General features: G+C 44.1%; 11 protein-coding genes, 1 long non-coding RNA gene and 2 pseudogenes across 13 annotated transcripts; 4 read left to right on the plus strand and 10 right to left on the minus strand.

Moving 5' to 3' along the window:
- The first annotated feature begins 16,096 nt into the window (after positions 1 to 16,096).
- LOC133886433 (wall-associated receptor kinase 3-like) lies at positions 16,097 to 21,579 on the plus strand (annotated as a pseudogene).
- Positions 21,580 to 22,129: 550 nt separating this feature from the next.
- Positions 22,130 to 23,309, minus strand: LOC133887192 (probable phospholipase A2 homolog 2). The gene is made up of 4 exons (XM_062327145.1): positions 23,056 to 23,309; positions 22,929 to 22,965; positions 22,664 to 22,789; positions 22,130 to 22,509 (listed from the first exon to the last, which is right to left on the minus strand). The coding sequence occupies exons 1-4, from the start codon at positions 23,218 to 23,220 to the stop codon at positions 22,346 to 22,348; spliced, it is 492 nt and encodes a 163-aa protein (XP_062183129.1). The 5' UTR covers positions 23,221 to 23,309; the 3' UTR covers positions 22,130 to 22,345.
- A 3,511-nt stretch (positions 23,310 to 26,820) lies between these two features.
- Positions 26,821 to 29,924, plus strand: LOC133886569 (14-3-3-like protein GF14-D). The gene is made up of 5 exons (XM_062326236.1): positions 26,821 to 27,334; positions 27,951 to 28,029; positions 28,128 to 28,250; positions 29,301 to 29,417; positions 29,504 to 29,924. The coding sequence occupies exons 1-5, from the start codon at positions 26,925 to 26,927 to the stop codon at positions 29,564 to 29,566; spliced, it is 792 nt and encodes a 263-aa protein (XP_062182220.1). The 5' UTR covers positions 26,821 to 26,924; the 3' UTR covers positions 29,567 to 29,924.
- A 55,440-nt stretch (positions 29,925 to 85,364) lies between these two features.
- Positions 85,365 to 90,029, minus strand: LOC133886755 (adagio-like protein 3). Of its 2 annotated transcripts, none has more exons than XM_062326570.1 (2): positions 89,653 to 90,029; positions 85,365 to 87,372 (listed from the first exon to the last, which is right to left on the minus strand). In XM_062326570.1, the coding sequence occupies exons 1-2, from the start codon at positions 89,949 to 89,951 to the stop codon at positions 85,785 to 85,787; spliced, it is 1,887 nt and encodes a 628-aa protein (XP_062182554.1). In that variant the 5' UTR covers positions 89,952 to 90,029; the 3' UTR covers positions 85,365 to 85,784. The 2 variants fall into 2 exon arrangements, with proteins under 2 accessions (XP_062182554.1, XP_062182555.1); XM_062326571.1 differs by having other exon boundaries at positions 85,365 to 87,423; positions 89,653 to 89,795.
- A 25,048-nt stretch (positions 90,030 to 115,077) lies between these two features.
- Positions 115,078 to 116,945, minus strand: LOC133886434 (binding partner of ACD11 1-like). Its single transcript, XM_062326141.1, has 6 exons — positions 116,940 to 116,945; positions 116,409 to 116,528; positions 116,127 to 116,230; positions 115,950 to 116,025; positions 115,746 to 115,835; positions 115,078 to 115,623 (listed from the first exon to the last, which is right to left on the minus strand). Exons 1-6 carry the CDS (start codon positions 116,943 to 116,945, stop codon positions 115,078 to 115,080), a joined length of 942 nt encoding a protein of 313 aa, XP_062182125.1.
- Positions 116,946 to 126,967: 10,022 nt separating this feature from the next.
- LOC133887110 (purple acid phosphatase 17-like) lies at positions 126,968 to 129,756 on the minus strand. Its single transcript, XM_062327030.1, is given in 8 exon segments — positions 126,968 to 127,060; positions 127,062 to 127,086; positions 127,608 to 127,675; positions 127,783 to 127,911; positions 128,048 to 128,175; positions 128,426 to 128,533; positions 128,643 to 128,799; positions 129,649 to 129,756. Coding segments are annotated over 7 exon segments (708 nt in total). The 5' UTR covers positions 129,649 to 129,756.
- Positions 129,757 to 136,364: 6,608 nt separating this feature from the next.
- LOC133886435 (heat shock 70 kDa protein BIP4-like) lies at positions 136,365 to 138,371 on the minus strand. The gene has a single exon (XM_062326142.1). The coding sequence runs from the start codon at positions 138,369 to 138,371 to the stop codon at positions 136,365 to 136,367; it is 2,007 nt and encodes a 668-aa protein (XP_062182126.1).
- Positions 138,372 to 163,800: 25,429 nt separating this feature from the next.
- Positions 163,801 to 165,795, minus strand: LOC133886436 (heat shock 70 kDa protein BIP5-like). The gene has a single exon (XM_062326143.1). The coding sequence runs from the start codon at positions 165,793 to 165,795 to the stop codon at positions 163,801 to 163,803; it is 1,995 nt and encodes a 664-aa protein (XP_062182127.1).
- A 9,901-nt stretch (positions 165,796 to 175,696) lies between these two features.
- Positions 175,697 to 176,336, plus strand: LOC133886092 (uncharacterized). Its single transcript, XR_009903331.1, has 3 exons — positions 175,697 to 175,831; positions 175,919 to 175,985; positions 176,103 to 176,336. It is a non-coding gene; the product is annotated as an uncharacterized LOC133886092 (long non-coding RNA).
- A 768-nt stretch (positions 176,337 to 177,104) lies between these two features.
- On the minus strand, positions 177,105 to 178,080 carry LOC133886437 (heat shock 70 kDa protein BIP5-like; annotated as a pseudogene).
- A 12,074-nt stretch (positions 178,081 to 190,154) lies between these two features.
- On the minus strand, positions 190,155 to 196,731 carry LOC133886972 (purple acid phosphatase 4-like). Its single transcript, XM_062326885.1, has 7 exons — positions 196,476 to 196,731; positions 191,608 to 191,764; positions 191,370 to 191,480; positions 191,075 to 191,193; positions 190,863 to 190,991; positions 190,667 to 190,734; positions 190,155 to 190,560 (listed from the first exon to the last, which is right to left on the minus strand). The coding sequence occupies exons 1-7, from the start codon at positions 196,638 to 196,640 to the stop codon at positions 190,350 to 190,352; spliced, it is 960 nt and encodes a 319-aa protein (XP_062182869.1). The 5' UTR covers positions 196,641 to 196,731; the 3' UTR covers positions 190,155 to 190,349.
- Positions 196,732 to 221,006: 24,275 nt separating this feature from the next.
- LOC133886438 (CASP-like protein 4D1) lies at positions 221,007 to 222,004 on the minus strand. The gene is made up of 3 exons (XM_062326144.1): positions 221,835 to 222,004; positions 221,485 to 221,617; positions 221,007 to 221,195 (listed from the first exon to the last, which is right to left on the minus strand). Exons 1-3 carry the CDS (start codon positions 222,002 to 222,004, stop codon positions 221,007 to 221,009), a joined length of 492 nt encoding a protein of 163 aa, XP_062182128.1.
- A 30,080-nt stretch (positions 222,005 to 252,084) lies between these two features.
- LOC133887318 (uncharacterized) lies at positions 252,085 to 253,065 on the plus strand. Its single transcript, XM_062327249.1, has 3 exons — positions 252,085 to 252,249; positions 252,539 to 252,967; positions 253,036 to 253,065. Exons 1-3 carry the CDS (start codon positions 252,130 to 252,132, stop codon positions 253,042 to 253,044), a joined length of 558 nt encoding a protein of 185 aa, XP_062183233.1. The 5' UTR covers positions 252,085 to 252,129; the 3' UTR covers positions 253,045 to 253,065.
- A 782-nt stretch (positions 253,066 to 253,847) lies between these two features.
- LOC133886439 (protein FAR1-RELATED SEQUENCE 5-like) lies at positions 253,848 to 254,858 on the minus strand. The gene has a single exon (XM_062326145.1). The coding sequence runs from the start codon at positions 254,856 to 254,858 to the stop codon at positions 253,848 to 253,850; it is 1,011 nt and encodes a 336-aa protein (XP_062182129.1).
- Between the last annotated feature and the right edge of the window lie 33,500 nt (positions 254,859 to 288,358).

Here is a 288,358-nt window from a genome sequence, read left to right on the forward strand (position 1 = left end):
TCACTCCTTTACCTTACAGCATCTAGGCCAGATATCATGTTTAGTGTATACATGTGCGCTCGTTTTCAAGCTAATCCTAAGGAATCGCATCTTAGCGCGGTTAAAAGAATCCTTAGATACCTAAAGCATACACCTAGCATAGGCTTGTGGTACCCAAGAGGCGCTAGTCTCCTACTCTTGGGATACTCGGATTCAGACTTTGCCGGATGCCGTGTGGATCGCAAGTGTACCTCGGGTGGGTGCCATTTGCTAGGGCGATCCCTAGTATCCTGGAGTTCTAAAAATCAAAACTCGGTAGCCTTATCCACCACGGAAGCGGAATACATTGCCGCTGGAGCATGTTGTGCTCAAATTCTCTATATGAAGCAAACCTTGTTAGATTTTGGTGTTTGTCTAGAGAAGGTTCCACTCCTTTGTGATAATGAGAGTGCCGTAAAAATTGCCAACAATCCCATTCAACACTCTCGCACAAAGCACATTGATACCGTCATCACTTCCTAAGAGACCATGTGGCAAATAATGATATCTCTCTTAGTGGTATTAGGTCGGAAGATCAATTGGCGGATATCTTCACAAAACCTCTAGATGAAGCCACTTTTAGTAGGTTGCGAAATGAGTTGAATATAATCGACGCTTCAAATGTCATATGATGCCTTGTCATGTAGATGCATTCATGATAGGAGCTTGTCTAACCTTCTCAAGATAGTGGTGAACGCGGGTTTTGCTTGAGATGGTGGTTCTCTAGTTTATCTCAAGGCATGTTGAAGGGTTCACCATGAAGAAGCTTGAGAAGGGAAGTAATATGACAAGATAGATTAATTTTATGCCTCGCATTCACATGTCATATAATATGCACTCATGTCTACTTTCATGCATATGTCTTGCATTGCTTAAGCATTGGTGGTAGAGAGATCACAAAGGAGAATATCACTCTTTGAGATTGTAGTTCGCTCTCAATGTGAACGTACACTTCTAAAAGTGTGATTAGAAAGATATAAGTGCTTAATGCCTATTGAGTCATGTCCTAGCGAATTTAAAGCCTTCATCTTTAAGTTCATAGGAAATATGGCTCAAATATTTCCTTGGAGTTTTCTACCACCTTCTTTGGCTCTTATTTGATTATTTCAAAAATTATATATGTTAGAGCCTTTTTGGCAAATATTTGTAAATGAGAGTTTGAGAGGGTAAGGGATTCACTCAAACTGGAACAAATATGTGTTTATGTTGAGTGGTTATTTGAAATTTGGACTCAGTGATAGAAATTAGTTCAGCCTAGTTTTTCTCATATCACCGGATAGTCCGGCGCTCCTTTCAATTTACCAGCGAAATATCCTGTGATCTCTGTCTCAGATCAGTTCAACCATGGCAATAGTCCGGTGATCAGTTTAGTTATCAGCGTACATTCCGGTGCTCATCAGTTCTGTGAACTTCAAAATCTTAACATAAGTCCGATGATGTTATCTTGTGCTCAGCGGAAAGTTCGGTGAGTAGAATAGGTTTCGGCCTCTAAAAATTTAGTTCTGCAAAAATTAGTCCGCTGTCTTTTCCTGGTGATCAGCGGAATATCCGGTGAGATCATCCGGTGCTAAATATATGCTCAGCGGAACATCCGGTGAACAGAAGAAGATTTCGGTCTATGAAAGTTGGTTCTGCAAGAATTAGTCCGGTGGTATATCCGGTGATCTCTGTTGCCTCCACCGGATTATCCGGTGCTTTCAAAAACTGCGGGACCCACCTGTCATATATGTCTTCCCGGTCGGCCGGCTCTCTCATTTTTTTGCCGCCGCCCGTACGTCCTCGCGCCACCTCGCCGACTCACCGCCTCCCAGCTCCCTAGCGCCACCGCCGGAGTCGCGCTGTCCACCGACGCCACCAGGTTGCCACCGCCGGCTCGTCGCCCGTCGCTGCCCCGAGCTCCCGCGCGCAGAGCCGCCTCCGCCGTGCCCCACTCACCGCCGCCGCCCCTCCTGCGCCGCCGGCCATCGTGACCTCATCACCGCCACCTCCTCTCTCTCTCTCTCCTTCATCGTGGTGAGCACATTTGTGGCCGGTCTATTCAAATTGATGAAGCCCTAGATCAAATTCATACAATTTTGTGCCAAAATTCATGAAATTTCTTCAAAAATCAAAGCAAATTTGATCCAATTTGTTGCTATTCCATCTCTTAGACATGAATTGAGTACATGATAGTCAAAATTACGCATAATTTGGCCAAATTCGTGATTATTCAAGCCAATCCATGCAAATTTCATTCAAATTCATGTAAATTTGAGTCAATTTCTCTCAAATTTGTGATCATTCAGTTTCAATTGACATGAATTGAGAGCATGTTCATCTGTTTGTGCCATATATCGCTCATTTCACTCAAATTTGAGCAAAATCATTCATATTTGCCTCAAATTCATGCCTATTTTGATTAATTTGCTCAAATTCAAGTCTTACTCTATGCAATTGATCAATATCTATTGTCTCTTGCCTGAATCCATAGCATGTTTGTCTCAATTCATATCCATCCATGCTTAGGGTTCGGTTTCGGGTTAATTTCATTCGAATTCTTAAACCCAATGTGATCACTCATCTCTATTTCACGTTGCATCTGTCAGATGGGTCGTGATCGCAGTGACAAGGGCAAAGGCAAGGCAGTTGAGGAGCCGAAGCAGAAGAAGTCGAAGACTCAGAAGGAGTGGGACAGAGCGCTTGCTGCTGTTGATGCCTACAACAGGCAGGAGGGTTTTGTGATCAGAGACGACACCACCCCTCCTACACGTCGTTCCACCCGCACTCATGCTTCCGGGAGGTCAGGTTCGACGCCTTCCAACCGGTCAGGGGGCCGAAAGAGGGTTCGCCAGGAGCTAGAGGCAGAGGAGGCGCAGCAGCAGTCCGAGTAGTCTGAGCAGCAGCCTCCAGCTCAGGGAGAGGTCCGCTTGCTTGATCTCACATCCTGCAAGGGTCCGAGGATCAAGAGGCTGAGATTCGTACCAGTCGAGGAGTAGTTCCCTGAGGTCAGAGAGGAGGGGATTGATCTCCGGTTCTGGACAGTGGTACAGGAGAGCTTCTATCGCTCATTTGGCAGGAAGAGCGTTCAGTTGAGCAAGCACAGGACGCTGAGATGGGAGTACTTGCAGTCAGCTGCAGGGGGAGCAGATGTGAGATGACACTTTGATGCATTCCCCGGTCTCACCGCTCTCCTCACTCAGGTGGATAGATATGTTGGGGATTGGGTCAGAGTATTCTATGCGACAGTGTGGATCGCTCCCGACAGGTCGTTCATTCAGTTTATGTTCCAGGGAGAGTTCTACAAATTGTACCGGGCAGATATGCTCGAGGCTCTGAGGCTTCAGGAGAGTACCAGATTCTTGCATGAGGTCGTTCATTCGAACGCTCATCCTCCTCGTCGTCCTCTGACCGGTGGTGTTTTCCCGACGGATGACGAGATCCGTCCGTTGTTCAGGTCGCCCTTCCCTCCAGGTTCACCGAGACTGCCAGAGATGCTGACTCCGGAGGCGAGGGCAGTTCACTTTGCACTCAGACGCAGCCTGTTGCCTAGGATCGGGAACGCAGAGGCTATCACCAGTATCCAGCAGTGGTTGCTCTTATCTATCCTCACTCATCAGCAGTTCGACATTTTAGATCTTATCTTGTGTGAGATTGAGGATAACATAGCAGAGGGTCTGGGCAGACAGCAGCCATTCGCGCATTTCATCTCATATTTGTTGGCTCGCTCGATTCATTATCCAGAGCATCTTGACGTCTACCAGAGATCCCCGAAGTGATTCCCGGACTATATTCCTAGCGCTCCGACGGACAGACGTCGCGGACAGCGTGCTATGGTGCAGGCTCAGCGGCAGATCCCAGCAGAGGAGCGAGACAGAGTTGCAGCTGAGGACCAGGCCCTTGCAGAGGCCGAGGCAGAGCTACCTCATGCCTTCATAGACTTGGATGACGACGACAGTGACTCAGAGGACATCGTTTTCATTCCACCACTCTAGAGACGTCACGATGCTGAGGCCGGTGGTTCTACTCAGGGTGCTCCTCAGACTTCAGTTCCTTCCTCAGATACTGAGACAGCTACCACTGAGCCCTCTGCTACAGTGCCTTCGGAGATCACTCTTATCCTTCGGCAGATGCAGCAGCAGCAGGCAGCTCAGGCAGAGGATGCTCGCTGCCGAGTGGAGCAGCAGTTTGCGCTGATGCAGTCACTACAGCAGCAGCAGTAGGCCATGTTTGCAGCACTTCAGGCAGACCGTGAGAACAACGCCAGATTGTTCTCCGTTTTTTTCCAGGCACAGGGCCTTCAGTTGCCAGCTCCCGCACCTGCTCCGGCTCCTGCCCCGAGTCCTCTCCCAGGCAGTGCTAGTGCACTTTTGCGTACTCCGGGGTCCGATTTCCCTCTGTCAGCTCTCTTGGCTACCGGAGTGTACTCTCAGCCTGCCGGGATGTCTCAGAGGCCAGTGTTACCATCGTTGACTTCACCTCTACCCACTAGACCTCTGAGCTTCGAGGACACCCCACAGCCGACAGTCCCCGAGCAGCAGCAGCCAGTCGTGTCTCCTCATGCCCCTCAGCTGTCAGTTGTGCCTTCTTCAGTCGCTGAGCCAGCACTTGACGCTCCAGACGCTACTCTTCAGTCAGTGCAGCATCAGATCGATGAGGCGACAGCAGCTGCGGGTCACAGTCCGTCCAGCTCCGACTCCGAGGCCGATGGTTCTCAGTTCGTCGTGGCACCTTCTTCGACAGCGTCGGGTCCTCCGTCTTCTCCAGCTTCGGATGCTTAGTCGTGTCCTAGTTTTCTCTTTTTCGTGCTTAGATGCCAAAGGGGGAGAGTCTAGTAATAGGGGGAGTTGGTAGAGAGAGTAGCTGGAGGGTCTAGTGAGATTTTAATTCAGGGGGAGCTTAGATTTTTGGGTAGCTAGTTTTGAAATGTTGGATCTTATGGATTTTGATGTTATGACAGGCTATTTGGCTCTGTATATGGATGTGTTTCGCCTGTCATCACATTGTGTTTATTTTCATGCTCGCATAATTCTTACCTATTCTAGCATGATAGTTTTTGTAGCGCTAGGCTTTATCTCGCTTTTATTGCTATATGCATTCTTTTGCCTAGTATGATAGGGTGCTCTTCAAATTCATATCTCTATTGTTATTTGTGTTGTCATCAATCACCAAAAAGGGGGAGATTATAACATCTAGGTCCCTAGGTAAGTGGTAAGTGTTTCGGTGATTAATGACAACCATATTACTGTGACTAACAATTTGTTTTGAAGGGAATCAAAAATTTAGTATACAATAATATTTGGGTAATCTTGGTCCCTAAAGTGCTTATATGGACAATCAAAGGACATATGCTTTAAGATTAAGGATCTTCTAGTTCTAAGTGTCACAAAGGAGATAGAGGACACTTAGAGTAGTATAGGTCTTCTTTTCTTTTAGTCTTTTGACCGTACTATAAAGGAGGGCTAAAAGTAGTAGCTTGACTTAGTGAGTCTAGACATAGCTGATTCACACTTGTTAAATTCTAGCACTAGGTAGAGCATACAAGTCCATGGTGAAGTTGTCGAGGAGTTAGAGCTCAAAGAGAGTTGAATTGGACCAGCTCAGAAAAAAAAAAAAAAATATATATATATATATATATCACTCACCGGATTATCCTCTGATGGATGTCTAATACTCACCGGATAAACACTAATTGAGGCATCCGAATTATATGAAAAATTTCAGAAGTGTTACACCGGAACATCCGGTGATGGAAGCCCGGTGACCACCGGAGCTTTTCCAGCAGAGAAAATTTTCGGAGAAAAACAATTTTGTACTCACCGGATTATCCGATGACTGCATAATATGAACACCGGACTATTTCTTGCAGAGAGCATTGCTTCGGGCCACAGTGAAAAATTACGTTCACCGGACTATCCGGTGACTTAGCTGGCAGACCACCGGAGAAATGTTATGAAGAAACTCAGACAAATTGAACTCACCGGATTATCCGGTGAGAGCAAAAATATCACCGGAGTATTTTTTGCAGAAGGTTCTGAAATTCAAAGGGTCGGGTGAGTTGTACTCATCGGATTATCCGGTGATGACTGCGTGTTCACCGGAGTTTATCACCGGACAAATGTTGCCGTGCAACGGCTAGTGACAGCTGGCTCTGGGTTTGAACCCACCGGATTATTCGGTGATCTTAAGGATATAGCCAGCGGATTATCCGGTGATTACAGAAAAATGAGAGTGGTTAGCCAACGGCTAATTTTGATATCTAGGCTATAAATACCCACTCAGTTGGTTTCAAGAGGTGCTCTTACGACACTGTAGCAACTCATACACTTGGTGTGATAGTTAGAAGCAAGAGAGAGCACTTAAGTGAATTCCAAGTTCTTGATTGAAGGTTAAGGATATCATTAGTGCTTGGAGAGTAACAAGATGTGCATCTAGCTGTAGTCTAGGCTTGGTCTCTGTCAAGTGAAGCTTGGAGCTTGTTACTCTTGGTGGTTGGCAACACCTAGACGGTCTTGGTGATCGGAGGTGTTCTCGGTGAGCTCTTGGAGGTCTTGTGGGAGCCCCGGGAAGAGCTTGTACTTGGTTTGATGCCCGCCAATTCGGAGATGGAGAAGTGGCAATCCGGAGAGAGCACTTGAGTCTTGATGACTCAAGTGAGAGCTATATCTTTGGTGGATACTCCAACGAGGACTAGGGGGAAGTGCCAACTTCTCGATACCTTGGAAAAAAATCGGTGTTCTCTTCTCCATCTATTTACATTCCCGTAATTTACTTTGAGCATTTTCTTCGTGCAAGCTTTCTATCTCCTCTTGTTCTTGGTTCTTTTGCTTGCTTGCTTAGTTGCCTTGTTCTTTCTTGTTCGTTTAGTAGCATTTCATTTCATCTAGGATAAGGTTGTCTTGTGCTCTAAAAATCGGTAAATATTTGATTAGTGCCCAATTCACCCCTCCTCTTGGGTCACTCGATTCTTTCAGTTTATCCCTAGCCTTTGCATTACTGAGATGCATACAACCACAAAGAAAATAACCACAATGTTACACATGAGACAAAAAATAAATGGACTAACAAGAAGGAAGCACATCTCCTTAGATATTGTTATTCTTCTTAAGTTTGGATACGGAGTTTAGACTGCCATCCAAACCAGGTAAATAACTCTCTAGACGCGCGCTCCAGGCATGTATATGCCGTAGTAACTATCTCACGATGCTCTTACCGATGTAGTATATACCATGAATGGAGCCAATGTGTATAAGTAAAAATAATCTGCAAAGGAGAAACAAAATTTCTTTTATTAAAGATAATATCGTTTCTACATAGCCATAGAGACCAACAAAAAGTAGCTGCCATTGCAAGTGTATAGCCTTTCATCTTTTTAGTAAGACCCCGAAGCCAATTTTCAAGTATGTTTTGAATACTTCGTAGTTGGTAAAGATTTGATACTACCCGGACTATTAGCCATGTAGAATATGTGAAACGGCAGTAAAAAAAGATATGCTTAATTGTCTCACGTTTGTGACAAAAACAACACTTCTGATCTCTTTACCATTGCCTTTTTCTTAGGTTATCCTTTATGTAAATACCATAGGGATTTTTTTATTTTTAGTGGTATCTTTAATTTCCACATTTTACTTTTCTGGAATGGTTCATCACCTTGCATCAGAGCACTGTACAAAGAGCTGATTGTGAATTTTTCAGATTTGTTCAAGGTCCATTTAAACTCATCTCGGTCCCTAGACAAAGTGATATTGGTGAGATGAGCCATCAAAACATTCCATTCAATTAATTTCGGGCCAATAAAGTCCCGCCTGAATGAAATATTTGTGGGGAAAGACTCCATCGCTTTAGCTACTGTGTCATGTTTGTTTCACACTATGTTGTATAATGAAGGAAATTGGAGACTTAGTGATGAGTTACCTAACCAGTTGTCCTCCAAAATCTAATTTCGGATCTGTCCTTTATGTTAAAAATACCATATTGTAATATGATACTTTTCATTTTCATTAGGCCAACACAGTAGTGCGAGTCACCTGGTTTTCCTTCGACTTGCGAAAGAAGTTTTGTCCCTATGTATTTGTTTCGAAGTAATTCTTGCCACGTCTCATCCTCAGTTAGTAACTTATACAACCACTTGCATAGGAGAGAGGTATTTTGCATGTCAAGGTCTTTTATCCCTAGTCCACCTAGGTTTTTGGGTTTACACAGGACTTTTCATTTCGATAGGCGGTATTTCTTTTTTTTACTATCGCTTTGCCAATAGAATCTTGATAGAAAGTAATCGATCTTTTTTAGAACTCCATGTGGGATTTGGAAGAAAGATATTATATATATGGGTAGACTACTAAAAACTGAGTTTAGAAGTACCAATCTGTCACTCGTAGGTAAGTACTTGGCCTTCCAACTACTCAGTCATTTTTTTTATTTGCTCCTTCGCTCCTTTCCAGTATGAGTTTCTTAGTTTTTGAAAGTGAATCGGGATTCCTAGGTACCGCATGGGTAACTCACCCATTGCACATACGAATATATCAACATATTGATCGGTCTTGTCTTGAGCCGCTCCAAAGAAAAACAATTCACTTTTATGAAAATTTAATTTTAGTCCTGAAAGCTGCTCGAAAGCAAAAAGCAGAAGCTTCATGTTCTTGGCCTTTTCCAGGTCATCCTCCATGAATAAGATCGTATCGTCGGCATACTGAAGAATTGATAGCCCACTTTCTACCAAATAGGGTAGAACTCCTTCAACTTGGCTTGCATTTTTGGCTTTCTCAATCAGTACTGCTAACATATCTACGACAATGTTATACACGATCTAAGAGAGTGGGTCACCGGCGTAAACCATTCTTTATTTGGAAGTAATATCTAGTTTCTTCATTAACTTTTACTGCTACGTTACCCCCAGAAATGAGGCTTTCTACCCATGTGCACCATTTAGGCGAGAATCCTTTCAACCGAAGTGACTGTAACAAGAAAGGCCATTTAAGTTTGTTGTAGGCCTTCTCAAAGTCAATTTTGAGGATTACACCGCTCATCTTTTTTCGATAGAGTTCGTGTAATGTTTCATGTAGAATGACTACCCCTTTGAGGATGTTTCTTCCACTCATGAATGACGTTTGTGTGGGACAAATTATATGGTCCGCAACATTATTAAAATGATTTGTGAGCACCTTAGTGAAGACTTTGAAGCTAAGATTTAGTAGGCAGATATGTCTGAACTGCTAGATGCGACAAGCTTCTTTAATTTTTGGTACAAGCATAATTACTCCAAAATTTAGGTACATATCGGTAGATTCCAAGAGTGTATTTCATGGAACATTATCAATATTGATGATATTCTAGAATGTTTGATAGAACTTAGCTGGGAAGCCATCTGGGCCCAGAGTTTTATTCCATTCCATTTGGAATATTGCATCTGTTACTTCCTTTTCAAAGAAAGGAGCTGTAAGAATCTCATTTTCAGCGTTTGTCACCTGATTGATGTCATCTATCCATGACTCCGTCATGGAAAAATGACTATTCTCAAGTGGTCCATATAACTTCTTATAATATTTAGTTATGTATGTATTTAGGTTGGGTTGACCCTCAATTTTTCCATCTTCTTTATCTAGATAGAAGATGTGTTGTTTCCTATGTTTGCCATTTGCAACCATTTGAAAATACTGAGTATTGTTATCTCCTTGTAGGATATCATTGACCTTGATACGCTAGTACCATTTAGTCTCCTCTTCTTGGACCAATCTAACCAATTTTTTATTTGATTGGTTCTTTATGTTAAGCTCACTATCTGTTAGACAATGAAGCTCAAACTTTCTATCAAGTTCATCGATTATTGCTAAGTAGTTCTTTCTTTTGTTGTTTATATGACCCACTAGTATGAATGGCCCATCTTTGAAGGTGTCACCTTAGTGAGCTAAGTTTGTTTGTCCATCTTTGGGTGAAGTTTCGTCCCCCTAGGACCAATTCCATATTTTCTTAACTCAGTCTTCAAACCCCTCATGAGCAAGCAATCGTAACTCGAACTTGAAAGGTCTTTGACCTCCATTTGGATACAAGTCTCCAGTATCTACCAAAATAGGAGTGTGGTCTGAAAGTGAAGTCGGTTCGAGGGCCTGGACGGCTACCAACGGGTATTTTAATTCCCATTCTGTAGTGTTAGGATCCGATCAAGTTTCTTAAATGTGAGTTTATCAAGGTTGTTCGACTAGGTATATCTTCTCCCCAAAAGTCCGGTCTCTCTTAGGTCCAAGTCGTCAATGACTGTGTTGAACAAGAAAGACCACCAGTTCATGAACCTGTAATTATTTTTCTCCTAACTGAACCTTAAGATATTGAAGTCCTCACCAATCAATACCGGATATGGATTATCCCAGTATAAATTAACCATATCTTCTAGAAAACTTGATTTATGTTCCGCTTGAGCTGGATCGTATATTGCTATAAGCGTCCAAATGAACACATCTGACTTGTTTCGGAGATGGCATTTGAAAGAAAATTCCCCATCCGAGACTTCGACGATTTCAAAAAAGGATATATTTATCCCAAGCAGGATTCAACCCAATCTGCCATGAGGAGGGAGGCAATGCCAATATAGGTCCATACCGCTAGATAGGTGGTTCAAGAGCCCAGCCTCTGCCTCTTTTTTCCCCATTTCTAGTAGGGTGATAAAGTCCACACAATGGTCTCTAGCACTTTCATTGATGAACCAGAATTTAGCCAAGTCACTAAGACATCTGCTATTCTAGAAAATCCCTTTCATTTCACACTTGTTAGATTTTTGGATTTTTGGCTCTTAACTCCAGATCGGTTTGTGCGACATTTTTAATTCGTAGAGTTCGACTTGGATTTTCGAGGGGTAGCCTTAAGGTCGCATAATAAGCTTCCAAGGTCCACCTCATCCGTGTCTTCCTTGCTGAATTTGTGTACTAAATGGGATAGGAGAGGGTCGTCCCACACGGCCTCCATCTCATCATCACTTGACACAAGACAATCAACCATAGTTTCCTTTTTATGTCTCATCATCGCTTGACACAAGACAAGCAACCATAGTTTCCTTTTTATTGGGTTGTTTAGTGTTTTTAGATTGAACCCTCACCCTATCAACAACCACGTGTTTTAGCATTTTGATAGATAAATCCATCTCTTTTTCATTGTTGCCCAACGAAATACCAATGGAGCTAATTTTAGAAGAGATAGAATGGGATGTGCAGGGTGTGGCGTACCTGATGAGGAAGTAGTAGTGCCAGTCATGAGCTATTTATGAGCTCATTTTGGTCAATGCGCCATAGTTCTTAGTCGCCACACGGTTCATAGCTTTAGCCATGGAGTCAATGTCTGATGCCGAAACACCATTTACATCAGGCAACTCCTGGATGCGTGAGCTGCGGTGGCTGCATCCCTTTGGTTTGTCTGCAGCAGGTGGAGAGACCAGTGAGACTGGCTTAATATTGTTCATCCCCAATGGCGTGCTTGGAGATGTTGTCACTGAATCATTGCACAAACTAGGCTGATGTGCATGGACCGGTGTCAGCTCCATCTTGCCACCAAGGGAGGCGGCCGGCCTATCGATCGAAGACCTGGGAAACTGCAGGAACCCTATACCCTAAGGCACCCTCGCCGACTGCCACACTTGTGGCGCCATCCTGCCAGGCTCGCTAGCAGCACCTTGAGCGGTGTGTCTTGTAGGACTGCAGCACCTACGACACCGATCGAGGAACAGACATGATGCATGCCCCCAAGTGGTAGCTATCAGGTTGGCACGCCCGAATGAGCCGCCCCCGCCGGCTCTCCAACTTGCATCATCGGGCCTCCGGCATGTAGCACAGAGGACAACTACCACCCTCAGGGGGCCATCCCGCCAAGCTTGCCATCTCGGGCCAGCCTCTTTGAGCCGGCTGGGCGTGGATTGGCTAGCAGAATAGCCACACCCCTGTAGCGTAAGCCACTGTCACCGATTGCCGCCCTTGTGGCTCCATCCCGCCAGGTTCGCCAGCCTAGATCGGCCACTCTGTGTTGGCCTTGGGCAGTGTGGCCTGCAGAACCAAAACACCTGTGGCACCGACCAAGGAACGATCAGGCTTTAGACTCCCAAGTGGCTGTGAGCAGATTAGCACGCACGACTAAGCCGCCCCCACTGACTCTCCAACCTGCATCATCAGTCATCCGGCCTGTAGCTCTTAGGACAAATTCCACCCTCGGGGACCCGTCTCACCAAGATTGCCATCTAGAGACGGCCTCACCGAGCTAGCCAATCGCAGATTGGCCAGCATATCAGTTGTGCCCCCAATTTTGTGACTCCCGTTCAAATTTAGCGCAGCCCAGTCCAACCGTAATCTCGGCCTAGACCAGTGCAGCGCGGCCCAACCCACATTCTCCCGCACCCTCTCGCTGACAATTGGGGCCCGCGCGTCAGCGCTTTCTTCTCTGCAACGCGCCTGAGCCCATGCGCTTGCTCCCGCAATCGCCGCGTGCACGCTGCTCGATTTCGTCGGCACACCCCGCACCACCCGCCTATGTCCGCGCAACAGCAGCATCCCCTCGCCTATAAAGCAGCCCTGCAGCACGCTGCCGCCCATCTGCCCCAATTCCCCAAAGACCCGAACCCCATTGCCGTCGCCGCCAAGCTCACCGAACCCAATTCGCCGCACCCGAGCTCCCCCCTCCTTGTCTGAGCTGTTGCCAGCTTCGTCGAAGCCAGTGGAACCCGTTTCACCGCTCGCCGACATCTCCCTGCCGCTGGAACTACTGTTTTGCCGAACGCCAGTAAGAGCCGCCGCCTCCTCGCCGTCGCCAGCTTTACCCAAAGCCTCCCACGGTCATTTAACCCCCTCTCCAGCACTACATGCTTCCCAGGATACTTCCCTGGCCATCAATTTCGTCTCTCCGTCGCTGTAGACGCGAACCCGCCAAGCTCTGACCTTCGCCGCCGCTCCTCTTCGTCATCGACCGCCGCCAAGATCTCCCCGGCCGTCAATAGCCCTCAGTGAGAATCCCCATCCCCTTCCCGTGCGATTGCGCTTTTTCCCGTAGCATTTGGTGGGCTGTAGCTCGATTTCGCGTGTCACCGGCGATGTTCCGGCCATGTCCGCGGAAGCGCCACCGTCTCTCTGTCATCACCGGTCAACGATATCCCCCAATCGCTCTAGGCCGTTGGATCTCAGATCAGCGGCCGAGATCGCATACCCCTTCGGGTGTGTAACTGGTCCACCATGGACCAGTGGACCCAGTCCACAGCGCCGGTCCACAACCTAGTCAGCAGTCCCGTAGGCGCCACGTCAGTCGTTTTAACCCAGTCAGAACCCACGCAAGCCGCCACGTCAGCCCTCCAAGCCCGGTCAGCCTGCTGACATATTAAATGAATTTTCCAGTACAAAAATAATTCCTCAATTCCCAAAAAATAGGTAATTTTACATTTAGGCCCCAGACCTTTCTATTTTCATAAAAATGCCCCTAGTTAGTTCTGTTTTATGCTTTTAGGCCCCTAAACTTTTGGATAATTACAAATAGGTCCCTAAATTTAACACATAGGTCCCTAGAGCCTTATGTTTTTATAATTTAGTCCCTGTAATCTTTTAGAAAAGCCCATGTAGAGTAAAACTATCATAACTTTTTCATTCAAGCTCCGATTTAGGTGATTTTTGCGCTCTCGAGATCATAGCAGCGTGTACTATCCTTTAGTAACCTTTTTAGAGTTATTTGCCTCTGTTTTGTGTGCTGTTCTTAGCTGTTATGTTTGCTTGCTTTCCGGTGTGCGCGATGACTTTAGGAGACGAGGAGTGTGTCAGCTTACAAGACCAAGCATTCGAAGACTTTGAGCAACCTGCATTTGAAGGCAAGTGTTCTTGATCACTTTGACACCATTGTAGGATATTGTAGTTTTATTTTTCCTAGATGCATGCTTGTTTAATATGGAATCCCATGCTTAGGATTTTACTAGAATTTGTGTGACAATTCCTTGTAGCCTTTGAAGGGTTATGGGACAATAAAATGGGTAGCTATGCTAGTGCAGTCAGGGTTGGAGTAAATATTAATCTTGACAAATGTTTATGTAACGAGAATTTGGGTATGGTAATCTCGTAGTAACTTGGAATAGGGATCCCAACTGGATGGCTAGTATGAGGTAGAGCTGCACAGCAGGGTTGTGTATGTTCCTGTGTGGGATCCTAAGGACCGGTTTGTGAAGCCTGTTACCTGGCATAACAGCACAACCATGAGGCCTATATGGGTACGGCCTGGTCAAGTAATTAGTGCCCTTCATATTCTGTACGCACCAGTGGACGGTTAAGTGGCACAAGAGGGGGCCTCTGCAGTGGATAGAATCCTTGTTAGCGGTGAAACATTAGTGAGTGCTTATAGATTTGGAGGCGCTTTGTAACGGCCTTGTAGTGAGACCCCAGCTCCACACCCCAGAAGTGTAAAGCAAAACGGGAATCACGACTCGTGAGTAAAGTGTGCAAACTCTGCAAAGTGATAAAACTGATCGATCAGCCGTGCTCACGGTTAAGAGTGGGCTTGGACTTCTTCATAATTAGTGGGGATTCTGAGGGGTTGGTTTGGGTAGTCGGGAGGTGGAACTCCCGACAAGTCAGTAGTCGGATATGGGATATTTGGTGAGTCTAGTAGTCGGATGGAACGATGAGATATGTTACTTTATTGTTGGAGTTATAACCTAGTAAATAGGTGGCTAAGCCTTTTGAGTCCTAGGTTAGTTGGGTATAGCCTGCATGTCATATTTTTCCCTCACTTGCTGAGTACCCTGTGTACTCACGCTTGCCTTCTCCTAACTTTCGGATGCTGCTCAGAAGGTGAAACTTCAAAGACTTTCTAGACAATGATGCTGAATTATAGGCGAAGGAAGGCATCACCCTGAAGACCATGTCATAGGCTGGTATTCTCCCGGACAACGCCTGTGGATGGATGGGAGTTCTACTGCCACTTGAAGATCTTTTAATGTTTTCTTTTAGACCTGCGGGTCCTTTTGTAAGGATTATTTTCGTTATTAATGACACAATTTATGTTATCACTGATGATATCACTACATGTATGGAAACTTGATCCTGGCATACATGTGGAATACATCTGGTTTGTTTCCTTAAAAACCGGGTGTGACAAATTTCGATAGCACCACCCCAGCTGAGGCTGCCACACAGTCGGAGCTCACCTCCATTCCCTGCAGGCCCTGTCCTAGAGGGCTCTCAGCCAAGGCCGACCCCGCGGTCGGAGCCTCCGGAGAGGTCTGAGGAGGGCATGCTTGCATGGTGACAACAGATGAAGCACTTCCCAGTTTTACCACCGGGCGCCCTGGCTTTGAGACATCCGTATCTATGGAAGGCCCTGAAAGCGATCTTGGTGTGCATCGGGAGAATGTTTTGATGCCGATGGAATCACCTAGAACAAGATCAGTCTGAGGACGTAGATTGGTCTTTTTTGGGGATGCCTCGGGAGTGATGTGAGAACACATAAGGGTGGCAATGAGTCTGCCCTCGTCGGGTTTGGCTAGACCACACCCTAACCCAAAACCCGATTACTCAAATCCAATCCGTCCCTGAAACGGATATCGAGTGCAAAACGGTCCCCGGCCCCGACGGGGACCCTGAAACCCAGTAGAGACCCGAGCCACCCCGGCCCACCTCTCCCTCCCCCGCGCAGCCGCGCACTGCACTCGCTTGTCCGGCCCGCCACCCGCCTGCGTGCCAGTGGCCAACCCACTCGCCCCGCACCCCTCTCTCCCTCCCTCAGTCCCTCTTGCTACCACCTGGACCCGTAGTCCCACATGGAATCCCCATCTTCTACCTCCTGCCGCTCCTTCCTTTTCCCCTGCACCATCGTTGATCAAAATCGTGTCGAATCCGCACCCACCGAAGGAAAGCCAGCACCGCGTATGTGCCTACATGAAAATCCAACTAGAGAAGAAGGAAAGGAGAAGAAAATCACATTGGATTTGAACGTAGAGACCCGAAAATCAAGCACGGAAACCTCGCTGTAAGGGATCCAAGCTGTCTTCCCCGGTGGATCCAAGCGGCAGCAAGGGGCGAGGTCAATAGGGTACGACGGTCGGTGTTAGGGACATCGACTCCGAGCTCGGGCGTGACTACAGGGAAGGTGTGGAGGGATGGCCTGGAGAGATGTAGAGCTCCTCACCATCCTCTTTGGTAGCTTTGGGCAGCAGGGCGACGTCAAGCTCATCTCCCTCCTCGGCGGCATGCTTGTTCAGGGTGCTCGGTTGCGGCTCAGCTAGTGCTCGGTGGTGAGCTCAGGGAGAAAAATGGAGACGAGCAGAGAGAGTAGCTAGAAGAAGAAGCTGGAGAGTGAAGAGAGGTGCATGAGCTATGACGGGAAGAGATAAAGTAGAGAGAGGGAGAGCAATAGCAAAGGCCAGAGGGAGGTGACAGGTGAGGACATGAGGCTGTGTGCATGATATGGGCACATGGCCAATCGCATGGGTCAGTGGAATTGACTGGGCCTGTGGGTTTTTTGGTTTCGGTGGCATCCGTGGGTGAAAACACACACTTAGATCCAGACCCAGTTCAGGTCAGGGCCTCGACCCAATGGCCCCGCGGGGCCATTTTTTCACCCGAACCAGCCCCTGTCGGGTCTAAAACCCACGGGGACCCGACTCGACGGAGGAAACTGCCATCCCTAAGGACTCAAGACCAGTGAGGACAACCCCTACCCGATGCATCATCCACCATGTTCTGAGCCGACACCATTGTAGCGTCCACCATAGAATTAGTCTTTGATCTCGCAGTAGGAGACCTCCATCGATTAAACGGGGTTACTGTGATGATCCGTTGCGAACTCGAAAGCGACAGCATGAGCGTTAGGGTGTTAGTGTCTACCTGCATATCAGCAGCAGCTTGCTTTTTGCACTAGAGTTAGATGAAACCTTTTTTGATTTATTTTTTGTTTGATCATCAGGTCCCTCCTGTTTATCGTCGAACAAGTCATCTTCATCCCCATTAAAATCCCCATCCAACGGTGGGAGATAAGGACCGTCATCCAGCATGAAGTCCGGATCCTTGAGGGAGAAAGTAACTTCATGACTTGCCCAACCAAAGACAATGTCTATTTTTAAAGGAAGTAGCTTTGTATCTATTAGATCCACTGGAGGCGCACTATGCCCCGACGCATTAGACATTACATATCAACATCCAACAGTGCACCAAGAACAAAGTTCAGAGCCCAGATGGCCACATAGTGCCTGAAAGCGTATTGGACTCCCGTAACATGAACCCAAACTGTATGTAGTTGGAAATGGGGAGATGGCTCATTGGAAGGCAACCACTCACCAACAGAAATGGTGGCCCTGTGAGCTTTTAGCTGAAATTCCAAATCTATTATCTTGCTAAGCTCGTCCTTGTTTGGAAAAGCAACAAGATATTTATCAGCCCCCTTCGGAATAGCCTCTAGTTTCCACTCGGGATGGATTATACGTCAGAGTTCATTTTCAATTACCTTGGCCAATAGATGTCCTCTTGTAACAGTGACCAAAGCCTGAGTTGATACCTGGTAATCAACAACTTTGTGGTCAGACATGGTGACTTGAAAGAAACCCAACTTATTTCCACCGAATCCAAAAAGCAGGGCATTGGGATGACCTTGGTAAACAGCTGACCTTTGGGATATGGAGTGTATATCAAGAAACAAGGTTTGAGTTTTCCTAGCAGTCGATAAAAGCTCAATCTGAGGGTAGAGAAGACCTCTTCATTATCATCTGAATACTCTCAGAACTCACTTTCCAATATTTCCATCCAAATCTACATATTCATTTTGTACCATGAACAGGCAACTTATCGACTTAACTGTCAATGGTAAGCCAAATTTTTTTGCATAATTTTCCTACCAATTTGAACCAAACTGGATTCTTCATCAATAATTTTTTCTCCAAAAGCATAGCGTTGGAACAACAACCAACAATGATCTTTAGGCAGTGAGCCAAGGGCAAAGGGATAGGCTATTTGTACATGGCGCACTACCTCTTTACTTCTAGGATTGTCACAGTTTTAGCAAACTTGAGTCGACAGAACAAGTCTTCGTAGCAACTTTCTCGTTCATTCCATACATCATCCAACACCAGGAACACACTCTTTTCATGTATCTCTTTCATCAAAACATGATGAACAGAGCTTAATTCATTGTATCCACATTCAGCGGTGGATCCAGTGGGGGGTTGGGGGCACAAGCGCCTACGCGCTGGTGCTCTATGGAGAGGAAGGGGATATAGGAGGGAGAAGAGGGGGAGAAAGAAGAAGAGGGGGTGGGGCTTGGGGAGGAAGGAGGAGATGACCCCCTAGTAGTCCATGCTGTGTCTATCACTATCCATATTGTTTTTAGGTCAAGGACTTGGTGATCGCAATCATTAGCCAATGTAAATCAAATGCTTGGGAGACATAGAAACCCAGGGGCAGACCCAACACAAATTGTTAGGGGGGTTGGGGCTCAAGTGCTTAACAAACAATCGGCTAGTTCAAAACAATATCATACACAAACATAGCAGGAAAAAAATTTACAAAACACATAAAAAAAAAGAAAAAGAAATGAAAGATAGATAGGCCATATGATCATACCAAACCAATGGATAATGCGCGACAATAGCCCAATATTCTTCAATCTTCATATGGAGATATCTATACACAAAACACGGTAAATTGGCAGTATAAGACTTTCTTTCTAGTTTCAAATAATCATGAACATTAGAAAAAAAATTGAGCATACCACTAATTTAGTTTGAGACACTAACATATGACATTTTTTCATGCCTTAACACCATTTTACGACTTTATCATTGCTAATGCTTCTAAATATCTCCTTATTAGTGTCGCAAACCATCAAGTCATTGAACAAATCATCACCCATTTTGGTACGCAAATATGTCTTTATAGTAGTCATTATTGCTAAAAAGATCCTCACAACTGATGTTGTTGCCACATGAAGGATCAATGTTAGTTTAATGAGGCGTTAAATCAGTGGAAAAGTTCTGTTCTTCCTGTCTAAATCATCTTTTCAGCAACCACAACACCAAAATTCTTCACTTCTCCTAATGTACACTTTTGGACATGTTGAAGTACAAAAAATCGCTTCATAACCTTTCCTTGATCATTGACAAACATGAAATTTATTCTAAGTTAATAATAATATATAATTATTTATTATATATTCTATAAATATGGTGTATCTACAAGGGATACCCACGTCGCACATGTCCCAATATGGTTCATAACTGCCATGGAGTATATAAGACATGCGGATAAATATCAGGTAAGTAATCATACCCGACAAAGAAACTATCCCCATATTTTGTAGGTTTCTCCTAGGTATCCGGAGGATCTACATTTCAGAGAAGATATGCTCGAAAGAGTCAGAGTAGGTTATGCCCGTCTTGCCCCGACTATAAAAAGAGGGGAGGGGTACATCCAAGACATGCCTTTTTACAAGCACAATACGCCCATACAATCACTTCAACAATCCGAGCAACACAACAGAAATACACATTGAAAATTCATGACGTAAATAATTATCATCTGACTAGGCCTTTAGAACCAAAAACACAGAGAAATCTACCTAGATCCATAGGATAGATCTACATACCCCTACCCTTATTTGTATTATCTGTTCCTAAGATTAATCAAGCTAAGACATGGCGTAGGTTTATTATCCTCTTGGAGGATCAAACCTGTATAAAGATTCATGTCCCTTTCTGCGATATTCGTCTGTGACAAGCAGATATTCCTATTTTACCTATAAATATTTGGCAGTCGTTTTATAAATCGTTGATATAAGTTACTACTATACAAAATCTAAAATTCTGGAAGCACATTACAAATTACAATGTATTGACTACTAACCTAAAAATCATAGTCATTTGCTCCTTTACTGATACATCTTGAGACTCATCAAGGAGCATCGAGAAGTTCCTATCTCTAATCTCATTCATAATCACTGCTTTCCAAGTCGAAGACCAAAAAAAAAAAGGATAAAAATTACCAACATGATGAATTTTAAGGTCAAAAACTGAGTGTTTCAACGCACCTACATGTATCTCAAGAATATTTTCGAATAGAGACACAAAACAAAATACAATTAAATTACTGTAAATAAAAAGTGCATGGACAATACTAGAGTATAAAATGTAGAAAAAACTAGCAAAAAAATTTCACCACTCTCGAGAAAATTGTATGTATGAGTATCTTTGATCTGGAGAACATTTGACCTTGAAAATTAATGCATGGTCATTGGAGTATACGATGTACACAAACCTAGCATAAAAAATTCCACCACTCTTGAGAATATTGTATGTATAAGTATATTGTTTGACTTGGATACGGGGATAAATATTTCAATTCTCTGACAAAATTGTTTTTAATTATTTAATATTGAAACAATTTCATAAAGTATTTTTAGTCACACAGGAACCTTTATTGATATAGGAAAAAAATTGTTAGCATATTTGGAAATAATAAAGTTTACCTTTTGTGTTTCAAACACTGACGATCGTTTTAAATGTATTCTCAGGCCTAAGTATTAGCCTAGGGGTTTGAAGTGGTACAACGCTTCTGGTTCTAGCTTTAAGCACCACATTACTAATCCGTATAGTGAAAGAACGAAGAAACAAAAGCTACGACAAAGATTCTTCAAGCAAAATCGTGGCTACTTGTTACAACAATTGGTATGTCAAAGGGCAGATGTAGGGGAAAGAATGATTATTACTTTAGAAGAACTAGAGAAATAGAACCACCAATAATTTCGACAAATCTCGTGAGCTTGGTGGTGGACTGTACAAGGGAATTTTATCGAGTCAACATGTTGTGGCGATTAAGAACGCAAAGATTGTTATTAAAAAAAGAAATCAACGAGTTCATAAATGAGTTCACAAATTGGACGTTGCCTTGAGACCGAAGTTCCACTACTTGTTTACGAGTTCATCTCCAATGGCGCCCTTTACAATAATCTTCATTTTGATGCCACGGTATCACTATCTCGGAAATATAGGTTGAGGACTGCTATTGAAACTGCCAGAGCTCTCACATATCTTCACTCATTTGTTTCAACGCTAATAGTCCACAGGGATATCAAGTCTCCTAACATACTTTTTGATGATAATTTAACCGTGAAGTTGGCAGACTTTGGAGCTTCAAGGTACATTCATGTTGATCAAGAAGGGGTACACACGGCTGTGCAAGGTACATTAGGATACTTGGATCCTATGTACCATAGCACGGGACACCTCACTGAGAAGAGTAGCGATGTGTCTACAGCTTTGGTGTGCTTCTTATAGAGTTGCTTACTAGGAAGATGCCAGTTTCTTCTAAACCATCTCAGGGTTTGGGTCTTGTTAAACATTTTGTTAGTCTACTGATCTCAGAAGGAAACTTATTTGAAGTGTTGGATCCACAAGCCACTAAGGAGGGAGACTGTGGAGTTGTTGATGTGGCTTTGTTGGCAGCAATTTGTGTAAAGTTTAGAGGTGAGGACCGACCGCCGATGCGACAAGTGGAGGTGACGCTAGAAAGCATTCAAGCATCAAAGAAGTTTTCTAGTGACGCGACAGATGATGATAGATTTAGTGAAGGAACGAACCTTGAGGCTAGGAGCTAGGATTAATTTAGTTTCCGAGGAAGAGTTGTTGCCCACAAGCCAGTTGCTCGCTTCAGTCTGCCAAAGTCACAGTACTCATGGATTTAGTGTTGGTTTTGAGTTTTATTTTTGTAGGATCTACGTGGCAATAATGTTCTTCGCAGTGCAATGCACCGTGGATTAATTGAAACACTAACTTAAGACCTCTTCTATCATTAGCATGTTCCATATGAACGGAGCTAACTCAGTTGTTTGAGGACGTTTAAATCACCCTAGTTTGAATCTTTTAGACGTGTATTTGAGTGTCTATTTTTTTTAAAAAGAATTGCATGCGTTCTTAGATGTCTTGACATCTTGTTAATATAGAGACTGAAAACTATACTTTCATTATCTAAAATTAGCATGTTTCCATATAAAGAACAAAAGAGAATCGATACAAGGTGGTGTTTTTTTTTGCGAGACTCAATTTGTTTGTTCATGTATAGGTTGAAGGTGAACCATGTTGGTAGCCAATATCAACTCATGCTCTCACATTTTCTTCCTTAAGAAAAAAAAACACACACACTTGGGCAAAAATCACGATGCGTGCGACAAGCGCATATCTGATCTGTACAAATTGAACGGGGACACGCGGTAGAATAAGAAGAAAGAAGAAAGAAGAAAGAAGACGATGACCCCTGCGTCAAGCTAAGATGTAGACTACACTGACGACCCCCACCCGCACCAACATTTTTTCTGGGCCACACCGGCTCCACCGGCACGCACGTACACGTGACGCGACTACTTGCTACGGCTTGTGAAGGATCCGCTTGGCGAATTGAACACGGCGGCCTCCACGACCGGCGACCTCCGTCACGTTGCACCGGTTCCCCTCGAACGTCGCCGTCGACGGCCTCGCCGTGGCCACGCAGTCCAGCAGGCTCTGGTTGCACCACATGTTCAGGTAGTCGTCTGCACCCCATGCAGGCACACACACGCGAACAGAATGAAAATGTCAAGAAGAAGAGATGGGATACGATGCTTTGGTACTGTGTTTGGATCGCAGGAATTTTTCTGGCGGATTCTATGGCAACTTTTCCGGAGATCGATCAGCTGGCATACGTACTGTCGGTGGCCTGGACGCAGGCGTCGTGGAGCATGCAGCAGGCGTCGAGGGCGTCGCAGGGGGCCTCGCCGGGGCACCCCGTGTACGACACGCCGCAGTACTTGCCGTACCGCATCAGCGGCGCCGCTGGTGAGAGATCACGATCGAGATACGCACGCATGCAGCATAAACCCATCAGTTCCACGCAAAAAACCACCGGCGATTTCAGGCGTGCGCAGGACCTCGTCGGCGACACGCTAGACATCAGGAGAGACATGTGACGTACCCGTGCAGTGCTCGGACTCGCATGTTCGGCTGCACTGCTGTGGAATGACGAGTGAGTGAGTGATCGAGCGCACGTGCTAATGTTAACTGATGATGAGAAGCTTGATGGATCGAAAGACGGATCAAACCGAGGCCGTGTTGGTGTCGCCGCCGAAGATGTTGGCGGCGGCGAGCTGGTGATCGGCGACAGCGGTCAGCAGGAGAAGAGGAAGAAGAGGAAGAAGGCGAGGACGTTGTCGCCGGAGACGACGACAGTCGGTGAGCCCCCCGCAGCCACCAATTTGTGTCCCCATGTTGCCGGAGTGCTCGATCCTCGATGGATCGACCAAAGGCTGTGTGCTTGGGTGGTTTCTTGCGGCAGGTTCAGTGAAGTTATATCCGAATGTTATAGGCAGGCTCAAGTTTAGTGGCTTGGTTGGGCAAATGCAGTTCGAAGTAGTTCACCAGTGGCTTCTGAACCTGACCACGACTCAGCACTTCAGCAGACATCAGAAAACTAATTCTTTTGTTGATTTTGGCATCTATTCAGTGCTTGTTACAACATAGGACTGGCAACGGGTCGAGTCGGATTGGTCCTTATGGGTTTTACACCCGACGGAGGTGGGGCCAAAGGTAAATTTTGCTCCGTGGAGATCTTGTGTTGGGGGCGGGGGTGCATATTCGCTCGTGGGTGCTAGAATAGTCCAACCTGCCCATAGTAGGCCAGCTGCCTGCCCTCAGTTGCTCCCTTCATCGTGCCCTCCGCCGCTCCGGCGTCCCCCTACGCCTGTCGGAACTCGCTGCGCCGCCATCGCTCCCTCCGCCACACGCTGCCTGCAGGTTCACGTCAGGTTTGGGGCAAGGGCAATTTTCACCGTTAGGCATTTCCAGGGTGGATCAGATTTTTTGTTCGGGTGCGTTCTCGTTGCACTCGGCTCTTACCCGCTCCATTACTAGGTCTATTACAACAATCAGGGTAGATCCACCTTGTGCCTACAAGGTGCACATGATACCAATTAAATTATTGTTTTTCAGTGATCCATCATATATTGTAGCCCATGTGATACTTCTAACCTAACAAATGAAACACTCGGACCACTAAGGTCAGTTTGGGACACTTGTCATTTTTATTTAGATCCCCCACTGGCAACAACGAATCGGATAGATGAGTAAGCAGCTTGCCAACTAGGTTCCATATATAAGAGATTTATAAGTTTAAAGTTTGAACAACTTGGTTCGGTGATCATTTGTTAGGTCACCAGCGTGGACGAGCAATTGACTTGGATATCTGCCCGATGATCTCCACATGACCACCACCCATAGTATTTTGTTGCTCTGATTGTTACGATTTGCTAGGAGGTGGATGGATGTGCTCCGGCCCTGGCTCTTTTTCAGAAGAATCACCTCGGCCATCCCGTGATCAAGCTGGGCTCTTTTTCAGGAGAACCACCGTACCTCGGCCTTCCCGTGATGAAGCTATCAAAGGGACATGATCCATTTGCCTAGTTGCATGCTATTTTGTAGTTGGCATTTGCTGGGGAGGCTGATGAGCCGATCGAGCAACAATGGCAAAAGTTGCTTCAAAGTTTCCACATTCAACATTGCGAACCTTCAAGTTAAACGACGTCCAAAATTTCACCTTAAAGTCCAGGCTCTTTACTTGGAACAACTCGATCGTTTTACTAGAGAATTCAAACAACCAACTTGAAATGTCGCGAATCCACTCCACGAACGAAAACAACATTCAGTCTGGAAAGCTTTATTTGTGGATCTAATTTTCTTTCAATCGGTACACATTGGGCCAGTTTGGTTGCCGGCTCGGCTAGGCCTCGGAGGTCAGTGTGTTTGGTTGTCTGGTCGAGCGCTTGGGTTAGGCTCCGTTTCTGCAGTCGGAGCACTTAGGTTAGCCCCATTGGAAACACAATTGCCGAGCGTTTCTCGTGAGCCACAGACCGGCGGATGCAACGCTCGTGTATATCTACATGTATATATTTTTTATTAACTCTCGATTTTATCTAGAGTATAAAAGTGGTCTAAAAATTCTAAATATTTTTATGAGTAAACTAGAGCTCACAACAACCTATTTTAATTGGTTTGATAAAAAAACCTAAGTCAATATTCAATTAAAATCCTCCAAAGAAACCTACTTTTATAACTTCTAGTAATTTTTTTATGCCTTAAATAAATTCCCAAAAATCATGAAAAAATTTCTTTTATTCTTATCATGTGATGTACTAGTTTATAAAAATATTTCCAACCCTAGCTTATTTGGTGAAAAGTGAGTCGCTTTATAATGCTCCATTTATATAATTTTTTACCATTTCATGTGATATTCTTATGCAAGCAAACAAATACAATTTTTTCTCAGTCAAGCTGAGCACATGCAGCTAACCAAACATACTCTTTTGCACCTTTCCATATGAGTACCAAACTTTTGGCATTCGGGCAACAAAACGAGCACATTATGACTTGTGACGCATGCTTGGTGTAGATTGCTATGACGATGAGAGAGTACCAGAAATTCAGTATCGGCTTGCCAAATGTTTGGTACCTATTGACAACAAAACAAAATGATGCTAAAATTGTAAGGTCTAGAAAATTTGAGCCAAACCAAGCATGTCCTATGTTAATGGCAGTGGCAAGTGGGATGACCAATCTCAACGGCTGTAGTACAACGAGCAGGCACAACACTAGTGAAGGACTAGTCCATGGCCCGTTTCCTGGCCAGCCACCGCCATCTTCTCCACCTATGGTGGCTTGTTGCTAGCTCCGCCCTACCCCACCCCACATAGCCACCGATGCCTCACCAGTGTTGTGCCTGCTCGTTGTACTACCCATTGATCTTTGTCTCCTTCCTGTCCTTTAATAATATCTCTGGCCAAGAAGCCCATGCCTTGACCCTTCCACCGCTAATCCTCTACCACCGTGGTCGACGATGTCTCCGCTACCTTGTCATCTTGTCCACTACCAACGTCGGATTAGCCTTCCTCCCGCCTTGTATAACAGGGAGAGGAGATCCCCTCCTTCCTCACCCCTGAACCCTAACGGTCGCTATTGTAGGCGCACTAGTGCTCTGGGACGGGAGGTGGAGGAAGACTAGGAGGACGAGATGGAGAAGAACGAGTAGAGCCGTCCGATTCCATATTGCAGCAATTTTAAAGCTATCTGAAATCAAGCATTTGGATGCTTCATTGTTTTGGGCTGGGCGTTTCATTTCTCAACCTTTTCCAATAAAAAAATATAATGGGCCTTTGGTCCATGCCTATGACTATCTCCACAATCCAAATATACTATCTCAACAAAGTAGATATAAAATGTTGAGCATTTCTTTCCAAATATTTGAACTATGTCTCATCAATTATTGAATATGGTTTTCAAAAAATTAAACGTCTTCACATCTACTGACTTATGTTTTAGAAATTGTTGAACCAATTTTTTTTATCATGAAGTGTGTATTAAAAGGCAAAAAATTACAATCTAAATCCAAATTAAATTATAGGTTAATCGAGAAAATATGAAATGAAAAATAAATTACCTCATTCGTGGGCCCAACGAGCTGACCGTTTTGAGTCTTTGCAATACGAGTAGTATATCTTTGCAATACATATTTTCTTAATCTTTGCCGAAAAATATGAGTATACCTTTGTAGACTACGGAGGTAAATTAGTAAAGGGTACTATCACAAGAAAATTTAAAAAATAATCGTACACAGCAAATACCATCTCCAACCAACAGAAACTCCCCACGTGTCCACCAACCGAATATCGTCCACTAACCTCCCCGCCACAAACATGACCACACGGCCTCCCCCGCACCGCTCGCCCCCGCTCCTTTGACCGCCACGTCGTCCCACTGTCATGCGGGCCCCGCGACCCCCGCCCCCGGAGGCCGCGACCTCCTCAAATGCCCTACCCCTTCTTGCCTCCCACCACCTCCGCACAAACGCGTCGCGTCCCCCCTGCGCCGTGCGAACCCTGTAGGCGTCCCTGTGCCCGATCCGCCACCACCAGCAGCGGCCATGTCGCCAGCGGAGCCGACGCGGGAGGAGAGCGTGTACATGGCGAAGCTCGCGGAGCAGGCGGAGCGGTACGAGGAGATGGTGGAGTTCATGGAGCGCGTGGTGCGCGCGGCCGGCGGCGGGGAGGAGCTCTCCGTGGAGGAGCGCAACCTGCTGTCCGTCGCCTACAAGAACGTCATCGGGGCGCGCAGGGCCTCGTGGCGGATCATCTCGTCGATCGAGCAGAAGGAGGAGGGGCGCGGCAACGAGGCGCACGCGGCGTCCATCCGCGCCTACCGCTCCAAGATCGAGGCCGAGCTCGCCCGCATCTGCGACGGCATCCTCGCGCTGCTCGACTCCCACCTCGTGCCCTCCGCGGGCGCCGCCGAATCCAAGGTCTTCTACCTCAAGATGAAGGGCGACTACCACAGGTATATTATTATCGCCCAGAGATCTCACTTTTTCTTCTGCGAAGCCGCCTCGTGATGATGTGATCTATGTACGGAGTGACCGAGGAGTGATGTTTCTTGGTTGATAATGGCGAGATCTTTATATGCGCTGTGACTTGGTCAAAGATTTCGCTTAGTTTACGAGTGATCTTTGTGTTTGGATTTCTGATTAGTGGGGGATTTGAGGCCTCATTTATTGATGATTATTTTTAGGCACAGGGACCTTTCTACATACTTGGTGGTTGGTGAAGTCAAAATTTAAGATCTATATAGAGATATCTTGTATTGGGGGGGGGGGGTGGTAGGGATCTGATTTCTTGGTGATGATTAGTTTCTAATTGGTGGCGAAAAGTCTGAAAAAGAGCAGGGAAGAGATTCTGATGTTTGTGATGGGAGTTGTTGGGGAAGGAGTTTTGTGTAGTCTGCATATCCTGTTGCAATTTATGAATTTATTCATATTATGGATGTTGTTGTGCTGGGATATGAGCTTTTCTTGTATTTTTGTAGGAGATGATTGAAGGCTGTTGGTGTGCTACCCGTGAAATTATAATATTTATTGGTTTTGGGTATCTTATTTCTCTTCTTCATGCTTGTGCAGGTACCTGGCTGAGTTTAAGTCGGGCACAGAGAGGAAGGAAGCTGCTGAGAGCACCATGAACGCTTACAAAGCTGCTCAGGTTGGATTTCTGATTAAAAGCATTTTTTTTATGTGTAGATGTTGATAGGATGAGCAGTTCTTGTGATTCATTGATGGTGCTCGCTTTTGTGTTTGTAGGATATTGCTCTTGCAGATCTGGCTCCGACCCACCCCATAAGGCTTGGCCTTGCGCTCAACTTCTCGGTATTCTACTATGAGATCCTGAACTCCCCCGACCGTGCTTGCAACCTTGCGAAACAGGTATGCTTCTCCTCGCTGTCTCCTTTTGTTTTCATTGTTGTTGCTGCAATATCATGTGACATATTGGACTTCATTGCGTACATGAAGTGTCTTATATTTGCATCTTCTAGAAATCAGGCTGATAGCAAGGATATAGACAATTACCCTGTCCTCTGTTTCGGTAGGATGAATGGTAGTTTTGTGTACTATTAAGGAATTGCTTGGGTATGGCTTATTATGTTCTGTAAAAGATGATGTTAAGGAAATAATCCACTTATAGCTGCTGATATATGATGTCATGGATTCATGGATGTCAACTTGTTCCAAAAATCATCGGTAGCAAGAAAACTTTGTCAAACTAAAAGACCATACACTTCCAAGTATGCGACTAACATGCACGGACAACTTTGCATCCCCTGACAAATTTTGCAAGCGTTCTTTCATGAATTTTCTATGGAGAACTACATGCAAACTGGTTTACTGCATGCAAATTTCTGCTAATGCTTGTTCTGTATGCATAATCACTGGTTTAACATTATCACTTACTATGAAGTGTACTAAATTTGGGCGGTCGTGCTAATTAATTTGAAAGGATTATAATGTTCTATATTTCATCATTTTATGTTTTCAATACTTATTTCATCCTTTTGTCTGTTGTATGTATTTTGTGGAAACTTAGATGCTTCTTGTAGGTGTCTCAGCTGTTTATCCTCGACTGAACATGACATGTTTAGTTGCATACATTTTCCACTTCGTACTGAACCTTTACGAACGGAAATTTACCTAGTTCTGGAACAGCAGGAGTGAGAACCTTAGAAGTGGAGATATTCGAGAATTCTTGAATGCACATCTGCTACTGTTTATTACTACCTTGCCTTCTAGTATACATGAGGTTGAACATCCTTCATTGTCTATTTCAGATAGATCGACACATTACTAGGTGTCAAAACGTAAAATCTCTTTTTTTCAACTATAGTGCAACGAAACACACTTGATGTCATCATTAGTTTTAGCTTCCTTCACTCTTTATTTGGTGGAGTTGACTTGAATTAAATTCCATGTCTGTTGTAGGCCTTTGATGAGGCTATCTCAGAGCTAGACAGCCTGGGAGAAGAATCCTACAAGGACAGCACTCTGATCATGCAGCTCCTTCGTGACAACTTGACTCTATGGACATCCGACACCAATGTGAGTTTCCTTACACCAGCTTGGTAGTTATCTTTGTCCATCAGTCGTCATGGTTCTCATGTCACCTTGGTTCTTTCCTACCTCAGGAGGATGGCGGTGATGAAATTAAGGAAGCCACAGCCCCGAAGGAATCCGGCGATAGCCAGTAATGCCGATTCAGACTCCCGACCTGATGCACCGACAGATGTTTTGTGGGTTAATGGAGATTGCCATGCTTGCATTTCGATAGCTGTCTTCCAGTATATGTACTGTTGTCGTCGCACTGTTGTCGTCGCACTGGAGTAGACGACAATGCTGTTGAATTAAGCACTTCAGATGTTATGGTCGTACTCTTTGTTTCAGTCAGTTGATAAATGGTGGTTGGATGCTGGTTTTCGTTTCCCAACCCACCAGGAAAAACTTGCCCGTTCGCAGTGTTGTTAGTGATGCTATGTTAACCTATATTTGACAGACTCGCTGCCAGTAGTATTTTGTTGAGATGAATCTTCAAAAGTTGCTTGGCTTTCATCCTGGCTATCTGGATTCTTGGAGATACGCTAATGAACCCTGGTCGATGAACTGGAATGACAGTTTGCATTGTGATGAAATATGAATAATCTGAACATGACTGACTGTGCTGAACTGTTTGATTGCTGCTGAGCAAATGTTTGATGAAATATGAATTGGGGAGGATGATTGTTCTCTTACATCAGATGTTGCCCATCTCCTCACCTACGGTTATATAGCCGCACCGGCTTACATGTTTGGAATCCTTTTCTTTGAGAATAGCAGTAGCTGAAGGCAAGGCACTTCATGGTTTGAAGCCGGCACGAAGAGCATGGTACCACAAGCTCAAGACCTTTCGATAGTCTCGTCTTCTTTCTCCTCTAGCCGTTGAGAAGCAAGCTTTCGCCGTGCTTTTTCCAGTAGTCAAGCAAGCCATTGGAGTGCTTCGTACGTTGTGCTTTATCAAGCCAGCTTCTCTTTCTTTAGCCAATGAAGTTCATATAAGCGTAGAGAAAGCCTTCTTTTTCACAACCATGCACAAACCGAAGTGCTGCTGAAACGTGAAATCCATTCACCAACAGGAGGATAGCGGCTAAACTGTTCACTTGAGAGTGGGAAGTGCGATCTTTCGATCCAATCTACATCGACAAAAATCCATGTCTCATGGCACGAGAGCCATTGCGAGTTGATGTTGTAGCTCTACCGTCACAGTCTGTCCTTAAGAGAGGCATCAATTCCTAGCCAGACAAAGTTCCTATTAGTTCTCTTATAGGAAGATAGTATACTTGAATGGTCTCCAGTAGCTGTCCCATGCAGTTCTAGCGCTATTCTGGCTCTTGCAATTCCTGTGGTCCCTCTCACATCCTAATTCTGTAATCACGTTATTAAATATAATCATGCATCATAAGTATTATGTCTAATTATTGAGTGCTTGTTAATTTCTTTTGGTGGTTTAAAATTTTCTAACTATTATGAAATACCCGATGTTAGAGTTTTCCTTTAGTTTAAACCCCGTCTATGCGTTGTGGATGAATCCATTCAAATTGGGTTCATCTTGTTTTGTAAACGTGGCACAAAAGTTCCTAGAATTTTGAAGCACTAAAGCACCGCGGTTTAGGTTAATAAAAGAGAGAAACAAAATAAGAAGAGAAAGAAAAGGAATTTTCAGCTGAAATAGCTTTCTTTCTCTAGCGAGTGGGACTCACTTAAGATGGCCCACCACCTCTCTCTCCCTCAGCTGCAGCCCCACCCACCCTTCACTTCTCCCCCACGCCACTCCCTCACTCTTTCTCTCACTCCCACTGAGCCATCAGCAAGGGCAGCAGCTCTCCTCTCCCCCCTCTTCCATTTCTCCTCCAAATCCCACCTCAAGCAGCGAGATTGGAGATATGCATGTGGTACCTTTGTTTTCCCCTCATCCTTAGCTCCCCATCCATCCAAATTTCAATCGCGTGCATTAAGTTATGGGTGATTTCCAAATCAATTCGTCACCTTGTCTCCTCTGAAATTTCAGCAGCCTTCTACCTCTTCTCCAAACCCCTTTTCCTCCGATTTCTTCCCCAACCGACGGTCACCAACCTTGACAAGAACATTGGGTAAGTTCTCTAGGTTTCCCATGGTGGGAATGGATGAATTAGTTTGGCTTTGGACGGGTTTTGCAACGACATTCTTGCTTTTGTGAAACACTGTTTCGTTCTTGATGAAATGAAGCTAGTATGAGATGTTTGAATGAGCAAGAGCTAGTGATTTGTGTTGGTAGAGTGTGTATATTAGATTTAGAAACCATGCATTAGTGCTAATATATTCTTATGTGGGTTAGACTTTAACATACAAGTTGAATCAGTCGAAGAATCATCAAAAAACTCGCGTTCTGCTACAACCCGAAGGTTCCGGGTTAATCCAAATAATTTTTAATAGATGATCCCCACCCGGAGGTTCCGGTTCCTGAAGGTGAAAGAATCGAGATGTCGCCTAGAAGGGGGAGGGATAAATAGGTGATTCCTTACAATTCAAACAAACTTGTAGCGGATTAGTTAAAAGCGGAGTCTCCGCACATTTTGCAGACTCTCCGCACTTTTGCGGACCTTCTACAAAAACAGAGGAAGCTCGAATATAAACTACATCTAATGAGTTCTAGCTCAAACCAAACAAGGAGATATACATCTGGAGGTGTCCACTAGCAGATCCAAAAAGCACCTGCACTTACAAGTATGCACAACCAAGTAGATCTAGTAGAATGCACAAATCAACGCAAGAACACAGAAGTAAACAAACCGAAGTGGAGACATAAAGATTTATTTTCCGAAATTCGGATTCACCACCGTGAATCCTACGTCTCCGTTGAGGAAGCTCCAAGGAGCCGAGTCTCTTTCAACCGCTTTCCTCGATCCACTAGCTTGATCACTTCCCTTGCAGAGGCGAGATAGACCTTCACAAACTTTGTCACGGCTCACCACAAGAATGGGAGCTTGCCAAACGACGTCTAGCCATCTAGGAGGCTTCACCTCCAAGAGTAAAAAATGCTTCACGAATTACTTAACGAAGCCCATAAATGCTCAAGGATGGATTGCTCTCTCTTATGCTCTCAAACACTAATCTCTCAACCAAACTCTTAGAATATCTAACAAATCATGCACACACCTGTTGGAGCAAGAGATCGTCTTGCGCTAACAAGTACAATGAGAGTTTCTTTTAAGGAGGAGACTCAAGCTTGGAGACAAAGTTTGAGAGGAAGGGACATCGAAAATGTATTGATAGTAGAAAAGATCGGTTTAGGGGGAGTATCACTATGTGTCTTTGTGTTTGTGTATATGTGTCTCCCGTCCCCCCAGATGACCATGGCCCCCCATTTATAGGGTTGTACGTAGCTTGGTGTACAAGTTATTGCTAGTAACAAAGATTTAGGACCGACCGAATTACATAACGCATGTCTAGGTAAAACTACTTTTTACCTTACTCAGGAGATAATATCTACCACAACAAATATAGGGGCTGAACCAATCTCGGGGTTAGTGCAGGGTCGGTCGCCAAATGTGTCCCGGCGCCGTGCTATCCCGTGTGTCAGGCGCCCTCCACTTGCGTCATCATGTTAGGATGGTGTACACTAGCGTTGGTACGGAATGCCGGTCACATCCTTGCAGGGGAAGGATGACTGGCATTCCCCCTCTGGCAGATCTTTCTTGAGGCCTGATGACTCACCCCGTAGCCTTCAGGAAGCCTGCCCAAGCTCTAGGAGCTATGGCTCCAGGATGATGAGGCTTCCCCAAAGCCCGAAGGTTCGAAAGTGGCTTTCGGGGGCTTAGGTCCATAGGCATAGGCTAGCTAAGCCAAGGGGCCATCGAGAGTCCTTAACAATGACCCGCAACAGTAGCCCCTCGCGAGGGCGGCCAGGGGAGCGGTCGGGCCCACGGTTCTTTTGGAGCAGGGCCTCCAACGGTCCCTGGCTTTGTTTCTAATGGCTTATGGTCTATAGTATTGCTTGGCTTGCCTTGGAAGATTTAGCCCACTTGATTGAACTAACCGTTCGGTGACACTGGTGACAAGGGGCATTGAATGTGCCCTGTGAAAAAGGCATGATTACGCCTTCTCAGGCAGACGTGGGACGCGTGGCGTCTTGTCGTTGGGGGGTCATGGGGGTGGTTCTGCTCCCCCATGATCATAGCCTGGCAGGTGAAGGGATAGGGCGTGCACTCGTTTCCTTAGGAGAAGTAATATCTTCCTTATCTTTATAAGGAGAGGGATTATTCCGAGCGGCGATCTCGCTTTGCGCCTCATTCTTATCTGCCTTTGCCTCCAGCTGCTCTTATCTTTGTATGTGCGTCCATCGATCGCTGTTCTTCCCTCTTTCTTTTCATCCAACGCCTTTTGCCACCTTCCTGCAATCCGCATGGCTAGCTCAAGTGCCCCGGGTGGAGCCGAAACTCAGGCAGCGAGTGAAACCACCGATGCAGCCATGGTGGTCGGCCTTCAGATGGCGCTAATTCCTCCACCGTCCCTGGGGCTGCCGCAGGGAGTGGAGCTCCGCCGCGCCAGCAGGTCGCATCCCCAGTAGACCACCGTGCTTGGTGTATCTGCCAATGATAACAAGAAGCACAATCGGATGGTTAGGGAGGGGAAGATTCCCTCTAGAGCTGTCGCTCGGTCTTTGCTGGAAGAAGAGGTCCCGGAACCTCTAGCCCATGAAGTCGTGGTGTTCGAGGCCTTCTTCGAAGCGGGCCTGGGCCTCCCGTCGGTGATGTTGCTTGAGGAGGTGCTCCGCCTCTTCTACATCGAGCTTCCGCAGCTCCAAGTCAATGCCATCACCCGCCTAGCCACCTTCGAGTGGGCCATGTGGGTGGAGGGAGGGCGGATTTCTTCGCAGCCCTCCACTTCGCCAGCTGCCAGCTGAAGGTGTTCAAGGAGAATGGGGTGAAAAAACCCTCAGCTTGGCAGCGTCAATTTTCAGATATGGTCGTAGTATCGCTATGCCTTTCCGGCGAAGGCCATTAACAGCCAGTGGTTCACCGGTTGGTCGCAGCAATGGTTTTACTATAACGTCAGCCTCGGATCCCCCCTTTGCTCCACAAACCAGGATATCACGTATGTCCAGGAGCTAGAGCCGGACATCACGTATGACCATTTTACTTCGTGGCTGGACCTCCTCCAGAAGGTGGCTAGAAAGATGAGCATGCCTGATCTCGTGGAGGAGTTCATCATGTTGCGCATTCAACCCCTTCAGGTGGGCTGGGACTGTGTCTTTGAGCAAGGTGTGGAAGGGTGGCTGAAGGTGTACTCTGGGTCCCCCGTCAGCTTTGGTGAGTCCTCTTTGCCGTCTAGTTTTGGATCCGCAGATGTGAGCCGCCTTTTCATTTCAGAGAGCTACCTTCTGCTGGAGTGAGCGGCTGAGATTGCGGATGTTATCCTGGGCCCACCTATTGATGCGCATAGGAAGCGGCGGGTGGCTCCGACAGGGAGCTGGGAGTAGTACAACCGCGCCTGCTATCATCTCAGAGTGGTGGCTCCGGCGTGGCGGGATCCGTCGGAGCCCAAGGTCATTGGGAAACGAGCACGTGTGGTTCCCGCGATCCATGTGAAACCACTCCGGGCTTGACATCCTTCTGTCTCTAAAGGCTCGCATATCGGCTCAATGGCAGAGTCATCCGATGTGCCAATGGTCCGCAGGAAGCACCAGAGGCGGGTCAGAAGTGCAGGCGACCTGTCCAAAGGTGAGGGTGAGCTCAGAGGTGTTGAGCAGGGGAAGGGTCTGGCCCCTTCGGACATTGCCGGCCATGGAAAGAGCCGAAGACAAGGTGTGGCCTCCATGGAATATGACTTGGGTTTGCTGGTTCGGACATCGACGATGTCACGAGCCCTTCTATGAGAGGGGTTGAGGGACTTGGTGAGACATTGTTACTTCGTTAGTTATATCTTGTTTTGGTTGTGCACCAGGATCTGATTTGTGCTTCTTGGGATCTTGCAGTGATCACCAAGGTGGATGTATCCTTGACCCCTCCTCCAGAGGTTTTGGAGCCTTAGCAGGGGTCGGCGACCCCTCCAGAGGTGTCCTTGAGGGCTGCTTCAGGGAACGCTGCCTCGTCGCTGTGGAGCATCGAGCCGGTTTATTACTTGACCCTGGCAGCCTGTGCTGGGGACACTGGACCCTCCGCAGGGGCTCCCTTCACCACGGTCGAGGGGGGCCCTGGCCTTGAGGTCTTAACCCTGGACAACTTCGTGTTGCGCTCGGAGGCATTAAGGGCTTTCGTCGTGGCCTCATCTCTCCTCTGAAGTGGAGAGGTCGAGCGATCGATGGCCCGACATCCTCTGGAGGAAGTGGAGGAACTCCTGGCAGTAGCGGCCCTGCAGGTCAGTATTTAGCCGCGATCTGCTAGATCCGACATATGGTTCTAAGCAGCTTATCTTGTTTTTTTTCTTTTTGTGCTGTGCTTCATAGCAAGTGATTTTGACAAAGGCACTGGGAGATGGGGGCGCCAGGCCCTCATTGTGGCATGTGACGAGGTGGCAAGCCTTCATCAGGCCTTTGAGGAGATTTAGAAGCAGGTGGAGTTTGCGGAGGGTCATCTACAGGAGGAGATGATGCTCCGGGAGCGTGAGGAGGGTATTCGGCGGGAGGAGGTGTTGAAATGGGAGCGTGCGGAGGCTGAGGTGTGGAAGACTGCCAAAGATCTCTGAGAGGCAAGGGAGTTCGCTGACACGACCAACGCAGCTCATGTGTCAGCCGAAGGTGAAATTAAGACCCTTCGAACTGCGGTGGTCGGGGCACAGCAAGAGCTGGAGGAGGCTCAAGCATCTGAGGGGGCACTGTGTTCGGAGTGCTAGTAGTTAGCTGCACGTGCGTCGGAGGTGGCCCGTGTCACCTTCGATGCTATGAGCAGGCTTGGGGCTAGGTGTCCGCCACTACCCTTGGACTCAGAGGCATCGATTATGCCGCTCTTCTGGCTTCAGTCTGCTGCAAGGGTGATGGTTAAAACTACGGAGACCTACACGAGGTCCAGCGCACTCGTGGCCGCGGTGCTCGAGCTGGCCCTGCTGTACCAAGCAGGGGTTAGCCCATTCGAAGCATTGGAGCAGCAGGTGTCGGACTCCATGATCGAGGGCTTCCGGCCAGAGGTATCTCCAGTGGAGATTCACGTGGCTCTGGAGAACTTCCGCCATAATTTGTGGGCGAGGTATGGCCAGAACATTACCCTGCGCTACATGGCTGGTCAGGTGACTCTAAGCGTCACGGGGGTCTTCACCCAAGTTCTTCGTCGAAAGGTCAGGTCCTTCATCAAGAGCCTGTAGGTTCACTCTCACCCTCTGGAGGTTCTTTGCTTCAAGTTGTTACTCCGCGGGAGCAGTCTCCGCGCGTGGATGCTCCGCAAAAACAGCCTCCGGAGGTGTAGCACTATGCAGGCTATTGTTTTTGGTTTTCTTTCCTTTCCGAAGGGGGTCAGAGTCTTAGTATGTTGACTACCTCTTCTGCTTCATGTATTTGGACTTTTGCTTGCCAAATAGAGCCATGTCTGTCTCCTTGTGGTTTGCCTGTGTTGTTCTGGAATTCGTGCCTTGAGGCTAACTGGAGTCCGATCAGTGCACATAGGTGCGGCGACCTAAGGCCGGAGGCGATCTCGCTCGTGCCCGGGACGGTGCCTCTGGGAGGGATCAAGTGCATCCAGAGCGTCTGGGGCCACTCCATCTGTTCGGCAATGGAGTGGCTTCGTCATGCCCTATGATTCTTAAGGATGTGTGGATCTGAAGATGGCCACCGATATCTTGGTCAAGGTCGAGTCGAAGGACCCCCTTGTGTCTGCTCCGGATGTATATTTTGTTGAAAAGGATGACTGGTGTACAGCCCGAGAGGTACAGGCTGTGGAGTCCTTGCTGAAGGAGGAGGAGGAGAATGAGCTGCATTTTTCGGCCTTGGACTTGTATCCCTTCCCAGTGGAACCTTTGTCTTCCCAAGCTCAGGAAGGACTCTATCTTTGGCAGTAGGTCTTTGCATGAAGGGGATTTACGTCGACCCTCCGTGCACCGTTACCGGGGTCAACCTCCAAATCCCGTGGTACTTCTGGGAGGCATGGCAGGCGAGCGCCCTCCACATCCAGTAGTACTTCAGGGAGGCGCAATAGGCTAGCAAGTTTGCTAGGCATAGATTCAATGTACAGTGACTAGCCGAATACAAACTTTTGTATGTCATGTACAAATTTATCGCATCAACGCCTCACCTGTGCCCTCTATCCCAGTCCCTTCACATTCTGCGGCTGTTAGCAGCCACGAGGTGCGAGATCCAAGGGATACTGAGTTGCGTTAGGTGCGAGCAGGGTAAAGCAACTCATTTACTAACATTTTGATGCGTGACAACTTTGTAGTACGGAGGCTATGCCTTCAAGATACTGGAGAGTCAGATGATTTTGGCATGGAGACTTTTAGTCTTCAAGATGCCGGAGGATCATAACTTTGTCATCAATCCTTTTTGGCACAAGGCTAGGCCTTCAAGACGCTGGGGAGATTATTCCTCCGCCATGCAGGTTAGCTAGGTCTTAAAAATGATGGAGGGTCCATACCTGCTTGGCACGGAGGCAATGCCTTCAAGATGTCAGAGTGGTCTTTGCCTCTTCGGAGTCATCCAAGGTGAATGTCACGGGGGCGTTGACCCATTCGGGGACCTGCCGATGGATGCTAGTTGCTCCGATGTGGTTTACCCCACGTGCATAGTCTCACTGCTGCCGCTTCAAAGCGCAGCAGGAGCTTCCTCCACCAGTTATAGTGAGGACAACCTATTTGCCTTGGGCCCTTTTGTCGTTGTATCGCTTTGCAGTGATCGAGACGGAGGAGGTAAGGCCAGCTGCGGAGGGTTCTGTAAGGCCAGATGATCAACTTGCTGGCTTCCTGATGGCATTTGATCTTCGAACCACTCGTCGATGACCCCCTCAGCCGTGGTGAAGGGCCGAAGGCTGCCTGCCTCTCAAGGTACTCCTCTCAGAAGGTTGTGAGGGTCCAGCAGTTGTCGGTGTTATGTTCTCGTCCCGCTCCATGTAGAGTGCACCAGGATTTCTCCTCGGGATACCGGCTCGGGGCGTGGTTTCGCTTTGGGAGGGCTCCAGAGCATCATTAGCCACACCCTCTGGGACAGTTTTGGTTTAGAGTTCCATGGCCTTGGTTGATGTTGTTGATGTTTCGATGCTGTCGCTGCTACCCCCTTTGGGACATGGAGGTATGAGCCTCCTCAAAGCCCCTCTTCGCTGGGGGAGGGGGTACGTGTGATGATCCCGCCTACGAATGTGACTTATCGGGGTCAACACGGGAAGTCTCGGTAGCTCGCGAGAGCCTCTGGAGAAGTTTTCCTTCCTCTGTGCGTGAATATTTCTCAAACTTGCTCATGAAGACTTCCACCATGCGTATGGGACACCGGTTCAGCTGATCGTACAGTGGGGCTTCGACCAGACCCTGGGTTGCGGCATCGATGACCGAAGAGTCCAATATGCCCCTAATCTAGGCCTTGGTTTGGAAAAACCTTCGGAAGTAACCCCGGAGGGTTTTGTTTGATTCCTGCCTAATAGTGAACAGGCTTTCGAAGGTCACCGGCTCGACAAAGGTGCCTTGGAAGTTGCTGCGGAAGAGGTCTTAGAGTTGGGACCAGGCGTGAATAGCACCAGGGTCCAGTGCCTAGAACTAGCGTATGGCTACCTCTTCTAGGAAGAGAGGGAAGCATTTAGCTATGGTGGCCGGTCCGCCTCCACTGGCCTCTATGGCGAGGGCGTAGGAACGGACGAACTCATCAGGGTCCGAATTGCCCTTGAACTTAGGTTGCTTCGGGGTCCGAAAGCCCTTCAAAAAGGGAGTAGTCTGCTGGCAGCTTGTAGGGGAGAGTCGTAGTTTTGTAGAGGATCCTCGCGACATTGGCTCTGAGGCTCCGGAAGTTGAACGTGACGGGTCCTAGTGTCAAAGAGGTCATCGGCCCTTAGGGCCCGGGCCAGAGCAGCACCGGTCGTCATGGGGGTGGTGGTGGTCATGCGGGTAGCTTGCTGCTCGACCCGTATGGCCGTCTGTAGCTCCTCAATATGGGCCAGTAGTGCTGCCAAGGGTGATTGACGCTCAGGTGAAATGGTGTTTTCAACGGTGGCACCGGCTGCAACCCCTAGGGGCGCAACGGGGGCCTCGTTATGTGTTGCTGTTGCTGCTGGGTCTCCGAGGAAGGGAGCCCTTCAGCGCCGGCCATAGTTATGGTCGTGGTCGGGTCGGTGGTGGTCGTAAGGCCCTCGTTCCTCCTGGTTGGGGGGTCATCGTCGGCACGGCCTATGCTTTGTCATCCGGACTTTCGCACAGGTGTGACCGGGGGGTCGACCACCGTCGCCGCGGCCGCGGTGGTCTTCTTCTTGGGTGGCATCCTACCTCTCTTAGCACTTCTGTGTCCGAGTCCCCACGGACGGCGCGCTGTTGGTGCAAGAGATCGTCTTGCACTAACAAGTACGGCGATAGTTTCTTCTAAGGAGGAGACTCAGGCTTAGGGACACCGAAAATGTATTGATAGTAGAAAAGATCGGTCTAGGGGAGTATCACTATGTGTCTTTGCGTTTGTATGTATCTATCTACCCTCCCCATAGATGACCATGGCCCCCAGTTTATAGTGTTGTACGTAGCTTGGTGTACAAGTTATCGCTACTAACAAAGATCTAGGATTGGCCGAATTACATGGCGCAGGTCTATGTAAAATTACTTTTTACCTTACTCAGGAGATAATATCTACCATGACAAATACAGGGGCTGAACCAACCTCGAGGTTGGTGTAGGGCTGGTCCCCAAATGCGGCTTGGTGCCGCACTGTCCTATGTATCAAGCATCCTCCACTTGCATCATCATGTCAGGATGGCGTCCACTAGCCTTGGTACGTAATTCCGGTCACCTCCTTGCAGGGGAAGGATGACTGATATTCCCCCTCTGGCAGATCTTTTTTAGGCTTGATGACTCACCCCATAACCTTCGGGAAGCCTGCCCAAGCTTCGGAGGCTAGGGCTCCAGGAGGCATGGCTTCGGGACGCTGAGGCTTCCCCAAAGACCGGAGGTCCGAAAGTGGCCTTCGGGGGCTTAGGTCCATAGGCATAAGGTAGCTGGACCAAGGGTCCGTCGAGGGTCCTAAATAACGACCCCCAACAACACATCACAAAGAGGGGTTGGGAAAAGGTTTACAAGCTTTTGCCTTAGTTGTGGACGTGAGGAACATCAGGACCTCCTCCAAATGAGGGGGAGGGGTATAAATACCCCACACACAAGAACTAGCCGTTATAGTCAGAAAGGTGTGGAGTCTCCGTAAAAATTTACGGACCCTTCGGACTTTAACACAACTAGCCATTTTTTAAAAAAACTAGCCATTAGACTTGAAATTTGCGAACCCTCCGCAAAAATGTGGACTATCTGGAAAAAAGTATGAACACTCCGTAGTTTAACAAAACAGCCTAGGTCACTATAGTGAAAACACAATAACTTTTTACTACGAACTCCGATTTCAATGATATTCAACTCTACGAAAAGCTTATTCGGAGGGCTATCCATCCCAACCAAAAACAAGCTCCAAGACCACCAGGTGCAAGTGTTGTGACATGTGTTTCTCTCAAGTTAGTATTTGGGTTTGGTTAGTTTGAGCACCGAGACTTCTCAAATCATTTAATGTCGCATCCCTCTTGATAGAGCAGCATACCTATACTCAAGGTCAAATATGAAATCTATTTTAACCTCTTAAGCTTGGTAATCTTTAACTTTCCACTTCTTTTTAATTTTACTTCATGAGGGTGCAACCTTTTCTCTCTTTTTCTTAAGCGCATCCTCCTTGAGCTTGTGACTTAGGATTCTTAAACACATATGGTCAAGAATCAACTTAACATCCTCAAGCCACCTTAAACCTTATGATTCAACAATGATTTAATGCTTAACAACATATAATTGCTTATGGCCTTGATCGGTCCCTCACCGTTAGGCCAATACTTGCTCCTTCTCCATCACAGGGTCCCTCGGCGCCAAACCATTTGCTTGCCCCACTCGCATGGTCCTTTGTAGCCAAGCTATTTGCTACCCCTTCACCATCTTGACATATTGAGTCACACATAGTCTCACATCAACAATATGCATTCATTGAATTCCATTTCTACAATAACTTGATCATTTCTTGAATATTTGCTTTTATATGAATCTTGTGATCAAACAAGCTTTCATGTTGACTTCCCCTAAATTATGAATACCTTGATCAACTTTTTTCTTTCTTGATTAAGAATACCATCCATGTGACCAAGCAATCTATCATTGCAATTCCCTCTAATTTACCATTGCTCTTGATCACCTATCTCTATATCATCAATATGCACTCATGTATTCTATTTCTTCAACTAAATCTTCATTTCAGTATCTTTCTTCATATTGATGTTGTGACCAAGAAAGATTCCATATAAACTCTCTTTGATCAACTAAGCCTTTGATCACTTTTCTTCTTTCTTGATCAAGATACCAATTTGTGACCAAGCAAGCTCTCAACTAAATCTTCCTTGATTTGCAAGGCTCTTAAAATACTAAACTCTTGATCACCTTTTCTTCTTAGTGTTGCAATCTTGATCAATCTTTATGCACTTTCAATTTTCCTTTGATTATACAAGCAAACAACCAATGGGACCACACAATTACACTTGCATCCTTGTCTCTTTTTCCCTTTTTAATCTTTGCTTGCCATTTCTTTACTTTTTCATACTTCATATGACAAGAGCTTCACTTTGTCATTTGCAAGTAAAAACATATTCAAGCTTAACAAACTTATTAGTCATTTAATTGTTTTTCATTCAAACACCAAAACCCATTCGGAGGCCTAGATGTACTTTTAGTAGGTTCCGAGTTCAACCCGGACCCTCCGAATTCTACTGTTCATCAGTCGTTTTTCTTTTTCCATTTACTTTACTAATAGTTTGTAAATTTTATAGTTAATTCGTACCAACTCGAAAAATTGTGAGACTAGTTGTGTTAGATTTGTATGAGTATAAAAACATGTTAAAAATGTTGGAACTCAGAAATACTTTTTGATAATTAATTAGTTATTTAAATGTGTTTTGGCTTAATTAAATCACAGTTAATTAATGTGATGTCCTAAAATTATGAAACCACTTGGAAAATTCATGTTATGATTGGTGCTATCTAGGAAAAATATACTTCGGTATTAAAGTTCTGTTTAAATTGTGAAGCTCATTTAATCTTGATAGCTAGGTTAATTATGATCCTTTTTTAATAGACCTTAAATAAATCTTTCATACCATGAGCTTTCACACTTAAATTCTTATGATTCTTGTTTCATCATATTCTTCACTTAGCACCTCATATTACATTCAATTTTCATGGCATTTGGTGCGTGTATCATAGCATTTCGTCACGTTAATTGTGATGCACCGTTCTTTCTTTTAGCGATCAACGAACTAGAGAGCGACGGGGGTATTCTTAAGGTGGAACCTGATTATGATATTGTGTGTGAAGCACCTGAGGAAGGCAAGCATCTAAGAATGTTGCACCCACTACTTTGGATCATATGTTGTCTTTAATTTGATAAAGTATGCTACATGTATGTCACATATTATAGTTAGTCGAGGTTGGATTTTTAGGAGTAGATCCTAATTGTTGCATTGCTCTTCCTTGGTATTGTTATACTTTGATCTATTGTAACCCTGAGAAAAAGCACTTAATGGTCTAATTTTAAAAGGAATATATTATGCTTAGCAAGGCTTAGGTCATCGGTAGAAGTCAAGCGGTGGTTCGACTATCGTTCATGAGCTTAGGGCTTACTTTCATTCACAAAGATAATGATGCTGGAGGGATGTGTAAGTTAGTAGGATGAGGCGAGGTTCAGGCGGGCAATAGGGATGGCTCGAGAAGCGAGTCTCATATGCTATAGACCCGCTTGAGTCATTTAAGGATCGGCCATTGTTGTAGTTGGCTCGAGCACTTTCCCTGCTTACCATATGTCGATATAATGGTGAGATAAGCTGAATACCTTTTGTAGTTATGACCTTTTGGCTTGTTGGCCTATGGTGTCGTGGGCATACTAGGCTTGTAGAGGCAATATCGTAAAGGTGTTGTGGACATAATAGGCTTGTAGAGGTATCTAGTTTGCTTGGGGAATAGTTCTAGCTACCTCCACACCTTTAGGCATAACTAGGGTGCTCCGAGAGTAGCCCTAGTGGACCTTCGCACCTATAGGTGCATGTTCAAACTTTCGGGACTCATTTGGAAAAGGTTGACACGGGTACCCCTTGTGTGCACTTTAGCAGGTGACACAAGCCGAATGGTCATCGTGTCTTGTGGGTAAAGATGTACCCCCTGCAGGGTGTAAAATCAATTCGAATTGCTACACTCTCAGTTATGTGCATGCTTCTATCCATTTACATCAATCATAGGGTCTTCGATATCGGGATGTTGTAATGGTATGTTGGAAAGTGGTTCATGGTGTTGATAAGGAGTTGATATGGTACAAGTTACAGCTTTGTTATGTTGATGATCTCAGTATACAAGGGTGTTTTGATTAGGTGTAGATGCTTACACTTGAGTTCAAATCGTTTTTGCATATGAAGTTACTGAACCTTTGTGGCGAGTCCTTGCTAATTACCATATGCATTCTCCTTGGAGTTTTGCTATTTATAAGTGCCTATTATGGATTAAATCTTGCGAGTATCTTCGTACTCATGTGCTTTGGTTTGCTTCAGGTGAGAAAGATTTATTTTTTAGCTACTTTACGCTTGCAGATGTTGGTGACGAGTAGGAGTAGTGCCATTCTACTCGTGTGTTGTTATTTTGGAGTGGCACCTTAGGGCAAATGATGCTACCCATCTTTTGTCGTTATGTAACTTATTCCGCTGCGTAACCACTATGACGAATGTTCGGGTTATGCATTTTGTTGTAAAGTTTAATCTACTAAAAGACTTGTAACTTAATTTAACTACTCTCTCTTTATTATTTCTTGTGATGATGTGCTTATTGTAAAGAAGTGTGTTCCGATCCTAGTAGTAAACACATGTCGGGACTACCGGAATGATATTTCAGTTAATCATTGTGGGCGTGATTATGAAAAATGATCATCTTAATTATTAGCTTGAATACTATTTAGACGGTTCCTCACAGTTTCCACATGAAGCCTCCCTTTTTTCCTTAATACCCCTTCATCCTCTTCCCAATCATCTTGTCCTCCTCTCGCTTCACTAATGCTCTTCTGAGTCTCCTTAGTAGGTTTGTTTCACTTCTCCTATCCAATCCGGCAACAACTTGCTCACAAGGGTGCAACCAAAGAATTTGTAACGACACAATGATTTGAAGAACAATAAAAAATATGTAAAGAAAACAGACTGCAAAGGTAGAATATCATTTCCGGGTAGATAGGAGAGCTATTAAAATCCACAAGCATGAATCAGAGTTTCGACTAGGTTCTCCAAATTTAACCTAAAGAAGATGAATCTACAAATAAGAGAATTTCTCATTTTTGTGTTTATATCAAGTAAAAACATAGAATTTACATTGAAGAAGGAAGTAAGGATGCTAGCCAGAGAATCAAGAAATATAAATACTTCCCATTCCGATTCTTTTTTAGTTCCCAAGATACAATTTCTTTGTTTATGGCAAGAGCAGTGGGTGACAACGTTCAAGACTAGATAGGTTTGGCTTTGATCTAATCAATAGGAATAGGAGGAAGCGTTGGAGAGGTGACCACATGTAGAGCCAGTCCATAAATAAATTAACGAGAATTTCTTCATCTTCCGAAGTATGTGAGTGAGGTAAAAATTCCATGGATCGATCTCATCACTCACATCCAACAGCTAGTGAAAGATGTAATGATGAAGCTATAGGACAAGAAAAGCGTTGGTTTTGATTGGTAATCTTGAGTAGTCATCTTTTGAAAGAGAGTAACTTGCTGGATGGAGAGCAGCTAGGAGAATAAAGTTCATCTTTACCCCATCTTTCATTCCAACTCTATTTTCTTGTGTGCGATCCTTCTTCGAGGTTTGGAACCCAAGAAGCTCAACGAGCTAGTTTCAAGTTTGATCAGACACGAAATATGGTATAGCCATGAACCTAGATAGAACAGGCGGGGGAAGAAAAACTAGGAGCGAGCCACATTCAAGAGGGTTGTCAAAGGCCCTCTCAATAGAGCTATTTTGTCATTGAATCGATGGAGGGAAGACTCCTTCGGTAGGTGCCCCCGACTCGTCCTGTTTTAGGGTGGGATCTTATGGATTAATCTCTGATTGCGCATGATTCATCTTTGTTTGGTAACCTCAGGCCCTGATCCTGGAGTTGGAAGCGCCTTTGCTAGACTTTCCAATTGAACACGATGCGGGTGATGCAACTCGATAAGGAGAAGGCTGAACCCTAGTGCTACATTACAGTAGAAGCTTTGGTAGTTTACCATGGCTTGATGTTATAGTTGTCATGCTAAAGCCGTTGATAGCTACTTCTCTTGACAAGCTAAGTAGAAAGACTTTGTGGATGAATCCACAACTGATGGTGCTTTAGGTTGAAATGATCCCTAGTTCGGATTCGGAAAGGCTCTTACTCTTTCACCGGTTAGGTTCCCAGCTTGTGCCCCTAGGTAGTAGGTAGGTGAAAGCGCTTTTGGCGATTGGCTTTTCGAAAGCCTTTTCAGAGATTTGTTTAGCCTCACCTTATTCTGCTAAGCTCTATTCTCCTCCGCAATTCTCTTCTCGTTCGCATGAGGAAAATTAAAAGAACTAGTTATTTTCCTGTTGTGCCCATACAATTGGTTCCGCTTTGCTCCGCTTCATCTTGAATCTTGTGTGATTCATCTCAAGATAAAGATACCTTAACATTAAAATCATATCCTTCCCGTTACTATTTATTTTTGCACGTCTCGCTTCATACAGAGTACTGAAAGGACAATGATGTCACCTAGAGGGGGGGGGGTGAATAGGTGTTTTTCCAAAAATTCGTCCCCTTTTACCGTTGGCCTAAACTTGTAGCGGAATATAAACTAACGGATTTTTCACAATTAAAAATCCTAAATATACTAGGCTCAACTAGTGCACAATCACCCTAAATAAGTGTGAAAGTTACAATCCTAGGGTGACAAAAAATTATTCAATTCTAGCAAAAGATATGCAAGAAAACATTAATTGAAAAGGGCTGAAAAAAATATTCACCGGAGTATCCGGGTTAATCCGGATACTCCGGGTTGTACAGTTCCGGAACCTCCGGGTAAATCCGGAATCTCCAGGGTCTGTACAGAAATGAGCTTGAAACTGAAATTAAACAATGCCTAAAGAGTTCTAGCTCAAACCAAATAAAATCATGTGTTCCAATTTATGATTTCAAGTAGATCCACAGAGAATCTACAACCAAAAACACACAAACGAGTAGATCGAGCAATATGCACAAATATTGAGCAAGAACTCAAATGTAAACAAGCCGAAGTGGAGACACAAAGATTTATTTCCCGAAGTTTGGATTCACCACCACGAATCCTACGTCTTCATTGAGAAAGCTCCAACAAGCCGGGTCTCTTGCAACTGCTTTTCTCAATCCACTAGCTTTATCTCTTCCCTTGCAGAGGTGAGATTGACCTTCACAAACTTTCCCACGGCTCACCACATGCACGGGAGCTCGCCGGGCAACACCTAGCCGGCTAGGAGGCTTCACATTCAAGAGTAACAAATGCTTCACGAACGTCTTGCCGATGAACTCAAGTGCTTAAGATTGGATTTAGCTGACTTGCATTCAATCTTCCAATCTCACAATCCAACTCACTTTTCTTCTCAAACCTCTCACTAAAATGGAGTGGGAAGGGGTTCTTTTGGCTCTAAAAGATTTTTCTTTCGCACCCTTGCAGCAGCCCCAAGGGATGGGGTTGAGGGGGTATAAATATCTCACTTCAAACAATAGCCGTTACAAGCTTTTCTCGATTAACCGGAGACTCTGGGTTGGCACAAGAACGCTTAACCGAGAACCCTAGCCGGAACTCAACCCGGAGACTCCAGGTGAACTAAATAGCTCCAAACCGAGACTTCCCCTCGGAACCTCACCTGAAGACTTCGGACAACCCGAAGAATTCGGGTCAACCCGGAGTATCTGGGTTCAACATAGCTGGCCCTTAAAAACGGCGATAACTTTTGATCCCGAAGTTCGATTTCGACAATTTTGGACTCTATGGAAAGATTTCAGAGGGCTACACATCCCAACTGAATTCATAACCTCAAAAACATTGGATCAAATTAGGAACACTCTGAAACCCAATTCGGACACTTCCACACTTTCCGCATCGGGATTTCTAAAAAGAACTTTCACTTGGGTTTGGTTAGAAACTCTTGAGCACTGAGACACGACAATTAGCTCTATATTGCATCCCTCTTAAGAGTGAGGCATACCTATACTCAAATTCAAAGATAAAAGTCATTTGAACCACTTTGAGCCTTTGAATAACTTTCAAGTATTGCTTCTTTCATTCAAACCTTGAGGGTTGCCAACTTCCATATAATCTTTCCTCCATCTCTTCTTGATTCTTCATATGATTGATGCGAATCATTCATAGTTTCCATGGCCTCACATGGTCTATTGGTGCAAAGCCTTCACTCACTCTTCACCACCGCCTTGGTCATTCGGCGTCAAGCCATTTGCTTGCCCTTCACCACGGATGGTCCATCGCAGTCGAGTCTTGCTTGCCCTTCACCATCTTGCCATAGAAAACTATTTTGTATTCGACATCTTCAAGGAATTCACTTTATCAAATATGGAGTCCACTCTTGTTCTTCACTCTTGGCATATATGATTTCAATTCAACATATGCCTTCTTATGGATCCTAACCCTAACTCACTCTCAAGCACAAAATACATGGGTTAGTCTATAAAACATAATTGATAACTTTTGTACCTTAAGTTACTTGATCTCCACACGTAACTTATTAGCCTCCATGCATATTGTCAATCTTCATATAGAACCTAACCACACTCATTCTTAAGCACATAGCACACGGGTTAGTCCATAAAACTCTATTGCCAATGTCATACCTTTAGTTACTTGATCTCCATAAGTAACTTAGTCTTCAAGTCTATTGCCAATCTTATTGAGTTTTTCCTTCTCCTTATGAGCATCACTAAGAGCTTAATGACAACGATGCATTTCTTTTGTTCTCATGGCATTTCTCAGGAAATTCATGATTCATCACTTATGCATCTCATGAGCATCACTTAGAGCTCATTCATCTTGATGCATTTTCAATCTCCCCATTCACCTAGAGCTCATGCATATCTCTCAATGCATTATCTATGGAAAAACCTACTAATAAACTCAACACCATTGTTTGTCCATAGGTATTATCATTAATTACTAAAACCACACATAAAGGGCTAGATGCACTTTCAAGTACCTAATATCATCGACCACTCTTTCAATCTTGCCCTCTGCGAACTGGTCAACTCAAAATCTACCCCAGCTTTATCATCAACCTTCAATTTCATTTCTTCGCTTTTATGGAGCTTTTCCTTTTATCTAATGTCGGCTACCAACAACTCTTGCTATCCAATACTGACCCAATCTACTCCAAACTGAGGGGTATGGCGAATACCCATACCCATGACCAACCTGTAAGGTGTTTCCTAGTGAACTGCATGTCTAGGAACATCAATAGAAAAATGATTGTGCACTCTAATTTGGTAGAGAAATATATGACAACATTGTTTAGCTGTCTATACTCTAACTCTGCATTCAAATGGGGGTAAAAATGCTTGGTGTCCAACCAAATATCCACATAGACTCTCCAGAAAGGCGACATGACTCTTGATTGACGTGGCATCAACATCAACATGTCACCTAACTAACGAGGGACACTTTTACTGTTGCCCATTGGAAAGGCGACATGACTCTACCGACACCTTTTCACGTATGTGCTGGGCAAGATTTTGGGCAAGCATTCATGCATGCATTGGAACATGTGGCGCTTGGTTTATGGGGATGTGCGGGGCTACGCAAGAATTGCCACACAATGGGCTCAGCGCAGAGCCCGTTGGTTGGGCGACAATAGCATGTGTAAAAAGGTGTCACCCATTTTCCAGTGGGCCCAACAAATCCATGTCGCCCTTCCAACGAGTGGCAACAAAGGTGTCACCTGTTGGTTGAACGACAGCAAAAGTGTTGTCCAACCAACAGGCAACACATTGACGTGGACACCACAGCATGGGCATTTAATTTTTGACGTGTTACGCCGTATACCATAAGGTGTCGCCTGTTGGATGGGTGACACCTTGCTGAATGTGTTCGAATCATTGAGTATGATTCGAGTTGTCTTTGCGCTTGGAAGTCGGTTAGGCTGCCTTGCCTCTTGACTTCACAATTTGTGCTCTCAAGGCTGGCCAGTCACCCAAGGAAGCAATATATCTCACGGTACATTTAATCACTACTTCCACATGGTTGAGAAGGCTTTTACTTGAAATTATCTCTCACTTGCGTAGCAGCGCTCCAAACTCCAGAGGAGCAAAGATGTGCAATATTTTAAAATGGCCATGTATTTTTGTAAATATTGAAAAATAAAAATATATAAATAAGACCATGTGTCACCAATCGGGCTCAATCGGGACATGAGACATGCACATTGGCCTATTTTGCCCTTTTAGAAGATTTTTTATTTCTATATTTTTTATATAAAAATTACAAAACTTTGAGGCCATTTAGAAAATTTGCAAAAATAGGTTCCTTCTGCCTGTTCAATGGCGCTAGAAATTTGCAAAAAAATCGCCAACTGAATGGGTGGGCGGTTGACATGAATGGAGGGAAGGACTTCCCGTCCATTGGTTGGGCTAGAAGTACCTCCCGCCCATCCACTGGGTGAGAAGTGTCTCTCTCACACTTCTTGCCCGTTGGCCCATCCAGCCCAAATATGAAGGCTGTGATTTTTTTTCTATTTCAATCTTTTTTCCCCTTTGTGTTAACAGTCGCAGCTTAAATTACGATACTTCTCTTTCATATATTTCCAAGGAGTTGATCTTTTTTGAGGAATTCAAGTTCTATGAAGAGGAGAGTAGTATCCAACATTAACAGATAAACGTGTAGGGTTTATTTGAAAGATCATGGTACATGATTTTGAATTATCAAATAAAGTGGAAGGAGGTGTGGCGATGACTCACCATTATCTGTGTAAAGGGGAGGGTGGCGTGATGATGATCCACCAACATCTGTGTAAAACAGTCTGTAGGAACTGGTGTCGAATTATGGAGGACATGGTGCCAGAGGTGGTTGTGCCAGAACCGTTGTGGATGGGTGACAAGGCCGAGCAAATGACGTCGACGTCGGGTGGCGAGGAGGCAGTGGAGGAACAACGTCAGTGCAAGAGCGACAAGATATCATCCTTCATGGTTTGGATGCTAGTTACCTAGCTCCCTAACACACCTCATTCTCATTGTACTCATATGACATATGGTAACCTTTAATCACGACTATGTTTGTAAAATCATGATTGTTCTACTCCGCAGGGATATGATCACCATCCTCATCGTCTGAGTTGTCATATTCCTCAGTTTACTATATCAAGGATGTGTTCTCACTCATCAGCCACACATGTTGCTTGCATCGGCGGAGTTGAGGTTTGCCCAACATTGTGTTCGTCCAACACAAGTCCCTACTGGTAGCTTGTTTGAGAAAGCATCACAAGTAGCCAACCATGCTCAGTTCCTAGCTCCAGGTACCTCCTCCAACTAGAGGTTCTTTTTATCAGGAATAACTCTCATAAATAACCTTCACCAACATGCCTTATTACTATGTTGATCTTTAGCTTATGTTGCATGGGATCTAGTTTGAAACGCCGTATTAACCAGTTGTACACTCCCTCAAAAATCTTTTCCCTTGCTCTAGCTATACCCTTATCCACTGAATGAAATCCCGAAAAATCTACCCCATACAGACCATAAACAATCTCAACTTTTCCAAAGAAAATCTTGAAATACAACTTGTCTGACATACATGTCCACGATTGATAAAAAACTATACTACTATTTAGCCTACAACAACTAAATCTGGAAAAAAAACTAAACTATAACTACTAGATCTAAAATAACAGTTCAGAAAAAACTTACTTCAAATATTGTAGCTATAAATACCTCACACAGCTAATACTAATCATCAAATGATAGGTCTAATTGTTACCCTATCTTACCTAAAAACCTAAATATTATAACAATACAAATAACTCTCAATTATATCTGCTAACCTATATCCGAAACTAAGTCTGATGGCTAACATAATTGGTTTGCAAAATAAAGTATCAAAATTAGGCTGTTTACCGCCAACGAAAATCGAATCTAGAGAGCTTCGCCGCTCTTCCCCTCCTCTCCCCTCCTCTCCTCTCCTCTCCTATCTTCTTCTCTTCTCTTTTTTCGGACTTGATATGCTCTCAATTGGCCTCCACTCGCCCAAACCAGAGCCTTTGGGCGGGAGGTATCTGACCGTTGCGGTGGGACCTGGCACTTCTTGCCCTTCCAGCGGGTGGGATGCCGGTGTTGTGGGGCTCATGACCACCACTTCCCACCCTTTGAATGAGCGAGAAAGTGGGCGGAAAGTTGTTTCGCCTCGGTGGCAACCGAACACTCCACTCCACAGTGATGTCATTTCGCCCTATGATTAGACGGCAAGATAACTCGCGTAATCAGAGGATGATTTTTTTAACTTCCCGCCCGTTCAGTGAACAATTTCTACTCTCCATCCACTGAACGGGCGGGATGAGCCTATTTTCTAAAATTTCCAAACGGTCACATAGTTTAGCATTTTTTAAATAAAAATATATAGATAAAAAATCCTTTTGGACTTCCATGGCTTGTGGGCTTGGCCCGTTGTATCTTCTACATCCTCATCAGGAGTAGGTGTACTGACATCCCCCACCTCTTATGAACTGCTTGACCCCAAGCAGGTGTAAAGGAAAACTGCTGACACACAACTTCATAATCCTCCCAAGTCACCAAATCTTCAGTCACGCCAGATCGCTTGACCTGCACTTGCACAACTGAACGCACCCCATGCGGAACCATCCGGCGTTGCAACACCTTCTCAGGCACCTGCACGGAATCCAGTTCAGTAGAAAATGAAGTGATTACCTTGACCTTGTCGCTGATGGCCTTTTTGAGTTCTACAACATGGAAGACTAGGTGAATCTCACTGTCAGCAAGGATAGCCAGCTTGTACGCAACAGAATTGGTGACCGACTCGCTGCAGATAGAATGCAAAATGGCCTAAAGTACTTGAAAGGAATCTTATTGGAGCGCGACGCAAGAGAGGACTCAACATATGGCTGCAGGTTAAGGTAAACCCAATCATTGACGGCAAACTGGTGCTCTGAACTATTCTTGTCAGCTTGATGCTTCATGTGGTCTTGAGCGTGCAAGAGATGTTGCTGGATAAGGTTAGTCATAACCTCACTCACGTTCTTGCAACCAGGTTGACAAGTTCGAGACAGAGCAAGCAGAAGCAAAATCGACCCCAAAATGGCGCGGAGCAGAGCCATGCAACACCTCAAACGGGGAGCCACCAAGAGCTGAGTGGAAACTAAAATCATACCAGAATTCAGGTAATGGAAGCAATTGGATCCACCTTGACGGGCATGCATGAACGAAGCTCCTAAAAATTTCTCCATACATTGATTCACGTGCTCGGTTAGCCTATCCGATTGGCGATGATAGGCGGAACTCAACATTAATTTCACACCTGAGATTAAACAACTCCTGCCACAACTTGCTAGTAGAGTCATGATCACAATCAGAGATTATAGCAGTGGGCAAACCGTGCAGCTTATAGATGTTGTTCAGGTTGACCCGTGCCACTGAAGAAGCTGTGAATGGATGACAAAGAGGTAGAAAATATGCTTCGCGCGAGAATTTTTTCAGCGACGATGAATACACAATTGTAACCGTCGGAGCGTGGTAATCCTTCGACCATTCTACTCCCACAATGTGTTGAGTCGTTGCTCATTCAGATGAGATAGGCTACGTTGATCAGTACATGTTAGGAATTCACCGTGCTATAGGTAAGAGCGCCATTGGCCCACTGCAGTGAGAATTGAAATGTATTTTTTTTCGTAAGTAGATGTATTCTTGTGCATGCATACCCCTAGGGGTTTGCTAATGAATGCAAGAGGATGACCATTTTGCATGAGTAATGCACCAACACCCTGGTCACAAGCATCGGTCTCTATGCAGAAGGGTTCGTTGAAATCTGGCAACACTAATACAGGTGCATAACTGAGAGCATCATTAGAGTCTGAAATGCGGTTGAATGGTCAGAAGTCCAACTGAAAACAATGGGCTTCTTGAGCAAATCAGCGAGAGGTCTACTAATTACACCGAAATACCTAACAATTTTTCTGTAAATCCTGCTAGACTAAGAAAACTTCTTAACTTCTTCACATTACTAGACTCAGGCCAAGTAGCAATAGCATGAATTTTAGTTGCATCAGTCGAAAACCCTTTTTCACTGATCACATGCCCTAGGTATGCAATTTCTCTCTGGGCAAACTTGCACTTAGAGAGTTTAATTTTCCACTGATCCTTGGCTAAGAGCTCAAACACTGATCTTAAATTTAGCAAATGGTCCTCAAATGTTGCATTGTATATGAAACTATCATCAAAAAATACAAGCGCAAACCTATGCAAACATGGGGACAGGGTAGCATTCATGGCCTTGAAATGTAGCAGGTACTCCACTCAGTCCAAATGCCATTACTCTAAATTCATAGTGTCATGCATGAGTTTAGAATGCAGTTTTGAACTCCTCTCTTGGTTTCTGCTTTATCTGATGAAAGCTAGCTCTCAAATCCAAATTGGTGAACCAGCTAGCTCCAGCCAATTCATTCATTAACTGACCAAAGATAGGCACCGGAAATTTTCCTTTGACAGTCAGGGTATTGAGGTGTCTATAATCAACACAAAGCCTCAAGATAAATTCTTCTTCTTAACTAAGAGGACTTTTTTCTTTCGAAAACCACGGCAAGAGGGTTGCCGTGGATATATTAGAAGGAATAAAGAGAGCACCAAAAATAAACATTTCAGAACATCTGCAGTTCACTCCCATTGGGATGAACTACCTTTCTGGGACCCCTAAAACAACGAAGGGTTAAGCCCTTTGCAGTAAGCTAGAATAAGCAACTATAAACTTAAACTTGAACTACTACATTTGCCTTTCTATACATTTCAATGTCATCTTTTATCTTGTGAGCGACTTGCAGTGCCGATAAGTGATCTCCCTGGAAAGTTCGCCTGTTTCGCTCTTTCCAGATATTCCACCAGAAGTAGAGCACAACTCCATCAAAAACCTTGCGATGTTGCTTATCAATTTTCAGCCGAGCCTTCTTGCACCATGATATGATAGTTGTGGATTCGTGGAAGCCCGGCAGACCTATGATGGAGAACCAGTTGGTGAGTATCAGCCATACCTGTTTCGTGAATGAGCAATCCTTGTACTAGTGCTTCGGCGTTTCATCCTGATTTAGGCATAGCTGACAGTGTTGGTTATGAGGCCATCTTCTTTTTTCTAGATTGTCCATCGTTAGAATTTTGTTTGGAGGAGCACCCATGCAAAGAATTTGCATTTTGGTTCAGCTCTTGCCTTCCATACCGGTTCCATGGCAAATTGTTTGTAGGTACCTACGAATTGAATTCGGTATGCACTTTTACTTGTGTATTCGTCGTGTGGTGTCCATCCCCATATGAATTTATCTTCTATATCGGGGTTTAGGGAGAACTCCTGGATGTCCTCCAACAGTTGGACCAATTCCTCTAACTCCTGCTGTGTAGATATTTGCCTTAAGCTCCGGATCCAGCTGTGATTTGTAAGGCTCTTGTACACCGTCACATTCTTCCTCTTAGTTATTTCGTATAATCTCCTTGCCATGTTTCTAGGTGCCTGGCCATCAGCCCAGCTCGAATGCCAGAAGGACGCTTTCATAGCATTGCCTATTATGACCGTGGTGGATGCATGAAAAGGGTCCATGTCTCCTTGATCGCAAGGGATTTGCAAGCTTTTCCATGGGCGATCTTCCACCTGGTTTTGGAACCAAATCCATCTCAGTCGAAGTGCTATTGCAAATTTGTGAAGATCTGATAATCCAAGACCTCCCAAATCTCTTGTTTACATACCGTGCTCCAATTTACAAGACAACGCCCAACACTGACCTTTTTTGGTTCTTCTCCTTTCCAAAGGAAGCTCCTCCTAATTATGTCAATCTTCTTTAGTTTGCCAACCACTTTTGTAACGGGAACATGGTTAGGTGGTAAGTTGGTTGTGAGAATAGAACCAATCTCACCAGAGTCTCTCGGCCCAGCAAGGTTAACCATTTTCTTTTCCATCCCGATGATCTTTTTATCATCTTATCAATAATGGGTTGTACATCAATTCTCCTTATTTTTCTTGTGTGCAATGGCAGTCCAAGGTATTTTGCTGGGAACTCACTTATTTTCCCTGGGAACTCCTGTAAAATGTTGGTTAGGGGCAGCTCTTGGCAGCCTGTAGGGAATATCTCCGTTTTGTTCAGATTGGTGACCAGCCCTAAACATTGTCCGAATGCTCTGAAAATCTCGTTGAGCGCTAAAAGTTCTGTTTGGTCCGGGTTCGCGAAGATTTTGCATCATCGGCATACAACGAGCATCGCAACTGTGCTACTCTCCGTAGGACCAGGTTCATGAGTTCCTTTTTTCCTGCAAGGGCTATCACCCTCTGTAAAGGGTCGATGGCAAGGATGAAGAGCATCTGGGAGAGAGGATCTCCCTGCCGGAGTCCTCTTACATGATTGATTGTATGTCCCGACTTGCCATTTAGAAGAATCCTTGATGTTGTAGTTGTGAAAAGATTTGCGATCCAGTTTTGCCATCGTTGTCCGAACCCCAACACTTGCAGCACCTTTAGCATGTATGCCCAATTTATTGAGTCAAAAGCCTTTGATATATCTAGTTTGATGAAGAGTGTTGGATGTTGTTTCTGTGTAGTTCTCGTACCACATTATGTACATACAGAAAATTGTTGTGTATGCACCTTTTCTTTATAAGTGCGCTTTGGCTTTTTGATACCAAATCATTCAGTCTCGGTGCTAGCTGATTTGCCAAAAGTTTTGCAATAATCTTTGCAAAGTTGTTAATGAGACTAATCGGTCTATAGTCTTCAACTCTTGAAGGTTCTTCTCTTTTAGGCAAAAGTAGGATGTTTGCAGTATTAGCAAGCCACAATTTCTCCAATTTCAGATTGTAGAAACCTTTTACTGCTGCTATGAGGTCCACCTTTCTAATATCCCGACATTTCTTGTAGAAAAGACTGATGAATCCATCTGGTCCCGGCGTTTTCTCAGGTGGCATGTCTTTTATCACTGTTAGGATTTCGTCTTCCTCGAAAGGGGCTTCAATGTCAGATAGGTCCATCGACTGATAACCTAGCGCCATCCAATTTATAGCAAGCTCTCTTGGTTTGCATGTTCCCATTTGTTTAACAAAATGATCATGCAGTACGACCTCTTTATGCTCATGAGTCACCGCATGCCCAGTTGAGGTTTGTAAAGACTGGATGTACTGTTTCCTTCGGCGTGAATTTGCCTTTATTTGGAAAAACCTTGTGTTTGTATCTGCTGATCTAATTCATGTTAGCCTGGAGTGCTGTCGTGCTCTTGTTCGCTCAATAGCAGCAAGGCTCAGTGCCCTTTGCTTTAGAAATTTGCGTAAGTGAAACTCTTCGTCCGAGAGACTCATGTGCTCCTGTGCAACATCAAGCTGGAAGATGGCCTCATTTGCTATTGCCAGTTGGAGTCTTGTATCTCCAATCTTGTGCCTTCTCCAAATCTTTATTGCTTTCGCTGTTCTATTTAGCTTGACATGGAATCCCAGGATTGCATCTTGGGTGCTAACCGGTTGCTCCCATGCCGTCTTAACCACTTCTATGAATCCCGACATCAAAACCCAGTAGGCCTCAAAGCAAAAAGCGTCGTGAACTGGCCGTGACATCTCACCTTGGAGCTTGGAGGTGAAGAGGACAATGGTCTGAGACGTTTGATGTCAGTGCCTGTAGGGTTGCCTCCGGGAAGAGGAGATCCCATTCTGGCGTGCAAAAGCAGCGGTCTATTCTGTTTGAGTGTTGGATTTGCTTGATCATTGCACCATGTAAAGCAACGGCCCTGAAGGTTGAGTTCTTCCACTTGCAAGTCATCAATTGTTCTTTTGAATTTCCCCATCATCCTACGGTTTAGTCTATTATTGTTTTTGTCTTCTGCCTTATATATTAGGTTGAAATCTCCAATGATAAGCCACTCATTTTTCATGAGCGGCTTGAGAGAGGTTATCTCATGTAGAAATAATGTCTTTTCATCATCTGTTTGTGGTCCATATACTCCTGTTAGCGACCAAGTGGAGTTGTCATTTAGCATTACAACGTTGGCTGAGATAGTATTCTGAGTAGTGTAGACGTTGACAAGAGAGAAAAAACTATCAGAGCATGCACAAATCGAGGTCCCAGAGTTTCTGAGAGGAGCTGCTGGTTCCAAACCTAGATCTTAGTCTCTTGAAGGCAAACTATAGTCTCCCCTTTTGTGGTCACCAAGTTTCTGACGCTCCCTCGCTAGGCCGGCTGATCGAGGCCTCTCACATTCCAGCAAAAAATATTGCAGTTTCTCTGTGCCATCAAGAACATAAATCCTCAGCCGAATACCTGGGCCGGGAGTACGACACCATTTGCGTGATACTTTTGCAGTACTTTGTTCGACAGGGTATTCCCTGCCCATAGATATGCAAAGGTACACCTCGGTTCTTGACCAGCAAGAAATGATACGGCACCACAACCATAAAAGACAGGTGGCTACTGGCGATACTGATGCTGCCGCCGTGCAGGTGAAAGGTTGAACACCTGATACTGGAGTCAAGATCGTTGCACCTGCCTTCTTCACCGCAGTTGACCTGGACGAGATGCTGTCCACTTGGGTGGAAAGGCCGAATATGCGAGCCTGGCCTGGAAAGGGTTCGGAACGGGCGAACGAGCAAAGGCTCGGGCGGTAAGCTCGGTGGAGAGCGAACCGCAGGTCGGAGGATTGATTCCCGACTCTCGCACCATTCGCAGGACACGCACGGAGTATGGGGGCTCGACTCCACGGTGGAGTTCGAGCCCGGCGGGATTCATTCTCGTCCCGTATGGCCGTATCTAGCCTCGGGTCTCCAATGAAGATCGTACAGATGGATAGCACTGTTAAAAAAAAGGTTCGGAACGGGACCGAAATTCCTTAGAGTGCGCTCAAAATTGACCGGCCTGCATCACTACGATGTACAGACACCATTGTAGCACAACCAGCAATACTGACATACGCAAAACAAATAGAACTTGGCCTGAAACATATCGATCAGGTGCTGCGACTTTCCATCACCAAACACCTCTCAAAGCTGTGATGCCATTGGCCTTTGCAGTGTCCAGCCGCGTGATCTTTGCGCCTTTCTTCTTCTTGCCCTTCTGGTTTCCTTTTTCCACTAGCATGGAGATTGCTTCAATGGCTTCCTTGGTCAGTGGCCTCTTGAAGCACTGCAAAAAAGCGAATTTGAGGTCCGAATTGCTACAATGTGGCGACAATTCTCCAAGCTTCTTGGAGAGCACCTCCTATTGATGATAATCTAAAACTTTGGTGTTAAGCAAAGAGTCAATTATGTGCATATGCATGTCTGCATGCATGTCACGGTACAAGAATTGAGGAGTTACATTGTGTAGTTAATTAGATGCACAAATATTCAAGAGTCATGTGTGAATACATATCTAGTAGTAAGTCAAGGAGTCATGTGTGAGCAAGAGTCTAGCTAATTAGTATATAAGCATGTCGATGGAACTTGTTTAGTATGAAGTAAGAAACACAGAGAACCAGAATTCCCCATCTTCTTCTACCAAAGCACTGTGTGTGTTTGTACTATGTGTATGCGTGCAGATCCTGAGCTCATAACCTACAAGTGGTATCAGAGCCGTGCATGCCAAAGTACATTCGGTGGGAAGCAATGTCACTGCAAGCGGCGGTGGCGAGCAGGGAAGGTTCCGTGTCACTTCAGTACCCAATGCTCACGAAGAGCAACTATGCCACATGGGCCATCAAGATGAAGGTCTACATGCAAGCTCAAGGTGTCTGGGATGCCATTGATCCGGCGGTCGAAGCGGCCGTGGAAGTCCGAAAGGATAAGATGGCGTTGGCTGCTATCTATCAAGGAATTCCAGAAGAGACATTGTTGTTGATCGCCGAGAAGCAAACGGCGGTGGCGGCATGGGAAACATTGAAGACGATGCATTTGGGCACCGACCATGTGAAGAGCGCAAAGGTGCAAAATCTCAAGACAGAATTCGAGTTGCTGCGCATGAAAGAAACAGATACAATTGATGAGTTTGCATCAAAGTTGACGTCCATTGTCAACAAGGGCGAACACTTGGTGCCCAGATGGATGAGGCTTGTGTTGTGAAAAAGTTCCTCCGTGCAATGCCTGAAAAGTTCTTGCCGATTGTCTCAACAATCAAGCAGTTTAGGGACATTGACAACATGTCTCTCAAGGAAGCTATCGGACGACTCAAGACACATGAGGAGAAGATTCGCATCCACCATGGCAGCGATGAAGGCGACAACCTCCTGCTCACTCACACTGAGTGGCAAGCACGCGCCAAGAAGAGTGGCAACAATGGTGCATCGGGCTCCGGTGGCCGTAGCAGCAGCAATGAAGGCCATGGGCATGGCAGAGCATGCGGCAGAGGGCGTGGCCGCGGCAGAGGTGGCCGTGGCTATGAGAGTACATCCCGCCAGGAAGGTGATGGTACCAACACGGGTGCCAAAGACAAAAGAAAGAAGAAATGCTACAACTGCGGCATCTACGGGCACTTCGCCGCGGAATGCCACAAACCACATCGTGATGAGGAGGCAAACCTCACACGTGTGCAGGATGATGAGCCAGCACTACTGCTAGCTGTGTGTCAGGAAGAGGCACCCAAGATGGTAATGCTAAATGAAGAAAATTTTATTCCTAACTTGCGAACTGTCGGAGAAGTGCAGGTGGACACCAATATTTCGTACTTGGACAATGCAGCCAGTAATCATATGACTGAACAGAGGTCTATGTTCAAGGAGCTTGATGAGAAGATTTTTGGTTAGGTGCGATTTGGTGATGGATCCACTGTCCAGATCAAGGGGAAAGGTTCCATATTGCTGCAGTGCAAGAATGGTAAACAACGTTTACTCACTGAGGTATACTTTATACCAGATTTATGCAGCAATATTATCAGTCTAGGGCAGCTAGCTGAAGAAGGCAGCAAAGTTGTTATGCATGGTGCATTCTTGTGGGTATATGACAGGAATGAGAAGCTATTGATGAAAGTTAAGATGTCTCACAACCGGTTGTACAAGATATTATTGGAGACTTGCAACCCCATTTGTTTGGCGGCAAGTCTCGACGAACCGGCTTGGCTGTGGCATGCCAGGTTGGGCCATCTGAATTTTCATGCACTTAAGCTCATGTCAGAGAAAGAAATGGCTATGGGGCTTCCAAGAATAGATCATCCCATACAACTGTGTGAAGGCTGCTTGGTTGCTAAGCAAACAAGAATCCCTTTCCCTCCACAAGCAAGCTACAGAGCAGAGCATCCCCTGCAACTTATACATGCTGATTTATGTGGGCCGATTACACCTCAAACAAGTGCCGGAAACAAGTACTTCTTTCTTCTTGTTGATGATTTTAGCCGGATGACGTGGGTATATGTGATCAAGGCAAAGAGTGAAGCATATGCTGCATTCAAGAAATTCAAGGTGATGGTGGAAAACCAGTCGGAACACAAGATCAAAATTTTGCGAACTGATCGTGGGGGCGAATTCCGCTCTCATGAGTTTGCTGACTTGTGTGACACACATGGTATTGGAAGGCATTTCACAGCTCCTTATACTCCTCAGAAGAATGGAGTGGTGGAGAGAAGAAACCGTACGGTGATGAGTACGGCACGTAGTCTGCTAAAGAGCAAGATGATGCCCGGAAATTTTTGGGGAGAAGCAGTGCGTCATGCGGTGTACATTCTGAATCGTGTACCCACCAAGGCAGTAGCTGGCATCACACCATATGAAGCATGGTCTAAAAGGAAGCCACGAGTGGATCATTTGAAGATATTTGGCTGTATCGGTCATGTAAAGGTGCTTGCTACCCATCTCAAGAAACTTGATGATAGGAGTTTGTCTATGATTCATTTGGGAGTAGAGGAAGGAAGCAAAGAAGATCGAATGTTTGATCCTCGTATAGGATCGCTGCATGTTAGCAGGGATGTGATTTTTGAAGAAAGCAAGAATTGGGAGTGGGCTGAACTATCTAACAATGATCCACAAGCATGAGTCACTTTCACTGTTACAGAAAATGTAGGTGAATCGGTGCAGCACGATGCTACAGTGCCGCAGCCGGGAGGAGCCATGCAGCAGCCTAGCGAAGGAGACAGGTTGATGGGGTCACAGTGGTAGCGACCACAACCCCTTTTGGTGCTACCATGGCGCTGCCGCAAGATGCAGCGGTAGACGTGCCTCAAACAGCAGAGAGCAGCCTAGAGAGCAGTGGTGCACCAGACTCTTCCACTTATGAAAACACACCAATTCGGGGTTTCAGATCTCTCGCTGGGTTTTATGAAAACTCACAAGAGAATGAGCTCGACCCAGAGCAGTTGATGTTAGCTGCAGACGAGCCAGCTAATTACCATGAAGCTGCACAGGAGAATGAATGGCTTGTGGCAATGCAGCAAGAACTTGACACTATCGAGAAGAACCAAACTTGGACTCTAACCGAGCTGCCTCCGGGACATAAACCCATTGGAGTCAAGTGGGTATACAAGCTCAAAAAGGATCCTGATGGCAAGATTGCCAAGTACAAAGCAAGACTTGTGGCGAAAGGCTATGTGCAGCAGAAGGGGATCGATTTTGATGAGGTATTTGCTTTAGTGACAAGAATGGAAACCATGAGATTGATACTTGCTCTTGCTGCACAGCAAAGATGGGAGGTTCATCATCTTGATGTGAAATCAGCTTTTCTCAATGGTGATCTACAAGAAGAAGTGTATGTCAACCAACCAGAGGGTTTTGTGAAAGAAGGCCATGAAAATAAGGTATACAGACTTAGCAAGGCACTTTATGGTCTGCGTCAAGCGCCGAGAGCATGGAATACTCGTCTGGACAGGTGTTTGATAAATCTTGGCTTTGATAAATGCCCACAGGAGCATGCTGTGTACAAAAGATGCAAAGGGACGGAGATTCTAATTGTGGAAGTTTATGTCGACGATCTGATCGTCACAGGTACTAGCACTGCTGAGATAAAAGGCTTCAAACAACAAATGATGAAAGAGTTTGATATGAGTGATCTTGGTCTTCTCCCGTATTACCTTGGGATTGAGGTAGAGCAGACAGGGCATTCTATCACATTGAAGCAAGCTTCATGTGCCAAGAAAATACTGCAGCAAGCTGGAATGGACGAGTGCAACTCGACAAGGTTTCCAATGGAGGCAAAGCTGAAACTTGATAAAGATGAAGCTGGCACACCCGTTGATCCGACGAAGTACAGAAGAATTATTGGGAGTCTAAGGTACTTATGTCACACATGGCCGGATCTTGCTTACTCTGTTGGCATGGTGAGCAGATTCATGGAGAGGTCCACAGCCATGCATCTTCAAGCAGTAAAGCAAATCTTGCGTTATTTGAAGGGAACAACAGACTATGGTCTGGTATATACACGAGGTGATGAAAAGGATATGTTAGCTGGCTATAGTGACAGCAACTTGGCCAGTGAAGTCGTCGACAGAAAAAGCACGACTGGCCTAGTGTTTTATTACTATGGTAATCCTATCACTTGGGCATCACAGAAGCAGAAAAGTGTGGCACTTTCATCATGCGAGGTTGAGTTTATGGCAGCTACAGCAGCAGCATGTCAAGCCATATGGCTGCAAGGAGCCAAGGATTGTCAAGCAAGTTGACTGGAGAGAAGCCAGAGCAAGTTAAGTTGTACGTTGACAACAAATCAGCCATAGCATTGATGAAAAATCCAATTTTTCATGGGAGGAGCAAGCACATTGATACAAGATTTCATTTCATCCACGAGTGCGTGGAGAAAGGCCTAATCAATGTCAAGCATGTGCGCACTGAAGAGCAGCGAGCTGATATACTCACCAAGGCACTCGCAAGGGTCAAGTTCGAGGAGATGCGTGATCTGCTTGGCATGAAGAACCTGGAGTAAACCAAGTCTAGATTAGGAGGGTGAATATTGATGATAATCTAAGACTTTGGTGTTAAGCAAAGAGTCAATTATGTGCATATGCATGCCTGCATGCATGTCACGGTACAAGAACTGAGGAGTTACATTGTGTAGTTAATTAGATGCACAAGTATTCAAGAGTCATGTGTGAATACATATATAGTAGTAAGTCAAGGAGTCATGTGTGAACAAGAGTCTAGCTAATTAGTATATAAACATATCGATGGAACTTGTTTAGTATGAAGTAAGAAACACAAAGAACCAGAATTCCCCATCTTCTTCTACCAAAGCACTGTGTGTGTTTGTACTTTGTGTGTGCGTGCAGATCCTGAGCTCATAACCTACACTTCCTGGGCCATTTGTTCAGAATTTTTCCCCTGGCTCTGTTGATTTGCCAAGCGACAACTACGGCGAGGTGTTCTGGGGCTGTTTTGCACAGGATCAGTGTGAGGGATGGTTTGTGCAGCTGGGAGCTCAGGCAACTGAGAGGGAGCAGGAGCTGTAGTTACATGCTGTATAAAAGCTTTAAGAGGATGTACTTCAGCCTCAGGGCCCGAGTTCTGAGTCAAGGAGAAGGCATTGCCAGGATTGTTCCTCTCTGCAGATCCCTGCAACACCTGCTCACTCTGGTCCTTGCTTGTGTTTAGCTCCGGTTCTTCCTCTTGGGTTTGGGTCGCCTCTCTCTGTGTCTCCGGGGAGACCATCATTGAGAGCTCGGATGGAACGTTTCCCATGGGGTGTCCTGCAACGGGATTGTCAGTGGATGCTTCAATGAGCATGGGGTCAAAATGATGAGCACACGACTGAGGGGTGTTCAGCGGGTTCACACCCGTGTGCTGTGCTTCTGCACTAAAATTAGTACAGGTAACTTTGAGAAATTAAATTGAGATGTATCTTAATTTATCTTGTATGATAAATGATTGATGTTTGTGTAGGTTTTGTTGGTTAGTATATGCATGATTATATATTACAATGTTGATTTTGTCTAACTAAAGTTGAAAAGAATTAGAATTTATATGGGTGTCTCGATACAAAAAGCTTGCACTCACCGGATAGTCCGGTGTGAGGGTTTTTGACCTCACTGAATAGTTTGGTGTATGACAGATGTGAACATCGGAGCTTGTTAGTGCAGAGGCAGGGAAAAATTCATTCACCGGAAGGTCCGGTGTAGGTGAGAGTGAGCACCGGACTAATTTTTTAGAGAAGGTTGCAAATGTGAAAGTCTGATGTAATAGCCTCACCGGATGGTCCGGTGTGTGCACGGGTGATCACCGGAGGCTTACCAGACAAAAATTTTCAAAAAGGTTAAAAAACTAAGTTCCAGTGATGATGTACCGGATGATCTGGTGATGAGCGTGTGAACACCGGAGAGTATCACCGGAGCCTTTCAGTTCTGAGGCAAATGTTGAGGTGTTCACCGGATTATCCGATATTGGGATTTTATGATCACCAGACTAATTTTTCCAGATAGTAATGCAAATTGGGTTCTAGTAGAGTTGTACTCACCGAATGGTCTGGTGTTGTATTGGTATAAACGCTGGACCATCCAGTGTTCGTATTTTTGTTACATCTGATCTTTTTCAATTCGATTTTGATTTGGACTAATATGTGATGATGTTATATGGTTCTGGAGACGTATGTTTGCTGGTCTCATGGTGTGCAAGTGATGGATGCAACTTGACGGTCGACGGTGGGTAATCGGGGCTAAGCTGGGTGCTTGGTGCTAGATGATTAAGGAGGCTGAGCGGGGTCAAGGATGATCCTAACCGTACACGTGGAGGTCAAGCAAGGCAAGAGATGAAGGTTAATGAAGACGGCGTGTTGAAGGGGATGCCGGTGCAAGTGATAAGGCGGTCCGAGGGATCACGAGCGGGAGAGACTTGCCGGTGGTCAAGATCGCAAGACAGAGGACACGCGTCAATATTGGAAGACTTTCTTGAGGTCAAAGCAAGCAACTGTGAGTCACACCTAAAGATCGCAAGACAGAGGACACGCGTCAATATTGGAAGACTTTCTTGAGGTCAAAGCAAGCAACTGTGAGTCACACCTAAAGAAGCGTGCGAGTTAGTTTCCCGGTTTGGCCACAAAACCACGGGCGGATGGAGTGCACGTGGCATCATCACAAAGCTTGCATTGAGGCAAAGCTAAGTCGTGAAGGCACCACGGTCGTCCGATGGATGGAGAAGAAAATGGATTAAAATAACCCCAATGGTAGGTAGGAATATACTACAAGAGAGAAGTATTTTGGGAACAGATAAGGAAACTTGGGGGTCAAGTTTTCTAAGCTATAAATAAAGGGGTTTGGCTGGTTGGGAAGTCCACCCTTTGAGCCATCCATATGAGAGCTTTATGCTAGGGTTTTAAAGGAGAGCAATATGAGTGCTTAGCCTATGTTATAGGTGAGAGTTTTGAAATAAATCTTTATAATGCGTCTAAAATAGGGTTGACCTCTTTAATTAATGAAGTTTAAGTTTTTACATATGCTTGAATTCTCTTCCTTCTAGTTTCTTTCTATTCATTTCCTTGCAAGTTTGCAAGTTCTTGGTGTTTTGTTGTTGATTTTCGTTTTTCTTTTTAGCTGAAATTTTAACACCTTATGAAGTTATTTTTCTTGATGCTAGAGACATAGAATTCACATATATATGTATATGTGATGAGGTCTAGAATTCTCTTGCCTCTAGACCATCATCTAGGAGAGCTTACTTGCCCGATGATCTCGTCATTGTTTCATTCATCTTCAAAGTTGCAAGATTTTGGGCACAAAGACACATAGAATGGTTTTGAATGGAATATATGTTCATATTTTATCCGTCGAGTCATATTGCATTGAGATTTTCCTTTTTGCTTTGTCTCTCTGAGTATTTTGCTTTCACTCAAGGTTTGAGGTACGTTGGATGATTAAAATAGGAGAAGGCCATCTATTTCGTACAAAATTGTTAAGACGCCTATTCACCTCTCTACCCGCCACTTTCGGTCCTGCAAACTTCAACTTCTTGAGTTCCTTGATCTTGGTGATGAGTGGGGAAGCAAAATGGAATCTTCTGTTAGTTGCCCTTGTGGTCTTTTTCATTGATGTAGGAACGAGATTGGCGACTAGAGGGGATGAATAGGCGTATCAACAAATTTTTACGAAATCAATGGCCTTCTCCTATTTGGATCACACAACACACCTCAAAACTCAAGCGGAAGCAAAAATAGAGAGAAATTTTAACAGGAGAAAATCGAGGCAACACAACTCCACAGATGGTATATGAACCATATGTTCCATTTAAGATCAATCCATATGTCTTAGCACTCTAAAGATCACAACTTGCAAAGAAGCAAGGAAAGATGAACACCGAGCAACGAAACTCTCCAAGTTGATTGTCTAGAAACAAGGAAATTCAAGACCCCATCACACAAGCGTGTGTATGAGAATTTTATGCCTCTAGCAACAAGAAGAATGACCTCATAAGGTGCTGAAATTTCAGCCCAGAAAAAACTAAAACGAAAATAAAAAACGGAAACCGAAAAACTTACAAACTTGCAAAGGAACCAATAGAGGAAAACTAGAAGGAGGAGAATTCAAACATATATAAAAATATAAAATTCATTACTCAAAGATATCAGCCCTATTTTAGAAGGATTACAAAGATTTATCTCTCAAAACTCTCACCTATTACATAAACTAAGCACTCAACCTTCTATCCTCTAAAACACTAGCTCTAAGCTCTCAAATGGGTGGCACAAGAGGGCTTCAAGTGGCTAGATCAAACTCTCTCATAGCCCTACACTTCTATTTATAGGCCTAAAAAATTTGACCCCTAACTTTGCTAGCTTTTTCCCAAAATACCCCTCTCTTGTTGTACACTCCTACCTACCATCGAGAGTATTTTAATCTATTTTCTTCTCCATTCATCAAACGGCTGCAACACCTTCATAACTTAGCTTCGCCTTGACGCAAGCTTCACGATGGTGCCACGTACTCCTCCAGTCCTCCTATAGTTTTGAGGCCAAACAGTGAAACCTCCTGCACTCTTCTCAAAGCGTGACTCGCCACCTTGCTTACATCTTAAGCAAGCACTTCAATGTTGACACATGTACTCCGTCATGCGATCTTGACCGCCGGTGAGTCTCTTCCGCTCCTAATCTCTCGGGCTACCTTGTCACTTGCATCAGCATCCCCTTCGCTTGACTTTGTCAACACGTCGTCTTCATCCGCCTTCCATGCTTTGCTTGACCTCCACATGTTCAGCTAGAATCACCCTTGACTCCGCCCAGCCTCCTTGATCGTCAAGCACCAAACATTCCTCTTGGCCCTGATTATCCCACCGTCGACCGCCAAGTTGCATCCATCACATGCACACCATGAGACAAGCAAACACATATCTCCAACTCCAATTCTAGTTAGTTCATAATTAATATGCTCAAATAAAATCCCAAATCAATTCAAATTACATCAAAGCTCATGCAAAACCGAAGACCATCAAGCCAAATAAACACCAATGTCTATCACTCATCACAAGTAAACCAAGGTACATGTCAACATGATTTCTCTATCTCCCCCTTAATGAGTGCATTGATAACCCTCAAAGCACAAAAATTTTGGTTTGAAGAAATTAAGATAAGCTCATCCAAATGACCAAAAACTCAGAAAGAGCACAATATGTCACTTGGCATGAGAAAGGTTGTAAAATCCCTAAGAGAGGCAAAGACGAGCCAAAAACCTCAAAAGAGCAAGAAAAACTCAAAACCCCAAGAACACATGCTCATCCTTGATGATTGCACATATTCTATTTGTTTATTTCTAGATAAATGTAATTTTCTCGTCCTTGATGATTGTACATAATATCTTTTGGGCATATTTTCTCCCCCTTTGGAAATAAAATGCAAGCCTACAAAGCTTCACATATAGATCACAAAGCACTTGCAAGGACTAGAGATGTCAAAGCACTAAGAGGAGTAAACAATATAACTTAAAGGCTCACAAAGTCTCGAAGTGAGTTCATGTCACAAGCACCGGAAGTGAAGCAAGTTTTGATCATGTTGTTCAATTATCCAAAAGATGTCACCACAAAAACATCCACAGTTTCAAGATCAGTGCAAAGATTACATAAACTAGTGCTATATTAAGTTCAAACTAGGTAACCAAATTCAACCCGACGGGCTATGCAAACACCTACATATCAATCCGAGCCTTAGTTTGACAACATGAAAAATAACATTCTTAGCACATTAAAAGGCACAGGTTAACTTTCTCATTTGATCATTTGACTATCCTCAAGTGAGTTTTAAGCAACCATGGGTTCACTTCTTTGGCAAACCACATGAAGCCTTAAGTCACCGTATTGGATTCAATTTTAGGTCAAAACTTGTTCATTCATTTTATTAACTCAACATAGGATTCAAGATATGCAATTTTTCACAAAGCCAAAATAAGTTGTGCCTTTGCGACACAAAAGAGCACATGCTCTCCTAAGGGTTAATCTTGGACTAAACATTTACATAGACAAAGGTCAAAGACCCCCAATCCGCTAAACTGAACAAAGCAGCCTAGCACAAGCTTTTCACAGAACTAGCCCTAATTTAAGTACTGATCAAGCTAAAGTAAACACTCAAGGGTGACAAAAGATTATGTTCACATTTCAAGTTCATTCTTAGAAAAGACAAGCTTACTCAACAGATTTTATATCATATTTCAATAAGAGCCTAAGTTTGCATAAATTGTTATACATCCACTACACTTAGCACAAATTCACGACTAGTACAAGAAAGTACAAAGAATATATAAGTGAAGCTTGCTAACATGATTATCTTATAAAAATACTATGCAATGCAAATGCAACAGAAGTAAGAAAGGGTATGTACAAAGGCAACTCCCCCTCACACAATGCTATAGGGATGACACACACTAAGCTCTCCCCTCATAAAGGCAAACATTGTTGCATCTAGAGGCTTGGTAAAGATGTTGGCTAGCCGATGTTGGGTATCTATGTAGCTCAACTCAATGTCTCCCTTCTCATTGTTGTCTCTCAGGAAGTGGAATCTCACATCTATGTGTTTGGTTCTGAAGTATTGAATTGGGTTATTGGCTAAGCTTATGGCACTGGTGTTGTCAAACAAAAGTGGCACACTCCTGAAATCTAACCCAAATTCCCTCAAGTTAGCAACCATCCACAAAATCTGCAAGCAACAACTAGCAGCAGCTACATATTCAGTTTTAGCAGTAGAGTGCACAACGCTAGACTGCTTGCGAGAAGACCAACGCTCAAGAGAAGTACCCAAGAAATGACAAGTACCAGAGGTACTCTTCCTATCAATTCTACAACCAGAAAAATTCACATCCGAAAAGCCACGAAGAGAAAGTGAAGAGGATGTAGAAAACCAAAGGCCATACTCGAGAGTGTGCTTGAGATACCTCAGAATGTGTTTCACCGCTTGGCGGTGAGACGTCCTCGGTGAAGCTTGGAAGCGAGCACATAAGCAGATGGTGAAGTGGATGTCAGGTCTTGTCGTCATCAGGTACAGGAGGGAGCCAATCATGCTCCTGTACTCCCGCTGGTCCACCTCCTTGCCATCTTCATACGGATCAAGCACGGTCGAGGTAGCCATCGGTGTCGTCAATGACTTTGCATCGCTCATGCCGAACTTCTTCAGCAAATCCTTGGTGTACTTTGTTTGGTGGACGAATGTATCTTACTTGCATTGCTTGATTTGCAGCCTAAGGAAAAAGTTGAGCTCAGCCATCATCGACATCTCGAACTCCCTGCTTATAGTTTCTGCAAACTTGGCCACATGTGCATGAGAAGAGCCACCAAAAATGATATCATCCACATAAATCTGAACAAGTAATAAATCATTGCCATGATTGAGAGTGAACAAAGTTTTATTAGCTGACCCCATCACATACCCATGCCCTAGCAAGAAAGACCTAATCCTATCATACCAAGCTCTAGGTGCTTGTTTAAGCCCATATAAAGCTTTCTGAAGCTTGTATACTCTATGAGGGTATTTAGGATGCTCAAAGCTTAGGGGTTTCTTGATATAGATCTCTTCCTCTATGAAACCATTTAGGAAAGCACTCTTGACATCCATTTGATACAACTTGAAACCTCGGGATGCAGCAAATGCAAGTAAGATCCTAATAGCTTCTAGCCTAGCTACTAGTGCAAAGGTCTCTCTAAAGTCTATCCCCTCTGCTTGAGTGAAACTCTGAGCTACTAGTTTAGCCTTGTTTCTTACTATAGACCCATTCTCCCTTGTTTATTTTTGAAAACCCATTTCGTGCCTATGGTGTGAACATATGAGGGTGGCTCTACTAGGACCTAAACTTGGGTTCTCTCAAAGTTTTCAAGCTCTTCATGCATGACATTGACCCAACTCAAATCAGATAAAGCACGTCCAACATCATGGGACTCAAAAGAAGCAACAAATGCAGAATCAATGAAATGAGTATGAGAAACAAATTTGGACCTCGTTACCCTCTCACCAAAGTCGCCGATCATCAGCTGTGGAGGATGTCACCACTGAATGTGTTGAGGGGCTTCACGCTACGAGATGACCTCCCCCTCAAACACTACTGTGTAGGCTCGAAAGTAGCTGAAGTGCAAGTAGAGGCAGCAGGACCCTCTGCCGATGTCAAGAAGGCAGGAACCAGCTCGGGAGCGAGTGCAGTAGTAGGAAGTAATGGATCATCCTCGTCATCCCCGAAAGCTGGAAGGTCGTTGTCTACAGAAATAATTTCGCTCATCTCCTAATCAGCTGCACACTCGATGACAGGGCTAGTACAAGGGGTTGATTCATCAAAGGTCACATCACAGGACTCCATAATGGTGTTAGTGTCAAGATTAAAGACCGTGTAAGAATGACCATGAAGAGAATACCACAAAAAATGCCATCGGAAGAACGTGACACGAACTTGTGAAGATTGCCACGCTTTAGGATGAAGCACCGACACCCAAAAACTCTCAAATGCGAAACCTTCGGCTTCCTCCCAAAACACAACTCATAAGAAGTCAAATTCAAGATCGAGCGCAAGAAAAATCGATTGGAGATGTAGCACGTCGTGCTAATGACCTCAGCTTAAAACTTCCTAGGAGTCATATGCTCATCGAGCATCATCTTAGCCATCTCCACCAAAGTGAAATTCTTCCTCTCAACCACGCCATTCTGCTGAGGAACGCATGGGGCAGAAAATTGATGCTCAATGCCATACTCAAGATAGAAAGCATCAAAGAGATAGTTCTTAAACTCTGTGCCATTATCACTGCGAATTGCTTTCAATGCATCAGGGAGTTCTTTGAACAATCTCAAAGCCAAGCTCTGAGAGTGTGAAAACACTTCATCCTTACTCACAAGAAAGAAAACCCATGAGTAGAGAGAGAAATCATCAACAATGACAAATACATACTACTTTTCACTCGCCGAACGAACCTGGAAAGGACCAATATGTCCATATGGAGAACTTATCATGGTCGTTCAGTCATCACTAGATTGACTGATGGGTGATAGGCGGCAACCAACTTGTCATGCCGACAAGGATCACAAATGAGGTTCTTCTCAAACTTGAGCTTGAGCAATCCTCGAATCAAGCCTAGGGCACTCAAACAAGTAAGCAAGTCAAAGCTCATATGCCCTAGTCTCCTATACCATATCCAAAGCTCGGAAAAAGGTTGAGAAATCAAACAACAAGAAAAACCAAGGGACTCAAAAAAATCAACTCCAAAAACTCTCCTAACTCTGGAAATCTGGCAAATCAAAACGCTTTAAGAATCAAGAACTCGAGAAGTATCACGTTTGAAATGCACTTCCAAGTCCTTATCCACCAACTGAGATACAGATAGCAAATTGTATCCCAGATGCTCCACCAAAGCCACATCCTTGAGAGTAAAACTCTCATTCACCCTTACCATACCTTTAGCTTTCACCCTTTCTTTCTGATCATCCCTGAAAGTGACGTACTCATGCCGCTTCGTCGGGGTGAGGCTGGAGAACCATGATGTATCTTTGATCATATGGCGTGAACAACTGGAGTCAATGAGCCACTTGTTGTCCAGACCTCCGCCTGCCACCTACATGCAGGAAGAGTAGTAGGTGGATGGCTCAGTAATGAGGTTAGTCATAAACTTCTTGGAAATCCAGTATTGGGTCATCCGCCCTGAAGCAGTACGGGGGGAGAACCACGAAGAGAAAAATGTGGTCCGCCAAAGCGCTGGAACTCAAAGCCTCTTACACATGGATCAAAACCATATGAGTCATGCTAAAATCCACACCGGGCACCATCTCTAGGAAGAGACTGAAAAGCACTAGAGACTTGTGGGTAGGAGCGTGGAGAAGGCTCATGTACAACAACAGAGAGGTAGTACAAGTCCCGGGTACTCCACTCCCACTCATGCCGCTCATCCCTCCTACGGTGAAAGCAAAACCCAACCAAGTGACCCTCTCTGGCAGTAGGTGCAGTGGTAGCGTCTCTCGGGAATTCGACTACCGGTCACTCTAGGCTCTCTCACAGGGGCTCTCATTTGAGACTGTGAAAATCTCTTGGGTTGTGGTGTAGGCTTCTTCTTGGTAGGCTGTGGTGTGGGTTGCTTCTCGTTGAGTTGTGGTGCGGTATTGATTTTGGATTTCTCAGCTTCTAGGATAGTAGATGTGGTAAAAATAGTCTTACTCTCACCATTGTAAGCCACCCTCTTAAAACCCAACCCAAGAGACAAACCCGCCTTATCGGCATATATCTTGGTCTTGGTTAAGATCAAATTCATTTTGCCCTTGGCTTCTGATCATTTCTCCACTAGAGAAAGGAGATACTCATTCTCGGCTAAATGCTTCTCAACTTGCCCTATAACCCAGTTGAGTTTGTCCTGAAAGATGATGCATGTGGGAAAATTCGGCTGCACATCCTTCAAACTCCCAGCACTCTCCAATCTAGATTCCAACTCCTTGATGCACACTGCTTTCAGTTCAATAACCTTTGCAAGCAAAGGGCAATTCATGTAGGCACCTAAGAGAATGGATCTAGACTCCTCAGAGAGCTTCTTCTCAGCAGTCTCAAGCCAACTGGCAACTTGAGCATACAAAGCTTGAAGCTCGGCAAGTTTTGTCATAACCACCAAACAACTCTCACACTCCTCATCATCACGCCTAGACCTAAGCACTGCAAGCTCAGAAGAAACAGACTCATACTTAGGCCTAAGCTCATTTAACTCACACACAGCTTTCTTAAGTAACCTATCATGACTAACAAGAGCATCATTCAAGGTATCGACTTGGTTGGAAAGCTGGTCATAGGAAGGTAATACCTCAGAGGGATCAAGCTCAGGGTCGTTGTCGTTGTTGTCATCCGCCATGAAGCAGAGGTCGGTGAGGTCTTTGGCCTTCTTCTTGCTCTTCACTTGCGGTTCATCCTCCTCTGAGCTCTCCTTCTCGCTTGAAGAGGTGTCGATGTCGCTAAGAGCTACCACGAATGCCTTAGAAGCTGCCTTGGTCACCTTCTTGGCCATCTTGTTGCGGTTCTTTTTGAAGAAGAGCTTATTGTTCTTCTTCTTGTGCTTGTCATAGTCGTGGTCGCGGTCTTCCTTCTTCTTGAGCTTAGGGCAGTCCACCTTGAAGTGGGTGGTATCACCACACTCAAAGCAAGCATGGAAACTACCCCTCCTCTGGTGTCAGCGGTTGTTGTAGAAGTGGGTGAATTTCTTCACGATCAGTGTAAGATCCTCATCATCAAGCGCATCCACCTGCTCCTCTGTAATAGAGACCAAGGAAGACAAAGCAAAACCACCAGATAAAGTGTTAGAATAAGAAACATCAACTCCATACTGGTTGCCACCGCTAGGTCCGGAAACCAACGCCAAGTTCTGAGACAGGGGGTTTCTGAGACCAATCCGAGCCGCCTTGGCTATCTCGGTAGACTTGAGCTTGCTGAATAGTTCATCACAAGTTAACGTGTCGTAACTTGATGACTTTTCAATGCTCGAGATCTTCACTTCCCATATGCTACGATCCAGAGCATAGAGAAGCTTCATCGCTCTCTCGTTGTCAGAATAGGGCAAAACACCAGTTGATCGAAGATTGCTAACAATTCCATCAAAATGAGCAAACATGGCATCCAAAGACTCTCCAGGACCTTGCAAAAATATTTGATATTTTGGTTATATGTGCTTTGGCATCTGGGCTTAATTTGATTAGTATCTTCATGAAAGACACTCAGAGTAGTCCACATTTCCTGGGTAGTACGGAGGTGCTGAACCCTGTCAAACTCATTCTGACTCAGGCTTGTGAACAAAATATTTCTAGCCTTGCTGTTGGCCTCATACTATTCGATTTGAATCTGAGTCGTGCGACAGCAGAGATCTCGTAGTTGGAATCAACTACCTCCCAAATTGCACTTCCTTGGCTTAAGATATAAGCTTCCATGCGCACCTTCCAGTACGAAAAATCACGGTCATCAAACAGCAGAATCTTCTCACTTCTCTCTATGTCGCCTACGGATCACAAAGCCTGTTAAGGTCAACAAGTGATCAAACCGGCTCTGATACCAATTGTAGGAACGAGATTGGCGAGTCGAGAGGGCTGAATAGGCGCTTTAACAAATTTCTTGCAAAATCGATGATCTTCTCCTATTTGGATCACCCAACGCACCTCAAAACAAGCAGAAGCAAAAATAAAGTGAAGTTTTAACAGGAGAAAATTGAGGCAACACGACTCCACGGATGGTATAAACCATATATTCCATTTAAGATCAATTCATGTCACTTAGCACTCGAAAGATCACAACTTGCAAAGATGAACACCGAGCAATGAAAATCTCCAAGTTAATTATCTAGAGGCAAGGGAATTCAAGACCCCATCACATAAGCGTGTGTATGTGAATTTTATGACTCTAGTAACAAGAAGAATGACCTCACAAGGTGCTGACATTTCAACAAAAAAACCAAAATAAAAATCAAAACCGAAAACCAAAAAACTTGCAGGGAACTAATAGAGGGAAACTAGAAGGAGGGGAATTCAAGCATATGCAAAAACATAAACTTCATTAATCAAAGAGATTAGCCATATTTTAGTCAGATTACAAAGATTTATCTCTCAAAACTCTCACCTATTATATAGGCTAAACACTCATCCTTCTCTCATCTAAAACCCTAGCTCTAAGCTTTCAAATGGGTAGCACAAGGGGTCTCAAGTGGCTGGTTCAAACTCTCTCATAGACCTACCTCTCTATTTATAAGCTTAGAAAACTTGACCCCTAAGTTTTCTAGCTTTTTTCCAAAATACCCCTCTCTTGCAGTACATTCCTACCTAACATCGAGGGTATTTTGGTCCATTTTCTTCTTCATTCATCGAACGGCTGCAGCGCCTACATGACTTAGCTTTGGCTCGACGCAAGCTTCGTGATGGTGCCACGTACTCTTCTAGTCCTCCCATGGTTTTGAGGCCAAACTGAGAAACCACTTGCACGCTTCTCAACGCGTGACTTTCCACCTTGTTTACACCTTAAGCAAGTGCTTCGATATTGACACGTGTACTCCGTCATGCGATCCTGACCGTCGGTAAGTCTCTCCCGCTCCCATTCCCTCGGGCCGCCTTATCACTTGCACTGGTATCCCCTTCGCTTAACTTTGTCAACACGTCGTCTCCATCCACCTTCCATGTTTTACTTGACATCTACGTGTTTAGCTAGAATCACCCTTGACTCCCAGCCTCCTTGATCATCAGGCACCAAGCACTCCGCTTGGACCCGATCATCCCACCGTCGACCAGCAAGTTACATTCATCACCTGCACACCATGAGACAAGCAAACACATATCTCCAACTCCAATTCCAGTTAGTCCATAATCAATATTCTCAAATGAAATCCTAAATCAATTTAAATCACATGTAAAACCAAAATTCATCAAGCCAAATAAATACCAATGTCAATCACTCATCACAAAGGACTTCCATCCTGAGTCTGCCTACCATAGGATCGATGGGTTGGCCTACCGCATTCCTCTCTGCTGCGGATGTAGTAGTTGTGCCCCGCATCCCTAAAGTCATGGTAGGAACGGGTCACCCTGGACCATATGGATCTACTTCTGTGACGACTTCTTTTGCGGCGCCCATGATCTCCCTCGACCTCGTCATCTTGGTCTCAGCCTCTTGTGGGTGGCCAGGAATCACACAAGTCGTGGGCGGGTGGCTGCTGTAGCTGGCAGCCACCATCCCGCTGACCATACTCCCAGTAAAAATGACACTCACGACGCCTGTTAGGGTCAATCCTCGTTCCTGAACTTCTGGTAAGGAAGGTGAGGTCTAGTGCAATCTCCAAGTGAAGGAGCAGCTTGTAGACCAGGGCTCCCTTTATCCCTATGGGTGCTTCGTAGTGTACTTGGTCTTGGGGTAGCGGATTTGAAGTCATCAGGAGCTCCACGTCAGGTTCTGCAATGGTCAGTCAACCAATGTGAGGAATCTCACTAGGATCAGTGCACCAAGCCCAGAGGTCATAGGTGCATGTATGCTCTCTCCTTGAGTGTTCTTCCACATAATGTACTATGCAGGCTCTATCGATCACTCGCGCCGCCACCTCTTCACTCCATGCATGAACTGGCATATTCTTTATGAGCAGATGCACACAGAAGGCAAACTTCGCTACCTCCGCATACTTTCTCTTAGTCCACTTAGCAAAGCGGAGAACCCTGGTGCATCCGGTTGAAGAAAATGATGAGAAAATCTTTTGGGTGATGCTTCACAATTTGGCAGTCATCAACACGGATGCCAAACTCCGCTGACAGGGCGTCATCCATCACCTGGTATGGTTTGGTGCGAGGCTTGTTGCCCGCGAGCCAGCAGACCACCGTTCTGCCAAGTAGTCGCTGTGAGGAACGCAAGCAGTGGTCTTGCCGCCAGGTCGCTGGGGAAGGTCTCTGTTAGGGTTTTAGCGGAAGCATCACTAGGATCATCAAGCCAAGCACAAGATCAACACACAAGACACGATATTTTTAACGAGGTTCGGCCAAGTTGCCTACATCCTCGGGGTATGACTACGAGCGCTCCTTCCCAACTGTTTTAGTCTTTCCATTAGTTACAACGGTGTTTAAAGGCCTGAAATTAGGAGTTCGACTATAACTCTAATCCTAGTCCCACCCAATTACAACTCAAGTCTATCTGTAACCTACCATGTACACATATTCCAACAAACTCCACCTTGGTGAATATGCATGCCAACTTGAGTCCGCCATGTGTGAACCTTTGTATACCTAGACTTGAGCTGTCTATCTCCGTTGCTCATCCTGAACATCCTGACGAGGATGCCTCGCCACCAAGAACATATTCCGTAAAATTTGCAACTCCCACCTCCATGAATTCACCTTCAAACTTGTACTGATGACTTCCCGTCTTCTCACCTATCATCACAGTCTTGCCATCCTGCATCACATTCAAGGTCTTCTTATCTGACATCGCCTGATACAGCCAACCTTCCCTATGTAGAAATCCAAACGATATTAGATTCTTCCTAAGTCCTGGCACATGTCGCACACCCTCAAGTAGCACTTCTTGTCCATCATACATCTTCAGCTTGATATTGCCGACTCCCATAACACGGTAACATGTGTCATCTCCCAAGCGAGCAAGACCAAAATCACCTTCACAATATGAAGAGAACCGCTCCTTGTTTGATGTTGCATGATACGAAGTTGCTGAATCTAACAGCCATGCTTCACCACAAGACTTTTCCCTTGATAGCACAAGAAGATCACCATCGCTATCCGAGTTATCTTTCTTGGAAACCACAATATTTGCCATGCCCTTCTTCAGTTCTGGACAATCTTTCCTCACATGTCTCCAATCCTTGCATTTATAGCATTGTGACCCCTTCTTCTTCTTTTTCTTGCCAGTCTCCCTGCCTCGATCACCCTTGATGAAAAAAGCATCTCTAGATGAACTCTGACCAGCATTGTTCTTCCTCTTTTGTTCATGAGCAAACAACGCCACAAGAATATCATCCACTTTGACTGCCTCTTTACCATACATCAGTGTTATGACCAAGTGCTCATAAGACCTTGGCAAGGAACATAGAAGAATAATCACCTTGTCTTCATCATCAATTGTCACCTTCACCTTCACAAGATCAGCAAAAACTTGATTAAAGACATTTACATGCTCAGCAAGATCCAACCCCTCCTGTATCTTCAGCCCGTACAGTTTTTGCTTTAGATACAGCTTCTGAATCAATGTCTTGGACATGAATTGATCATCCAATTTATCCCAAATCTTCTTAGGTGATGTCTCATCCATGACATGGTACATGATCTGATCAGAGAGACACAACCAGATTATTGCCGCTGCTTGCGCCTGCATCTCCTCCCACTTGTCATCATCTACCATGGCTCGTTTTTTGTCGCTAAGAGCCTTCAGGATCCCCTGCTACGCTAGCAAATCCTTGACTCTTGTCTGCCAAAGGCCGTAGTTGCCAGTCCCATCAAATCTCGTCACCTCAAATTTGGACGCCACCGACACCATCTGCCTGTTGCGACAAACCACCAAAACCCGCTCACGTGTGCTGAACGTGCCTCCACACGCTCATACGCGCACCCCACGTGGACGCACCACCACGCACATGCCGAACCGCGCGTACGCCGCCTCGTACACTGCCCGTGCATGATTTGCCGCTCTCGAGCCCCGTCGACAACCACGCCGCTTGCACACGACAAAGTCGACTCGCTCGATCGCCGCCCGCTGTTCACCGTCAACCGCCACAAGCAACAGTTCATGAATAGCCTGATTGCAATCTTCTGCAATCCCTCCGTGAACTTCTATTCGGTTGCTCTGTTTCTACGCTTCTGATTTGTTCCTCTATTCCTGCGCATGCCCTGTATTTATGTCTTGGTCGACGGTCATACAGAACGGATCCGAGCCAAATTCGACTCCATAACACACTGCAGGACTCCTCACCGACTCTAACCAAGTCCTGATGACTCACAAGTCTTGTCGAGTCCCGTGTCGTGCAGTTGGAGTCTGACTCCCATACCGAGCTGACCGACATCCCGATTTCTCGCCTATGCACTTGAACATGCCGCCGAGTTGGCACGCCTACCTGCTGTTTGGCCCGCGTGCCCTCATATGAGACCACGCCTACCTCACCTTTCTCCAGCTGAGCTTGGCTTCTTGCACCCAGAGCCATGCCCAGCCACTGTGCACAACACCAGCTGAACGTCCACCCGACTTGCGTGCGACCCTAGTACGAAGCCTCAAGTCTGACTCCAACACTGATGATGATTACCCCGGTAGTCTTCCCGGCTGGCTCCCCCCCTGCAGCTGCACGTTCGCCTGACCCAGGTCCCCTATCAGCATCTGAACCGGACAGAGAACGTGACCAAATAGAACACCGCATGCCAAGTCTGAACAGGATTCCACCGCATGCTCTTCTGTCACCACGAACTCCCGTCCTTTGGCACTCGTGACACACCATCAGGTACCTGCCGAAACGGCCTCTGCGAAACCCGTCATGCATCCGCAACTCCTCAACGACGACATCCGCGCCGCCTGTCCCGTGACTCAACCTCCAAATCCCACCATGACTTTCACCACCACTGTCGCTGGTCCACCTTGAACCAACAACAGTCGCTGCGATCTGGATTGACCACCCATCAATCAGACCACAAGTTGAAGCTGCTGCCTCATCCGCGACGTCTTCCAGCCACACCGTCGAACCTGGTCGTCACATCTGACCGACCCTTATCGAACAGCAGACACTATCCACCATCAACTCGATCTCCATGTCTGGACAGATCCCTGTTGATGCAGCCCATCGGACGGTTCAAGCCATCACGCTCGAAGTGTCCAAATCCACCGATCGAATCGTCGATCACCGCCATGCTCCACCTTGTGCCATCGTTCCCTGGACCCGTGCAGGCCTTGCGCGGTGCAGAACATATCCTCGTGTCTTCCCTTGATCTTTCAATATGGCTTTGATACCACTTGTTAGGGTTTTAGCAAAAGCATCATCAAGATCATCAAGCCAAGCACAAGATCAACACACAAGACATGATATTTTTAACGAGGTTCTGCCAAGTTCCCTACATTCTCGGGGCATGACTACGGGCACTCCTCCCCAACTGTTTCAGTCTTTCCATTGGTTACAACGGTGGTGCCTTCTATTTAAAGGCCCGAAATTAGGAGTTCGACTACAACTTTAATCCTAGTCCCACCCAATTACAACTCAAATCTATCTGTAACCTACCATGTACACATATTCCAACAGTCTCCATCACCTTTGGCTCCAGGTCACGAGATAGCTGTGGCTGTGAGGATGCTCGGCTGGGCTTGGAAGTTGATGTGATGACTTGCAGGTAGGAAGACATGGTGGTTTGCTTTCTTTGCAGCTGGTGTGGAGCAACGACTACCTGCAGGCTCTCCTTCCCTCTCCTAGAGCAGAGACGGGCAGTGTGCCCAGAGCCCTTGCACTTCCAGCATTTTGTTGGATCTATGCAATTTTCTACTTTGTGATTCGTGGCGGGGCAATTGAAACACCTTCCTAGACCTTCCTTAAGTAGGTCTCCTTCATCTGTTTCTCAAGCACTGTTTGGTGAGGGTGTAACGACTGTCTTGAAAGTGAGTCTAAGACCATTTGCAACCATATTCCTTCATTTCGTTCTCTTCCCGATTCCCCTCCCCGTTCTCATTCCCTTTATTTTCTCTCATCTCCAACAGATTCCCTTCGAAGGGATTCGTGAAGGAAAATGAGAGAGAATCCTATCCTTAAGGGAATGACTTTGGAAATCCCTTCGTGACGGGAATCGTGAAGGGAAACTGTTGGAGCGCTGAAGAAAACGAAAATCCCTTCATGAAGGGATTTTGGTCCCTAACGGGAATCCCTTGGAGATAGTCTAACAATGCTCCAAGCCCCGTTACTCTATTCTTGTAGCTTCTTTGCCCGTTACTGTTGCAATGGCTCGGTCTTCTGGTTGCTAGGGTGGGGTTACTGCAGGGTGAGTTACTGCAGAGTTACATTGTGGTTGTGAGTTGTTCAGGCGCCCTCTCTTCTCCACTTCATCAAAGCCTCCTTGAAAGCAGGGTTGCTCGATGTCGGTTTCATTCATCCTGGGAGGGCATGAGCTGTAACGGGCGATGTGAGTTTATATTATTTCATATGTTTGAATTTTCCTCCTTCTAGTTTCTCTCTTTTGGTTCTCTTGCAAGTTTTCAGTGTTTTGTTGTGATTTTCGTTTTGTTTTTTGGGCTAAATTTTCAGCACCATGTGAAGTCATTTTTCTTGTCGCTAGATGTATAAAAATCACATACGAGTGTATACTCGAACTTCCTTGCCTCTAGATCAACTTAAAGAATTTCTTCAACCGGTGACCTTATCTTTGATTTTTGGATCTTTCTTCTCAAGTTCCAAAATTTGTGTGGAGATGAGTTATAGATTGGTTTGCTGTGGAACCTGGTGTTCAATTTTAACCATGAGACTCACATTTAATTGATCTTCTTTAAGTTTGGTTTTTGAATTCTTTGAGTTTATGTTCTGTTTTAGATGGATCTTTCAGGTTGAGTTCTATGTTTTTGCTGTGTTTCTATGTTTTGTGTTACGCTTTGTTTTTTATGCATTGGATGATAAAATAGGAGAAGACCATCTATTTTGAAAAAAATTATTGATGCGCTATTCACGCTCTCTAGTCACCATTTTCGATCCTACATTAGTAAATTCCTTCCCCTTCCATGCCACGAGCTAGTTGCCTACAGAGGATTTCGGAGCAAAGGGGATCTAGAATAGAGATCTGGACAGAACTCACCATCACCATTACTTCGGGTGGGAGCTGATCGCTGAAGGGGGTGCCGCCTCTCCCCTGAGCGTGCAGGCTATTGGTGACTTGGGATCTGCTTGGTCCTCGCTTGGATTCGCCATCCCTGATGCCTCTGCATGAAGATCTTGTGTCTCTAGCATGATTTCTCCATCGTCCAACCTCCACAAAAGGGTGGCAGAAGAACGAGGGGATTCAAACAGATCGGAGATTTGAGTGGAGGGGGGAGGGGAGGGGGATAGATTTCGGGTTTCTTTGGCGAGATTGGCTGGGTTTGTGGGTGGATTTGGCTTGGATCTGCGGGGAGGAGGGACTCGCGAGAGCTTCTCATGAAATTGCATTATTCGTATAATTCTAAGAGGAATTTAACTAAGAGGACTGGAGATGAAATTTCACTCGCAGTTGGGGACTTCGGACTTTTTTATTTTAAATTTTCAAGTTTAGCGATTCTAGACGCCCATTTGAAAAATTAGCACGAATAGGACTTCTGTGGCTTGTGGGCTTGGCCCGTTGCATCTTCTGCATCCTCATCAGGATAGGCGTGCCGACAGCAAAGCATTCATTGTTCATCACTTGGTCAGATACCTGATCCGATGACACTTGGTCAATGGTTCGCAATCGTTTTCGGTCAAATAAATGATCCTTTGGAGTGGATTATAAAATCACTTTGGGTGGTCAAGCTGAGCCTGAGCCTTGCTACGAACTCATGCCATGACAGTCTCAGTCATGCTTCAACGCTCAATGGTCATACTACTAGAAGCATGGCTGGAAGGATCAGCTGCAAAATCTACAGAGCACTGCAATGTCGACTCCCCTGTCATCGCTGCTGTTGCTTCTGTCCCGTTCAATCATCACCCCTGCCTCCCAATTTTTTTCGTCGCCGCCTCCGGCGGAGCGATTTGTCAATTGCGCTACCACGATCTCGCAGGAATTACCTTTTACTTTTAAAAACTCATGTGCCCTTAAGCGGCGCACACGTCAGGATTTAGGACAAAGCCGGTTGGAATCTGATGCGCGCCCCTGGGACCAAGAACCGGGCAGGGTGGTGCCCATGATTTGTCAGCTGAGAATACTAGTTCCAGTAACCTCTACGCTATCTAATAACTCTGTGCCGTCTTTCTGGCCCGGTAGTCTCTCCAATCCGTGACACGACAGATACATAGAAATAGGAGTGTAATCCGATTGGATGTGGCAGAATATTTTTACTCTATATTTTTTATGTTAAAGTTAGATACAGATAGTGCCAGATATAAATACAGATACAAATAGTGCCAGATATAAATACAGATACAAATAGTTTCGATTATACATATAGATTGATACAAATCGGATTTATGACGAGTCGAATGCAAATAATATCAGTCATAAATATTTCTTTAGATATTGAGTAAAAATAATAACCATATATATCATATAGGTTATGATTGTTTGATCATTTTACATATCCAAAACTTAACTACACTAGTGGTTCAACATATAAACTAACAATATATTCTCAAGAAGGATTCATGTTAGAGCGAAGCTAAAGAAGTATGAGTGCCCAATATACTGATTAAAGTTTTTTCTAATTATTTGAACATATTAATCATTTCAATTGAAAAAGTCTCAACTTCAAAGTTTTACATCTCATTAAAAGCTACAATTTCATATCATAATAATCTTAATCCGTCTTTATATGAAAAAGCTACATGCTCCAAAAGACAGGTTCAAATAGTCGTCGAATATATCCTATCTTATTTGTAAATATCTGATATCTAATTCAGCATCTGATATCTAATTCAGCATCTGATATCCAACAAATATCTCAGAAATCTGAGTTTTTCGGTCCGAATATAGTGTCCGAACCGCTTCCGTCGGTCGGTCAAGAAATATGCGTCCAATTTGCACCCCCTTCCCAGAAGAGAGAGACGTGAGATCCATCCAAGCTTTGAGCGTAAGATAAACGACTTCAGCTTATCAGCCAGTACAGAAGTAACTCATCTTTTGTCGTTTCTCCAGCTCATGTTTCCATTTTGTCGTATTTACTCTTCAACAAGATGTATTGAAATAAACTGATAGGAGAATTATCAATTATATTAATAAGAAAAAGAGTTTGATAGACTGATATGCTTGGTTAATTAAGAGAAATTGAGGAAAAACTATAAAACACAGAGCACCATAGAGACAATATGACAAACAACAGCCAAAGCGAGTAGAAAAACACCAGAAGAAGAACCGTAACAACACCGTTTCTCATGCTACACGGAATCTCAAAGGCCAACGACCAAAATGATTCGAGAGAGCACACTGTTGATGGTGGAGGAGGTGATCCATCGAAATAGACCAGATACATCAAAGAAAGGCAAGCACCTCGACGGACTTTCAATCCATCATAAACCCTCTTCTCGTGTCTTGCCGACATCACCACTGTCGGTGAAGGTCACGGAGGAGAGCAAAAGGACCCTCGACCCCCACGAAAGGTGAATGTTCAAGTGCTTCAGTAGAGTTTAAAATAAGTATAATATAAAAGTCCAATTTATATTTTAGAATCTCTGGCTCGAACACAGGAGCGACTTCCAACAAAATGAGGTAAACAGCTCAAAAACTGGGAACGCCGGCTCTAAAAACTAAAAGTCAATGCTAGAGTAATCACATGAGTACTCTAGAGACTGGCAAAGTGCAGAGAAGAACAAAACTATCATATGCTGCTTGCAATCCGGAGGGATCTTGATCATAGGAGTTATGGCGAAACAATCTTCCACCTTGGTGACACGAGCTTAGAGCTACAAGCTAGGTTAGCCATGACCATGGGCTCAACAAGGATGTAGACACAATCTCAAAACACGTTACGTATTCATGCAAGCAATGAGACAAAATAATGGCCATCAGCCTTTGGAATTGCAGGTAATGCCATAAAAAATTACATACGAAGAAAACCAACCAAGCATTGTAGTTGTACCCTGGAGCGATGGAATCTGTGATATCCGCAACGCATTGACATCATAAACTAGTGTAACAGCCTGAAATTACATCACGATGCCTCCCATAGAATACATACAAACATGCACAAACACGGAGAAGACGGTGCTAACTTCAGTACATGACTATACAATCTACAGATAGACCATACTTTTTTTTTCCATTGAGAAATAAGATAGACCATGACATCTATCAAGAGTTCAAGACCTACATGAGAGCACGTCTCAGATGAAAGCAACAAAGTAGAATAAGATAGACCATGACATCTATCAAGAGTTCAAGACCTTCATGAGAGCACATCTCAAATGAAAGCAACAAAGTAGAATAAACTCTTGGACTAACGCTACCTTTTAATAGGAAGGCGATGACGATATGTGTAAATAATATAGGATTGAATAAATCAGACGAGCAGCTGCGTGTGCCAGGAAAATTGAATCATTCGTCTTCATCGGGCCTGCTTGCGAGACAGAGCTCATGGAGCTCGTTCAGGATCCACTCCTCCCCGGTGTGGCCTCCCAGAACTAGGACCCTGGTGCCACCAACCACACAGGTGCTATGTCCCCAGGCGAACTTCGGAGGCTGCCCAGGGACATTCAGGATCCTCCATGTCGGTTTTTCCTCGGCGGGATCAAGCAAGAACAGCTGTGCTGGAGAATGCAGCCCGGCAATTGAGCCACCAAACATGATGATCTTTCCGCAAGGCAGGCTCACGGCGACATGATCAAGCCTTGGAGGTGGGCTAATATTCGGAAACCCCGTTGTCGCCAACTGCCTCCATTGAGGACTGTCTTCACCAACATCCATCATGTAGGCGTCACTGGAGCGCAGCCGGAGCGAGCCACTCTTTGCCAGCCCACCAAACATAAATAGTTTAGTCTTACCATAAACAGACAAGGTGTGGCCAAGGCGGGATGGCGGTGACCAGGATGTAGGAATCTCCCTCCATGCAGGTTTTTCCTTGGTGAGGTCAAGAAGGAAGGTGTCACTGAGAAGAACACCAGACTCGGTGCACCCTCCTGAGACAACAAGTTTTGAACCGTCCAAGGTGCATGAACTGTGCCAAGACCGTGGTAGTGGGGGTCCCTCACTTGCAACCTCCCTCCAAGTAGGCTGCTGAGCATCAAGGTCAAGGATGAAGACATCGTTGAGCAAACCTTGCTGTCCGCAGCCTCCAAATACTACCAGCCATGAGCCATTCAGCCATGATAGAGTGTGCCCCCACCGACCAGGTGGGGAGGCAGAAACCTTGACACGGCGCCATTCTGGCCTAGCAGCCTCCAGGTTAAGCACAAATGTGTCATCCATAGGCTGCATGTTTACCCCCTCCCCTCCAAAAAGGACGAGGCGGCTACCAACAGCACATGCACTGAAGTTGCACCGTGAAGGCTCAACACGTCCTCCAACTGTGAACTTCCTCCATGAGGCTGCCTCAAGGGTTGTCAGCTCTCTTGCAAGACGACCCCATCCTAACATCTTGGTGCTCATCTCAAGCCTCACAGTGACATCTCTTCCCCATGCATTCTGGCAAACCATCTTCCTCAGGTAATCGTTTTTGGTTAGTTCATGCATTCGAGTGCAGACTGATCCAATGGATGCAACATCTCTTGGTGACAGGCGAGATAATATGTTGTGTGCAAGAACTTCGTCTGATAGTTGGAGAATACAACAGTAGTCTGAACTTTGGATTTTAGGAGCATGTTCATGAGAAGCTGAGTTCAGATCTTGAATGCTGGGCCTGTGGTTAGACTGTTGTGTATACACTGGATATGATACGTTGCTGAGATCAATGTTAGCTTCGGAGAATAGCTGGATTCCAATAACATGTGTCACAGAGCCATCATCCCCGTGCATTGGAATGAGCCTTAGCCTGTTGTAAAGCGGAGCACCATCTTTCCGGAAATTCAGCAACTCACCTTGGAATTCAATCCCTTCATCAAGGCATCGCCTAATCTCTGAAACAACCATGGGATCAACAAGGGGGTGTCTCCTTTGCGCATGTGGATCCCGAAATTGAAGGAATCGGCTGAAAGACAAGTTTGAGTGAACACAGTTGTAAGATGCTTCAATAGGCCCTCTGTCAAGTTTATCAGTGTTAGCAATTTTAAATTTGGTACAAGTGAGAAAAGATAGCAAACAAAAAAGCAAGCAGAAAATGACTACTAGTAAAAGAAAGGAATTATATTATATCACGAATATATATTTGTTCAATAGCCTGACCAAAACTAATATTAGGTAAACGAATTCTCTTTGCATCCATGTGGATGTTTTGATATCTTATGTTACCATTAATAAGAAATAGGTTAAAAATTACTGTTACTATACTGATGTTTTTTGGCACAAAATTTGAGTTTCAACCAAGTCAACTATTGGTAAAGTCGATTATCCAAATACTTATTTAAAGTAGGAAAACATGATCATCAATTGTGCGTATCTAAGAGGAGATCCCTTAAGATAACAACCCTACGTTCTATGCTACCTTGATTAATCTCAGGAGAATGCAATTACAATAGATGTGTGTCTAAATCTACAAGTTCTCTCGTGTACTAATCCTAAAGCTCTTGTCGGATAAACCCGATCGTGGCTTGAATCTACTGTGGGTCACAATGAGTTGTTTCTGCTTTTATCCAACCTCGTATTACTCTTGTTTTGCTCTCCTTCTAGCTCATTTTATGGCACCCCTATTGACGTACCCCCTCCCCTCTTTATATAGTTTGATTGGGGAGGCATATCGTACTCAAAGCCTCGAGCATAACCTTTTCAGATTATGTTATCTAGAGGATCATTTCCTAATTCAGGAATTGTATCCATGTAAAACACGATGAACTATCTGAAATATCCGTACATACGTTGTTTAACTCATGATGGTTATTAAACCTGCCATACAAGGTGACAGATATGTGTACGATGGAATTCTATCCTCATAATATACTATATTTCTAGTAATTCCTTAATTATTAATTATCAAATCCTCATCAAGTCCCAACGCTGAAATTGCTAGCTAGATCTGATGCTCAATGCCTAAACTGTAAACTGGAGCCACCAATCACCTATCTTCTATTCAACATAATTTCTAAGAAGCAGAATTGGAATTGCCAGACTTATCACTATATATTCAACATAATTTCTAAGGAGCAGAATTAGAATTGCCAGATTTGTCACTAAATTTCCAACATATAACAAAAAACTTTCACAAAGTAGGCTAGTGAACTAGTGGTGGGAGGCTAACCTCGCCACTCACCTCGGTTGAATCATATGACCACCTGCTCAGGTGCCCATCCATAGGAGATAGTTTTTATGTTCTCATGGCTTACGCATCTTGTTTTTTGTATACGATATGTTCTAGGGTTTATTCTTTCATCATTCCTTTCTCTATGCACAAGTGGCCAAGTTTATCATAGCAATCCAAGTATGAAGCAAAATATATCATAGGTAGCCATCAACATGTTCTCCCCACCCTCTGCTCACCAGAAAACAGAAATAGCTCAGGAAAATCAAAAGAATATGTGGACATTTCACCATAAGTCTTTAAACTCCTATGTGGCCTGAAACATATTACGTACAATCCCATTTTTGTAAACGTTATCTATAACATAAGTAATCGCAGACTAGATCTTGTCTTCTTTTTTTTCTGAGACGTTCTCTCCGCCTTTTGCTACACGTCAGCGAAAAGATTTTTGTTGAGTTTGTAATTACAATGTCGCTTGCTTGCTTGCTCTTGTAACTATACGGTTAATGGTCTATCAAATATTCCACTAATGTCACAAATACTCAACGGATGGCTGACTTTAAGCCAATAAGGTTCTCACACGGGAAAAGACTTGGGAATTACTAAAATTGACACCACCTGTCTAAGTCGCATGATTCACATGCCTTTCTTTCGATCCAAGCCCCACAAAAATCTAAATTGCTAACCATCCAATCGAAAGCCATGACCACCTTCTACAATCTTACCCATAAGAAAGCACCTACTCATTTCTATGATTCTATCTTCGCCCAAGCATCGTAAACACATACACCATTTGAACCAAAAAAAAAAAAAGAAAGGCAGAGTGGCACACCGTACTACACGGATCCTGAAATCCAAACATAAATGATTGCATGAATGCGCACAAATTCCTAAATTTTGATGAACCGACATGCTCACATATCTAGGATGCACAACGAACAGCAACTCATCGTTCCAGCTCGTGCGAAGCATCAAGCAAGCAGCATTCTTCAGCACCCCGAGCACACCAAAAGCAGAGCAAAACAGAGGAGAGCGCATGGGCAGTCTGATCGGGAAGGGGTATCCGGCAGTACTGACCAGTTGCGTCCGAGCACCTCGTGGGCGCGGTACCCCGTGGCGGCCTCGAAGGCGGCGTTGACGTAGATGACGGGGAAGTCCGCCTCCGCCGCGTCCGCCACCACGATCGCCGCCGCCCTCTGCTCCCCCGCCGCCGGCGCCCCCCACACCCAGCCTTCCTCCTCCTCCCCGTCCACCTCCATCCCTTCCTCCTCCTCCTCCTCCTCCTCCTCCAACACCTCCTCCCCTTCACCTTCCTCCTCCTTCCACAGCCTCATCCGCTTCACCGCCACGACTCCACGATCCGCAGCGTCAAACATAGCAAGCTACCACCCTCTCTCTAGCTTTCTCTCTCCTCGGCGTGCGCCCGGTTTGGTGCGGGAATGGAGATTCTGCCGAGGCGCAGAGATATTTCCGCGCACCTGGTATTTATTGGCGCGGGGCCAGTGGGGAGAAAGGGACACAGGGTTTGGGGTTAATTACGGGATTCGCCACGCGGGGCGGGCAAAAATATCTGCAGCGAAGGTGGCAGGGTGGGCCCGCGCCGGCAACGGACGGCGCCAGATGGGACCGATGGAGCGTGGGTCGCATCCGACGGTGCACGTGGGTTTCTTCGCTTTGCAAGCAAAAGCTCACACGTAATCTTTTCTCCTTTTTATTTTCTCTTAAATACTTTATTTTTATAAAAAACCTAACATTGTTGCATTTTTGACATGGTGGTTTTCTTGTCTAAAGGAAGGTAAGGTTGGGCAAATAATGGAGCATGATCTTAGGCTATATTTAGCAGATATTTTTAATATTAATTTTTATAATATTATTATAATATATTTTAGTACTATTAAAATATTTTTATCTTCAGTAGCTACTTATTTTTTATTTTTATTATTTTATTTACATATAGTCATACTCTATAAATAAAGTTGAAAAATACTATAGTGGTCTGCAAGGCCGTATTAGCACGACTCCTAGCTACGGTCCGTTGGGACTGTAGCACTGGAATACGGCTTTAGTCTCTTACATCGTGTAGTTGGTGGAATTTAAGCGTTAGCTTATATGGTTAGATTAATGTATGGTTTCCTCAAACCTTTTTTCCAGTACTCTCAACCATTATTTTGGCATTTTTGATAGCATAAAATGGCAGCAAAAGATGATCTCTATGTGGTTTTGATTGTTAAACGTCGTGCCAAATGTATACCTCGTCCGAGTTGTCAATTGTCTTTGATAAAGCGAAAAGAGATTACAAATTATGTGGCTTGCTACTTTTTCAAAAAAGAAAACCTTGAGGGGTGTATGTTTAAATAAAAAACAATTCTTTGAGACTTCGTGCATAGGCACATAATGATACCCGCTAAACCAAGAATATATAGCTTTCCATCCATCCAATCAGAAAAATAAATGCCAAATCATACTTAAGAAAGCATCATATGAATAGCCTCGTTAGCTTTAGAAAATATCCTTCTCGAAATTGGCTTCTCGCATCTTGATAGTCACTTTTCGCAATACGACCTTACTTTGTGTCCAAACCTTTTTGTGTTTGTTATCTGGATGGCAACCTTTAAGCAAAGAGTTTATCACATAATAAAGAACTACTCTCTTTTACGTAAATGTAAATTAAATATATGTCGATGTAAGATATAGGATTTGTTTAGTTACAAGTCAAACCTCATCACGTCACACCTTAGATATGTCATATATTTTTAAATATATATTTTGTTTAACATTATAATTATAGCTTATCAAACTTTTTTAGTCCTTTGTCCCTATATGTCAGATATTTTTTTCCAAACTTTACTATGAGTACAACGGTTATTTTATTTATCATACTTTTTATAGTAGCCTATTTTAATTGCAGAAAAGTTTGCCACGAACGAAACGTACCCATATTTTACAAACCGTGGACTCTAGAATGTAGTAGATGCTAATTAGAAAAAGGAGAGCATATCTTTGCCGGTCAATGTCGAACGGTTCCATCTCAGGAAAGCCTAGGCTAGACTGTACTTATCAAATGTCATCGCCCGTAATCAAAATCTCTTTTAAACCAACTGTCCATGAATAAATCTATCCCACTTTCAACATCTCTAGTCCATCCATGCTTCTCAATCCATCAATTGCATCCATCCAAGCACGCACTCCGTTTCTCTCTTGTCATAGTCAGCTGCATACTGACTAGTATTTTCTCGTCACATCTCCAAAGATTCTTATCAGAGCATATGTGATCACTACTAAGGGTCCAGAACCTTCCTACCAATGACAATTAGGTATAGTGGACAAGGTAGAGCTTCCTCATATTTATATCCGTTAGATTTTCTCACCTGTGAGCATACACAGGGATGGATCCAGCTCAGAAATTGAGGAGGGGTCTGCTAGCTATAGTAACTCTAGAGCTAAAAAAAAATCTACAGTTCTCTTAAACATACATGTTAACAGTCTAAAAAAACTGAACATATATATATGCTCACAGATAAAAAAAAAATCGGTTAGTATGGATATGAGGAGCTCTACCTATGTCTACTATCGGTTAGGGACTTATATAAAGACACGAACAAACAGCCGACACAAATATAAATAAGTCTTACGTGTACTTTTGCTCGTTAACCCGTCAAGCAAAACTACTCGCTCACAAACGTACCCATGAACATAGAATAAGAAACAATACCTAACTGCATTACAGTATTTACCCGCAGATAGAACACAATTGCCATATATTCAAACCTTCCAATCTTCTATCCAGTGGCACGGTGGCACCAAAATATCGACGGTGGCCAGCTCCGTAAATGGCCCACGCCACCGGAGGGCAAAACCGTCACCGGCAACCTCTAAAATAAAATATCGTGCTGCCGCCCTATTTGCTGCTGTCCTCGTCCACCCTTTCTTTAGCCCCGGCCCGGAAAATATCTCCGCCGCGCGGGACGCCCAGTCGCCAGCCGCCACGTCGCCGCCGAACCAGGGCCCGGAATGTTCGCTCGCCTCGCCGCTTTATCTTTTGACGGCGACCCGTCGCCGTCCTCCGACTGTTTTTGGTGCGTGGAGCCATCCCAAATCCGGAAGGCGTTTCGAACACGAGCAGTTTAACTTGTAAACCTGGCCTCTAGTATCAGTTACTGTATCATGATCATGACCATGACCAAGGCAAGATCTCCGACATAGGGATTAAAATTTCACGAGACAAAATTTAATTCTGAAAAAAATTTAACTGACACGTAGAATCTATAGAGTAGAGGAAAAAAATAATCAAAATTTCGTCAATTTTAGTCTTCTCACTTTTGAACGAGAAAAGTTGTAAAAAAATTTTAAAATCCTACTCCAGCATGCAAACATGTGAAACCGAACATGCATCTGCCGCCTTCCCCGTCTCACAATTTCTCCTCTATCTCACAAAAGTCCAACGTAGTAAGGCAAGTAGATAGATGCTATGGCTCATGACCCTGTTATTGTAAGTACGTGCCTTAGGTTTAAATAGATCATTTGTCTTGTTACATACATACCTTTTTCCCGATTAAAGAATATATAAAGGTGTGTCGATTAGAAGAAAACCCCATTAAGAATCCTATGGTGCGCAGGCTGCTAATTCAATAGTTTTAAAAAATGAGATGGTCGCTTTGAAAATCTTGTAGCTTAGAGGAAAAAAAGGGCAAGAGCTTTCGAGTGTGTATCTTACAAATGGTTCGAGTACCCCCCCCCCCCCCCGCCCTCAAGATCAATGATCACTTTGAAAGCACCACAAAATTTAGCTGGTAAAACTAACTTACAAACTTACACAATATATAATCAAAGCGTAACAGCCATTTAGACTCTAACCAAACCTCTAACATCTAGCAACTCTAAAATGAACCTAAAAAAACAAAAGCATACAATCAATCAACGACAACCCAAAAAAACACGTAAGACCAAACAGACTATCCAATTCATGTTTGTAATCTAGCAACCATGTGTTGTTCTTGATGAGCATCCACCTCCATCTTGATTTCCCTTATTATTTTCTCCATCTGCGCCCGATCAGGCTTCTTGGCACTTAGCTTCCACCACATCATGAACTAGAGCACACTGTAGATAATGGCCTAAGGAGAAGAACATGTTTTATTTTGAAAAACAAAATTATTGCGCGTTAGCCAAAGAGTCCAACAAATAGCACCTAAGAGAAAAATTAGAATTAGTTTATCTCCAGAGCTTCTAATATCATAAAACATATCTCTAAGCATTCAAAGAGAATTTAGAACTGACTTACAATGCAGCTCATCTCTACAAATACACCAAGAAAATTTCACAATAGGGCACTAAAACATAATGTGGTCGGCAGTCTCTCTAAGACCACAGAATTTACACCATTCGCTACCCTTCCAACTTTTCTTAAGCAGCTAATCCGCAAAAGAAATTCTGTTTTTATACAAAGACCAAAGGAAAATTTTAATCTTCAGAGGGAGATAGCTATTCCAAATATCCATCAAACTTTCATCTTTAACACTAGAAAAGTTATATATCTATAGAGAGAAGAAGTGCTATATTTTCCAATCTTTTCAAAAGCCCATATAACTGAATCAGAGACCTCAGACAAACAAACCAGATTAGATATTTCAATCAAGGTTTCCCACTCATTCACCTTCTGAGGACCAAAAGATCTTCTAAAGGAAAGATTAAGAAAACCCTGTCCTAGCACCTGATGCACAGTTGCATCTAGTTGAAAGCATATTTTGTATAGCTTCTCAAATTTGACCTTTAGTGGATAGGAATCCAACCAAACATCTAACTAAAATCTAATCTTCTTCCTATTCCCTAGAGTGTAAATTAAACCCATAGCAATATAACCTTTAATAGAGTGTAAGCCTTTCCAAAACTGAGAACCACCAGCTGTGTTGTTACTGTAAAAACCCCCCATCTCTAAGGTATTTCCTCCTCAAAAGTTCACATACAGGATCACAGTCACCTCTTTCAAGTTTCATAATCCATTTTGATAAAAGACAAACATTCATAACTCTAGCATCAGTAAGACCCAAATCCCCAAAATCTTTTGGCTGAGTTAATACATCCCATTTAATCATATGATATCTCTTCTTCTGTCCCGGCCCATAACAAAAGAAATTTGATCTCGTAGACTCCATATTTTTATGCACAGTTTCTTGCAAAAAGTACACCCCCATCGTGTAGTTAGGGATAGAACTCAAATAAGACTCAATTAAGATTGTTTTCCCCCAGATGAGAGATACATACATTGCCATATCCCTATCTTATTTTCAACCTTCTGCCCCATAAACATCAGTTCTCTAACTCTAAGATGAGTATTACTCACCGATATGACCAGATATTTGATAGGCAGTGAGCCTATTTTACAATTCAACATATTAGCAACTCTTTTTTTTTTATTGATCAGAGACTCCCACAACAATCACATCACTCTTCTCATAATTGATTTTCATCTCAGACATGCTTTCAAAATAATACAACAAAAATTTCATATAGGCAATTGATTGATCATCCAACTCTAAAAGAATAATTGTACCATCTGCATATTGTAGATGAGTGATCCCACCAGGAAACAAATGAGGAACTAAACCTTTTATCAGCTTTTCCTTTTTAGCATTACTGAGAATAGCGTCCAAAGCATCTCCAACTAAGTTAAAAAAACAGAGGTGAAAGAGGGTCACCTTGCCTCAAACCTTTGAAGGTTCTAAAATAAGCTCCAGGGGCACCATTGATATTGATCCCAACTCTACCACCCTCAACCGCTTGTTTAGTCCACTCTATCCATTTATCAGGGAAATTTTTCCTTCTCATAACTTCCTCTAAAAATATCCACTGAACCTTATCATAAGCTTTTTCAAAGTCAAGTTTTAGAATAACATCAGATCTGTGGATGGCTTTCAGCTCATGTAGGATGACAATACCATCCAATATCTGCCTCCCAGGGATGAAGGCAGTTTGAGACTTGTTGCTAAGTCTATCAGCCAAAGGGGTGAGCCTCAAAGACATCACTTTGGTAAAAAATTTATAATCCACCTCCAACAAACATATAGGTCGATAATGTCTGATAGTGTTAGCCTCTTTCAACTTTGGAATCAGTGTAATCAAGTCATAATTCAGTTTGTTAAGGCTAAACTCTCCTTTATGAAACAACTCAAACATCTATAAAAAAACATGTTTCAGTTGCCCTTAACATTGTTTGTAGAAAGTCACTAAGAAGCCATCAGCTCCAGGTGCAGAATTAGATTTCATTTCTTTAAGTGCCTTCTCAATCTCTTCATCAATGAAAGATCGCACAAGATATTTAGCCTCCTCATTTGTTAAAGCTCTAGTTTCAGACCAAATATCTGTGGTCAGAGTTAGACCATCGCTCTCTTCACTACCAAATAGCTGTTTGTAATAGTTCTCTATATGTTCTTGTAATTATGTCTCTCCATAAATAATTCTATCACCATCTTCAAGAGAGAAAAAAGGTGCAGTTTCTTTTCCTACCATTAGCAATACCATGAAAGTATCCAGTATTAGCATCACCTTTTAAAATCTATTTTTCACCACATCTCTTTTGCCAAAGAATTTTCTCATAGTGGTAAATACTCTCTAACTCTTCCTTTAATTGGTACCCGATCCTCCATTCTTGTAGTCCAAGTTCAGCAAAATCTGTTTTTTGATCAATATCCTAAATTTTCTATATCAACTCCAATTTGTGTTTCTTCATATGGCTTCCATTCTCCCCACCCATTACAAAATCTCCTAAGATCTTTCTCAATCAGCTTCCAGTAATCTTGTACTTGGAGACCACCTTTAGCAGGTAATTTGCTTATCAAAAGATCTTTGAAACCATCTTGAGTAAGCCATGCTGATTCAAATCTGAAAATGTGACTTTTGATCCTCTTGTCTTCACAGGTGTCCACAATAATTAGATTGTGATCAGATCTAATTCTCAAAGGATTACAGGTAGCGATATGATAGAGATGATCCCATCTTCGAGTGGTAAAAATTCCATCCAATGTGCATCTGACAATGATCTCTTGCTTATTTGTCCAAGTAAAACTACTGTCACCTATATGCATCTCTCCCAAAGCAGCATCATCACTATTGAACATATCCCTCCAAGAATACACTATATTATATAAAGAATTGTCATAAGCATATCTAATAAATTGAAATCATCTCCAACCAACAAATGATTAACATCTTTAAGAATTTTATGGTACAACTCTTGCATAAAGGCATGTTTTCTTCTTTTGATACCAACAAAAGATTAACATCTTTAAGAATTTTCTGGTACAACTCTTGCAGAAAGGCATATTTTTCTAACCAACCCAAAGTGAGAGTTGACCCGGGTGGTCTGTTAGGGCCTAAGTGGTTCAGCCGGAGTCTTCGGGTCGACCCAGATACTCCGGGTTCTGGTGTTCTATTCGGAGTCTCCGGAATGAGCTCTGACCAGGGTTCTCAGTTAAGCATTCTAATGCCAACCCAGAGTCTCCGGGTTGACTCGGATACTCCGGGTCAGTACAAAAAGCTATGTAACAGCTAGTTTTTAGGGAAGGGTATAAATAACCCATCACCCCCACCCTTGTTTGCTGATGCTTGGGCACGAAAGAAAAACATTCTAGAGCTAAAAAAAACTTCTTCCCACTCTATTTTAATATGAGATTTAAGAAGAAAAGTAAGTTAGGTTGAGAAATTGCATGTTTGAGTGCAAGTGAGTGTATCTCCTATCTTGAGCACTCGAGTTCATCGGCAAGAAGTTCACAAAGCGTTTGTTATTCTTGGAGCTTTGAGCTCCTAGGTGGGTAGGCGTCGCCGACGAGTACCCAAGGTTATGGTGTGTCACGAAAAGTTTATGAATGCTTCAACTTTGCCTTTAGAAGGGGAGAAATCAACAATGGAAAGCCAAGCTCAAATGTGATCAAGCTTGGAGAGAAAAAGGGTTAAGAGAGATCCAGCTTAAGTGTGACCGACTCTCTCAACAGAGTCATAGGAACCTCTAGAGGAGGTGTCTAAACTTTGGGAAATAAATCTTGTGTCTCCTCTCTTGTTTCCTTATTCTTGTGTTCTTGCTCAATATTTATGCATATTGCTCAATCTACTTATTCGTGTGAAATTGATTGTAGGTACTCCGTAGATTTACTTGGAATCATCACTTGGAACACACGCTTCATTTGGTTGGAGCTAAAACTCTTTAGGTGTATTTTAATTTCAGTTTCGAGTTTTTTCTATGCTGAACCCGGAGTATCCGAGTCAACCCGAATGCTCCGGATATTGTACAATCAGATCTAAACCTGGAGTATCTGGGTCAACTCGGATTATCCGGTGAACAGTGTTTTCAAGGTTTTTCAATTAGAATTTTCTTATATATATCTTCTTAGAATTGAATAATTTTTGTCACCATAGGATTGTAACTTTCACATTTTTTTAGGATGATTGTGCATTAGTTGAGCCTAATGTGTTTAGGATTTTCACTTATAAAGAATCTGTTAGTTTATTTTCACTGCAAGTTTAGACCAATGGTAAAAGGGGATAAATTTTTGTAAAATCGCGTATTCACCCCACTCTATGCGACATCATTGTCCTTTCAATAGTTGATATATTCTCAAAAGTTGTATTATCATCATTGCCCACATTGATTTTGCAAGACAAAGAAACCCTAGCTAAATGCAAAGGATCTAAGTAATTAAAAAGAGTAAAAGAGTTATGTTTAGAAGTACCTGATATATCATTATTTTATTGTTTAATTGCCTCAGCCTTTATCTGGACAGGGACACCATCACTATAATTGGACCACCTCTTCTTTTGTAGGTCACAGGAGTAAACTCTTCCTCCTGGTGAACAACCTCTTGTGTGGATGTATAAATTTGCTTCTCTTTGTTCAGAATTGTTCATCTCTACCATTTTCTCAATTTGAATCAATTGAGAATCTTTAACTAGGTTCAGGTTCAACAGTGGAGCAATTTTCTTTGCTATTTCTTCCACTCTTGCCTTCAGCCTCTGTATCTTTTCCCTTTCTCTTTCTAGGGGGTCCTTCTCATAATCCACTTGTTCCTCCCATACTTCATCCTCTACTATTTGTTGTGTAAAATCTTGAGGGTCATTGATATCTATGTGATCATTTATTACTTCTTATGTACCAGGTAACATATCTGGCACAACTTCCATCTTGTCCTCATCCTGCTCCAACTCTTGAATATGTATTGTTTCAATTGATATCTCATTTGTGATATTATCTTCAGCCTCCCCTTTTCTGCAAACATTTCTCCAATATCAGTCCATTTTTTTCATTGGCGGTGTTACTTTTGCCTTCTTTACTCATACCCTCTTCACCCACTTGAGTTTGCATCAATCTAACAAAGCCAGCCTAGAATCCCCACCTAAATCCTCACCATCATCATTATCTTTATCAGCGTGTCTATCAAATCTAGAGGGGGTTGTCAGATGGTGGAGGATTTTTGCCACCGACATCAACTTGCCAAGTGATCTTATGACCTTCCCCATTTATAAAGACTTTTGTCTCCCCTCTAATTTGACAAGAATCTCTACATGTCAGCTTCACCTTAACAGTGCCAGGACCACTTAAAGAATGTTTATCAACTTCCAAAGGATCACGAGCTAGGCAAGCTGTCTCAGTGATAGCTTCCTCAGTCTTAGCAAAGGCAGGAATACCAAAGGCTTTGACCCATATCACCTCTAGAGAACTAGAAGTATCAGCAGACATATCTGTGAGCTTCACATTAGCTTTAATCACTGTCTTTTCTACTATTTGAAACTCAAAGCCCTTGAATCTGGTTAATTGATACCTCATATCATCATCGGGAAATGTAATCATAAATTCCTGATTTGACATTTGTCTTAGCTTTTACTTTTTTTGCCTCTAAAAAGATGGATCATCTCTTTATCTATTATGTCAATGGTGGCATTTCCTCTCTCAATTGTCATCACCCCCAAGACCTCCTTGTTACTCCCAACCTTTTTAGCATATGGAATATGCATGGTATAAAATCCCATACCTGGAAATCCAAAACCACACACTCTGAGACCTCTTTTTTTAGGATAAGTTGTGGCCTTATGACCGGTTTTCTTATAACTGTAGTAGAGTGTTGGTTTGGTGCAGTGAGCTCTATGATGATCAGACTCATTACAGTTATAGTAGTACATTTCAGATGCAGGAGCTCCAAATTTTTTCACATTCCCCTCTTGCCCCACATTCCTTTGGATTTTTTAAAATTCTACATCATCCTTGCGCTTCTCCTCTTGGTCTTTTTTTAGCTTATTATGCAGTTCATGCTCCAACTCTAAAGGATTTTCATCTCGCTCGTCAGGTCTCCTTTTGTTATTCTGGCAGAAAACAACCCCTCCTTGAATACGATCCCCTCCCCCTTGTTGTAGATCTGGATCCCTGTCAAACTGCTGAGGACCTTCTCGATAAAAAATGTTCATCATCTCTACTATAATCGGAAGAACCACCCCTATTAAAGTTGGAGAAAGCATCTCTAACCAAGACCAGAGGGCCATCTCTACCCACCTTCAGTTAATAAAAATTTTTCATAGTGACCATGAGTCGTGTCATGATCTAATAAAGAGGATCACCGGCTAAAATATCCACGTGAACTGATTAATATTTATTGATCAAGGCAAGATATCAAATTATTCTCGTCGCAAACTTGTGAACTCACCTCAAATTTTTCTCTATCATGATCATGATCGAGGCGAGATCTCCAGCACACGAACTGACAAACATGAGACACCATGCTGTGGACGTACTGGCTTCACAAGAGATGACTTGGGTTTTTTAGCAAGAGATGGCTTGGGTTATCTCTTTGTGGCAACAACTCTCCTCTACCTCACTAAAAGCTTCAACGTGGCAAAGATAATGAACATTTAACGTGGTCCTATCGTACGTACACACCCTAAAGCATTCAAATGTATATTTCTTATTGTCACATAGGAGCGTCCTAATTAAAAAAAGGTTAAGGAACACAAATTAAACGAAGACATCAGGAAGAAGCCTAAGGAGTCCGGTTATGGATTCAACAAATTAAAAATTGAAACTCTGGAGCAGAGAAAAAAACTAGAGCAAAAGGCTTTCAAGTGCCCTCTCTTGTGACAACTCTCCTCTATCTCACAAAAATCTTCAATGTGATCCTATTGTACGTACTCACCCTAAAACGTCTAAATATATCTTTAGTATTATCACATAGGAGTATCCTAATTAAAGAAGATTAAGTAACTTAGATTAAAAACGCTACTAAAAAACCTCTGTTAGCTTCGAAACCTCCTTCATTATCGGTTTTGAAGCCGACAGTGAGCAATAGATAGTGATAATCCTCGACTATGACTGTCACTGCTTACCTAGGGACCGTTAGTGAAGGGGATATCATTATCGGCTGAAAATTTCAGCCGACAGTGATAGTTGGACCCCGATTTAACGTTTTTAGGCCGAAAAAGCAATAAAAAAAATCACGACCAAAGATAGCCGAACAGTCACTGCTCACCCGACCGTACCCAACCATTCACAAGTAATATGATTTTCACTCGCATGCGGTAACCAGGACTCGAACTCAAGACCTCACAGCAGGTACGTATGCGTGACCCCTCTAACCATCTCAGATATCGTTCGTTCGTGAGTATAATAGCAAAATCAATCCTTTTGAAATCTTCTGATCAAATATTTGAACAGCTATTTAGACACCTAAATGATCTTTAATGTAAAAGTTATCAATTACAAAGTTATACATCTCGTCCTACAATGTTCATATAAAGTTTTTCTCCATCCGACCTTGTATGAAAAAGTTTGTGTTCAATCCATACAGTATTCAGTAAAATAGCCATAATCTTTTCATACTAAGTCTGATTTCGACGTTCAATCTCTACTTTCGAAACTAACGAGAAGGCACATAAAAAAAAATACACATCGTTAGACCTGTACCTTTCCTGAACTCCAAAAAATGCTCAAAGACCTGTGACAGGACTTATGAAGTTTTTGTCGAAAATTAACCTTATCTTATTTGGCTAAAATTTTTTGAAGACATAGTGCTATGTCTAAAAGTTAGTGTTGTGCAGATGTTTCATCAATCCGAGTTATCAAACTCACGATAAAAATCTTTAAATTTGTAATTTTGTACTTTGTAGCCCTGTGCGTGCCTTTTTCAAGGATTCTTTTTAGTGTTTTATACTATATCTAGGTCAAAAGTTTATGGTCAGGTATGTGGCTCCCTTTGTACTAGCTTTAGATATTTATTTGAGCATGTATATGGCTTTAAATAAAAAAATAATCAACTATAAAGTTGTAGATCTTATCAAGAGCTATAATATCCATATAAAGTTTATCTTCATTCGACTTTATATGAAAATGTTATGGATTTTTTAAGACGAGGTATCATCGAGCATGGCTGAAACTTTATTAAGATTATTTGGTTATTTAAATAACCTCAAACTAAAAACTTTTCAAAAAAAAGTTGTAGATCCCATTGAGGGCTACAATTTGCGTATAAAGTTTTTTTTCATACGACTTTATATGAAAAAGTTATAAATTTTTTAAGATAAGTTATCATCTAATATCACTATCGACTCATCACACGAAGCGACAGTGATACCTATTATCATTGCATGTTCATAACACGAACTAGCAGTGATACTTTATGAACTATCACCATTGGGTCATAGGTAAAACTGACAGTGATAGTTCAAGTATCACTGCCGGCTAATGCTCTCACTCGGCAGTGAAGCATCACTGCCGACTTAAGCTATCAGTCGAGCATCACTGCCGGCTTAAGCTATCAGCCGACAGTGATACCCTTTATCAATACCGGTTCATAAGCTATATTCGCTGATTCTTTTCACACGGCTTTTGAATCGGTAGGGATACATCATCACTGCTGGCTTATTAGTAACTAACAGTGATAGATCGATATATAAGTTTGGTTTTGCAGTAGCGAAAGGAGATGACAAATTGAAATTTTGAAGTAGAGACAATAAAAAGGCAAAAGACGAAAAAACCCAAGGAGTTCATCTACGGATTCAACAATTTAAAAATTGGAACTGCGTTGCAGAAGGAGGGGGGGGGGGAGAAATGCAAAATTGTTGTGACAACTCTCTGCCTCACAAAAAGCTTCAATATGACAAGGTTAGTAGACATCTAACATGGTCCTATTATATGTATTCTCCCTAAAGTGTCCAAATATATCTTTACTGCTGTCACATAGGAGCATCCAAATCGAAGAAGATTAAGTAACTCAGATTAAGAAGGAGCTAGCAAATTGATATTTTGTAGCAAAGAAAAAAAGCAAAAAGGCGAAGAAACCCAAGGAGTCAAGCTGTGGATTCAACAATTAAAAATTGAAATTGTGTAGCAGAGGTGGGAAAAAAAAAAGAGAAAAAGGCGAAATTATGTAGAGAGCAAAAAGATTTGAAATGCAATGTCGCACTCAACACAGCCAACCAAATTTCTTTTGAAAGGGTTTCGTGCTACATGTACATCACGTACACCGGGGTCTCAAGACCAAATGTAGTGATTAACATCAAGACGAGAACCCATCAACTGTCTCGAAAGTCAGCAGCACTGTACACACAACATCTCTCCTATTTTAAAAAAGCAGTAAGGCGTGTTTCGTCCGTGCAGTATATTCCTCCGCCTCTGTCAAATTCCTATGCCCATTCCGTTCATCCACCCAACACTTGTCATCCGATCGCTCGTGCGTCTGTCCGATCGCTCCTTCGCCCGCCTGCCTACCCGCACTGCGCTTACTCTCCCAAACAGCGCCCCCGCTCCTTTGCCCCGCTCTCGAAATCGCCGCCTACCCCCTTTGCCGCCAGCCCCGCCCCCGGCTTCTTCGCCCGGGCCGTCGCTCTCTAGATCCCCCTCACCGCTCCACTCTCGCCTCTCGCCCCCGCCCATCTCCTCCCTTCGCTATATGCTCTCCTCCACCACCACGGCCTCCACACTCATCACTGTCGGCAAGGGCCGCTTCTTCTCCAACGGCCTCGACATCGGGTGGGGCGGGGACGCTGTTGAAGTCGCCCTGCTCCTCACGCGCGTGATTCTCGCACGCTTCTAAGAACGCGCACCCTAACATCCCGAGCTCCCTTCGCTCGCATTTGACGCTGTCCAAGCACGTCAAGTCCCCGACGGCCACCGGCACCAAGTCTACCTCTGCTAAGAAGAAATCATCCATGCCTGCACCCGCCGCGCCACTGCCGCCACCTCAGGAGCGGGAGTGGCGTTTCCTCATGGCGAAGAAGGGTGCACGATGGAGGCACAACATCGGGAGCATTGGAGGCGGCGGCAGGGGCACACACGAGATCAACTTCAACAAGTGTCGTGAGGTCGTCTGCGAGGCGTTGCGCGCATTGCAGGAGGAGTTTTTCTAGGAGGAGCATGCCACGACCACCGCTACCGATGAACAATTGCATCAGGAGGAGAAGGAGGTTGAAGATGATGTGAAAGGTGGCACCCTCGAGAAGGTGCAGGAATGAAGTGAGGTGGAATTGGAGGGAAATGTAAGGTCAGGGTGTTGAGGACGAAAGCGATGGCGATGAGTAGCGTTCCAAATCCCGGTGCTAGCCACGTCAAGCATCTTGTGCAGGCCTTCGCAAGCCTGCTCACCATCTCCGATGCCATGTCCGATGCCGACAGAGCTGGCGAGGGCTCCTGGGCGCTACCCGGGCTACAACCGAGGGTGATCTGGGGCTCCCACCAGTGTTGGTTTTCTCGTCAATAGATTTTCTGAATGTAGGGGCTCTATTCCTCACTTCCTCACTCGATGGCAACATCGACATGTTTGTTGATTTTGAAACAACTGGGGCATCTAGTTTTTGGCAATGCTGAGAAATCAAGTTGAAATGTGCCTTGATTTATATGCGATGAGTGATTGATAAGGTTGTTGATTTGGTTTGTCGAGTTTTGGATTGCTTGAGTTAGTTTGAGCATTTTGATTATAGAGTAACTGGAGTTGGAGTTAGCGAAATATGTTTGCTTATCTCATAGTGTGCAGGTAACAGATGCAACTTGAAGGTCGACGACGGGTGATCGGGGTTAAGCGGGAGCTTGGTACCGGATAATAAAGAAGACCAGGCGGAGTCAAGGATGATCTTAACTGTATATATGGAGGTCAAGCAAAGTATAAAATATAGGATGAAGATGGTGTCTTGACAAATTAAGCGAAAGGGATGTTGGTGCAAGTGATAAGGCGGTTCGAGGGATCAAGAGCAGAAGAGACTTGTTGGTGATCAAGATCGCAAGACGGAGTACACGTGTCGACCTCAGAGCGCTTGCTTAAGGTGTAAGGAAATGACGAGTCACGCTTTGAGAAGCGTGTAGAGGGTTTCACGGTTGGGCTCAAAACCGTTGGAGGATTAGAGGAGCATGTGGCACCATTACGAAGCTTGCATCGAGACGAAATTAAGTCATGAAGACGTCGTAGCCGTTCCATGGACAGAGCAAGAAATATACTAAAATACCCTCGGTGGTAGGTAAGAGTGTAGTACAAGAGAGAGGTATTTTGGTAACAACTAGAAAATTTAGGAGTCAAGTTTTCTAGGTCTATAAATAGAGGGGTGTGACTATAGGAGAGTTAGAACCAACCAATTAAGCCTCTTGTGTCACTTATTTGAGAGCCTAGTGCTAGGGTTTTAGAAGAGAGAAAGATGAGTGGTTAGCCTATATAATATATAAGAGTTTTTGAGAGAAAAATTCTTGTAATCCACTTAAAATAGAGCTGACCTCTTTGAGTAATAAAATTTATGTTTTTACATATGCTTGATTTCTCCTACTTCTAGTCTCTCTCTATTAATTCTCTTGCAAGATTGCAAGTTTTTCTTTTTCAATTGTGATTTTCTTGTTAATTTTTATTTTTGTCTTTGAGCTGCGATTTTTCAACTTTGAGAAGTTATTCTTCTTGTTGCTATATGCATAAATGTTCATATACTCATGTATTTGAGAGGGTCTTGAATGTTCTTTGTCTCTAGACCATTAACTTGGAGAGTTGCTTCTTTCGGTGATTGTCTTTTTACTTTATTCTACGTTCATGTTTCAAGCTTTTGTGCTCGAAGATATATCGAATAGTCTTGAATAGAGTTTATGGTTCATATTTTATCCATAAAGTTATATTGTATTGGAACTTTATTTCTCGCTTTGTTTCTCTAAAATTTATACTTTCGTTTGTGTGTTTTTAAGAAATGTTAGGTAAATAAAGAGTAAACCATCTATATCGCAAAAAATTTATAAAACATCTATTCATCCTCCTTCTAATCACCATTCTTAATCTACAAATGCAATGTTCTGATTTGACCAAAGCTTGTGCCCGAATTTTGGTTGAGCTAGAACGGGAGAACTCCGCTGGAGGCCGCAAGCGCAGGAGAAATATAAGCATACGATAGCTTTAGTTTCTCTTTGGAATCGGGCATGTCGGTTTCTCAAGAGAATGTATGTTTGTCCTGTGATCACCAGTCATCAGAGTCGCTAAGGAGTAGCTGGAACCAAAAACTCAAGGTCACAGGTCTGCATCCGTTCAAGCTAAGGACTGAGGTAATGACCTTTGCTTGATGGTAATTTGTATGATGGATTTGAAGCCGTCATTTACTTCTATAAGTGGCAAGACTGGCTATAAGCTTTTGCTTGTCAGCTGAACCTTCAAGAACCCGTATTTATATACGGGTTTTTATAAATCCACTGTATATATCTGTCATTTGTGCATGACTCTTTCTCCAAAGGCACAGTAGCTTTGTTTGCTTCACACCCAAACTGCACTGCATGTGGTCCTTCGCTTGCAGTGTTTCCTAGATGTCAGTTATTTGTTGCTTTGAAAAAGTATAACTTGGATGCCTTAAACATTGTGAATTATAACTGTACTTGAGCGAATACTATCTAGCATAGCAATTGATTAAAGGTCCTTAATCCATTGGTAGCGCAAAGATGAATTGTTTCTGAAATTTGTTTATGATCATCTTTTTTGCTTGCTTCACCATAAATATGCCATGTTGTAACTTGTCAAATTATATTGGCTCTTATGCTGCATCTAAACATATGGCTTGATAAACTTCACATGCTTTATTTTTTAAATGAGCTAATTAGTCAAAATTGAATCACTATGCCTAGATTGGACGAGCAAAATTCCTGTGGTAAGTGCCTGATATTTTGGTATTTCAATTTTGGCACATTAATTGAATGGCAGTGATCACTTAATTGGCTTTATGGTATGATTGAATCTTCATCCACTCCACAATTTTGGAGTAGTAGATCCCGTGGTGAAGCTTCGCCTAATAATGCACCGGTGGTGGCTATGATGGGAAGAGAGCTCGTGAGGTCACAAGTAATTTAGAGGTATAGAATATGTCATATCTTGTTTATCGACTTGATTATCGACTTGATTACGCTCAGAGTACGATGATTGCAGTTCTATATTTTTGAATTTCTAAATATACGTAGGATTGTCCTTATTTGCATACTGACAATATTCTCTATCCATTTGGTGTATTATTTTGAATGGAATATACCATGACTTTCTGAGTTCATTTCGAGTGTCAAGAGACACAATGCTAATAAAAACCGCTGCATGCATGCATCTGGGTTTATAAAGTGAATTTATTGTTACTGCTTCATTCTATGATTTTGGTTTATAAACGCAAAGTGTTGTCTCCATGTTAAACGCATGTTTCTTGCTAGATATATTGATAATTAATGATGTGCATAGTAGGATGTGTTTCTTTTTTATTGGATGCAAAGAACATAAAGTTGTTCCAACAGAAAGAAAATTATGTATTTATGCATTGTTGTATTTTGATTAACTGGTTCATTTCATTAATAAATAATTAGGTTTACAATTTAGAAATAATCGCAACCTATGAGCACCTTATTATCATATGTAAAGATATGTAAGAGAAGCTTACATCAAACTCTTCTCGTAAGTCATAAACACCCAATAGACTAATTGTGCAAATTAATCTTATTTGATAAATGTTTGATTCGGATACATGATTTAGCACTGGACCACGTGTTTTCCTAACATTTATCGGTTTAGTTGTTTTCCGTGTGTTTTATCCGATCAATAATATTATCTCCTAATAATTTTAGACACCCGTCGTAAAGTACGGACATTAAGCCAGTGTTTTAAAAGAGCCAAACCGAACGGAATCATCGGCAGTAGAGAGGGCATGTCAGTGACTTTTACAAATTTCTGCACTCATACACATACATGTAACAGGGTGCTCAACGTCCAAAATCCAGCCACGCCAGCACAACTGCAAAAGCCTCCGCTCATGTTGCGACCAGCAAGACATAGGCGTAGCCAACCAAAAGCATGCTCGCTCGAGTAGTCGATTTCTTTAGGGAATAAAGGATTTCTTTTTAGGTGAACACATGATCACGAGTCATGTCATGCTCAAAGGACGTGTACCACGGTCACACAGTCAATTTCGCACTTATTTTTCAAATACTATGCACCAATTGGCGTATGACTCGTACCTTCACTCCCTCACTGCCTCTCACTCCACAGTCCACACCCACGTGTCTCGATAACAATTTCAGTTTGCTATTGCTAAATTTTACTCGGGTAAAATAGAGATATCTCTCACTCGATTTTTCTCTCTCCGCTCTCCATCGCTTTCTCCCTCTCCGACGAGCACCGGCCACCTTCTCCACCTCCGACGAACCCTTTTTTTTTTCAGCTCCAGCGAGCCTTCAGGGTTAGAGTTTCAGGGTTTCGGGCCCGGAGTTGGGGGTTAGAGGTTCGTGGGCTTAGAAAGAGGTGCTGGGGAGAGAGATCGGCCCAGCAGAGGAGGTGGTTGGTGGACGGTGCGACGAGGCGGTGAGGGCGCCGCCAGCCGAGGTGGTGGAGGACGCTCGATGAGAAGGGTCGGCGGTGGGGCATCAAAACAAGAGAGGTTAGCGAGCGAGCGGGCGACGGAGGCGGATCCAGCGGTGGGAGCCACTGGAGACGCGGCATAAGGATGGGGCGGGCAGCTAGTGAGATCGGTCGGAGGAGGAAGAAAACAGCTGATGAGATCGCGGTCTATAAATCGAATGAGAATTAGATCAGATTTAACTAGGTGAGAGCTAGACAGACCCTTTCAATTTGCATAACATCATGCACCGTAGCCAACCCCAACATCGTCACTCCTGGTCTCTTGCTCCGCCTCGGATAGTCTCCTTTGTCGACAATGACAACTCTACGCTTGCGTTGCTGATTCTCTCATCACAAACTTGTGAGCCTACCTCAAATTTTGCTCTATCATGATCATGACCAAAAGACGACGTCTCCATCATGCGAACATGTGCCACCATCCCGAGGGCATATTGGCTTCACAACATATTGGCTTGGCTTTATCTCTTGTGACATCTCTCCTCCACCCAAGTGGAGCCTTGTGTATCTATTTCTAAAGGCTTGTAATTAAGACTATGTTGTTTTCTGTTATGCAATGGATAATGGGGAGCCTCGTTTGGAAAAAAAAAACATGTCCTCCTCACAAAAATTTCAACATGACAATGCTAACTAACACGATTCTATCATATGCACATGGATCATTATTATCATTACATAATATCGTCCTAATTAGATAATATTATAGAACATAGATTAAAAGATATCACTAACAAACCCAATATATTAGGCTACAGATTAAACCGTCTAGAAAATTAAAATTATATAGCATAGAAAATAAAATCCTGTAGCCTAGAGAATGAAAAAACGTCTTAATTAAAGAAGATTAAGGAAGACAGGTTAAAACAAGACGTGACCAAGAAACCACCCAAGAAATGAATGGAAAAAAAATGCAAAAAGCTTTCAAGTGCATGTCGCACGCGCTAGGCAGATCTAATTATCAAATTCAAAGGGTTTCGTGCTGGGTGTACAGCCCGTACACAGGGACCCAACCCTGTCCTCCTCACAAAAATTTCAACACGACAAAACTAACTAACATGATTATATTGTATATACACATCTTAACATATACATATGAATCATTATTATCATTACATAACATCGTCCTAATTAGATAATATTATAGAACATAGATTGAAAGGTGTCACTAAGAAACCCAATATGTTAGATTAAAAAATTAAAATTATGTAGCATAGAAAATAAAATCCGGTAGCCTAGAGAATGAAAAAACATCTTAATTAAATAAGATTAAGGAACACAGGTTAAAACAAGACGTAACAAAAAACCACCCAAGAAATGAAAGAAAAAAAACGCAAAAAGTTGTCAAGTGCATGTCAAACTCGCTAGGCAGATCTAATTATCAAATTCAAAAGGCTTCTTGCGGGGTGTACAGCCCCCGTACAAAGGGACCCAACCGGTACACCTGCCCTCTCCTACGTTTGACTGCTATACCTAGACGAGAAACCGGTGCCTCCGAAGGCAAAGCGGCGTTCGCTCGTCCGGCTTTAAGCAGAGCCGAACCGTTCTGTTCTAGCGGTACAGCACAAAAGAAAATAATTTCCCACGCACGCCCGACCCGTGGGAAGCGAAAAATGGCACACATTTTTCAGACAAGATATTTAGTATAAAAATATTATGTTTTTTTATTCAACTTATTTCTTATATGAAATGGAAATATGGAAATAAATCGTAGAATGGTTTATAGGACAATGGGATGTAACTCACAAATATTACATGAAAGGCTATAATTTTTAATTTTAACAATAGTAATTGCAAAACATAAGTATCATATAACCCAATGATAAACCATAAAAAAGCTAACAAAAATAAACATTCGTACCTAATCTAATAGTGTACCGCTGCTAAAACTAACATACCTTATATAAAGAAAATATGTCATGTTATAATAGATGTTCTATACTGAGTATACCTAAGATATTTACCCTTTTTCAAGGCATCGGGGTCCTTCGCGACGGGTCCTCTCCCATTTCTTTTCTCTCTCTACTTTGCGTACTTCAGCCACGGCGCGCTCCTTTGCGGTATTCATGATGTGCTCCTTCTCTTACCATTTTATCCGTAGTTCCTTCTGATGTCGCTTGTACTTGCGGCGTTTATAAGCTTCCCACCTTCACCGTATCTTCATGTTCACTCACTATTTCTGGTGCTCATTTTGCTTCATATCCAGGTATTGCATGAAATCACAGATAGGTGAAGAAGACTGAACAAATGAAATAAGAGAAAAGATCAGTAAGACAGTGTATGAAATTGTATGGAAAGTGCTACATGAGTGATCTATGTCGCTATACCAGTAGGTACTTATACAGTCTATGTCGAGACTTATCGTACTGGTAGTTGGCACATATAAAAAAGCATAGGCTATAAATGTAGGAGATGTCCTGGGACTCGTAAAGCCTACGACAGTAACCACAGAAGCATATCGACGGTTCAACCCCTGAAAAATAAATAGAAGCACATCGACGGTTCGACCCCTAGAAAATAAAAATCCCTCAATATTTCTTGAAGCATATGCCATAAGTTTAGAAGATGTCCTAGGATTCGTAGCCAACGACAGTCACCACAGAAGCACATCGACGGTTCGACCCTCGGAAAATAAAAATCCCTCAATATTTCTTTAGGTGGCTTTAGTGAAGCTGAGGAAGACATTGCAGTTGAGGGAGCTGGAAAAGAAGTGGTGTATCTATGGATAAGGGTAGGTGTATTTATAGTGGCTAGAGCCTGGTGCATTAACTAAGTGCATGGGTTTGGCTGAGAGCTGAAGCATAGGATTTCATATGAAAACTGAAAAAGTTATGACATTGATGTTTGGTGTAGTTATTTTATTATGAAAAAATTCAGCAATGAGTTATTATTACCTCTGCAACAAGGCATGTAATTCTATAAAAAATATTGGGTATAGAAAAAACGTATTGATAAAATAATAAATCCTGATCATTTCATTGATGAAAAAAATACATCATATATAAAGATCATAGTAAGAATTCATTATATATATGTGATTATAGAATATAAGGTAATATGTATCGACTCGTGTCCTACTCATACACAATCTATAATAAGTTACAATTACATGTTATACTCTATCGCTAAATAAAACATACCTTATGGAAAAACAGACTGTCGGGTGCAAGAAAATATCTACTGGATTAGTGGACTATAACATGTTAGTACTTTTCGAGCGTTTAGGCCACGAAAACTCTGACATATTAGTGTTTTTCGTGTGTCAAAGCCGCGACAACTAATTTAAACCATTTTATTATATCAACATGAGGTTCCCACAAGGGTTTTCGAATATTAGGACCATAAAAACTCATTTTTCGCTTTATAAGATGGTGAAAACACAGATCGCGTCCTGGAGACGTGAAAACGAAAACGAGACCAGATCACGAATATATATTATTTTTGTAAATTTCAATATTTTCGTATTATTTTTAAAACTTTCCGTATAAAATTATAATATTAAAAAAATAGCGAGCCTGCCCCCGCGCCATACATGCCCGTTCGCGCATTGGCCCTGGCCATGCACCGGCAGAATTTTTTTATTTATATATTTTCGCCCACGTACTTATCGTCAGTTAAACTGGTGATATGTTCAGAAAAATAAAAATATTGTGTTTCAATATTTTCAAAATTCAAAATATTATTGAAATAGTTATAAAAAAATCTGAAAAATATTTGTACTTTAGAGGATGAAAAAAATGTACCTACTTGCCGTTACTGCAACGTATAATCAATTGGTTATGTAAAAAAATCCAGCCACGTTATTATTCACTAATGTGGTAGATTTGCCGGTACAAACCTCTCTGTTCATGTTGCGATCAAGGCATGGATGCGATCGACTTGTTGATTTCTTTGAATTTAAACATAAATTCACCCGCAAAACCTAAAACTTAACAGTGCAATAATTGTTTATGTAATTATTATTCCTTTTCTTTTACATGGGTGAGTGGGGGTATTTCTAGATATACATCAACCATTTTTATTGTCATTACACATTTGCTTTTTATCCACATAAATATTCCTACCAACAGTAGTGAATGTTTCTTAGTACTTTCAAGGATATTATAATCATTATCTACATACATTGTTCTAAATAATAGAATCTTGACACATGCCGAGGTCCTAGATTGGACCCTTAGCACCGAGACTGCTAGCGATCTTCTCTTGAGTCACCTCTTGTCTAATTCTGGCTAGCTTATGGATCCCTTCAGAAGGGTCTCGCACCATCTCCTTTTAGTTTTCGGACCTATATCAGATCATTCGTCCTTCAGGCTTTATCCAACCCTTCGAGCTTAGGGTTTCGCTAGATTGTGTATCCTTTAGGCTTCATGGCATTCCTTCGGTCTTGAGGTTTCGCTATACTCGTCACCCTTTGAAGTTTGTCACACCTCTTTGACATCGGGGTTTCGCTACGCTCTTCACCTTTCGAAATTCATCACACCCTTTGATCTTTTGGCTTTGCCTCCGAGTCTCCATTACAATTTTTAGGATTTAGTAACTGAAATCAATGAACAAGGTCTCACGTGATACCATTCCTCGAACACTTGATTTAATAGTTTAATATGACTAGAACTCGTCGTAGCTTGTTGGGCACTTCCGCACTTTGTTTGAAATCGGAATCCCAAAAATCCGTTCGAATTTCTGTTGGGCAAATTGACCGATTGAAATATCTCTTGGGACAAAAATCCTGAACCCCCGTATTGGTAGGCAGTTACTAGTCAAATCTTGTGCGACTATTAACTTTTACTCGAATTGGGAAAATGAAAACGAGTTTGCTATAGTTCACTTGGACATTTCTTTCTCCATCTCACCAAGTTTTACAAAATCGTTTGGACCCCCAAAAATCACTCGCTGGTGGTTACCGGAAAATTGTGGTTATCATGATAACCGAGCAAAATTCGGTGAAAATTCGCTCAAAATTTACTCGATTAAATTTAAAATTCGACGAGAATTCAGACCGAATCAACCAAACGGTAACCGGTCGGTTTGCTACGGTTACCGACCACATTTAGCGATTTATTGAGTGGGTTTTCCCATTTTTTGAATTATCGTTACCCATTCGAATTCATCGGTAACAGTTCAGTTTTAGCGATTTATTGAACGATTTTCTCGAATTTCAGTGAAGTTCAATAAAAAATCAAAAAATTACTCAACCTTGTAAAATCAATAACTAATTCATCTGAGCTTTGAATCAAGTAAAAAAAAATTATTGGTTTCCTTGTAACATGATCTACTTGAAAGTTTTTTGTGAGAAAATGTATTTTCTAAACCTAGTTAAATGCACATTTTACTCTTTGCTAATCCAAAAATTACGAAACCAATTTTTTAGTCTTCTTATATGATCCTATGTCATTTAAAAATATATGGACTTATTTAATAGTTATTATTACATGAAGGATTATGTAAATGTGTTACAACTAGATTAATTCATAACTAACCTATCACATCTCAAAATTAGTGAAACCACTTTTACCAGTCTACCTATACTATGATTTATGTAGAAAAAATAATGGTAAAAATGAAAAAATTAATTACAATGCTATTTTTTAACATATTCACTTTATGTTTGTGAATTTTGTAAAGATTATGGAGAAATTAATAAAACTCTAAATGAAGTGAAATCAATTTTAAAGATCCTCTTAAGATACTCTTACAAAAAAAACATATATTTATATTTTAAGATTTTCCTTAACGTAAGTTAATAAATAAGCTGCACGCTTTAACTTTTTTCTTTTTCTAAAAACTTACTTCTTATAGAATATGATGCAAACGATATTATATTTGAAGTTTTTTCAGATAAGGTCTTAAAATTGTCTCTAATTGTTTAGAATTTTTTTTTAATTTAATTTTAAAAATCGATCGGTTTCTATTATCCTATGAAACGGTAAACTCGGTTACTATAATTTTTGAGGTAACCATTAATAAGTTGAACCCAGTACCTCACCAGAATTTTTGTCCGTCCGATCTGTATAGAAATCCGTGCGAGTTGTTGGGCTGTGGGGATGGACGTGTGAGGTCTTATTGGGGCTTTTGGAGATTGGAGCATTTGATGGGCTGCAGGGTGGGTCACGATTTGGGTTGTGGACATTTTTATAAGTAGATTTCTGTTAATTTTACAGTTATTTATGTGAATAATTTTTAAGTAATTTTACTACAATTAAAATTCATCTTTCAAATTTGATCGCCAGATCTAGTTTTCTTTTTTTAAATACGTTTACAATATTAGTTTATATTTTTGTTACAATCATTTTTTTTATATATTTTAAAAGTACAGGTGTAACAAAAAGTTCGCGTGTTAGTCCTTATTAACAGCCAAATTTTACTCAACTAAAAGAGAAAACTAATTCGAACCATCAGATTGAAATATAATGGTTTGCAAAATTTGAGTGAGACCAACTCCAGTTTCACCCGTGAGTTATATAGACAGGTAAAAAAAAAACTAATGTTTGTTGTGCCAAAAACACCATATATCTATGCATGCAGTTGCATTGCTAACTTATTCTGAAAAAACTTATTGCATTCTTATATAAATAAATCCAAGTAAAAAATCTGAAGAAAAGATCATAACTAAGTACTAGTACTCCTAGTTTTTATTTCTTTTTTACATTGTCTTGTTCTTTTGGTCACCTGCACCTGGCGCGGGCTCCGCAAGCCCATGCACGGGCACATCGACATGCACCGCCTCTGCGCCGGCGCCGGCGCCGTCCACCATGCCCTGCTCGGCCTGCTCCACCTTCTCCATGGTCATGGCGCTGACATCGGAGGCGGCCCTGGCGACGGCACCGACGGCGGCAGATACCCACGCGGCGCCGCGCGACGCGTAGGGGCTCCCGGCCACGACGCCCTCCGCCGCAGCGAAAGCGTCCCGGGCGAGCTCCGACACCTGGAACCGCTCGTCCACGCCGCGCGCAGCGCCGCGGGCCACGGCGGTGCCCAGGCTGAACTTGTCGCTGAGCCCCAGACGGCGGTCCAGCGACGCCACCCGCGCCGTCGCCGACGACAGCAGCTGGTGCCGGCCGTCGAACGACTGCGCCCGCTTCAGCGCGTCCTTGCTCAGCACAAAGCCCCTGGCCAGCATCGTGCTCACCACCTCCTCCGCTTTCTTCACCGCTGCTGCCCCGGTCGGCGTCAATGGCGAGCTCATATCCTTTGTTAATTGTCGTTTCCAAGCACAAATACACCAATGCAAATTAAAAAAAAAATGTACTTAAAATTAACACAACCAGAAAGGTTAATCAATTATAAGTGATCAAGAACACTTGCTCTTACTTTTGTGTTGCCATGAGAGTAGGCTTCTGGAGGGAGCTCATAGTCTTCCACTGGTGTGATATTCACTGAAACGTCAGATATGCTTGCTCCCTGCAACAACGTACAAGAATTTCAATATTGCAATTTGAAATCAATATAGATCGAAAAATGATTAATTTAAAATAAATGGTCAAAGATGTAAGATGCCAAGATGTTCGTTCATACAGAGAGGAGCAGAGCTGTGTCTGCACCATGGAACTCCTTGAAGGTGACATAAGCAACCTGTGACGTCTCTGATTCCCTGTCATGATTCAGAACAGAAAAAAGGACATGGGTGGTAGCAAGGAGATGGGGGTATTTGCGATGTGGTCGGCAAACTGGATGATCAAGCAGGGAGCAGACCTTCGCATCTCGACATACTCGATCTCTCCCGAGAAGGAGAAGAACTCCTTCATGTTCTCCGCCGTCGCCGAGGGCGGTATGTTGGTCACCTTGATCGTTCTGGCCTGAAGCAGAGAGAAGACTGAATCAGAATGAATCCTAAAGAGACGGTTCTAGTATGCACACTATTACATTCATTTACATTGTCAGAACTAAAAAATCTTAGCAGTATGGTTCCCAGTAATTTGGACGTGGTAAGTGGCACTAAGTGACATCGTCATTTTGGGGGATGATCTCACTTACATCTGACACGTCAATGGTCCAATTGGGGGATGTGCAGAGTTGTGGTGATGATGGTGGTGAAGTGCTGCTAAATTGAGGAGGAGCCACTCCTTTCCCCAAATAGCCCGGGTGCAGCCGGACCTGCAGCGTGAGACATGATGATCAGGGGCTTGATTTTCTTTTTTCTACAGATAGCAAGATCTTCTTTTCTTCTAGATTTCTGCTGATCCATTGATGATCAGCGAAGCAATACAGCTAGATGCAACAGTGACCCTTTAAGTGGTTCTGTTGTGCACTAGCACTACAAGAAAAACACATGACACAAAGTATCGATCCTGTTATGTCTAATGGCGCTTGTGTATTGTGAAATTCGATTTGTTTGCATTCAAGTGGATCCGAAAGAAAAATCCCATTTGATCGAGATAACAATGTAGGGCGATAGATGTGGAGATCGATTGCAAAGAATCAGAGAAAAAAAGATGCTTGAAGTAGCAACTGGAGATCGTATACAGTTAGCAGTAATTAGCAGTACATGCATCTGCGATTACTCACCGCCATAACGGCTCTTGCGTCGACCGAGCCGGGCTACGGTGATCCGCAGCGATGCGGCAGGGTAGATGAATGCTCTCTCTCTCTCTCTCTCTCTCCTGTTCGTGCACTCCAAAAAGTCTTACTATTTACAACAGAAGGAGAGAGAAATGCGAAGCATGAGTGGAGCAGCGGGAAGTTCGGTTTAGTCCAGTACACGGGTGGGGAGGAGGAGCAGACTCTAACAACGGGCCAAAACCGGGTCCAACGGGTTCATTGGCAGGACAGGTTGAATCGAAGCCATGGCCTGATCCACAACCATGGCTGGCCACCACCTAGGCGAGTGTTTATGAGCAGCAAATCCGAGGTGGGAAGGATTATCTATGAGATCAATTGAGCTGAAACCTTGGCCTAATGGGCAGGAGTACTTGAGCAGCAGAAGCGTGGTAGGATTTTTGCTTGCTGTGACAGATCAAGTGTTGAGCTGAAAGACATGGCAATATTCCGTGCGAACATGCACAATTGCATGGCTGCTGATGGTCATCACACCCATGAAGCCGATCGAGCTGACACTGTGACCAGGCACATGCTTTATAGAAACAAAGATGGAAGTGATTAAAACCGCTAGAATCAGAGGTGAGTTGCTGCTCCTTTGCCAAATTCAATCAAATGGAGTTAGTGCTATGGTTCAACTGCAAGTGCGATGGGATGAGATCCTGGTGGAATGCAATACATCGGCTTTGGAACAAGCTGAATCTTAAGGAGGGAGGAATGCCATGATAAGTGCTTTGGGATACATTACTCATGGGCTATAGGCCAAGGAAGTTGTTGGTTGGTCTATGGCGTGGGGTACAAAGGAAGTAGCATCAGGAACTATGTTGGGAATCGACATAGAACAGGTGCTTCTTCCTAGTTTAGGTTGCTCTTCCTAATCTATGGTTCCATATCTCCTAATTTGCATCCTAAAACACCGTGTATCTAGTTTAGAGTTTTTTTAATTATAAGGATGATGCACATGTACACAATATAACACACCCAGACAACACTCACACACCCGCGAGCGCGCCTTCTATCACACACCTTCAGATAAAACACTGAAAGCACTCACGGATGTGTAAAATGTGAGCACTAGGATTTAAACCCTAGTAGGTGGAATCGTATCCCCGTGTCTCCACCGCTACACTAAAAGGTGGTTCAAATGTATCCAGTTTGGAGTTTGGCAATACAACTCTTGCTCGAGTTGATCGGTGCTTGATTATCGGATTTGTGACAGGATCAGACGCTTTCTCGCTCACCGACACGGGACACACACTGCTTCAATTGGCAGTAGTTGGATGGATCGGCGACGGAGACACACGCCGTGCACTACTAGGGTTTTGTCGTTGGTTCCTTCTTTCTTTGCCAGGGTGGTGCAATTCGCTTCGAAATGAACCTGGAATCCTGGAGCGGATCGGTAGGAGATCGTGTCCGTGGGCTGCTGGTAGGGATGCAAGTTTTGGATTTTTTGGGTCATTGTATTAATCCAAAACTCATTTAATTGAACTAAAGATTCACCTTCATCCAATTAATTTAAAAAAATAAACTAAGTAGTGACCTAGAATTACCCATTAAATACCCACTTAGATCTCGAGTTTTTTTTATATATTTTTTAGTTAAAATTTAAATAAATAGATGACGGGGGAAAATATTTACAGAACTAGGCGCCCGCATCCCTCTCAGGGGGCTGCAGCCCTCTGAGAGGGCGGTTAGGGGTCCTAACCGCCCCCTGAGAGGGCGGTAGGCCTACCCGCCCCCTCAGAGGGTGGCTGGGGCCTTCCCGCCCGGCCCACGCGCTTACTGCCCCCTGAGGGGGCGGGTAGAGCTCCTTACCGCCCTCTCAGGGGGCGGTAAGGGCTCCGCCCACCCCGCCGCGCCGCACCGGCCCCCCACGCTCTCTCGGCTATAAGTAGCCCAAAAAATAGGGAAAACCTCATAAAAATCGAGAAAAAGTGAAATTTGAGAAGAGAGGGAAGTAGAGAGGAGAGGAGAGGGGAGGAAGGAAGGTCGGCGAAGCCTTACTGCATTTGGGCTGTAGATTTGAAGAAAAAATTCAGGTAAATTTTTTTTCCTTTTTATTTTTGTTAATTAGTTCAGTAGTAGTATATGACATAGATTTTAGACATTTATGACCTAGGGTTTAGAAAATTGTCAAATTTAGTTAGAAAATGGTACGATAGCAGTTAAATATAGAATATTATTTTTAGTATATTATTTTTAGTACATTATTTTCCGTATGTTATTTGTAGTATATAGTTTTTAGTATATTATTTGTACCTGTGGACGTATGAGGCAACATTTGATAATAATTTGCGAACAAAGGGTACCATTTAAAAACTATTTTATCCGATAATCAGAAATATAGTTTGTTGTCTTAACATGGGTTATATTTGCGGGTGTTTCCAGGGATGGCAGACAAATTAATTTTTCAGATATATTATGGTGAGGGTGAAATTAGGTACGGTCCCAACGGGGTAGATCTCTCTGGATTTCGTCATGTCATGAAGGGACTTAGTAAGGCTAATGAAAGGAATATTGTGGGTGTATGCAAATGGCTCATGCGGTTTTTCTAACTGGATCCGCAGCAATATGAGCTGAAGTTGAAAGCTGTTCTAAGCCATGCTAGTCAGGGATACTTTGGTGAGCTTGTTCCCATCGAAGCCACATCAACTTGGAGGCAGTATGTAGATATATGCTGTGAACGTGGCCTGCCGCTTGTTTTATTAGCTGAGGCGTACTTGAAAGATCAAAATGAGGTGAACTCTGCAGAAGCAGTAGCAGGACCAAGTGAGGCAGTGGAAGATGAGTCAGAGGCGGCTAATGTAGGGTCCAGGGAGGAGGATGGTGATGTTCCAGAGCTGCAGCCGATGGGTGTAGCTGATGAAGGGGAGCACATCCCTAGCATCATTGAAGATATGGATTTGGAGGCTGAAGAGTTGGAGGAAGGCCTTGCCGATGGGGATTCGTCTGATGAGGAGGCTAATGCTCCAGTTCCTGCAGAGTGGCGGGATCAAGAATTTTCGAAGTTGGTGGTTAGCGAGGCTGACCAGGCACCGTGGCAGTACCATGAGAATGAGGTGTCACAGGGTGCTATGTACCCTACAAAAGAGGCAGTTATTGATGCAGTAAAATTCTGGTCGTTGTCTCTTCGTAGGCAATTCAAGGTTGTTAAATCAAGTAAAAGAGAGTATGATGTGAAGTGCTTGGTTCCTCAGTGCCCTTGGCGGGTGCACGCATTCAGAGGGAAATGGGCAGACTACTGGCAATGCTCAATAGTTAAGGAATATAATTGTCACATTGAGGAAATAGAGTTCGCCCACCGGAACTTGTCTTCTGCTTTCATTGCAAATGTTATGTATGGAGAGATTGTGGACAACCTAAGGTATGAGCCACGATCAATAATCCGTGCTATTGAGCAAAGGTTCTAGTACACAATAAACTATGCGAAGGCATGAAGGGCGAAACAAAAGGCTATTGAGATGAGATTCAGTACATATGAAGATTCGTATCACAATCTACCTCGTCAATTAGCCACAATTTATGCAAGAAATCCAGGCAGCTACTATGATATTAAGCATTACCCCTCTACTGATGTGGAGTACAACGGAAAAAGAGTGTTGCAGCGTGCTTTCTTTGCATTCGGTGCAACTATCAAAGCATTTAGATATTGCCGACCCATCATATGCCTAGATGGAACATTCCTGACTGGAAAGTACAAAGGGCAGATTTTGTCTGCAATAGGGGTTGACGGTAACAACCAAGTCCTGCCACTAGGGTTTGTGTTCGTGGAGAGTGAGAACGGGGACAGCTGGTATTAGTTCCTAGAGCGGGTGAAGCATGCAATTGTTCTTGACCGACCAGATGTGTGTCTCATTCATGATAGACATGCAGGATTGTTGCAGGCTTTGCTGGATATGCAACATTGTAGCGTGCGACGGGGTGTACCAGTACAGTGGCCAGATCTCAAAAGCAGGTGGTGCATGCGCCATATGGGTGCGAACTTCTACAGACAGTTTAAAAACAAAGAATTAATGAAGCTCTTCAAGAAGTTGTGCAATCAGAACCAGCAACGTAAGTTCAACGCATTATGGGCAAGACTTGATGAACTGACTCTTAAACAAACTGCGGAGGCTGCACCTAACGGTGAGGAACCAATAGCTCTCGGTCCTCTCCCAACCGATACTCCGCAGATTGTAAGGAGATCGGGCTCATCTATTAGGAGCTTTTCACAATGGATACGCAATGAGCCGAATAAAAAATGGGCTCTGCTGTACGACAGTGGTGGTGTCAGGTATGGAGTAATGACTACAAACCTTGCAGAGGTTTATAACTGGGTCATGCGAGGAATGATGTCCCTACCACTAGTTGGAATTGTAGAAGGCATTTTGCATGAGACCTGCAAGTACTTCATTGATCGGTATGCAGCTGCTAAGGTTGTAATGGAGGACAATCATATGCTTTACGGCCGGATGTTGTGTGAGTACATGGAGAAGACAAATAGGAAGGCCCACATGCATCTCGCAAATCAAGAGGGCACTGCAGAGCACAGGTTCAGTGTCCTGTGTCGGGATAAGGGTCACAGGGGGGGGGGGGGTAGACGGGAGCGGCATGTTCAAGAGTGTGTGCTAAGGAGTGGGACATGCATATGTAGTTGTCAAAAGCCACAATTACTCCACAAACCTTGTACACACGTCATAGCTGCGTGCGCGGAGCACCATATGCTTCCGAGGCAATATGTGTCACAATATTTCATGAAAGATCAAGTATTGAACACATGGAACCAGGAGCTGTATGGTTACGGCATTGTTGACACTTTTACAAGTAACCCAGGGGCTGCAAGAATATATGTGCTTGATTTGGGAAAAATGAAGAACGCACCGGGGCGAAGACAAACTCGTCGGATTCGCAACGATATGGATGAATCCGAGGCTGGCCCTAGGATCAAGCGATGCAGTCAGTGCAATGAAATAGGTCACACTTACAAATATTGTCCCAAAACTGCAGGCGGTGATGCACCTGTTGTCTAGGTGAGCTTCATTTGTGTTCAGCTAGTTTTGTGCCATTTTAATATGTGCTAATTTCGCATATAGTTAATTTCGCATATAGTTAATTTGCATTGAAAGTATATTGTTGTTGTATTTATTTATCAATGTATTAATGTACATGCCTTTCAAATGCAGAGATGACTCACCCTTCGACCCCGGAGCTTTTGGACCCTGCCAAGGCCACCTGGTTACGAGGACACTTGTGCCGTACGCCTGGTCGATAGTGGAGGACGTACCGCAGTTCAGCTGGGCATCCGCTGTTCTTGCAGCGACGTATAGGGCGCTCTGCAACGCATGCACGAAGAAGGAGGCACTAGCCACTTTCGCCGGGTGTCCACTTCTTCTTCAGCTGTGGTCGTACGAGCATTTCGCCATAGGCAGGCCGGTGGTGGATCGCTCCCCGTACCCAGAGAAATGGTACGGCGAGACGGACGAGGACGCGCCCACAATGGCCTAGCTGTGGTGTCATCGACGGGTACATATTTTACATTAACAGTTTCGTTCGTACTATATTAGTCGCTGAATATTTGTATTCATGTTTGTCACTCAGCCACACTGGGCCCACGAGCAGCCTCGCAGCGCATACGAGCATTTTCGTACCCAGTTCGACAGGCTACGTCCCAACGATGTGGTATGGGAGCCATACAGCGTTCGGTCCATTTCCAGTGCACCGCTTCAGACACAGCCCACGCACGACGAGCCCTCGACACCGGTGGTCCCTACTAGGCCTACCAGAAACGTCGGCCCACCCGACCCCCTCACCTACTCCAGGGTCACGTGAGGGTTAACCAGCGGCATCGAGACCACGATGGGGCGCACGGGCGACAGCAACGAGGGAGGCATGAGTAGCATTTTACATGTAATGTAACTAACATATGCATATTCGCTTCGTGATGTACTCCTATGTATTAAGACACGTTCACTTTGTATGGTCGACTTAGCATTTCGTAAATGCATTTCATATTCAGACACGTTCAATGAAGAAGTGACCACAGCACTAAACTTTAACCATGACTTGACAACACATGCCTCCTGCAGCAGGCTTTTAACAAGATGTGACAACACTACCCAGCTTTTTCCAATCAGTAAATGACAACACGGGTACCAATAAACGTGGAATCTTTGATCATGGGCAACGACAAAACTTTCCCATTCTTCAAGATGGAATCCGATGCTCCTCCCAGCAGCTACGCCCATGCCCTCACTCCTTTCTTCAAGACCGAATCCAATGCTCCTGCCTCCCCCAACTATAAATAGCCGAACCTCCTTACGGTGAAGCATCGCTCGTTTCTCATATCTCTCAAGGGCAATGTCTTCCTCAGCTCCATCGAGCTCACCAAAGAAACATTGGGGGACTACCATACCTGAAGGTCTCGAACCACCAATGTGCTTCTGTGGTGACCTTTGTAAGCTCCACGAATCGCATGACATCTCATACACCTATGGACTGCGCTTCTTCATGTGTGCCAACTACGAGTATGACAAGCCTCGCCATGCAACAACTGGTTATCGACCGGTACGGTAACAGATATCCGCCTCGTCTCTTCCGATTACGCACCCTCTTTTACTAACCGCTCATTTTGTTCCATTTGTTCAGTCCCCTCCACCGCTTTGTGATTTTATTCAGTGGCTCGACAATGAGCAAAATGACTCACAGAAGCTGTGGGTCGACATGAACATGAGGTGGAGAAGGGAAGCCTACGCACGTCGCGAGTACGAACAACAGCAAGAGGAGCTTCGCATCAAGCGGGAGGAAGAAGAGCGTATGAGGAAGGCAGCCCACGATCGTACCGTGGCTGAGGCTCGAGAAGCTGAGAGGGAAAGGAAGCGGGAGAGAGCCCGCCGTGCTAAGGCGGCAGGTCCCGATGCCCTCCGAAAGGGAAAGTATCCTAGATGCACGTAGTAGAGAGTACCTAATGTAACCCGACATACGTTCCTTCCCTAAGACATGTTATGATTAGGATCGGCGCACTAATAAGTAGGTCTTAGTGCGAACCGTACATGCCACCTTTGTTTCCTCATCGTATCGTCGTGGTTACAGTGTATTGATATGTTTTCACCATGTGTTCAATACTATGTTTGTCCTCGTTCCCACCCCATACCCACGTAAAATGCTGCAACTACTAATTATTGATTTTTTTCTCCCGTTATTACATAACCTACTCCAAATTTAATTTCTTAATTTCCTTAGACCCCTTCCTTTTTAATTTCTTTAATTACAAAAATAATACATTTTTAGAGGATAAAATGGGGAAAAAATTAATTTTACAGGAAAAAATAGCCTTAACCGTCCTCTGAGAGGGAGTCTAGGGCTAACCGCCCCCCTTAGAGCCTAACCGCCCCCTGAGAGGGTGGTTAGCCCCTCTTGCCGCCCTCTGAGGGGGCGGGTAGGCCTACCGCCCTCTCAGGGGGCGGTTAGGACCCCTAACCGCCCTCTTAAAGGGCTGCAGCCCCCTGAGAAGGCTGCGGGCACCTAGTTCTGTAAATATTTTCCCCCGTAATCTATTTATTTAAATTTTAACTAAAAAAATATAAAAATAAAAAAAAACTCCTTACATCTCTAGATGTTGGAAGGCCGATAGAGCCCTGACTGATGGGCTTGACTGTAATTAGTTCAAGAGAGGCCCACGTGGGACTGTTTCTGGGCCTTGGTTTCGCAAGTTCATGGCTCTCTCTGCACACTTGGTGAACAGTATTTTGGCCAGCCAACGGCGGTGGGCAAGGCATCCGTAGTTCCATTTCGTGTTTTTGTTTCCAGAAGAAGAAGGGCGTCAGAATAGTACCACTTGGATTTATTACACAGAAAATACAACAATCTCCTCCACACCAGAAAATCGGAACAATGGTTGCATCCACTCATACAATAATCAACTAGAAATTAAAAAACAATGGTGTGTCTCCCTAATCAATCAATCAATCCAAACGCATGCAGAAATAAGGTGCCGAAGCGTTGCAGCAAGGCCAGGAACAATGGTATGCAGGGGCGGACTACAAGGGAATATTGTGTAATAAGATTCATACATTGTTCTATCTGATGGTGGTTAAGAATAGACATGGTGAATTATTACGGTCTTCCTTAGCCGGTCTAACTTGGTTAGCCAAAGTGGAAAATAGGTGCGGTTTTCTTTGTCCAAATGGAAGGTGAGGAAAATTTAAGGTCTGTTTGGCAGAGCTCCAGCTCTAAATTTTTTTGGAGCTGATCATCTCTAGCTTCATAAATTTTTGAAGCTAGAGCTATGAACAGATTGATGGATTTTGATTGAGACATCCTGTTCTTATTTTGGATTAAAAATAGATATTTAAACTACTTTATTTTATTCTACGAACTTCAAATCATGTATAGATCTCGAAGTTGAAGCTCTGCCAAACAAAGTCTTATACAGATCCCATCCCCTAACCTCGTGAAGCACTATGATCGACACCAAAGAGGAGACCGGGGAATAGAGATAGACTGTTCTTCTTCACTACCTGACATGTATTTTACCTGTCAGGTAGATTCCTGCGAGGAAAACTTTTCTTATTGGCTTTTCCAATTTTATGACAGTTATGCCCCATTTGGATGTGAGAAATGGTTCCGTTTATCGCCAGAATCACTTGAATCCGTGGCAAACACACCTACCACAGATCAATCAGAGGGAGAAACAGGTAGAAACGTTTTGCAATTTTTGCCTGAGCGAGAGAATCGACAAAAACTGAGTTTTTCAAGTGAAACACCTTCCCCTCTGACACACAATCTTTAAGAATCCGAATCTATTGAACTAGCTAAACGATTGTACAAATTGATTTAGATTTGCAAAAGAAATGTTTCCCCGAAAGAAACCAAATCCAAAATATTTCTAAAAAAAATTCAAAACCCTACCAAACAGACCCTTAGTGGCTTGCGAAAGATCTTATGTTCTTGTAGTGGTATTGGCTCGTGCTATTTTGTGTCATATTTATGACATCTGGAGTAAAATTGTGGGACTGATCTGCAATGGAATAGTCGAACACCGATCGCTACACATCATATATTTATCTGGTACTTCATATATTCAATTTTGTGTTCTGTTTTCAGAAAGGCATCAGAATTGTACCACTTTTATTTATTACACCGAAAATACAATTATCTCCTTCACACAAGCACATCGCACAGTACACACAACAATGATTGTATCCATCTGCACATAATTTTAGATATTTTTTCTAAAGGAGTCTGCATCAAAATGGTTAATTTTCTGTCCAATCATCATATTATAAAACAGAAAGTTTTCTGTGGAAACTCAAACTTCCCATAAAAATAAAGATTTTTCTTTGGCACTTACAGAAAGGCTAGTCTAACCAAAAACAGCCTAGCAATCGAAATTGAAATTGTTAGTTTGCTAGGTTTATTTGAAAAACAACATAGACTTTGGTTTATAACCTCCAAGTAGCATTGCTAACATGTCTGTAAATTGGCTACCCAGAATGGAATCAGCTTAAGTCTCAAATTTCGGTTGGGACTGGTACTCTTTGTTAGGCACTATGGTTAAACAGAAGTATGGTTAAACAGAAGTAATATTGTGTTTGATAAAGTAAAAGTTAACTCTTATATGTAAGTAATCTTCAGAGACATGCTAGCTCTGCTTCTGGCCCTTGCTGCGACGGGAAGAGGACAGGGGCATGGTGTGCATTGAAGACCACGGTCATGGAAATTTCACCATGTGTGAAGGTTTATCAATAGGCTCTGTCTGTGAGGCTATATAACCCATGTTGGTGTCATAAACTTTTGTTGTTCTTAAACGGTGTCTTTTCTAGCCTAGTGCTACGATGATGTAATAATTGACGGCTATGTGTATGTTCAAAGGCTGAATAACCTTTTTTGTTCCATTATAAAAAAGATAGACATGCACAAAGGTGCTGCAATTTAGTAGTAGTGCACCGGTTTGGTGATCCCCCAGCTGTGCAGGACGGTGCCGGCGACGTTGTAGAAGGCGAGATGCGCCTCTGCCTTGGTCAGCCGCAGCGACATGAACCCCTGTCCGTCGTAGAAGAACTCCAGCTTGTCAGAGTTGGGTGTGAAGACGCCGCGCCAGGCCATTGACCCGCCGCCACTTGTTAGGTACTGAAGCGGACTGCGGTAATTGTGATTATGATGAGAGAAGAAACTAAAGAATATGAAATTTTCTTATCAATCTTGTGGGCAGGTATGTGGACGGGCATGTAGTCTGATGGCAAAACCTTCAAGGTGAGAGTTTGAGCCAACCGGGTTCGAGCTCCCATCCCGCACACCTCTATTGAGGTGTGGGTAAAGGAGCTCTAGTTTAAAAAATAAAAAAATCTTGTATGCAGGTAGTACTCCCTCTATTACTAAATGTAGGATGTTTTTGACATTTCACGGTATCCAGTGCAAGATTTTGACCGTGATTGTACTTTCTTGCATAATATACTAGTGAAGTAATATATATTATATGATCCCTTTCTTATATTATAAATCTAATGAGATTGTTTTCATGCGTTCAATTTATATATAATTGTTTATATATTAGTGATCAAAGATTTAAAAGTTTGACTACATGACTCCCCCAACAACGCTGTATATATACTTCGTGATGGAAGGAGACTTCAACTTGACATGCAGTAGTAGATGGCTGACCTGTCCCTGCTGCTGATGTGTTCAAGGCAGTGGTCATGGCCATTGATGTAGAGGTCAACCCCATTGGCCTGCAAACATTATATGTTGCCACGGGAAAGCGAATTAATCGATTAGCCAGATCACAATGACAAGGAAATTACGAGCAAAAAGATGATGAACAATGCCATGAACAGACCTTGAGGATTGGGAGGAGCTTCTGCACGAGCTCTTCGGTGTCCCCATGCTCACTGACGCTCCTGATGGCATGGTGGCCGACGACGATCTTCCACGCCGCCTTGGACTGCTTCAGTGCGGTGTCTACATCCTGATGATTTTTTGGAGTTTCAGATGAACACATGTTATGGAATCAAATTAATTGTCGAAAAGATTATAATTAAGCATCGATAGTGTGTTAATTAATCACTGTATTTTCACGGATATGATATCAGTAGTTGTTGTACCCTGAGGACGTTTGCGATGTAGGACTTGCGAGGAGCGACCCCTCTCCAGTCGTACGTGCTGTTCTTAGAGCCGTTCCAGTACTTGAGGACGAAGGGCGTCGTGTCGACGAAGAAGAAGTCCGCAATCTCTTCAATTTTTTCAGCAAGAAAAAAAGACCCAAATGTTTCAGAGTACATAAATTCAAAAGTAGGAACTATGCATGCGCACATATATACGTCTTCTCTGAACGGATTTAGTTTTACTAATTCATAAGCTTTTGGGCGAGAGGGTTGGTGCAGAATGGAGGCTCAAATTCATTCATAATGTGATAGTGCAAAAGTGCTAAATTCAAGACTTAGCTGGAGACTGAAAACATGCACTTTTACATACGCGCTCACCTGCGTTGACGATGAAGGACTTCATGCAGATCCATCGGCTGTCGAGTTTGCGAAGGACGGGGCTTAGCTGCGCAAGCGCGTCGCCTCTGTAGTCATGGTTGCCAAGAACTGCATGCATGTCACCAAGACAAATTCAGCCTTTACAATGGATGGCCTGACTGAGCAATATTGCTCCGTTTAATTTGGACAGTAAATTGGAGTAATGTTGAAACATTACTTGTGTACCAGGGCTTCTGGAGGCTCTTGGCGGTGTAGATGTTGGTGAAGGACTCCTCGAAGGCCTTGTCGTGGACGCCGGTGAGGCCGTTCTTATAGAAGTTGTCGCCGACGTTGACGACGAAGTCGATGTCCATCTTCTCCCCTATTATTCCCATCTGCAAACACAAATATATGCATGTTGCCAATATATCATGAATTCTAGTCAAAGGTATAGTCAATTACTTGCTTTGGGCTAGCTGATTCAAGAGTTGCTCAGATGCTAATACAAATGTATTATAAACATAGGAATTGCGCAGCCAACTTCTTTTTTAATCCACTCATTCATTAATTTGGGTTGAAAGTATTTTTCATTAACTGTAAGCATATATATTTTCTTGGGCCTGCATGTCAGTGATTGTTCAGTGAATCGAGGACACCATTTGTACTGGTGATAAAGCTTATTTTGGTTGCTGGAAAATAACTATCAATGTGAAAAACTTCACAGGATATTCTTGTCAAGAGAAACGAACATTTTGAGTGCATTTCTCCCAAGTCAGTTGGGAAAGGTCACCGCGAGTGCAGACACTTGGCGGCGTATATAGCCTGAAATACTTTTGGTTGCTTCTTGAAAATAAATACACCTATTGGAACAACAAACATGTGCTTTACTGCATTTATAGAGTGACGACGATGCTAACCTCCACAGCATGGCCACATGGACTACAGGTAATGCATCATATATGATTCAGCTATTTAATTTCTTGGCTATTATCGTATAAAACCATATCTCCTAACACTTGCCAGGAGAACTTGTACGAGGCATATAGTTTTTTTTATATAAGTGAAGTGCCAATTTATACCTATTTTTATCCAAGTGAAATGCCCATGAATGAATATATGATTCTTTGAACATATTTTTTTTTATGTAAGTGAAGTGCCCATTGATGAATTGGCAAATTAATACTGAAATCCCATGGATAAAAGATTAGCCCTGCATTTGTACACACAGAAAGGAACATAAATACCTGCTTGGCAACCAGGGACTGATTGAAGTGGCCGCGCCGCCCCCAGTCGCCGACGGCGAGGACGGTCAGTGACCCGTCCGCCGCGGGCGGGTGCTCCAGCCGCGGAAGTTTGGCGATCACCAATGGTGGCACGACGACGGTGATGAGTAGGAGCGCAGTTGGAGCCATGACGAAGCCCCAGAGCCTCTTTTCCATGGCTGGCCGGCGGCTAGCTCTCTCAGCCTCTAACTGCTCGTGGCGTGGAGAGGGATGGGATGGAGGACTGAGCTAGGAGAGGGAGCTGGAGGCTGCGGCTCCGGATGAGTGTGCGCTGTGTGTATTTATAGGTGGAGCGGCGGGGCGACGAATTAATTTAGGCCGAGCACGTTGGCAGGCGCGAGAAGAAAAGAATCTCACGGCCAGGTAATGGGACGGAGGAAGGCGTGATCAATGGTGCATGCTATCTCTCCCTCCACTTGCATGTGCTCGGGAGGCGTTATGCAACGAGGCAATAAATGCGGGAGGCACCCATGGCAAAAAAAAGAGGGTAGAGGCACAGCAATCGAGGCAATAAAGGGTGCGAACAGGCATAAATGGCTGGGTGTAGCAATGCATGCAATAAATGGCTGTGCACTGTCCGTCTGTTGGAAGGGTACTCGTAGTCATGGGTGGATCATGGATGGATCATATGCTCTCCAGCTATAAATATTTATTGTTTTTGATTTTTTATAATTTCTAATGCACAATTTTAACTATTATTTTTTAAACATAATTATAATATATTATGAAAGTATTTCTCAAGATAATTCTATATATATAATTTTTATATTTTCAAACTAAATATTTTAGAAGCTATTAACGACCAAAATTTAAAATTTTGACCATATCTTGATCAAAATGATAAGTATTTATGACCGAAGAGACTAGTTTGGTATACCTAATACTCAATTACATTATATTTTAGCCTAAAAAGTCATAACTATGTAGCCCAAGCTCATTACAAATAAGCAGAAAACAAATGATAAGAGTTAGCAGTGTGTATTAAAAAAATCACCATTAGACTTTATTGATGATACGAGAAAAGATGATAGATTCAAAGGCCTAAATAATCGTAGTGAACTCTCTATTAGGTTTATTAAAATAAATAAGTAGGCTCTTTATGATTTGGTGTACTTGCTTCTTAAATTGATATTGATCCTACAAGTGACAACGACAAGTGTTGAAGAGTATTTTCAACGACGAGTTTAGTGAAGAATAAGTTGAGAAATAATATGGGCGATAAGTTATTGGACAATTGTTTAGTCACATTTATTGAACACGATATTTTTTCCAAGATAAGTGAGGATGACATAATCGGGACTTTTATGGTCATGAGAAATCATAAAGTAGAGTTTTAGAGTAAGTATTTTAATATTCTATCTATGTAAGACTTTATTTTATATTTGAACTATTTATATTATAGTTTTTGCAAATTTCAAACTTATTTGTTGAATTTACAATGTTGAGAACTTTTAATATATTTATATTAGATTTTTAGTAAATTTTATAATTGTATATTAGATTAGAAAATTTAGAGTGTCCAACGGGCACACCCAACGATGAAATTATGTCTCCACCACTGCTTACAGCGGGTGGGAGGTTGGTGGTAGCCACCTTGGTGTGCCACAGTGGTGCCACCCTGCCTTTGATTGGGCGGGAAGAAAAATAGCCAAGTCAGAGGGCGATTTTTTATCCTCCTGCTCCATTAGTGGGTGATTTTTATCTCCCGCCCACTGAACAGATAGGAAGAGTCTAGTTTTGTCAAATTCGAAAGTAGATGCATAGATTTCAATTTTCTTTTTAAAGAAATATAGAAATAAAAAATTCACAACGGATTTCTTACGCTCAATTGGCTGAAAACATAAAAGATTCTAGTCAAACGCTTTGGACCATTCGATTCAACGACCTTGTTTGTTTCTTCCACCTCCTGATGGGTTTCTCTATTCTTCTCTCTCTTTTAACTCAATTGTTTTAAACGAACAAAAATGAGTTAAATCCAAATGGGCAGTACATTTCCCTCGAAGGGAGGAAAAGACCACATACAACACCACCCTAAGAAACACCTAGGGGGGGGGGACATCGGACTATAACTCGACCACCAAAAGAACTAGATACACGAAACTACAACAAGCTACAACTACTAGACAACACAAAACTCTTGAAAGAAAGTGAAGCCTAAGAAATTGCCAAAGACAACAACCCGGCAACATGATCCTAAAAGACACAACCAATGGCGACAACCCACCTCAATGGCACCATTAGCCTTATTAATCTTGTCCAAAGAGAGTCCATGGTCAACCAACAATGGAGAAGATGATTGGGAGGCATCCATAAGGATTTTACAGTTCGTATGCACAACAAATTGTAGGGGAGGCCTTAGGTTGCATCATTAGTGGTTGCTTAGAAGGAAACTCCTATTGTTGAAGGTCGCCAACTGCTCCTCTAAAATATGTGAATTAACAGTCACAAGGGCTTCATCTATATCATCCTTAGTGGGAGCCACCAGTGGTGAAGCATCAACTTGGAGATTCTGATCTTAAGCGTGGGAGTTCTCGAGTGAAGCCTCATCTTGTAACTAAATTGAGTTGCAAGGGGCAACCACAGTTAAAACCAGCTCTGGAAGTTGGTTGCCTACGAGGACTATTGAGTGACTCTCTAGAGGCAACGGTGCAAGGTTGTTCGGATCGATAATGACATGCAACGACTCCTTGATTGACTCATCAGTCTCAACTGAGGACAAGAACCTCGGTGTAGAGGGATCAAGGACACTTTCCTTCAAGGCTTTCCTGGCAAATATCTCCATTGTAAGCATGCCAAGTGGGACATGAAATTATCAAAATTTGCATGAGCGACTGCATCCATAGGGATTGGCGAGGTAAATCCATCAAAGGACAGAAGCATCAAGTATCAATTTGATGAAGGAGATATCATCATCGTCCTTGAGAGGGCACCATTCCAACAGTTCTAACACAATTTTGCTGAGGGGCTCCTTTGTCTCGTCCTCCTCCTCTTGTATCCAGCGGCTCAGTGACCACCTTCCCCACCATGGTAATCCAGATTTTTCGAGCTTATTTTCTTTGCCTACTGCCGGTCTTCCGCAACCGCCATCGAGGCGGCACCCCACCTCACCGCCCCGCGCCCCCCCCCATTGGCCGCCTCCATAGGCCTTCCCTTCAAGCTTGAGGACACTCGACACCCATAACCCTAACCCTCAACTATATTCTAGTAATTGAATATTGCCATATATGGTTCAAAGCACCATCGACTAAGATTTTATCGATTTTCAGTCACCTGAGATCTAGAACTTTCCCTACATTAATATGCCTTTTGGACCATGGTAATTTTGTTGTACTAGTTGTATAGAAAATCAGCTCACGAGAAATCGATGAAAATTCCATGTTTCCAACTACGCTTAAGTTAATCTGTGCCAGTAACTCTAGTCCTTAAATGTGTGCCAATATTCGGTCATCTCAGGCTCTCAGCCAAAAACATGGATATAATGGGCTTGTTGTGGTGCATAGGCCAAATTAGCAATCCGAAAAAGAGGCCGGGCTTTCAAGATCATGTGATGTTGTCCTGAAAACTCCTCTAAGACAAATAACTACTACAAGATAAATGCCATTCCGTCCCTCAAAAAGAAAATAAAAATGCAGTTCGAATTCGGTCATATCTTAGCTCCATGTCTATGTGCGACGATCTGAATAAATAACCGACTATGATAACCGTTACTATAGCCAATTTCTTGGATCCAACGGTGATCACATTTTTTGAACCAATTGTGATCACGCTTTCTATACTAGTGCTAACTGCCATGTTTCTTTGCGTATTACTTACTAGTACAAGGTTTAATATCAGCTAACTCGTCTTATGTCACCAGTATCTTTTGTTGTCTAAGACCACTTCCGATGTGTTATTTCTTAGGTGATATCTTAGAAGAGTGAGATAGTAAGAAATTTATGTTAAGAAATAAGCTTTCAATATATGGTGTCTATATGTTGTTTGTTTAGATCTCCTAAGACAATTAATGGTTGCATGTAGTATGATCAAAACTATCATTTTGATCATGTGGCCAACTATGTTGTTTTACGAGAAGAGGATGGGTGAGTAGTGCTTGTGTCATGAAGACGCATATGATCAAATGTGGGGAGAGAGAGAGCATAAGAAAGAAACTGAAGTGCTCCAATACGGTGTCTTACGTTTTGGATGGCTCAACCAGTTAGTTTTTTCAAAAAGAAACAAGCTTCATTTCTCTTCTCTTTAAATAGTTTGTCACATCAGCTTTTTATTTATGTGGACACCTAATTAATATCTAAGAAACCAATTATATTGGAGTATTGAGAGAGCCCAAACAGTCACAATTCAAGTCCCATTAAGCATACCTTACTTGGGTTTATGGTTGTCTTCCCAGAATTTGATCCCAAGATCTCTGGGTTGGTGACAACAGTATCAAACTAGCACATACATCAATCCTTCATCTTGAGCATTGTCTTAGCATATATCGGGTACTACTAGGATTGCGCTCATTTTAATTAAATTAATTCCTTGAAGTGTTGTCATTTAAAGGTATGTTAGCATGAGGCATGTCGAAGGATGAACGTGTGCTAGCTCTCATTGTTTTGGACAACCGGTGATTCAATTTAACCGAGGGCAATTTGGACGGTTCTCTACAAACATTAACAATAGCACAGTTAAAATACAGTGAGTAATTATACAAGAGACACAATAAAAAAAATATTGTATAACATCCCATCTAAATCACAAGAGGTCAGGGTCCTTTATTATACTTTAGTTGACGACTTTAAGAAGTGATTATGGGATTTCATTAGACAGACCAGTGCTCTAGCTATTTCTGAAACTTCATGTAGACAAAGGGATCCTTATTTTCACTTGGATTCCGTCGTTCTGAATATTTTCAGTTTGGTTGCCCACTGTTTTGAAATAGTGGGCTTGTTTTTCTTTTTTCAATACCACGGGTTATTCCATACAGCGGCTTCCAGTTGCAAAATTCACTTGATGTATGTTTTGGATGCCAGAGTATATCTGTAAAGTGAGCTTGATGTGCTCTCCTATTTGGGCTTCCTTACAACTTTTGTTTTGACAAACGGAGCATCTTTCCAACTAATAGATGCAAGTAATAACAATTACAAAGTAAGATCAAAAATGAGAAAATGCCTTTTTTAGTTATACTTTACGGATCTAGACTTTTGCTTTGGATAACATTGGTGCCTAGGTGAGTGGTTCAAACTATTTAAGCACATGTATAAAGGGCGCTTGCATAGGACGAGATAATTTTAATGTGAGTGCTTAATGATATGACAACTTTCTCTTTCCTTAAGCACCCTTAAAGTAGGTGTTTGCATTGGAGATGCCCTTAATAGCTAACTCATCTTATGCCACTAGTATCTTTTGTACGGATATAATTGGTACTTAATGGTTAGTTCTGGATCAACACTTAGTTTATTTTTTCTTAACTTAATTAGGTGAGAGTGAATCTTTAGTATGTTTTTTTTTTGAGTTTTGGGTCATCAACCGAATGACCCAGAAAATACAAAACGTGCATCCCTAATCTTTGGTTGTCTAACGGTCACAATTCGAGTCCCATTAAGGACACCTTACTTGGGTTTATTGTTGACTTTCCGGAATTTGATCCCAAGATCTCCGGGTTGGTGACAACACTATCAAACTAGCAGCATACACCAATCCTTGATCTTGGGCATTGTCTTGGCATATATCGGGTACTACTGGGATTGCGTTTGTTTTAATTGAATTAATTACTTGAAGTGTTGTCATTTAAATATATGTTAGCACAAGGCACATCAAAGGATGAATATTTGCTAGCTCTCATTTTTATTGATAACCGATGGTCCAATTTAACTGAGGGCAATTTGGATGTTTCTCTACAAACATTAACAATAACATAGTTAAAATACGGTGAGTAATTATACAAGAGACACAATTAAAAAATGTTGTATAACATCCCATCTAAATCACAAGAGGTGAGAGTTCTTTATTATACTTCAGTTTACGACTTTAAGATATGATTATGGGATTTCATTAAATAGACAGTGCTGGCCATTGCAATGATATTCTACCTTGCCACTGGAATAGCTATTTCTGAAACTTCAAGCTAGTTGTTCAGCTTTCCAACACAGTTTTCAAGTCACACAGTTCTCCCCATCCGACTGTGCAAAGTTGAACGGTTGATTTGACTGTGTGTTTGATCTGCTACATGGATCGAAGCAATTGGAAATCCGACCCCCGGATCCTTGTTTAAGGACAAACTCATAAAAGGTATACCATGCACATAAAGGGATCCTTATTTTCACTTGGATTCCGTCGTTCTGAATATTTTCAGTTTGGTGGCCCACTATTTTGAAACAGTGGGCTTGTTTTTTTTTATTCAATATCATGAGTTATTCCTAACAGCGGCTTCCAGTTGTAAAAATTCACTTGATGTATGTTTTGGATGCCAGAGTATATCTCTGTAAAGTGAGATGGATGTGCTCTCCTATTTGGACTTGCTTATAACTTTTGTTATGAAAAATGGAGCATCTTTCCAACTAATAGACGCAAGTAATAACTATTAAAAAATAAGATCACATTTGATTTAAATTATAACTCAAAATTAATACTAGGAAATACGGAGTAGTTACAGTATAGATGTACGTAGAACTAGTATGATAAAAATTTAAAGCCGCCTAAAGCTCATCACGATCATCCTCGTCGTTGCTGCCTTCCCGTGCATCGCCGGACCTCTGGTACACCGCCGAGATTACAGGGTTGCACACGTCCTCCAGCTCCCTGAGTTTCTCATCGTAGTCCTCCTTCTCGGCGTCGGGGTTGCCGTCGAGCCACTCGTTCGCCTCCATGACCGCCTCCTCCAACTTGTCCTTCTCCTCGGCCTCCATCTTGTCGGCCATCTTGCCGCCGTCCACCGCGCTTTTGACGTTGTAGACGTACGTCTCCAGCTTATTGCGCGCGTCGACCCGCTCCCTCACCTTGCGGTCCTCCTCCGCGAACTCCTCCGCCTCCCGCACCATCCGGTCGATCTCCTCCTGGCTGAGCCGGCGGTCGTCGCTGGTGATGGTGATCTTCTCCGACTTGCCGGTGCCCTTGTCCGCCGCCTTCACGTGGAGGATGCCGTTCGCGTCCACCTCGAAGGTCACCTCGATCTGCGGCGTGCCCCTGGGCGCCGGCGGGATCCCAGAGAGGTCGAACTTACCGAGTAGCCGGTTGTCCTTGGTCATGCTCCTCTCGCCCTCGAAGACCTTGATGGTCACCGTGGTCTGCCTGTCCTGGTACGTGGTGAACACCTGCGTCTTCTTGGTGGGCACCACCGTGTTCCTCGTGACCAGTTTGGTCATCACCCCGCCGACCGTCTCCATGCCCAACGTGAGCGGTGCGACGTCGAGGAGGATCATCCCTCTAGTGTTGTTGTCGACGTGCCCGCTGAGGATGCTTGCCTGGACGGCGGCGCCGTACGCGACGGCCTCGTCGGGGTTGACACCCTTGTTGGGCTCCTTGCCGTTGAAGTAGTCCTTGAGGAGCTGCTGCACCTTGGGGATCCTGGTGCTGCCGCCGACAAGCACGATCTCGTCGATGTCGGCCTTGCCCAGCCCGGCGTCCGCCATGGCCTTCTTCACCGGCACCATCGTCTTCCGGAACAGGTCGTTGTTGAGCTCCTCGAACCGCGCCCTGGTGAGCGGCTCGGAGAAGTCGATGCCATCGAACAGCGCCTCGATCTCGACGCGCACCTGGTGCTGGTTGCTTAGCGCGCGCTTGGCACGCTCGCACTCGCGGCGCAGCTTCCCTAGCGCGCGGGCATCGCCGGTGATGTCCATTCCGTGCTTGCGCTTGATCAGCTTGATGAAGTAATCCATGACGCGCTGGTCGAAGTCCTCGCCGCCGAGGTGGGTGTCGCCGTTGGTGGCCAGCACCTCGAAGACGCCGTTGTCGATGGCCAGGACACTGACGTCGAACGTGCCGCCGCCGAGGTCGAAGACGAGGACGTTCTTCTCGGCGCCCTTCTTGTCGATGCCGTAGGCGATGGCAGCCGCGGTGGGCTCGTTGACGATGCGGAGCACCTTGAGCCCGGCGATGACGCCGGCGTCCTTGGTGGCCTGGCGCTGCGCGTCGTTGAAGTAGGCCGGGACGGTGACGACGGCGTGTGTGACCTTCTCGCCGAGGTAGGCCTCGGCGGTCTCTTTCATCTTGCTGAGCACCATGGCGCTGACCTCCTCGGGGCTGAACTCCCGCACGTCGCCGTCCCTCACCTGGACACGCACGTGCGGCTTCCCGTTGCGATCCACAACGGCGTAGGGCAGCAGCTTCATGTCCCTCTGCACCACGGCGTCGTCGAACTGGCGCCCGATGAGTCGTTTGGCGTCGTAGATGGTGCGCGCCGGGTTGGCCGCCGCCTGGTTCTTGGCGGCCTCGCCGATGAGCCGCTCGCCCCCGTCGGTGAAGGCGACCCAGGAGGGCGTGATCCGGTTTCCCTGGTCGTTGGCGATGATCTCGACGTGGCCGTTCCGGTAGACGCCGACGCACGAGTAGGTGGTGCCCAGGTCGATCCCGATCACGGTGCCGGTGTTCTTGTCGGCGCCACCATCAGCCGGTGCAGCGTAACTCGGGGCCACGAGGAGCAGCCCGGCGACCAACAGCAAGGTCCACGCGCGAGCCAGCGCCAGCGCCAGCGCCATCGCCATCGCTTCTTCTTCGCGTCGTTGCCTCGAAATCTCTTGCCGGTGCAGCTGATGTCCCTAGTTGTTGTTGTTGCTAAGACACGATACGACGACGACGACGAGGTGGGCAGGGGGCAAGCCGGTATTTATGATCTCCAGGTGAGGCGATGTATGACGTGGACGAACCGGAGGCGGTCACCGACTCCCATCGAGGCGACTCGTCAAAAAGCAGCCGGCCGGTTCTGGACCGTGTGTATTTCTGATCAAACGGTCAGGAGAGGGCACTGACGTGTCTATGCGTCGTCGGCTGGAATCTTGAGACACTAGGATCTATCAGATGTGTAATGTGATTCGGACAATGCAGAAAAAAGAATCCGTTCCGTCCTCTTCTCTTTCGTGAACGTGAAACACAGTTGGTCTTCGAGTTGAACTGTCATGGCCAGACCGAGTTGGAAGCAAACTAGGCGGCGACATGACCTAGGTGCCATGCAGGTTGGTCCTAAAATTTCAGTGGAGACTTCGTTGAATTGAAACATAAAAAATAATTCTTGTATAAATTGTAAATAGAATATTTGGTGCATGTATTAAAAAAAGTGTTTTCGATAAAAACTTAAAGTATATCAGAAAGATAACGTTCACCTCAAAAAATTTGCAAAGATCATCTTAAACAATTTTTTTTAACATTTCTAGATGAGAAGCCATTGATGATGGTATCAACATAAATCTCATCTAGCAATTTCTTCTCACTGTATAAAGTTGCCAAACCAATTAATATTTCTTGAGACATTTAATTCTTAAAGCAAACAAAATTGTTTAAGATGCTCACTTAAGATTTTCTGAAACATGTTTAGAACCCAATCCCAGTTACCAATGACTAAAGCTTCCATCTTTTCAATTTTCACAAGTTTACAAGCATCTCAATCAATTTTATAACCCTAATCTCAATCGCCAATGATCATTCACGTACTATCCATCCGATTTTCTACGAACCCACCTAAAATCAATTTGGCAATCCACCAAAATTACCATCACAAGTGGAATTAACTAAAATTGTAATCTCCCGTAGCTACAAATACACATACAAACTGGAGAGCCAGGAACAAGCATGAATCTTCACCTGGACATCGTCGGGTAGGTACTGGTGCTTCATGGAGAGGTCCATGGTGTGCTTAAGACGCTGGTTGCCAGCGTCCACCACCTCTCGCGGCAGCCGCATGCAATGCCTCCTTGATGTCCAGGTCGTGGTATGGGGTGTGCAAATCATCATATCGGAGGCCTACGGCGGCAACAAACACATTAGAATCTACGGAAAAAAATGATAAGGATCACGGAGATGCCTACGCCGAGCCATAGATGCGGCCGATTGACCCTAACCCTAGGCTTCGACACTCCGAGTGTGAGGAGGTCAGGCGGCTAGGCCATACAATGATACGAGCCGAGGTCATGAGGACTCGAGGAGATGAGACTACAATTATTGGTGTAATAGGTAAGGGGTGCCTCATGTGGCGGGTCCCTGCCGTCAAGGGTCAACCAGCAGCAGATATTGTCAAGACCATGATCGCATCAGGTGACCAGGGCGAGACTCGTGCGACCAGCCCCTTGGTCACAAAGGAAGCTCCTGCGATCAGCCCTTGCTGGTCGCAGAGCAGGTCCTCACCTAACCAATCAGGCCTCTGCCTACTTGAGTGTTCCTTCCTTCCTCAGGCACTTGCTTCCGGCGAGACATGGTCGTGGGGCGGTGTGGATTTGCAGTGACCCATTCTGTAGCATTTAATGTCGCGGGATGGTCTGATGGGTGAGTGTGATGGCATTCAGTGATGGAACAGGGTGCGCAGGATGACTGGAGCAGAGCAGACATTCCTATCCGACTTCAGATGGGTTAGGGGTAGTTGACTTCGTCAGGGGTAGGATTGTCACAGGGTTTGGCATGGTCTGTTTGTTTGTGCATCTTTGCCCCTAGTATATAAATTGGTGAAGACTTTGCTTGTAAAAGAGAGGACATTCTGTAACAAGTTTACCTAATTCATAAGATAATAAACATGATGTATGGCTATTGTCCCACGGAAGGCCCGAACCTAGATAAATCCTTGTTTTCTATAGTCTAGTTTGATATACACATATAGGAAATGTAGATCAATGCGCCTGTCATCCGGTATACCAAGTATTATTGTCAGGGATTATCCTCTAACAGTTGGCGTGCCAGGTAGGGGCGGCTGATGGCTACCGACCACGAGGCCACAAGTCCAAACTTGGCTCAAACGCTGGTCGCCACCGAAGGGCTTATAGGTCTAAGGGCTATCCTAGGCACTACAAACCTAGCTAGCGAACGGCACAAAAAGCCAGGATCCCCTCTAGAAATAACAAGCAGCCGAGCCTGCCCACCGCACGAGCATGGAAAAATTTATATCAAAGAAAGTCCACGAGTACAAAAGACCGCTCGGATAGTGCCCGGGGGCTAGTTCTAATAATTTTATTCACTACCCCTTGGATCCAAAGGTGGTCACCAACGGTCTCGCGAAGCCTCTACTCGAGGTCACCTGCCTCCTTGGAGGCCACCAAAGACCAGTTGATATGATCGATCACGATATCCCCCTGGATTTAGGTAGACATGAACACCAACAGCCTGGAGCAGCAAGTCAAAGGGTGTGATTGCCCGACTAAGGCATTCGTAGAAGTACGCCCGCCGCTGGTCGTTCTCCCTCGATGTCTGCTCCAAGTCCCTATAGATATCGTAAATGATATCAGCCTGTTGAAACAAACATGAAATGAGAATTTCAGTTCATAGTGGTTCTTATGGGATTATAAGATAAATAAATGAGACGTTAATTACACATACTGCTAATGCAGCGTCCTTGTCCCAATGGCCTGGGTTAGGCCTCCGTAGTCGACGCAATGTGTTGTCGGACAGTATCTAGGGTGTAGGTGATCCATGTACGTGTACGTGGGATGTACCACCGCAGGTACTCCTCGAAGCTCAGCTCAGCAAAAGGATGAGGCTCCTCGACGACATCCTCAAGGGCATGGTCCCATGCCGAGACATATGGAGCCAAGCGATCTGCCTAGAGGTTACCACCCGACTGGCCCTTTTGTGTATACCTGCAAGTCAACCACATTTGATAGACAGTAAATGAGATGAATGCTATGGAAAATTTATTTGATTTTAGTTACCTGTGGACGTGACCCGGAACCGTGTAAACGTTGACAAGAGGGAAAGCCTGGAAGCGTTTGAACTATCTCATCATGCAGTAGGGTAAGTACTCATTGACGTAGATGTCAAAGATGAGCGGCTTCTTCGTAAGCCAGTACTCCTCATCACGGCTACACATTGGAGACAGACCGACAGGCGCACAGGCTTGGATGAACAAGTGGTTGTAGGGGGTCCAGACCACGTCGTCTGGATGCAGACAGTCGAACTGGGACCTAAAAATCTTGTACGCGCTATGGGTCTACTCATGCGCTCAGTGCGGCTATGGAGAAAAATAATAAGAAACTAGAGCTAAAACATGTGGCAAGTGAAGCATAGCTATATTTCATGCGTACCCAGCATCGACACCACAGCGAGCCCATGGTGGGCTTGTCCTCCTCGGGTTTGCCATACTATTCCTCAAGGTATGGGGACTAGTCCACAATGGGCTAGCCAATTGCGAACCGCTCGTAAGACCACAGCTACAGCAGTAGTGGGCACCCAGCAAATGTGGCTAGTGGCTCCTTCTTCGTGCAGGCGTCGCACAAGGGCCAATACATCGCAACAAGGACAGCGGAGGCCCAGGTCAACTGTGGGATATCATTGGGTTCTGCATCTGTGATCCACCTCATGTACGGAATAAGGGTCCTTGACACCAGGTGGCCTTAGTCGCTGGTGAACATAACCTAGCCGAACAACCAAAGCAGGTAGGCCTCCAAGTGCCTCGAGACCAAGTACAGGCTGGCCTCCGGGTGGATGTATGTAGGCTACAAGTAATGCAAATGATGATGAGTAAAGTTTCTTTGAAATCGTAAAGTAAATGGGAAGGTAAATTACAAGGTACCTGGAACTGGGAAGGTAAATTACAAGGTACCTGGAACTGGAGGATCCACTTCTTCGTGGGCTCTTATGGATCGGACAGGAACTCAGGCACTTAGGCGGGTGCGTCGTCCGTCCGCTGAACAGGGGTGAACCACTGATGCATGACGTTCATCAGTGGTTCACCCCTGATGGTCTGATGGGTGAGCGTGATGGCATTCAATGATGGAACAGGGTGCGCAGGACGACTGGAGTAGAGCAGACATTCCTATCCGACGTCAGATGGGTTAGGAGTAGTTGGCTTCGTCAGGGGTAGGATTGTCACATGGTTTGGCATGGTCTATTTTTTTGTGCATCTTTGCCCCTAGTATATAAATGGGTGAAGACTTTGCTTGTAAAACAGAGGACATTCTGTAACAAGTTTACCTAATTCATAAGACAATAAACATGATGTATGGCTATTGTCCCATGGAAGGCCCGAACCTAGATAAATCCTTGTTTTCTACAATCTAGATTGATATACACATATAGGAAATGTAGATCAATGCGCCCGTCATCCGGTATATTACAACATGTAGGTACTGTTGGAACCTAAATCCCCAAACAAGGAAGGCCTTCGCTTGGAGGGGCAGCCGAAGGTTTTTGGGTGTGATACGTGTTTAGAGGGTGTAATAATCTTAATTCCTCTGTCACCTCAGTTACAGTATGACCCTATTTATAACCCGTACTCAACCACTCCACGCCAGGATTTATAGTCTCACCCCCTCAACTGCCACATTCTCAGCATATTCGGGGGCATTATGTACTATCAAGTACATGTGCATAATTACAACTATACCCTAAGCGACTATGCAGGCTTCGACGTCCACCAGGCGCCTTCGACTAGTCCCATCACTGCACCGCGGGTTACCCTTCGGTCTCCACCCCAAGGTTCACCAGGATCTTCGCCTATCCTGACCCTCGGCGTCGAGGGTCAACCTTCGGCCTTCGACCGAAGGCATGCCAGAGCCAGAGCCTACACTGGCAGGTGAAGTCGCGGATCGACCTTCAGCCTCCGATCGAAGGCTCGCCAGAGCCTTCGCCTGCACTTCCTGAAACACAACTGCAACATTCATCAGTGCTCAACTATCGGTGGACTTTGACTTGCCATCCGAAGGGGTACAGGAGATCACTCCCCAACAGTAGCCCCCTACAGGTAAGGTTCATCTTCAAGGGGCTGAGCCTGTAAATTGGATGATATAGCTCAACGCTGTCCCCTTTGGCCCGTCCAAGGCCCGCGGGGGCCAGGTTAACTTTTTAGCAGAGTGCCCTCTCATGTTGTTCATTTTGACTATTGTTTTTTTATTTGTGTTGGTATGACCATCCTGCCCCTGCACAACCATCGGATCAAGGACGTTAAATGTCTTCGCTGCAAGCTGAAACATCTTTTACTGCTACGGTTCAACTTCTGACGCGTCTCGTTTTAACAACCGTTACTCCCTATTTTCATCGCTATAAATATGCTCCATGCGGTGGTTTAATTTTTATCATGGGAACTCGCTGAAGCCGTAGCTCTCGTACGAAGTCTCTCGCGGTCTCTTAGCTTCCGAAGTCTCTCGTAATCTCTTAGCTTCCGAAGCTCAGTGCGATGGCTCCGAAGGTCAAGGCAAATCGCCCGAAGACTTACTGGATTGGACAGTCTAAGGTGGATGACGAGGTACTTGTTGGGCTTGTAAGGGAGGGCTTGATCAGTGATGCCTCAAAGGTTAGGTTCCCGGGGAGCCATGAGACGCCAGAGCCCGCAGATGACGAAGCTATTGTCTTCGTCGACTACTTCCGTGCAGGTCTCCGCTTTCCATGCGATGAGATGGTCATGAAGGTTTTGAAATTGTTTGAAGTCTACTTGCATCAGCTTACGCCAAACACTATTGTACAGCTTGGCCTGTTCGCTTGGGCGGCCCATTCCGAAGGAGTGAAGGCGTCAGCCAGGGCCTTCGTCGCCGCCCACTGGCTCCACCATCAGCTGAAGCCAGTCTTCGCACGGAGCATGCAGAGCGAAGCCCATTATGGATGCTCAAACTTTACTTACCGCATGGCTTGACCACGCCAGCCGTGGTATACAAAAATAAGTGGGCGAAGGACTGGACACAATGGTGGTTCTACCACAAAGTGGACCGAAAAGATTTTCTTGTTTCCAAATGTGAAGAAGTGAAGGGAAACCGCGCCCCGGATGTGCAGTTGAAGGCCTCTCAACGGCCGGCACTTGAGGCCTTCGCCAGGTGTGCGAAGTATCTTTCAACTCACGATCTTGTAGAAGAGTTTGTGGCAGTCGGAGTATGGCCCCTTAGTTGGGACTGGAGCATCCCGGAGTTTGGAGACAAAGGGCCGGAGGGGCTCTGCTGTCCCCACCCTGCTCTGCAAGGTTTCACAGGTATTGTCTTTTTTCACGTTCCTAAGTGCATCTTGGCTATCATTTGCTTACACTTTGTGCTCTGTGGCAGACCTAACGGTAGCTGAAGTCGACGCCAAGGCCATGATGCTGCTCAAGAAGTTCACCCAGGGCGAAGCCCAACTATGCGCTGAGCAAGGTCTCGGCCGATGGCTCAACCGGATTTTTGAGTTTCAGGGTCTTGCCTACAAGGACAGACTGAAAATGAGCGTGCCCTTACTGGGTCAAAGTGGAGAGGGCTCCCTGGCCGCTGACATCGATGATGAACCTTCCACTGGTAGCCAGAGGAAGCGAAGAAATGCGAACCCCTCACCACAGGGGGGCAAAAAGAAGAAAGCACTCGCCCTAAGGAAGAGACCTCGCGAAGTGGCCTTCGACGACATCACGAGGAATTGACTCCAGAGGGTTCACTGGGCCTCCGAGCTGTACCCCTCCGACAGGAGCCGCCGGAGGGCACACAGGACCCTCGCTCCTATTCATCGAAGTCATCCTTTTGCACGCACGTGGACCTTCCCAAACTAATCCTTAGCGACGATGAGGAGAAGCCTTCGGATTTGCATACAATCGCTGAGCCAGCGGTAGGGGAAGCTGAGGTCAAAGGGGCTGAGAATATTGAAGCGGTAGCCGACTCGTCGTCCTCCTCTTCGTCCTCGAGTTCCTCCTCTGACAAGTCGTCCGGTGGCCACAAAGCCAGAAAGATAGAAGAGGAGTCTTCGCCACCCATGTCCCACCATGGTGGGAAGGGGCTTATTAGTCACGGCGGCTTAATCGATGCGAAGGCTATTGAAGCCGAAGCATTCAAGATTTCATCATTTGAGCCAAGCTCGGGGGAGGTTAGTGATGCGAAGAAGATTTTTTGCACCTTCGTCCTACCCGAGCTTGAGATTTCCCTCACGCGAAAACCTGCTGCCAAACTCATCGATGATTCGGACGTGGCCATTGCAAAGGTATTTGTATATATTTTATTATGTTTATTTATTTATTACCATGTTGCATTATTTCCTTTGTTACTCATTCTCATACTCTCGCGCTGCCTCAGGCCATGCTTATCTCGCGCGCTCAGCGCAAGTAAGTGGAGAATTTTGAAACCCGCGCAAGGAATGCAGAGGCGCAGAGGGACATGTTTCAGGCCAGGGAGGAAAAAGCCGAAGCCCAAAAATGCGAATTTGCACACCAAGCAAGGGAGGCTGATCTGCGCTTGCAGCAGCTTGAAAAGGAAGTGAGCTCCCTTCGCTTAGGCAAATAGAGCGCTGAGGAAGATGTCACATGCCTTTGGCAAAATCTAATGGCATCTGAAGCTCAAGTTTCGGAGCTACAAGCACTCTGCACCGCTGAAAAAGCTAAAATGCAGCGGCTGCGCGAAGAGCTGGACGAGGCAAAGGCGCTATCCGAAGATGTCCTCTCTGTGCTTGGAGAGCTAGAGCCGAAGGCCATTGCAGCCTGCGAAGCCATTAGCAATACCTTTGACGGGATCGGTGCTTCGGCCATGCCTCCAACGCTTGATATTGTCGGGCTGGGTGGACTTATAGGATTGATCGGCGAAACCAGCAGAAGCCTTCTACCTGCGGCCCAGTTGTACTGTGACTTCTGCGCCATGGTCTGAGCCCGGAGTTTAGTGCAGTCAATTGAAATGACCAGCTGTGACCATCATATCACACTTCAAAAACACATTTTTCGATACCCGATGGACATGTCGACTTCGGCCATGTCGAGGGCGTCGAAGGCCACTGCGCGGTCATTCACCACTAATTATTGGTGTAAACATGGCCGCGAACTCGCCCTCCGGGCAGCGGAAATCAGTCGCCAGCGAGTTCGTGTTTTGTATATATTTTTTTGTCGTCTGCGCATTCATTGAACCTTTTTGCTGCAGGCAAAGGCAAAGGAGGACCCTTCGGCTAAGGCGACGACCACGGCGGCTGAAGAACCTGGGAAGGTGTGATGAAAAAGCGCGAAGCGTCATGTTGGGTTTTGAACATTTTGTTACCGACTGAGGCATTCTGTAATATATATATAATTTTTGTTTGTTGTTCAATGTTTTGGCTATCTTCGCTCCCTACACAGGTCCTCCTCTCGGACATTGCGCAGGTAGTCAAAGACGCTGTTCCCATCACTATGACGTGGGACAATTTTTTCATGTCTTGGTCTTGCTGGGACTCCTTCCACCGCCGCCATCCAGCTATCGATTTTGAGAGGTATTGGAGGGCGAAGTGTAGGGCTTATGATGCGATGAATGCCAGATCAAAAGCGTTTTGGATGTCTTTTAGCCCTTTGGTTTTAGATACCCCTAGGGCTAAGCGTGAGTTTTGTCGAATTGCGTGCGGTGACGTTGAGCCTTCGTATATTCTCATCGACCCGAAGCATGAGCCAGAAGATGACACCGGTGGGCTCTTACCCCGCTAGTTTCAATTTTGTTACCGCCGGGGGCCTTCTATGCAAATAGTTCGACATACCGAAGGTGGGATCACTCCGCATGTATCTTCGTCCACCACTTCATCTTCTTACATTGGATCCCCATTGGACCCAACGTTGCCTTTTCATTTTAGTCAAGGCATAGCCTTTCAATTTGGCTTTAGCCGATGGTATAAGGATTTTGTTGATCCAGATGTTGATGATTTTGTGGAATAAAGGATGTTGAGACGATTACTATGTTTTGTTATTATACTTGTGCTTATCGAGTTGGGTCTTCGTCAGCACTGTGCGAAGTGTGATCTTGACAATGCCATCCCGCCAGACTTTAAAGCCTTAGGGATGTTCGGCAACAACACAAGCGAAGGATCGTTCGGAAACACCATCCCCCCCCCCCCCCCCGACTTTGGAGCCATAGGGACCTTCGGCAGCAATGCAAGCGAAGCATCATTCGGAAAACTCCGCCCCCCTAACTTTGAAGCCATAGGGACCTTCGGCAGCAACGCAAGCGAAGCATCATTCTGGAAACGACGCCCCCCTGACTTTGAAGCGGTAGGGACCTTCAGCTGTGGGGACTTTGCTCTTAACGACCCGGTAGTGCATAACTTGATTTCGTGTTGTAATTGCTATTTTTCTTCCGAAGGTTTGTTTCTCCTTTAGCGCGGGAGCAGGCACTCTCAGCCCCCGACTTAGTCGAGGTGCGCAGCCTTCTTTTAGGTCTAGCAGCACTTCCACTTTTTTTTTTCGAAGGTTAGTTTATCATTTGGTGCGGGGGGCAGGCACTCTTAGCTCCCGACTTAGCCAAGAGGTGCGCTGCCTGCTTTTAGGTCGAGCAGCACTTTGGCTTTTTTTTTCTTTTGAAGGTTAGTTTATCCTTCAGTGTGAGGGCAGGCGCTCTTATCCCCTGACTTAGCCTAGAGGTGCGCCGCCTGCTTTTAGGTCGAGCAGCACTTCGGTTTTTTTTCCTTTGAAGGTTTGTTTCTCCTTCGGTGCAGGGGCAGGCACTCTTAGCCCCTAACTTAGCCGAGAGGTGCGCCGCCTGCTTTTAGGTCGAGCAGCACTTCGGCTTTTTTTTAAAGGATTATAGACATTCATAACTTGATCGTAATTAATTTGCCATAAAGGCGAGGATGCCGCAGAAAGAATTTTTTACAATGTGGACAACTTCGAAGCAACCCATGATCGAAATTTCTCTGTGGGTATATGCCCATCCGAGATCGAAGGGTAAGGTGTCTTTCTTTGACACTAAGAACCTTGAGTTTTATAGCGGGTTCTTGGTGTGCTTCTCGTCGATTGGTGTGCTTCCTTGTTTCGAAGGCCTGCAACACTTCAACGATGAGTTATGCATACTCAACAATAGTACATGCTTTCTTAGGGGTATTTCCATATATATTAATGTTTACAAGGGTCGCTGCCTCGTTAAAAACCTCATGCCCTAACGAAGGGTTCCCTGTGAGGAAAAGAGTACAGCATCTGTACACTGTTTTGATTACATGAAAGGAAAACAAAATTACATAAGTGTTGCATTGGTTCGTGTGCTTCGCCCATTGATGCGAAGACTTCCTCGGTTACTACACATAGAACTTGTGAAGGTTGTCCACATTCCAAGTTTGCGGGAGCTCATCACCTTCTACAGTAGCCAAGTGAAACGAACCGGGCCTTAACAACCTCTTCACCAAAAAGGGGCCATCCCACTTGCTTTGCAGTTTTCCCATGGCTGAAGCATTGTTGAGTCTACATAGTACCAAATCCCCAGGGGGCGAAGTCCTTTGGGGACACTTTCTTGTCTCTTCACCTTCTAGTCTCTTGTTGGTATTTGGTCAAGTTTTCGGCAGCCTGTATTCTCATTTCCGCAAGCGCATCTTTTGATGTCAATTCTTCGCTTTGCGCCTATTCATTTGCGACTCGAAATGATCTATTTTTACACTCCCATGGAGTCATTGCCTCTTTGCCGAAGAGCAGACGAAATTGTGTGAAACCAGTCGATCTTGTTACCGTTGTTCTTACAGACCATAAGATTTTTGGCAGCTCTTCCACCCAATTTCCTTTCGGCAGGCCTTGCAGACGTCTTACAACACCAGCAAAAACGATGTTTGTTGCCCTTTCCACAGCTCCATTTGACTGTGGGTGATACATAGACGCGAAGTGGACTTTGATTCCCAGGTCTTCACAGAATTGCTTGAATCCTTCACTATCAAATTGCGTGACGTTATCAACGGTCACTTCGCGTGGGACTCTGAAGTGGCAGATGATGTTCTACCATAAGAATTTTTGGATATTTCTTGACATTATATTCACCAACAGCATTGCCTCCACCCACTTGGAGAAGTACTCTACTGCGAGGACAGCGTAACGCAAGTTTCCTGGGGTGGCTGGTAACTGGCCGACAATGTCAATTCCCCACTGCGTTAACAGCCAGATTGGTGGTATGAGCTGTGTCTTTGTTGAAGGCCTGTTTGATCCCTTCGCCAAGTACTGGCACTGCGTACAACTTCGGACTATATACTCCGCATCGTTGACTGCCTTTTGCGAGCCAAGATAAGACCGGCTCGGGATCATGGGACCCGGCCAAAAAAAATCCTTGCCTGAATGCTTTTCCAATGAGGGCTTGAGTGCCTACGTGCGAGCCACACTGTCCTTCATATATTTCTCTCAGCAAGTTTTCTTGGTCTGCCCTTCTGGTACCTTCGGTTGCTCTTCACACCCTCCAAGATCCATTGAAGGTCCAGCCACTACATGGATATTTTGCCGGCCTGGAGTGATTCCCACTTCAATCCTATGGGACACCTGTTGATCTCCGAGCACCGTAATGATACCTCTAGGACCGAGCATCTTCATACACAGATATGCATGGTGCGGTATTGCTCCGAATGTCTTCAGGACTCCTCCCCTGAATATTGCATTATAGGGATAGTTGATATCGACCACATCGAAGGTAATGTCCTCCGTCCGGAAGTTTGACCCTTCGCCAAATGACACTTTGATTGCTATCTTCCCCAAAGAATTGATTGTGTTTCCCCTGAAGCCTAGTAGTGGGGACCCAGCCTGGTGAAGGTCACTTCGCTGCAAACCCAAATTTTGTCGAAAGCATCGGCAAAGATGATATCTTCCGAGCTTCCGCCATCTATCAGAATTCTGTGCACTTCATTTCCTGAAATGTTTGCCGTAACCGTGAAGGCGTCCATGTGTGGGTAATCTAGAACCCTAAAGTCCTCCTATGAGAAGGTAATGGGCACATTGGACCATCTTGAGTGAACATAAGTTGGACCTACACCAACGTGGTTAACCCTTTGCACATATTCTTTTCGCTGCCTCTTCGATTCTGTTTCCTGATTGGATCCTCCGGAGATTGCCAACACAATGTTGTATCCACGGTTTACTGTGCTCACCGATCTGTTGGTTTTTGGGGGGGCTTTGATCACTGGTCTTGGTGGAGGGGGAGGTAGCTCTCCATGGAAAGCCAACTGGCCAGACGTCTAGTCTGGCTGGGCCAAAGTTACAGGAATATATTGTTATGCCGGTGAAACCATTGGTCGCCACTGGTTAGCGAATGTTGTGCCTAGGTTGTGGTTCTGATTGTTCTCTCACGCTTCGCCATGCTTGAATGGTGTGGCATGATGCATGATTCTTGCATGCTCGAAGGATTGCTTTGCTAAGCTTTCTTTCATGGCCATGACCTGTGGACACTTCTTAGTCCTATGACCAGCACTTCACCATGTAACTCATAGTAGAATGTGGCCGGGTCCTGCAGAGCCCATCCACCTCGGCCTCTGACACACCGACCTCCTAGAGTAGCCCCACCTTGCACTTTGCTTACCGCTTGGGCGACTTCGACTGGTCCGGAGTCTATCTGGTTGACTTCTTTTTGCTTCATTGTGTTCTCGAATGCTTCGGCTTTTTTGACATGCTTCAATTTGTCTCTGGAGTGTCTAGTGCTTGCTTCCCTAGCTAACGTATTTGTCTTTAGCACTTTTGAAGTTGCCATCTCATTCTTTCTCCGAAGGTGATCTAGCTCAGACCTCGTGTACTCTTCCATCTTATTGAGGAGCTCTTGTACGCTCTTTGGCCTCTTTCGTGTAAGCTTTCCTGCCAGAAGCCCTCCTCTGTTGCCCTATATGGCGGCATCAATGATGGTGTCTTCGCTCAAGCCCTTCGCTTGGCAGCGAATGTGTATGAAACAACACATATAACTTTGCAATGTCTCCTTTGGCTATTGCTTTAGTGCGAAGAGGTCGCTAGCGCTAACCTTGTTCGCTCGATTTCCTTGGAAATTGCTATAGAGGGCATTGCGCAGTTGCTCCCATGAATAAATGGATCCTGGAGGCAACGCGGAGGACCACGACCTTGCTATCCCTTTGATGGACAATACAAAGGTCTTTGCCAGTGTCGCGTCGTCTCCTCCAGCGGATTCGACTGCCACCTCGAAACTCATTACAAACTCTCTCAGATCTGATTCGCCGTCAAACATTACCACTCTAGGCATCTTGAAGCCCGAAGGCCATGGCTGGTTCTGCAAGCCAATGGAGGGCGGTGACTCTGGATCACCCGTGCATGACCGTCGCTGAAGGTCCTGCGCCGGTCATATTATGACTTCTAAAGGAGTCATGTGGCGAGCCATTTCATTTTTGTGATGTAGCATATCAATCTCTTCTTGCATTTTCTCCAGTATTTTTCTGGCTTCTTCTGCTCGCCGGTGATATTCCACAGCCAAGCTATCCAGCATGCGCTTTTTTTGCGCAATCTGCCTCTCCAATTCTTTGGCTTCTAGCCTGGCTATTCTTTCCTCTTTTGTCTCATCTTCGTCTTCATATTCTCCAAAGTTACCTAGGTCATCCCACTCTTCTTCAACGTGCGCCTTTCTTCGCTCTTCTGCCAAAGCCTCGAAGCGGGCGCGAGCATTAGCTTCTACGCCCTGCACTGCTCCTGCTGCGTCTTCCCAGATGGTCGCTTCATGGCTGTCTCCGTTATCACCCGAGGGTGCCACATCGACACCATCATGTTGTTGGCGGTCGCCGAAGGCTCCTCCGGTCAAAGAGTTGCTTGGGCCCGGCACCGCCGAAGAGGGCATTTTGACCGAAGCCCCGGTTGGAGCCAGACACTCTTACAATGTCTCCGATGCACCTAGTGGCTTCGTCTTCTTTTTAGGTGGCATAGCTTTGGTCTGTTCGATCCCCACAGACGGCACTAACTGTTGGAACCTAAATCCCCAAACAAGGAAGGCCTTCGCTTGGAGGGGAAGCCGAAGGCTTCAGAGTGTGACACGTGTTTAGAGGGTGTAATAATATTAATTCCTCTGTCATCTCAGTTAAAGTATGACCCTATTTATAGCACATACTCAACGACTCCACGCTAGGATTTATAGTCTCACCCCCTCAACTGCCACATTCCCGACATATTCGGGGACATTATGGTACTATCAAGTATAGCTGCATAATTACAACTATACCTTGAGCGACTATGCGGGCTTCGATGTCCACCAGACACCTTCGGCCAGTCCCGTCACTGCACCGCGGGTCACCCTTCGGTCTCCACCCGAAGGTTCGCTAGGATCTTCACCTATCCTGACCCTCGGCGTCGCGGGTCAACCTTCGGCCTCCGGCCGAAGGCACACCAGAGCCTTCGCCTACACTGACAGGTGAAGTCGCGGATCGACCTTTGGTCTCTGACCGAAGGCCCGCCAGAGCCTTCACCTACACTAGCAGGTGAAGTCCAGGATCGACCTTCGGATGAACTTTCTTGAAACACAACTACAACATTCATTAGTGCTCAGCTACTGGCGAACTTTGACTTGCCATCTGAAGGGGTACAGGAGATCATCCCCCAATAGGTACACGATCAAATACAAATGTAAGGTCCAAATGCAATGTACATAACTAAGGCGGATGCCTTATAAATATAAGATCGAGATGCGCTAAATACATTCACACTTGACCGTCGTCATGACCCCACCTACACAATAGGTACATTTTTCGGATAGTACTTGTATGTATGACCTGTTTTATCGCACTTGCTACATCGCTTCACCCTTGGACCCGCCTCGAATTCATCCATATTGTTTCAAATCCGCCGAGTTTGTCGACGTCCCGGTGTGTTCTTCATCCTCTCAAAGTCTGGCACATAGATTCGTGAGGGACCTAGATTACTTGTAAACATATCAATAATGTCGTAGCCATACAGCTCATGGTTCCATATGTTCAGTATCTGATCCTTCATAAAGTACTTAGAAACATATTGTCAGGGTAGCATATTGTGCTCCCCACATGCAGCTATGACGTGTGTACATGGCCTGTGTAGCAATTGTGGCTTATGGTGTGTACAGATGCATGTTCCAACCTAAGCACGCTCTCTTGCACATGGCACTCATGTCTGCCACCCCTATGACCCTAATCACAGCACAAGCCACTGAACATGTGCTCCGTAGTTCTCTTCTGATCGGTGCGGTGCATATGTGCCTTCTTTGTGGCCTTCTCCATGTACTCACATAGCATCGATCCATACAACATACGGTTATCTTCCATTGCCTTCAAAGCAGCTGCGTATCAATCAATAAAATATCTGCAAGTCACATGCATAATACCTTCAATAATTCCAACAAGTGGGAGGGATCTCATACCCCGCATGACCCAGTTGTAGATGTCAGCAAGATTAGTTGTCATTATCCTATACCTTGCCCCTCCAATATCGTACATCAATGCACATTTCTCTCTTGACTCATTTTCTATCCACTGCGAAAAGTTCCTAACAGCTGACCCTGACCTCTTTACTATCTGGGGAGTATTTGTTGAGAGTGGTCCAAGAGCAATCGAGTCATCTCCTGTGGCTCCTAGCTCAGCTGTCTGCTTCGTGGTTAGTTCGTCTAGTCTTTCTCATATGGCATTGAACTTTCTCTGCTAGTTTTGGCTGCACGATTTTTTGAAAAGATTCATCAAGTCCTTGTTTTTGAATTGTCTGTAAAAGTTTGCACCCATATACCTCATGCACCACCTACTCTTCAAGTCGGGCCACTTTGCTGTAACACACCATCGAACACTGCCATATTTCATATCCAGCAAAGCCTGCAACAACCCTGCATGTCTATCATGAATCAAACAAACATCAACCCACTTCCCCTTGAATGCGTGCACCCGCCAAGGAAAATCATGCACCAAACACGTCACGTCGTACTCCCTTTTACTCGACTTCACTACCTTGAACTGCCTTCAAAGATACAACGACCAGAATTTCACTACATCAATAACAGCCTCCTTACTTGGGACATAGCACCCTGGGACACCTCATTCTCATGATATTCCCATGGTGTCCAATGAGCCTCACTGACCACTAGCTTTTAAAATTCCTGATTCCTCCACTCTGCAGGAACAGGAGCATTTCCCTCCTCGTTGGATGAACCCTCATCGACAATGGCTTCCTCTAGCTCTTGATCCTCCATCTCCATCTCTTCAATTATGCTAGGGATGTGCTCCCCCTCATCGGCTACACCCCTCTGTTGCATCTCACGCACATCCCCAACATCTTGCTCATCCACCATATTTGCCGGGTCTGCTTCATCCACCATTGCCTAACTTGTTCCTGCTACTACTTCTGCACAGTTTATCTCAGTTGGATCCTTTTGGTACGCCTCAGCTAGCAGCACAAGAGGGAGACCACGTTCACATGATATATCTATATACTACATCCAAGTAGATGTCACGTTAATCGAGATGAGCTCCACAAAGTACCCCTGAGTAGCATGGCTTAGCACAGCTCTTAGCTTAATCTCATGTTGCTGTGGATCCAGTTGAAAATGGCTCATCAACCACTTGCACACGTCCACTATGGTCCTCTCATTGGTTCTACTAAGTCCCTTGGTGACATGCTAAAATCCAAAGAGATCTACACCGCTAGCACCATAACTAATTTGACTTTCACCATAATATATCTAAAAATATAATTTATCGAACATCCCTGGAACATCCAAAAATATATCCAATGTTAATACCGAAAAACTATATTTCTGATTATCAAAACTCTAACAAAATTACCGACATCGATGATCACCTAACAACAGGTTTATTTAATATTGCTCCTAAGAAAACTAACCAAATTAAACTAATTAACCATCCGTTTATTTAATAAAGTTTCTAATTAGCTATAATTATTACTTACATCATTATTCTGTAAAATCTAGATATTCGAAACTACCATACTCTAAATACTACTATACATCTGATGACTATCCTACCATGTCAAAATTGATCTTTACAATACACAACATATCCTACATTTCTAAACCCTAGGTCGCATAATATAACTACAGTTATGCTGCTAAATCCTAGATCTAGTGGTACTTTAATTACTATAAAAACATAAGTCTAAAAAAATTACTAGAAAGCGAGATCCAAAATCCGCAGATCAAAAATAGTAGAGCTTCGCCGTGCTGCCTCCCTTTCCTCTCCTCTTCTCTCCCTCCTCTCCTCTCCTTTCCTCTCATCTCCTCTTCCTTTCTTTTTTTTCCAGATTATAATGAGCATTTTTGCTGATTTTCTGCCATTATATAGTGGTGGAGGAGGGGGGGCAGGGACTGCCCCTAACAACCCCCTGAGAGGGCGGTAAAGGCGGCAGGCGTGGGGGTGGGCCCCACCCGCTCTCTGATAGGGTGGTAAGGAGTGGCGGTGCCATCGTGGCATCCTTACCGCCCTTGGTAGGCGTCTATTTATATAAATCTTGCCATTATGAGTCTATTTATTTAAAATTTAAAATAACAAATATAAAAATAAAAAAACTCCTCTTCGCACACTCGGTGAACAATATTTTGGCCAGCCAACGGCGGTGGGCAAGGTATCCGTAGTTCCATTTCGTGTTTTTGTTTCCAGAAGAAGAAGAGCGTTAGAGTAGTACCACTTGGATTTATTACATAGAAAACACAACAATCTCCTCCACACCAGCAAATCGGAAAAATGGTTGCATCCACTCACACAATAATCAAACTAGAAATAAAAAACAATGGTGTGTCTTCCTAATCAATCAATCAATCCACACACATGCAGAAATAAGGTGCCGAAACTCAATAGTAGTGCACGGGCTTGGTTGAGCCCCCAGCTGCAGAGGATGGCACCGGCGATGTCGTAGAAGGCACGATGCGCCTCCGCTCATCGTGCTCAACTAAACAATTTTATTGCTCAACTAAACAATTTTTGTGAGGTCTTTATTAGCCCATTGTTTAGTCACATTTAATGAGCGTGATATTTTCTCCAAGGTTAATGAGAATGACATAATCGAGACTTTCATAGCTATGAGAAAGTGTAAGTAGAGTTTAGAGTAAGTATTGTAATCTTTTATTTATATAAGACTTTATTTTATATTTGGACTATTTATATTGTAGTTTTCACAAAATTCAAACTTATTTGTTGATTTTACGATGTTAAGAACTTTATATTGTAGTTATACTTGTATATTATATTCAAAAGTTTAGAGTGTTCAACGGGCACACCCGGTGAAATCCTGGCTCCCCCACTTCTCAACGTTATTGGGATAAGATGGTATTTCATCCAAAAGTTTGGAGCACAGGCATTCTACGACTGTATATATCTCTTCTCTCAATTGGAACCAAAGATGATGCAAGAGTTGCTCTCAAATTTCCACAAATTTCCAGTTCCCGGCAGCCCTCACTAATACAAAACACCACATATGAGACGATCCATCAGTGTGGCTTAACAATAACCGGTACTGTTAACATATCATTATACTTTCTAATCTTTTCTGCAGCACATGCCTCCCACATGTTTGGCTATATTGCGTTTATGTTGTTGCTTTGTTATCTCTGGATGTTCTTGTATATGGACCTTTCACATTAATCTAGTGGAAATATATATAAAGTTCAAGTCATTCTATTGGAGTTAATATTGATAATTAAATATTAGTTTTCAAGATATATTATATTTGACAAAGAGTGAATGTTGTACTGATTTCTACTACAAATGTATGCATTTGACTTTGACCAAACTTGATTATCGCTCATGATTATGCACTACAACACTAAACGTGAATGTTGTATTGATTCCTCACTATAGACGATCTCTATGAAAAGTTGAATGTAGAAGTAGACCTAAACAGGGGCGATATGTTTCCTACTCCATTTAGCTTGTGCTAGAGCCTAGAGGCAGATACTCCTATAGATTAACTAGCTAGTTGTGCAGCATACAACCGCGCACCATGAGGCCCATCAAGAAGTCGTGTCCTTTTCTTTATATCTACCTAGCTAGCTAGCACGTGTCCATAAGCAAGACAACGACTTACTAACCATCAATGCATATATTGTGACCATAATTTGATTACATATCTCATTAATTTTAACTCTAAATCAAGTGCTTCTTGTGTCAAATATTTTTATGAGGAATGGCACGTACAAAATCCAACCGTCGTGCACGGCCCCGTCCCGTCCCTCCTCCGATACAAGGCCCATCCTCAGATCCAACTCCAGCTATGATACAGGATGAGCCTGCAAATATGGAGCTAGACCAGACAGGAGGTGGTAGCCTGAGTGCGTACCTAAACATGGATCAGTTTGAGTTGGAGACAGTTACTGAGGCTGCGCAGGGCCGGGCCAAAGATGATGCTCCGAAGGGTCAGGTCAATCCAGATGTTGATTAAAGAAGCACTTCAGCAAGTAAACAGGCAGCAGCAAGGCGAAGAAAATGTTATGAGCCCTGGTGGTCATTGGAGGAGCTGTGCCTCCGTGGGGTTTGCAGAAGAAGAATTGGCTCATTACCCCATGGACAACATCACAGAAAGCAAAGTGTGCAAGCTTATCATGCCCACCTTGAATATTACCACCGGTGGCTATGGGGCAGGTCGACCAATGCGTGGAAGGAGCTCTCTTCAATGATCTTTCGATACCGCGGGAATATGCTAAGGTCCACATGGACTCCGTGCGAAGGCCGCACAGTAAGATTGACATGGATTACCCCAGAGAGACGGGTTCTAAGAGGCTTGGATCAAATGTGGGTGGCTTCGTTCTGTGGCCCAAGTGCCACATAGTGTTTGAAGATGAGACTGACGAGTCTTCTGATGCGGAGTTAGACCCACCACACAGAATTTCTCCGACTCCTCCATGGTCACCGCCACCGCCACCGCCACCATCACAAAGAAGAGAACCAACTCCTCCCCAGTCGCCGCCACCGCCACCGTCACCCAGAATAGAGGCAACTCCTCCCAATCCAAAGTTGCCATCAAGGGAGCCAACACCTCCCCCTCAGAAGTCAGCACAAGTGCCACCAAGAGAGGCAACTCCTCCCCGTCTGAAGTTGACAACAGCTGCATAGTCTAAGAATTTGAGTTCATCTCAGAAGTTGACTTTATCCCAGAAGCAAAGGGCACCTAAGAAGGTGGCAGCACTTGAGAAGTTGCCTTATGAACAAACACTAGAGGAAACTAGAGCGATAGTGGACGCCAGTGTCAAGAAATTCTTTCAAAAGTCAGAGCCTGAGAAGAAAAAACCAATTTGTGTAGAAACACAGAAGATTTTTCTTAAAGATGGCCAAACCTATACAGCGTAAGAGTAAATCAGACTACGCGCGCATCAAAAGCAAGAAATACTTGAAAGAGTCTTCTATCGAACAGATACGACAAGAACAGAATTTAGAAAGATTTCTTGAAGATGCTAAAATGACAAAAGAGCAATTTCTAGACGAGTCCCTAGCACCAAAAGCAGCCGAGAGATGGCAATTTAAGTTGGACGAACTCTTGGTCGAGCCAAACGTATGGGACAAATTGACCTTTGAACTTCGAAAATTCCATGCGTGGTAAATGAAGGAGTCACGGGATGGTAGAGAAATGTTCGAGGTCAGATACAAGGATCGAGATTTCCTCCATGGGGATGGCTCTATTTATATATTATTTGAGGAAATGTATCGACTGTACCAGCAAGATGCCCTCGATGTGTTTATCTTGAGTTGTTGGACTCCCTAAGTGTCATCTACGTATAATTCACAGTATACATTCATGTATCATTTGATTGAATGTCTTAACTTATTCCTTATGTAGAATGGAGGTACAAAGATGCAGGACGGAGGGCATCGACCATATGGGATTCATCAACCCACATCATGTAAACCCGACAATGATCCAATCTGATCCAAAAGGAACCGAGGACTATGCATTGAAGTGTATTCTAGACCTACAATTGAAGAAATACATACTTTTGGCCTACCACTTCGAGTATGTGTTTCTCTCCATGAATGTTCTACTCTTTTTGAGAAATACATAGTTAGAAATTAGGACCAACCAACTTATGGTGACCTATGTGCAGTTATCACTGGATCCTCCTTGTCATCCAGCCAAACATCAGCAAGATCATTGTTTTGGACTCACAAAATAATCCAAAATAAACCTACCAACCCGTCATTGACTTGCTACAAAGGTAAAAACCGACAATTTCGTTATTGCTCTTGTAATATTTGATTAGATTGAATCTAAATCTACTTACGATAATAATCACACACATGCAGAGTGTACCTACGCTACATCAAGAAGAGTGTCAGACACCGGTCATTCGCGAAAGAATGGATTATTTGACATGACTTTCCTTATAGGAAACAGAGCCCAGGCAGTAATTTATGTGGTTTTTATATAATGGAATTCATGCACTGATTCAACGAAGACACGTCGTACCACGTGGTCGATGCTGAGGTATGCGACATACATCTTGATGACTAATTTTCAGGTCCGACACGTGTTCATAAGGATTGATTTCTTCAATTGTTGAAGTTGCAGCTCCTCGCGTTGTCCAGAGATCGACTCATGACCATTGAAATCATCGCACTTCAGGAACAATTTGTCGGGTTCATCAATGACCAAGTCATCAGTCCCACCGGCGAGATCTATGAATTTGGCTTCTCTCTCGTTACCTTCATCCAATAAGAAAAAGCAGAGTTCACAACCTTCGATTAGCAAGAAATCTTAAACTCTTTTTTATTTTTCAAATGAAACCTCACATGTATGCGGTGTATATATACTATGATGAGACTTGATATCTTAGAAATGATATTTATATGTGCTTGTGTATATATGCTACGATAAAACTCGACATCTCGTAAATTAAATTTATGTGTGCATGTCCCTAAATATACCGTATACTATTACCGGCAACCGCCAAAATTTGAAAATGCCACGAAATTGATGGCAACCGCCACATTTTGAAAATGGCTGGAAATACCTATCAGTGCCGGTTGGTAAAACAAACTGGCACTGATAGTCACGGACAATCAGTGCCGAGTAATCAGTGTCGGGTCCGAAACTGACACTGATGAGGTTTTGGAACCGACACTGTTCACCTGTTTTGTAGTAGTGAACGTTGTTCTTAACGGTGTCTTTTCTAGCCTAGTGCTACGGCGATGTAATAATTGATAGGTATGTGTATGTTCCAAGGCTAGGATAACCTTTTTTATTCCATTATAAAAAGATAGACATGCCCATGAATGAATTGGCAAATTAATACTGAATTCCCATGGATAAAAGAGGTATAAATTGATATTAGCTATGCATTTGTACGCACAGGAAGGAACATAAATACCTACTTGGCATCTAGGGACTGGTTGAAGTGCCTGCGCCTCCCCCAGTCACCGATGACGAGGACGGTCAGTGACCCATCCGCCCTGGGTGGGTGCTCCAGCCGCGGAAGCTTGTTGACCACCAATGGTGGCACGACAACAGTGATGAGTAGGAGCGCAGTTGGAGCCATGACGAAGCCCGAGAGCCTCCTTTTCATGGCCGGCTGGCGGCTAGCTCCCTCAGCCTCCAACTGCTCGTGGCGCAAAGAGGGATGGGATGGAGGGAGGGAGGACTGAGCTAGGAGAGGGAGCTGGAGGCTACGGCTCTGGATGAGTGTGCGTTGTGTGTATTTATATGCGAAGCCACGGGGCGAGGAAATAAATTTGCAGTGATCTACAAAATCTTGGCTTTGAACTTATGTAATGGCCATTGGACCATCAACTTACGAATACGGATATATATATATATATATATATATATATATATATATATATATATATATATATATATATGTATACATGTATATATATGGATATGGATACATACATATACACATATATACATATACATGCATATATACAAATACGTATATAGATACATCTATATATGTATACATGTATATATATGGATACATATACGAGTACATATATACATATAACTATATGTATGCATATACTTATGTGTCAAATTTTGGTTGGGGCTAGTGCTCTTTGTTTGGCATTATGGTTAAATAGAAGTAATATTGTGTTTGATAAAACGAAAGTTAACTCTTATATGTAAGTAACCTTCAGGGGACATGCTAGCTCTGCTTCTTGCCCTTGCTGCAATGGGAAGAGGACAGGGGCATGCCATGCATTGAAGACCACGGTCATGGAAATTTCACCAGTATGTATGAAGGTTTATCAATAAGCTCTCCAACATAAACTTTTGTTCACTACTACAAAACACCACATATGTGCCGGTCCATTACTGCCAGTTTAAAAGTAACCGGTACTGTTGACGTATCAGTACCGGTTCTTAAACTCCCGCGCGTGAACAGCCACTGAGGAGTTGAGAACCGGCACTGATAGACACTACCAGTGTCGGTTCCATATACTAACCGACACTGATGTTCCTCGTTCGCTCCATTCACCATTTCAACCCGCTCCTCCTCCTGACGCTCCTCATCTCCACCGCTGCCGCTCCTCCCCGACGACAGCCTCCTCCCCGACTGCCACTGCCTCCTCCTCGGCCACCCAGCCGACCCCCGACGCCTCACCCCGCTGACCCCCGACGCACCGCCCCTCCTCCCGACGCACCGCCGCTCCTCCCCCAACGCACCTACTCCTCCCCGACGTGCCGACTCCTCCCCGTTCAGACTTGGCACCAATTTCACGTGGCGGTAAGGAACCCTAGCTCCGCCCCTATATTATCTGTGCTACTGATTTTGGACACACTGAAAACTTTGGTCCAGCGCGTAAGGGATGAATAGCAGCCCGATCCCTGCATGCAAAGAGCAGCAAGTGATATCAGTGGACGTAATGATGTTTGATACATGAAGAATTATGTATAACGAATGCAATATATACTATCTTGATATGATGCTAGCAGCTAATCGTTTGTGACAAAATAGGATTTAGAAACAAGAAGAGTGAATATCAGATGCTCATGTCCATTGCAAATATAATTTGCAAGCAGTTTAAATTTATACACATACGGTAAGCAGTAAGTTTTGCTATATGTTCAAGCTAGGCACATATGTGGTGTTCGGAGTAAGTTTGCAAAGAGCAGTAAGTTTTGCCAAATATAAGTCTTTTTAACCAAAGGTAAGACTTATATTTTGTCATTTCTAATGTGCAAGTTTGCATGAGTTCTTGCACTTTTACTGTACATATTATGCAAATACTCTAGTGTCACATCAGCTTTTTATTTACGTGGGCACCCAATTAATATCTAAGAAACCAACTATATTGGAGTATTGAGAGAGCCCAAACAGTCATAATTCAAGTCCCATTAATCACACCTTACTTGGGTTTATTGTTGACTTCCCAGAATTTGATCCCAAGATCTCCGGGTTGGTGACAACACTATCAAACTAGCAGCATACACCAATCCTTATCTTGGGCATTGTCTTGGCATATATCGGGTACAACTAGGATTGTGTTTGTTTTAATTGAATTAATTACTTGAAGTATTGTCATTTAAATATATGTTAGCATGAGGCACATCAAAGGACGAATATGTGCTAGCTCTTATTTTTATTGATAACCGATGGTCCAATTTAACTGAGGGCAATTCGGATGTTTCTCTACAAACATTAACAATAACATAGTTAAAATACGGTGAGTAATTATACAAGAGACACAATTAAGAAATGTTGTATAACATCCCATCTAAATCACAAGAGGTGAGGGTTCTTTATTATACTTCACTTTACGACTTTAAGATGTGATTATGGGATTTCATTAGACAGACCAGTGCTGGCCATTGCAATGATATTCTACCTTGCCACTGGAATAGCTATTTTTGAAACTTCAAGCTAGTTGTTCAGCTTTCCAACACAGTTTTCAAGTCACACAATTCTCCCCATCCGACTGTGCAAAGTTGAACGTTTGATTTGACTATGTGTTTGATCTGCTACATGGATCGAAGCAATTGGAATCTGACCCCCGGATCCTTGTTTAAGGACAAACTCATAAAAGGTATACCATGCACATAAAGGGATCCTTATTTTCACTTCGGTTCCGTCGTTCCGAATATTTTCAGTTTGGTTGCCCACTGTTTTGAAACAGTGGGCTTGCTTCTTTTTTTTCCAATTTCACGAGTTATTCCAAACAGCGTCTTCCGGTTGCAAAAATTCACTTGATGTATGTTTTGGATGCCAGAGTATATCTCTGTAAAGTGAGATTGATGTGCTCTCCTATTTGGACTTGCTTATAACTTTTGTTATGAAAAATGGAGCATCTTTCCAACTAATAGACGCAAGTAATAACTATTAAAAAATAAGATCACATTTGATTTAAATTATAACTCAAAATTAATACTAGGAAATACGGAGTAGTTACAGTATAGATGTACGTAGAACTAGTATGATAAAAATTTAAAGCCGCCTAAAGCTCATCACGATCATCCTCGTCGTTGCTGCCTTCCCGTGCATCGCCGGACCTCTGGTACACCGCCGAGATTACAGGGTTGCACACGTCCTCCAGCTCCCTGAGTTTCTCATCGTAGTCCTCCTTCTCGGCGTCGGGGTTGCCGTCGAGCCACTCGTTCGCCTCCATGACCGCCTCCTCCAACTTGTCCTTCTCCTCGGCCTCCATCTTGTCGGCCATCTTGCCGCCGTCCACCGCGCTTTTGACGTTGTAGACGTACGTCTCCAGCTTATTGCGCGCGTCGACCCGCTCCCTCACCTTGCGGTCCTCCTCCGCGAACTCCTCCGCCTCCCGCACCATCCGGTCGATCTCCTCCTGGCTGAGCCGGCGGTCGTCGCTGGTGATGGTGATCTTCTCCGACTTGCCGGTGCCCTTGTCCGCCGCCTTCACGTGGAGGATGCCGTTCGCGTCCACCTCGAAGGTCACCTCGATCTGCGGCGTGCCCCTGGGCGCCGGCGGGATCCCAGAGAGGTCGAACTTACCGAGTAGCCGGTTGTCCTTGGTCATGCTCCTCTCGCCCTCGAAGACCTTGATGGTCACCGTGGTCTGCCTGTCCTGGTACGTGGTGAACACCTGCGTCTTCTTGGTGGGCACCACCGTGTTCCTCGTGACCAGTTTGGTCATCACCCCGCCGACCGTCTCCATGCCCAACGTGAGCGGTGCGACGTCGAGGAGGATCATCCCTCTAGTGTTGTTGTCGACGTGCCCGCTGAGGATGCTTGCCTGGACGGCGGCGCCGTACGCGACGGCCTCGTCGGGGTTGACACCCTTGTTGGGCTCCTTGCCGTTGAAGTAGTCCTTGAGGAGCTGCTGCACCTTGGGGATCCTGGTGCTGCCGCCGACAAGCACGATCTCGTCGATGTCGGCCTTGCCCAGCCCGGCGTCCGCCATGGCCTTCTTCACCGGCACCATCGTCTTCCGGAACAGGTCGTTGTTGAGCTCCTCGAACCGCGCCCTGGTGAGCGGCTCGGAGAAGTCGATGCCATCGAACAGCGCCTCGATCTCGACGCGCACCTGGTGCTGGTTGCTTAGCGCGCGCTTGGCACGCTCGCACTCGCGGCGCAGCTTCCCTAGCGCGCGGGCATCGCCGGTGATGTCCATTCCGTGCTTGCGCTTGATCAGCTTGATGAAGTAATCCATGACGCGCTGGTCGAAGTCCTCGCCGCCGAGGTGGGTGTCGCCGTTGGTGGCCAGCACCTCGAAGACGCCGTTGTCGATGGCCAGGACACTGACGTCGAACGTGCCGCCGCCGAGGTCGAAGACGAGGACGTTCTTCTCGGCGCCCTTCTTGTCGATGCCGTAGGCGATGGCAGCCGCGGTGGGCTCGTTGACGATGCGGAGCACCTTGAGCCCGGCGATGACTCCGGCGTCCTTGGTGGCCTGGCGCTGCGCGTCGTTGAAATAGGCCGGGACGGTGACGACGGCGTGCGTGACCTTCTCGCCGAGGTAGGCCTCGGCGGTCTCTTTCATCTTGGTAAGCACCATGGCGCTGACCTCCTCGGGGCTGAACTCCCGCACGTCGCCGTCCCTCACCTGGACACGCACGTGCGGCTTCCCGTTGCGATCCACAACGGCGTAGGGCAGCAGCTTCATGTCCCTCTGCACCACGGCGTCGTCGAACTGGCGCCCGATGAGTCGTTTGGCGTCGTAGATGGTGCGCGCCGGGTTGGCCGCCGCCTGGTTCTTGGCGGCCTCGCCGATGAGCCGCTCGCCCCCGTCGGTGAAGGCGACCCAGGAGGGCGTGATCCGGTTTCCCTGGTCGTTGGCGATGATCTCGACGTGGCCGTTCCGGTAGACGCCGACGCACGAGTAGGTGGTGCCCAGGTCGATCCCGATCACGGTGCCTGTGTTCTTGTCGGCGCCACCATCAGCCGGTGCAGCGTAACTCGGGGCCACGAGGAGCAGCCCGGCGACCAACAGCAAGGTCCACGCGCGAGCCAGCGCCAGCGCCATTGCTTCTTCTTCGCGTCGTTGCCTCGAAATCTCTTGCCGGTGCAGCTGATGTCCCTAGTTGTTGTTGTTGCTAAGACACGATACGACGACGACGACGAGGTGGGCAGGGGGCAAGCCGGTATTTATGATCTCCAGGTGAGGCGATGTATGACGTGGACGAACCGGAGGCGGTCACCGACTCCCATCGAGGCGTCTCGTCAAAAAGCAGCCGGCCGGATCTGGACCGTGTGTATTTCTGATCAAACGGTCAGGAGAGGGCACTGACGTGTCTATGCGTCGTCGGCTGGAATCTTGAGACACTAGGATCTATCAGATGTGTAATGTGATTCGGACAATGCAGAAAAAAGAATCCGTTCCGTCCTCTTCTCTTTCGTGAACGTGAAACACAGTTGGTCCTCGAGTTGAATTGTCATGGCCAGACCGAGTTCGAAGCAAACTAGGCAGCGACATGACACGTTGAGTCTCTTGCGACCTAGGTGCCATGCAGGTTGGTTCTATGATTTCAGTGGAGACTTCGTTTGAATTGAAACATAAGAAATAATTCTTATATAAATTGTAAATAGAATATTTGGTGCATGTATTAAAAAAAGTGTTTTTGATAAACTTAAAGTATATAAGAAAGATAGCGTTCACCTCAAAAAATTTGCAGAGATCATCTTAAACAATTTTTTTTAATATTTCTAGATGAGAAGCCATTAATGATAGTATCAACATCAATCTCATCTAGTAATTTCTTCTTAATGTATAAAGTTGCCAAACCAATTAATCTTTCTTGAGATATTTAATTCTTAACGCAAACAAAATTGTTTAAGATGCTCATTTAAGATTTTTTGAAACACGTTTAGAACCCAATCCCAGTTACCAATGACTAAAGCCATAGCCGCGGCCGATTGACCCTAACCCTAGGCTTCGAGCCTCCGAGCGTGAGGAGGTCAGGCGGCTAGGCCAGACGATGATACGAGCTGAGGTCATGAGGACTCGAGGAGATGAGATGACAATTATCGGTGCAATAGGTAAGGCGTGCCTCATGTGGCGGGTCCCTGCCGTCAAGTGTCTGCCAGCAGCAGATATTGTCAAGACCATGATCATCCCCTTGGTCGCAGAGCAGGTCCTCAGCTAACGAGTCAGGTCTCATCTAATGTTACCTACTCGAGTGTTCCTTCCTTCCTCAGGCACTTGCTTTCGGCGAGACATGGTCGTGGGGCGATGTGAAGATGCAGTGACCCATCCCGTAGCATTTAATGCCGCGGGATGGTCTGACGGGTGAGCGTGATGGCATTCGGTGATGGAACATGGTGCGCAGAATGACTAGAGCAGAGCAGACATGCCTATCCGACGTCATGATGGGTTAGGGGTAGTTGGCTCCGTCAGGGTTAGGTTTGTCACAGGGTTTGGCATGGTCTGTTTGTTTGTGCATCTTTTCCCCCGGTATATAAATGGGTGAAGACTTTGCTTGTAAAAGAGAGGACATTCTGTAACAAGTTTATCTGATTCATAAGACAATAAACATGATGTATGCGCAGGATGACCAGAGCAGAGCATACATGCATATCTGATGTCATGACGGGTTACGGGTAGTTAGCTCCATCAGGGGTAGGTTTGTCACATGGTTTGGCATGGTCTGTTTGTTTGTGCATCTTTGCCCCTCGAATATAAAGAGGTGAAGACTTTGCTTATAGAAGAGAGGACATTCTGTAACAAGTTTACCTAATTCATCAGACAATACACATGATGTATAGCTATTATCCCATGTGAGGCCTGAACTTAGATAAATCCTTGTTTTCTATAGTCTAGTTCGATATACACATATAGGAAATGTAGATCAATGCGCCCATCATCCGGAATCCAAAGTATTATTGTCACGGATTATCTCCTGACAGTTGGCGCACCAAGTAGGGGAGGCTGATGGATACCAACCATGAGGCCACAAGTCCAAACTCGGCTCAAGCGTTGGTCGCCACTGAAGGGCTTGTAGGTCTAAGGGCTATCCTAGGCACCACAAACCTAGCTAGCGAGCGGCACAAAAAGCCAGGATCCCCTCTGGAAGTAACGACCAGCTGAGCCTGCCCACCGCACGAGCATGGAAAAATTTATATGAAAAGAAGTCCTCGAGTACAAAGAGACCACTCAGATAGTGCCCGGGGGGCTAGTTCTAATGATTTTATTCACTGTCCCTAGGATCCGAAGATGAACCTCAACGAGTCGAACCAGACAGTCCAAAGAAGGGAGCTAGCTGTATATAGAAATGAGTCTGTGCGGTCGCTGAGCTCCGTCGTGGTCCGCTAAACATCGTCAAAACTTGCAGAGACTGCCGGAGCAAGGTTGAGCTCAGGGAAGTGATCACTGACGCAGGCAAGGGCAAAGCAGGCGCTGGGACTCCGACCTCAAGGAGGTTAGGGGTACTTGGCTCCGTCAGAGTTAGGTTTGTCACAGGGTTTGGCATGGTCAGTTTGTTTGTGCATCTTTTCCCCCGGTATATAAATGGGTGAAGACTTTGCTTGTAAAAGAGAGGACATTCTGTAACAAGTTTACTTAATTCATAAGACAATAAACTTGATGTATGGCTATTGTCCTACGGAAGGCCCGAACCTAGATAAATCCTTGTTTTCTATAGTCTAGTTTGATATACACATATAGGAAATGTAGATCAATGCGCCCGTCATCCGGTATACCCAATATTTTTATTGTCAGGGATTATCCTCTAACAGTTGGCGCGCCAGGTAGGGGCGGCTGATGGATACCGACCATGAGGCCACAAGTCCAAACTCGGCTCAAGCGCTGGTCGCCACCGAAGGGCTTGTAGGTCTAAGGGTTATCCTAGGCACCACAAACCTAGCTAGCGAGCGGCACAAAAAGCCAGGATCCCCTCTGGAAGTAACGACCAGCTGAGCCTACCCACCGCACGAGCATGGAAAAATTTATATGAAAAGAAGTCCTCGAGTACAAATAGACCGCTCATATAGTGCCCGGGGGCTAGTTCTAATGATTTTATTCACTGTCCCTAGGATCCGAAGATGACCCTCAACGAGTCGAATCGGACGGTCCAAAGAAGGGAGCTAGCTGTATATAGAAATGAGTCTGTGCGGTCGCTGAGCTCCGTCGTGGTCCGCTAAACGTCATCAAAACTTGCAGAGACTACCGGAGCAAGGTTGAGCTCAGGGAAGTGATCACTGACGCAGGCAAGGGCAAAGCAGGCGCTGGGACTCCGACCTCAAGGAGGTGGTCACCGACGGTCTCGCGAAGCCTTTGCTCAAGGTCACCTGCCTCCTCGGAGGCCGTCAAAAACAAGTCGATATGATCGGTCACGGTATCCCCCTGGATTTAGGCACACATGAACGCCGGCAGCATGGAGCACCGAGTCAAAGGGTGTGAACGCCCGACTAAGGCATTTGTAGAAGTATGCCCGCCACTGCTCGTTCCCCCTCCATGTCCGCTCCAAGTCTCTATGGATATCGTAAATGATATTGGCCTGTTGAAACAAACATGAAATGAGAATTTCAGTTCATAGTGGTTCTTATGAGATTATATGATAAATAAACGAGATGTTAATTACACATACCACTGGTTAGCGAACGTTGTTCCTGGGTTGTGGTTCTGATTATTTTCCCACGCTTCGCCATGCCTGAACTGTGTGGCATGATGCACGATTCTTGCATGATCGAAGGATTGCTTTGCTAATCTTTATTTCATGGCCATGACCTGTTGGCACTGCTTAGTCCTATGACCAGCACCTTCGCCATGTAACTCACAGTAGAATGTGGCTGAGTCCTGCGGAGCCCGTCCACCTTGGCCTCCGCAACCTCAGCCTCTGACACTCTGGCCTCCTCGAGTAGCCCCACCTTGCACTTCGCTTACCGCCTGGGTGACTTCAACTGGTCCGGAGTCTATCTGGTTGACTTCTTTTTTCTTCGTTGTGTACTCAAATGCTTTGGCTTTTCTAACATGCTTCGATCTGTCTCTGGAGTGTCCAATGCTTGCTTCCCTGGCTGACATATTTGTCTTTAGCGCTTTTGAAGCTGCCACCGCATTCTTTCTCCGAAGGTGATCTAGCTCGAACCTCGCATACTCTTCCATCTTATTGAGGAGCTCTTGTATGCTCCCTGGCCTCTTTTGTGTAAGCTTTCCTACCAGAAGCCCTTCTCTGATGCCCTGTATGGCGGCATCAATGATGGTGTCTTCGCTCAAGCCTTTCACTTGGCAGCGAATGTGTATGAAGCGACGCATATAACTCTGCAATGTCTCCATTGGCTGTTGCTTCAGTGCAAAGAGGTCGCTTGCGGTAACCTTGTCCACTCGATTTCCTTGAAAATTGCTATATAGGGCATTGCGTAGTTGCTCCCATGCATAAATGGATCCTGGAGGCAACCGAAGGTCCTGCGCCGGTCGTGTTATGACTTCTGACGGAGTCATGTGGAAAGCCGTTTCATCTGCACGATGCAGCATATCAATCTCTTCTTGCATTTTCTCTAGTGTTTTTCTGGCTTCTTCTGCTCACCGGCGATATTCTGTGGCCTTCTGACTTGTTGCCAAGCTATCCAACATGTGCTTTTTCTGTGCAATCTACCTCTCCAATTCTTTGACTTCTAGCCTGACTGTTCTTTCCTCTTATGTCTCATCTTCGTCTTCATATTCTTCGAAGTTACCTAGGTCATCCCACTCTTCTTCAATGTACGCCTTTCTTCGCTCTTCTACCGAAGCCACGAAGTGGGCGCGAGCATTAGCTTCTATGCCGCGCACTGCTCCTGCTGCGTCTTCCTAGATGGCTGCTTCATGGCTGTCTCTGTTATCGTCCGGAGGCGCCACATCGACACCATCATGTTGTTGGTGGTCGTTGAAGGCTCCTCTGGTCAAAGCGTTGCTCGGGCCTAGCACCGCCGAAGGGGGCGTTTCGGCCGAAGCCCCGGCTAGAGCCAGGAGCTCCGGCAATGTCTTCGATGCACCGACTGGCTTCGTCTTCTTTTTAGGTGTCATAGATTTGGCCTGTTCGATCCCCATGGACGGCGCCAACTGTTGGAACCTAAATCCCCAAACAAGGAAGGCCTTCGCTTGGAGGGGAAGCCGAAGGCTTCAGGGTGTGACACGTGTTTAGAGGGTGTATCAATCTTAATTCCTCTGTCACCTCAGTTACAGCATGACCCTATTTATAGCCCGTACTCAACCACTCCACGCTAGAATTTACAGTCTCACCCCCTCAACTGCCACATTCCCGGCATATTCGGGGGTATTATGATACTATCAAGTACATCTGCATAATTATAACTATACCCTGAGCGACTATGCGGGCTTCGACGTCCAACATGCGTCTTTGGCCAATCTCGTCACTGCACTACGGGTCACCCTTCGGTCTCCACCCGAAGGTTCACTAGGATCTCCACCTATCCTGACCCCTGGCGTCGTGGGTCAACCTTTGGCCTCCCGCCGAAGGCACGCCAGAGCCTTCGCCTACACAGGCAGGTGAAGTCGTGGACCGACCTTCGGCCTCCGACCGAAGGCCCGCCAGGGCCTTCGCCTACACTAGAAGGTGAAGTCACGGATCGACCTTCAGCCTCCGACCGAAGGCCCGCCAGAGCCTTTGCCTGCACTTCCTGAAACACAACTGCAACATTCATCAGTGCTCAGTTACCGGCGGACTTTGACTTTCCATCTGAAGGGTAAGGGAGATCATCCGCCAACAGGTACATGATCAAATACAAATGGAAGGTCCAAATGCAATGTACATAAATAAGGTGAATACCTTACAAATATAAGATCAAGATGCGCTAAATACATTCACACTTGACTGTCGTCATGACCCCACCTACAAAACAGGTATATTTTTCGGACAGTACTTGTATGTGTGACCTGTTTTATCGCACTTGCTATATCGCTTCACCCTTGGACCTGCCTCGGATTCATCCATATTGTTTCGAATTCGCCGTGTTTCTCGACGTCCCTGTGTGTTCTTCATCCTCTCAAAGTCTGGCACATGGATTCATGAGGGACCTGGATTACTTGTAAACATATCAATAATGTCGTAGCCATACAGCTCATGGTTTCATATGTTCAGTATCTGATTCTTCATAAAGTACTTAGAAACAGATTGTTTGGGTAGCATATTGTGCTCCCCATAAGAATCTATGACGTGTGTACACAACCTTTGTAGCAATTGTGGCTTCTGACATGTACAGATGCGTGTTCCAATCCTAAGCACACACTCTTACACATGACGCTCACGTCTGCCACCCCTACGAAACTACCATACTCTAAATACTACTATACATCCGATGGCTATCCTAGGATGTCAAAATTGATCTTTACAATATACTGCAAAATATAGCATATCCTATACTTCTAAACCCTAGGTTGCATAATATAACTATAGTTATGCTGCTAAACCCTAGATCTAGTGGTACTTTAATTACTAATAAAAACATAAGTCTAAAAAAATTACCGAAAAGCGAGATCCAAAATCCGCAGATCAAAAACAGTAGAGCTTCACCACGCTGCCTCCCTTTCCTCTCCTCTTCTCTCCCTCCTCTCCTCTCCTCTACTTTCCTCTCATCTCCTATTCCTTTCTCTTTTTTCTAGATTATAATGAGCATTTTAGCTGATTTTCTGCCATTATATAGTGGTGGAGGGGTGGGGGTGGCCCCTAACTGCCCCCGAGACGGGTTCCAAGAGGCTCGGATCAAATGTGGGTGGCTTCATTCTGTGGCCCAAGCGCCACATAGTGTTTGAAGATGAGACTGACGAGTCATCTGATGCGGAGTCAGACCCACCACACAGAATTTCTCTGACTCCTCCACGGTCGCCGCCACCGCCACCGTCACAAAGAAGAGAATCAACTCCTCCCTAGTCACCGCCACCGCCACCGTCACCCAGAATAGAGGCAACTCCTTCCAATCCGAAGTTGCCACCAAGGAAGCCAACTCCTCCCCCTCAGAAGTCAGCACCAGTGCCACCAAGAGAGGCAACTCCTCCCCTTCCGAAGTTGACAACAGCTGCATAGTCTAAGTATTTGAGTTCATCTCAGAAGTCGACTTCATCCTAGAAGCAAAGGGCACCTAAGAAGGTGGTAGCACCTGAGAAGTTTCCTTATGAACAAACACTAGAGGAAACCAGAGCGATAGTGGATGCCAGTGTCAAGAAATTCTTTCAAAAGCTAGAGCCTGAGAAGAAAAAACCAATTTGTGCAGAAACACAAAAGTTTTTTTCTTGAAGATGGCTAAACCTATTGAGCGTAAGAGTAAATCAGACGCGCTCATCAAAAGCAAGAAATAGTTGAAAGAGTCTTCTATCGAACAGATATGATAAGAACAGAATTTAGAAAGATTTCTTAAAGATGCTAAAATGACAAAAGAGCAATTTCTAGACGAGTCCTTAGCACCAAAAGCAGTCGAGAGATGGCAATTTAATTTGGATAAACTCTTGGTTGAGCCAAACGTGTGGGACAAATTGACCTTTCAACTTTGAAAATTCCATGCGTGGTAAATGAAGGAGTCGCAGGATGGTAGAGAAATGTTCGAGGTAAGATACAAGAATCGAGATTTCCTCCACGGGGATGGCTCTATTTATATATTATTTGAGGAAATATATCGACTGTACCAGCAAGATGCCCTCGATGTGTCTTTCTTGAGTTGTTGGACTCCCTAAGTGTCATATACGTATAATGCATAATATACATTCATGTATCATTTGATTGAATGTCTTAACTTATTCCTTATGTAGAATGGAGGTACAAAGATGCAGGACGGAGGGCATCGACCATGTGGGCTTCATCGACCCACATCATGTAAACCCGACAATGATCCATTCTGATCCAAAAGGAACCGAGGACTAGGCATTGAAGTATATTCTAGAGCTACAATTGAAGAAATACATACTTTTGGCCTACCACTTTGGGTATGTGTTTCCCTCCATGAATTCTACTCTTTTTGAGCAATACATAGTTAGAAATTAGGATCAACCAACCTATGGTGACCTATGTGCAGTTATCACTGGATCCTCCTTGTCATCCAGCCAAACATCAGCAAGATCATTGTTTTCGACTCACAGAATAATCCAAAAGAAACCTACCAACCCATCATTGACTTGCTATAAAGGTAAAATCCGACCATTTCATTATTGCTCTTGTAATATTTGATTAGATTGAATCTAAATCTACTTACGGTAATAATCACACACATGCAGAGTGTACCTACGTTACATCAAGAAGGGAGTCAGACACCGGCTGTTCGTGAAAGAATGGATTATTTGACATGATTTTCCTTATAGGAAACAGAGCCCAGACAGTAATTTATGTGGATTTTATGTGGTTCATCAGTTTGGGGATGAGGAGGAGTAGGTAGACCAGGGGGGTAGCTCTAGCTCTACTTCTTCTCTTGTGTGGCTGCGTGGTCCTTCTAGCCTCCCGAGGCGACCGGTGCCAATGGCTAGACGCCCGCTCATTTGACCAGATGGAGAGAAGTAAATGGCTCTCTCTACTCTCACTATTTTTTGCCTTTGTATCTTCAATATTTCAACACATACTAATAATTTGCCTTTACACTTGTGCTGGAACTGGCTGAAGGTTGGAGAGGGTGACCACTCACGCCATGTAAACGGCATCCTTGGACTTTTGATCAAGGAGAAGTTCCTTGGCATGGTTACTTTGGGCGGAGTAACCGAGCCGGCATACACATGGGCCCACTATGCAGCCGCGCCGGACGCCTATGACTGGGAGGGAAGGGTGTTTCCCAATAGAGCCGAGCGGATGAAGGCCGAGCTGTGGGTAAGTTTCTTTCGCACTACATTAGTCAATACTAACCGCATGGAAATTATTTAACTAATGACTGGATCCGTCGCATCTATATGCAGGATTTTTTTAGATGCAAGCCGAGCTTGGAGGCTAGGGCAGCTGCTGTCGTCGACAAAGCTGCCAAGAAGCTTGTTAAGGATATGCACTATGAGGCACGCGTCCAGGCCATGATCAAATTTCACGCGGAACACCTTGGAGCGAAGGTGACAAAAAAGATGCTAGGACCATATTTCTGACCCGGGAGCAATACCTGCAGGTAAAGTACATTAAAGCTTATTATTCCATTGATTACTAACACTTAATTTCTTCTTCTTATATATCATTTACTTGATTATTTAGGTGCCTCCGGGGTGGTGCGCCGGAGACCTTCCGTGCTGGGCGGTGATCGTGGACAAGTGGTGCGCTCCCGAGTGGGAGGACAGTCACAATGCTTGCCGGGAAAGGCGATTGTTGATGCCTGGAGCGCCACACCATCAAGGCAACCTCAGCCTGACTGGTTTCGCGGCTAGATGGGTATGCAATAGCATCTGTTGTTCCCAAGCTCAATTCTCCTTAATTTCTGTGCGGGCGCCCCCTTTATGAATGTTATTGCTTTTCTGTTGCAGTCGGCAAAAAATGATGGTCAGCCTCTCTCCCAGTTCAAGGCTTATGCTTTGGCCCATAAGTCAAAGGCGATGCACGGGGTTGCTTATGACCCGAATGACCCGGCCTCAGCGTACACCAACGAGAACGTCAAGGCTCGCCTGGATGGATACACATCGATGGCAAAGGAGGTCCACGGCCCAGACTTTGATCCGAGCGAGCATGATCTTGATGGGGAAGTGGTTATGAGGGCGGGAGGAGGCAAGAAACATGGCCGGTTCTGGATTGGCGACGGCACACTCGATACGGCCACCACTCCCTCTCTCTCTCAGCTTAGAGCTCAGAGCACGAGCTCAGGTCCGGGTATACGCCCTCACCCAGAGCCTACACGGATTGCGATGAACAAAATCCAGGTTAGTTCTATTTCATTCAACCTCCACGATCTTTACATGTTTTGCATTGGAACGATGATGAGATTGCGCTGACATACTGTAGGCCCAGCTGGATGAAGAAAGGAGGCTCCAGCACGAATTAGAGAGAACGTTCGAGGAGAGGCTAGTGGCAGAACGATCCCAGTGGTATGCGATGATGATGCCCCTTTATGCTGCAATAGGCCAAACTCCGCCACCGATGCCACCGCCTTCTCGTCCACTTGCTCCACAGGCTCCATACACTCCTGTGAGTTAGTTTATAACCTTGTAATCACCATTACTGACATTCCTACAGCCATAGAGTGTTGTGCTAACTATCTCCTCCTTTGTGCAGTATCCATCAGAGGGATCGAATACGCCTGGAGCTGGAGGTTCGCACTTTGGTACTCCACCTCACTTTGGTTTGTTCTCCTCACTTTGAAAACTTACTTTTGTAACCCCATATCCATACTTACCATTTCTGTTTACTTTCAAATGTATACTTCTTAATTAGCGTTTCTGCTCCTTAATTGATGCAGGTTAAGGTGGTAATCAAGTGTTGAGTCCGTTACGGCCTGCTACATTTTCTTTTTGTTTGGACTATGTTTTGCTATCTTGTCACGACAATTTGTCATGTTTGTGTCACTTGCGATAGTTTATGCGCTGTTTGTGGCATATGTGATGTTTATGCGACGGTTTATGTGATGTTTGTGTAATATGCGATGTTTATGTGATGTTTATGTAATATGCGATGTTTATGTGAAGGTGGTAATCTGTGAAATATATATAAATTATTTTGAATTGCAGCGACAATTTTGAATCTGGTATGGATCAATTGTCGATCTGATAAATAACAGTTTGCCGAGTGTAACACTCGGCAAACACGGCTATGCCGAGTGTTACACTCGGCAAACCGGACACATGTCGCAAGGCTGTTCAATCTGGCATTTTGGATGCCAGTTTGCCGAGTGTGCTCCAATACACTCGGCAAAGAGTGCCACGTGTCGCCAAACTGTGCTATCTGGGCGCTATTCTGTGCTCACTTTGCCGAGTGCCCTCCAATACACTCGGCAAACGTGCCGTGATTTGCCGAGTGTATTCGACGGACACTCGGTTAAGTCAGCAAACTGCCCAAAAAAAGGGACGATGTGCGAGCGCCACGTGTCCTCTTTTTGCTGAGTGTATCCCTTAGACACTTGGAAAAGAGACCGTTAAAGCTCTACCGCCGTTAGGTCGCTTTTTTTTTTGCCAAGTGTCGTATTTGGCTCTCGGCAAATATGTTTGCCGAGTGCGTGATATAAAACACTCGGCAAACATCTGTTTGCCGGCACTGTGTATGCCGACAGTACTTTGCCAAGTGTTATACTCGGCAAACACGTTGCCGAGTGTTTTTAGGCCTTTGCCGTGTGGCCTAGGCCACACGGCAAAGTCTCGAAATCCGGTGGTGCATGCTGACAAAGAGATCCTTATTTTCACTTGGATTCCGTCGTTCCGAATATTTTCAGTTTGGTTGCCCACTGCTTGTTTTTTTTCTTTCAATATCACGTCTTCTTGGTGGGCACCACCGTGTTCCTCGTGACCAGTTTGGTCATCACCCCGCCGACCGTCTCCATGCCCAACGTGAGCGGTGCGACGTCGAGGAGGATCATCCCTCTAGTGTTGTTGTCGACGTGCCCGCTGAGGATGCTTGCCTGGACGGCGGCGCCGAACGCGACGGCCTCGTCGGGGTTGACACCCTTGTTGGGCTCCTTGCCGTTGAAGTAGTCCTTGAGGAGCTGCTGCACCTTGGGGATCCTGGTCGCCGCCGAGGTCGAAGACGAGGACGTTCTTCTCGGCGCCCTTCTTGTCGATGCCGTAGGCGATGGCAGCCGCGGTGGGCTCGTTGACGATGCGGAGCACCTTGAGCCCGGCGATGACGCCGGCGTCCTTGGTGGCCTGGCGCTGCGCGTCGTTGAAGTAGGCCGGGACGGTGACGACGGCGTGCGTGACCTTCTCGCCGAGGTAGGCCTCGGCGGTCTCTTTCATCTTGGTGAGCACCATGGCGCTGACCTCCTCGGGGCTGAACTCCCGCACGTCGCCGTCCCTCACCTGGACACGCACGTGCGGCTTCCCGTTGCGATCCACAACGGCGTAGGGCAGCAGCTTCATGTCCCTCTGCACCACGGCGTCGTCGAACTGGCGCCCGATGAGTCGTTTGGCGTCGTAGATGGTGCGCGCCGGGTTGGCCGCCGCCTGGTTCTTGGCGGCCTCGCCGATGAGCCGCTCGCCCCCGTCGGTGAAGGCGACCCAGGAGGGCGTGATCCGGTTTCCCTGGTCGTTGGCGATGATCTCGACGTGGCCGTTCCGGTAGACGCCGACGCACGAGTAGGTGGTGCCCAGGTCGATCCCGATCACGGTGCCTGTGTTCTTGTCGGCGCCACCATCAGCCGGTGCAGCGTAACTCGGGGCCACGAGGAGCAGCCCGGCGACCAACAGCGCGAACAGCAAGGTCCACGCGCGAGACAGCGCCATCGCCATCGCTTCTTCTTCGCGTCGTTGCCTTGAAATCTCTTGCCGGTGCAGCTGATGTCCCTAGTTGTTGTTGTTGCTAAGACACGAAACGACGACGACGACGAGGTGGGCAGGGGGCAAGCCGGTATATATGATCTCCAGGTGAGGCGATGTATGACGTGGACGAACCGGAGGCGGTCACCGACTCCCATCGAGGCGACTCGTCAAAAAGCAGCCGGCCGGTTCTGGACCGTGTGTATTTCTGATCAAACGGTCAGGAGAGGGCACTGACGTGTCTATGCGTCGTCGGCTGGAAATCTTGAGACACTAGGATCTATCAGATGTGTAATGTGATTCGGACAATGCAGAAAAAAGAATCCGTTCCGTCCTCTTCTCTTTCGTGAACGTGAAACACAGTTGGTCTTCGAGTTGAACTGTCATGGCCAGACCGAGTTGGAAGCAAACTAGGCGGCGACATGACACGTTGAGTCCGTTGCGACCTAGGTGCCATGCAGGTCGGTTCTAAGATTTCAGTGGAGACTTCGTTTGAATTGAAACATAAGAAATACTTATTATATAAATTGTAAATATGATATTTGGTGTATGTATTAAAAAATTGTTTTTGATAAAAATTTAAAGTATGTAAAAAAATCATGTTCACCTTAAATTTTTTGAAAAGATCATCTTAAACAATTTTTTCTAACATTTATAGATGAGAAGTCATGGATGATGGTATCAATATTAATCTCATCTAGCAATTTCTTCTCAATGTATAATGTTGCCAAACTAATTAATATTTCTTGAGACATTTAATTCTTAACGCAAACAAAATTGTTTAAGATGCTCATTTAAGATTTTCCGAAACATGTTTAGAACCCAATCCCAGTTACCAATGACTAAAGCTTCCTTCTTTTCAATTTTCACAAGTTTACAAGCATCTACATCAATTTTATAACCCTAATCCCAATCACTAACGATCATTCACTTACTATCCATCCGATTTTCTACGAACCCACCTAAAATCAATCCACCAAAATTACCATCACAAGTGGAATAAACTAAAATTGTAATCTCCCGCAGCTACAAATACACATACAAACTGGAGAGCCAGGAACAAGCATGAATCTTCACCTGGATGTCATCGGGTAGGTACTGGTGCTTCATGGAGAGGTCCATGGCGTGCTTAAGACGCTAGTTGCTAACGTCCACCACCTCCCGCGGCAGCCGCATGCAGTGCCTCCTTGATGTCCAGGTCGTGGTATGGGCGTACAAATCATCATATCGGAGACCTACGGCGGCAACAAACACATTAGAATCTGTGGAAGAAAATGATTAGGATCACGGAGATGCCTCTGCTGAGCCATAGCTGCGGTCGATTGACCCTAACCCTAGGCTTCGAGCCTCCGAGCGTGAGGAGGTCAGGCGGCTAGGCCAGACGATGATACGAGCTGAGGTCATGAGGACTCGAGGAGATGAGACGACAGTTATCGGTGTAATAGGTAAGGCGTGCCTCATGTGGCGGATCCCTCCCGTCAAGTGTCAGCCAGCAGCAGATATTGTCAAGACCATGATCATCCCCTTGGTCACAAAGCAAGCTCTGCAACCAGCCCTTGCTGGTCGCAGAGCAGGTCCTCAGCTAACCAGTCAGGTCTCATCTAATGATTCCTACTTGAGTGTTCCTTCCTTCCCCAGGTACTTGCTTTCGGCGAGACATGGTCGTGGGGCGGTGTGGAGTTGCAGTGACCCATCCGTAGCAATTAATGCCGCGGGATGGTTTGACGGGTGAGCGTGATGGCATTCGATGATGGAACAGGGTGCGCAAGATGACCAGAGCAGAGCATACATGCCTATCCGACGTCATGATGGGTTAGGGGTAGTTGGCTCCATCAGGGGTAGGTTTGTCACAGGGTTTGGTATGGTCTGTTTGTTTGTGCATCTTTGCCCCTGGTGTATAAAGGGGTGAAGACTTTGCTTGTAAAAGAGAGGACATTCTGTAACAAGTTTACCTAATTCATAAGACAATACACATGTTGGATGGCTATTATCCCACGGGAGGCTCGAACCTAGATAAATCCTTGTTTTCTATAGTCTAATTTGATATACACATACAGGAAACTAGTCGATATGATCGGTCACCCCCTGAATTTAGGTAGACATGAATGCCGACAGCCTAGAGCAACGAGTCAAAGGGTGTGAACACCTAACTAAAGCATTCGAAGAAGTACGCCCACCGCTGGTCGTTCTCCCTCAATGTCTGCTCCAAGTCCCTTTCCACTGCGAGTAGTTCCTCCGGACAAACTCGTCGGAAACAAGTTGTAGAGCACGTAGAAGTCAGCTGGTCGAGTATTACTTGGCTAGCCTAAGACTACACATGGCTTAGTCTGTGGCAAGACTGGCGCTCCTTGAAGATCATTCTGAAGGATATCTCGCTCAATCGTAAACCCAAGGTCGCACTCGACCATCGCCACCCGACTGCGCTGATTCTTGATGTCATCTATGGTGGTGGTCGGTTATTTTGGGACTCTACAACCACAACAGCGACATATGCCCATCAAAAAAATACAGAAGGTCGATCAGGTATCATACAGAATTAAAATATAGATTACTGTTTACTCTATGAACTCCTGTGGCCCTTGGCACTCTACCTCCAACTTCGCCTCGACTTCAGGGCTGGCGGCCACGACCCCTCCCGAACAATCTCAAGGTTGAAGTCGGGTTCACGGCAGCGGTAGCACCGATTAGCATACCCTGCCATAGTCTTAGCCGCCTTCGCCACATCCTCTGTTGTCCTCGCCACCAGGATGCTCGGGAGCTGGGTGAACTTCTTCTCCAGGACGTTGATGGAGTAGCCTAGCCCCGCGCGGACTCTTCGCTTGGCTCGTTAGCTTTCATCCCGATGCTCCTCAGGGGCCACCGCATCGCCATAAAGGCAATCTAAAGAAAGCCACGAATCGTCCACTCATCCTCCATCAGCTTGGAATATTGAGTGACGAGCGCATCCCTCTCCTCTTAAAATACGATTTCTCTTGTTGAAGTGCGGTATTCTCCCATTGAAGCGGGTGCCTAGCCTCCTTTTCCTCGGCCACCAACGCCTCCATCTTGGTGCATCTGCGATCTGCCACTTCCTTCTTAGTGATCAGCTGGCCGATGGAGGTGGGGAGGCTGGCGACCAGGGAGAGCAGGACGGAGGCCGGAGCAAGCCCCCCAATAGGCTCTGAAGGTGTGGGGGACATGACGAGCACTTCAAGAGGCGTCGGGATCGTAGTTGGCTTGGGGGATGGAATGTCTAGTTGAGGCACCGCAGGAGGAGTTTCTACTTGAGTTATTGACGGGGTGGAGGATTTGCAGCAACTACAAGTCGCAGAGTTAAAAAAAGAACTCGAAATGTCTACGCCTAACCAGGGGACTTATCGTGTGGTCAGAGGGGTGCGCACAACTCTCGACCTCATGAAACCATTGAGTTGACCTGATAGGGAGTTCACATCTACCGTTGTGCCACGAGCACATGACATCCCACGAGCACGTTTGGACGCTTCCGTGGAAGCCGTATTCTCCGCTGGCCATTTCTCCCCTTGTACGGAGACTTGACGAGTAGACTGGTTGGACCTAGTTGACTCGGGGAGTGACTGATCGCTCACCAGGTAGCCACACTGCTTGTCATACCTCCGTCCGTGGTTGACTTTTGACTACGAGCAGTATGATGCCTTGCTAGGTCAGGATGAGGCTGGTCGCTCCTCTGCAGACCAGTACTGCACGCAAGATATCCACCTGTGGTCGATGTCCGGCCCGAGGCTATCTGGTTGTCTCTATAACCATATGTGTTGGAGGTGTGACAAGATTGATCAGGAGGAGGTAGAGCTGCGCCCTGTTGGGCGCTCGGGTGGAGATCATGATGAACTCCACTCCATGTGGTGGCCTAACTGGAGGCCTCCAAGACCTCGTCGATGACTGAGCGCAAAATGTTGACCTTAGGAAGACCCTACAAATGGCGTTAACTATGAAAATGCAAGTGATAAGAAGGCTCGGGGGCGGGAATTTTGGAAATGCCAAACTTACCCTCTATCGTTGTGCTCTCTCTGGAGGGCTGAGATCACACAGCGGAAGGGCACCAACCGGAGGACCATCTTTCTTCGGGGAGCCCGGCATTAGGATTCGAACCCACGAGTCAATGGTGTCATTTGTAAGATCTGAATAATAGAAGAGGTGTGAGAGGTCGCACAATTTTTGGATGAAAGGGTAGTACCGGGGAATCGATGGTAGGGTAACTTGTGAAGCTCGACCGGGTCTCATCATTCGGTATGGAGTACATAAATGTTGGGTGCGCTGCGCTCCACAGGGGACACAACTGGCGCTTGATGTAGTCGCGGACGACATCCAACCATGTCAGCCTAGCTCTTTGAATCTGGCCAACTAGTTTGGCCAGGGTCAGTAGCTCTAGGGTGGTTGCGGGCGAATTCCCCCAGTTTTCCGTGACCCGCGCTAGTGCGCTCTGCACGTGAAGGTTATCCAAGGAATTGTTGCCCGCGAGGTAGAACCAATCCTTCCTCCAACCCGATGATGATTACTTGAGGCCCACCTCGATGTAGGAGTTTGTGGCATTATCACGAAGGCAGGCTGTGTAAAAGAACTAAAAGAGGTCAAGGCATAGCTCGACCCTAACGAAGTTCTCACACAGATGAGCGAAAATACTCAGCATGAGAATGGAATTGGGGTTGAGATGTAGGTGACATATGTTGTAGAAAGAGATGACGATGGTGAAGAACTCGGAGAAGGGAGGTACGAGGCCCGCCAAGAAGAATGAGACAACCAGCACGATCTACCCTTGGCGGGGGGGTGAGCGCACTCTCCCTGGCATGGTACCCTGTGGAAAGGCAGCTGGTGAGTAGGCCTCGCACAACGCCTTTAGCCTTGCTGTGTCGCACTTGGATATGGGGAAGGAGGAATCGCTGCCGGTGTGCTCCATCGGATTATGGTGGAACATGTTGTGAGGGCAAGGACAGAGATGGAGACGACGGAGGAGACAAAGAGTTCTAAGCGCAAAGAGGCTTGGGGGCGATGGAAGGCAGCGAAAGGATTCGTGGAGAGCTGTGGGTACTCCAATTTAAAGTGCCACCATGGTATCTCAACCGTCGTGGGGTCGAATTCACGCGAAAGTCGAAGGGTCACAATTAATGTTTCTCTCTCCCACATCTTTTCTCTCTCTCTCTCCCATGTTTTTCTCTCACTCTCTCCCACATTTTCCCTCTCTCTCTCTCTCTCTCTCTCTCTGAACGTTTAACCTTCCATCGGGATATGATTTCCTCAGTCGATCATTAATGTGGGTTGAATTGACGACCACTCCCTGGGCAAACTTTTGATCATCTGGGGCCCGAGTGGTGTGACCAAACCCGACCGCAACCATGTGGCATGCAACGACCACTCCCTGGGTAAATTTATGATCACCTGGGGCACAGGGGGTGCGACCTGATTCGTCCACGACCACGGACCCCCGCAGCAAACCACTTAGTCCACCATATCCACGAGGGAGCTTGGAGGCTATTGTCGGTGTAATAGGTAAGGGGGTGCCCCATGTGGTGGGTCCTATGCCACCAAGTTTCAACTGTCAGTAGATATTGTCAAGACCACGACCGCATCGTGCAACAAGGGCTAGGCTCATGCGACCAGCCCCCTGGTCACAAAGCAAGATCCTGCGACCAACAAGGTCTGATCGCAGAGCAGGTCCTCACCTATCAGTCAAGTCTCATTTAATGCTACCTACTTGAGTGTTTTTCCTTCCCTAGGAACTTGCTTTCGGTGAGGCATGGTTGTGGGGAGGTGTGGAGTTGCAGTGATCCATCCAGTAGCATTTAATGCCGCGAGATGGTCTGATGGGTGAGCATAACAGCGTTCAGTGATGGTATAGGGCGCAGGATGACCAGAGTAAAGCAGACATGCTTCTCTGACGTCATAATGGGCCAGGGATAGTTGGCTCTATCAAGGGTAGGTTTGCCACAAGGTTTGGTATGGTCTGTTTATTTGTGCATCTTTTGCCCCTGGTATATAAAGGGGTGAAGACTTTGCTTGTAAAAGAGAGAACATTCTGTAACAAGTTCACCCAATTCATAATACAATACACAAGATGTAGGGTTATTATCCCATGGGAAGCACGAACATGGATAACTCCTAGTGTTCTTGAGTCTAGTTTGATATACACATACAAAAGACATAGATCAACACGCCCATCGTATGGTATATCCAGGATTTTTGTCAGGGATTATCCCCCGATAACAGTCAAGACATAAAACCGCATCCGCATGATATGCCAGGCCTTAAGGCCTATGGGCTAATGCACATGGTCACTAGGAGGCCTGGTCACGAGACCGATGTCGATGGGAGTTTTGCTGGTGCTGAACACGAGCTGCACAGGCCATAGACCCAAAATCATGCATAATTTAGGGGCCCCTGGGTTTTGGGGGCCCTGGGCGGCCATCCCGCTTGCCCCCAGGGCCGGCCCTGGTGCCATGGCTTCACCGATTCGCCAGCGGTAGGACATGGGTCCACCGTGCAATCAGTTAGTCCTTGGTGCACATGAGATATTGCTCACCTGCAATGCATGATGTTACACCGTTTGAAGAACTGTGTTAGCCAAGGTCTGCTAGAAATATATATGGATCCCCTAAAGAAAGCAATATATATTCTTGTGCTCTCAAACTAAGGCAAGCGGATGAACCAGGCGGGGCGGAAGAAGTACGTCAAGCAGGTGATCAGACGGCACAACTACACGGAGCCGCACAGGTTCCCTACCGGTTCAATAAAAAGCCATGCCATTAATAACCGATAGTAATAAGGAAGTATCTCTGCCTGTTAGAGTTACGAACCGATAGTAATATCCCTCTGCCGGTTCATCTTCCACGCTCTGCCAATTCAGCTTCTCCCGAAAGCCTTATAAATTAACCTCCTCGGCTGATCGCTCTCTCTCTCTCTCTCTCTATATATATATATATATATATATATATATATATATATCACCCTCCCTTTCTCCACCACCGCCGCCACCACAACCTCCTTGGCTATGAAAACTCCACCACCATCTCCAGCCACTCCACAGTCCTATCACCACCAACATCTCCAGCCACTCCACCCAACCCCGTGCCTTCGTCCCATGATGAAGATCAGGTGTCGGAGAGTTTGGATAAGGTGCAGTACACCGACTCCAGATCGGCAGGGTTCGAGTCCACCGACGAAGTCAGGGACTACTTCATTGATGAGCTGGCACCAAAGAGGCACTGATGCGAGGAGGAGGAGGACGACGACGACGATGACACCAATGCCAACAATAATGATGACACCGATGACTACTTCTTCATCGCTGATGATTCCATTTGGTGGAAGGCATAGGTGCATAGCAGGTGGTTCTTTTGTGATGGTGATCTGAATTGAAGAGTTGAAGTTTTAGGGTAAATTTTGGTTGCACAATGATGACTGCTAAATAGGGTTTAGTAATTAGTGTGATGAAGAATAGTGATTCTGGTTTAGTAATATAAAGCTTAATAAATTATGGCCTACCAGTTTCAATTTCAATTTTTTTTGTCGGGATTCTGTATCACTACCAGTTTGTAGCTGGAACCGGCAGTAATAAGGGATATCAATCGACATATTGGAGCCAAGAATTAGCAGCGATACAAACTATCACGACCGGCTGGAGCTACGAACTAATTTAAGAATCGATAGTAAAGCAATTTTTGAACCAGTAATGATGAGGGGTTCTGTAGTAGTGAGTGTGCCTACAATAAGGTTTTTGGATTGTTGGCGAAAAGAGCACTTTTAGGTTTAATTTAAGCCATTGATAAATCATGAATATGAATTGACAAACTAAGATAATCATATAGTAGGAGTATATCATAGACATGTATGTAATATGGCTACACATATCTCTCTCTAATATATATACTCGATGATTGAAAAAACAGAGTACTAAAGATGACATATAAGAGAAAATAAGAGATTTGATCATAGTGAATGTACCAATCAATAGCAAGAGATGTAGAGACCCCATGATGATGATGCAATAGATGATGATGAAGAGGATATAGAGGAAGGAGATCGTGAGCGGTCGTGTTGAATGGTTCTAAAAAAACTTATTCGTCCTCTCATGGTGTAGGATTTTAATGACGATTGAATCCGGAGACCTAGTCTCCTGATCACCAGTGCATGCCGGTGTAGCAGAATGGAGTAGTCTACCTGTGGTAGCACAGTAGAGAGGAATAGGCAAAAACCTAAGTTGTGTTAATTGTGGTGGTGGCCGGTAGGTATATATATAGTGAAAACCATGTGATCGAGATGTGCCATGATTAGACTTGTAACTGACATGATCTTTGTATCTTATAAGAAGGCCGCACCTGCGCAAGCTACTGGACCCGATTTTGAGAGGCCATTCATGTAGGTGTCATGCACCCACGTCCTTCACCACGGCCATAGCCCGATGAGGCGAGTGAGCACACACGTGTTCTTCTAGTCCTCCCATCCGCATAAGGTAATGGGGTAGAGGACACAACTACTTTTAAGTTGATATTTCTTCATATCAACTAGCTAGGTGGGAGACTAAAGAGCTACACCCTCGCTTCACATGCCAGAACTTTAAACTTTATTAGAGATTATTTTTAAATATAATAGGCCATGCCCATACATTCTAATAGAATCGTCAGCACCTTCATTTTGGCATTAGCTATAGGGCCTGTCCTCAAAGGATGACTCAGCATCGCCTCTTGGAGAACCTCCACACCATTTGATAGCAATTGTTGGTGTCGATGATTAGTAAACCACCGATCTTACGAATACATGATGAAAGTAGGTGATACTTCCTCTTGCTGAATCAAACACCAAAAGACAGAGATTTATATAGGTTTAGGCCTCCCGGAAGATAATAGCTCTACAAAATTCTTCAGGCAATCGTCCTCGTCGAAGGTGATCATGATGTTTGATCACTTGACTGCCTGTCAACTGTTGGGAATGGCAGCAAAAACTTCCCGAGCCACCGTCTTGTACTGCCTCTTTGACTCGTAGGATGTCAAGCCCCCAAACATGTGGTCGATATTCCTTGTCTCCTTTTGGAAAGGTAGATAGTCCGAGTCGTCCCTAGAACTGGAGTCTTTACTCTAGCTTGCGACTTGTAGTGCTTTCCCCTTACTCTTTTTTACCTTAGCCATGATTGTGTTCTGGAAGACATGGCACTAGTGGAGATTGTGGCCGTCAGTTTGGTGGAAGTCACACCAGGGCTAGAGCGCTCACCGATGACCAATTGATTGCCCTTGCCCGGGGATGACCTGGAATGCTTGTTGGGACATGTGTTAGGAAGATCTACCATGACTTCATCAATCTTAATTTTCTTCCCTTTGTCTCCCTTGGAGTTCTTCTACTTGTCTTTGTTCTTCGACAAGTCGTCCTCTAGTCCGGGTTGGGGGCGTTGAATGCCTTAATCCCTTTTGTTGATGAACAGAAGAGCCTCCTCAGCATTAGCTGTCTTGTCGTCTATGTCCATCAGCTCTTGGATCATCTGAGTGTCGGCCATGGCGATGTCTTCAACACATAGGTGGCTCCTGACCCCTCGGGTAAACATCTGGATGACATCAGCATTGATTATCTTTGGGATGATGTTTTGGGTGTTGCTGAAGCATTGAATGAACTCACGAAGAGTCTCCTTCTCTGTCCAAATGATGCGAAAAAGGTCATTCTTCTTACCGGGATGAATGTATGTGCCTTGGAAGTTTGCCTAGAATAGGTCGCAGAGCTTCTCCTATAAGTAGATCGTCCCTGGCAGTAGGTTGGTCATCCATGTCATGGATCGCCCTTCAAGGGCTGTGGGGAGGTAATTGTCTATGACCTTCTCGTCCCCATATGCTTGAATAGCTGCAATGTAGATCTGGAGGAATTCAATAGGATTTGTAGTCCTATTGTACTTCTCGATGGGCCAGGTCTGAACTGGTCCAGCCAGTTGATCCTCGTGAGCTCCGGCGAGAAGGCTTGGCATCCATTGATGGCTCCCTGAGTAGCCATGGACACCCCACTCGCATGGGTTGGAGACCGGGGTGACTACGACGCCGGGGTGACCTCCAGCTAGATCATCAAGGGGAGGTTGACTGGTCCTAAGGGGTCCTTAAGTGTCTTTGCTTGTCGAGGACCTCACGTAAGTCTGAGATAGGATGGTTTCGGATCGGCGAAGTCATGCGGCGACGTTGAGCTTGGTCGTCTTCCTGGTAAGCTTGATTCCAGGGATTACATCTTTCTAGGTCTTACTCCTCGCAAGAGGGACCGATGTGAGACTTGCATTAAGTAGAGCTGTTTAGCAGATAACACTTGGTGAGAGGATTCAGCCTACGCCTATGCATGTCAGATGAGCTCTTCGAATTTACTGAGCCACTTCTTTCCCCCGATGTAGTAACGCCCACTGTGTGAGGTCGTCGGAGAAAATCCTGGACACCCTCGAGCCTTTGAGCAGTTACAGATCTAAAACATCTGGTACCTTGCTGGTGGTACTGGCTGGTTGGATCTTGGTTTATAGCAGGATGTTGGATCTAAGAACGAAGCATTGTCGTCGGTGGGGCTTGAATCTTATCTCCCCGGCTGGATCAATGGAACTTTGTGGGTTCATCGAGTTGTCGCCCTAATTCGATGGATCACTATTTATGTCCCCTATGGTGAAAACTTCTCGGGGATATGCTCCACTAGAAGATGAGTCTACATCCATCATGGACCTATCATCAGAGGATGCCTCCAGGTAGGATCTTCGATAATGCATGTTGTCGGAAGCCGCAGGGGAAGATCCTGACTTGCAACGAAAGTCACTTGCGTGATCATCTTGGTCATCGAGCAGTTCAAGCTCAATGTTGTAAGCCCTAGCGCACTCATCTATGAAACTACTTACCTCGTCACTAGACTCATCATCAGGGAAGTTGTCTTCAAGCTGATCCACCGGATCGATCATCGGATGTTTGTTGGGCAAGAGGCAAAATTATCGTAGAATCCCTTGTCTGAGTTGCCAGTTTTTGTCACAATCTTGGGTGGAGTCGGTGACATGTTTCGTGGCGAAGATTCGGTGTCATTTGTCATGATCCCCATAGACAGCGCCATCTGTCAGTGATTAGTAAACCGTCGATCTTACAAATATGTGATGAAAGTATGGGATACTTTCTCTTGCCAAATCAAGCACTAGAAGACAGAGATTTATACAGGTTCAGGTCTCCCGAAAGATAATAGCGCTACATCATGTATTCTTGTATTGATCTTCGAGATAAATTACAAGGGGAGAGTCTTGGCTAGCCTAGATGGGATCTAAACCTAGTCAAAGGCTCCATGTGCGCAGTCTTGGCGGGATGTCGACGTTGATCGTGATTGCAGAAGGCTTGTGGTTTCTTTCTAGCTTGTCCTCCGCAGGGTCCCCTAACTTCACACATATATATAGGGGTTGCCGTGCAGCCTCCGGACTCTTTTCCGAGTAGGTTCTATCGTCCTTGAACTTAGGGATATATTTCCTTATTTACCGGATATCCTAGCACCAGCGGGAAGTTTTCATACGTCCAAAGACTCATTTCCCAGATACAGTCATATGCTTCGAGAATTCAGGAAACCTTAGAAGATTCGTATACGTATAGAATAATCGTATACGATAGTTTTATACTACTCATCGTCAGTTTGATTTTCTACTTTTTGCAAACTTGCCTAGTATTTGACGAAGGAGCAAGCATAGCAAATGATGAAGGAGATCTCACAAACTTTATTAAAAACACACTATTAAGCATTTTCCATAAAGCCGAACAATGAACTATTCAATTGATTCAGGTCTACACCTTGCTCCAATTAATGACAAAACCAACTAAACTCCAGACATATTTAAGCCAATGTCCACCCAAAGACGATGTGATGAATAGATTCATTTTCATTACAAAATACACATTTAGGATCACCTCGCCATTTTCGTTTGATGACATTATCTTTGGTGAGAATGGCTCCCTGAAAGATCAGTCACATGAAAATATTTATCTTTAAAGGCACTTTAGCTTTCCAAAATCTTTTACAATAACGTGTTGAATTATTGATCCAAGTAAAAATATTCGAGGTTAACACAATTAAAGTAACATTGTTTATTCGTACAAATTGGCTAAATTTAATCGGAAAGTTGCTTCAACATACTATGAAACAACAACGCACAAAATAACAACAACTGCTTCCGGCCAGTTGACACAAATTAAACAATTAATAATCCCCTGATTAATTAACTCAGTCTGCTGCCTGCAAATAATGCTAGAAGCTAGGCCAGCTAGCTAGTACCTAGCTTCTGCAGTCTTGGTGACGTCCCAGCTGTGCAGAACGCTGCCGGCGACATCGTAGAAGGCGAAGTGCGCCTCCGTCTTGCTGAGCTGAATCGACATGAACCCCTGCCCGTCGTAGAGGAACTCCACCTTGTCAGAGGTGGCCTTGAACTTTCCCGCCCACGCCTTGGACCCGCCGCCACTTGTCAGAAACTCAAGAGGGCTGCATTTTTTTTATTTCATTTTCAGAACAGAGAACTAAAATTTGAGACTTGTTTGTTTAGTAATTAATTAAAATGTATCGACGGAAGTGTTCGGCGATAGCTCACCTGTCTCTGCTGCTGATGCGCTGCAGGCAGTGGTCATGGCCGTTCACGTACATGTCAACCTCGTGCGCCTGCGTTGCATTGCCATGGTGAAACAATTCAGTTTCAGAATTCATATTACTGGAGCAGTAGTACTAGACTACTAGTAACCGGTGCAGATTGGCAGGGAAGAAGAGATGATAAAGTCATGCGATGATACCTCGAGGACTGGTCGAAGTAATTGCTCGAGCTCAGTGGTGTTTCCGTGCTCGCAGCCACTGCTGATCGGGTGGTGACCGACGACGATCTTCCAGGCCGCCTCGGATTGAGTCAATGCGTCGTCCAGATCCTGGCAAAGAGAGACGTTATACATGGGATGATTAAAATTCAGAAAGCCCATCATATAATAGCACGCAGTGTATATATATATACCTTGAGGAGATTTTCGATGTAGGTGTCGCGAGGAGAAACCTCTCTCCAATCGTACTTGGTGCTGTTCCAGTACTTAAGGTAAAACGGCGTCGTGTCAACAAGGAAGAAGTCCGCGATTTCTTTGGTGAACAACAAATACATCCAAATGTAAAAATGTCAAGAACGTTCATCATTTTGTATAAACATTCAAGCTGTAAAGTTTTCCCCACGATAAGGTTATTGTCGTGTATAATTAAGGGTATATCCAAAGACCTGTACTATACTTATTGGTTGCTGAGTTGCTTCATTTGCTGACCTGAATTGACGATGAAGGACTTCGCAATAGAGAGGTACCGGCTGTCCACTTCGCGAATGGCAGCGTCTTGCTGCGCCAGCGCGTTGCCTGTGTAGTCATGGTTGCCAAGGACTGCAAAGCATGTCATAAACACATGATTACTCTTGCTTCTTCAGAATTCAGGGCCGAGACATACTGTGATCTTGCGATCATCTAAACTCTGAAGTCATAACTGATCTTAGCAGATTGATTGAATTACCGATGTACCAAGGCGTCTGGAGGCTCTGGGCGGTGTAGATGTTGCTGAAGGACTCCTTGAAGAGCGGGTCGCTGGTGTTGGCGATGCCATCGTCATAGATATTGTCACCGGTGGAGATGACGAAGTCGATATCCAGCTTCTCCCCTACCACTCCCATCTAGAGACACACAGGGGTGGATCAGTTTCCAACATGTTTCAATCGGGAAGGGATTGGCTATGCCATGTCACCGCTATAGCTAGCTGACATGGCATAATAATGGCACTTGACGACCCACTTAAATGAGTTGAGTGACCTAAACTCGCATCCTGGGAATTTGGGTACCTATTTAAAACGACGGGATAAGTTCATAGACCCGTGGTGTAGTTTACTCGTTTATTTTCCAGGAGAACATGCAGTAATATATCCAATCAGTCAATTTGGGTCCAGACGGTACTAATATTTAGAACTAGAAATGCATATGTCATGTAACATTATTACGTGTTAGGAAACTTCTAACTTCTTCAACAGAAGAACAGTGCGACCGTACCTTCCTAATGAGGAGATATCACTCACGCGTCCACTTTCGGCTACTTATGAACTATATTAATATAAAAAGCATGAGTTGGGTACATCACTTTTATCTCCATCATCTATCGCCTCGTAGAGCTGAGATGCAAAGTTGTCCCCCCCCCCCTTCCCCCTAAAATTACGGGATCCAATTAATCATGATATTACCTTTCAAATTAATATGATCTCATCCCATCCCCTAAACAGCACATCCCCTGTCAGTGCGCCGTGGAGGAGCACAAAATTATAATTAGCTTATGATCAAAGGCGATGGATGGTGCATGCCAAATATGATTGCTGATTGGTACAATAATTGCATGCCCACATACAAAAATAGGAGAACAGTGGGTCAGAGGAACCAGAAAAAGTCAGGAAGTAAGGGAGATCATAACAAGCACCAAGCACAAGGACTGTGTTTCGCATTAACTTAAAATCCCAATCAAACAATCTTTTTTATGTTTGCCATGTATTACGTATACGACATTGATATCCATGGCAACTACAAAAATTGGTTCTTTTCTCGATGGAGATTTTTGTATTACTCCTGTGTAGTGAATTCGCAAATACACATGGCTTTATATAGTGCTACAGTTTGGCTGATTATTTTTTCTTAAATTTTTGATATGCAATTCTGATATACCGTCGATTTATGTACATGTTTTAATTTGCCCATATTTTGGAATTTGGTTCATGTCCTCTTTATATGGCATTACAGATTAAGTATGAGGATGCGACATAGACATATCTTGGTGGAAAAATATTATTTCTACCTTCATTGCATAATTGTTGCATGTGTGAGCATTGTACTTTCATATGAACTTTGTGTACCATGGTGGTTGAATGACAAGGAAGTGTCAAGGGTTATTATCATTGCTTTATCCGGCTTTAAGAAACATGGTTATTCTAGAACACTACAATAGAAATAGTCATCCGAGCCAAGTCATCAATGTCGACTATGATAGAATCGACATCAATAGAGTATCAGTGCCGATTCATAACTTCCCGTGCTCGATCGATGATTGAGCCTGGTTGAATCGGTACTTATACTCAATATTAGTGCCGGAGCTTGAAAAAAACCAGCACTGATACTTCAGTTCTGGCTGGTAAGCATGACCTGGCACTGATACTTTTTATCAATCCGGTTCATGTTACGACTCACATTGATAGTGTTGTCGGACCTGAAATTATTATTGATTCCGCTTTTTTGTCTCACGGACCATCTCACGTCCGCCATTTTCCTTATCCTCTCGGTCTCTCCTCTTTCTCTCCACAGCCTACTATTCCTTATCCATCGCTGCCTCTCTCTTTCTCTCTCAAGAATCTCAACTCAGCTCCCCATCCCTCGGATCACTACCGAGCCGGCTGGGGTCAGCAAGGCCTACGTGCCGGACAGCGGGAATGTCTGGACGAGCGCGGGGCCGTCTATGCTCGTGTTCGACGGCCAGGCCACACCCGCCGCGGAGGATGAGGAGTGTGATGCGTGGATCAACACCATGGACTAGAGCTACAACACCACTGTGGTACTGGCAGCGTTCGTGGGCTTTGACGCAACCACGGGATGCCTCACCCTAACATAGAGGGCAGCACCAGGCGGTGGCACGGGGCGGCCGTTCGGGCTGCTGTTCTCGAGCATGTCATCGGTCGCCTCGCCTAACCGTGCGGTGCTGGCGTGCGCCCCGCAGAAGCGGACCTACGTGGTAGTGCAAACAACAAAAACTATTCTGCATGCACATTAGTAGTTTTCCATCGCAAAATTCCTTATGATTGCACGTGCATGTGTAGGGTGCCAAACCACAGGTCATCAGCAACAAGAAGCCATGTGACGCGGGCAAGAAGTCGAGCAAGGCCATGTTGGCACCCACCATCCTAACCAAGGACTCGCAGAGCCTTGCGGCCAAGGTAACTTCGGTAGCCAAAATTGAAGTTTCCTCCATTGAAATGCTCTGATTCTCGGTATTCTTAGACCATAGCGAATTCATCCAAATCACAAAAGCACGGTTCGGCCACCCATCATGGTCGCCAGAAGCCGACCAGGTGTGGGGGTGGCAATGGCAAGCATTCCCTCAGGACCATCCTGGCTGGACCAATAGTGGGTGGGATCATGCTATCGGGGACAAGGAAGTAAACAAGATCTACATTGCTCTTCATTCTTTCAGATCATATGTTGGTCTCGAGATATTGATGCTCCTTTAATTCCCGATTCCTCTCAGTCCTAAGAAAGCAGCTCTGTTATGTTCATTCTGAGCACCAATATCTCTCTATCTCTCTCTCTCTCTCCTTCTATTTTATGTGTGAAAGTAGTAGACACCATGTGTATGTCAAAAGGAACTCCCTCTGTATTGAATAAATCAAGATGAACTCCCTCTGTATTGAATAAATCAAGATTGAGCTATTGCAAATGTTTATTCAATGCTATGAGATGATTGGAATTAATATTCAATGCTGTGAGATGAATGAAGGTGGTTCTGACTTGATGCTTCGAGCGTGCTATTTCTGGTAGATTTTTCTTTTCTTTTTTGGAAAATGGCAACACTGTCGGCTTGTGATAAAGAACCGGTGATGTACTCAGACTATCAGTACTATTTTTTTATAATGAGCCGGCATTGATAGTCTAAGTATCAATGCTGGTTCTTTGTTATGGACTCATAAACTAGCACTGATAGTCCGTGACTATCAGTGTCGGTTTAGAAACCGTCGCTGATAGTGTTTTTGAACCGGCACTGATGACCATTATTTCTGTTGTAGTGGAAAATAGTTATGTCTTAAAGCATGCTCGTGAGCTAGGGATTTCGTTACAATGCACGGGCAATTGACTATTTATCAATACTTCTATATCTATATCTATATCTATACTAATATAAAGAGCACGAGTTTGGCATAACCAAATGATCTCAACTATCCATCCACCAAGATCAAATGTCTCAAGTTTCTCCAATGACATTGCACATTCCATCACGACTAATTTGGAAACCCCAATCAATTTACCTATAAATTTGGAACCCCCAATATATTGACCGGTCAATTTGGAAACCGTAATCAATTTGTAGTCCCTCCACCCCTTATCCTTCTCCTCGCAAAATTATACGGTGCTAATTTGGAAACCCCCTAGGCTACGGAAGTATGAAGAGGACACGAGGTTGTGTGGTGGGCTGAATTGTTTTAGCTTACAAGCTTGGAGTGAAGGATATTGGGGTCACCCGCTTTAGGTCATTGAGTTCACTTCATATGCACGTGGGCGCACCTTTGGGCCTTGAATGTTACAAGAGCTACTACTTGAACCGTAAATATGACAATGAAGACTGGTGTTAAGTTATTGTTGTCCATAATTACTGCATTCTACGCTCAATATTCACGTATGAATGCTAGTAATGCCGTCTTACTGGGGATGGTAACGGGGCCATTCCCCAGTAAGGGATACCTTTCTGTCCTTGCAAATAAAGGAGATATTATTTTTGTTCTCTTTAACTTGTCATTTAGGATATCGACATGGTCTTCAATAACCACGTTTGATTAATACTTTTGATAATTATCTTTTGGTAAAAGTTAATAAAAATTAGATGATGTTAAAGTATTTTTCATGAAAAATTCATTACTATCATTTTCATATGCCAAATCCTAATAATTTTGTGTATATTAGTAGTCAAAGTTTCTGAAATTTGACTGAACGCATTTAGGATGACATCTATTTCAAAACGGAGGTAGTATATCTTTCTCATAATCTTCATTTACCTATTGGGAGCAATTTTCCAACCATCCTACTCATTTCTTCGGATGTTTCTAACCCACTTATCTATCTTTTATAGCATTAAAAGGATATTTTGTTTGTGAGCGATGGTAAATAATTATCTTACGGCCTCTTGCCACCTCGCTAAAATAAACTCTAACATCGAACAAAAAGAAAATACATAGGTTACGCCTAGAGCTAAGGGTGTGATACAGGATGAGCCGGACAAAAACGGCTTGACTCACTGATATAATAGTATGGTTTTCTTGTCTACAGCAACACATATGTACTCAACTATCTTATCACATGCCTACAAATTATTTTATCATTAAAGACGCTCACATGTATGTAAAAAGTGAGGGCACCAGCCACTGACCTTAATTGGATCTAAAATCTCTGCTCTACCACCGCAACACACATGAACAACGTGATTCCCATATTATATTGCTCAGTCATCGTTGGTTACCGTGCAGGTGACCGTTAATTTACGAATGAATGGGTGCAACTCAGGTTATCCAGCATCCCTCCGTTCTTACCAAAGACGACAACGCAAGGTCTATATCAATGCATGGCAACTAAGTGACAATATTTAATTACCTGCTCGGCAACCAGGGTCTGGTTGAACTGCCCACGCCGCCCCCAGTCGCCGACGGCAAGGATGGCGAGCGACCCCTCGGCCTTGGGTGCGTGCTCCACCCGCGTCAGCTCAGCGCCTGCCGGCACGAGAAGCAGCGCCGCCAGCACAAGTGCAACCGTTGCCATTGCCCGAGCAACCACACCAGTCCTCACCACGGCGGCCGGCAAATCGGATCGGCGATCGCTTGAGGAGAGACCACAGGATCGAGGAGGCGATCGAGTGTTTGCGTGTGTCCAAGCGTGACGAGCTCGCATGCATTTATAGGCCCGTTGGCGCGAATAACAAATAATTCGAGCGATCGGCGCTGATCTATCAGTTGGTTGCTGTACAGCCGCATGTTGGCCCATGGCGTCGGTTTGGGAAAAAGGTTACGTTTGATCGATGGCTGGTGACCAGCGAGGCTGTTGTACAGCCCCTGTACTCCTCGCGGCATTGAACGACGGTTGGTGCGTGTGGAACACGGAGATGCACGTACAATATGGGGTTTACCTTTGGGGCACTCATAATCAACGCCGATCCGGTGGGGGCTCTCTTTGGTGAGCTGGCAAGTCTGCAAGGAAAGCTAAAGATCAAATAGAATTGCACGCAACCAGGAGTACAGACTATATACACTGGTCTGTACTCCCGGCTTGAATCATAGCTTATCCTGTTATGACTGAAATATATACTATTTTTTAAAATTTATATTACTTTCTAATATGTATATAATATTTTATAAGATATATATATATATATTTATTTATAAGTAAAATATATATATTTTTTCTTAGATATATATATACTACGTTTTAAAATATACATACTTATTTCTAAACACCTATTACAGGAAGAGTATGTAAATTCAGAGTACAGAAAAGGCTTATATCTATGTCTATATATATAGCCAAGCTATTAACACACCAACTAATCCAACCTCGTCGAATCAGCCCACTGCCAACCCAGCCTTGTCAAATTAGCCCATAATTAAAAAATCTCTTTTACAAAACCGAAAATCATACATTATAAAATAAGAAAACTGAAAACAGTAAAATCCTTAATACATAACAAGAAATCACACATTATAAAACAGGAAAACTAACAACCGCAAGATCTTAATTACAAAACAAGAAAATACTCATTCTGAAACCGAAAAACCGACAAACGGAAAATCCCTATTCAACACACTAGGTGTTAAATAGGAGTTATAATATATATAGAGAAACTAGTATGTACTCTTAAAGTATATACTTTCAATTTGATTCATAGTAGATCCCGTTATAATTAAACTATATACTATTTTTTAATGTAGATACTAGTGTCTGATATATATATATACACTATTTTCTGAGATGTACATGCTTCTTTATATGTGATATATGTTTTCTAAAAATGTATATACTACTTTTTAAGTGAAACCTCGAGCAATTCTATTTGGTCTTTAGACTTGAGATGGAATACGGTTTGTTAGACTTGAGAGTTATCCAACTAACTACTTGCACGCAACCGTTTTTCATTGATTGGTACGGAATATTTACAGTACATGTATACATGTGATACAGTTTTGTTAGGCTTGAGAGTTATCCATCTAACTATATCTGTCTAGTTGTTAGCACGTACAACAGCCGGCAGTAGTCAGTGCCGGATACACTACACTGTTGCTGGCTATATGCCTCACGCACTATATACAGGCGCAGCTTCTTGCAAAAGTATATCGGGAGAGAGAGATTTGGGGAAGCCACACAATGGCAGGATGTCTGGGGTTCAATTTATATAAAGCTCGGAGAGCAATTATAGGGATTACAACTGTTAGGATATACATCATAATTAGGGGGATATGTACAACAAATCCTATCGCTAACATCCCCCCGCAGTTGTAGCGGGAGGGGACCGGACGCAAAGACTAGACCAGAAATCAAGAAATAGCTGAGCGGAAACCCTTTTGTCATGATGTCGGCGAACTAAAGACTGGATGGCACGCGTAAGACACGAACGTGACCAATGAAGACCTTTTCCCGTACAAAGTGAATGTCGATCTCGATATGCTTGGTTCGTCGATGTTGGACAGGGTTGGACGACAAGTAGACGGCACTCATGTTGTCACAATAAACGAGAGTAGCAGTCTGTAGTGGTAGATGAAGCTCCTGAAGTAACTGTCGAAGCCAGCAGCATTCAACAACCGCATGAGTGACAGCATGATATTCCGCTTTGGCACTAGAGCGGGAGACTGTAGTATGTCGCTTGGATGACCATGAGACCAAATTGTCTCCCAAGTAGACGCATAAGCCGAAAGTCGAACAACCAGAGTCAGGGCAACCAGCCCAATCCACGTTAGAGTATGCGGTGACAGAGGTGGCTGGTGTAACATAGAGACGAAGACCAAAGCCGAGCGTGCCCTTCACATACCGCAAAATGTGCTTGATGAGCGCAAGATGTGGTCCGTGAGGAGCATGCATGTGAAGACATACTTGCTGAACAGTGTAGGCGATGTCGAGACGCGTCAGAATCAAGTACTGAAGTGCACCAGCAAGACTCCGATACTCTGTTGGGTCCTTGACTGGATCGTCGACCGTGGCTAATAGCTTGGCCTGAGTGTCCACGGGCATTGTGGTGGAGTGACACTTAGCCATGCTGGCGCACTGAAGAAGATTGACAGCGTACTGTTGCTGAGACAGGAAGAGCCCGGACGGTGACCGACTCACCGAAATGCCGAGGAAGTAGTGGAGGTCACCGAGGTCCGTGATGTCAAATTTGTCGTGGAGCCGACGGGTGATGCGTGAAAGAAGCTCGGTGGAGAAAGCACTAATGACAATGTCGTCGATGTATAGAAGCAGGTAGGAGATGTCATTGCCCTCATGAAGAACGAAAAGCGACGTGTCAAAGAGGGACGCCACAAAGGGCAGCAGCCGAGCGTAAGTGGCGAATACCTGGTACCAAGCGCGAGGCACCTGCTTGAGGCCGTACAAAGACTTCTAGAGATGAAAGACGTGCTGAGGTCGAGAAGAGTCAATGAAGCCAGATGGTTGCTCATAGAACACCTCCTCGTCTAGTGTACCATGTAGAAAGGCATTCTTGACGTCGAGCTGACGAATCGGCAAGGAGCGAGAGGTAGCAATGCTCAACACAACTTGGATGGTTGCCAGCGTCACAACTGGGCTAAAAGTCTCATCATAGTCAATTCCCGACTGTTGAGAGAAGCCACAAATGACCCAACGAGCCTTGTAGCGTGTGAGGGATCCGTTAGAGTGGAACTTATGTTTCTAGACCCATTTCCTAGAGACGATATTAGCACCAGGTGGACGATGGACTAGAGTACATGTCCTGTTATCCATGAGTGCAATGTACTCATCGGACATAGCTTGATGCCAGTGAGTTGACAACCCACCCACCATTCATGGTGAGGTTGTTCAAGGCGGCGATGAGAGTAGTGCTGTCCCAAGAAGCGGGAGCGGAGCCCACCGAGGACGGTGTCGACTGGTATAGAGGAGCAGCCACTGTGGTGAGTTCCTGCTGGGGTCAGGCACCATGAATGCCAGCGCCGCCCGGAGTCAGAGTGGCCCACGTGTTCATCCCGGGGTTGAAGCAAATCCAAGGACCGGTGGAACCGGGCGTCGATGAGTCCGAGCGGCCTCCGTTGCACCCCTTGGATGAGCCGTCCCCATAGCCGCCCTTCGTCTTTCCTTTCCCTTTGTTCTTTGGGGCAGTCATGTTGATGTCGCGGTAGGAGGAGCCAGATCAAGAGGGTGGCCAAGAGGCACTGGAGAGGAGAGCGGTAGCAGCAGCAGCTTTGGTTGTGTTCATGAGCCGCATCTCCTCGGCAAGGAGCATCAACTGAGTCTTGGTGAAGGAGGGTAGCGGCATCGACATGGAGATGAAGGAGGCCGCTTGTGACATCCGCAAATTGAGGTTGCAAAGAATGTTGAGGATGAGACAATGTTCCTCGACAAGGTAGTCGGCATCGCGAAGGGCATCAGTGAGCTGTTTCTGCTCCTTGCAGTAGGCAGTGATGTTGAGATCACCCTGCTGCAGCACATGGAAGTCGTTGAGGAGTACGTTGGAGTGGCTCTCCTTGTTGACGAGAAAGAGCTCCTCAGCGGCAGCCCAAAGCGCACGAACACTCATGTTCTTATCGAGGATGATGTCCAAAACCTCCTGGGTCATGTAGCCGTACATAGTGGAGAGGATGGCGCAGTCGTCTTGGATCCACACGGGATTGGCAGGCTGGGCAGTGGTGCCGTCGATGTGGGTGAGCAGCCCATGGCGACCGACAAGGGCAGAGAGGAAGATGTTTCACTTGGTGAAGTTGCCGGCGTCAAGGTCGAGGAGGACTGGTATTGGCGCACGGCTAGAACCGATGAGCCCGGCAGTGCCGGAGATGGTGAGGGGCGCCATGGCACTCGAAGAGCCTGGGACAGGCTCGAGGAGGAGTCAAAGCTAAGAGCATCGGAGAAAGAAGAGGATAGGGTAGATTTGGACCCCATTGTTGGCAGCGGAAGATGGAGGCTAGCGATGGATATGCTGGCAGCGATGGCTTAGGGTTATAGGCCGAGCTAGGAAAGAATTCTAACTGATACCATGCAAAAGTATACCGGGAGAGAGAGATTTGGGGAAGCCACACTATGGTAGGATGCCTGGGGTTCCATTTATATAAAGCTGGAGAGCAATAATTATAGGGATTATAACTATTAGGATATGCACCATAATTAGGGGGATGTATACAACAAATCCTATCGCTAACACTTCTGGAGCGACATGAACATAGGGATGCTATGCGTGCAACGGATCGTGCGTATTCTTTTGGTCTCTCCCCTCATTAACTTCTAGTCATTTGTTTCTATAAACCGATTATTAAGTTATGAAAGGGACACACCTATATATAACCTATGGTTCATCAATCAATCTATCATGTGTAGTATCTCTGCCTTCATGGTATTGAAGCATTCACTCGTGTAACCGCTCACTTCTGCTCACCCTAGCTACCAGCACACAGCCCACCGCTAAACCCCAGTTGCTATCTTCTTGCACGACACTGCCCTCCGCTTCCTCTCGACATGGCCATGACGGGTCACTACCTCAAAACGGGTTATCACAGATAGATTTTAAATCCTATCTTAGACGGTTATGGGTTCTAAGCTTTAAAAGTGTTTGTAATATAGCTACACATGAAACCTTTTGTGCATATTAAATGTTACATACCGTTTTTTATTGAAACCCATATGTATAAAGTGTCACATACGATTTTTTTTAAAAAAACCATCTATATGACCCTACACCTTGAGAACCCATATTGCTTCCTAGTTACCGGTGAACCCTCCGGTACTATCACCAGAGGGTAGTTAAGAAGCACTTGTGCAGTCAGTAGGTTTTGTGCAGGGGTCATGGCCTCATAGTCGAGCCGCTGACAGCAGAGCAGTGAGATGTTGCGAGGGGGAGCCCCCGGCACTCGTGTTCCCCATGTGGCGCGACGGCCTTGAAGACGCCGCCGCCAAGGTCCCCACCTCAGGCAGGCTATTCTCTAGGTGCCGTTGTGGGTGCTGGGGCAATTTAGGACCACCTGCATGCCTAGCATCGAGCTGGTCCCCCCTAGCCAACGGCTTGGGGCTCACTTCCGGTCTCCACGACACGAGCATCTCTGTTGAGCCCCCTGCATGATCCATCATGCAAACTTCACATTTGACCTCAGAATCCTCGGACTCCATTTTGGTGTCCCACGCCAGGAGCACACCGGGCTCGTCTGGGTCGTACCCTATGACGAAAACCTTGCGACTATCAGGGTCCTCGATGCGGGACTCCATGGCCGTCGTAGATTCGTGCATGGGCAACCTAACCATGGTCTTGAGATTTCAAGAAAGACAAAAATGCACCCCCTGCATAGCGCATTAACTATCGGGGTATGATCCTTGACAATGTATCTGGGGTATGCTGGACGATGGCCACATGAATCCGTGGCTCCTGGGGGTTGGTATCTAATGAACTTAAGAATACAAGGATTTATTCAGGTTCAAGCCTCCCGTAGGATAATAGCTCTATGTCCTATGTGTTTTTTTTATGAATGTGTGAACTGGTTCCCAAGTGTCCTTACAAGCTGGGTTCTCCCCTTTATATACCAGGAAAGGAATATTCACAAAAAGACCGTGCCAAACTCTATGGCAGTCCTTCTCCTGACCAAGCCAACCACTCCTAGCTTATCATGACAGGGGGCGAGCATGCCCATCCTACTCTGGTTGTCCTGCGAGCCCTGTCACATCCATTGACCATCATCACAGTCACTTGCAAGGTCATCCCATAGCATTAAATGTCACATTAAATGTCATGGGATGGGTCACTGCAGCACCACGTCTGCCACTTCGAAGCCCGCCGAAAGGGAGTGCCTGGGGAATGAAAACACTTGAGTGAACGACATTAAATGCGATCTGACAAGTTAGGTGAGTACATGCCTTGCGATCAGCAAGGACTAGTCGTAGAGTCTCCTTTTGCGACCAAGGGTGGGTCGCATGAGCTCTGCCCTAGTCACGTGATGATACCATGGTCATGAAAATATCTACTATCGGCTAACATTTGGCGGTATGGCCCCCCTGAAAGAGCACCCTTTACCCATTATACTGACAGCATCCTCTCAATATCCAACTACTTTTGCAATTTGAAGCATATGGTCAATGCCCTCAGCAACCTGGGTGAGCTAGTCCATGACCACACTCTTGTTTTATCCACTTAGCGCTGGTTGAATAAGAAGTTCTACATGGTAGCATGACCAGCGGTGGCATACTCAATGTCTTCCCACTACTAAAAAAAATCATTTGTATAGACGGTTTGGAAACCCCGTGCGGAATAGTTTTTTGAACCGTCTGTGGAAAAGAGTCTGTACAAATCAGATTTGTATAGATGGATTTTGAACCGTCTGTACAAAACCTTTGTACAGATGGCTCCAATCACTAGCCATCTATACTATGGAATATCACAGACGGCTCAGAGTCATGAGCCGTCTGTGATATAGTAATAGTACAGATGACTCCAAACAAGAGCCGTCTATACTATGTAATATCACAGACAACTCAAAGTTTCAAGCCGTCTGTGATATAGTAACAGTACAGATGGCTCGTTATTGGAGCCATCTGTACTATGGGACAGTACAGATGATTCCAATTTTGAGTTGTTTGTACTATATAACAGAGACCGTTATAAAAAGTATTTGTACAGACGGTTATATTCCTAAAACCATCTGTACTGTCATATATACAATACAGAATCCATATACTACTTAATGTAAGTGACATATCAACTACAAAGTACACACACGTAGTATGTCATACACACAACAGATCATTTGCATTCAAAGTTCATACACTTTGTAAATTGAACATCTTCATTCAACATCACAAAGTTAATATTACAAAGCCTCGCAACATTACAAAGTCACAAAGTTTTGGGATCATAAAATTCACCGGTCCCCTTTATGATCTCCGCAACTATGAAATGGATGAGACGTTTTTTAATATACATTAGACAGTCCTTCATGAGATTACCTGTAGGAAATTTATACATCTATAGAAAAAAATTTAAGTATTTAGGCACAACGATGAAAAATGCATTTTTAATATACAATAATTACACTAACCGATGGATATACTTGTGGACTAGAGCCAACGATTTGTAGCATATACTGGGCAACATAGAACTAACAGAGGTTGGTGCCCTACGGCAGCCTGTGACACTGCATAAATTTATGCACGGTACATTTAGTTCTATGGAATGCATATTATAATGGTAAATTGATGTGCGATGGAGGAATTATTACCGGGAACTGATGTTGGTGGGTCGCCGAGGGTTTATCTCTCCGTACAATCCTGTTCATCGAAACATACTTCACGAACGCCCTTGTCAACAAGTCTGTCAGATCTAAATACCTCTCTGGGTCGTAGTACATCGAGTCGAGGTATATGCAGTGTTGATTGTGTGTATAGATACAAACTAGCATCCAATGGTCTCGGTAGTTGTACGGTAGAAGAGTAAAGTCCTTCGATCCATAGAGAGTGATCATGGCCTCCGCAACGTATTTCTCGACCTGCCCAGGAGACCAAATGATTGTTGACCCACATACGTCCTGTGGGTCGAGCAATCCAATTCTCGGATTCTCTCTCCTGGCTTCTTGAATCATAAGTCTACACATAAGAGTAATGTAGATGAATGAGTGTATCAATGAGTTAGGCAGTTCATTAAGCATAGACCGTGATTAATAACACTTACAATGTCCAGCATCTCAGTAGACCTACGTCCAGCTTGTCAAGATAGTAGGGAGGAATAAAATACTCGAAGGTCACAAGGAAGGTTCCAGCTGGTTGCAGGAAAAGTTGCAGCTGGTACTTGGCGCTGAAACAAGGAGAAAGATGTTTCTCCTCATAGAACCTCTTCATGTATAGGCCATGCAGAATCATACTTGCCCAACCCAATTGCTCTAACGCTTTCTTGCTCAGTAATGTCTGGCCTACCACGTAGGTGTTTGGTAGAGGTTCTTCTTCTACCTCCTTCTTGTCCTTCTTTTTGTTGGCTCTGTGCTTTCCAGGAGGTGCCGTTTTGGTGGACTATTGGCCAGATTTACTGGACAATTTTTTTTTTGCTCATACGGTGCAGAAGGAGATTTGACCTTTGGCCGAGCACAACGAAAAGAGAACTCGCTACCGTCGCGTACTAGAGATAGAGGCTACGGAGGTGGTGGAGGGGCAACCGGTTTTATGAACTTCTTCGACCACTAGATGAAGAAGTGGACAACCTCCCCAAGTATCCTAACGTCATCCTCTAGGGGCATAGGAAGTAGGAGGATGTGCAATTAATGTACACGAAGTTCATTGACACCCTAGCGTAACCAGGTTGTAGCGGGAGTCCGTGAATCACTGACACCCTAGCGTAACAAAGCTGTAGCGGGAGTCTATGAATCGTCTGTTCCTTGCCACATGGGAACGCCAAGCCCATGCCAACCTCAATGATGTTATCAGAGAAAACAGTGGTGGACAGTAGGAGCTTGCACTTGGTGGCCGCCTCTGTGTCGTCGACGGGGTATCACTCACTAGAGACCTCTTTCTGAATATTGTCAACCGGGGGGCGGCTGGGGTGGTCACCTTCAAATCCGCTGATAAGGAAGTCATGTTGATTGAACATGTTATCTGGAGCGTTATCTGGTGCAAATACGCAACTGCTCCAATGCCGAGCTGGTGGAGATTCAAGTGTCGTGGCTGCATCCTGTTGCCTCATAGCCCGTACTCACAGCTCGACCCGTTGTTCCATCCTTTTTGCAAGCATATCCATCTGTTCTTTCATCCTCGCTTTGACCTCAGGGACAATCTCCATTCTCATCCATTCACACTCGGCTACTTCGTGCTCAGGTTTGTTTCTCCTTCGGCTTCTATATCAATCGGCGTCATCAGGGAATCACAACTTCCATGGAACGGAAACACCTATGCCACGCGTGCGACCCGGGTGCTCTTTATTCTCCAGAGCCAAGGTTAGTATGTCTTTTTCCCAAGATGACTGGAATGATCCCTGAGTGGATTCTTCTGAAAGTTAAAGGAACCTTTGAGCCACTTCCTCGGTTTTTGGCTTCTTGAAGGTGACGGAACCATCGTTCGAGCGTACGACCCTTCCTCGGAACCAGTTCTGGGCCCGCCTCTCTGGGATTTGGGAAAATGGTGTGGAGCGGTTCTCCCAAGCTGTCTGCTCATCCTCCTTGCCCCAGTCCAACTCCTTGCGAGGATACCCACCGGTGCCTAGCCTGTGGGGGTGCATGTTGCATGACTAGCGTGCCTTGTTAGCCTGACTCTGCTGCTAAAATTCCTCAGACTGCCACCTCGCCACAAACTCCGCCCATTGATCCACCAAGTACCCATAAGCAATATTATTAGGGACGAGATCCTGCTTCACATATGTATTATACAGCTCGCTCTTGAAGGTCTTCCATGCCTTGCCCATCTTGACTATTGACTGTCTTTCCACGTCCTCCAAGGAGCATCCTTTAGGAAGTTAAATTGGGCTTTAATTGTTTCCCATGGTAAGCTTTTCTCACTTTGCGGCATGACCTTCCAGTTTGGGTAGGTTATCTTGACCCTTGTTCGTCCAAGTGAGGCGCATGCTCGGAATACCACCTGAGCTTGCTGAGGCTATATTGGCACACCCGCCTCATTGATGTGAGTTATGGTGTAGTGACCCATGAGCATTTGTTTTTGCCTCAACCACCTTGCTTTCAGTTCAGCAACTGAGTTTCTTCTATTTGCTCCTGAGAAGCGGCCTTCGCATTTTGTTGAGCAGTGACCCCCTCTTGTTGTTGAGGGGAAGAGGTCGGAGGCAGTTCAAGTTCATTTCCAGTCACCATCTTCCAAATAGGAAAATGGTAGAAGATTATTCGTATAAATAGAGAAAATAAAAGGAATCAAAATATGTGTTTTAAACTTCAATTAGATTTAACATGAGTATTAGATTTTGCACTAGTTAAAGCTGACTTTGATGTAAAGCTATCTTATTTTTACCATTCAAAGAAGAGAAAAGAATCATCTTAGCAGAGATTCTGTGTCAATCCATCTAGTGACACAAATATATATACATGATCATTGATGTTATTCCATATATATAAAAACAAGAGCATAATACCCAGATCCAAATATACATGATCTTTGAATGAAACAACAATAATGTAGGACCAACAGCATTCAACATCATATGTATTCCAAATGCAGGATAGCAGGTATATAAAATGAATAAATGTGCTCTCAGAATTAGTATAACAATTGGCCCCAGGACTTCATGGTCCTGCTCCCTAATTGTCCTAATAAGAATATCATCAATTGGGCAATGTTTCTAAGATCTCAACTAGCAAAATAACCTGTACTTGATTCTCAAGTTCTAGAGGCTAATTAAAACAATACCAGTGTGCTGCACAAGAGGTCGCAATCTGATTCAACTAAAACACACTGACTAGCCTCCAAAATCATCAAGATTCAACCAAACAACATAAGAATCTACAGGTATATGCTATTGTACTCAGCGAACATGCCCAATTTCAGCACGTCATCGAGTAACATGTATGAATACCTGTTGTCCATATCACATGAAGGGAAATACTCACAGAGAGAGCATATATGCAGTCACAGGAAGGGAAACATGTTCACTTTCTTTTTTGAAAAAACAAAAATAGAGCCAAACATGTGGCATTAGGCAGCCCCTCAGCGATAATTCGTAGCAGAGAAACAAGCAAAGTAGCTTAGCAGCCATGTCGGCATCAGACCAATAGCAAGGACAGAGGAACTGAAACAAAATTTGTTGAACAGCAGGAAATTGAAACAAATTTGCTCTAAGATAATACAAAATAGTTGGCCGCAGAACTACAAATGTTTTGCTCCCTAACTGATCTTTGGGCACATAAAAAATTGGACATGAAACTAATATCACAACTAGATGAGAATCTGACAGAAGTTCTCTGAATATAATAAGTCTTCCTGGACAGGGCTACTGCACAGATTTTCAATCATTGAAAATTGAAGAACACCAATTTCTACAGAAACTGAAACCAACAGAGCAGCAGACCAACAGGACAAGTGTTGACTAAACCATCAAAAATCTACTGCCCCTTCACATGTCAATTAGAACAGGATTAACCTGAATCAACATTACAACACCACCACATCTAGGGATCAATACTTATAGGCAGTGAACTAACAACAATAGAGTTCCAAATCTCGGTAGACAAGGACTAATCAGAGAGTCCAAAAAAATCTCAGTCACTGCCTATATCAATTAAGAAACAGAGAACTATATAGGTTCACATCCATTATACTCAGATAACATGACCAATTTCAGTTCATTTCATCATCATCGAGCATTAAGGCACAATAAACAATACTGTTCAGAAGAAAAGAGAGGTCAAACTGCTTAGTCAGGACTCGATATAGGGGCCAAATCAATAGCGGCTCAATCTCAAACGCCATCATCGACCCTAAACAACAACACATGGACCAGCTTCACCATCAAGCACCATCAGGATCACTAGCACCTACATGCAACAAATGGCAAACCAACTCAGGGCCACACAGCAGGACACGATGGACATGACAATGGCAACAACACCAAGGCAGGGGCACTAGGCATCTCATAGTCGGCAACAAGGGTGCACATCGAACGATGGTCGACCTCAGCAGTCATCATCGGCTGATGGTGAGGGATTTGCGTAGCAACGACAAGGAAGGTGGTGCACGTCATTAGAGTGGCAACAGTAAAAGCAAGAGGCGCATGGCAGCAATTCGGCGCATGACATGTCACAGAGCTATTGGGGAGGAGGTCTTACAGGTGGCTGGCCGGGGAGGGACGAGGGCCGTCGGGGATGGAGGAGCCGGCGAGGAGGGATGTCGCCGGGGAGGGATGAGGGCTGCCGGGGAGGTCACCTGCCATGGAGGAGCCGCCGGAGAGGGAGGTCACCGGGGATGGATTAGGGCAGCCGGGGAGGTCGCCTACGCCGGGGATGGAGGAGCCACTGTGAATGGAGGTTGCTGGGAGTGGGGCTGCTGGGGTGAAGTCACCGGGTTGGAGTCACCGAGGTCGCTGATGGAGGAGCCACCGTGAATGGAGGTCGCTGGGGTTGTGAGGGAGACGAGGTGGGTAGGGTTAGCACTTGCTGCGGTACGGGTTGGACAAAACGGTATTTATAAAGCATTAGTATAGCCGGGTAATAACAGCTAGCCATCTGTACTAATATTATTAGTACATGTGGCTTTTTAGTAAAAGTTGTATGTACAATTATTACAAACGGCTTATAACTCTGAGCCTTCTGTACTAATACCATCAGTACCGACGGCTTTTTAGTAAAAGCCATTTGTACAAATAGTAAAAATGTTTTTTAGTAAATAACCATCAGTACTATTGATTTTTCAGCAAAACATTAAAACTTGCAAAATTCATAAATAATTCATACAAACTCCAAAAGAGAAGAAATTTGTATGTATATTTATGATTAAATCTATACTATCACATGGTGTGGGTATCATTCAACCTAAATATTAAATTGAACTAAAACTAGCAAAATTCATAACTAATTCATACAAACTTCAAATTAATGATATCAATTTTTTTTAAGTAAATTCATAACTAATTCATTTTAACATATTACATTGCAATACATAGGTACATAACAATCGAGTAACATCATACAACTTTAACAATCAACCCTTCTTGATGATCGACGCGTAGATAGCAAGCGGCTCCGGTTGGAAGTTGTTCTTCGTTAAGGACGATGCCATCTCCAAGAGTGTACTCATCAAATTAATTGTACTCTTCTTCGTTCATGACATTCTCGACTCCGACAATCCTTCTTTTTTCCTGAAGGACAACATGAAGCTTTGGATTTGTCAGGTCTTGCACATAAAAGACCTAGACAACTTGCTTGGTGAGTACAAATGGTCCGTCTTTGTATGCGGCACGTTCGAGGTCGGCAGTAGTTATTCCGTACTTGTCAACCTTAACACTTGAGAGTGTGACTCAACGGCACCGAAAGAGGGGCCTCTTGAAACATACGTAGTCGAGTTCCCAAATCTCCTCTATGTACCCATAGTACGCACAGACCCCATGTTTGTCCTAGAAAGCATCTATACGCATACTTTTGTTTTGTTTCGTGCTCTTACTATCCTGTGCTCTAGTATAAAAGGTGTACCCATTTATGTCGTATTCTTCAAATGTCACGACTGTGTGGCTTGGCCATCTTGCTAACCAACCAATATTGTCCTCTGTTGAACTATTATTACTAACTCGTGCTGCCAATCAGTTGTTGAAGTTGCGATTGAGCTATTTTGTGATCCAAGCCTCCGTACAGCCTGGATTCTCTCTGCATAGCACATCCTTATGCATGTCAATATACGGGGATATTTCAGTCATATGTTGCAAGACTGTGAAATGAGCATTAAATAATGTGGCAAAGTCAACAATGATTGATTTTCTACCTATGGTCCCCTTCCCATCCAACCTCCCCTCATGGCGAGACATGGGCACACCTATTGGTTCGAGCTGCTCCATGTAATCGATGCAGAACTCGACTACCTCTTAGGTTGTGTAACCTTGGATGATGCTATCCTCCGGACGAGATCGATTCCAAACATACTCCTTGAGAATTCCCATGTACCTCTCAAACGGGTACATCTAACGTAGGAATACTTGGCCGCATATATTTATCTCTCTCAGGAGGTGAACGATAACATGTACCATAATATCAAAAAACGACGGAGGAAAGTACATCTCAAGATGACATAGTGTCTTCACCACATCGGCTTGTAAAATATCAAGTACTTCGGGATCGATGACCTTCTAAGAAATTGTGTTAAAGAAGTATCATAGCTTGGTGATTGTATCTCGGAGATAGGTTGGCTGGATATTTCGGATTGCAACAGGAAGCATTTGTGTCATCAACACATGGCAATCATGGGACTTCATGCCAACTAATTTCAAATCTTGCATCGAAACAAGTTTCAAGATGTTGGCGGAGTAACCAGACGAAACTTTCACACCATGCAAGCACGGCACATTTCGGTTCTCTCAGCCTTTTTCAGATTATAGCAGGCAGGAGGGAGCCTCATTCTACCATTTTTGGAGGGCTCAAGTGCCAACTCGGGCCTGATCTTCAAATCAACCAAGTCAAGCCTTGTGTTGAGGCCATCCTTCATCTTTCCTGGAATATTAAGTAAAAGAGTAACCAAGCTTTCGCACTCATTCTTCTCTAAATGCATGATGTCGATGCAGTGGCGAACTTCAAGGTGCTTCCAATACGGTAGCTCCCACAATATCGATCTCTTCTTCCACATGCCACCGATATCTTTAGATTTTTTACTCATCTTTCCAAACACAACATCAAGATCTTTAACCATATTGTGCACCTCTTGACCACTGTAGTGCCTTGGACATAAATCTCTCTCCCTTCTTCCGTCGAATTGTTCCTTCATGTTGTGGTACGGGTGATACCTGTTAAGGAACCTACGGTGGCACATGAACACCGTTTTGTGCGAGTGGGGCAGCCACATACCTGTGGTACCATCTAAGCAATGAGGGCACACTGTGTCTACTTATTTACTCTGGCCCAAAAGGTTACGTAGTGCAGGCAAATCATTGATCATGCAGAACAGCAGGGCTCGTAGCATGAAATTCTCTCTTTTGTACACATCCCATACTTGTGCCCCTTCGTTCCACATTATTTTTAAATCTTCCACCAATGGTCTTAGATATACATCAATATCGTTCCTAGATTGTTTCGGGCCTTGGATAAGCAGCGACATCATCAAGTACTTCCACTTCATACACAGCCAAGGAGGTAGGTTGTAAATACCGAGAACAACTAGCCAAGTGCTATGCTTGCTGCTCATGTTCCCAAAAGGATTCATCCCGTCTGTGCTCAAAGCAAATCTTATATTCCTCGGTTTTGCACCAAAGTCATCGAAGATCGTGTCGATGTTTCTCCACTGGGGAGAATCGGTAGGGTGCCTTAGCTTTTCATCTTGCTTGCAGCCATCTGAGTGCCAGCACAACAATTTGGCCTCTTTTTGATTTTCAAACAAATGCATAAGATGCGGAATTATAGGCAGATATCACACCACCTAAGCAGGAATTTCTTTCTTTACCTCGCCTTCAACTTGATATGAAGATTGTTTTTCTTCATGGCACTCTCTAGATTTGTTGACCTTGCTTAGCCTGATCATGTTTGTTAGCTCAACAAGTCCTTCTACGGCCTGGAGCAGGTGTCGCGTGCATGGTACAATCGCTTCACCTCGCATATTCTGTCTCTTAGTTTTTGTTATGTAGCACTTGTATTGTATTGAATAGCCCATGGATAATATATATAGAGAGAGTACATGAGTGCATATATGAAATGGACTCTACTAATGAATTAGAAAATGATTCTGTACTCCTAACACCGCTCTCAAATACAAGATGTATGCAATAGTATTACATTTGAAAGAGTGGATATTAAGTACTAAACCTACACAATGTAAAACTAACACATCCAAAATCTATCTCTTCAAAGCCATCATTAAGGATGAAAATGGCTAGAAAACTAAAACCATTTTTGTTTTCATTTTTTTCTCGGAAACAAAATTGAGAGCGGTAGTGCCCGAAACTAATACGGTATTAGTTATATCAGAAAATCTAAAACAACATTGTGAGATCGATAATATATCAATATCGATCGGGAATCGATAATTCTGAATGAAAACACCAAAATGTAGCTCACAAGTTATACATCGCATATGATATATTGATATATCTTATATAATAAGACAAATGATAATTGACAAGCACAAGGATAAAAGTCTTCATACAAGCGCAAATATTTAGCACAAGGATTTATGTCTCCATACAAGCACAACACATTAAGCACGACAAGCAGCATGGTCGGCTTGGAACACGAGACGGTGCAGTTCTGTGACAATGGAATAGAGAAAGAGAGAAGATGAGTTGTGGTTGTTCTTCTGTTCCTACTAGGGACGTCTCCTTCCCATATAAAGGGCATTGTATTGAATGTGCGATTCCATGACTCTCCAACCACTCGGTATTTTGTTACTCAATTCATGGTTCGTATCCACGAAGGACGCTGTAGCCGAATGGCATGCACATGTTTTAGAATATATTTGAACTAGAGAGAGGTAGAGGTTGCTTGCTTTTTACGTACACGTGTATGCCTTCATGCAAGCTTGCAACGGTATTGGAATTCACCGGAGCAATGTGTTTACGTACACATTAAGCCGGGTGGTCGCAAGATTATAAAGTGCGCGCAGCTTGCCCACCATCAGCTAGTTATTAGCCTATTCTCAAAACAAGATAACTGAAATAGTAAAGAGTTCCAAAGAAAAATGAGACATGATTGCTCAGATTTTGATATTAACTGTTAGAGGTGATTGAGAAATCAAATTAAAATATGTCTTGATTTATAGGTAATGAGTGATTGATAAGGTTGTTTCTTTTGGTTTGATGATTTTGAGATTGCCTAAGCGTATCTATACACTGCCATGATGACCATGACTAACCTAAGTTGCACAGTAAATGGAGTTGGTGTATTTGTCCCTGAGTCTAAAAAAATTGTCCATACCGGATGGTCCGGTGCCTAGAATTTTGAACACACCGGATGGTCTGGCGTTCAAACAGAGTACACGATGGAGCATTTCAAACCAGAGGTAGAAAATAAATTGTGCGCTGGATGGTCCGGTGATGGAGTGAAATGAACGTCGAAGCTTTTCTTGCAGAGAAGTTGCAAACCAGCAAATGAGACACCATATTAGTGACAGCTGCTCAACACACGTCACTAATGTCCTATTAGTGACGGGTCCAATAAGAACGCGTCACTAATGTCTCTTCTGATCGGGACCAGATATAAACCCGTCGCTAATGAGTGGTCATTAGTGACGGGTCGTAACATGACCCGTCACTGATGATAATAGTGACGGATCAAGTTGTGACCTATCACTAATGACTAGGTCATCAGTGACAGGTCGTCTTAGGGCAGTCATTAGTGACAGACAGGTCAAGTTGTGATCCGTCACTAATGATCCACTCATTAGTGACGGGTCATCATATACTAGTCATTTGTGACGGGTCAACATGTAATCCGTCACTAATGACCAGCTCCAGTCACTAATGATGGTGCTCAAAAATATTTTTTATTTTTATTTTATTTTTCTCTTCTTTTTTCTCACCCCAATAGAATTAGAATAGGAACCATTGTACATTTTTTTTCTCAAGTTTGATGTAAGGAGCGGCGGATATGGACACAAACGTGTGTTCCGAAAATAATGCAGAAACTTCTGGGGGTGAGAACTCAATCTTATAAGCCGTTTTTGGCCTCGAAAAATTCTTCGAACCTGACGAAGTAGGAGTGAAACGGATGTAACTTTTTTTAGGTATCCGTAGAGTTAAAAAATATCAAAATCAAAGTCCGTATACAAAAGTTATGCCCGTTTACTGAATGCACTCCGAGTCACCTATCAAATTATAACCCTCGATGAAATTTGACAAAATTAGTCGTTAGTGACGGGTCATGGTTATGACGTATTAGTAATGACCTTCAGCAAAGAAGGTTAAAATGATAAAATATCTGGTTTCTATGACAACTATGTGATAGCAGAGATGGTAAGCTAGCTACACACGTGAGGAGGAGGTCGCGTGCTCGATTCCCATGGAACGTAAACTTGAAAACAATGTGAAAAAAGTATGGCTTGTGAGGCATATGGGATGGATCTGCATTGGGATGACTTGGATGAAAAATATTTTTTTTTACTTCTTTGTGTCAAAAAATACAAAAAAAATTCATCGGTCATTAGAGACGGGTCAAGATTACAACCCGTTACTAATTTTTAGTCAATAGTGACAGGTCACGGTTACGACCCATCACTAATAACTAAACATCAGTGACGGGTCACGGTTATGACCCATCACTAATGATCTTATTAGCGACGCATCATCACCCGTCACTAATGACCTATCATTAGTGATGCGATAAGAGTGACGGGTACGCGACCCGTCACTAATGACTTTTTTCATGCTAGAGTAATTTTTTCAAAGAGCGTGCAAAATGGGTTCTGACAAGAATGAGCATGCCGAATGGTCCGACGCTCAGGAGGAGTGAACACTAGATCATCCGACGTTCACAATATGTCTCAGATAAGTTCTTCAACAGAGAATTTTGTTTCTGAGTAATCTATAATGGTTTTGGAGATGCATGTTTGCTTGCCTGGTGTTGGGCAGGTGATGGATGCAATTTGACGTTCGACGGCGGGATAATCTGGGCTAAGCAAGGTGCTTGGTGCCGGACGATCAAGGAGGCTGGACAGAGTCAAGGATGATCCTAGCTGTACATATGGAGATGAAGCAACGCATGGAAAGGTGGATGAAGACAGCATATTGATAAAGTCAAGCGAAAGGGATATCGGTGCAAGTGACAATGTGACCCGAGGGATCGAGAGTGGGAGAGACTTGCTGGTGGTCGAGATCGCAAGATGGAGTACACGTGCCGATATCGGGATGCTTGCTTAAGGTGTAAGCAAGTGGCAATGAGTCATGCTTTGAGAAGCATACAAGGCGGTTTCGCGGTATGGCCTCAAAATCGTAGAAGGATGGAGAGCATGTGGCATCATCGCGAACCTTGCGTCGAGGCAAAGCTAAGCCATGAAGACACCATGACCGTCCGATGGACGTGAAAAAAATAGACAAAAATACTCTCAGTGGTAGGTAGGAGTATATTGGAAGAGAGGTGTATTTTGTGAATAATCTAAGAAACTTAGGGGTCAAGGAATCTAAGATATAAATAAAGGGGGAGGGCTGGTTGATCCATTTGATCCATCTACTTGAGAGTTTTGTGCTAGGATTTTAGATGAGAGGAAGAGGAGAGGTTAGCCTATATATTAATTGAGAGTTTGTGTGCAAAAACACTTTGTAATCCGCCGAAAATAGGGTTGTCTTTTGGAAGTAATGAAGTTTATGTTTTCTCCTATACTTGTGCTCATCTTCTTCTAGATTTCCTCTATTGGCCCCCTTACTTTATTGCGAGTTTTTCTTTTTTTGGTTGTGATTTTTGTTTGGTTGTTGAGCTAAAATTTTCTTACCTTGGGAAGTCATTCTACTTGTTGCTAGAGGCATAAAATTCACATACAAAAATATACAAGTGGGTCTTGAATTCTCTTGTCTCTAAATCATCAACTTGGAGAATTTCTTCACCTGGTGGCTATCTTTTTGGTTCAAAGTGTTCCTTTTTCTACTTGCAAGATTTTGTATGCGATGACATATGGATTATAGTTCAATAGAACCTAGTGTTCAATTCCAATCCTGAGAGGAATGCTTTCTTTGAAGATCTTTTGGTGCAACATGTCTTTCTTAAGGTTTTACTTCCGCTTAATGTTTTGAGATGTGTTGGGTGATAAAATAGGAGAAGGCTATCCGTTTCGAAAGAAATTGGTTGAGGTGCCTATTCACCCCCTTTAGTCGCCATTCTCGGTCCTACAATTGGTATCAGAGTCGATTTGATCACTTATTGACCCTTACCGGCTTTGTGATCTGTAGACGACAATAGAGAGACATGGGAAGATCCCTCTCTATGAAGGTCATGATTTTTCATACTGGAAGGTGCACATGAAGGCTTATCTCTTAAGCCAAGAAAGTGTTATGTGGGAGATTGTAGACTCCAACTATGAGATTCCTGTTGCTCGCACTACTCAGGCTCAAATTGAATAATTTGAAGCCAACAATAAGGCTAGAAATATATTGTTCATTAGCCTGAGTCATAATGAGTTTGATAGAGTTCAGCACCTCCATACTGCTCGTGAGATTTGGACTACTCGTAGTGTCTTTCATGAAGGCACTAACCAAATCAAGGCTCCGCACCAAAGCACGTATAATCAAGAATATCATATGTTCGTGCAAGACCCTAGAGAGTCTTTGAATACTATGTTTGCCTGATTTGATGAAATTGTCAGCAACCTTAGATCCACTGGGGTTTTGCCTTACTCTGACCATGAGAGGGCAATCAAGATTTTTATTTGATCTTGATCGTAGCATATGGGAAATGAAGATCTTGAGCATTGGAGAGTTATCCAGTTATCATACATTAACTTGTGATGAACTCTTCAACAAGCTTAAATCTACTGAGATAGCCAAAGTGGCTAGAATAGACCTAGAAAAACCCCTATCTTAGATCATGGCATTGGTTTCATGACCTAATTATGGTAGTCAATATGGAGTTGGCCTTTCTTGTGCTAACCTTTCACCAAGTGGATTTACTTTGTCTTTTTGGTTTCTACCAATGAAGAGCAGGTGGACGCACTCGATGACGAGGATTTGGCTTTGATCGTGATAAAGTTCACCCGCTTCTACTACAACAGAAGAGACCAAGGAAGAGGCGATTCTCATGCTTGTTATGAGTGTGGTGATACCACTCATTTAAAGGCAGACTGTCCGAAGCTCAAGAAGAAGGAAGACTGTGGCCACTACAACGACATGCATAAGAAGAATAACAAGAAGCCCGTCTTCATGTAACGTGACAAGATGGCCAAAAGGCAGCCAAGATGGCATCTCAAGCTTTCGTGGCGGTGCTCAGCCACATCGACACTTCCTCGGGCGAGGAGGAGAGCTCGAAGGAGGAGCCGCCCGTGAAGAGCAAGAGGAAGAACAAGGACTTCACTAGGATTTGCTTCATTACGGATGAAAATAATAGTGACATTGAGCTTGATCCTTCTCAGGTATTACCTTCCTATGACCAGCTTTCTGTTCAGATCGGTACGTTGAATGATGCGCTTATTAGCCATGATAGGTTGCTCAAAAAAGCGGTTCGTGAAGTCAAGGAACTAAAGTCTAGGCTAGAATGTTCATCTTCTGAGATTGAGTTGATTAGGTCTAGGGCCAGGGATGAGTACTGTGATAGTTGCCTTGTGGTCATGAGTGAGCTTGCCAAGCTTCATACTTTGCATACTCAAGTCATCAGTCAGCTTGAGACTGCTGAGAAGAAGCTCCTTGAGGAGTAGTCTAGACTTACTCTCTTACACAATTGTAATAATTGTCCTTTGCTCTCAAAGGATGATGATGTGAAAGCCAAGCGCATAAAGGAGTTAGAGTCTAGATTGGAGGGTGCTGAGTATTCTAAGGATGTGCAGACAAACTGTTCTACTTGCATCATCCTTAAGGAGTAGCTCAGTTGGGTTAGAGGGCAAATTGAGAAGCTCATGGCTGAGAATGAGTACTTCCTTTCTCTTATGGAGAAGTGCTCAGAAAGCAAAGACAAAATAGATTTTATCTTGGCCAAGATCAAGATATGTGCCGGTAAGGTTAGGTTAGCTTTGAGTTTAGGCTTTGAGAGAGTTACTTACACCAGTTTTAGCAAAACTGTTTTCACCACACCCAGTACGCTAAAGTTTGAGAAAGCCAAGATCAATAAGCATAACCCATGCCAGAAAAGAAGAAACCCACAGCACAACCCACCAAGAAGAAACTCACACCACAACCCAAGAAATCTTCACAGCCTAAGATGAAAGCTCTTGTGAGAGAGTCTAGAGTGACCGGCAGTCAAGCTTCTGAGAGAAGCTACCACTGCACCTACGGCCAGAGAGAGGGTCACCTAGTTGGGTTTTGCTTTCGCCATAGGAGGGATGAGCAGCATGAGTGGGAGTGGAGTACTGGAAACATGTATCGCCCCTCTTTTAGTGTACATAAGCCTTTTCCTCGCTTTTACTCATGAGGTTTCAGCTCTCTTCAGTTTCCTCCTAGAGATGGTGCCCAGCATGGATCTTACCATGATTCATATGATTTTGGTTCACGTGTCAAAGGCTTTGAGTCGCAGCGCTTTGGTGGACCATATTTTCCTCATCGTGGTACTCATCCTCAGAGCGCTGGTATTGACTTGCATGCAACTCTTTTACTGCTTCAAGATGGATGACCCAGTACTGGATTTCCAAGAGGTTTCTGCCTAACCCCAGTACTGAGCCATCCAACCTATTATTCTTCTCATATGTAGGTGGCAGGCAGAGGCCTGGAGAAGTGGCTCATCCTCTAGTTGTTCACGCCATATGACTAGAGATGTATCATGGTTCTCCAGCCTCACCCCGATAAAGCGACATGAGTACATTACATTCGGGGATGATAGAAAGGGAAGAGTGAAAGCCGAAGGTATGGTAAAGGTGAACGAGAGTTTCACTCTCAAGGATGTGGTTTTGGTAGAGCATCTGGGATACAATTTGCATTCTGTATCTTAGCTGTTGGATGAGGACTTGGAAGTGCATTTCAAACATGATACTTCTCGAGTTCTTGATTCCTCAAGCGCTTTGGTTATTCGGATTTCTCGAGTTGGGAGAGTTTTTGGAGCCGATTTCTCTGAGTTTCATGGTTCTTCTCGGTGTTTAATTGCTCAACCTTTTTTGAGCTTTGGATGTGGCATAGGAGGTTAGGGAATATGAGCTTTGATTTGCTTTCTCGTTTGAGTGCCCTAGGCTTGATCTGAGGATTGTCTAAGCTCAAGTTTGAGAAGAACCTTGTTTGTGTTCCTTATTAGCATGGCAAGATGGTTGCCACCTCTCACCCAGCAGTTAATCTGGTAATGATTGAACGACTGGGAGAACTTCTCTACATGGACACTGTTGGTCCATCTCGAGTTTGTTCGGTGAGTGAGAAGTTTTATGTACTTGTCATTGTTGATGACTACTCTTGCTACTGTTGGGTCTACTTTCTTGTGAGCAAGGATGAAGTGATCTCACACTTTCGAAGCTTATTTTTTAGATTATCCAAAGAACTTCCTGGTGCATTGAAAGCAATTCACAGTGATAATGACACCGGGTTTAAGAACTATCTCTTTGATACTTTCTGTCTTAAACATGCATCGAGCATCAATTTTCTATCACACACGTTCCTCAGCAGAATGACGTGGTTAAAAAAAAGAATCGAACCTTGGTTGAAATGGCTAGGACGATGCTTGATGAATATAGGACTTCTAGAAAGTTTTAAGTGGATGCTATTAGCATAGCTTGCTATATCTCCAATCGGATTTTCTTGCGCTCGATTTTGAATGTGACTTCTTATGAGTTGCGCTTTGGAAGGAAGCCGAAAGTTTCTTATTTGTGAGTTTTTGGATATCGTTACTTCATCCTAAAACGTGACAATATTGACAAATTCGAGTCGCACTCTTCTATTTGGATTTTCTTGGGCTTTTCTCTTAATGGTAATTCTTACAAGGTTTACAATCTTGACACTAACATCATCATGGAATCTTCTGATGTGACCTATGGTAGAATACTTCATTGTTCTAGTTAGGTCAATAAAGAGTTCGATTGTGATACTTGTCAAAAAGCTAAAAGTCATCAATTATCTTATCCAAAGTTGTCTAGTGTGTCAAATGTGCCTTTAGAACTTGTGTTTTCTGATATATGGGGTCCTATTTTAGACTCTTTTAGAAGAAAGAAATATTATATTAGTTTATCGATGACTACAACAAATTTACTTGATAGGATTTAAGGTTTTAGGAATTTAAGGTTTTAGAGTTTATCGATGAAAAATGTTTTCCTGAAACAAAAGTATTTTATTTGGATTCAAAACCTTTCAAAATGTTTCTATGTATTGCTCTAGATTTTTTAGAGAACGTTTGTTATTTTTCTGAGCTCGTTTGAATTTCTTAGCCTTTTCTGATTTTCAATAAATCCCTTAATTCTGAAATTCTGAAACTAATATTCCATTAGAATATTCCTTGGGACCCGGCCGTCAATCCTTCTCTCTTAACCTTACGTCAAGTTGTAAAAGCTATCGTCATCTGAACCATCATGTGGTTAATTACGTTGGATTTCACTTTTGGCAATCTCCCACATTTCTTTAGGCAGTTCCGGAAAACATTATCCATGACATATTATCGCAGGCCACAAACAAACAGAGCCTTATTTTATTATGACAATCATAGTTTGCTTGACAAAAAAATTGAACGGGAAGAAAAGGAGCAACATTTCATTACATATATTTGCCGCAAGAATTTGTATATCTAGCTAAGTGAGTGAGTGAACCGAGATCATTATCATGATCACCATGCATACGGTGGCCCCCAGCAACAAACCGCACGAGGCGTCCACCAAGTTTAAGAAATTCTTGAAATCATGGTTCTGCGGATAACGCTGGAATTCAACTGTTAGACCCAGGCCTGCGGCAGCTCCTGTGGCGATTAGCACAGCACACACCTGCATGCAGGGCCAATCACTCATTTGGCAAGTATTTTTATTTTCATTCACTAATACTACTCATCACCAGTTTACTAAATGGGAAAAAGGTTTGAATTTAAATATGAGGCTATAGGGAGAAAGATAGAATAGTTTTTTTTGGAAGAAATAAAATATAGAAAAATTGGAGGAATGGAATCCCATAAAAATTACTGTTTGTTCTCCAGAAAAATAAATAGCTACGTAGCTATGGTGTGTTCAGAATGAAAGGGGATGACCTTTTGAAAGTGGAGATGGGCAGAATGCTTACCACATCAGTGAAAATGAGGAAAGATGTGGCACGACTGTGCCCAATTCTCTTCCCCTGGGAAACATGAATTGCAGCAAATGGAATCACCAGCAGAGTGTAGGCACATCCAATGACAGCAACAGACAGAACATACCTGAAAACATGAACAAATACACACAACATTGAACTTGAGCAACTAACCAAATTCAGAACAGATCCAGTTACTAGCACAGCTAGAATATGGGTATATATATCTTGGATGCTAGCAACTAGTGTGATTACAGAACTCAAGGAAATTAAAACATTAATGCTGATGAACAATCCGCATAAGAAAAAAAACAACGGATGAGGAGAGCTCTGTTGATATTCACCGGTACGCGTAGAAATCCCGAAAAGTCATATTTGGTGGGTCTTCTACGTCAGTAAATGGTGAGTAGATTTTGTCAGTCGCTATGATGATAAGAGAAGCTATGAGGAGAAGGAGCGTGAGAACCCGCAGCAGCAGGGCCGCCACAGCAAGAGCTCTCTCTGAGGAGGCCATTTCTTTGCAGTTTGCACACCAACGAGAGCTGATGTCCGGTTCTTAAAAGCTCTAATTTATACTAATTGATGCTACTTTTTTATTAATTTTATTTTGGAGGCATAGTTGATGTTCTTGTTCTAATCGGTACCTTAATTTGAAGTTATCTTAAAGGGTCTGGAGCCAGGTTAGCGTGGTAGCATTGTTTGTTTGTTTTGGCTGGAGTGAAGCTGGCTGGTAACAGCGAGGACCAGCCGGCCGGCTACATATGGCTGTAACGCTAACATTTGGCAATTTACGCCTCAGGGCCCAGGCATGCATGCATGCACTTTGTGGAAATACACCTATATATCTACGATGACAGGGTTTGTATTTTAGTGAGTTCGTGGTTTAGCATCAACGTTCATATTAGTTCAGGTGCTGATGCATTTGCAAAATCGTTTTTTTACTCTGCCAAGTTTGCTAGAGGCTCCGGGCAAGATGAAAAGTTAGGCTTGAGCTTGCCGACCAGGCCCACCATTAGCTTGAAGCCCCAAAAAAGTACACAAATATATTTTTTTGGTTTACTCTCTGCGTAAAACCTAAATGTTTTTAATGGGTTATATGTATAGATATATTACCATATTATTCATTGCTATATGTCGAGCCAGGGATATAGACTTAACTTCTACACACTTCCCAGCCCAAGATTGGAAAATTGGACTCGGATACCTATGAAAAAGGTCTACCCTCCTGTGGGGCACACGGTGGGCTGGCCCATCGCGGGCGCACGTTTTGAAGACATTTATATGTGTTAGCAAATTATATGTAAATTTACTCCAGTGTTCTTGCTATTGCTATGGCTTGCAATGGAAATATAATATAGTAATTGTGGAGTGTGAGCACTATGCAAGATTCTGAAATGTCGTCCTAATTGGACAGAATAGAACACTGTCTAAGTCGTTGGTATTTGTATATATAAGCGTTCTAGGGGTGCCTCCATCAGACCATCAGGGTGGTTATTGTATGCTGTCTGCCAGCAGAGATAGTTCTTCATCGGGCGGTTCTCTATTAATTAGATGGTTGTTTGTGGTTGAGTCTTGTGGGAATGGTTCACTTGGATGATTCACCCATGGTCTCTGAAGACCTCAGTTTGATCGCATCATCGATGTTGACCAATCTCCGGGAGTCAGTATATATCATGAATGGTTTTGGAGCCAAAGGTGGTTTCTGTTCCTTCCCGTGACAGTTCAAATGCTGGAGAACGCTCCAATCCTCATCTAGTTAGATTAAAGCAAGCATCGTGTGCAATTGGACTTAACCTGGGAGAGGATTATTCATCATTGTTGTTCACAACCATAATTCTTAGATCTAATATTTCTAGCTTAATTTTTTCATCTTAGAACCATTGCATCGTTTAAGTCGGTAGTTGAAACCCCCTCGTGTTAGATGACGATTTACATGTTATACAAATTCTATAATCCTTGAATACTCTAGATGAAATATTACAGACGGTCGTGTGCTTAACTAGTGTCAATCGTGTGTATAGCTAAAGCGACTGTAGCATACCATTTAATACTGCTGCTACCATTGTATCCTACTAAGGCTCGATACCCATCTTAGATGCAAATATAAATATGTGAATCTCCACATGTTTATTTGTGTTCTCTATTTGTTCCATTTTTCCTTCAATGTGGAATTTATTTCTTGTGTTTATTTGACAAATACAATGATATATTTTCAATATCTAATTTATTGCTTTTGTTTTTCTTCAACGTCTATCAAATCTCGAAGCATTACCATTCAGAACAACCCTTTTTAGAATCCTGTGACTCTAAATGCTGCATTTTAATCTATGCTTCTTTTTTTTAGAAAAATTGGACATTATTTAATGCCTATTCTCAATTTTTTTTGGGTTCGATAGTACTCTCAAATTCCATTGGGACCAAGTTTTGTAACAGCCGGTGCTCTTCGAACCAGATATATATTTCGCATAAATGTTGCACTCTGCACCATGCCTAGGCACTGGCACTTCATACTATTTAGTATTGTAGCCCTCTATTTAATGCGTCATTTCATAGGAATCTGTTCATCATTTCTAATTAGTTTCTTTTTAAACTGAATGACTTCCTGACAGTTACGGACCATATATCCTCGTGAAAAGAGACTAATTAGAGAGAGTACTAGGTAATTGAAAATAGTACACCATTTTTTTTTTTGTTGCATGGAGTAGGAACGAAACAATGAACGGGCACTAGGTAATTGTAAAGCATGTTTATTGAGTTCGCATCAACCAGATAGATGCATGCACTACACTGCTTCATGTGGGCAGCAGCACTCCCATCGATAACCACGTCCATGTACTCTATTGCAGTAGGCATTGTCTGGCTTCAAGCCGTAGTGTTCGCAAAGATAGCCGCACTCCCGATCCGAACAGTTTCTGTTATGGAGGCTCCGGTAGCACCTCACGTTTGGCGGCGGCGGCGGCGGCGGTGGCGAGCGGGAGGCCGTGGGCTGCACATGCAACACAATAAAAATCAAACAAGATTGGTTTGGTAACTAAACGTCTGAAAAATTAATTAATTCCGCAGAGTAAGTAAAAGTAGAATATCTACCGTTCCCAGCTTGGCGCGCACGACAAGGAGGTAGAAGACATGATCACTAGAACCAAGAACAAAGTAGTTGTCAGGTACATAATCCTCGTCGTACTCATATTGACTACTGCCACGAGGAAGAGAATAGTATTACTCTTTTCTCTAGGGGAGGAACTAGGAGGAGGAGAGGATTACTTATATTTGCCTCGCGTTTCTGTTTCAATGTGCAGGTGTTTTTATATAGAAGCACAACCAACCTCATGTATAAATGTATTGTCTCAGAATCTATGTCGTCCTCTCTTATCCTACACCAGTGTTTAATGTGGGCAGCAGAAAAGTATAAGTATTTTTATCGAGTTTGCATCAAACACGCTGCTTAATGTGGACACCAGGCATTAGGCAACAGAAAAGTATATTTATTGAGTTTGCATCAAACAGATGGATGGATTACACTGCTTAATGTGGGCAGCAGCACTCCCATGCATCAACACGTCTATTGCACTAGGTCCCATTGTCCCGCTTGAAGCCGTTGTTGTCGCAAACAAAGCGGCAGTAATGATCCAAACAGTATGCGCCGGCCATCGTAGGGGTAGCATGTCACCTTTGCCGGTGGCGACCGTGGGTAGCACATGCAATGCAATACAAATCAAACAAGATTGATTGGTTAGTTTATTTGAACGTCTAAAAAAAACAATGCAAAGTACAAGTAATGATATCTACATTTTCCAGCTTGGCAGGATGGGGTGGTAGAAGACATGATCGCAAGTATCAAGAAAATAGCAGTTGTCAAGAAAACGACCCTCTTGGTATTGCATTTGGTGAATGCCATAAGGAGAATATTACTGGTTCGTTTTTTGCGAGGAGGAGAGGATTACCTGTATCTGTCTCTTTTTTGTTTTAGTGTGCAAGTGTTTATATAGAAGCACAACTAAATATCTAGTGTCGTCTCAGAATTTATGTCCTCTTCTACTCTAATGTTTTGATATCTCAAGGCTAAATCTCGATATCCTCTTAGGTTCAAATAAATTTGTGAGTATCCAATTTCACAGGTTCTTCCGTGTTCTCTATTTGTTTTATATTTTCTTCAGCATGGTATTCTGCTCGTTTGTGGGGTCATAAATACACTGATATTTTTTCAACATCTAACTTATTATTACTTTTGTTTTTATAAGAGGTGTTACGCATGCTTGTTCACCCGGTAAGGTATTACAAAGGGTATCAGAGTATCAACTCTCGTTGCATGCCACATTTTCTGTGGCATTGCATTCCTATACGTACATTGAGAGGTGATTCTAGGTAATACACCGTCAATGGCATCAAACCTTAATTTAGAGGGGAGGTTGTAACACCTCAGCTATTTAGTACTCTCTCTGATTGCAAATGTAGATCGTTTTAGCCTCCTCAACTATTCTCTAAATATAAGTTATTCTCAAACTTTTATGCACTTTTTTCTCTTTTGTTCTCTTCTTACCCTTGTTCAATAAATGCTACCACTCTCACAAATTAATAAGTTATCTTTTTCAATACAGAATAAATAAAGGGTAACAAGGTCATTTAATTTATTTTCTTAATCCTTATACACAAGTCTAAAACGACATATATTTGTAATCGGAGGAAGTACTATATTACTAAGTATAACATAAGTTACACTAGCTTATATATAAACATTGCCGGACCAAGATGTAGTATCTCTAGATTAATTCTTTTGGTGAAGCCTGGACGAAAGTCCAATGAGGTGTTATATGCATGTGTGTGCGCAAGTGGGTGGGCTGGTCTCTTAGGTATCTTTAGGCTGAAGGGTGTTACATATTCGTAATGAGTTCCCATTGAATGCTTAGGGTATTTTAAGCTGTGTTGATTGGAGAGACGGAGAGAGAAGTCCTAGCCGCTAGCATCGTGATATACAAACACTCACTGATAGGGTAGATTGGATCTGAGTCTTGGGTGTTCGGAGGCCAAGGTGTAGGAATGGGCTGCGCTCAGGGCGGTCAGGATTCGGGAGCCGCGTGGCGTCTTTCTCCAGCGGCACTCCACGTGATGGGCGGCTTCTGGCCGTCGGCTTCGTCACGAGGGCGTGGAGGAGAACGGGGTACCCAGGGGAGGAAGGACAGGATGATGGGTTGGTCATACGAATTGAGCTAGGCCTAGGAGACGAGAGAGAAGTGTTTCTTCATTCTTTCATTTTCAATTGATTTAAATTAATTTCAATTTTAATTCCGATTCAAATTGAGTTCCAAATTCCATCCAACGTTCTCAACAAAATATTGATATAATTTCTTGTATGTCATGGGAACCTATACTCTTCCCTTACGTGCCATCCAAAATTTATATTTCCCCTCTTTATCACTAGATCAAATTCGGCATCCCTTCTATACCACTCCAGTTACTTCCGTCAGAAAGTCTCACCATTTTAGAGTTAAATCTTGTTAGATTTTTGTTCTAATGGCCATTTTCCTCCTTTCTAACGCTGAAAGCCGGCCTGGAACAACCAGCAATTCTCAATGACACGCATTGCCGGCATGTGTGAGCCACGGTGGCGCACCTCGCCACCGATGAACGGCAACTCAGCTCGGATGGCTGAGGACAACAGCAGCTACAGCTCGTGACGTGGAACTAACATGTGCGGGTATCAACCGACTGGCCCGGCCGGAGCACGGCCGATGGCGAGCGCCATGGTGCCGAGGCACTCGGTTCGCACAGACATCCACGCCGGTGACATGCTGGAAATTCACAACAATGATATTTAGCCTGCATTTAATTTGAACGCCGCAATTTGGATGTTAAAAAAAATCTTCCATGTCTAAGTCGCCAGGACCTGTTTATATTTGCGCTGGAGCGGGGTTCCTTCTTCTGGCACTATCACGGAGAGGGTCATTTCTGCTTCTTTTTTACTGTCGGTTCAGTAATAACCGACAATAATAATGATAATATATCAGCGCTGATTCGTAAGCTCTAGCGCACATAAAAAACTGAGCAATCAAGAACCGACAGTAATAGTAGTTATCATTGTCGGTTCTTATTATAAACCGACAGTGATATATAACTGCCGGTTCGTAACACAAACTGGCAGTGATAATATTTATCTCAACCGGATCGTAATGAAAATATTTATCACTATCGGCTCATAATCCAAACTGACGGAGCAATAATTGCTGAAGATGAACCGGCGGTGTTAATTATTATCACTGATGGTGTGTATTCCAAATTGACAGTGATAATTCTTCTATAAATAGAGCAGGTCTCCCTCAGCTGCCTTCATCTCATTTCGCTTCATGTGCAGTTCTTGACACTCAAACTCATGACCTCTCAGTTCGTACGAACCCTCCTTACCATCCTACCACAGAACTATTAGTGATATATTATATGCAATCCTTTTGATATCTTATATCTGAAACTTTAAATGATTATTTGGATATCCAAATGACTTCAAATGAAAAACTTTTCAACTACAAAATTCTAGATCTGGTCGAGGGCTACAATTTTGATATAAAGTTTGTCCTCATCCGACTTTGTATAAAAAAAGTTATGAATTTTTTAAAATAACCTGCCACTCATTTCCACAGGCGATTCACACTGAAAATGACCATCCATTATTACATGTGGTTCACATAAGGAACCGGCTGTGGAAATGAGTGACAACTTATCTTAAAAATTCATAACTTTTCGATACGAAGTCGGATGAGGAAATTTTTTCATTTGAAGTTATTTAGATGTCCAAATAATTATTTAAAGTTTAAAATGATAATTTGTACATCTAAATGACTTCAAATTAAAAAAAAATTAACTACAAAGTTGTAGATCTCGTCGAAGGCTATAATTTTCATATAGAGTTTTTGCTCATCAAACTTCGTATGAAAAATTATAAATTTTTTAATAGATGGTCATTTCTAGAGGCGGTTCACATAAGAAACCACCTCTAAAAATTACTTTTTACATAGGCGGTTTCTTATATGAACTGCCTATGATAATCATCCATTATCACAAGCGGTTTTAACCACAGGGGGCCCTCGCCAACTGCTCAGGCGGTTTTTCAAATGAACCGCATGTGAAAAGGCACCCTAGGTGTCTTGAAAAATAGTTTTTGTAGTAGTATTCACTACTAGTTTTTCAGTCAGTAGTGGACAACGGGTAGTAATAGTTCCCGACTATCACTATCGGCCCAGGGCACCAGCCGGCAGTGATGCCCGTTGAGTCACTGTCGGCTGAAGCCTTGAGCCGGCAATGCTTTGCCCCTCTCTCTCTCCTCCCTCCCACTCTCTCCTCTCTCTCTCCTCTCCCTCTCCCTCTCCCTCCCCCCTCTCTCTCCTCTCTACTCTCTTCGTCTATCTCAATCCCTCTCAATACATGCATACAATTAGAAGATAACAAAAATAATTAGAATATAATGATAATACATTCATACAGTTTATTTACAAACACCACACAAATTCAACATAATCAAAATAATTAGAAGATAATGATAATATATACATTCATACAAACACAAAAGCAGTTCACATGCATATATAAGCTATATACAAACACAAAGTAGTTCACAAGTTAACATGCATGAATCCAAAGTAGTTTTCCGATTACACTAATTGAACGAAGGACTTCCACACTACCATTTGGGCTTCTTCACTGCCTTCGAGGACGATCCATCATCACCATCCTTCCTGTGTTTTAGCTATACCGTCGCAAAAGAGTTTTCTTCAATAAACATCTCACTGTTATCTGGGTCTGGTTCCATTCTAACTATCTCATTTATCATACAGAACCAGACAATATTCTTGGCTCGAAAACGTTTGCCCATGTTAAGTAGACAATGACGATTAACCCAGTCTTGCAATTCACAAATATATCTCCATTTTCATGGACATCAATAGAGAAGTTTCCTTCAGGGGTGAAAGATCGGAGAATATGGTTCACTAGATACTAACAATCAACAGTGGTGGCCCTCAAAGCAGCGAAAAAGACATACTTGACCTTGCCAAAATCGACACCAAGCTAATGGACTGTTGACTCAGGCATAAGAACAACACCATCCCCCAGGCGCCTAAGGTCAGTGAACAAACCCATAACGGCACGGGCGGCTCCTGTTCTTCCTCGTCGGTGGGGTCGACGGCGGTGCGGGCTCCTGGTTCTCCTCCTCCTCCTCGAGGGCGAGGGTGGTGGCGGCGCGAGCTAGATCAAGCAAGTATCTGTTCTTAGCAAATAAATATAAGATAGATCAAGCAAATTTCTATTCTTAGCATGTAAATATAAGCTAGATCAAGAAAGTATATATCCGTTCTTAGCATGTTTTGAGTATCATCATAGAGCAAGATCAAGTATAGGAGCATCTATTCTCAGTAGCAGTGAAAGACCAATTCGGCCTCTAGCAAGAAAAATAGTAGCAGTTCATGTGTCATGACCATAAGCAATTGAAACCACAACATTAAACTACAGTAAAACTAGACAAAATTAATGATCTTAAACATGGCTCTCAGAATCATTATTCTAGTTGGCTCCAAGACCCGACAGGTCATGCTCCCTAGCTAGACAAATAGACTACTTCACTAACCGGGTAAAGGGCACAATGCGCAAGTGATAAAAGGTTCTCTACAAGTACCAAATTGATCAATCTATACTTTGCAAAGTTGCTGTCAAAATATGCGAAAAGGTTCACCAGAAAATGGCAAAGCCTCCTACAAGCACAAAATCAAGTCGGCTAGCCCAATAGCAAATAAATTTTGCTGGCCGAACATGTAACAGAGAGAATCTGGTAGCTGAATTAAGTGAACAGAATAGACAACAGCTAACTGCACCTCAATTCAGCATTACCAAGAAAAATATTCATGTGATCAGGCACTGAAACATTATGCAAAAGGGGCTAAAATCACTGGACTACCTCTAAGCCCGATTTCAGCATTTTGGATCATCATAGAGCAATGTATAACAACACTCAATCAATTTTGTCCAAAGGAAAAATCAAGCACAAAACAAATCAACTGGAAAGGATAACCTAAAATGGATGTCGATCATAACTAAGCACACATTGCAACACATACAAATCATATAGCTCATCATCATGATCAAATATATAACTATTGTTTGAGAAAGCGGGCTAGGGCTTGCTTACCTTGGAGAGACCAATCAGTGAGGGTGATGGGGAGCTGGAGAAGTAGGTGGTCGCCAGGCTCCGTTGGTGTGGGGGCAAGCCAACGAGGAGGTGGTGGTGGCGTCGCGACGGAGGTCGATAGTTGTGTTGCGGGGGGGGGACGACAGGGCTGACCAGTGCTCTAGGGAGGGGTCAGCCCTCCAAGTGATAGGGACAGCCAGGTCAGGCAGCAGGGGTTGAACTTCCCATGAGTGCGAGTCTCGGCAGTGGCGGAAGAGTCGGGGTGGTGTCGAGGAGGCGGTGGTGGCGTTGAGGCGGAGGTCGATGATAGGACAGAGGCAATGCAGGCGATGAGACAGAGGCAGCGTGGGGAGATGAGGCGGTGTGGGCTATGGCGTCGACGTTGGGAGGCAATTCAGTAGAGGGCGCAGGAGGAAGGGGAAACAATTCTAAGTGTCGGAGGGCGCAAGAGGTGGTTCTTTTTTATAGGGGAGGTCCTTGACTACCAGCTCAAGAGGACAACCGGCAGTGAAATGGGACTTTCATTGCCGGCTCATGACTTAGATCGATAGTGAAACCCCTTTCACAATTGGCTCTAGAGGTCCACCGCTAATGAAACCCCTTTCATTGCTGGCATCGGGGAGGGGGGGGAGCAAAAAATTTGTTTGCGCTGTGCGCGCGTGCCTAAGACTTGAACCCACGACCTGCCCCAAGTAAGACCAAACAAACCGCTGCACTACTCAATTGTTTTCGTTGTACTTGGTACAGAGATTTTTTTTATTAACATTCAGTTAATCTTCAGCAAGCCAATATTCATATTATTTTATTTTCAAAATATATTTATTTTAATTTCAACTTACTATATACCTAAATTTCAAACCTAAAGTTTGCTATATACCTAAATTTCATAAAAAATATAATTCATTAAAAATAGAAAATAAATATGCTCGTACCTAAATTTCTATATCGGAGCTTGCTAATTTATTAAAAAAAATATAATTAGAGCTTGCTATTTACCTAAATTTCATGGCTAAATTTTCTAATTCATTAAAATGGAAAATAAATATGTTCATACCTACATTTCTATATTAGAATTTGTTAATTAATTAAAAAATATAATTGGAGCTTGCTATATACCTAAATTTCATGGCATGATATGTGTTTTCTAGCATCACATTCTCCTTTGGAAGTAATTTCTGCAAGAACAATAACAACTCTGTGAAACTCGTATCCGACCACCTATTGTTTGTCTTAACTGTAGCAGTGAAAGCACGGTATGTAACTTTGTGTGCTCCTTCTCGTAGCCCGGGAAGATTTTGCAGCACCTACAAATAAATTACCTCGCCATCTCCTACCGGCAATTGACCCAGGTTGGAAGAGCCACCTTTTTTATACTTTCACGTCCGCTTTCGATGAGTGTTTGTTGGTGCTATTCCTAAAATTTTTCATTATTATTCAACCCTTATGTAGGACTAATTAACTAAAAATGGAAAATAAATATGTTCATACATAAAGTTCTATATCGAAGATTGCTAATTAAATAAAATATAAAAATCAGGTTGGATCTTGCTACATACCTAAATATCATAGCTAAATTTTCTAATTCATTAAAAATAAAAAATAAATACGATCATAACTAAAGTTTCTATATTGCAGCATGCTAATTAATTAAAATATAAAAAAATATAATTATAACTTGCTACATATCTAAATATCATGGCTAATTTTTCTAATTCATTAAAAAAATCAAAAATAAATATGCTCATGGCTAATATTGGAAGTTGCTAATTAATTAAAATATAAAAAATATAATTGGAGCTTGCTATGTACCTTAATTTTATGGCTAATTTTTCTAATTCATTAAAAATCAAAAATAAATATAGCTAGCACTGAAGTATCAGTGCCGATTTTTCTTAAGAACCAACACTGATATTGAGTATCAGTGTCGGTTCGACCCCGGCTCAATCATTGAACAAGCACGGGAAGTTACGAACCGGCACTGATACTTCATCAGTGCCAGTTCTGGCCTAGCCGGCACTGATAGCCCGGTTCGAATGACCAGTTCTATTGTAGTGAACAACTTAAGAAAACCTAAACTTGCAAAACCAACAAGGATAGAAGTATGAGCAATACAATGAGGCTACTGAGGTACTACGAAACCGTATCTGCATCACTGACTAAGCTCACCTGCCCTGAGAACTTAATCGTCACTTGGTAGTAGGCCTAATTCTTCTACTCGACGTAGCTTGACCACAACTATGCCCAGGATGCACGGTGGCAGTCCGACCACCGCTAGCACTAGGAGTATCCGTGGACCATCTAGGGTTTGGGGGTAGAGGGGAGGGGAGACCAAAGGGCTTGCCTTGGTGAGGCGGGAGCAGGTGGCATAGTTGGCGTCGATGTCCTCACGGAGGTCATCTGCACCACGCCCACCCTCGCTGGTGCAACGAAGGCTGCAACTACAGAAGCCATGGCGGGTTTCAAGGTGTTCATGAGGGACTACGGGTGAGGCGCGTGCCATGGAGGCGAGCAAGAGCCCACCGTCGCTGCCCTCCGGCCATCCCAGCGCCCACATCCGGCCATTATTGCCCTCCCATCACTTGGAACTGGCTGCCATCCTCTCCCACCGCCCGGATCCATTGTTGCCACCCTCACACCGCCTAAATCCTGCTATCGTCACCCTCCCTAGGCCTGGATCCGGCGACAGCGTGGAGTAGGTTGCCCCTCCATGGATTCCGCAGGTGCTCGAGCTCGCCCCACTATTGTCATCTCCCGTGGTGCTGCGAGTGGCCATGGGTGCTCGAGCTCACCCAGCCGCCGTCACCACCTTCTGGAGCCACGAGCTCCTCAACCGGCGACGGCGATGCATGGAGGAGGAGGCTCCCACGCCTGCGCCTGTGTGGGTTTCTGCCTCCATGGACCTGCCGCGTGGAGATCTGATGGACGTGGATGTTGGGAGGTGGAGGAGGTGGGGACACGGTGGCGGGGTGGGGAGCGACGGCGGTGACGGTTTGGAGCGAGCGAGCGAGCGAGCGAGAGAGAGAGAGAGGAAATGAGGATGAGAACGGCCAGGGTGGGATTGAGATATTTCTGCCCTAGCACTACCGGAAACGATGTGTATGCCGAGTGCCTACGTGTATGCCGAGTGCAATATATCGGGCACTCGGCAAACAACCACCGACACCGAGTGCCCGACGAAAGCACTCGGCAAACAAATAAGCACTCGGTAAATACCTCAAAAAACACTCGGCAAACAATAGCACTCAGCAAAATTGAAAACAAACACTCGGCGAATTCGGGCACTTGGCAAACTACGCGCCACGTGTCCCTCCGTTCGGCGGCTGACGGCGAGTCGCCCCTTTGCCGAGTGTCGGCAAACATAAATGTTTGCCGAGTGCTCGATATTAAGCACTCGGCAAACTTTTTTTTTCTTTAGTTTCTTTTTGGTTTCCTTTTGTTCTCTTTTCTTTCTTGTAATAACAACCAACCAAAGTCCGCCACACATCGATTCCGATATTACTACAGTATGGTTTAAGAATGATATTATTATGAACTTGGAGTTAGAATTCAGTCGTGCTTAAGATTGAGATGCAGCAGATGTGGACTCCTAGGAGCGGCCCTTGGAATCAGTTGTGCTCTGAAAGAGAATAACAATTCTTCTTCCTTGCCTTAAAAAGGAATTTCTCGACTATATACTATCATTCCAGCTGTCATCCAGACAAAGAAGGAATTTTCAATGCTTGCCAAGTGGAAGAAGCAAAAGCAGATCAGCTTGACACACTAAGCTGCCCTTCTGATCTATGGGTTTTGCTTGGTTCATCGTTAAGTGCATCAGAGGAGGTAGCTGGTAGCATAGTGAGAAGTGGTGGAACAAAAAAGCGACTTCATTTGGCGATTCTTGGATGGATAACATGTTTGCTATGTTCCATCGAAATCTAACTTTATGGACAACTCTTTTTCATAAGAAATTATTTGATGGATATAAGTCAAATTTGATCTGCAAGTATATAAAATAACGAACAAAAATGGGTAGAAAAATATGAGACTTGCCATAGTGTCATGATATGATACGTAGAGACTGAGATAAAAAATTGAGAAGGTTTCGCAAAAGTTGTCACGTACGATGCTTAGAAACCGAAACATCTCCGAGGAAGAATCATGGTTTGGAGAGGGAACGGATCAGGTTTGAACCCGAAGTGACGTTTGAATCGTCGTTTGACCTTGAAACTTTTTCTACACTCAACATACAACATAGCATATTCGATGTTAAAATTTGGTATTTTTCTGGGTCCGTTTGCTATTTTTAATTCATTAAGTGCATTTCTAGGCTTTTAATGGATATAAGTCAAATTTGATCTGCAAGTACATGAAATAATGAACAAAAATGGGTAGAAAAATCATATTCATGTTGTTGAGTCTATTTTTAGGCCATACCCAAGAAATGAAAAGAAATTTGAAACATCTGGGCGGCAACACTCGACCAGCAACATGTAGCTTATTGGTTTTTTAATTCTAAAAAAAAGCAAACGAAGTCAGAAAAACATGAGACTTGCCATAGTGGCATGATATGATACGTAGAGGTTGAGATAAAAAATTGAGAAAGTTTCGCAAAAGTTGTCACGTACGATGCTTAGAAATCGAAGCATCTCCCAGGAAGAATCGTGGTTTCGAGAGGGAACAGATTAGGTTTGAACCCGAAGTGACGTTTAAATCGTCGTTTGACCTTGAAACTTTTTCTACACTCAACATACAACATAGCATATTTGATGTTAAAATTTGGTATTTTTCTGGGTCCGTTTGCTATTTCTAATTCATTTAGTGAATATGTAGTCAAAAAAAATTTCAGGTGTTTGCCGAGTGTCTTTGTTTTACACTTTGCCGAGTGCCTTGCTCTCACACTCGGCAAACCAGTGGTTTCCCGAGTGTCGTAGATTTGACACTCGGCAAAGATTTCACACTCGGCAAAGCAGCGAATATAGGGTTTCCCCACCCCGCGCGCGGGGACAGATCGAAAACTGTCCCGCGCGCGACTACCCTCCTGCCGCCGCCGCCTCGGCCCGCCCCCGCCCCCTGTCCGCCGCCGCCTCGGCCCGCCGCCGCCGCCGCCGCCAGCACCGCCGCCTCGGCCCGCCCCCCCGCCGCCAGCGCCGCCGACCCGCCTCCGCCGCCAGCGCCCCCGCGCCCATCCCACGCCGCGCCCCTCCGCCGCCAGGGCCGCCTCGGCCCGCCGTCGCCCCTCCGCCGCCTCGGCCCGCCGCCGCCGCGCCCCTGCGGGCCGCCGCCGCCTCGGCCCACGGCCCTGCACCGGCTTCGCCGCCGCCCCCTCTCCGCCGCCGCCGGCAGCGCCCCCGCCCCCCCTCCGCCGGCACCTCGGCCCTCCGCCACGGCTGCCGCGCGCTACCCGACACCGCCTCCCCCGCGCCGGCCAGCGGGTATAAGGTACCGCGGTTCTGTTCAACACCAACCAAAGTCCAACATTTAGGCGCTCTCTCTTTTGTTTTGAATGAATGCTTCATATTATTCTGGATGGAATCAGGGATTCTTATATGCAGTAGTTAGGTGTACTTTAAATTAGACTGTAACTCTTGTCCATGCTGGATGCTGGCTTCATTCTAACATTCCTAGACGGGTTTGTCTTCCTCTAGGTCATTATAATGAGATTAGAAGGCTCTAACGGTTTTAAATCAGGTTTCAGTGGTCCATGCTGCTTTGACGTTTAGTGCGGTTGATACTATACAAATAGTGCGGTTTTGTACAAGGCAGTTGAATTCAGTAAAAACAAGTACTAAATCTGAGCCAAGTGAACCAGATGTTTTTCAATTGTGAAGATAATGGCTCGAACTAAAGCTTCCCTTTCCATGAAAATGAATCATTACCCCCCAGGTCATCAATGTCCTTAATCCACTTTTTAAAAGAAGAAAACAGGACTAGCTAATCCAGCTGGATCAACAATAAGTGGACGTAACCTTTTTGCTAACACCCCAGCTTAATCAGTCCCTTATGAATTATATTGGCCTCTTGCACATACATACATACATACAGGAAGCCATATATATATATTGAAAAGTAGGCGCATGCATACGCCAATTTTAGTATATTGCATCAATATATACATGCAGCAACATATACATAAAACTTTAGATATAGTGCCAGTAAATTAACGCAACTATGCAGCATGAACTATACTACAGCATGGGTCTAGCGGTCACAAATTAAGACGGAATATTAGTTTTAGTTGCCTCCAAAACTCTTGGTACGATGACAATGCAAAGGCAGATCGAATGACTTGAATTCCTTGATTCAGGATATAAAATTTTATGCTTCAGGATATAAAATTTTATGTGTGTGTGTGTTAGGTAGCTGAAACAAGGTACAGCCAATCATGAACTCTTTATATAATCCAGTGGATGATAATATACGGCACTTGCATGACTTTAACAGCTAGAGCTTGTCATTTAAGAACTGACAGCATGTGTACGGCATCATGAACAAGAGTTTGTTTTAGCTAGTTGCATATTCAGCTCTTGTGAAAAATCTTCTAGTGCTTGCTGAAGAAGAACATGGGAAGGAACTGGTCAACTATGCTACCACCTCTATCTGAACCTTGCAAAAGTAGTTTTGGAAATGTGTTTAGGCTATATGACAATGCTAGCTGGATGTTTTTATTGCTTCATAGAGATTTCAGGGTTGAGTTGTGCAATTGCACAGGTAACAATTGGCTAGTTTCAATATATGAGCAACTTAAATTGTTAAAGGCACAACTTTGCTATTTATTACAAAGGAGGTGCCGTCGAAATTTTGAATTTTGGCTAATTTAGGCTTTAGGATGTGCATGTCGCGTAACCTATGCGTCTCCCGTTTGAAAGAGTTATGGTTACAAATATGCAAGTCTTTGCATATCTATAACCGTAACTGTTTCGAATTGTCCACGTTTTTTGGACAGCCCGAGGATGTGTAGATTGGGTTCATTTCAATGCTCTACTCCGATCCGAGACAGAGTTTCGGCAGCGTCTCCCCGTTGTTCTCCGGATACACATTCTCTTGGCTTTGTTGCCGAGACGTGTATTTGGAGAACAACGGGGAGGTGCTGCCGAAATTCTGTCTCGGATCGGAGTAGAGCATGGAAACAGCCCAATCTACACATCGTCGGGTGGGATTAGGACCTATCTTTACCTATTAGATAGTTTGATGCATGCCGATTCCCTCTTATGGTCAAACACAAATATTTGATTTTTATATTACTTGCTGAATAAAAAATATTATATGTGTATGTTTCCCAATATGTTAGAGGATGGATGATCGTGAGTGGATGTACACTGGCCGCTCTAGTCAGGGTTTTTTGACCGATGAATGGATCCAGAAGACCGATGCGTTCTTGGAATTAGCATTTGCTAGGCCTAAGGGACCTCGTGGAACTTGGTGCCCCTGCAGTATTTGTGCAAACACGCGTCAACAAACAAAGGAGGTCATGGGTCAACACCTTTGTAAGAATGGGTTTATGCCACACTATACCCGGTGGACCTACCATGGTGAGTCCGAACGTGCCAGAGAGGAGGTGGTGCGTCAACGCACCAATGACTATGATGTCGGGGTCGGAGACATGCTAGATGACTTCCATGACGCACATTTTAATGAAGCACGTATGGAGGAAGTGCCGGAGTCAACCGCAAAGGCCTTTTATGATATGTTGTCTACGGCGCAGCAACCCCTTCACGGGCATTGAAAGGTTTCTCAACTGGATGCCATCGGACGCCTAATGGCTATCAAGTCCCAGTTTAGCGGCAGCCGAGAATCCTTCGATGCAATGCTGACAGTTGTTGGTAGCCTTCTCCCGGAAGGTCACATTCTGCCAAAGAGCATGTACGAGTCGAAGAAAGTCCTCCGTGCACTTAAGATGCCATATGAGCAGATACATGCTTGTCCAAAGGGATGCATCTTATTTAGGAAAGAACACGCGGACGCAAAGTACTGTGTGAAGTGCAATTCCTCTAGGTATCTTGAGGTAGACTCTGGTGATGGTCAGAAGAGGCAGCTCGCAATCCCCGTGAAGATCCTTCGGTATCTTCCATTCGTACCGAGAATCCAATGGCTGTATATGACTGTGGAATCTGCTAAACAGATGACATGGCACAAAGATGGGCGTCGATACAATCCTGACAAGTTGGTACATCCATCGGATGGTGAAGCATGGAAGACGTTCGATCTGATTCATCGTGAAAAAGCTCTAGAGACTCGTAATGTACGAATTGCGCTCGCAACTGATGGGTTCAATCCATATGGTATGACTTGTGCCTCATACAGTTGTTGGCCCATGTTTGTTATTCCCCTCAATCTCCCCCCCCCCCCGGCGTCATCTTTCAACGACAGAACATATTCCTGTCGCTGATAATTCCGGGGCCTGAATACCCAGGGAAGAATATGAGTGTGTACATGGAGCCGCTGATGGATGATTTGGTCCGTGCTTGGGAGGATGGGGTCTGGACATACGACCGAGCTACAAAGACAAACTTCAAAATGCATGTTTGGTACCAGTACTCCCTGCATGATCTACCGGCGTATGGGATATTCTGTGGCTGGTGTGTGCATGGGAAGTTCCCATGCCCAGTATGCAGGGCGGCTCTGATGTTCATTTGGTTGACAAAGGGTGGCAAATATTCTTCCTTCGACAAGCATCGACAATTCCTTCCTCTTGACCATCCATTCAGACAAGACGTGAAGAACTTTACGAAAGATGTAGTTGCCGAAGGCTTAGCACCACCTAAGATGACCGGTGCCGCGGTTCGTGCTCAGTTAGACGCTCTCGAGTCCAATGCCCAAGGAGATGGATTTCTGGGATATGGTGAGCAACACGCCTGGACTCACAAGCCATGCTTGTGGAATCTCCCCTACTTCGATGATCTCCTTCTTCCACATAACATTGATGTAATGCACACTGAAAAGAATGTCGTTGAGGCCATTTTTGGCACAATCATGGACATTCCTGAGAAGACGAAGGATAACGTTAAGGCTAGAGTCGATCAAACGAGATTATGCAATAGACCACAGCTAGACATGGCTCCTCCCAAAGGCGGGAAATCGTGGACGAAGCCAAAGGCCAATTTCGTTCTTACAAGGGCCCAAAGGAGGGAAGTACTTGAGTGGTTCCAAACCTTGATGTTCCCTGATGGGTATGCAGCGAATCTGAAGAGGGGAGTGAATTTAGCTACTTTGCGAATCAACGGGCTCAAGAGTCATGACTATCACGGTAAACTACCAGTCCCAAACAATGAAGATTACAACATAGACCCCAACACATATGATGGAGAATTCTTTCAAGAAGATGGGCTCGCAGGGAATTTTGAGATCGACTTGACAGAAGCTCAGGGCATGGAAGTAGACAATGAAACTGGTGCTGACGAGGACGAAGAAGACGAGGTTGAGAATACAAGGGACTTGGAATTACTTGAGCGGTTACATTTAGACAATGACAGTGATGACGCCATTCCTCCTCCCGAGCATCAGGATGATTATTTCGACACGCGTGATAGTGATGATGAGACTTATGATCCAGCTGATCCCGATGATGATGATTATTTCTAATAACTGTATGTTTATTTGTAATAACTGTATGACTTATTCTTTCTCATAGCATGTTTTTTTTAGTATGCTTCATTTATTTACATCAAGTTGTAACATCCGTACTAATTGGTTTACTTGTTCTCATAGCATGGTGGGCAGTATGAGGAAGTTAACGTCGCTATACAAAAAGGCGACGGGGAAAGCCACGGATGCAGGTGACGGGTCCGGAAAGAGACCCCGGGGAAGACCTCCAGGAAGGCCGAGAGGCGGAGGCAGGGGTGGAGGAGGTGCTTCTATACCTGCTGTTGAGGAGGAGACTGAGTCGCCTCTAGGTGCGGCTGAGTCTGAGTCTGACTCGCCTATACCTACGGCTGCGACTCAGTCTGGGGATGAGGAGGAGCAGGTAGAGGAGGAGCAGGTTGTCCAGGGGGGTAGCTCTAGCTCTACTTCTTCTCGTGTGTGGCTGTGTGGTCCTTCGAGCCTCCCGAGGCGACCGGTACCAATGGCTAGACGCCCACTCATTCGACCAGATGGAGAGAAGTAAATGGCTCTCTCTACTCTCATTATTTTTTTGCCTTTGTATCTTCAATATTTCAACACATACTAATAAATTGCCTTTACACTTGTGCAGGAACTGGCTGAGGGTTGGAGAGGGTGACCACTCACGCCATGTAAACGGCATCCTTGGACTTTTGATCAAGGAGAAGTTCCCTGGCATGGTTACTTTGGGCGGAGTAACCGAGCCGGCATACACATGGGCCCACTATGCAGCCGCGCTGGACGCCCGTGACCGGGAGGGAAGGGTGTTTCCCAATAGAGCCGAGCGGGTGAAGGCCGAGCTGTGGGTAAGTTTCGTTCGCACTACATTAGTCAATACTAATCGCATGGAAATTATTTAACTAATGACTGGATCCGTCGGGTCTATATGCAGGATTTTTTTAGATGCGAGCCGGGCTTGGAGGCTAGGGCAGCTGCTGTCATCGACAAAGCTGCCAAGAAACTTGTTAAGGATATGCACTATGAGGCGCGCGTCCAGGCCGTGATCAAATTTCACGCGGAACACCTTGGAGCGAAGGTGACAAAAAAAGACGCTAGGACCATATCTCTGACCCGGGAGCAGTACCTGAAGGTAAAGTACAATAAAGCTTATTGTTCCTTAGATTACTAACACTTAATTTCTTCTTCTTATATATCATGCACTTGATTATTTAGGTGCCTCCGGGGTGGTGCGCCGGAGACCTTCCGTGCTGGTTTGTGATCGTGGACAAGTGGTGCGCTCCCGAGTGGGAGGAGAGTCACAATGCTTGCCGGGAAAGGCGATTGTTGATGCCTGGCGCGCCACACCATCAAGGCAACCTCAGCCTGACTGGTTTCGCGGCTAGATGGGTATGCAATAGCATCTGTTGTTCCCAAGCTCAGTTCTCGTTAATTTCTGTGCGGGCATCCCCTTTATGAATGTTATTGCTTTTCTGTTGCAGTCGGCAAAAAATGATGGTCAGCCTCTCTCCCAGTTCAAGGCTTATGCTTTGGCCCATAAGTCAAAGGCGATGCACGGGGTTGCTTATGACCCGAATGACCCGGCCTCAGCGTACACCAACGAGAACGTCAAGGCTCGCCTGGATGGATACACATCGATGGCAAAGGAGGTCCACGGCCCAGACTTTGATCCGAGCGAGCAGGATCTTGATGGGGAAGTGGTTATGAGGGCGGGAGGAGGCAAGAAACATGGCCGGTTCTGGATTGGCGACGGCACACTCGATACGGCCACCACTCCCTCTCTCTCTCAGCTTAGAGCTCAGAGCACGAGCTCAGGTCCGGGTATACGCCCTCGCCCAGAGCCTACACGGATTGCGATGAACGAAATGCAGGTTAGTTCTGTTTCATTCATCCTCCACTATCTTTACATGCTTTGCATTGGAACGATGATGAGATTGCGATGACATACTGTAGGCCCAGCTGGATGAAGAAAAGAGGCTCCGGCACGAATTAGAGAGATCGTTCGAGGAGAGGATGGCGGCAGAACGATCCCAGTGGTATGCGATGATGACGCCCCTTTATGCTGCAATGGGTCAAACTCCGCCACTGATGCCAACCCCTTCTCGTCCACTTGCTCCACAGGCTCCAAACACTGGCGGCAGAACGATCCCAGTGGTATGCGATGATGACGCCCCTTTATGCTGCAATGGGTCAAACTCCGCCACCGATGCCAACCCCTTCTCGTCCACTTGCTCCACAGGCTCCAAACACTCCTGTGAGTTAGTTTATAACCTTGTAATCACCATTATTACCATTCTTACAACCATAGAGTGTTGTGCTAACTATCTACTTTGTGCAGTATCCATCAGAGGGATCGAATACGCCTGGAGCTGGAGGTTCGCACTTTGGTACTCCGCCTCACTTTGGTTTGTTCTCCTCACTTTGAAAACTTACTTTTGTAACCCTATATCCATACTTACCATTTCTGTTTACTTTCAAATGCATACTTCTTAATTAGCGTTTTTGCTCCTTAATTGATGCAGGTTAAGGTGGTAATCAAGTGTTGAGTCCGTTACGGTCTGCTACATTTTCTTTTTGTTTGGACTATGTTTTGCTATCTTGTCACGACAATTTGTCATGTTTGTGTCACTTGCGACGGTTTATGTGATGTTTGTGTAATATGCGATGTTTATGCGACGCTTTATGTGATGTTTGTGTAATATGTGATGTTTATGCGACGCTTTATGTGATGTTTGCGTAATATGCGATGTTTATGCGACGCTTTATGTGATGTTTGCGTAATATGCGATGTTTATGCGACGCTTTATGTGATGTTTGCGTAATATGCGATGTTTATGTGAAGGTGGTAATCTGTGAAATATATGTATATTGTTTTGAATTGCAGTGACAGTTTTGAATCTGGTATGGATCAATTGTCGACCTGCTAAATAACAGTTTGCCGAGTGTTACACTCGGCAAACAAGGCTATGCCGAGTGTTACACTCGGCAAAACGGACACGTGTCACAAGGCTGTTCAATCTGGCATTTTGGATGCCACTTTGCCGAGTGTCCACGGGATACACTCGGCAATGCGTGGCACGTGTCGCCAAACTGTGCTATTTGGGTGCTATTCTGTGCTCACTTTGCCGAGTGTATACACGGACACTCGGCAAAGTGTCCTCGTGTTTGCCGAGTGTATCCCTGAGACACTCGGCACAGTGTCCTCGTGTTTGCCGAGTGTATCCCTGAGACACTCGGCAAAGTGTTCTCGTGTTTGCCGAGTGTATCCCTGAGACACTCGGCAAAGAGGCCGTTAACGCATTGGCACCGTTAGGTCACTTTTTTTTGCCGAGTGTCGTATTTGGCTCTCGGCAAATATGTTTGCCGAGTGCACGATATAAAACACTCGGCAAACAGTAGTTTGCCGGCACTGTGTATGCCGACAGTGATATGCCGAGTGTTACACTCGGCAAACATGTTGCCGAGTGTTTTAAGGCCTTCGCCGTGTGCCTAAGGCACACGACAAAGTCTCGAAATCCGGTAGTGTAGCCTAGGTTTTGACACGCATCACGGATAGATAAAAGAAAACCCCATCTCTGATGAGGCCTGCATCACAAACATGTGTTCCATAGACCTGTCTGTGATGTCTATGGTCAGTCATCATAGACGCGTGTTTCTTAGACCCGTCTGTGATGAGTGACCACCAGAGATGGATCTCGACTTGGCAAGATATCACAGACGCGTCCACTTGAGGCTAGTATCTGATGACATTTCACAGACAGATTTTATTTTTGACGTCTGTGATATGGGTGCCTTTTTTTCTATGTTTCTGTGGTAATGTCTATACTTTGAAAGTTGAATGGTCGCACTATGTCACACTCTTAAGGTGCAGGCCCATCCAGGTCGAGAACTTGGTCCCAGTCAGTATATAACAGCATCAGTCATCTAATTCCATCCAGAGCAACCTTTTTTTACGGTTTGTTATGCTTTCAGTTAAAACTACTGTCTAGTTCCTAATAACTGGTAGCTTAGAACACTAGATCTTGACATTAATCCTCCCGGTCCCAAGCCTGATCGGATCTATATTATCTGTTGCGATAAACTACAAAATAAGCTTATCATGTTATGTGCAGCCTAGAACACCATGGTCGAAGTAGAGGTGGGGTGGAGGACAGGAGGAACAGGGTTTGAACATTCGTCGAAAACCGATCAAATATTGTGAAAACCAGTCAATTCGGTTCACACCGAATTCTGAATTAGACCGGTTTTCGAATATAAATTCAAAAAATAAAAAATCACAAAAAATTATAAAAATACTAGAGACAATTCTAAGACCTTTTGTGAAAATAAATTTCAAAAATAATGTCATTTGCATCATATTTCATGGAAAGGAGAAAAAGAAAAGAAAAAGTGTGCTTTAACAAGCGTGCAACTCATTTAGTAGGGTTCATGTTAAGAAAAATATTAACATGCAAACATATTTTGTGTGTGTAGGGTGTACCTTAATAGGATCTATAAAATTAGTTTCATTTCATTTAGAGTTTTATTAATTTCTCCATGATTTTTACAAAGTTCACAAGCATAAAGTGAACATGTTAAGAAAAAGCACTGTAATTAACTTTGTCATATCTACCATTATTTTTCCTACACAAAGCATTGTTTAAGTAAACTAATAAAAGTGGTTTCACTAATTTTGGAGGTGTGATGGATTAGGTATGAATTAATCTAGTTGCAACATATTTACTCAATCCTGCAAGTTACAATAACTATCTCATGATTGCATATATTTTTAGAAGATAGAGGATCATGTAAGAAGACTAAAAAGATTGGTTTCATGATTTTTGGATTAGCAAATAATTAACTTTGCATTTAACTAGGTTTAGTAAATAAATTTTCTCATAGAAAATATACAACTTTTTCATGAGTATAAATACTTTTATCATGTAGTCATGTTACAAGGAAACCGACAAATTTTGTTTCACTTGATTTGAAGCTTAGATGAATTAGTTATCGATTTTACAAGGTTGAGCTATTCTTTTTGTTTTTCTTAAACTTTATTGAAATTCGATAAAACCGAACGGTTTTTGATGAAAATCAAGCGGTTTTTTAAGAAAATCGAGCAGTTTTCGACCACAAACGAAATGCTGGAAATGCGGTCAATTTTTGGTAGAATTCGGTCGGTTTTCGGTTGAATTCGACCGGCTACTAAATGGTTGATTCGACCAGATTTTGCCTCAGTCAAACTGGTTTGACTGATTGAATTTGGTTGAATTCTCACCGAATTTCGGTTGCATTTTCCGATATTCATGAATTTCGGAAAATCTCTGACCTCCGGTTTTCGGATGTCAAACAAATTTGTGAACCTTGAGGAGGAGTCGATCGGAAACTAAGTTATTAGCAGCATCTGTCCAAATCTACATGGAGTCCAGATTGGGATCTTACGTGTTCTAAAGCTGCTCATCAGTTGTGACATGCAAGCAAAACAACCATACAAAACCATATTAGGGGGGTAATTGACTGCCCGCACATAGATTAAGGTGTTAAAAATGGTAAAATTTTAAAATCGCAAGTACATGTTTTAGTCTTATGTTATGGATAACTATTTTTCTCTGAAAGTATACAAAATTACTTGCTAATAATTTTCTTTTTTAAAATTTGCTTGCGACAAAATTATTCACAAATAGTTCTCATTTTTTTTACTGAAAATATGCAGCAGCTAGATCTAATATTGTCTTCGAATTATTCTAATTTGTTTAGAAAGTTTGTTGAACATCCGAGCTAAATTGCATTAACCTATTTCTTAAATTGCTCAAGGATCTATTCTAATTTATTTAAGATTTTTCACAAAGTTGCTTACATAACGGTATTTAAGAAAAGACGAATAGATACATTTTTTATCAAATGCTTTCTCTATATTTTACCACGTATTGAAGTGAGTCATAGATAAGTGTTCCAAGTTCAAATGCAAAATAGTTCACAAAAAGAATAAAATGCTCATGTTTAAACTTTTTTTTACTAAAAATATATATGCATAACATAAGTTTAAAGTATGCACGTATAATTTTTAAATACGTACTTTATTTGCATAGAGTAGGAAACGAAACACTGGGCAGGTACTTGGTAACAGAAAAGCAGATTTTATTGAATTTGCATCAGACAGATGGATGCATTACACCGCTTAACCTCAGCAGCAGCACAACCAATGATAATCGAGTTTGCAGTAGCCGCCATGATGATAGCCATGCGATGAGCAAATATAGCGGCAGTCCTCATCCGTACAGTGTTCCTCAGAATAGGGCGCGAAGCACGGTCGTGGTGGCGGCGACGGTGGCGCCCGCCGACGAGGGCAGCTGATGCCTACACATACACAGCACAATCAAAATAAAAGAAGATTGGTTTGGTTCAGTAATTAATCTCAACATGTCTTTGAACTAACATAGAGTAAGCAAAAGTAGAAGTGTTTACAGCTCCCAGCTTGGCAGAATGGAGAGGTACTAAGAACTATCAACAAAGCAGCTGCGAAGTATACAATCCTCGCCGTACTGATCTTGACGAGTGCCATGAGGAAGAGAATATTGGTACTCTGTTCTTTCTGTGAGGAGGAGATGAGCATTACTTGTGTCTTTATCACAAATATGTTTCGGTATGTGGAGGTGCTTATATAGGAGAACAAGCAACCTCAGGAACAGATGTATCGCCACAGAATTTATATCCTCACCTACATAACCTACACTACAAGTGTTTTCATATCTCAGGACTAGAAATTGATATCTTATTACACCCCACTAAATACATGAGTTTCCAAACGAATCCAGGTATAAATGTATCACTACCACAGAATCGGCGAAATCAGACGGAGTGTTACAAACAATTTCTTAAAACCTGTCACTAAGAAAATACATCAGTTGCTAAGACAGACATGTCTGTAACAAGAATGCAGTCTTTGTGTGCTAAAACTCACAAACGGTTTTTACAAATTCGTCTGTTATTATCATACAGATACAGACGACGTTTAGAAAAATCTATCTATGATACTGTAACATATAGTTTCTTATAAGATCTATCTCTGTCAGTATGATGAACACAGACGGATTTTCTGAAAAACCCGTCTATACTTAAAAGCCCAAGTACTGTTTTAAATTTAACTTCTTGTCTCCCCTAGCCTTTTTGCTTCCCACACACAACCCGCTTATCTCCCATGGCTCTTTGGCTTCCCACACACACAATCTGCTCGTCTCTCCTCAATATAAAGCAACGAGGAGTGTTCATCTTCCTCGCTCTACTTGTTACTATCTGAGAGCCCATTCCACGATGATTAGCTAGGGTTTTTTTTCACGTTGAAGGAGTGAGATTTTGGTGTCGAATCCCTACAATGAGGTGAGTACCATAAGGTTTCTATCATGATTTTGTTAAGGTTTATTAGGGTTTGCTTCGATCTATGTAACTGAGGGTAATATGGTATTTCCATCACATATATGCAATGTGTCTCTTCACTGCTGTCAGACACTAGCAGGATGGGGTTGTCCTTATGCCTACTTCCATGGTACAGATGCTTGGCATCGATTTTGGTTATGTGGACTTCATGTTCATCGCTGCTGTGAAGAGCCCTTCTGTGGACCCTATTTTTGTTGTAAATCACATTCTCTATTCTGTTCTTTCAGATAGAAATTTCTCTATTGTTGTTCATCACAATGGAGATATTTTTCTGAACTGCAAGATTGGTTTGAATGCTCATTTCTTTCTTAACCATGGATAGCGGTTTGATAGTAATGCAGTTTGGTTTTGGCACATGACTGAGTTAGTCAAGATGGAGCCTAATCCGGATGACAACAAGATGATTATTGAAGATGATACTTGTGTTGACATTATGCTGAAACGCAGGAGGATGAGATGATTTCAATCATTTCATCTTTCTGGAAGATGTCGACCAATGATGTCAATAATCTCGTCCTTCTGGAAGACTATGTCTCCAATGATGTCAAGCATCTCATCTTTCTGGAAACAAAATACGTATAGCTAGCTAGATTTATGTGTTATGAATAATATGTGATGTGCAACTGTGTGATGCTCTTAACCTTTATGATATGTAAATACCTATTTTGAAGTTCTAAATAATGTGTGATCAATGTTCTAAACAATGTATCGATGTGTGATATTAAATAATGCATGTGATGTTATTTAATTTTTGAATCATGAAGTGTATATGCCATATCATGAGTGTAGCCAGAAAGCAAAATGGCTTCTCAGAAGGGAAAGAGTCACACAGACGGTTTTCCAAAAAAATTGTATGTGACATTTATACATACGGGTTTTAACAAAAACCGTATGTGACCCTTACTACACACAAATGGATTTATATAGACGGGTTTTAATGAAAATCGTATGTGACCCTTACTACACACAAATGGTTTTACAGAAAATCCGTTTGTGTGTATCTCTGTTAACAAGGTCAATATCAAAGATACTTTTGTAGAGATGGAACCTATAACCGTCTGTGATAGGGTTTAAAATCCATCTATAATAACCCATTCTGATGTAGTGTATCATCTCAGAATTTATGTCCTCACCTATCCTACGCTTGTGCTTTGATATCTCAGGACGAGAAATTAATATCTTCTTACACTCAACTAAATATATACAAGAGTATTGAAACCAATCCCAATTTATTTGTAGTAAAAAATTTCACTACTACAGAACTGCATATCAATGCCGGTTGAAAAATGATTTCACTACTGGTTTTCAACTGGCACTCTTTACTCAGCACTAATAGTCGGATACTGTCAGTGACAGGAACCAGGGGTCCCCGAGTCCCGAGGCCAGAACAGCAGAGTGCCACGTGGCACCCTCCCTCGGGGGTTACCTCCCCGAGGTCCGAGAAGACCAAGTCCCGGGAGAGGGTGCTCGGGGCCATAAACAGTGGTACTCGAGTACCCAAGTTCCCCGATAATCCGAGAAGACCAAATTCCGGGAAGAGAGTGCTCGGGGCTGCGAGCAGTGGCCCCCGAGCACTCAGGTCCCCCGACGACTAAACAAGCCGAGTACCGGGAAGGGGGTGCTCGGGACTGCGAACAGTAGCCCCCGAGCACCCGAGTCCCCCGAGAACCCAAGGGAAGTCAGTTCCGGGAGAGAGTGCTCGGGGCCGCGAGCAGTGGCCCCCGAGCACTTAGTCCCCTGAGGACCCGAACAGTCACTCCCAGGAGAGAGTGCTCGGGGCCGTGAACAGTAGCCCCCGAGCACTCGGTTCCCCGAGGACCAAGAGAGGGCATATCCGGGAGAGAGTGCTCGGGGCGGCGAATAGTGGTCCCCGAGCACTCACAGTTCCCCGAGGGCCCGAGAAGTCCTTCGCTGGTGGCCCCCACAGAGGCCCAGCGGTGACGTATTGGCTGGTAAAAGGCCCGATACTGCATTTAAGAGGGCACATGGTCGGTCACCTCCAACTGCTCCCCTCACGCTTGCTGTCAGTCTCTGCCACGGCCTGCCAGGGAGGCGTGGGGGCATTTAATGCACAGGTCCCATCGTGGGACATGCGGCACGCCTCGGGATAACATCGTGAAGCCCAAAGTGCCCTGCCTGCCGCCCTGCTGTGTCAGGCGTACAAGACCGGGCGGGCGCGCCAGGCTGCTCGGTGGCTGCCCGGTGGGCCCTCACTGCGGCGCCCGTTGAAAAACGGCATGATGACTTACAAGACCGGACAGGGCACGTTTTCAACTCTCCATGTCACCTCGCGCAGCAGCCCATAATGGTTGCTTTCCATTTATGGTGCCTTAGAACTCGCGCCATCCCCTTCTGGGCACACTACCACCCTGGCGGGTACTTAAGCCGGGAGGGCACCCCGGAGAAGACAGGTTGAAAAGAGACGGGGTGAAGTAGAGGTTCAGCACAACCAGAGTCAGGTTGAGGACAACCAGAAGCACAGAAGCTCAGATCACCAAAAAACAAGGAGCACGAAGCTCCAGACTAGACAAATATTCTTGTAACCCAGCAAACACTCCGAGAGGCATTCTCAGAGCATTTATAGCATAAACACAGGAGTAGGGTGTTACGCTCATTGCGGCCCGAACCTGTCTAAAAATCCCCTAAGCATTTACTACTTCCTGCATCCGATCATTCCATCCCACCTGCATCTCATTTACGCCCATTTATTTCACCCGCAAAACAGCTTCAGAATCATCCCCTGGCCGAATCTCAAAGGAGGTCCCTCCGGATCCCCGCTTGAGGACTTCACCCTCCGACAGATACTATCAGTGCCGGTTGTCCACCTGGCACTATTACTATTTTCAGATGATAAAGAAATAGAGAATTGGCAGTGGCGGAGTGGCATCCGAGCCGGCTCCCGTCGGGAACACCTACAAACGCTGGTTGAAGACCAAGATTACATTTACAACAACAACCAAATCTTATCACCTTTCGCTTTGCTCAGATCAGTTGGGGCGTCCGGTGTGGAGGGAGCAGAGGCTATCAACCCACTGGTCCTCGGGCACGCTGCCTGCCCATGGCGGTGGCGCACCGGGGAAATCAATGCCGCGCATTGCGTCCACAATCCGCACCGCGGAGCCTGCGGGAAGAGGGGCACACTGCCGGCGCTCGTCCTCCGAGAATGCCCACGCTGCCACTCCACCAGCCTCATGTCTTCTCGCTCGGCCACAACTCAGCCGTCGTTCGCCCTGGATCCCTCCGCCACCGCACACTGGATCCATCTGACGAGAGAGAGAGAGAGAGAGAGAGAGAGAGAGAGAGAGAGAGAGAGATAAGAGAGACAAGAGAGAGAGGGACTTGGTCGAGGGGAGTTGGCCGGCGGTGGGAGGGAGAAGGCCGATGGGGAGTCACGAGGGGAGGAGGCCGGCAGAGAGAGCGAGAGAGAGAGAGAGAGAGAGAGAGAGCTGGCGGACGCGAGATGAGCCAAAACGGCAGTGAAATCAAATTTCAGGTCCGGAAGTAGTATTAGTGCCGGTTATCAGTGCCAATTTTTGTTTGAATGGATGGGTGGTTGATTGGTTTTGCTACGAACCGGCACTGATACCCTACCAATGTTGGTTTTGACCAAGCCGACACTGATGACTAGTTGTATAGTAGTGTTTATGTCCACTACTCCTATCCTAGTACACTGTGTTTTGATATCTCAAGTCTAGGATTTGATATCTTCTTGCACACTTCAATAAAAATTTGAGTATCCAAACGAATCCTAGGTATAAATGTATCATCTCAGAATTTATGTCCTCACCTATCCTACGCTAGTGTTTTGATATCTCAAGACTAGCATTTGATATCTTCTTACACGTGAATGAATACATGAGCATCAAATGGCAGATGTGTTCATTTGTGTTCTCTACTTGTTTCGTTATTTCCTGAGTGCCGTATGTAGTGGTTGTGCTTTTTTTTAAAGTAATAAACATAAGGCAAAATAGCAAAAGAAAAACCTATGTGTTTGGAGGAAGTCACAGCAATAATGATGGGAGGTGGTGGCTATCCTCCTCTTGTAGTTAAGCCATCACCACAGAATACACCCACACCGAGGCATGGAGCGGAGTAGCGGACATGGATGGTAGAGCTCGGTATCTAGGTCAATCGCTGGAGCAGCGCTCAACATTGAAGTCACGGCAGATGGCCCGGCGGGGACATTGGGTTGGCCGTGGTACATTTTTGATGGTCGGGAAGCCCAAATTCAAGCTCGCTATGCTCAGAAAGAGTAGGGGCATGCCATATCCAATATCGAGACAACGAGATGAGGCGGCAACAGGAGGATATTCAACCTATGGCAACTTAGACTTGTATCCTCTGCATTAGTAACTGCTACTGCAGAGAACTCACTCTCTGCATTAACTTGAATCTCAGCCCTCCTTTCCCATATCAATGGCTCAGGTTGTTTGGATTAAAAGAATGCAGAGGATACGAGTCCCTCCAAGCAGCCCCTCTCTCTCTGCTGTGCCGCGCGGAGGAATCATCGAGACTCGACAGAGAGGATGAGGATGGAGTTGGCTTGGGCGTGCGCGGTGGACCGCGCCACGCACATCGCCGACTCCGCCAAGCGCTTCCTCCTCTCCTTCCGCCGCCCTCCGCCGCCGCACCCCGGCCCTAACCCCGTAAGCGCACTAACCCCACCTCTTCTCGCTACTCAAATCAAGCCCCCAACCAACACCGAGGTGATGGGATGGGATTCCGGCGATGTATCGCTTGCGTCCTGGCGCAATATACATCTGAAATGTGGGAAAAGGGAGTCATTTTTTAAAATCTTAGTGTAGGATTCGTGGGAGTCATGTCTTGCATCGTTGTGGTTTATATGCGGATACTTGAACTAGCCTTACGAATTGTTAGGATTCTTGGAGAGAATTTTATGTGCCTTTTGTTCCCTTTTTTTCTCTTTTCCTTCAGATAGATATCTTGAAGCGGTTCCAGCGACAAGCATTTTATGACATAATGCAGTTGAGGGAGAGACAAGTGAAAGTTGAAAGAGTGCTTTCGTTGTACAAAGCGACCAAAGGTGGTCCTTTTGCAGAAGAAAGCACTCGGGTCAAGGGCGTTATCAATGTTGCTGGATCGCTCACAATAGATAGCTCAGAATCAGATTCTGGTATTAGTTCACGGTTTGTGTTTGAGACCACCGTCCGCGACAAGGATTCCCTCTTTGCAGAGCTCGTTGCTGATCATAGATACATGTCTCAAGACAATGATCATACTGGAAGCCCTCTTGTATTGTCAAATGAAACGTACCTGTCGAATATCAATGACTCCTTTTCTGTTGCTGCTGTACCAATAGGAGCAAGGTGCGATGATTTTTCAACCGATCCAAATCTCCGAGAGGTAATTTCTTCAGACCAGCACTGGTGCTTCAATGCTATGCTTTTGCCTGCTAATGTATAAGGTAATAGTTTGCTTGACAGGAACATTGGCTGGCCGGCTTGCGTTCGTCGTTGAGGCCACCTTTGCTGATTAAAATTCGACATGGTCCCCGGCGAATCTGAGTGCAAGGGACCTCATCCCCTCGACTACAGATGCCTGCAGGTGGGTTTCGTGCGGCCGCGCAAGGGACTCCGGCTCTGTCTCTTCGCACACGACTCTGGCGTTGATTCTTACAGGTAAGCATTACTAATATTGCTATGTAACAAAAATAACTCTGTAATAAGATTGAGATCATAATGAAATTTATCTTAGATTGATTCGATAGCATAATGTTTTCATGGTCCAGTAGCACTGAATATATAGGTCACATGACTGCAAACTTCGATTGCAAAAACAGCACTGAATTTGATCCTAACATATCAATGGCCTCCACCAAAATGGCATGGTCCTGCTAAAACATTTGCAGCATTAGAGCCACCCTGCAATATGAATTAAAACAGGGATGAGAAGAACAAATAAACATGCTTAATTTTATCAAGCGAATGTTGAGAATAGGTTTACCATTAGCAGCTGGGTGAAGGTAGTGAAAGATCCAAATTCCTCAAAGACTTGATTATTGTTTGTGAATTTCTCTTCTTGTTCTTGATGATTGGACACCTGACTGACATTAACTCCCGGTTGTTTCATGCTTCTTATAACACTTCGCCTCTTTTTCTTATGCAACTTGTCGACCCAGCTTTCCTTCCGCTTTGATGTCCTCTTTCGAACCTCCCTTTTCTTTAAGCCAGTGACATGAGATAAATTTTCAGGTAGTCTAAATGGTTGTTGTCCCTCAGATTCGTTAGTGGAAATTACTGGAGTCATTAATCTTGTCTTCAACTTGTTTGTAGAGGGTGTTAAGTACAACATCAACCATTGAATAGCATTCTTCAAAGTCAACTGCTCGAGAAGCAATTGTAAAGAACTTGCGAGTGAGAAGCTGGTAGCGTCGTGCCGCATCAATTTTTGGGTTTTCCAGTATAGCCATCCCATGAATATCTTGTACAATCCCACATCTTGCTTCACGAGTCCATCTCTTTAAAATATAGTGCTCAGGCAATAACTTAATATTCATCATGTCTAGAACTTTGAGAGCATGACTACACAATATTCCAATTCTTTCGAATTGTTGATAGCTGCAACAAACCCTTTGGTTGGAGAGGTCACCCGCAACTATGTACTCTTCTTCCATTGTAGATTTTCCATCAAGAGCTCCAATCCCTACAATGTACTCATTAGGTTTTTCAGTTGGTCTAGCATATGCTGCCATGGATCTTTCATACTCAGCTTGAAAAGCTTCAAAAATACATGTTGTGTATAAATTGCTTGCTTGTATCAACAAAGGTGCCATCATCTTTATCCGTGGTAGTTTTTTCCTTGCATTATATTCTGAATCCAACTCTTTGGCTCGCTTGCTTGCAACCGCCCTTTCAAAATGTGTGAAAAATTGAGCAATGTCTAGATCACATTTCAGATAGTTCTTCATGTCATTGTTTAAGCTCTCACTTAATTGTGTACTTCGCATTCCTAGTGTGAACACATTTTTCATGTAGCATGCAGGCCATTTCTCCTTTTGTTGATATATACCACCCAACCAAGCATCATTTTGGACTTTACTTCTCAAGGCACTGAAAGCTTCTTCAAATGTTGTCTCATCATCATATTCATACACACAAGCACTGAAATCAGCTAGGATGTTTGAGTCATTGTCGCTCTTGAGACGAGCTAGGTGCTTGACGGCATTTTGCATAATGTGAAAAGTACACAAACCATGCCAAGTTTCAGGAAAGACTGCAGATATTGCCTTCTTCATTGCCATATCTTGATCTGTATATATGGTTCTTGGATGCTTTTCATTATGTGCTTTCAAAAAAGTTTCAAAAATCCATTTGAAAGATTCAAATGTCTCATCATACATTAGAGTAGCCCCAAATACTATGGTTTCTCTGAAATGGTTAAATCCAACAAACACACCAAGTGGTCTAATTTCTCTGTTTGTTCTAAATGTGGTATCAAAAGTAATGACATCACCAAATTGAGCATAGTCAATAAGCATTTTAGCATCTGCCCAAAAAATGTTGGTTATTTTCTGCTCACAATCTAGCTGCACAGCACACTGAAACGAGGGATTCTCTGCACATTTTTCTTGAAAATACCTCAGGATACTTCCCGCTTCACCATACACCAAATCCTTTTGTCGTTTTGTCCTCAAGTAATTCTTGTGATCTAGGCATGTGTAACTAAGGTTACTTGAGCCACCAGCTTGTCTACTAGCTAATTCATGAGCATCTTTAGGTCTGATTCCGGAAGCATCTGCCATGTCAATTTGAAAAGCTTGGACATTGGAAATTTTCCGTTGTGATGTCATTAGATGGCATGTTTGTGGCAGCTGAAGGATGTGGTTATGCTCAACCACCAAATCATATAACTCATAGTTTCCTTCTTCACGATTCAGTGTTATTCCCATTCGAACCTTGCAGCCGGTTCTAGTTTGAGCCCGAGGATTTTTTGTTAGATGATCCCTTTTATCTTCCCCCTCTTACCAGCCTTAGAGCATACATATCTATTGGAAGTACATACGCCATCTGCTGGGCTTTTGTTGTTATATTGCTTCCTTACTTCAAAGCCTACCATACCTCCATAGACAGTTCAGAAATCCTAAGCCTCATCCACATATTTAAATTTCTTGCCTATCCTTGGTATCCAAGGTGGTGGCTGTGGTGGATTCTCCATCCTACAGAAGATGAAGATGAAACCATAAATGAGGAAATTCAATTTTGATTGCCAAACGAAATTTAAGATCAATAAAGCAAAATGGTCTTGTGGAGGAACATGAACTTTTTTTCCTTTTTTTATGAACTTACTTGTGTTTACTTTCTTCACAGGATGAGGAAGCATGAGAGCAAAGCTGGGACCTGAGAAGGAAAGGAAGGAAGAGAATGAGTAGGAAAGGAAGGGAATGAGGAGTTGGGACCAGTTGGCGCCAGAAAAGCAGCTGGGAGCAGTTGGCGCCCAAAAAAAAAAGAGCTCAGTTGCCGCTCTTTTCTACGTTACCTGCCTCTGCTGCAACTTTTTTTTAATCCAAACAACCTGAGCCATTGATCTGGGAAAGGAGGGCTGAGATTCAAGTTAATGCAGAGAGTGAGTTCTCTGCAGTAGCAGTTACTAATGCAGAGGATACGAGTCCGGCAACTTGGGGCTTTGGTTTTGCAGCGGCTAGAGGGTACACGAGCGACTTTGAGCAAAAGATGGCAAGTCGGGAGGACCTGTGTGGATGCCATGACGGAGCCACAGAGTAGTTCGCAGGATCGTCGTGTAGGCTGATGAATAACACAAACGGAGCCTGTAGAGCATTTGAAACCATTTAAAAAATAACCAAACTTGCAGGGTTATCATTTCTTTTGCAATCTTCCCTACTTTATTTTCACAAATATGCACGATCGGGACTTACACTACTACAGAAAATATCATCACTGTCGGTTCTAAACTGACATCACTGCCGATTTTGGAACCAACAAAACTGGCAGTGATTAGTCGGCAATGTTTTGGAACCGATAGTAATACAGTTATCATTGTCAGTTTGTGTTATGAATCGATAATGATAGTCGGTCGCAAAGATTTGTGTTATGAATCAACAATGATAGTCGGTAGCAAATCCGATATTTTTGGGGCAAAAAAAATCATTTTATTGCACTCGACGCACCCCACGCTGCTTTGCTTTTGTGACGAACACCCCATGGCTTTTGTGGGAGTTCAACCTGTGAATATAGTAAATGACACGCATAGTCAGTTTGTGGGAGTTGAACCTGCGACCTCACCCTTTGTACGAAGCTTTCTTACCATCTCACCTCACAGTTTTTAGTTGATCGTTATAGGGTAATTTATTCTTTTGACTTTTCCTATCCAAATTTTGGACATATATTTTGGAATTTAGATTGTTTGAAATAAAAATATTGTAAACTACAAAAGTGTAGATCTCATCAAGAACTACAATTTATATATAAAGTTTGTCTTCATCCAACTTCATATGAAAAGATTATAAATTTCTGAATACAGGATATCTACCATTATCCCTGCTGATTCATAACAAAAACCAGTGTTATACTCCCTCCACTATTATTGACAGTAAAAAAAATACTTTTATTATTGGTTTATATTAAGAACCATCAGTAATAGTATTAGTACCGGTTCTTGACAGTGATAATTATTTTGCTAGTTCTTTTTCAGATGAATTTTTTAGTGCCGATGATCCGTTCCTGCTGACAGGGAACACATTACGATCATAGGTGGCGATGCTTATGACTACGCACTTAAACCAAGCATTGCATGATGCAAGTGAACCTAAGGGAGCAGTATTCATCGTTACTGTTTACAACCTCAATTCCTAGACGTAACCTCTCAATCATATTTCGGTCATCTTAAAATCGTTGTAATGTTTCGATTGGTAGTTAAAACACTCGTCTTAATTAGGTACGTAATGATCCACTGGTTCACAAATGCAACAACCCAGAGCACCCGAGGCCAAAGGCTACATACCGTTGTGCTCTTACAGTGTAATTATTGCTTGTAACTAGCGTTGGCAATGCTGTAGTAGAGATAAAGTTACAATTTAATACTCCCTCCGGTCCGAAATAAATGTCGTTTTAGACATCGACATGATCCTAAAATACAACTTTGACTACTATTTTTTATTATAATATATTAATAAAATATAGCAAAAATATACTATTATGAAAGTATTTTTAATTTGGAGACAAATCTACCCACTCATTTTCAAGTATCCAAACTCAATACATAAAAAGTAATTTATAGCTAAAGTTTAAAACAGTTTACCACATGCAATTTAGAATGACACTTATTTTGGACTGGAGAGGGTATTATTGTAGTATTGTCATTTCATAGGGATCTGTTTCATCGTTTATAATAGGTTTTTTGTCTAAATTTTGTGACTCCTCCTTGGTCCATGGACGTGACCGTTATGGACAATTCTTGTGAAAAGAGAGGTTATTGAACATTAGAGTTTCTTGTGAAAAGTGAGTATTGAACATTAGAGTTTCTTGTGAAAAGAGAGTACTGAAAATAAAATTTTCTTGTGAAAAGAGAGTACTGAACATTAGAGTTTCTTGTGAAAAGAGAGTACTGAAAATAAAATTTTCTTGTGAAAAGAGAGTACTGAACATAAGAGTTTCAACATACCGAGTGTGGTGGTGTGCAATTGTAGTGTTATAGATGCGAAGTAATGGTCAGTACTCAGAACAACATTTATTTGCATTGAGTGAACACTGGGCAAGCATTAGATAATACTCCCTCTGTTTCGTAATATTTGTCTATGGTATCAGAAGTATCTATCTCAAATTGTTTGTTTATTGCGATAACTAAGGATGCTTTATAGTCTATTTTTCTGCTATACCTTTGAGTGCATGTATACATTTACTTTAACACTGGTGAGTTACTTGCTCTTATCTTTGTATTGATTAGGGGTAATATGATTATCTCACTGTATTTTTTCACTCGACTTCAGTATTTCTTAGTTTATACGTAATGGTAGACGTGGATAAATATTACGAAACGGAAAGAGTAGAAAATCATATTTATTGAGCTTGCATGCATCAAACAGACCGATACCATACAATACCTAGTTTTGGCCATGGCAGCAGAACTCCTCTGGATTAGCACGTTTATCACAGTAGGCATCTTCACCCGTGTAGCCATGGTAGACGCAATGACCACGGCATTGTGCAGTCGTACAGTGTTTGTATTTGTGGCACGTCACTGATGGCGGCGACGGTGGCCGCCCGCAAATGCGGCCGATGCCTACAATGCAACACAAAATAAATCAAACAAGATTGGCTGCTTAACTGATTAATGTGAGCATATCTTTGAAATAATATATAGTAAGTAAAAGTAGAGGTGTTTACCGCCCCCAGCTTTGGCAGGATGGGGTGGTACAAGACATGATTGTAAGAACCATCAACAAAGCAGCTGCCAAGTATACAATCCTCGCCGTACTGATCTTGACGAGTGCCACGAGGAAGAGAATATCGGTACTTTTCTTCTGTGAGGAGGAGATGAGGATTACTTGTGTCTTTATCGCAAATATATATATTTCAGTATGTGGAGGTGCTTAGACCAACTCCAGTAGGAGCGGCATCGGCTGGCCGTATCACCGTGCCGACAATTTTGCTTCTGTTGCCATTCTGTATCTGTCTCCAGCGGAGGAGGTAAAGTTGTTTTTTCCGGTGCTACAGGGAAGCAGTGGCAGCCGGGATTGGCAAATTTGCTGATGCAAAAAGGAGTCTATATCACTGTTTATAGAGTATGCGTGTGGGTTCGAGGGGAGGAGGAGTGTAATGAAAGGTAGGAAATATGGTAGCTGCTGGAGATGAAAAATAAGAAATATTGTAATAGTATTAGGGGATGCTGTAATAGTGTTATAGAGGATATATTTTTAAAGTATCTGCTGAAGATAGCCTTATATATAAAAGAACAAGCAACGTCAGGAACAGATGTATCGTCTCAAAATTTATATCCTCCCATATATAACCTACACTACTAGTGTTTTTATATCTCAGGACTAGAAATTGATATCTTCTTACACTCCACTAAATACGTGAGTATCCAAACCAATCCTAGTATATGTGTAGTCTCAGAATTGATGTCCACTCCTATGCTACACTGTGTTTTGATATCACAAGACTAGGATTTGATATCTTCAACGCTTGAATAAAAATGTGAGTATCCAATTGAATCCTAAGTATAAATGTATCATCTCAGAATTTATGTCTTCGCCTATCCTACACTAGTGTTTTGATATCTCAAGGTTAGCGTTTGATATCATCTTACACTTGAATAAATATGTGAGCATCTAACGTCACATGTGTTCATTTGTGTTCTCTACTCTTTTTGTTATTTCTTGAGTGTGGTATTTATTGGTTGTGCTTATTGTTTCAAGTAATAAACATATGGCAAAATTGCAAAAGAAAAACCTACGACTTTGGGGGAAGGTTTTCATAAACCCCCTGCACGTATTTTTTTTGTCAGTCTCACACATGCAACATTTAAGATGCTTCACATTCCCTTTGGTTCTGCGTAGTAGTGTTGACTTTCCTATGTGGTGCTCCCTTGGACTCCACGTGGGTCTAGAAGTCATAGCAGTAATGACGGGAGCAGTGGGTATCAGGGATTAAAATTTTGGCAAAATTTCAGTGAAATTTTGTGAATTTTGGATGGGAACAAAATATCTAATTTCGGAATTTTTCTTTCGCTGACATATGAGACCCACAAAGCAAAGGACCAAAAATGACCAAACTTTTGGTGAAATTTTGAGAACTTTTTGTCTTTTCGCTGGTGAATGAAAAAAAATGTAAAATGAAATTGAAATCCCTGTGGGTATCCTCCTTGTGTAGTTAAGTTGTCGCCATAGAGTACACCCATACCAAGACATGGAACGAACATGGTGGATGGAGCGCAAACCGGGCTACAGAAAAATTGATGATTTGTTACTGAAAAGTTTGACCCATTTGATTATAATGCCACCTGTGTCAATAACATGTGGGGCCCATTGAGTCTATGACTGTGGGGTAGGATGATAAATAAGTGAAGCCTATTTTGTGGGACAGGAACAATATAGTAACCCAAGGCCTGGATTGCACCAAGCAGTTTAGGACCTCGAATCTAGTAACTCTTGCGATGGCTGCCGTGAGGGCATGCCGCATGTCAAGCACAGGGTTCGGAAAAGGATATGAGTAGCTAGCAGCATTAATGGCATTGGCAGAAACTATACCAACCGATATTGGTCCTTTTGCATCAAATAATTCGAGCAATGACAATAATATGGAAAGGGTAACACCAATTGGTGCTCCTACATCTCCAATTAACAATGGAGCAGAAATGTCTATGAGTGCACCGCGAAATGCAAAAACAAAGGGTAGCAAGCACGCATGGAATAAAATTATTCGAGATGAGGCAAGGAGCAGCCAAAAACAAAACAAAAAATGTCCCAATTAATGCAGCATGTCACAAATCATCGATGACCGCCTTGCACCAGTTAATATCCCGAAATATAGATAAGTTCTTGGTCATGAAAACGTCCCAACCCCTAATGTTGTTGTCTAAGCCTGGGAACAACTTGTTGAAAGCTACTATAAAGAATATCCTAATCGCCAGGTCATCATCAAGAGCACATTTTCTGATAAGGTCCAACAGATGCTTGCGGGTCATATCGGTGTTTGGTCGGATCATATCGGTGTTTGGTTCAACATGGACCAATATTCTAAACTCAGCCAAAGCACGTGTATTTTCCTCTTCAGTCGAGCTAGGTGGATCCCTATCTCCGTAAGGTATACCAAAACCTTGTTGACAACCATTTGATTAATTTGTAAACCCTTTTCATACCCAACATCGAGAATCGTTGAATCTGGATTCAACTTGTCCATAAAAAAACAAGAAGGTCCCTATTCTCCAACCCCTCGGCGGAAACCATGTCACTAATTTTCCAACGCTGAGCCATTGAGAGGTGTTGGGGAAATTGGTTGAAGAGATAAGGCGCGCATCGGGGGGAAGGGAGGCATGCATATTTAACAGCATGCTTGGAAGGTTGAAAATTATATAAAAAAAAAAACAGGATGCATAGTTTATTGCTTAGACAGTGCATGCAGATGTCAAATATCTAGTGTTTTAATAGACATCTTGTACTGTTGCCACATTGCACTGTATTAGTCCATGACTACTTGGCTACTGGTGCGTGAATATGAAATACAGATGGATCAGAAATTCTGAATATAGTGTGCATTGCATCGTTCATAGCAAGTGGTGGGTTAATCTCAAATACCAGTGCATTAAAAATTCAGAATAGCTAGTAACTGTCACATCAGTTATCCTGTACAAATTCTAGTAGCAGTGTCCATAGCACCATTTAATCACACATCTCTCATATGCAGCTTTCCACAGCACACAAAGAACTGATTCTGATCAAGGTCCAAACAATTTAACTGTGAGGTCATGCTTTTATAAAAATGCTTCAAATATATATGTACCATTTGCCCAGAAAAAAGTTATATGTACCATTGAATAGGAAAACGTGTAATTATAAGAAACATGTACCATTGAAGAATCAGTTCAAATGGAGTAAATCATTAATGAGGTACAAGTGGACGATTTATCGCACTACTATTATCTGAGTAGTTTAAATACAATTCTGAGATTGTACACTACAGGAATATGGGCAAGATTGAATCGATAGCAAACAAGTTCACAAAACCCCAAAAGCAGTAAAAATGTAATGACACCAGAATTTATAGGATCATACCTTGGCAATAGTAGCAGCAACCGCAGCTAGAGTTTTGCGTAGCATCGCACTACTAGTACTGCAAGGACATATACAAGCTTGATGCTTCTTTGGAGGATCAAAGTCTCGTTGTCACTGTCCATAATATGTATATTTGATACTCCCAGGAGCATGTACTCCCATATACGTATCTCGTATCATAGGAAGTATCTTATGTGATAACTAGTATATAAATAGAGCATATAATTATATAAGATCATCCAAGTGGTATATATACTTTTTTAAGGTGGTTTGCACATTTTTTTATATATTACATTTTATGTACAAATATAAAGGTATGATTAAAATCTTTTAAAATTGGTAGACTTCTTTTCAATTTTTTCATGTAATTCACATTGAAATATCTTAGAATGCGTATATAAGTATACTCATAGTAATAAGAAGTATATCTAGTTGATTTATATGATATATCATAGTAGGGAGTATGTACTTCTAGGAGTACCAAATAGTTTTCCGATATATATATATATACTTATTTAACGCACCGATCAACCCAACATGAGAAAAACAAGAAAACACTTATTCCGAAACTGAAAAACCGGAAAACCGGAAATCACATATTAAAAAGATAGAAAAACTGACGACCGTAAAATCCCTATTACAAATCAGGAAAACACTTAACCAAAAAACCGAAAATCCCTATTTAACACGCTGGTTATTACATAGGACATACATACATACATACATACATATATCTATACGTATGTGTATATATAGATAGATATCTATATATGTATATATACACACACAGAGCTTTAGTTTGACACTATATTATAAAAAAATTAAAATAGGAGTTTTGGCTATTCTATAAATGCTAAAACAAAGGGTGTTACAGTTATCTCAATATGATGTCATAATCCGGGTCATTGTCATGATCCTACAAAATTTTGACTCCTCTAATCAGTGAAAGATATACAAGATTGATCAACTAATGTACCTTAAACTTTACATGTAGTCCTTAACTAATATATCTTGTAAAACTAACAAGGGTCTAGCATACTGAAGGGAAAAAGAAATAAAAAAAAAGGTGTTAGCTGAAGCTTAAACTGTTCTAGATTTCCAAGCCTTAGCCATCTTCCCCAGATACTGAGCAGCGACCGCACCACCAGAGGCAAGCAGTCCAGAAACTGCTTGAAGCGCACTTGAAACCATAACCCGGCGCCGCAGGGCCCTTCGGACTAAGGCTTCTACCACATCCTTTGAAGAAACTACAGCTTGCATTGGCATTTCTACAAAGGAATACTTCTGTGAGTCACAGAATGTTCAGGAGAATCAAAAGGGCTACAAGACTGATAGGAACACAATGAGGATTGCTACCTTTGCCCCTCAACACGTACTTCCCTTGCACTCGCCTTTGGATTGTCCATGGAAGGACAGAGAACAGTTCATTTGTTGCAGATATGCAATTTCAACGGTCATGCATATAACCAAGCAGATAAGAAGATTTCATGAACAGATATCAGCTAGCATGATTTATACAGGTTCCAAAGTTATAGTTGTTGACAACTGATACTAGGATGGAGTACACATCGATTTCTCATAGTAAGGAAAACTGGAAAAGTCTTAGCAAAGGTAAGGAAAAGAAGGCATTAATGCAGAAGTAAGGAAACGTCTCAAAGTTCAGAGCATATTATGACCTTCACCATGTCAAGCCATGTAGTAGGATAACGAAGTACAGAAGTAGCATCCTTTATTAGACAATGTTACTCCTCCATCGGAAGCGGACGCGAAAGCATACAAAGGGCGGCTCCTCCAACCCAGGCCAATTGTCGATAGGAGATGGCGAGGTAATTTATTTGTAGGTGATTGCAATCTAGATATTTTGAATATGGATTTACACCAGTTTACCCGAACTGTAAAGATGAGCGCAACAAGGTTCATGTGGTGCTGACACTGATGCAAATAAAGGCTAGCATTGGTTGGGCGATAAAGGCTTTATTGAATTGTTAGAATTCTTGAGGGAATTGCTTTCAAATGGAAACATGTTGCCCGAAACATAACTACAAAAGCTATTTTTGGAGACACCTATGGTTTATTTCTGTAGGCGGTTCATATGACAAACCACTTGAGTAGTAGGCTAGGGACCCGTGCAGTTTTGGGCGGCATGTTTAAATTAATTTTTATAGGCGGTTCCTTATATGAACCACCTCTGGAAGTAGCTCGATTTCTATGGGCGGTTCAAATAAGTTACCGCCTGTGGAAATGAAGCATTTCTATAAGCGGTTCCTTATGTGATAATTATAATTGTAGATGGACAGAAGATGGATGTACGATGTGAGCCGTGTGAGCGCAGAGTACAAGAATGGCGTGGAATATTTCCTAGTAGCAACTGCAGTGCACAAGTCAAATACACAGTCTCAATACATGTGTTGTCCATGCGTCGATTGCGAGAACAAGAAACAATTTTCAACCACCCAACAGATACATTCCCACTTAATGCCAAGGGGCTTTATACCTGGCTATACCCATTGGACCGAGCACGATGAAGCTGAGATTGTACAGGAAGAGCAACACATTGCCAGAGAAGACAAAGACTTGTACACCGATATGCCGCCTGTTGGAGATACGTTGGTTGATGATGATCTAAAGCAGATGTTGGCCGCCGACTATGACGACGATTTGGAGCAGATGTTGAGCGATAGGGAGGAGGACTTCACCAATGAAAAAGAGTTTCAAAAGTTCCAACATATGGTAGAGGACTCTAAAACACCGTTGTTACTGGGCTGCATGAAGGAGCACATAAAGTTGCATACCATGCTTTCACTGCTATAATTGAAGGCAAATAATGGATGGTCTTATATGAGCTTCACAAAGTTGCTATTGTTCTTGCAGAAATTGCTTCTAAAGAGGAATGTGCTGCTAGAAAACACGAACTAGGCCAAGCAGGTTGTATGCCCATTGGGATTGAAAGTACAGAAAATATATGTATGTCCAAACGATTGCATGTTGTATTGTGAAGAGCATGCAAACTTGGAAGCGTGTCTCATCTGTGGTGCAGCATAGTACAAGCGTGACGGTGATGATATCGATGGTGAAGGAAAGAAGAAAAGTCCTCACGTCAAGGTGGTTGGTATTTTCCTATAGTCCCCCATTTGAATCGTTTATTCGCGAACAAAAAGCATGCTAAAATGATGCGATGGCATGCTGAGGAGTGCAAGGATGATGGAATCCTGAGACACCCTGCTGATTCTACACATTGATTTGGGTTGAGTACGGATGGGATAAATCCATTCGGCAACATGAGCAGTAGTCATAGCACTTGGCATATGACTCTATGTATCTACAACCTTCTCTGATACAAGGGTCGAGGCAACCTGGCAACGATATCAATGTCTACCTAAAACCATTAATTGGAGATCTTGTAATATTGTGGAACGATGGTGTGCGGGTATGGGATGAATACAAATGAGAGAACTTCACCCTACACGCAATGCTATTCGTAACAATCCAAGATTGGCCAACCCTTGGTAGCCTATTGGGCCAGACTATCAAAGGCTACTTTGCATGCGTGCATTGCTTGGATGAAACAGAGAGCTTGCGGCTGAAGAACTGCCGAAAAATGGTGTACCTAGGTCCTCGGAAATTTCTTCGTAAGGATCATTTTGTACTGTAGCAATAGATGAGCTTTTGATGGGAAAGTTGAGACTCGACCACCTCTTAAGCATCGCACAGGGAAACAGGTATATGAGATGGTAAATGGACTTAAGGTTATCCTTGGTAAGGGACGTGGGAGCACACTGGTTCCGAAATATAATCTTAGAGCTCCTATGTTCATAAAGAAATTTGGTTTTTATGACTTAGCTTATTGGCGGGATTTGGTGGTTCGACACGCAATCGATGTTATGAACATTGAGAAGAGTGTGTGTGATATCTTGATTGGTACATTACTAGACATACCTGGCAAAACAAAGTATACACTTCAAGCACGGAAGGACCTGAAACGTTTAAAACTCGGATAAAATCTACATACCAAAGATATGGAAGAAGCAACAAATATCTTGGTCCCACTAGCTATAGTCTGAGCAAGGCGGAGAAAATTGCAATGTGCGAGTGCTTGCATGGAATCAAAGTTCCATCCGGTTACTCTGCTAACATAAAGAGACTTGTAAACATGAAAGATTTGAAATTAACTGACATGAAGTCTCATGATTATTATGTGTTGATGACACAAATGCTTTCAATTGGAACTAGAGGTATTCTGCCGCCGAAGGTCCGAAACCTAATCATAAAGTTGTGCTCATTCTTCAATGCGATATCACAGAAGGCCATCGATCCGACCAAGTTAAATAAGCTGCAGGAAAACATGGTCGAGACTCTATCCTAGCTTGAAGCGTGTTTCCCTCCATCGTTTTTTTTATATCATGGTGCATCTCATTGTTCACATTGTGAAAGAGATACGAATTCTTGGCCCCGTGTTTCTGTATCAGATATACCCTTTCGAGAGGTTCATAGGAGTTCTGAAGAAATATATTCGTAACCAAAATCAGTCGGAAGGCTGCATGCCGAGGGCTAGTGAACCGAGGATGTCATTGATTTTCTGAGTGTTGAGTGAGGTGAACAAAGCAAACTCGAAGAAGAAACTTTACCCCCACAAAGTCAGCAGTCGTGCGTACGTGAGGAAAGAATGGCAAAGGCAACAAGAGCTAGATGAACTACGAGAGAGAGGTGTCGCACCTGAGATAGAGGGCTGGAGTGAATGATCGGCGCGCTTCCTTCATGGGAGAGGTGCTTCTTACTCGGCTGATAGAAGCTTATGCTTTACAACCTCCAAAGACCAGGAAGTGATGCAAACTCCTGCAAAAAGGTTTGCGGACACCCACACGCAGTCTGCACAAGGCTCTTTCAAGCCAGATAGGGATAAGGATGAGCTCAGCTTGGCCCTAGAAAACAAGGAGCACGGTGGTCACACACGAGGCGTTGGTGTGATGGGTTGAAAATATGGATTCCCAGGCACCGTCGACAGTTACAAGAGTCTAAAGAGATTTCAAGCATAGCAAGATGCAGAACAAGCTAGGATAATGAACATGTTTGAACTTGCGCTACAACATGAGAGGGAACATATAGATATGAAAAATAAGACAAGCAGTACAGGAAGCCATCAGGCTTGAACAGGGCGCCATTGATATGCAACAGGAACAGCCGGCAGCGTCTCCTAATGTTGTGCGCTCTAGCCCTGGTGGTCGTCAGGGTAGCTGTGCGTCCATGGGAGTTTCGGGAGCTGACTCCATCACTTATCCCGTGGACCACATCATAACGCGGACACCATGTGAACTACACATTGGTCCTAAGAACATTACAATCAAGGTGGCTTCCGGCGTGGCTTATCCCTGCGGTGTCCATGAACTTTTACATGGACATCCGATACCGGAGAGCTATGCCGTGGTTGAAGTAGATGAGGTAGTTGACCATTATCATCATGTTGAGGTGGATTACCTTGCAGAGGAGAGGGCGAACACTATAGGAGAGAACGAGCATTGTTTCATCATGTGGGAGAAGGCCTACATAATGTTTCCACCAGGTACAGCTCCCAACAAGCTCTACTCTCCACGACACCCTGGGCCGCCATCGCCTCATAGATCTCCCTCTCCTCAGCCATCTCCTAGAAGAAGTCCACCTCCTCAGCAATCGCCTCGAAGAAGTCCACCGCTAAGAAGCCAGCACCATCAAGAACCCAGCCATCATCTCAGAAAACACGATCAGGTTCCGCAACATCCAAGAATACGACATCATCTAAGAAGTTAGCGGAATACAAAGATGTCTATTCACTTAATGCTAAGCAAACCAAAAAGATTGTGTATGCCAGTGTAATGGCTTTTTCCCATCCTCCAACACCTCCACAGAAGCTTGTTGTGCCTGAAAATAGTATGAAATTTTTCATGAATATAGCCAAAGTTAAATAGAGAAGGGCGACCCCAAGTAAGCCACTGACTGACTACGATTGCATCAGCAAGAAGCAGGCTAAGAACAAATCAGGTCTAATGTTTAGGATGCTCCAAGCATTGAGGACTTTCTGGCTACTTTTGGATTAACAGCAGAGCAACTAGCACGTCTTGTTGCAGGAGCGGAAATCCGAAAGTTGGATGTTAGACGGCCGTTTGAGTTGGGCAAACCTTTGGTCAAACCAGATATAGAAAATAACCTTACAACTCAAATGCATCGATTATATCTGTGGTACTTAGAGCAGTCCAGGCGGGGTATACAGGCATTCCCCGTAAGATACAGAGATGAAGATTTCCTCAACGGGGACGGCTCCTTCTAGGTGAAATTCATGTACTTGCATGAATTGTACTAGGAATATGCCCTCCACGTGTCCATAATCAGAGCGTGGACTCGATAAGTGACTTATGTATATAATTCATGTTATATGATCTTGTACCTTGAAATTGCAAGGCTAACTTCTCTCTTTCGTAGAATGGAGATCCACACATGCAGACAAGAATTACATAGTAAAGTAGGATTCATCGATCATGGGTTTGTCAACGAAGAACTTGTACAGACGAATCTAAACTTCACCGAGGACTACTTATTGAACTGCCTACTTCACCACCAACACAAGACATTCATACTCTTACCCTACAGCTTTGAGTACATGTTTGCGTGCCAGGGTGTTCTGCTTTTATGGGCAACTCAATTCTAGTACTAATTTGCTATGGTGATATATTTCTATAGTTTTCATTGGATCCTCCTTGTCATCCACCCAGACTTGGGCAAGATTATTGTCTTGGACTCACAAAAGAGAGATAAGTCAACATACAAATACCTCATTGACATGCTAAATTGGTAAACTCGATCATTTAATTTTCACGTTGATTGCATCTAAGTTTCATTGGTATTCATATTCACGTACATGGCATAAACAAGATACTGCAAAAAGAGTGTTGTCTACTTTTCATACAAAAAGTAGTATGATGTAAAACCGACTTTCCGATACATAGGGAATATTCATGTCTTGCATTTCTTACTAAATAAAAAGGTTCAATTCATTCCACTAATGAATCATTTCCTCTTGAAGTGTATGAGGCAGCCATCTGGCAACAATCTTGGCGGGTTCTATGTTCTTAGTTTCATGGACACATTCGGCAGAGATGGAGACGCTGTTATGTTTAATGATGTTGAGGTATGAAATTACATATCGATGCCCTCTTTTCAATTTCTATACGTGTTCAAGGACTAATTCTTTTGATTCTTCAAACACAGCGCTTCAAACACCACACAAGTGCGATACTCCCTGCAGAAATACATGCCATTCAGGAACAGATCGCTGGGTTCTTCATCGAATATGTTATCAACTCAAACGGCTTGTTTCATGAACTGATTGTGCGGTTGCCGTGTGAGGGACCTTCAGATGACACCATACCTTCTAGTATAGAGTATGCGGTAAGGAGGAAGTCTACTATAAACTTTGATAGCATATATATGTTCAGATGACATTATATTTCTCAATTCGAATGACATTCATGAATAGATCGCCAGATTAAGTAGCTTTATTTGTATATTAATGAAGGACATGACTTACTATGTATTGAAGGATATGAATCACTATGTATTAATAAAGGTGTCTTTATTCTTAATTAAATATGTGTCTCATTGTATGCATGTATTGAGAGGGAGACGAAGAGAGGAGAGAGAGAGGGAGGATAGAGGGGAGAGAGGGAGGGAGGGAGAGGCAAAACACTACTAGCTCAATGCTTCAGCCGACAGTGATTCCAGGGGCATCACTGCCAACAAAAATCACCAACCGGTAGTGCCGACTGAAGCCTTGAGCTGACAGTGATAACCTCCTTCACTGCTGGTTCCCCGGATCGGCAGTGTGCCTGTTGCCCACTGCCGGCTGTAAAACCGGTAGTGAAGAGGGTTTACCAGCCGACAATGAAGAGGGTTTCTGTAGTAGTGCTAGGTCAACCACTTATTTTACATTCCGTATAGTTGAAAATGTGCACCCTGTGCGTATCCTTTCTTGTCCCCAGAGGGCACTGACAAATAGAGAATCAAGGGTTAGCAACCATTCAATGTATAACATTTCCCATGATGGTTAGTCTTGCACGAGTCCCTGTGAAGACCTGAATGGAATTTCCATAGGTCGGCTTTTGTTTCTGTCCATACTGTGGGTTCTGTAATCCACTTTGTACCTTTCATTCAGCCTATGTGGAGTGTTCTTGCCAGCGTGCTCCTTGTATACCATACTACCATCACAATTCACTGTTAGCATGCTTAATAAGGGGAAGAACGGAAGCACTAAGCTTCAGACACTGGCCTTTTGTCGGAAGCAAGCATCCGAGTACTGTGCCACAAGTGTTTGTGAAATTACACAAAGAACAGTGCTTCCGGGACGGCCATTTGGTTCTTGCGGCCGTATTTAGTCATACTGCAACATTTGAACTGTATAGGGTCCAATCTCAAAGTATCAGCCAGTACCTCCGACCGTATTGGCATACAAGAAAGTGGTTACAACAGACATGTATGATTTACACAGTTGGATTCACGGTCCAACAATCTGATTACATAGCACAATTGTCACAGCCCAATTTTGCGGGTTGAAAATTTCTAAAGAAAAACATTAAATAATGTCCCTAAATGCTCTTTAGCATAAACCAAATAAAAGGATTAAAGAAATTGCAAGGAAAGAAAAGGAAACAAAATGAATCAAAAAGAAAAAGGATCCCTCCCTGGGCCCTCTCTCCCTCTCGTCGGCGTGGTGAATACACACGCTATAGTTTAGGATATTAAGAAATTATATTAGCAAATAGCAATGTAAAAGCAGCTTAAAAGTTATAGTGTAGGATATTAGGAAATCAAAATAGCCATGTTCTGAAAATGTGTGCTATAACGCTATTAGAATTCAGAACTAGTGCTATACTAGTATACTGCTATCAGAAATTCAGAACTCACAATTGCTAGTGTTAGTGCTAAATGAAGGTCCACCAGCCTACTAGAACTAGTGTGACATATAGTATTGAGGAATACTACACAAGTGCTAAAACAGAGAAGAGAGAATAGAACACAGAACACTTAGTTGAGGTCTTGAGGGGCTGGCATAGTAGCAGACAGGCATGCACAAAAGATCACCATGAAAGCAGAGCTCGGGAAGCAGCCCAACCGTACATCGTGAAAGCAGCCCAACTTGCACTACGTAAGAAACCAACAAAGGTGACACCTCATTAGTGGCGGCTACTTATTACGCATCACTAGTGTCCTATTAGTGACGGGTTCTATGAGGACACGTCACTAATGTGACCTCGGGCCAGGACCCATCTCAGACCTATCACTAGTGACAGCTCATTAGTGACGGGTGAGAAAATAACTCATCACTAATGATATCAGTGGAGGATCACTTCACACCCCATCACTAATGACTACGTCATTAGTGACGGGTTACAGAGGATTACTCATTAGCGATAGGTGATAACAACACTCGTCACTAATGTCAAAGTCATTAGTGACGGGTCCTGAAAACCCCCTCACTAATGTGAATATGTGACCCAAAATTTTCATTTACTCCACTTTTATCTCACGTCCCTCATGTCCGCTCACATCCCCACCCTAAAAAATCTAAATCCTGGATGCCCCCTACTCTCTTTCTCTCTATCTCTTCTCTCTCATTCTCTCCTCTCCCCTTCTCATGCGAGCGTTGTGCACCTCCCATCCTTCCCGAGCGTCGCCCACCTCTCATCCCTCCTCTCGAGTTCACGACCGCCGCACTCGCCGCCCTCCTCACGGTCACTGCCCTCACCGCCTTCTCTCTCTTTGTGATGATAGTGTGGAGATAGAGGAGCACGACGCGATGTGGGGCTCGAGGAGCTCACAGACAGCAAGCTGTGGCGGTGGGATCTAGGTGGTGGCGACCGGATCTAGGCGGTGGTGGCCGGATCCAGGCGATGGCGGCGGGGTTCACGTTGTGGTGGTGGCGGGAGGCCAGCAGTGGCGGTAGGAGGCGCAGGAGGCCATCGGTGGCAGTGAAGGCGCCAGGGCTCGAGCCTGTGTAGAATATTTTTTTTGATTTGTTGATCTACGTGTAGGGGATTCGGCCAACAGCGAGCACAAGGAGCAGCTTGGTGTTAGTGACCTCCGTGGGCGAGTTGCGGGTGGCAGCGGAGGAGGCGCTACTGGGCGGCGGCGCGGTGCTTGCCACCGCTGACAAAGACCACCCGATCCCACAGCCTGTGAGTGCGTCGGCAAGCTGGGCCACGAGGTCGGCTGCCTCGGGATACGGGAGCAGGGCGCGTGCAGAGACGACCGCCTCAAGCACAAGGTGGACGGCATCGATGTCCTCGAAGGCGGTGTGGAGCGTGACGACGTGGCGGCTAGCCTCGTCATTGAGTCCACGGCCAGGGACCCCGCGTTTACGCATATGAGCATTGTATTTGGATGGCGCGTAAATGCAATTGCTGTTTATAGGATAACCAACTTGAGAAGTAATTGAGGCCACCATATTATTGTAGTAATGCAAACTAGAGTTCCGATTTGACGTCATCACATTAATGATGATTGTAGCATGCATGCCAAGAATATTGGCTTGATTATGCTAATTTTGCGTGTTGGAGATGCGTAATCAATTGTATCACAATATGTCCTAATACAACTGGATAAGGTCATTTAATTACTATTATATTTTACCACATGCTTCATATTAGGCATTATAGTCTTGCATCAACGGGATTGATTGACTTATACATGTTTCCTTCCTAAAAAAATTGTAGCTATACATGCGATTAATGTTTTGGTATACTTATGGTAGCTGATATTGCCGTTTTGACTCGGATGAACATGATTGTATTTTACCTTATATTGAGATAAATAAGCAGGATATTGCCTCTTGCTTCTTGTTTCTAGGTTATTTTTGGTGTGCATCTAACTAATTTGTGTATCGTGCAGATTCCATTATGCCATATTCCTGAGCCAGTTATCAAGATGGCGAGCGATTGGATCAGTCAGAGATCTCGTGATGCCCTGGGAGATTTTATTCTGTGGTGTATAGATAACATCATGTCTGAAATGTCAGGTCAAGAAGCAGGAGCTAAGGGATCAAACAAGGTTGTCCAGCAGTCTCCAAGGGCTCAGGTAACATCTATCTCATTATGGTTTTAACTATCTACTTACAAGGTATCATCTACTTGTGATGGAGAGCGCAAATAGTATTGTAATTGGAATCGTATTCTTTTGTTTGATATGAAGGAGCTACTTAATTATCTGGTGATTTCTTAACATCCTGTTAGTTTAATTAGCTTAATTTGTCTGCAATATTTTTGACGAGATGAAGCATACCATACCCTTTGTTTTAATCATATGTGCTAAACTGGATCCTTGTCAATGGAGTCTAGCAGTAATATGGTGTGCTAATGCATCTGTTTTGCATTTGAAAGACTATGGCGCAGTGTTATTATGTCTTTAGGTATGGCTGTTTGGTGCTGTTGGTGCAGTGAGAGACATGCGCGCCTGCTTTGATGCTGCAAAGACATGGATGGCGGTGAGAGCAAAGCCCCACCCGTTGTCGCACTGGTCATGCCTTGTTCACCCTGTCTTTCTTTTGTGCGTGAAGCAGAGCATTAGCAGACTAGCAGAGCAGAGTAGTAGGTGTGTTTTCATAGCTAAAACGATCAACTTAAGATGACTTGCCCCGTGAGGCCATGAGAGCAATTCTTGATGCTAAGACAAAAATGGATGCATGGATGTATGTATTGCGGTATAACTTGCCGGCTACTATGTGACTCATATTTGTATTGTTCTTTTATATTTTTTGTTTTTTAATTACTTATTAGTGATGGGTCTGGATCTAGACTTATCACTGATGACTGTTAACAGTGACGGGTCTGGATTTAGACCCATCACTAATGACACACATCAGTGACGAGTCTGGATCCAGACCCGTCACTGTTAACTGTAACAGTGACGGATCTGGATCCAGACTCGTCACTGATGTGTGTCATTAGTGACAGGTCTGGATCCAGATCTGTCACTAATGTGTGTTATTAGTGACGGGTCTAGACTCGTCACTAATGAGTTCACATTAGTGACAGGTTTAGAGTGACCAAGATTTTTCCCGTCTAATGAGGGTTATTACCTGTCAATAATGTGGATTTCTAAGATAGTGTTGACCCATTCAGTCCTATACCTCACCCCATTCATTGCAAGCATCTCTCTCTTTCTCCCTCTCTCTCTCTCTCTCCCAAGCTCAACGTGGCGGCGGCGGTGGCGAGCGAGTGGGCGTGAAGCTCGATGGGCGACGCAGAGCTCTGGCAGGGGGAGTGGCAAGCCGGCAGGTGCGGAGCTCGGCCGCCGCTGGGCGAGTGGGTGGGAGCGGAGCTCGGCTGGCGGGCGCAGAGCTTGGGCAGGTGGAGCGGGCGGCTGGCAAGGCAGACGATGGACAGGAGACGGCGAGGCAGGCGTGGATCCAATTGGGGGCGGACGCCATACACACCTCCGAGCCGTGGCATCCCCGTGGTGAGATGCGGATTTCCACCACAACAATATATCACTATTATGGCGACGATATCTCGACGCCATGACAACTATGCTTACATGTCATGTAATCCCTTGCCAAAATTCTGCTCTATAACTATTTTTCTATCTTGAAACATGGACGGAGTTACCTGAGTTATTTAAAAATATATAGTAAATACGAAAGCAAAGTCATATATGTCTATACAATATGATTAGGGTAGCAGCTAATAGTAAACCTGATCTTGCTGGTAGGAGAGAGTTGATGAGTACTCCTTTGGTACTTGTCTTAATGATGAAACATATTGACCAGCTTTTACATAAAACCCTCCATTCACTTCACATAGTTTAAGTAGGTTTTTTTGCTGAACGCAGATGAACCTACACACAAGAGAAGAAAATTTTAGCATTTAGGGATTCATCTGATCAATATAACCATTGTGAACTCTGGCTACTACTGATTTCATGAAGAAAAAAAAAATAGATGTTAGATCGAAGGGCATGACTGCTGTAAGATAGGCACACTATGGCGTGCTAACAAAAATGAGTGATGAAACTCCAGAATGCACAATTTATTCAAGTGGACATCAGAACATCCACATTGCACAACATAGTTTCTAGGGAAGAATGAGGTGAGGGGAAAGCTGTAGATATACGTATTGTTGCCTTCCAAAGTGAAATACTGATTTTAAATACTCAATGCAGTGCATATGACTAACTAAAATTGTGCCAAGGAAGCTTCTCACATCAAGGGAAAGTAAGCGTTAGAATTTCAAAAGAAGCTGTAGTTTTGTATTACGTTGTCTGCAGTCTGCTACAAATCAACAACTTTGAATTTGTGATTCAAACAGCCATATGGAGGCCAGAAACAGTCGATATTCACCCGTACAGCACAAAAAAAACAATTAAGTATCAAGGCTTCCTACAGTCTTCTCATGTTCCACAAGTCACGTTAGACAGCGCAGAAAGACTACGTGGTCACATGGTGACCTGGTTATCTAAACGTGAATTTCACGTCATATCGAAATTAGTTCTGTTGTCAATAATTATACAGTAATACTAGACAACTTCAAGAGCCAGACCCACAAAGTTAATGTCTCTAGCCCTACCTAGCTGCTAGCTTCAAAATAACTGATCAATCATACAACAATCATAACATGTATTATGTTGTCAATAATTATACACTATGGCATGCTAACTGAAATGAGTGGACAACCTGCAGAATACACAGTCTCTTCAATTGCATCAGAATATCCGCATTGCAGAAAGAGTAGATGGTCACATGGTGACCTGGTTTTCTAAACATTAATTTTACGTCATATCAATCCCAAAATATATTCAGTTGCCAATAATTATACATGAATACTAAACAATTTCAACAGCCAGACCCATGAAGTTAATGTCTCTAGCCCTACTTAGCTACCACTTTAAAAATAACTGATCACAATGATAGCATAGTGGTATAACAAAATTACTGCCTGCAACCAGCTTACACGCACTCACTACTACAGAATCGGCCTTAAATACCGGCCCATCACTGTCGGTTCATAAGTCGCGTGGAAAGAATCTGTCATCGTGGCTTATGAACCGGCAGTGATAAAAGGCATCACTGCTGGCCTATGGCTTGAGCCGATAGTGATGCCCAAATCTATCATCACTGCTGGCTGAAGGTACCGACCAGCAGTGATAGCATGACATCACTGTCAGCTGGTGGTATGAGCTGACAGTGATATCTCGGCTATATAACAGTCTTCTTTGGCCCTGGCGACCTTCCAATCTTTTCCGCACGCTAGTTCGGTACGGTACGAACAGTCTCTTCAATTGCATCAAAATATCAACAATATTTTCCACACAGTACACACTATCGCTTTTGTGCCCTCTCCGTCCAATTCCATTGCTCAGTGAGCTTCACAGTGCCACACCCAATCTTTTTCACACACTAGTTCGGTCGTAGCCCGTCGTCGGCCCGATGCTTCGCGTAAGCCTGGTGTTGCCGGTCGAGTTTCGGCCATGCCCTTTGGTCGGACTCACCGTTGGTAGGTTCGCAATGGGAAGCTTAGGGTGGTGGCTTTGGTCCGGGGCTGTTTCCGCTGTCAGTTGTCGTCAGCGAGCCCCCATAGCGCCGCCGCCATGGACCGGCTGTGCAGGCCGGTCGGTCAAGGTGCTTGACCGAGGTCACTGAGCTGACCAGGGTCAGCGCGGACCCCAGCCCCACAATTAGTCTCCTAGCTAGCATGACTTCGGTGTAAAAAGGTTTTGGACAATAGATTAATTTGGTTTAATGGAAAATAGAGGAAATGAATTATGTGTGCATTGATTAATCGGCTGAAATGTTGTAAAATACATAGAAAATTCGGTATAGCTCCAAAAATTGTAAAAGGAACTTTTTTTAGCCTTGTATGTTCATACCCTACTGTATAAAAATGTTTGTGCTCATGAAAATTGCATTTTATTTTCTGTATTGATTTAATTGTGTTAAATCTTGATTATTTCACCATTAAATCATGGTATGTCTAAAATTGGTAAATCCAGTTCAATTAATCTTGTAAAATAGATTAATGTCTAGGAATAATATTGGCCTACATGTTAGAGAAGTTTGGCCCATTGTTTTAGCATAAGTTTGATCTCACATTGTTAGCTTCTAAAATTTGTACAAAAAATAATAAAACTAATATAGCGGTGAGATAACTTCTAAATTTCCTTATTAGAGTATCTCTACACATGAAAAATAGTGGATGGCATGTTAGGTATTCCTTAACAATGACTTTGTTTTAATGCGCATTCTTTTATTTTATCAGTCTTTTGCACAACACCTCGCTTATTCGTTTATATCATGAGCTTGTGTGCATTAATTCACGTAATTCTTTTTTCTACCATGTTCTTTACTTAGTGCACTACCTTCATGTGCATTTTCATAGCATTTGGATCACATCGCATTGCATTTCATTCATGCTCATTGCATTGCACACGCTCTTTCTTTAGAGAACGAAGAGCCGGAGAGCGACGCGGGCATGATCGAGGTTGATCCGAAGGTTGTTGCTGTTGATTGGGAAGTTAAGAATTAAGGCAATTATTTATGCATATTTCACCCATACTTTGGATCAATGTGCTGTTTAATTTTGTCAAGTTATCGCAGTTATCGCTATATGTATATCATGTATGTAAGGGTTCAATAATAATGAAAATTTCTAGGGATAGCACTAACAAACACTAATCGGAAACGGACGCGAAAGCATACAAAAGGCAGCTCCTCTAACCCGGGCCAATTGCTAGTAGGAGATGATGAGGTAATTTATTTGTTGGTGATAAATCTTCTAGATATTTTGAATATGGATTTACACTAATGATATAATTATAGATGGATAGAAGATGGATGTACGATGCGAGCCGTGTGAGCGCGGAGTACAAGAACAGCGTGGAGTATTTCCTGGTAACAACCGCGGCACACAATTCAATACACAGTCTCAATATATGTGTCGTCCATGCATCGATTGCAAGAACAAGAAGCAGTTTTTCACCACCCAGCAGATACATTCCCACTTAGTTTTCCACCACCCAGCAGATACATTCCCACTTGATGCCAAGGGGCTTTATGCCTGGCTATACCCGTTGGTCCGAGCATGGTGAAGCTGAGATCGTATAGGAAGGGCAACACATTGCCAGAGAAGACGAAGACTTATGCACCGATATGCCGGCTGACGAATACACCGATATGCCGCCTACCGGAGATACGTTGGCCAATGATGATCTAGAGAAGATGTTGGCCGCCGCCGCCGCCGCCGCCGATGATCTAGAGCATATGTTACGCAATGGGGAGGGGGACTTCACCAATGTAAGAGAGTTTCAAAAGTTCCAACCTATGGTAGATGACTCTAAAACACCGTTGTTCCCAGGCTACAAGAAGGAGCACACAAAGTTGTATACCATGCTTTCACTACTACAATTGAAGGAAAACAATGGGTGGTCTGATACGAGCTTCACAAAGTTGTTACTGGTCTTGAAGAAATTGCTTCCAAAGGGGAATGTGCTACCATAAAACACGTACCAGGCCAAGTAGGTTGTATGCCCATTGGAGTTGGAAGTACAGAAAATACTTGCATGTCAAAACGATTGTATGTTGTATCACGAAGAGCATGTAGACTTGGAAGCGTGTCTTATCTGTGGTGCCGCACGGTATAAGTGCGACAGTGATGATATTAATGGTGAAGGAAAGAAGAAAAGCCATCCTATCAAGGTGGTGTGGTATTTTCCTATAGTCCCCCGTTTGAAGCGTTTATTCGCGAACAAAAGGCATGCCGAATTGATGCAATGACACACCAAGGAGCACAAGGATGATGGAATGCTAAGACACCCCACCGATTCTATGCAGTGGAGAAACATCGATAGGAAATACAAGAAGCCATTTGCAGAAGATGTGAGGAATATAAGATTTGGGTTGAGTATGGATGGGATGAATCCATTCGGCAACATGAGAAGTAGTCATAGCACTTGGCCTGTGACTCTATATATCTATAGCATTCCTCCTTGGTTGTGTATGAAGCAGAAGTACCTTATGATACCGGTGCTGATACAAGGGTCGAGGCAACCTGGCAACAATATCAATGTCTACCTAAAACCATTAATGGAAGATCTTGTGGAAGATCTTGTAACACTGTGGAACGATGGTGTGCGTGTATGTGATGAATACAAATGAGAGAACTTCACCCTATGCATAATACTGTTCGTAACAATCCAAGATTGACCAGCCCTTGGTAAGCTATCGGGCCGACTGTCAAAGGCTACTTTGCATGTGTGCATTGCTTGGATGAAACTGAGAGCTTGTGGCTGAAGAACTGCCGAAAAATGGTTTACCTATGTCATATTAAATTTTTTCACAATGATCACCCGTACCACAACAATAGGAGAGCTTTTGATGGGAAAGTTGAGACTCAACCACCTCCTAAGCATCGCACTGGGGGACAAGTATATGATATGGTAAAGGGACTTAGGGTTATCCTTGGAAAGTGACACGGAGTACACTGGTTCCGAAATCTAATCTTAGAGCTCCTATGTTCAAAAAGAAATATGGTTTTTATGACTTAGCTTATTGGCCGGATTTGGTGGCTTGACACACAATCGATGTCATGCACATTGAGAAGAACGTGTGTGATAGCTTGATTGGTACGTTACTAAACATCTGATTTGTATTCATGGGCATAGCTTACTAAATTTATTTTGCACAGACATACGATACTAGATAGGATCATTCATCAGATTGGTACATTACTAGACATCCAATACCATGCCCATGACACACAATTGATGTCATGCCCATGAACTTTTGCACGGACGTTCGATACCGGAGGGCTACGTCGTGGTCAAAGTAGACAAGGCAGTTGACCTTACCATCATATTGAGGTGGACTACCCCGCAGGGGAGGGGGCAAACACTATAGGAGAGAATGAGCACACATTAAATGCATGGGAGAAGGCCTATATAGTGTTTCCACCAGGGACAGCTCCCGAGAACCTCTATTCTCCACTACAGCCCAGGCCGTTGTCGCCTCGTAGATCTCCCTCTCCTTAGCCATCTCCTAGAAGAAGTCCACCTCCTCAGCCATCGCCTCAAAGAAGTCCACCGCTCAAGAAAGCCAATCATCATCTCAAAAAAACACGATTAGGTTCCGCAGCATCTAAGAAGACGACATCATCTAAGAAGTAGGTGCCATCTAAGAAGTTGGTAGAACCTAAGGATGTCTATTCACTTAATGCTGAGCAAACCAAAAAGATTGTGAACGCTAGTGTAACCGCTTTTTTCTATCCTCCAGCACTTCCACCAAAGCATGTTATGCCTGAAGATAGCATGAATCTTTTCATAAATATAGCCAAAGTAAAATAGATGAGGGCAGCTTCAAGTAAGCCACCGACTGACTACGAACGCATCAGCAAGAAGCAGGCCAAGAGCAAATCAGGTCCAATCATTGAGGATGCTCCAAGCATTAGGGCTTTCTGGCTACTTCTAGATTAACAGTAGAGCAACTAGCACGGCTTGTTGCGGGAGCGGAAATCCCAAAGTTGGATGTTAGATGGCAATTTGAGTTGGTCAAACAAGATATAGAAAATAACCTTACAACTCAAATGCATCGATTACATCTGTGGTGCTTAGAGCAGTCTAGGCAGGGTATAAAGGCATTCCCCGTAAGTTACAGAGATGAAGATTTCCTCAACGGGGATGGCTCCTTCTGGGTGAAATTTAAGTGCTTGTATGAATTGTACCAGGAAAATGCCCTCGACGTGTCCAAAATCAGAGCGTGGACTCTGTACGTGACTTATGTATATAATTTAAGTTATATGATCTTGTACCTTGAAATTGCATGGCTAATTTCTCTCTTTCGTACAATGGAGATCCACATATACAGATAAGAATTAGATTATAAAATATGTTTCATTGATCGTAGGATTATCAACGAGGAACTTGTATAGATGAATCAAGATTTCACCAATGACTACTTATTGAAGTGTCTGCTTCACCACCAACACAAGACCTTCATACTCTTACCCTACAACTTTGAGTATGTGTTTGCGTGCCAGGACGTTCTGCTTTATAGGCAACTTGATTCTAGTACTAATTTGCTATGGTGACATATTTCTGCAGTTTTCATTAGATCCTCCTTGTCATCCACCCAGACTTGAGGAAGATTATTGTCTTGGACTCACAAAAGAGAGATAAGTCAACTTACCAAGACCTCATCGACATGCTAAACAAGTAAACTCAATCATTTAATCTTCACGTCGTTTGCATCTAAGTTTAATTAATATTCATATTCACATACATGGCGTACATAAGATACTGCAAAAATAGTGTTGTATACTTTCCATACATGAAGCAATATGATGTAAAAACTGACTTTTCGGTACGTAGGGAATATTCATGTATTGCATTTCCTACTAAATAAAAAGGTTCAATTCATTCCACTGACGAATCATTTTCTCTTGAAGTATATGAGGTAGCCACCCGGTAACAATCTCTGCGGGTTCTATGTTCTTAGTTTCATGCACACATTCAGCGGAGATAGGGAAGCTATCATGTTTAATGATGTTGATGTATGAAATTACATATCGATGCCTTCTTTTTTTTTCAATTTCTATATGTGTTCAAGGACTAATTCTTTTGATTCTTCAAATCCAGTGCTTCAAACACCGCACAAGTGCAATACTCCCTATGAAAATGCATGCCATTCAAGAATAGATTGCCGGGTTCTTCATCGAATATGTTATCAACCCAAACAACGAGTTTCATGAACCGATTGTGCCGTCGATGCGTGAGAAACCTTCAGATGACACCATACCTTCTAGTAGAGAGTATGCAATACGGAAGAAGTCTACCAGGTGGTTTGACAGCGTATATATGTTTAAATGACACCATATTTCTCAATTCGACGTGCTACCTCCTTTTGGAGAGGACGTTGACCTAGGTTTCATGGAAGACACTGACGAACCTCCCTATGTACGACGTGATCATAATGAAGTGCGAATTGTTAAGCTAGATTAAGTAGCTTTATTTGCATATTAATGAAGGACATGAATTATTATGTATTAATGAAGGTGTATTTATTATTGATTTACATTAAATATGTGTCTCATTATATACATGTATTGAGAGGGAGAGAGACGAAGAGAGGAGAGAGGGAGGGAGGAGAGAGGAGAGAGAGGGAGAACACTGTCGGCCAAAACCACCACCCGGTAGTGATACCCAGGGAATCACTGCGGGCTGAAGCCTTGAGCCGGCACTAATAACCTCCTTCACTGCCAGTTCCTCAGGCCAACAGTGAGAGTCGAGAACTATCACTACCCGTTGCCCACTACCGGTTGGAAAATCGGCAGTGAAGGGGGTTTACCAGTTGGTAGTGATAGGGTTTTCTATAGTATTGTCAGACACATATACGACATGGAAAAGCATCACATCCTGGGCAGAATCCGTACCTCGAAGAGATTTACCCGTTAATCCGCCGACCCTTAGCCCCCTCAGGGAGTACTTGTAATCCACCACCACGAACCCAATCTCAACAACCAAATTGCCAAAAAAATGAGCAAGAGCTGCCTTCGAAAAGCAAGGGTAACATCAACGGAGAGAAGTGTCTAGCGGTGAGGGCGAACCGTGTAGACGATGCGGGAGAAGCGGGCAACGTCGTGGTGGAGCGTGGAGGAGTACTCGTGCCTGGTGGCGGTGGAGCATCGTGGAGCAGAGTGGGGCCCAGGTTCAGGGTTTTGGGATGGTAGGTTGGAATTTGGGAATTGACGACAATAGAATGGGAATTAAAATACCTATTGGTTACCGTCCGGGCCCTCGAGTGGACGTCTTTGTCAGACCATACTCCAATCATGGTAGATACCTATGACTCAACTCCAAATGGAGATCAAAGACCTTACAAGTTTGAGCTAGGTTGATTGGCTCGCGAGGGGTTTGCAAACCGGGTTAAGGAGTTATGGAATAGGCCGTTAGGGGGATGGACCTCCACATAAAGGTGGACAAACAAACTTAGCTCACTAAGGCAGCACCTTAAAGAATGGTCCGAGCACACTAGTGGGACATTCAGACAACAAAAGAAAGAACTCCTGGTGATAATCGACGAGCTTGACAAAAAGTCTGAGTTTCATTACCTGACAGAAAGTGAAATTAATATAAAGAACCAATCAAACGAAAAATTGGTTAAACTACTACGAGAAGAGGAGACTAAATGGTACCAATGTGCCAAAGTCAAGGATATCCTCCAAGGAGACAACAATACTCATTATTTCCAAATGATTGCAAATGGTAAACATATAAAACAACGCATCTTCTGCCTAGAGTAAGAGGAAGGAAAAATTGAAGGACAAGATCCGTTAAAAACATATATAAAATAATACAAAGAATTATTTGGGCCACCTGTGAACAATCATTTCTCCATGACCGAGTCGTGGACAAATGACATCACTCAGGTGACTAATGTTGAAAATGACATTCTTACAGCTTCATTCACAGAAAAGGAAGTAAAAGACACAATATTCCAAATGGAAAGAAATAAAGCACTGGGTCCGGATGGCTTCCCGGTTGAGTTCTACCAGACCTTCTGGGACATCATCAAAGATGACCTAATGGAAATGTTTCATGATATGCATACCGAGAACATCCCGATACGTAGCCTAAATTTTGAAGTGATTACCCTTCTGTCAAAAATAAAAGAAGCTTGTTGTATTTAGCAGTACAGACCAATCTGCTTGCTAAAAGTCAGCTTCAAGATTTTCACTAAGGTGGTCACCAACCGAATCAATAGTGTCGCGGACCGTATAATCCATCCAACACAAATAGCATTCATGCGTGGAAGAAATATCCTAGAAGGAGTAGTAATTCCACATGAGACGTTACACGAACTCCATCAAAAAAATATGAATGGTGTAATCCTCAAAATTGACTTTGAGAAGGCCTACGACAAAGTAAAATGGCCTTTCTTGCTACAGTCTCTTTGGATGAAAGGCTTTTCATCTAAATGGTGCACATGGATCGAAAGCTTCATTTCTGGGGGTAGCATAGCTATAAAAGTCAATGAAGAAACTGGCCATTCCTTCCAAACAAAAAAGGGCCCACATCAAGGTGACCCGCACTCTCCGATTCTTTTTAACATTGTCACCGATATGTTAGCAGTACTGATTGAGAGGGCTAAAAATGCCAGCCAAGTCGAAGGAGTTGTACCCCACTTGGTAGAAAGTTGGCTATCAATCCTCCAATATGCCGACGACACGATCATATTCATGGATGATGACCTAGAAAAGGCCAAGAATATGAAGCTTTTGCTTTGTGGATTCGAGCAACTTTTAGGGTTAAAGATAAGCTTCCATAAAAGTGAATTATTTTGCTTTGGGGCAGCTCAAGACAAGGCCGATCAATATGCGGATATATTTGGATGTGCAATGGGTGAGTTACCTATTCGGTACCTAGGAATCCCAATTAACTACCGAAAACTCAGAAACTCGAATTGGAAAGGAGTAGAGAAAATAATTGAAAAAAGACAGAGCAGCTGGAAGGCCAAGTACTTAACTACGGGTGGCCTACCCACTTATATGATGTCCTTATTCCAAATCCCACGCGGGGTACTAAAAAAGATTGATTATTTTTTTATCAAGGTTTTATTGACAAAGCGATAGCCACAAAAAGAAGTATCGCCTTTCAAAATGGAAAGTCCTATGTAAACACAAAGACTTGGGTTGATTAGGGATAAAGGACCAGGATATCCAAAACACTTCTCTCCTATGTAAGTGGCTATACAAGTTACTGATGGAAGAGGGGACTTGGCAAGATCTACTTCGAAACAAAAACATAGGGACAAAAATAATTTTGCAAGTTGAAGGAAAACCAGGTGACTCGCACTTCTGGTCCGGTCTAATGAAAGTGAAAAATATCCTATTCCAATATGGTACTTTTAACATAAAGGATGGCTCTAAAATTAGATTCTGGGAGGACATTTGGTTAGGCAACTCACCGCTGAGAGTCCAATATCCTTCATTATATAACATCGTGCGAAATAAACAAGCCTCGGTAGCTAAGGCAATGGAGTCATTACCCACAAATATCGCATTCAGGTGGGACCTGACTGGCTCAAAATTGGTTGTGTGCAATGTATTGACGGCAGCCTTACCAACATCACTTTGACGGGGGACTGAGATGAGTTTAAATGGAGCTTAAACCAATTTGGAAGGTTTATAGTTAGTTCCCTGTATAGGGCTTTGATGCAAGGAGATGAACCAATCCAGAATAGCCAAATGTGGAAATTGAAAATACCATTAAAAATTAAGATCTTCCTTTCGTATATGCACAAGGGTGTTTTACTAACAAAGGATAAACTAAGTAAAAGACAATGGCTTGGTGATTAGAAGTGTTGCTTTTGCCGTAAACCCGAGATAATTAAGCACCTCTTCTTTGATTGTCGTCTCGCACAATCTGCATGGCTAATAGTCCAAGTAGCATCGAATCTTTACCAACCGCGAAGTGTTCAAAACATGTTTGGCAATTGGCTTCGGGGTCTTAGTAAAAACTTGAAAGGCTACATACTGGCGATGGCGGCCACATTTTGTTGGTCTCTATGGCTATGTAGGAATGACATTGCCTTTAACAAGAGAAACTCTTTTTTCTCCTTTACAAGTTATTTTGACTTGTACTCATTGGCTTTGTACGTGATCTGTACTGCATCGGCAGAAGCATTGCGAGATGGTTACTATGTCATGTACTTGACTGGAGCGGGCAGCCAGGGAGCCTTTTACCCAGTTTGGATGGCAGTCTAGACGCATCCAAGCCTAAGCAGAATAACCACAGTTGAGGAGATGCAATTTCATCTTGTTAGTCTTTTGCTTTGTGTGGGTCTTATGTACTGGGTTGATGTTTATTAGATCACGATTGTGTGTATCATAGTTATGCAGAGGATGGGAGTAAACTCTTATGTAGTTATATCAGCTTGACGTAACGATAAGAGTTAATAAAGCTCTATTTTCCAAAAAAACAAAGTTGGAATTTGAGGAAGAAGCATTGAGACCCTGTTTGTTTTTTATTCTGATTATGGATTCTAGCTCCAAAAGCAAAAGCAAAAGAAAAAAATGGTCACAATATAAAAGTTGATTCTCATAATCTACAAGCAAAATTGTATTACAAAATCTCACAATCCACAATATGATGGGAAGGAGCTTCCACAGATTCTACAGACTGAACTGGATTCTCACAATCTAAAGCTAAAACAAATAGGCTCTGAGAGTGTTACGGAAGAAACCACCTTCATTTGGAGAAGAAATTGAAAACTCAGTTTCTTTTCCTTTTTTTACTTTTCAAAAGACTTTTCCAAGTTTGAAAGGGAAAAAAATGTAAATTAACTTAATGAATGGTTCTTTTAACTTTAATAAAAATTCGTCTAAATATTGCTCCAGTGAAATATCACTTCAAAGAATGTGTGATTCGGAAAATACCATTTAGAAAAATTTCATCATGTTCCACACATTTTACCAAATAAATCTGTGTAAAATTATGCACGCATGATTCCAAGGTTGCATAGAATGCTGTCAAGCACTTGAGCGCTATCAAATTATGCATCCCTTCAGCTACAGGCAATGATGATATGCTGTTACAGTCTGATAATGCGAGGCGTCGTAGGTTTGAAAGACAATGCATACCCGGCAACAGCTTCAGGCTTTGGCATTGAGCAACTTCCAATGGTTCTAGGGTCCCATGACAATACAATCCTCCAGGTATAAACTCGAGTTTAGAACATCCCAAAATAGTAAGAATTTTTAGACAGGTGAAGCATGTAGGAAATGCCACTAAGTTGGGGCAGAAATAAATCTGCAAGTCTTCCAAATTACACAGGCCTTCGTATTCAGAGAGCTTCGCCGGGAGTGGGCCAGGTGATAAACCTGTGAAGTTTTCGCATTCCTCAATATATAGCTGTTTTAACGAAGTCAAGCTTTGGAATTCCTGCTCGGGCCAAAAGGTGAGATTATCACAGTCAGAAAGAATCAAGCATTCCAAGGCAGCGAAGAGTTCCCAAAACCACAATGGTGACTGCAGTCCATACGATTGGATGAAGCAATCACAACAAGTAAGGGACAAGACCTCAATTTTTGTCAGCTGATCATTTATGTGCTATTTAGCATATGGTATTAGGGCATTGAATCCTTTGAGACATAATTCAGGAAGAGATCCCCGGGGTAGCAAATGCTCTGCCAATATATTCTCATTTATATCATTGCTCTCCTCACTCTCACGAAGATTATTCAGCACTGCTGAACTTTTGTGACTTGCAGCAAGATAGAGATATGATAATGTGGTTAGACCTGCTGCAAGATCAAGCTGTACTCTGTTTCTTTTTACAGTTAAGGATTTGAGTACTGGAACCTTAGGCAAAGCTGTCAACTTAGGGCCGTCAATAATTTTCATTCTGAGAAGCAATGGAAGGGTTACCCATGACACTTCCCTGAGATCGATTCCCTCCGACCTCTCAAGAGTTCCATCTTCATTATTGACAAAAACTTCAGTTTGGGGAATATCAGTGGAGACTTCCTCTAATCCAAATTCTCTGCAGGAAATGATTCTCTAAAAGAAGTGATTTTGTGGCTATAAGTGATTCTCTAGGATAAATTCTACGAGAAAAATGATTCTGTAAGAGAAGTGAATCAAGACAAACTGATTTTTTTAGCTCCTAGCATCTAGTTCATTTCAGTGAATCACTCCTATAAAATTACTTAAAGCTGAAAACTGTAAACTACCATTTGGTAGAGCCTTCATTAATTTCACTCTAAAAACTGATTAAAAACTCTACCAAACAGGTACTACACCCTTCTCCATCAATGGAGTAGCTGCTGCACAAGTACGTCAAATTGTTCATCTGTTTCAGCTTAATAACCTCTAGACAAGGAAGCTGGCACACTGAAGGAATACTTGTGCAGTTTGCACAGCCAATCGAAATGAGCTCAACTAGACTGTGCACTTGTGCAGAGTGATGTTGTCCGCCACCCACTTTGGGAATCGAGTCCCTG

This window comes from Phragmites australis, chromosome 12, assembly GCF_958298935.1.
Source record: "Phragmites australis chromosome 12, lpPhrAust1.1, whole genome shotgun sequence".
Lineage (NCBI taxonomy): Eukaryota > Viridiplantae > Streptophyta > Magnoliopsida > Poales > Poaceae > Phragmites > Phragmites australis.

What these genes read in the sequence shown, in the direction of transcription:
- LOC133887192 (XM_062327145.1), bottom strand. Translation starts at nt 23,220, where the DNA reads ATGGGGACACAAATTGGTGGCTGCGGGGGGCTCACCGACTGTCGTCGT. An exon ending in GCGACACCAACACGGCCTCG is followed by an intron (nt 22,966 to 23,055) that starts GTTTGATCCGTC and finishes GTCATTCCACAG; the next exon opens with CAGTGCAGCCGAACATGCGA. An exon ending in CGAGTCCGAGCACTGCACGG is followed by an intron (nt 22,790 to 22,928) that starts GTACGTCACATG and finishes ATCTCTCACCAG; the next exon opens with CGGCGCCGCTGATGCGGTAC.
- LOC133886569 (XM_062326236.1), top strand. Translation starts at nt 26,925, where the DNA reads ATGTCGCCAGCGGAGCCGACGCGGGAGGAGAGCGTGTACATGGCGAAG. An exon ending in ACGCTTACAAAGCTGCTCAG is followed by an intron (nt 28,030 to 28,127) that starts GTTGGATTTCTG and finishes TTGTGTTTGTAG; the next exon opens with GATATTGCTCTTGCAGATCT. An exon ending in TATGGACATCCGACACCAAT is followed by an intron (nt 29,418 to 29,503) that starts GTGAGTTTCCTT and finishes TTCCTACCTCAG; the next exon opens with GAGGATGGCGGTGATGAAAT.
- LOC133886755 (XM_062326570.1), bottom strand. Translation starts at nt 89,951, where the DNA reads ATGTTTGACGCTGCGGATCGTGGAGTCGTGGCGGTGAAGCGGATGAGG. An exon ending in GAGGTGCTCGGACGCAACTG is followed by an intron (nt 87,373 to 89,652) that starts GTCAGTACTGCC and finishes CTTGTCTTTCAG; the next exon opens with CCGATTCCTTCAATTTCGGG.
- LOC133886434 (XM_062326141.1), bottom strand. An exon ending in ACACAGCTCTGCTCCTCTCT is followed by an intron (nt 115,836 to 115,949) that starts GTATGAACGAAC and finishes ACGTTGTTGCAG; the next exon opens with GGAGCAAGCATATCTGACGT. An exon ending in ACTCTCATGGCAACACAAAA is followed by an intron (nt 115,624 to 115,745) that starts GTAAGAGCAAGT and finishes CAATTAACAAAG; the next exon opens with GATATGAGCTCGCCATTGAC.
- LOC133886435 (XM_062326142.1), bottom strand. Translation starts at nt 138,371, where the DNA reads ATGGCGATGGCGCTGGCGCTGGCGCTGGCTCGCGCGTGGACCTTGCTG.
- LOC133886436 (XM_062326143.1), bottom strand. Translation starts at nt 165,795, where the DNA reads ATGGCGCTGGCGCTGGCTCGCGCGTGGACCTTGCTGTTGGTCGCCGGG.
- LOC133886972 (XM_062326885.1), bottom strand. Translation starts at nt 196,640, where the DNA reads ATGGCAACGGTTGCACTTGTGCTGGCGGCGCTGCTTCTCGTGCCGGCA. An exon ending in CCAGACGCCTTGGTACATCG is followed by an intron (nt 191,481 to 191,607) that starts GTAATTCAATCA and finishes CATGCTTTGCAG; the next exon opens with TCCTTGGCAACCATGACTAC. An exon ending in CGCATCAGCAGCAGAGACAG is followed by an intron (nt 190,561 to 190,666) that starts GTGAGCTATCGC and finishes AAAAAAATGCAG; the next exon opens with CCCTCTTGAGTTTCTGACAA.
- LOC133886438 (XM_062326144.1), bottom strand. Translation starts at nt 222,004, where the DNA reads ATGGCCTCCTCAGAGAGAGCTCTTGCTGTGGCGGCCCTGCTGCTGCGG. An exon ending in CGGGATTTCTACGCGTACCG is followed by an intron (nt 221,618 to 221,834) that starts GTGAATATCAAC and finishes TCATGTTTTCAG; the next exon opens with GTATGTTCTGTCTGTTGCTG. An exon ending in TCCTCATTTTCACTGATGTG is followed by an intron (nt 221,196 to 221,484) that starts GTAAGCATTCTG and finishes CCCTGCATGCAG; the next exon opens with GTGTGTGCTGTGCTAATCGC.
- LOC133887318 (XM_062327249.1), top strand. Translation starts at nt 252,130, where the DNA reads ATGAGGATGGAGTTGGCTTGGGCGTGCGCGGTGGACCGCGCCACGCAC. An exon ending in CGCACCCCGGCCCTAACCCC is followed by an intron (nt 252,250 to 252,538) that starts GTAAGCGCACTA and finishes CTTTTCCTTCAG; the next exon opens with ATAGATATCTTGAAGCGGTT.
- LOC133886439 (XM_062326145.1), bottom strand. Translation starts at nt 254,858, where the DNA reads ATGAAGAAGGCAATATCTGCAGTCTTTCCTGAAACTTGGCATGGTTTG.